General features: G+C 32.4%; 3 protein-coding genes and 6 long non-coding RNA genes across 13 annotated transcripts; 7 read left to right on the top strand and 2 right to left on the bottom strand.

The window, feature by feature from the left end:
* Positions 1-4,963: 4,963 nt before the first annotated feature.
* Positions 4,964-7,532, top strand: LOC143452415 (uncharacterized). Of its 2 annotated transcripts, XR_013115033.1 has the most exons (3): positions 5,144-5,154; positions 5,238-5,494; positions 5,682-7,532. It is a non-coding gene; the product is annotated as an uncharacterized LOC143452415 (long non-coding RNA). The 2 variants fall into 2 exon arrangements; XR_013115032.1 differs by having other exon boundaries at positions 4,964-5,494.
* Positions 7,533-10,512: 2,980 nt separating this feature from the next.
* On the top strand, positions 10,513-81,639 carry LOC143452019 (sodium leak channel NALCN-like). 4 transcript variants are annotated; one of them, XM_076952828.1, is made up of 36 exons: positions 10,513-10,608; positions 14,253-14,432; positions 18,422-18,502; positions 18,610-18,752; positions 21,085-21,213; positions 21,351-21,490; positions 21,779-21,921; positions 24,855-24,959; positions 25,052-25,164; positions 25,478-25,589; positions 25,685-25,906; positions 31,199-31,330; positions 35,858-35,953; positions 36,947-37,051; positions 37,207-37,286; positions 39,397-39,592; positions 41,679-41,879; positions 42,972-43,068; positions 56,510-56,661; positions 64,513-64,682; positions 67,677-67,769; positions 67,931-68,102; positions 70,027-70,147; positions 70,270-70,391; positions 70,975-71,152; positions 73,936-74,078; positions 75,932-75,998; positions 76,104-76,224; positions 76,956-77,067; positions 78,857-79,002; positions 79,149-79,281; positions 80,266-80,393; positions 80,507-80,621; positions 80,690-80,819; positions 80,965-81,067; positions 81,549-81,639. In XM_076952828.1, the coding sequence occupies exons 1-36, from the start codon at positions 10,570-10,572 to the stop codon at positions 81,565-81,567; spliced, it is 4,539 nt and encodes a 1,512-aa protein (XP_076808943.1). In that variant the 5' UTR covers positions 10,513-10,569; the 3' UTR covers positions 81,568-81,639. The 4 variants fall into 4 exon arrangements, with proteins under 4 accessions (XP_076808943.1, XP_076808944.1, XP_076808945.1 ...); XM_076952829.1 differs by lacking the exons at positions 73,936-74,078; positions 75,932-75,998; XM_076952830.1 differs by lacking the exons at positions 70,027-70,147; positions 70,270-70,391.
* LOC143452021 (sodium leak channel NALCN-like) lies at positions 81,549-105,503 on the top strand. Its single transcript, XM_076952832.1, has 16 exons — positions 81,549-81,726; positions 84,510-84,652; positions 86,506-86,572; positions 86,678-86,798; positions 87,530-87,641; positions 89,431-89,576; positions 89,723-89,855; positions 90,840-90,967; positions 91,081-91,195; positions 91,264-91,393; positions 91,539-91,675; positions 92,397-92,608; positions 92,826-92,976; positions 93,060-93,204; positions 99,558-99,641; positions 104,522-105,503. The coding sequence occupies exons 1-16, from the start codon at positions 81,573-81,575 to the stop codon at positions 104,692-104,694; spliced, it is 2,151 nt and encodes a 716-aa protein (XP_076808947.1). The 5' UTR covers positions 81,549-81,572; the 3' UTR covers positions 104,695-105,503.
* A 7,260-nt stretch (positions 105,504-112,763) lies between these two features.
* LOC143452459 (U4/U6 small nuclear ribonucleoprotein Prp3-like) lies at positions 112,764-159,315 on the bottom strand. Its single transcript, XM_076953450.1, has 14 exons — positions 158,778-159,315; positions 152,120-152,214; positions 140,362-140,472; positions 137,050-137,148; positions 132,713-132,894; positions 132,425-132,524; positions 132,066-132,260; positions 128,712-128,881; positions 122,028-122,107; positions 121,742-121,888; positions 119,001-119,214; positions 117,131-117,249; positions 116,944-117,027; positions 112,764-113,487 (listed from the first exon to the last, which is right to left on the bottom strand). Exons 2-14 carry the CDS (start codon positions 152,162-152,164, stop codon positions 113,300-113,302), a joined length of 1,734 nt encoding a protein of 577 aa, XP_076809565.1. The 5' UTR covers positions 152,165-152,214; positions 158,778-159,315; the 3' UTR covers positions 112,764-113,299.
* Positions 113,494-116,937, bottom strand: LOC143452460 (uncharacterized). Its single transcript, XR_013115044.1, has 2 exons — positions 114,707-116,937; positions 113,494-114,624 (listed from the first exon to the last, which is right to left on the bottom strand). It is a non-coding gene; the product is annotated as an uncharacterized LOC143452460 (long non-coding RNA).
* A 48,607-nt stretch (positions 159,316-207,922) lies between the features above and the next one.
* LOC143452264 (uncharacterized) lies at positions 207,923-208,617 on the top strand. The gene is made up of 2 exons (XR_013114976.1): positions 207,923-208,123; positions 208,286-208,617. It is a non-coding gene; the product is annotated as an uncharacterized LOC143452264 (long non-coding RNA).
* Positions 208,618-209,946: 1,329 nt separating this feature from the next.
* On the top strand, positions 209,947-210,641 carry LOC143452267 (uncharacterized). Its single transcript, XR_013114977.1, has 2 exons — positions 209,947-210,147; positions 210,310-210,641. It is a non-coding gene; the product is annotated as an uncharacterized LOC143452267 (long non-coding RNA).
* Positions 210,642-225,944: 15,303 nt separating this feature from the next.
* Positions 225,945-226,638, top strand: LOC143452200 (uncharacterized). Its single transcript, XR_013114958.1, has 2 exons — positions 225,945-226,145; positions 226,308-226,638. It is a non-coding gene; the product is annotated as an uncharacterized LOC143452200 (long non-coding RNA).
* A 2,309-nt stretch (positions 226,639-228,947) lies between these two features.
* Positions 228,948-229,641, top strand: LOC143452199 (uncharacterized). Its single transcript, XR_013114957.1, has 2 exons — positions 228,948-229,148; positions 229,311-229,641. It is a non-coding gene; the product is annotated as an uncharacterized LOC143452199 (long non-coding RNA).
* The last annotated feature ends 58,717 nt before the right edge of the window (positions 229,642-288,358 follow it).

Genomic DNA, 288,358 nt, shown 5'->3' on the forward strand with positions numbered 1-288,358 from the left:
GTTTGTCGAGCTCTGTACATTGATGGTAACGAAATATAAAGTTGTTTTGTTGCAGTGAATATCATTGCCATAGCAGTTATTCACACGTGTGGAGCATTTCCTTCAATGATGCACCGAAATCCCGAGATCAGGTAAGGAAACTCATGTAAACATACGACTACCCATTAAGCAGTATCTACGCTTGATTGAGTACGATACAAGAGACCCAAGCGAAGACGTCATTGTGTCGGTGACGTTACTATAGTAAATGATAGTGTGAAACAGAAAGTCGTTGATTACTTTTCCTTTGCTGAAGTCGGCCAGTCGAACTTATAATGGACAACAACATGTCTGTCGCTGATTGGCTCATATAGGATAAAAAAACTTAGACTTGGTTCAAACCGTTCTCTTAAGTCTTTTCTCTTTTGCCCTTCTGGCTTATTCATCATTCAATTTAAGTGATAACTCTATTTGGATTAGAAAATAGATATGAAATTGTTTCTGATGTGACTACGACTATATTTTGGACAATAGGCTATAACAATTTAGAGTTTATGAATGTTGTGCTGACTTAAAGAAACAATCAGAGATGGCACATGCAACAGAGTCAAAGATAAAATAGTCAAGGAGTTCTAAAAGAAAGACTGAAGCCTTTGGCTTTAGGCCAATCAAAAACAATCCACATCGCCATCCCCACAAGGCCATGTGATGAAACTTTGGTATGATTCCAAGATGAACATTCTTGTTTGTAAGTTGAATGTGCGTTGAAGGTATTGGCCGATTTTTGATAATTCCTAAAAAAGAAGTAAATAGTTTTCTAGGACGTAATCAACTGTGAAGTGCAAACTGCTGCAAGAATTTTATGGAGATGAAGATCTGGAGCAAACACGGTAACAGCGCAGCTCTGAATGTAGAAGAGTGTTTGTTTTTTGCGATGGATGTCGTCATCAAAGATGTATAAGCGTTTCGGTGTAATGATTTTGCGACCAGTTCAAGAAGTCCTGACAGTGGCAGAAGAGGTTGTGGCGTCGTCATCATCGTCGTATTCGTCTTCTCCGTCAGAAACTGAACTACTCTGAGCTGGGGCCATTGCTGTGGTTGCTGTTAAATCAACTTGTTTACGAGAATAAAGTTAGCAGTACCAGCCACATTTAAACACGCTGGTCGTGTTCACCAGAAGGAAGAACTGGCAATAACGGCCACAAGGATTGAAACACGTCGGGATTTGTCACCAAAATGAAGAGACTTCACATATCTTAATTTATGAGGGTGTCTTCATTTAATTTACCTGTTGAATTATTTGACTCTATTGTTGCGTGCGTTTAAATTATTCTAACCTTTTGTCAGCCGAAAGGTTTCAATTTTAGAACAGAAATAGCTTACAAGAAAAGGTTTTTATGATAGGTCTGTACACTTCAATATTACAAATAATTAATCAAGAACATAAGTAATACTGCTGCTCATGAGTGTAACATATGTCTAATACATGAGTTACAATCACTATGACTAGCTCAGACAGATTGTCTGTTGATTTCACTGATTCACGCAGTTAACGCTTTTAGGCGCAATATTATTCACAAGTTTGTTGCATAGTCTCTGGATTCGATGCATTAAGGTAATTGGCCCATGGTTCGAGATAGGAATACAATATCTAATACGTGGTTATATAATAGTATAATACAAGGCAAGAAGGTTCTAATAGTTTAAATAAGCTTTAATTTTCATGATTACACCTGAAATCTTTTAAATTTTTTGCAGCACAAATTTAATATGGTCTTTCCAAGGTAAATTTTTGTTGATATGAGTTCCGAAAACTGCATTGTTTTAACTTTATGGGGATGGCGATGTGGAATGTTTTAGGTTGGCTTAAAGCCAAAGGCTTTCGTCTTTCTTTTAGAACTCCTCGACTATTTTATTTTTGACTCCGTTGTTTATGCTATCTCTGATTGTTTGTTTTAGTCAGCACTTTCATAAACTCTAAATTCTTATATTTTCAAAAATATAGCCGTAATCACACTAAAAACAATTTCATATCCATTCTTAAATCCGAATAGAGCTAATCATTTGAATCGAATGATGAATCAGAGAGAAGGGTATTGAGAGAGCTTTGAACCAAGCGTCAGATTATATATCGCCATGCCAACCAATCAGCGAAAGACATCGTTATTCACGTCATGGTACGTGTTCACAGCATTGTACAATAATAACTAAAATGTATCATATTATACGTTACCGAGGTTCTTTACCACAAGTACCATCTAACTTCATACACTCTAGATCTGACGCTACTCAAAAACACTTGTATACTGTATCCAATATGTCGGTTTAGGAATTAAATGTTTGAATAACAGGATTAACGAAGGACAATAGAGCTTTCTTAATAATACATTTTATCTAACTGGAGAACACACAATCGCTCATTAAAATGCCAATTATATAACTTATTACAATCGCCATAGCTCTTTCAATGTTTCGACCATTGACCACCAGTAAATGTGAAATGGGACAGGTTTAGCAGAAAAGATCATATATACAGTTTTGTTTACATTAAGTGAATTTGTTAATGACAAGCCAATCAGTAACTCTATTCATTTTAGTATTTCAGAATTCAACCAGGTTGTCGACACATATACCCTGTATGAATAGGCTTGTATTGTCAGCAAACATAATGGCTTCCATATTATTTATGCACTTTCAAACCATGTCATTCAAGCACTAAGTCAATTTTGCTAAGATGGATGGGTGATCATGAGTTCCTACTTCTACATGAGTTGTTCCCCTTTTTTCTATTTCTAGGAATGATTATCCCCTTTATTATGCTAATCTTGTTGGTAATTGTTCAACTCTCTCTTTTTTTTATGAATACACCACTGACTATGATTAACCACTGCTGCATTCGAATATGTGATTCTAAAAAACCAGATCCCCTTTTTCGTATACCGGCTAAAAAATTTTGTTGTGGTGAAAAAAGAAAGTGGGCAGAGAGTCTGGAGAAGATTATCTTGGGTCTTGAGCAGATTCCGGCATAAAGTCGCTATGTGTAAGATACTGTGTAAGACATTTTGAAGAAAATGATTTTTTTAAACGTAAGCTTTCTGCATTATATTATAGAGTAATGATTAATTATTTATTATTATTATTGTCTGTAGGGCAATATTGTAGCCTTTGTCCTTTACTCAATGCCTGTTAAGCTAGCCAAGTTGTCAAGTTTTCGGATTGAAAAAAGTGGCATTGTGAAAAGTAGAAAATCATGCATTTCTACCTATAAAAATAGTTTAAACGGAAGTGCAGGATTCAAACTGCAAACATTGCTAGGAAAAGGTTGCAAAGTTAGTACTGTAGTAGAAGTAACGGCATAAAAGTTAACTTAAATATTTACCCTTGAAGACACAAACGGAAGCTTCCAAGTGCTTTCATTTTAAATACATAGAACTAAATTAATCTTAAGGTTGCTACTTTAGTCGTTTAAACAACAGCAAAATGTTTTCCTTTAGTTTACAACAAACAATAGTTATGAATTAATTTAATGATGAATTTCATTTATTATGTTACAAAAATGTAGGCCATGTGCTAAATTTCCATTGTTGTTGAATATGAATATTAAAAACATCACATGCTGTTTTTCTTTAAATGCAGTCAGGCGTGACTTGGCAGAGAAGACGAATGCGAGAATGCTCCAAAAAAGAAAAAGGAAAAAAGAAAATACGATTGTCCAAGCATGTACCGTATTTTGTTGAATAGAAATCGCCCTTGAATAGAAGCGGCCCTCATAGAGAAACCGCCCTTGCATAGAAGCCGCAGAAGACAATGATGAAATCGATTCTTTACCGATAAAAGAAAACGAAGCAAACATATCTAACGACATGCAATAAAAATAACTCAAGCATTGTACATATGTTTTATTTCAACTACGGTATTGTATCAATGGTCATTTTCATCATCATCAATAATACTGATATCGTTCAAGTCATTATTATCACTAGAACTTCCATTTCCTTTTGGTTTTGGTTGCATTACAAGGATGGGACAATAATAGCAGCTGTCGGATTAGCGGTTTTACAAAAAGAGGCAATAAAATGCAGCTGACTTACTGTTTCCGTTTTCTTATTACCGGTACTTATGGTAGATAAACTTGAATGCCCACTGACCTCATTGAGAAGAAAAAAAAACGTTCATGTAATAAAAATAGAAGCCGCCCTCGAATAGAAACCGCACAAAACGTTCAAAAATAAAAAATAGTAGCCACGGTTTCTATTCAGGAAAATTAAATTATGGAATTATTAAATTACAGGTATTTTATCATTCAATCTAAAACTCATCTGTAATGTGCTGCACCTCTGTATTTTCCTGTAGAATGACAGTTGTCTCTAACATTTTTATCGATTTCTTTGAATTTTCTATCACAAATATGACAATTTATTACTGCTTTAAAGTTTTCATTACCATCATCTTTTAAGGGGCACAGCAATGCCTTTGATTAATGCTCCCTTCTCTTACCAGGAAAGGGACGTTTCCCTGGCTTGGACGGCGATCAAACCGCCAGTACAGAGGTCCTCGTCATCGGCTGCAATGTTAACAAACTTGCCGAGATCCGCCTCCTCAATCTTGCAGTTCTTAATGAAGGTAAACCTACATGCCTTCTCACAAAAGTACGGAGTACAATGTGCCATGCTTGTCATTTCCACATATGATTATAAAGTTCCCATTGATGTTGTCTGAACCGTGTTAATCAAATTTTAAAGTAAAATAAGAAACATGATATAGTTTGGCATTCTTAAGGTTAACGTTATATTTTTCGACACGAGCTTTCGCAAGCAAAAGCTTGCTTCTTCAGGTGGACTGTGCAATGGCAAAAATATTTCAAAATTGCTAGATAAAGGTCTGCTTGGAAACAACAATCGTAATTGTTAAGTAATATCTACATAAAAGATAATACGTATGTGGCAACATAAAACAAATCCGTAAATGAAAGGAAAAACGAGAATATAAATGTATTAAAGTCAAATATTGAATATCTATTTATAAAGTCCATAAAACCGACATCTCTGTTAAGGCCGTCATTAATACAATTAAAGAAGTGAACGGTGCACTTTTCCTCAATTCTGCGATCAAGGTGGTTATTAGAAATTAATTTTGGTAATATGGTGAAGCGTTAATCGTTGATGTTATGGCCTGGTGAGTTGAAATGTTCAGCTACGGGTTTATGATTTTGTTCATGACGAATATCACTTCTGTGAACCGTGAATCATTTCGTCAAGGTTGATCCTGTTTCTCCCACGTAAACTGCTTTAGGGTAGCGTTGACAACAGATGGCATAGATGACGTTAGTGTTGTTGCATTGAAATCTTCCACTGATACGATGCGTAAATGCATTTGGCCCGACTACTCGGTCAGTTGTTTGGATGTATGGACATAGTTGACATCTGGTGTGTTGACGGGGGAATGTTCCCACTTTTTCAGATGTGTCAGATAATTTGCTCGACATCAGGAGATTTCTGCAGTTGGGAGGTTGTCGGTAAGCTATTAGAGTTTGGTTTGGAAAGATAGCATTAAGTGTAGGATCAACATTGAAAATGCCCTGTAAATATTTAGCTATACGTTTTATGGGTCAAATTTATAATTAATTTAATTTTAACTAATAATTTAATTTTAATTTAATTTAATTATAACTAATTTAAATTAATTTATAAAATTCCCGTTAGACTGGCAAGTTTCTCTAAAGCAGTCATTTCTCTACCGCAAGTGTTCAATCTAGCCACGATGAACTTCATAACTGGTGAAGACCTGTTCCGTGACACTGCGACCTAGATTCTTTTCAGACCAACCACGACGAAATTTTGTATTGACTTCAGAAAACAAATCACCAAAAGAAATAGTTATTCATTTCACAGAGTAGACGAGAGTTTAAATGAACCATCACAGTTTCTTTTTGTACACTTAACCTTTAATCAATTGTGTGTGATTTCATAGCCACTGCATGGCTGCATTGTGTGTTTTAAACGTAAGTAGACCTTTTTGGTTATTATTTACTTGTGAGACTAATAGGTTAACCACTTTTACGTTTAACAAATAATCCTCGTCGGTACATTTCAAGTACCTTATGGTTTCAAGTGGTCAATAAAATGTCTAACAGGTTATAATAAGGTAAACATAGTTTTCAGTATTTTTAACATTTTATAAATCTGCTGCAAAAATGTCGGACATTGCTGCCACTCTAATAGCAAATGAGATAGAAAGGTTTTGATTTGCTTTTATAACGTCACTGTTAATACGAGGCATAATGTTCTACAAAAATCAGAGATGATGCATACCGCAAGTTGATGTGAAATATCTCCTACTAATATACTTTATAGTTGCCAAATATCAGGCTGGTAAAAGTGCTTGTTGCTATTGATAATTATTTTAGAATTTCTGATGACGGCAAACTGCATTACTATCGATTTTTGCGCTATGAAACCAATGGCAGAGCATCAGCTTCGAATATCGATTAGCATGAACATTGAGTACATCAGCAGAGGCGTAGAGCTTGCTGCTATTTAAGAAACAGTAGTTTGGTGATTGCATAAAACAGCTTATAGACTAGATGATATAACACTTTAACAAGCAGGCATATTTTAACAGCTATTAGATTTTAGAGGCATATGATGCTATACTTAACAATTTTGTTCCCATGCAGGCAATCCAAATTGGCCAACCTTACGGCTGTATTTAGGATACGTGTTTTAATACTAGACCACCAAAGTGCAGATACCATATCTGGATATCTCCAGCACAAACAATGGACCATTCTAAGTACCAAAACATAACTAATTTAGTTGCTATAAATAGCAGAATGTAGCTAATGCAACTAATGCAACTAATGTATACAGCATATTTGATATAACTATAGTGTATAGGTACGTACTGTTACATTGTTAATATCCTCTTTATGTTACTACACTGGTTTACTTTGAATAATGTTCCTCTTACAGTTTTGTTACACAAAAAAAGTTGTAAATCCTGCTGCGAAGAATTCGAATCGAAGTAGTGCAAGTCAACGTTGTGGCTTTGTTTGACCTGATTAGATTTTGCCGAACGCGTCACTGTTTGTTGCGTGAGGCTATGAGTTTCTCTTAGTTTAGTGTTTTATAACTTTCGTAGCGTAGTAATTGAAGACTTTTTTTCTTTAATTATTTAATTAGCTAATTAACAAACTATGTAATTAGAAAAATAGCTTAGCTGATTTATTGTCCATTTATTGTTTTGGTACTTTCAGTTTCCTAATATCCTGTATTGTTGTTTCCATTGTTTTTAATGTTTCATTTTCTTAAAATCCGTATTAGAATTTAAAGTGCAACCAGTTTGTTGTTTTCATTGGTGGTCCGTCTATTGAACCTACGAACGATTAAGCCCAGGCCAATATAACCCAAGGACGATTCAATCCACGAACGTATAGCCTACTGTAGTGATCGATCAATAGAATCGTTTTCGTGTTATGTTCGTTTTTATGTTTACTTCTTTGGAACTTTTCAGATCAGTTAATTTTATATATACTGACATTTTTGGAGTGAAATTATCTAAGTTCATAGTTTCTTGTTTAGAATATTCACATGGTGTAATTTATTTCTGGCATATTTCGAAGTTTTCAATTTCTTATTTAGAATTAAGTTTGACAAATCTTTGTATACAAGAATGCCATAAATTTTTTCTAATTTGGATATATCCAATATTCTAAATATGCTGTTTTTAAACCTCTAAATTGTTTAAATTTGTACTTTCGCGTTCCTGCTAAATTATGGTAGTTAGTAGCGCATAAACATTAGGCCTATACAACGTTTGTACGTTTACTAGCGGCATTTTCGTATCTTGTAATACTGAGTTTCAGTTGATTAGCTACAATTCGTGCAGTAGCTATACATTAATTGAAGTATCTATACTTTCTTAAGCTACATTTCTTGCACTATATATATATATATATATGCTACATTAGCAACATTAACAAAATTAGTTACATCTACTACATTACATACTACATTTTGAAATATAAAATGGTCTCAAACAACGCGTTTTGCTCGATCTGCGTAAACGGTTAACGCAAAAGTATGAAATTTTTTTCAATCTCTTTTTACGATAGTACTAGTGTAAAAATAGCGGTATTACAGGGAATATAAGTTACTACAATAAGTTGATAGAAGAGCTCATTTTATTTAGTTTTAATTTAAGGTTGAAAGTTTTTACACAAAGACTGTATTAACAAAAGTAAATAACTTAAGATCGTTGCGTTTACCACTCATACATCAACTGCTCAGAGCTCTTAGTTCCAAAAGCGCTTCTTAATCCTATCTGTCATGATAACTGAATTTGAACATACACATTTATTTCATTTTATTTTTCGCTATTGACTGCGTGGAGCAAACAAGGTGCTAACTTTAATACAGGAAAAATACAAAAATATTCTCACAAACAATCAACAAACGGGACAAAATGACAATGCCCAGAAGCCTAAAATGTGCAGGGTGTTAATTATAATGTGGTGGAGTGATGCTATAAAGATGGAAGGTTAACATGGCCACCAAATCTAATAAATGCCTTAATTGAAAAAATTTATTATTAACTCAAACAAACAACATGACTTGTGACAACCATGGTACCCCCACTTTGCTGGACTATTGCATACTTGTCTGAGTTGCTCCGAGTGTGGCTGTTGAGTTGTGTGTCTATTATTTGTATATACGTTATCTATGATTTAAATTTACGTCTGGTGGTTTTAACTTGGGGGATTCCGCTTTAAAAAAGGGGCTTTTAAAGGATTGAAATTTTGTTCAGATGGGATATAATTATTTAACCTATAAGCTGAAATATCTCTTGTATACAAAAATCATACTCAAAAAAGAAGTTTTGTTGTAATTAAATACATATTATACGCTACAGCTTACTATTTAAAACGCATTTTCAGCGAATCCGTTGCCAAATCGCCCCACACATCCAAGGCGGTGTGGATAACTTACATTTGAATTGGTTTTAAGAAAGTTCGAGTATTATATATTACTAAGCGGCGTATATACTTTGCATTTGTGGTACGTATCCGAAATATAATGATTTGATTACAAAAAATTTGTTAGCCAAAAGACCAAAAGGTTTGTGTTTGGTAGTTGGCGTAGATGGGAAAACAGATGAAATAGATTAAGAACCGCTGACTTAAACAAATGTTAAAAGAAACAATAGGGTTGACTCAGGTATTTGAATTAAGTGTGAATAGAATATTTCTTGTGACAGACATTGTATTGTTTATTTTTTGCCATTAACTGTATGAAGCGAAAGTTACGAAGCTATAAATGTTGTAGTTACAGCACAATAAAACCACATGCTCACACAGTTAATGAGCATGTAAAGCATAATATTGAGGACCGTCCTATATCGTACTTCAGTACATCACGGGAAAAGTTTGCATTATATAAACCTAAACTAGTCTAGCTTACAATTGTTGTATTTGTACTAGTCTATTTTATATGAATGCTAACCTACAGTGCAATTCAGTCTTGGCTTTTGACTGTAACCTAGTTCGTTACCAGCCTGTATTGAAAGAAAACAAAGAAGCACCAGACATGTGCACACACTGATGTACAATGTAGCTATTTGGTGATCAAAATTGGTCAAAAAGCTACTTTGTAAGGTAACTGATTCCCAAATAATTACATCTGGTACACATATCAGTTCACACTTTTTGTTGCCTAGGCTACTGGTGCACACCATTCTTTGAAAATTACAACCAAACAACTCTAAATGACATGTGTAGTGCGCAAAAAATGTTCAGACGCAATGGAAGTGTGCAAAATTTTACAGAATAATTTATATAGTTATTCAATCTTTAAACCAATTTAAAACTGAGTGCACGGAAGTTCTGTCCAAGTTATTAATTGCAATACAATGCACTTTAAGCTGAAACTGAAGCTCAAAGCAGTATTGAGCACGCCTATGCTAAACTCTGCAGTCTGGGCTGTATGGAAATGTATTCCATCCAAAACACGTTAGCTAGCCTACCATACCTAATACAAACCCTAGTCATCAGGTAATTTTTTTTTACATTGTGATGCCATAATGACCACCCTCTTCATCTTTGTTCGTTCTTAATTACTACATGTCACTTAAAATCCTTCCACCTGTATATTTACTAAAATCTAGCCAACTCCTATTACTAGGTTGCTAGCTTTGTTTCGACTTTCTCAAACTTTAACTTTGGTTGATGCATGGCTTGTGTAAAAATTCACTTTTTTTGCGAAATTGGATCGTGTATGTTTTGTTTTAAGTGTTAATGTGTTTTCAGCATTCGCAAAATGACAAAGTCAATGTATGCAGTCAACGACTTTTGAAATACTGTTAAATGTAATATTCCATTGGAATATGGAAATAGAAATATGTTTCGGTTGGAAGGTCGAGTTTGGCTTGATTTACAAAAAGATTGCAAATATTACATACTGGTTTATTGCCTGAACTAAGTCTATCTTTAAGTCCTGAAACTGTGGGGAATTCATACTAATATATAATTTTAAAATTGGATTAGGTTAATGGCAAAAGAGTTATTTGTGTTTTAGTTCTGTAGTTGGAAGCAACATGGAGGAAACTCGCAGTGTTTTATGGATTGAAAAGCCAGTAAGTTGTCTTTTTGGATCTAGTGCTGAAGTACACAAATAAATCACATCACAACCTTTGTATTTCAGGGCTTTAATACAGTATGATAATGCATGACTTGGTTGTGTAGTTTTGCAATACCTAGACCTGCATTTTCTTCTGCAGTTACTATTTTTCCGTTTTAATCAAGGCAAAACAGTAGGCCTATAACAGCCAGATTTCATCTCATAACTTTATGACTCCGATGGTTGTTGCACGATGAAAGAAAATACTTTCCAGTGATTGGCGTTAGGGCTTGTACATTAAAGGATTAGCGTTTGAATCCGGCTTTTGTTTGGCTATTTTTTTAGATTAAATTTTGAGATAATTTGATATGGTTATCACAGGTGAGAGTTTGAATTTGAGAGATTAAGCTAGATTAATTTAGACTGTGGAAAAATAGCATCATATCATATCTTTATCTCCAGGGTGCATTCCTTGCGTACACCAAAGGTAAGTTCACAATACATTATGGTATGCCAAAGACATTAACTGGGATTTCTAAAAAAAACGAAAGGAGAAACTGTGCTCTTTTTCATCTAACAAAGTGAATTTGCAGACCCAATGGCCAAGAGGCAATTTGGTTTTGTGCCACACCGAGGAAAAACCGAGTTTTTGCAGCTTAACTTGATTGTTCACGCCGAAGATCTAGATCAAGATCAGTGTAATTCTTGTGCAATGCACCTTGGCCTTCTCTGTGTGTTTCTTTTCCAAACCCACTTCTCCTCAAAAGCGCCGTGCAGGCATCAGTTCTAAGAGCTCCCTAAAGAGTTTGCTATCTTTTGCCACATTTGCCAGTATAGCTAAAGGGATACCTAATTGCAACCAGCCCAAGCCAGTGATGTAATTATGCTACCTATTCCTTCGTCCATCCATTGGTTTTTTACTGATTGATATGGCAAACATACCTGCATGTAAGCTGCCTTTTTCATGAAAATATTGGGCTAAAAACTAGAGGGGCCTATACGCCTAACCAAAAATCTGGAAAAAAATTGTGTTTCATCGGCAGAATTCCATTCGTGCGATAGACAGACCACACTTGATCATCTTTAAAGAACAAAATTAAGGGAAGTAATTATTACAACATGCGAAGTAATTATTCAAGTCTGTTGACTTGTTGGAAATAATCGATATACCGGTAATTGAGATACTTTTTGGCTGAAATTCAACTTCTGTTATTAAAGTCATTGCATTAATAGCATACTTTTCTGTTAGGTTTTGTTATGATTGCATTGTGAATACTGATGACAGTCATTGCAACTACACCATTTGATATCAATATCTTTATACGAAAAGAATAAGATGAATGTTATAGATAATTAATCATTGACACTTTGGATTGTTTCACTTAGTTGATTCACATGTTTTAAAACGATTGCTTTAAAACAATGGTGTCAAACTGTTGGTCTTGGCCTGCCATGCCTTATTTTGTGGCCCGCGTCATGCTATTTTTGTGATGAAAAAAATTGAATAAATAATTATTCATAGACAGTAAACCACTAACATGTTACGGGTTACCTCCGTGCGAAAAATGCATCAGGAAGCATATGATTTTCAAAAAAGATTCAATTTCTCTATGTAGCGAAATTATAAAAAATACAATTATGAGGGTCTTCATAAGGGTCCCTGAATCGCTCCATGGGAATACCTATGTGTGGACTAGGCTTGCTTGATACTATCTTATACTTGAATATGGCAAAAATCACATATCTCCATATCCCATTACACAAACCCAAAATCAAAAGTAGATTTTTGGGCCAAAACACACATTTCCCACTTTTTCATGCCAATTTCTGTCCAAGTTTTCAGCGAAACCTGAAACTTTGAAATACGCCAACTGCTAGGTTAATTCCCAGGCTAGAAAACAAGAAATTTTATTTTTTGACTTATACATCGTCTTCTAGAATCTAGAGGGTTTGCGGGTCAAAATCTAATAGCATCCTGGCCATTCTTTTCAAAACCATAAAACATTAATATGGCACAAAACGTCAGTAAGAAACAAAAAATTTACAAACCGACTGTGAATTTTCCAGTTTTTTATCAAAATAACATAATCTTATTCAATGCCATGTTTTTTTAGAAAATGTCCATGACTTGAGAACTAAATCATTAATCAATATATATAAATCAAACACTGTAAATGCATGTATTTATAGTAATACCAAGTTGACAACAGCAGAACATAGTCAACTATTGATACAACAGCACAAACCATAAAAATTAAGCCAAACTTACTTGTCCATACTTGAATTATGTCAGACAATTACTTGATATATCTTGTTCAGGATCAGTTCTTGGTCCCAGGCAAGAAAATAAACCAACCATGCTGCCTTCTGATTGGTCAAAACAAGTTTTTTAAAACTTTACCTAAGAGTCTAACAGAATCAGAGAAATCAGAAAATAAGGTTTTCACTTAACACTGTTCAAACGGAAACAAACTTCAGGGCAATTTTACAGTGATTTAATGGCTGCTGATAAGCTAGCATCAATACTGTACTCTTGCTATACTCTCCAAAGCTTATCTCAAGGATGTCGGTGTTACGCTCTTATATTTATAATACATTGACGGATATTTCTGTAAAAGACAAGATGTGTCAACAACAAGTTTACCAGTGATCTTAAAGTCAAACAAACAAAAGGGCCAACTTTTTTCTGGCCAGAAGGTGACAGCACACTCTCAGAACTACCTACATGACATATATGTTGCAAAATTTGTAATGTGCTTATTTACATTTCAGGGCAATATCGTATTTACTTGAATAAAAGGCACATAGTGTTTTGTATGGCTTATATTTTTATTTGCCATTGGTAAAATTATTTGGCCAGCAGTACCATATGCACTACAGTTACTGTTTGTTTGTTTTGTTGATCAGTGGTTACATATGTATCATACTTACGCTGACTTAAATCTTTTTTGATGATAATACAATGTTATCCCACTTGCAAAAGACGTTTACTTACGTTTTTTAATCAAGTAACTGTGGTATGCTGGGAATCCTTTTCTCCATTTTTAATTGTTCAATTTTCAATGTCCATACATTCAATATTACCTTTAATTTAATTTCAGAAAAGCAACGGATAGACTTGGCGTAGAAAAAAAAGTACATAGAATAACAAATGTCGACATCCATGCCTACATAAAGAGCTGCCAAGTTTGAGTTACTCAATGAGCAAGTTTTAAAATTATTGGCCATTTCCACAGCTTGCTTTTTGTGCAATACTAGTGCGTCAGTCCAGGATTGGGCTATACAGATATCAAACATGGTGTAACATTGACTATTTGGTTTTTGACCTGCGTGTGCTCCATCTTCTGAGCTGCCAAAATGTCTGCAAATAGAATTGTTTTGTTATTTTCTTGGAGAATTGCAGCAAAAAATTATGGAAAACTTTTGGATGAAAATATGTTTTGGTGTTTTAAGTGTTACTGATATGATCTTTTTAATCAATATACGTATAATAAAATACAAATGTAGACTTTTTTATAGTAACCTAGGTGTTGATATTAATAAGTTTAATTCATTTTGATAATTTTTATGCTAAATACCAATTAATAAAAGTCTTTTGCATATGCAAAGATGTATGTATATTGCCTTCAAACCCAGAGCTGTAATAAAACTTTTATTTAGAATGCCAATCGTCTGTTCCTCATCTGCGCCGTTCTAAGCTTTGTATCGGTAAGCTGTAATACGCCTAGAACATTTGAAGAAGTACCCCAGTTGAAATATGGTACTATAATTGTTGATGTCATCACTGCTTTTATTCTAACTGTGGAAGCACTTGCAATGCTGAGAATATTTTATGTTAAGGTGATTATTTAATGTGTTACCCATAATTATCATGGCTATTTTTACATTTTACCTTACCTTTTCATAGTGATTTTTTATTTTTGTTTTGTTATAATGTTTTGCAAAGCAACAGTATGTATGGTAGAATCCGCTTAATATCACCACCCACTGTATATGACCATTTTGGTGAGCTCCTGAATTTTGCTATTTGAAATTCTCCTTTTACTATAACCTCTTGTTTATTATGACCAGTTTTTAAATCTTTTTCAAATTATTTCAATCGATATTTTTTGTTCTTTTGTGCCTAACTGTGATTGATTCTGGTGTGTTTAAACTGCACTGTAGCAGTTGGCTGTGACCATTCGAATATTATGACCAAAATTATCTGGTCTCAAGATGGTCATTAAAAGCGGAGTCTACTGTATGAATGAATCAACTGTACTGTTGAAAATTTTGAAGTTAATAAATAAACAGACTGACGAATAATTTTCTTAATTCTATTCGAAATTTCCAATACTATCATGTTATCAAAGTGCTTTATCAAAAGGTACTTATCGTGCACATGCTGGATGCTTACTACCGATGTCTAGAGTTTGGCAACAAAAAAGTTGGTGTCATGTGGTTGAGGAAAGCTTTAACTATTTTCAAGTTAAAAGAAAGATACAGCAAGTGTATGTGTTTTAAAAATTCAGTAAATCACCGTCAATATGATTACAGCTCCAATATTACTAAATGTTGATCATCACGATTATTCTGTTGCTGTTCGCTCCGGTGTCTTCCACCATGAAGCTTGTTTTTGTAAGTGTCCTGTTTCTGGTTGTTTGTCATGGATTCAGCCATCTGCTTTACAAGGTTGTCCACTTTCGATTCTAAAACACTCGAAGGAGTTTGTTGATTACGGTTGTCCCCATCCCCTATAATTGCTTGGATGCCAGGGGTGACACAGTAGAGGAACGTTGGGTACCCCACAGTATTGCAATTCTATCTCAAAAAGACCATTGGAGGCCACAATCTGTTCCTCTACTGACAATGAGGCTGGGCTGCAATGGCGGTTACAATATCTCGGGCTAGCCGGCGGTAAAGTAATTCTTTAACATAGACCTCGGGCATTGCCTTATCTAAAGTATTCGTTGTGTAGTTATGCTGGGACGGTTTATTGAAGGGGGTAAAATATCAAGGCAAGCCTTAAACTTTGCTTAGTACTAAGTAACCTTTGTTTTAAGGCCTTATATGTGATCGGAAAATAATCCAGCAGATCACCAATGTCAGTGGCTACTATTTTTTCAAGTACCTATGGGCCTACGCTGCAGACAGACACAGACAAACAGTGCTAATCTGATCCACTCACTATGGAACAATGTATATTATTACAAACATAGGTTTGCATCGCCTTGGAGCGACCAATTTTTTTACTCTTCCATGCTTTGGGAACCACTGAATTATGAAAATTAGCACAGGCCAATACCACCACAACCATTTCTCTCCAAAGTGTTGGAGCGGGTAGTTGCTGATCATGTTTGTCTGAACCTTAAAGATAATAGACTCCTCCACACTTACCAATCTGCTTATTGCAACAACTTTTCTAGTAAAACAGCTCAGATCTGTGTCTTCAGCGATATCACAGAGGCGCTTGACCCTAGATCATATGTCACTCTAATAATACCTGATCTCTCAGCGACCTTCAATTATGGGATACTCTAGCGGCATTTTAAATTCATGTTTGGTCTTTCTGGCCAAATCCTTGGTTCGTTCTGCTCATATTTAAATGAGAGTCAACGCAGCACGTCTGCATCAGAAATAACATTTTGCACAAAGTTTCTGTCAAAAAAGGTACCACAAATAATAATTGTTAAATACTCTACTGTACTCTCAAGTGATATTTAATATCTACTAAAACACCAAGTGGCCTATCCCTGATATAAATGCGAAATGACATCCTGATCTATCCCGCAGTTGACAATCATCATGATTTTGTGCAGAAGTTAGCACCAGTTGAGGCTTGCGTTAAAGAACTTATGGTAATTCTAGATGGCTTGTAACAAACTCAAGCTGAACTTTGACAAGACAACTTTTTTCATCCTAAACGCTCATTTGGAATGAGATTTTTACCTCCCCCTTGTGGAATTTTGCTCAACCACCGTCTGTGTCAAGACATAAGACTAAGAGCACTCGAGTTTTTCTTGACTGGACATTTTCAATGACCAAACAATTGGACAGTATCTTGCTACTTCCGCATCAGAAACGTTGGAAAAATTTGTAGTACCATAGCGGACTGAAAAGTAAGGAGACATAATGTTTTTTAGTGGCGGCCAAGCCCTGTAAAATTACAATCTACTGCATCACCGGCGTGATGCGGAAAAGTTGTGTACTTATGTCTTTCAAACCTTTTAAATGACAAGTGGAAGGGGGAGAAGTAGAAGGAAGAAAACAAATAAAATGAAGCACGCAAAGAAAAAGTCACTAATCACACTCAATTATCAAAAGTCAAATCATGTTATTTGGAGCACTCACTCTCAACATCCCCCATAAGTTGGCTGTTGATATTCTTTTTTTTAATAATTTTTATGGTGAAAATTTAAATCACTATTTTTTTCAGCCCAAATGCGAAAAGTACTGTATTTTCATGTATTCAAAAATCGTGACGCGACACCTTATCGAAAGACACTTTATCGAACGACACTTAATCGAACGACACTTTATCGAAAGACACTTAATCGAACGACACCTGATCGAAACGACACCTGATCGAAACGACAGTTGATCGAACGACACTTTATCGAACCAACAGTTAATCAAAACGACAGTTGATCGAACGACACTTTATCGAACCGACAGTTCAAGCAAGATTTTTGCGTGTTTCTCAAACATTGAAACAATGGGTCATTGTGATGTTCAGCTATCTGTCCATGTTTGTTTGATAAAGTTGGATTTTGTAATTTTTGAGATATTGTGATATTTATATAATTTTGCTCTCTCTCCGCATTGAAACGTATTACTCATTTACGCACCAATAACTTGACTAACTATTCTTTTTCGTTCTCTTTTCACAGCGGGGGCGCGGCGTAACAAGAAGAATTTATAGAAATGTGTCACTTTTAGAAATACCTAATTTACACTAAATTCACTTTCTTTAGTTTTACAATTATGATGTATACAGGAAGCCAGATGATGTTTCTACTAACCTGTAATAATCTCGCCAGTCTACGACGCATAGGTTTCTAGTAATTAACGATTGCAAATGTGTGTGCGGGGTTGGCCACATCGAAGCCATTTATTTTGCGCTGTCGGTCAAGCTGGGATAAAGACTACTTTCAAGAAGCTACTTTGTGTAAAAGTCAGGCAGCGACATGCCCCTTGCTATAAAATTTTGCCTTCAATTCCTTACTCTTTGTATCTATAATGACTAGTCTAGTCTACTGTACAGACAATCTCGTACTTAGTAATTCTCGTGCGTATTCTTGTGATATCTTATTAATATGTGGGCGGGCCGGCCGCCATGCGAAATCGAACACTTTATGATACAAATATAAAATATAGATATAAAATATAAATCGTCAACTTTATGATATATACATCACAATTCATTAATGCACACCATTACAAAGACCGCACATCACAATGGCTCATTGTTTCAATGTTTGAGAAACACGCAAAAATCTGTCTGCTTGAACTGTCGGTTCGATAAAGTGTCGTTCGATCAACTGTCGTTTTGATTAACTGTCGGTTCGATAAAGTGTCGTTCGATCAGCTGTCGTTTCGATAAAGTGTCGTTCGATCAACTGTCGGCTCGATTAACTGTCGTTCGATAAAGTGTCTTTCGATCAGCTGTCGTTTCGATCAGGTGTCGTTCGATAAAGTGTCGTTCGATAAAGTGTCGTTCGATAAAGTGTCTTTCGATAAGGTGTCGTAGTACCTTCAAAAATATCTGTTTATTATATATAGAAGTGATACAAATCATAGTTTGTCCAAAAAAAATGTTGCAAGCAATTTACCTTGACGTTATGTTACAGAAAGAAGGTTGTTTAAAAAAACGCTGGTCTATATTTGATGGATTTATGGCATTTTTCATTTGGATATCTGTCTTAATTCAGGTAAGACAATCATGAAATAGCTTAATAATGCAGTTTTAGATAAATTGTAGGGCTAACTTTTGTGAATTCACATTCCTTGATTTCTATTTCTACTCCTATTTAAGTAGCTCGCTGAATTCTGGAAAGAGTCCAATTTCTTTCAAAATACCGGTGTTGGATTATTACGCCTTCCTCGTGCATTAATTTTGCTTCGTGTATTTCGGCACTTCAATTTCCAGTTTGACAGCTCAACATTAACAATAATTGTCATGTAAGTTTTACAGTTTTTTCTCTTTTAGTCTCAGATTGTTTCATCCTCTTAGCCTACTTATGTCTGCATTATTTATGGTAAATCTTTTGCTTAGCTTTGAACACAATCACTTTGTTGTTTTGCTTTTATCTCAGAGGAAAATTCAAATTCAAAATTGATACTTTTCAGTAACTATAATACTTTAATTGTACATTTTTTTGAATGTAGTACAACCAGCCTGCCACAGCATTATGATACTATTCCCTTTGTTGCCCTGACTAAAGTTTCCATACAACTGTTGCCTGTTTTGCCTCACTGTCTCCAGGAAATATACACTTTTTATCAAATGGCATATTCGTGGCATTGTAATCCTATTTGGGAAATTGTGGTTTAAAAATCTACGCACCTTTCTTAACGTTTATTACCTGATTATTTGGCTATTTTATAAACGAACTTCGTCAAATGACTCTAGACTTACCTGAGTTCCGCTTGTCAATTAAAGGTTTGTTTTCGTTAAATGCCTTACTACTGTTAGCTAGCTATGAGCCAGCATCTGTGACACCAAACTGGTGACCTCGATGCGATTTGAACACACAACCTTCTGATTGAAGTTGTCAAGCAATTTCCTTGTCCTCAGTGTATTAAATCACCGTGCAAATTTCATGACTTGGTGAATTTCTACCACAGGCTCATTCCAAACTGTGGAATTGTTTGCTTCTATGAACAACATGATTGTGTCCAGGCAGAGATCCACCCAGTTTAGATTGCTTCATAATTCTCTGCCGAATGCTAACTTGAGTCATGTCACAGATGCCTTAAATTTTGCCAGTGGTGCCGTCTCGCAATAACATGCAGAGAATTAATGGCAGTTGATATTGATCTACTTTCAAAAGCTCACTCCTGCCGAACGTCACTACAGCACATTTGATCGCAAACTACTCGCGACTTACCATAGCATAATCTTCTTTCGCCACCACGCAAGACAATTTGCGGTTTACATCAATCACAAACAAACTCTATTCGCCAAACCTGATCGGTGTTCACCTTGTCAAATTCGGCAATTATGTGTTATAATTAGGTGTTGTATATCAGTACACCAGTGAAACTCAGTACACCTCTGGACCTGAAATGTTGCTGTTATCTTGTATTGACCAGACATCAACACTGTATCTGCAGAACTAAAGGTCACTGATTTTGTCGAGCTTGTTTATGCTCAACAGCAAAACTACAACATACAACATATAATATTTAAAAATGCAAAACCCTCATGAAAATTTCCGTTTCTACATCAAATTACAAACTTCTTTGTGACACTTTAAGTCAACTGACATCAATCAACTTCTAGTTCAAAAGTCCCTTTGAGGAGCTTCATTCTCTGTCACATCCAGGTATGAAAGCATCCAAGAAGCTCATCAGTTCATCTTACATTTGGCCAAATATTCACAAAGACGTCAATAGCAGACAGAAATGTGTATTCGTTGTCGGCGGGGCCAAAATTCGCAAGCACACTGTTGCCGTTGGGACTTTTTCAAACCTTGATGCAAGACTCGATCATGTCCACTTAGACATTGTTGACATATTGAACCAATCCAACAACTACCATCACATCCTAACATGCATTAATAGCTTCAGACAATGACCGAAACTATTCTAATTTCATATATCCTTGCAGTGTCCGTCACTAAAGCATTTTTTAAAAATTGAGCATGTCGATTTTGATCGCCATCAACAATTACTACTGATCGTTGAGCACAATTTGAGTCTGCCATTTTCAGGAAACTCATTTTAAGTAACTGGCACCACCAGGATCAGAACAACTTCATATCTTTTCTCCTCCAATGGACTGATTGAACGCCATCACTGCCAGCTCAAGGCAGCGCTCAAATGTCATCAACCGACAATTAGACTGACGTTTTGCTTATGGTAATGTTAGGCTTGCATACTTCTCTCAAAGCTTATGCGAACACTACATGTGTACAATTGGTGTGAGGTTGTAATTTATGTTTACGCGAAACCAGTGTGGTGTCACAGATGCTTCCTCTTAGGCAGCTAACAGCAGTAAAGCATTCAATGAAAATAAGTTTTTTATTGACATTAGATAAGTGTAGACTAAATTGGCAAAGTATAGAACATTACACATTTATATATAAGCCCCATAATCAAGTAATGAATGTAAAGAAAGTGCTGTGGGATGTTTTGAAGCAAAATTGCCCAAATAACACCATAGCATACAATATAATTTTTATGAGCCCTCCATATTGTTATTTGTACAAAACTGTCAGTGTGTGTCATCTGCAATTTGGAAGTGTTTGTACTGACATGAGAGAAGATTGATGTATTGTGTGCTTTCAAGGCGAGCTGGTCATCAGATTGGAGGAGTTACACTGTTTCTTCTCTTTTTTTTGTTGCTTTATGGTTTACTTGGTGTTCAATTATTTGGAAGTATGTCTCATCACTGTGTACTGAATGGTACTGATTCAAAGTAAGTTTTGCATTGCTTTAATACACTTTATCATTCATAGAAAATTATTGCATTGTCTTTGCATAATCACATTCATACATTGCCAAGTGAAATTTAGAGAAACTGTTAAAACTCAGTAAGTTGCATATTTGTTTTAGTAACGTGACTTTGGCTAACCTTGCCATTCCTGACACTTTGTGCTCAAAAGATGACTTTTCCATGTGTCCACCCACATTCGTTTGCATGAGTATTGCTTTAACTATCAAAGAAAGAGGTTACGGCGCATTTGACAATATCGGTTTGTAAACTACATGTATAACTATAGTAACCAAGATAAATTGATTACGTTTTAATGCTGTATAGTTATATATTATTTATATATGTTATTTATTACCTATGTTTATATTGTAGGTTTATTTCTTATAGATATACGTCATTCTTATTAGCTGAATGAATTTGAATATTTAATTTTAATAGATCACAGTAATGATCATATTTTAGCATTAGGTATTTACTGTATTACCATGTTATTTTTATCTTTGCTGGAATAATTATGCTATCTACTATCTGTCTTCTGAATATAAAGTTACAAGCATCAAGACAGTATATGAAGCAGCCAGTCAGGAAGGTTGGGTCTTTCTCATGTACAAAAACATTGACAGTTACACGGATTGGCACAGTTATGTGTACTTTTTTTCACTTATCTTCTTTTTGGCATGGCTTGTAAAGGTAAAAATACTTATTTTATGGTATTTTACGGTTAAAAGAATGAAATATTAACTGCTGGTTTATTGTACTGTTATGTTTGCCTTTCAGAATTAAGTCTTCACTGGGTCCATTGTATAAGTAGCATTTGATTTAAATGCTTCTGCCTGTTCATGACCTTCAGATAAATTTAACTTGATTTAAATGTCTTTGCTTTGGCCACACTGCTTGTATGACTACCACATTGGCCGATCTAAAATAGTGAATAAAAACTACAGAAAGGGCTTTAAAATTGTAAAGAAGATTTCTTAACTTAATCACAATACCGCAACTAAATGGGGAAAAAAGCATGGTAATTTCAATAATTTATTTTGTCGAATTTGTGCTTGGTCTAAAACCAATCTTGTTACGCACATTTCGTATCATTTATTTTTCGCCATTAACTGTGGGAAGCGAAAAGAATGATGCTAACTTCGTTGTAGTACAACGCATCTCGGAACTAATCAAAGCCCGGTCGCGTGTACTAAACACAACCAAAATATAGCACAACGCTTTTTGATAAACACATGAAATACAACACAACTAACATTTTACAGCTAAATAAGAAACAGGATATAGTTTGGCACTCTTAGGTTAAATTCATATTTTTTGACATGAGCTTTCGCAAGCATAAGCTTGGTTCTTCATGTGTACTGTGAAATGGAAAAAAATTAATTCAAAATTGCTAGGTAAAAGTCTGCTTGGAAACAACAATCGCAATTGTGACGTAATATCTACATGCATCCAAGCAACCACAAAATACTTGATGTCTTAACAACATAAAATAAAATAAATCGTTAAATGAAAGGAAAAACGAGAATAAAGAGGTATTAAAGTGAAATAATAAATATTTATTTATGAAGTCCCATAAAACCGGCATCTCTGTTAAGGCCGTCATTAATACAATTAAAGAAGTGAATAGTGTGTTGATCCTCAATTCTGCGATCAAGGCTGTTATTAGAAATTAATTTTTGTAATATGGTGATGCGTAAGTCGTTGATGTTATGGTCCGGTGAGTTGAAATGTTCAGCTACTGGTTTATGATTGTGGTGATGACGAATGTCACTTTCGTGACCCATGAATCGTTTCCTTAAGGTTGATCCTGTTTCTCCCACGTAAATTGCCTTAGGGCAGTGTTGACAGCAGATGGCATAAATGAAGTTAGTGATGTTGCATTGAAATCTTCCACTGACACGATGCGTAAATGCATTTGGCCCGACTATTTTGTTGGTTGTGTGGTTGTATGACAACAATTGACATATGGTGTGTTGGCCGGAGAATGTTTCCACTTCTTCAGATGTGTCAGGTAATTTTCTCGACATCAGGAGATTTGTGAGGTTGGTAGGTTGATGACACCATTCTTGCGACCATGAATGTGAAATCACTAAATGCGAATATTTCTCATGAAGCCGGTCTACAGGCCAGGTCTACAAGCCGCATCGTAGTCTCCGCCTAACGACATCTCTACCGTTATCGTATATTTAACTAAATTTATGTTCGAACACAATTACAATTACACACACACAACAAAATTATTACACGAACCACAGTATGTCATTATTTTTATGGCTTGACTCAAATAAGACGTTATATCCGATTTTTCTCTGAAGCCACTCCTTTATTTGCAATATTTTGATGATATATTCATGATCTGGACTCACGGTTACGATAATCTTTTCCAATTTTCGGAGGTTAACTTAACTGTTAGCATTCAATATTCATTCAATAGTATCCGATTGACGTTGGAATGGTCTAAAACGGAAGTCCACTTCTTAGACATCCAGGTGACGTTAATCCAGAATAAAGTACAAACCTCACTATACCGTAAACCTAAAGATTCTTTTACTTTTCTTTTACCTACACCCTAACAGCTCACCCCCTCTCATATATGTAAATTTATTGTTTACAGTCAAGCATTAAGATACTGCCACATTTGCTCTTCCATGTCAGACCGAGACCAACAACTATGCAAATTATACTGGGAACTTGCGAAGCGTAGCGCATAGAAGAGCAAATCGAAAAAGCCAAAAAGATACCATGCCATGAGCTCCTAGAATAAGGACGAAAACCTCAAGAATCGTGTAGGACTCCACTGATCATGACATTTTCTCCACAACTGAGTCCCGTAAAGCGTATAGCTATAAATTTACAGGGTATTCTCAATGTTGATCCTACACTCAATGTTATGTTTCCAAACCAACCTCTAATAGCTTACTGACATCCTACCAACTTCAGATATCTCCTGACGTTGAGCAAATTACCCGACACATCTAAAGAAGTGGAAACATTCCCCCGTCAACACATCAGATGTCAACTGTGTCCATATATCCACACAACTGACCGAGTAGTCGGTCTACTAGTTTTGGCAATATGTGAAAATTTGTATGATTATAGTATGAACTTATAATTAATAAAATATTTTTTACTGTTTTGGCTCTTGTTATTTGTATCAGTTGAAAAAGAAGACGTGTCATATTTTACCGACGTAATGTCACCCAATCCAGTGTTAACAATGGCAATCAGTTTAGTAGGAGACCAACGCCAAAGGGCTTCTCTTAAAACATTTTCCAAAGACATGAATTATTTGACAAATTCAAACATATTTTTTCATATTCATAATGAAAACTATGTGTGGGCCTAATTAACTGAATGAAGATAAAACGAAAGAATAATTTGCTTTTGAGCTTATTGCATAGTAATTTGCTGATTGCTATGTTCTCAGATATGTGCGGCAAATCGTCTTTGATAGCGTCTTTGTGAAGAGAACTTGTCTAACACCAACAATTCCATAAAATCTTTGTTTGTTTTATTATACAGTGAATTGGGCGAAATCCTGCATGGGGCTCTCTGAAATATTTCATGTCAATTTAGTATGCATTTAACTTAAAATTTAAACTTATTTAAATTTATTTCTTTAGAATGTTTTTATTGCTGTTATTATCGAAACATTTGCGGAAATTCGTGTTCAACTCCACAACTTATGGGGAAATTTACGTTATAATCATCAGGCTAATGCAAGCCATGTAAGACCTACTAAATTTTTTTGTTGGCAATTTGATTACAAATATGCTGTATAACTTTAAAATAATTGTAAAAAGTGCTATTTTGCTATAAGGTAATAATGAATGATGAAAACTTCTCAGTACAATGGAAAATTGTAGATATCAACATGAGACAACAAAATCGTGGCACATTGGATACTTGGAAAGAAGCCTTGCGTTCACGTTGGTATGTGTTTTTTAGGCAAATAACAAAAAATCAAGTGCTGTAGGAATAACGCCAAATTTGTTGATGTTTGAGTGAATTAGGTATAATTTTGAATTTATTTCGGCATACCTGTTTTTATCCTACTTTATGTAGGCTTGTTTGCTTGTTTCTTAGATTTAGAGATTGTATCCAAAATTTATGTTGTGTAGACTCATTTGCTGTTTTTGTGTGTAAATGTACCGTCATTTTTTACTTCAATTTTAAATTATTTTTTATTTATACAGTCTGACATGTTCCATCTTTAAAAATAGATACATTAACTGATGTAGTTTAGGTATCATCTGACAATGTTGGTTGCAATTGTATTGAATGTTGGGATATCTGCCTTTCAACCACGTATTGAAGGAAATATTTATGAGTCGTGGAGTTTTTTTCGGATAGCTGAGGTTTTATGTGATTTGATTAATTGTATGGCAATTTTAATAAACCATGACTAATGTTTAACTTAAAATAAAATCATTTACATGTATATCAATTACAGCTGTTCTTTACTGTTATCTTTGATGTTGAGTGTGCAATGAAAATTATCTGTCTTGGTATTCCTGGCTATTTCAAAAGAAACATTAACAAATATGAAGTTTTTCTTGCATTGATGACTACAATCAACACTGCTTATTCTTTTCCGGCATTGCGCAGCATTCCAGTTTTTCGTGTTATAAGGCTGGTTAAACTATCGCCTACGTTGGAAAACTTTGTGTACAAGGTAGTAACTAACCTGACCATTTATAGCTTTGTTCTTTATAAATAAACAAACACACACATCTTTATTTTTATAAGATTATCTTAATATGTTTGGCTTAAATAACCTTTGTTCTTTAAGTTTTAGTTCTCAATTTAATGATCCGTGAAGGTGTTAATATTTCAGATAACCAACTAATGTACCAATATTTGTAATCTGTTATGTTATAGGTAATGTAAAAATTGGACGTATTTCATGTTCATTATCTCTTTTAAAATGCAATACCAACTAAACAAACATATTCACTCGGCAAACTCTGTTGTACAGTAGATAGTACTTTCCATAATTAATTAGGTTTACCTAGAGACCATAACAGTATTATCATACATCATTCAGCGATTGCTAAAACTTGAGATCTCTCTGCTGCTGCTCTGCTGGTTGGAAAATGTTTGAATATTGTGAGATAATGTGCCTTTTTTTCTCCATTTATTTTTGTCACCCGTTATCCATGAACACCTGTATTCATCTGCAAAGCATCTTTTTAACAAACATCACCAGCTTAATTACAAAGTGCTGATTGTTAAAAAGTGGCTAGTGTACGTTTGTTTACATCAAAAAAGCTGAATATGCAAACGAGGAATTTTGAATAGTTCAGTATGTAGGTGCTATGGCGCATAGGCCTACATCGATGATTGACGTTGCTGGAAAGTCTTTGTGGTGAAACAGGAGAGCCTAATGCATAAGTTGCCAATACAGCTACTCACCTGGACTATTTTCCAACAGCGCAATATCCCAAAGCATCTTTTAGTTGAGCAGCTGATACATTGTGGTATATATTATAATTTTTTTATCCTCGGGCTGAGTAAAGTCTCTGAACGCCTTATACTTTGTAATGACTTCTCACTGCTCTGGCCCCAGTTACTGAGCTAGCCGTTATAAAAGTTAATTTGACTTTTTTTTATTGTATTGCCCAAATTTGGAACGTTATTGAACGTTATAGAAGATGGGCTGCATAATTGCAAGGCCAGCACTGTAACCATTCGGCTACTGAGCCGACCACAATACAGTATAATTTCCACTTTTCCTACTTAACAATTGTTTTACTGAATTGTGCTTTATATTATGTTGACGAGTGTTTAGCAGCAAGCTATAATTTTTATCTTCACACAGTTAAATAATTGTTTTTTGATTGAAAAAAGTGTATTTGGATATTTATAATGCATTAAATGTAGGCTGTAAAGTAGTGGTGGGATTCAGCCAGTCAGCAATATTTCGGTATTAAACTCTTTCATATGTTGTACTAAACTGCTGCTGCAGTAATTTGTAACAGCAAGTTTGTTTCAACTCTCCATAGGTTATACTTGTTTATATAACGGCAAAGCATAGCTAGTTCGCCACACAAATATCATAACTATTATATTTTTGACAAATGCAATACAAATCTGCATAAGTCAATAAAATAGGTTCATTTTTGCCATTGATATTTAATAAGAAATGGTATTTTGATAAAAACACTGTCAGTTGTTTCACAGAAGCTTCTTCAAAAGTTGAAAAATCTACTTGACCATGTGACTTTACTTACATGTTGTTAAGTTGTTTCGAAAAATTAACGTAAAGCTGTTTTCCAGTTCCTTGGTTATCTGAATTTGGTTACTCATTTCGTGAATTTTTGATTGTGCTATTTATTGTTATATCATTGCTGAATGGTGACAAACTGACCAGCAGCTCACATACGAGTTCCATATATAGAAGTTCGCAATGCCAAACTATCAGCACGAAATAGTGTACTGAGTTGCCTGGCTGAATCGTACTGGGGGTCCAGTGCCTCGACAAAACATAAACCTCATATACTGTCGTACCCAGCAAGCTGTACAATTGGATTATATCTCCTAAGTCAGTTGGTTTCGCAATCAGACTAAAATTCTTATGCCTGAATGGTTAAAATGTCGTTGTCCTTTTTGTGATATTGCATCGCTTCAAAGCTGTTTTTGACCTCCTTGATGTCTAGATCATGGAAAGAAACATGGGAAGAAACTACAAAACCAAATCAGCTCAAACTTCCCCATTAATACCAAAATCCAGAGCAGATCTGCCTATTTCAATTGCCTTCGCACTGGGTAGGTCATTTTAATTGTTTCTCTGTGACTTTGCTGCATCACAGTTTTGTGTATTTGGATCGGACCATCAGATTGCAGGACACATCATCAAGCAATGGTCAGTCTATCAAGCTTGGGGAGGATATATGAACATAACAGCACTTGGTGAAACAATGTCCAGTATCGCTGCTAAGTCTGGATGAAATAACGTGAATTAACTGTCTCAGTTACAAGAAGATAAACAGCAAACCATACTTTAAACAAGTTGACATATATATGGAACATTCGTAAGGTTTTGTTTAAAGAATAGCTGAACATAAAAGTAATACATAGTAACTAAATTGATTGTGAAGCTGGTTAAATCTTACTTTTTAGCAACCTACATATCTGTATTATTTTCGTTACTGTATTATAGTTTTCACAGTGTTTCGCATTTAGTATGTATGGTATTCCTGAACTTTATTCTCAGACTGAGGAAAGTCTTTACATGACTAAAACTCGGCAATGATTCTTCATTACTGGAGTCACGGTTGCCAAACTCGCCGTTGCACAAAATTGGATTGATAAACAGATATTTTGTTTGTTTGTTGGATTTTTATATTGTATTGTTCGAATTTGGAACAGTTCAACAAGATCGCTAAAACCTGACAAAAAATTGATGTTAATAAATTTGTAGCCAAAGGTAAAGCATGGTTTATAAATTGTCTTTGATAAGAAGAATGGTCTGGTGAACATGACAACCTCTTATTGCTAGCAAATCCTTAAATTGATGAGTGTTCGAATTATGTTACAAAAATTTACTTCAATATACCGATACTTATGTTTATTTTTGATACAACCTGTTTTTTTAGTCACACTATTGTATGTGCTCCAGGTAGACTTTTTTAGGTAATGTCAAGCAGACTAACGGCTAAACTGTATGAGCATATCAGCAATAACATTAAGTCGTTGTCCTTTTATTACAAAGGTTTTATTGATGAAGAACTAATGACAAGGCATACAAATCCACCCTTCTCATCCATGTGTAGAACTTGTGTGTTTGACTGTTAATGCTATTGCTTATTGATGATCTCAGTTCACCTTTGACTAAGGTTAATTAGAAAGTCAAAAATATATATTTGCGTCAACTTACTGAAAACCAGAAAATCCACTTTGTATGGTGTCACTGAGTCATGGTGGGTAAAAAAATTCACTCAAGCCATTCACCTACTTTAGATAATTGTCTTCTAAAACATGCAGGTAATTGAGACATTACAAGCACACATGCACATATGAGTTTAACTATATAAATATACCACTATATTTGAATTTATGGCTTTGTGGTACTATAATAATAATATATAGAATTATACTTGATGCTTTTACATGTTTCAGTATGTACATTTGAACATGTCAACCATAAATTTTTGAGGCCATATTTTTGGTCGGATTATTACACAGTAAGGAGTAATAAAGCAGTCAGATCATGACGTGCTGTCCTAATGCTGAACATCAATCACTGGTTTTTGGTTGACTTCTTGGTGACGTAATCATAACATTTTTTGTACGTTTTTACAAATATGGCAGCTTACCAATCTGCAGAAGCTTTCATTCCATGTGAAAATTGAAAACTAGCTCATGACTCCACTTGCTTATTCCATTTGGGTGTCCAAATTATATATATGTAGCCTTCCATCACTCATGAATTGCACACCAATGTATTTGAACCTTTCCACTTGCATTAGTGTTTGTCCACACATTTTCAGTAAATACTGAACAGGGTTGCTTAAAAAGCAAGGTGCCACAGTTATTTATGCTTAGTTTTATCCCAAATCCATCACACACAGTTGCAAAAATCAAGTGCATGTTAAAATCAAGTTTTTAAGACACCAGTTGAACCAAATTATTATCCACAATCTACCTTACTGTTTCCAACCAATAATACGCTCTTTGTCAAGGTTATGCTTGTCCATCCGATTCAAGTAAATGACGAAGAAAAGAAGTGGTAGCACACACCTCTGGCTCACTTACCATCCACAGTAAACAATTTTTACTTAACCCAAAGTTCAAAAGAACACAAACTTTGGGTTAACTGTACCGTGATTTTATAACTACTTGCTAGCTGCCATCAACATTGTAATGGTGTAATACCCTCCATAGCTTATTTTGATCGAATGAATGATATGCTTGATTGAGTTCAGTGAAGCAGGTGCATGCATCTGTTGTGTATTCGCAAAACTTGTTGGACATGCAATTTATGATATCTGTTTATGTGTAGATGGTAACTTGTGAAAATTGATAGCAGTCAATATAACTGCATCTTTTTGACAGACATCCAGTGTAATGGTAATATACTTCTTAAGATGTAAGATGTCTGGCTCATATACTTTATTCTAAAATCATCATGGTTGTTAAGCAATTCTTGAATTACTACCCCTTTGAAAAGAAACTACGATATTACTTTTTACTTAAATTAGCACTTTTATAGGTTTGCGTACATCATTTGCTGAAGTGAAAATTGATTTTTGCATGTTGGACTCAATACTAATGCAAAACACCTGTCTAATGTGGTTTCAATCATTTATATTTTGTTTTCGCTAAAAATTTTTTCTTCCTCACCGCGCTTTTGCCAAAAAAACGATTGATTGATAGTAGCAACAAAAGATCAGTTGATAGCTATTCATATGTCCCATGTGTTCACTTGTGATAGCTAGTTGATTTGTCTTATGAGTGATTTCGTGTTTTCTGTTAAGAGCATACGTTTATTATAAATTAAATGGAACCCTTAAACGGAGGCTACTTGGTACTTGGTATGACTTTCAGCACACACAATTTTTATGATCTGAATGCCAATTTCAAACAACATGCTTTTCTGGTGAAATAATTGTTTCATTTTTGAGAGGTTGATCATCATGAAATGGGTAAAAAGAACTTACTGCTTTGTCCAGATTATTGCACTGTGCTGCTGGTGTTGGTGCTTATTCAGAGGCGTCATGTTTGATCCCACCGTTCTCATTATATATGTTTGTATGGATATTACTAGACATTCTGCATTAATCATTGAAGGATGTTATTGCTGAATAAAAATTATAGATTGTATAATAGAAAACATCATATAGAAATTCCGAACTATCACTGCTATTTGCATTTCAGTATACCATCAACTTTTTTCATGGCTTATTTTGATTAAATTTATTTTCTTTACTACTCTTTGTTTATTTGAGATATTTTGAAATGACAGATATTCGGACCAGCCAAGAAAATTGGACTGCTTGTGGGGTTTACCCTTGGAATTTTAACTCTAATGTCAACCATCAGTTTGCAAATGCTTTGTTATGTTAAAGACTTGGAAATATTCTCGACCTTTCCAAATGTCAGTGAAAATTTTATGGTTATGTTTTGCTTTGTTAAATTTAAAGCCTTGTTTCAATTTAAATGGATTTTTAATTTTGGACTTTATTTTATACGTAGTTTGTAATGAATAGATTTAAGCAAGTGTAATATATTTTCAATATTTGCTCTTTTTAGGATTGCAATTTATAATATATATCTGTGTATGTTTGACCTTAGTACATGTGCGGTTGGTACAGAAAAATTATAAGGTATGTTTTCTTTTATGGGTCATTCCATGTCAACGGCAGCATGACATTTTCACCTCCAAACCAAAACGTTCTTGCATTTCTTGAACTACAGCTTTCGTGTCTCGCTTAAGTTGAGTGATATATGATAAAAAAGAGCCCCACGCTAACAGAACAAGCACCATGTGTTCGTCCATTGCAACTGACTTTCGCAAGGATATGATGATATGCCGGTGAAAGTCTTTAAAGCTTCTAAACACTTCAACTCTGGAATTTGTATTTAATGAAGTCATAAACTCTACTGTCTATCCACTAGAATTTAAAATTGCTAAAGTAATCTCGTATATAAAAAAGGAACTAAAAATGATCCAAATAATTAATTATCGAATCAAAGCTCCCTCAAAGGTTTGGTGAATGGGCGATTTGAATGCACACAAAACTTTCTTTTTGCGGGGAGATTGTTATCGACTCAAACTATATGTTTGCTTTCAGCAAGCACTCACCGTAAGTTGCATTTCCTTAATTATTTAATTACTTCTTGTTTCCAAGCGTTTTATTTCGATCAGTTACTGTAGTCTACTGCGTGGTTAGGTTGTAGGTATTCGTTAATTTGGCAAGCTTTTTTCTTTTAACTTAATAGTGCTTGTTGCGTAAATATTTTTAATTTTTTTAATTGTGTACTGCATTATTTGCTTTATTTTATGTATTGTAGGATGTAAAGCTTTAAATTTATTAAAACCAGGTATACCAGCTGAAGTCCCTCTAAGGTTTTGACAGTTTTTTGCTTTCAACTATAAATACCAACTGATACATGATAAGGGGCAATTTAAGAAGCCTTCTTGGGACATTTCTAAGAAAATCATGAGATCTTCAATAACTTTTAGGGTTAAAATATTTTTTTAAATGTTTGGAAATAATTATGATAATCATGGATTATGGTGAAAGAAAATTGGAATTAAACATGTTATCGCAACTATAGAAAAGATCCTCTAGTTTTTCCGATGTATTTCTTTAGAAGTATATTCGATAACACAATGAAAATTTACTTCATTATTTATTTACCTTCCGTCCAAGCAAGGATACATAATCAAATTAGATCACATAATCTGTGAATCACAGCCCAAAATTGGACTTAAGCATGAAATTTTGGAAATGATATGTTTTACTTAATTTTTAATTCAAATCGAAGTTACTTTTAGCAGAACAAAATGTCCTTTTTTAACCTTCAAAGCGGATTTCAAAATTTAAACCGTAATATTTTAGTGACTTTAGTATGAATTTTCTTGATGAGTGGTTGGCTTGTATCATACTTGGAGGCAAATAATGAGGTTTTGGTGATGTTAACCAAAACCCATAACAAAACTCAATTTGACCAAATCACTTAACCTTAAGCAGTTTTTACCGAATTTAAATAATATAACTACCCATTTTCGGGATTTACACCTGAGTACTTCAACTTGAAAGTTAATTTGAGCACAGATTAAGAAGTTATCAGCCACAAGATTTTTTTGGTTGTTTTAATGATTTCCAGCTTATTGGTCAGAACATCACACAACATGAGCATGTTAAATAATTACGTGCGCATAGATAATTGGATAAATGATAAATGGAAATTTTGCTGGACTTTTCAAATATCATTTATACTGTGAAAATTCTTCTAAATTAAACCCTATCATCAAGGTTATGTGAAAGCGTTTGCTGTACAAAAGTTTGACAAAAAATATGGTGATTCAGTACATTTGGATTACTTTTCGATCTGTACTGCAGTCCAGAATGGAGTTTGGAAATAATCGTTTTGAAATAAACTTTTTCGATGTAACAATATTGATGTACATATAAATCTTACTTTTAGCCTAATACTTGTTATATAACAGGGGTGGGCAAACTACGGCTCGCCGGCATGTTTTTTGTGGCTCTTCTAGTCGAATCATAAAATTCCAAAAAAATTGTAAAGGCTACCAAGAGTACCGTTTATGAACGTTTCTGTCTATTTTTTTTCTTTATTTAGGCCAGCATTTTGTTTATGACGTCACACTAGACATAGAATCCGACATTGTTTTCAGGTATAGATTCTATGCTCTATGGCAAAGGTGGTCAAAGTGCGCCTCGCCGAAATGTTTTTTATGGGTCTTCCAACTGAAAAGTAATATCCCAAAATGACTACTAATAATATAATAACCAAATTGACAATCATTACTGATTTTGCGGCTCGCTGGTGTTTATAGTTTTCCGCAATTGACTCTTTCATTGATCAAGTCTGCCCACCCTTGTTATATAACATAAAAGGCACTCATTAACAATCTATGAACAGAATAAAACGGCAAAGCCACAGGAGCTTATAACATACAAAGTGTTAAATACATCGCTGCAGTAATGAATAAAGCTCGGTATTGCCAGTGTTTGCGTTAACAGATATAAAAAATAACTAAAACAATCAAATCAAAAGATCTACTGCTAATGTGCACATAAAATAAAATCCCACCAAAACAATCATCATCCCAAGGATTGGAATCCCTGTCTGTGACCAAGGTGTGGACACCGTATTAGACCCCCCAGTTAACCAAAAAGATTGCCAAGAATGGAATACGTTAAAACAACATATTCTCGTAAACATAGTTTATTTAGGTTACTAAAATGTAGATATGCTGACTGTTAGGTATATAAATTGATGATTATGGTAATGTCAATTGTGGGTGCTACCTGCATGGTACGGTTTCAAAAAATATCAGTACTTGGTTTAAAACTTGGTCAATATACGTTGTTGTTGCTCAAAGACTGTTATGTGCAAATGAAAATACACAGTAATTGATAAATATTTTATTGATTGAAGAAGATTTAGATGGAAAGACGGAGGAGAACTGAATTACCACTTTGAGCAGTCAGATACGGCATGTATATGAATGTCAGTGCTTGTGGGGGCCAACATACCAATTAATTTACTTAATCAGTAATACTGGATGCCCAAAGATAGTCCATATTTCAGAGGTTTAAATCCGTTTTTTTTTCTCACAAATAATTCTCTTTAATTTAGTTGATAATTCTTTTGAGAATTTCATAGTATTGTTTAGATTTACTCATTCCATGTGTTTCATTGCCAAATATGTTTTTTCATTGTTTTATGAGCACATTTCTTGTATCTATACCATTACATGATCACTAGTCCACACAAACTAGAAGCATGGAGGTATAGAAATATTATCTGTGTGGGTATTGCATGTTATGAACCACTGCAATGAAAAACAAAGCTCCCTTAGCACTTTGTGAAGCCAATAAGTAACTGGGTAAGTTCACCAGTTGGTCTGTAATTTTTGATTGTCCTACCAGATTTAACCTGCTACAGGTCCTCTGATATACAAACACACATACTGTACCTGTGAGCAGAGTTGAGCAGTGCTCATTTAAAAGTAATGGGTTTTCATGCTCTTCGATGAAGAATCGAGCGCCACTTTCACTCATACTCTTGAATGACAGTATACTGGTACTCATGCTCATGCTCGTGAAACAGAGAATGAGCTACAGTGTTCACAATAGTCAAATGAAAGCTGTTTTGTTTTTTCCTGTGCGTTTACAAACAACAATTGCATTTGCATTCTGTAATGTAAAACTTGTTTCCAGTTGTATTATTATTACTTCAAAAAGGTTTAAGATTTCCAGAGGCAACCGAAGCAGGTTATTAGCGCACAAACAGATTACTATTTTATGACTCGGTAGTGAATCTTCCTACAACCAGGATGTCTTTTGTGAATTATTTTTCTGAAATCATGCAATTGACGCATTAGTTTATGCCTTCGCAGGAGGAGTTTATGCCTTCGCCTTTTGTAAGATACAATACTTTTTTGTAGCTCTTATAGGTTGAAAAAAATTTACAATGTATGCCGTTAACAGTAGGCAATGATGTATCCTACTTGTGACAAAATAGGTCAGTTCACTGTTTTTGCTTTTAACACCACCATCATGTTAATCAGTGCAAATGAGTCTGAATGCTATCAAAATTTTTTTGATATATCAACTGTGCGCAAATCAAGTGAGCGCGAGTGGAAGACAAAAAATGTTAGCGTGCTCGCCTCCAACTGTGCATGTGAGTTATTCAGTTTTGTAAACTTTACGGTGAAATTGCAGCACTTTGACATTTCTTAGTCAGCAAAATTGTCCATTACAATAGGCATTTTCCTAAGACCAGCCAAGTCAGATTTTTGAGTGGACAAGCTATGTGTGCGTTATTTCCAAATACGTGTCCAACTGTTTTTTTCAGTGAGTTATTTTACATGTATAAAACTTGATGTTCGAATAAGTTTGAATAATTGCTTACTCATTTTACGAAGGCATTTGTATCGATGTTTCAAATAATGACTCAAGAAGGTTGGATTGATGTAATGCATAAAGCTATGGATCTTGCTGGCTACCAGACATTTATTCCTGTAAGTAAGTTATGATACTACAAAGTCGCAAACAAAGCAACTTTCACCTGAAACACTTATAATTATTTATAATTTTTGAGTACTAACATATTTCAGACATTAACATATATGTCTTTCATCAGAGTAGGAAACAGATCTATAAATATTTAAACCAGTGTTGTGTAAACATTTTTACAACTCCATACAGAAATAACTGCAAGGAAAAAGGACACAAAATTTATAGCTTAAAAATATGCCGACACAATAAACGATAAAAGGTGTGAATCTGCGTATCGGATAACGGTAGAAATGAAAAGAGCAATTAATTACGTACGTGTTATAGCCATATTAATTATAAAAGTTTAATAAAAACGATAAACCATTTTCATAGGCTTGTTTATTAAGGATTGAATTCAATTATATCATTATAAAAATATTACATAATTACAGTATATAATTATAAATCAGAAGTCATTCTATTTACATTATAAATCAATAGAAATATTTACACAACACTATTTTTAACATTTGCGTCTGTTTCCTACTCTGATGAAGGACATATGTTAATGTCTGAAACATGTTTATACAACAATTTCATGGTATTTGAAGTCCATTTCTGTTCTTCCTACATTAAGTTATAATAGTTGTGGTTTGTGATTTAACTCTTATAAAAATCAGAATTAAGTTTTTTCACAGTACTACATTGTTATAACATCATAATCCATTGCCAAACAATCAGGACATACATGATAGAATCATATTTTGGCAAAGATACATTGATAGACATCACAGTATTGGATTAGTTAAATGTAGACTAATGTAACTGGTATTATATGTTCTTTGATACAAGTTGTGAGGTTGTGGTTTTCTTGAAAACTTCTGTCAGAATTACGGTAGCAAATAAACACTTTACAATTTAAATTAATCGCACATATTAACTTACCAGTCTAATGATTGTTAATATTATTAGGTCTATAGACAAAATATATTACTTTTATACAAATTTTCATTCAGGTTTCGGTATACTTCATACTTTACCACTTATTTGTGACAACTGTCATGATCAGTTTGTTTGTAGCAGTGATATTGGACAATCTTGAGTTGGATGAAAATCTTAAGGTATTGTGTTTTTTATTTTTTAACTAATTTTCGAAATTTCAAAGTTTTTATTTTTGTCTATATGGATTGAGATCCTCTAGATCCTATAAAGGTAATTTGTTGTAACATATTTATGTACACTTTTTTGTATCATTAATTTGAAACCCACTTTAAAGCGTTTGAAGCAATTAAAAGTCAATGAGCAAAGTGTTGATATAAAGCAACCCTTTCGGCTGAGAGTATTTGAACAATTTCCGTAAGTATATTTAGCGTATTCATACTCTATTCAACTTAAACTATATTTAACTATATACCTATTTCTTTTATCTTATTATTTATAAATATTTATGCTGAACTGTATACTATATTTGTTGTTTACTTCGTAAAGTGTATTTGAGTGGAGATCAAAAATTGATCGTAGAGTGCTGATCGTAACTCAAACTGTAGTTCTTTATTGAATTATATAGAACAAAAATCCATATTTAACAGGCATGAGTGTAGACTTCCCCTGACAATTATCATAATTTTTTTGTATATCCAATTTGGTGACTTAATATTGTTTGTCGAATAAGCAAGTCAAGTTATATTAAGGAATGTTAAAAGCTATTGCAAATAAATGATTGACTTTAAAGACATGTTTACAAGTGATTTGAATCTTTTGGCTGATATTAGCAAGAGTAACTTATCTAATAGAATGATTATATAATCAAATTTGTAACAAATCTTATACTTGAGTTTATACTATGTAGAATGGAGGTGAAGAACAGTGCAAAACTTGTACAAGTGTAAATGTCAAAAGTATTTAACAAAGACTGTTGGTTATTTTTCCTGAATGGTTAATATAGTACTGTACTGGGCTGATTACTGTTACTGGGTAGCTTGATTACATCAGTATTCAAAAGTACAAATCATTTTGCTTCATACATGATTATTTATATAAATTGTGTGGCTGTAATGCTTTAACCTGTTCGTCTTAAATTGGTGTAATAGATATGCAGTTAACACATTCATAGATCATTCAACCCAAAACTCTTCCAATAGAGAGAAATAAATTTTTGAGATTGGTGTTTTTCACATCCGAGAAGTTTTTTAATTGGTTCGGCGCCTAAATCCGCGAGGTAATGCTCTCACAGATAAGGTTAAAATCAAGAAAACCTAAATGTGATTCCAAATTATCCTAATGCATGCTTAGGCCTGGAAGCACTGTGCTATTTGTTAATCAGTGACATAACTGATAAGGCAAATTTGCCCCAAGCAAATTTTCATAAATTAGTGAGGCACATTAAATCTGTTTTTATGAAATGGCTTCCTTACTCAATCTAAAACATAGCTAATGTAGACAAGAATGATGGATAGCTAAGTTTTATAAAACTGTTTGTAGTATTTTTGTGATTAAGGGGGCTGTATGTTGTTTCATTTATTATTGCAATATTTATTTTTTGCACATAGGAAAGCATTTCTTCATTTAAGTTGTTATAGAATCTGGAGCGTCAGGCTAAATCCTTTGTCCAGTCCTCGTTCACATTTGTTATTTTTTACTTTTTGGTTTGTTATTTGCTGCTTTTTTGATATTTTCTATATCTGCCTATGGTACCAGAGTTGAAATTCTTCTGCAGGTTTCTTTTTGTAGGTCCAGGTTTCAATGCCAAAGGAGTTGATGGAATTAATATAACTTGCAAGTAGTTTTATTTTTATTCTACGTTTCAAATCTCTACTAAAAATTCTTTCTATTTCTATAAATCACTCTTTGCCTACCCTATATGTGGTTTTTTCTTCTTGACTGCACCTTCCATTTTATACAATTACTGTCTCGAGATATGTGTGGGTTTGTACTTGTTCAAGTCCTCTGAATCTGGTGTCATGTGCAGAACATTGTTGTCTCCTTTTTGTCTATTATTATTATCATGGTTTTATCGAGAAACATGTTATATTTTTTGCCAGTTTTGTTTAATTTAATGAGCATTTCTTGTAACAGCACTTTTGTTTCCACAACAATCTCTGTATCACCTGCATATCTAATACGTACTTATCGATTCTCTTATCTTATCTTACTGTTGGATTTTATATGGTGTACCAGTACCTACTTGTACTATTTACTGTAAAATAAATAGATTTTCAGCAAGATAAGAATTTTAATGATTGAAGTTTTAATGTCTTATAAGATTGCCATGGAACTAAGATTCTGCAAGTTACTACTGGTTTTACCTAAAATAACAGCAAACGTTACATGGAGAGCATTTTCATGACTTACAAACTAGTAGGATATTACAGCAAGTGATTAACTGTAAACAGTTCACATCTATGTCTGTTAAATAATATCCGTTTATCTCGCAAATTTGTAACCTCTGACATTTTATAATTTTTAGGAACAGACCCGACATGGTCCACGTCTCAAAAATGCCTAGTGAATTTGTGATGCCTCGTTTGCGAAATAGTTTTCTTCGTCAGTTTATAAATACCAGGCTGCCTGTAGGTTTGACGTTCTCTGCCTGTCACATAACAGGTCTGCCTCCATACGTGCATACTTATTCTTCATCATGTGATGTGGTTACTTCGGCAGTTGTAAGTTGACTACAACCCATTTTTTGTCAAAATAATGTTTTGAAAACTAACTTTTTATTTTATTTTGGCTAATCTACAACAGGTACGGTATGTATTAGCCAAATATTTATTGGGGTATATTTGTATAGCTCTCAGTTTTGAAAAATGTGCCCACAAAAATTGAGTGTGGATTATACACTAACACCAACTACCCAAATATTTAGTTCTTTTGGTACATGACCCACGGTTTCAGTTTCTCACAAGACATTGCATTCCACTGTATGTTGTCACTGCAAACAAAGGCAAGGGTAGGTGCAAACAACCAAGCATTAGTAGTTTATAAACTATTTATGCTATGTTAATCACTTCGCGGCTTAATTCTTAACTTGATACCTTTCTATTGCGATAACCAAGAAAAGCTTTGAACGGAAGCTGTAGATAGATCTCACTTTGGTTTCTTGGTTTGGAAATTTTAACGAGTTTAATCACTCCAGCTAATGTTTATCACTATATCCACCTACTCAGGGCTTTATTTATGTTATCATTGTTGCAATCAGGTAGATTGTGCCAACTAGGATTCTTGGTTGTAATCAAGTATTAATTGTTTGATTTTTCGTTTACCTGACTTCGTTGATATCCGTGTTCGTTAAGCACTGAGAGACTAGTTGAACATCACAGTACAACAGCCAAGCTGACAGTGTTGTTGAATGTAGTTGTATTATTATGATTCACAATGAAACAACTACTGTTTCCAATTTTCTCTCCTTCATTATGTTTCTTTCACTGCAAAACTAAACTGTACATTTAGAGTGCGTACTGTGCACTGTAACAGTTTATGTAATCCGGAAGTAATAAAAAACTGGACATGTATTGAAAAACAAAGTCAATATATAGCACAGTGTTTGTTCATTAAAACATACAAAATAGAACGATAAGAACATTAAAATATCATCAGATATGCACAAGAATTCCAAAAGGATCTGCACAAGAATTCCAAAAGAAAAAGGGCTAATGATGACAATTAGCACAGTATCTTGCCCCTTGCAAAGTGAATAAAGCCATTATATAATGCAAAAACGTGTATTGTGGTTACATGAAATAAATGTTTTTTTACAGAATTGTTAGCTAAGCATTGGTTGAAGGTTATACAACTCTGCATATATACCTCAATAAATTTTTGTTGATGAATATATTGTTTGTATCAGTGCTTTTCATCCTTTTTAAAGGCAGTTCGCATCTTGTACCGTCTTGGATACTTCATCACCTGATACTGTCCATGCTGTTATTGAAACATTTGGCTGACTGGTGATTTGGTCACTTGTTTATTTTTTCCTGCATACTGCTTATTGAAAGTAAACATTTTCTAAAACAATTCATATAGTTTTATCCTACACTTCACCTCAACTAAACAGAGCAAACTGAAAAGAACTGTTCTTTTTTTCATAATCGATTTTCTACAAATATGTGCATAATTTCAATTCACTGCATCCACAAAGCTATCAAAAATGGTGTCATGTGCCAGCATTTGTAAACCCCTTTGGACTCGTGAGCTATGGAAATAAAATCACAACATGTTTGCTAAGACAGTCTTGAAGTCATTATGTGAGATTTTTACTTTGCAAGCCTATTATCTATGAAGCATATGTTATGTCCGAGTTAAACTACAAAAAAACGAACACGATCCAAGTGCAATTCCCAGTCGCAGTGCCATTGTAATATGATTGAGCAAGTTATCAAAGGAACTTCCTTTTGTTTGGTGATACTGATGAATAATTTCAAATTTGCGCAATGCAAAAAGAAGTGTCAAAAAAATTGTGATATCATACCAAATTGTTATACAATTTTTTATGACATTTGCATTTTTGCACTTTATGCATTATTTGAAACCAAAAAGTCTTTTATTAACCTAAATAATAATAAACAAACTAAGAAATTATTATAATGAAGTCTCAAGACTTCAGAAGAAATTAGCAGAGAAAGGAATTTCATCCGCACTGCATGTTTTTTTATTCGCCCCATTATGTATAGTCTCACAGGTTGGGAAGCACTGGTTTGTATTCTTATATAGTTGTATTCATTTTTACACACATTTTATTTCACTGGATAGTTGGCTTCCCAACTTGCTCTGCCTCAGGATGGTTCTTATTGTCTAATTACTAAAGAGGATGCTATGTATGAATCAAACTTTAAAATGCAACGAAAACCAAATTTTAGAAGCAGATTGTTATGGAGAAGATCACACATGATTTCAAAAAAAGAGAAAGCGAATATTAAATGTGGAATGAATACACTCAGTACTAACAGAAAAGTAAGTTTAAATTGTGATGGGTGTTATGAATTTAGTTTTCCTCTGCTCTTAATTGAATTGTGTGTTTGTTATGCCTCTAGCATGTTATTATTGTGAAGCGCGAAGTGTGTTTATTTTGTTAAATAAAGTATTGTGGTTAATCACTTTACGGTTCCAGCTGAGTTTGCTCTTATAATAATTTACTAACGTTGTAGGTTAAATTCCGTTATAAGTTTGTTTAGATTTGTTCATGTTACACTTCAATTAAACAAACTTATATCGGTAACTAAAAATGGCAACTGATTTAACGGATATAAGCCTTTAAAGCCTATGAGGCTCGATGCCAACCCCAAATCGTCAAAAAGCGGCAAGCAGCTGAGACATTGGTTGAAACTATTTTTAAGTTTTTGGGAAAACTGTGACGGGGTCTCATCGGCTCAAAAATTGGATAATCCTAATAAACTCAGTTGGCAAGCTTGTCTATGTGCATTTTGTGATAAATGTTTTTGTGTTTGCATTGTTGTGCTCTATTTCATACTATTCAGCAGCATCAGTGAACATTAGCAAGTGTCATTAGTGCCATGTATAAGAGTAGAACCATCAAGTAAAACTTGTGTTGCACTGTTGCGAGTCTGGAGCATTAACAAGCTTACCTTGAAACAACAGCCATGAAAACTAATTATGATATTTACTGGGTTGTAAACCATGGTTTATTAAGTTTTTGTATCATCAATTTTGCGGCTTACAATCGAGGACTCCTTATATTTTTTAGGTAAACCAAAATTTTATCTGTTTGTGATATTGTTGTGAAGAATAGGAAGTGCTGTATGTTGCAGAGGCTTACTGAACCATTACTTGCTACTTACAATCGAGGGCAGCTTATTAACTTTTTAGTACCAATAAATTTGGCTTACAATTGACTAAAGGCGGTATTTAAATAAACTCGTTTTTTAAATTGTGAAAAACTATGCCCTAAGAAAAAAAGTCAAACATATTACTAATATTTATTAGGATTTACTATTAGTGTTTTAAAATGCTTTTTCAACCTAAAATTTGTTTTGAAATGATCATTGTGTTGCTTAGACTTATGCTTAATAACTGCTTGTTTTGCAGAATCAAATTAGTCATTTAAGTGAAGTTACCAACATGGCAATGCCAGTTATGCTGGAATCACTAATGCGAGATTGTTGTCAACAGGCTACAAATACAAGTAATACTTAGGTGTAGATGACTAAATGTTATGACTACAATATTCATGTTATCAAATACAAACTAGTGTTTTCTGCTTTAAAATATTTTAAATTCTGCTTTTTGTTGTATGAGGAAAGCACACTTTGTGAACAGACGCTATTAGTACAGTATTTAGTATAATAGAGATCAATATTGGTAACCAGTAGCTGTATAGGTAAAATAAGCAAGTTCTCAAAAACATACTAATAAATAAGTGAATTTATTTCCTGATAAAAGTCATTTGTGTTGTGGAAATGTGGGGGATTAAACTCTTCTGAAATATGGTTTGTTTGTTATACACTTTTTGTGTACTGAGTACCCAGTAAAAGCTTGTTTAGTTTAAGCTGAAAGTTTTTCATAAATTTGCTGGAGTTATCCACAGCTTGACTTATTTGAAGTGGGTAAAGAATTTATAGGCATGCGCTATCACTGGATTTGTAAGTTACCTTAAAATGGCTGTCACATTAAAAATAAAAAATGAGTATTAGACACGCAATAATAATTAATTTTTGAGCTTGTTATCGCAAGGTTATGAGACTCGTTGTAGTCACTCGTTTCCTATAAAAGAAAGTTTCAAAAATGTGCTTTATGTCACATGTAGGTTTGTCCTAAAGTAACCTGGAGACCAGAATAAATTGATAACTGTCTAGTTAACTGCAAACATCAAATTTGATTGTTACACCTAGGCTAGAAATTATTGATTCAGTTTTCTCACACTTTAGGTCAGTAACTTGCTATTTTTGTTATATTGAATCATTTGCATCCTAAGCTTATTTCTTTTCAAAGTGGGGCTTAATTTAAAATATAGTTGCCAGTAAGTATACTAAAGAAAGCATATTTGATATTTTATAATGGTTAGTTATTGCCTAAGTCAGATCGCAAATTTAATCCTCCCCATTATGATGGAGATGACGGTTTTTATTTTGTCGCAATATAAAAAAAGCAATATATTTAATGACTGGACTTAGTTGTAGTTACTGTAATAGTGGTAGATTATTTAGGTAAATTTTGGTTGGAATACCTCGTCATAGAGAGAGAGAGAGAGAGAAAGAGAGAGAGATAATTTATTTCACCATTTAAAGTAAAACTAAAGTACAGTGAGACCTCGTTAATCCGGACCACTTCGTTTCGTCAAAAAATGTCGGTTTAGCGGTGTATCCGGATTATCGGAAAGTAAAAAATCAATCAATCTTGCAAATGCAGTACCGTGTTCAAAACGCAGTATACACCTTACTCCAATTCTAAATACCGAGTTTCTGGCTGGACAACAACTAAAATAAAATTATATTTTTTGTATGATCCGACCCAGTGTCGAACCCCAGAACCACCGTATTAAAGACGAATGCTCTAAGCCAGAAGTGACGAACATGCGGCCGCAAATCGGTTTGACAACCGCTCTTGCATGACGAAGCATTCCGGCGGGACCAGCAGTCTTGAACTTTCTTTGACCTGTTTCTAATCTTGCGCAATGCGATATCAAAAGCTGATAGCACGATTGAGTTGCAGCAGTATGTCTTCAATAGATTGCCGCACTCAACCGATGTACTGTACGTATTTTTTTGCGACCGCAAAAGCGTTGTTTGTTACTGTTGACGAACAATTTATTTTTTCGTTTCTAATATACTGTACAGTATTTCATAGTATGACTAAAAAGCTTACTCAGCTGTAACTGACAAAGTGGCTTGCCACAACGAATAGGTTCGTCACCCCTGCTCTAATCACTAAGTTATCTCCACAATCTTAATCCATTTTTATTTATCAAAATGCATCAATATCGCAAGATGGCAAGAACAGAAACTTAATGGGAAATCAAAACAAACAATTTATTACTTAAAAAAGTCGGTTATCTCACGTTGCACGAGTGATTCTTTACTGAAAGATTGTATGTTCCTTTTCATAGCCCACGCACTGTCAAGATAATTTGTGACTTTCGGCAATGAAGAGTGTTGCTCAAAGTAATAAATCAAAGTAGAAATTGCAGATATGGCCCCGTTTGTTGTCACTGCACGAGGTGGACTTTCTGTCTCATCATGGTCAGTTTCGGATTCACTGTAGCGTTGAGTGGGTGGGTTAACAATTTCAACAATGGCCTCATCGGACAAAACTTCGCCAGTACAAATCCCAGTATCAACGTCTAGCCAGTCACAAACAGACATGAGATGTTCACTAGAGATTGTATGGAATCCTTGCATGTCTCTTTGGATTTTTTCAACCACTTCTGCCTCTGTCCCACATGCCGCCGATGTAATCTTAGCCTAAGAGGCCCTGGGAATGATGCCAGTATGCTCCCAACAGTTTTGAATTGTTTGCATCTTAACATAATTCCACGCCTCTCTGATCAAGTGCAGTGCTTCCCAAAGATTAATGGCCATTGGCTGATCATTTTCTATGGACTGCAAGAAATGTTTGGTCAATCCTTTTCGATAGTAAAGCTTGAAATTTCGAATTATCCCAGCATCATTTGGTTGAAGATGAGCCGTTGTATTTGGTGGTAAGATATGCACCTGAACATTTTCTAAATCTTCTGGAACTTTGTGACTGGCAGCATTGTCAAGAAGAAGCAGAATTTAAGTTTTTGCTTTATCATACTTCGGTCAAAATCTTTAAGCCAATCTGTAAATACCATACTTGTCATCCAAGCTTTACTGTTGTGTCTATATGTGACATACACGTTTGGATCAAGATCCTTTCCGAAACAGCGGGGCCTTTTTGCTCTTGCAATTAACAAAGGCTTTAGCGTATCTGATCCAGTTGCATTTGAACAAAGACCCACCGTTATCCGCTCTTTATTTTTCTTCTTCCCTTTTACTGGACCTGTAGCCAGTGTTGCATCCGTCTCCAAGCGATAAAACAACCCTGTCTCGTTCATGTTACAGACGTTTTCTAAAGCAAAGTTAGCAATGTTTTGTTGTAAATTTTCCCTACCATTTGAAACTTCAACAACATCAGCTGCAGCAGATTCTCCGTGAACTTTTTGCAATGCTATTCCGTGTCGTTTCTTAAAACGATTCAACCAGCCTTTTGAATAAGCAAAATCTTTAACACCAAGTTGCTCTCCAAAAGTTTTGGCTTTTTCTTTTAGCATGTCGCATGTAACCGGCAGATTTCGTGAATGGACATCTGTAAACCACAGAAAAATAGTGGATTCTAACTCTGGTTCCTTGCAGGGCCTAGCTCTTGTAAGGCTTTACGCTTGATGTCATCTGGTGATAGTCATTTTCCCTTTTGTTTAAGAATGTCGGAAATTGTTGACCTTCCTACATTTATTCCCCATTTTAAGTTGAAATGCTGTCTAATCTCATTTTGCATTGCCTTTTTATGATCCCGCTGGTATTGAGGGATCTGCTGCTTCTTTTAAGTTGATATTTCAATTCTTGTACGTTTAGATGGTGGCTCTGATGAGGCATACTGAATAGCACAGTTAAATTTTTTTACAAAGAGCAACGCTGTACAGTACTGTACTTTTGAATCAATAAAGACCGCAATGTTATAATGCGTAGATCAAGGGTCTGCAACCTACGGCCGCCATGCGCAATCGTCCGGCCCGAGACATATTAATTAGTTATCACAAGAATACGGCCCGGCGTTTCTTATTGAGTTTCATACTGCAGTGATAGCACTGTTTGAAAAAATCGTGGTATTGTTACGCCATTAGTACGTTGTACTAGTCTATTTTTACGCCATAAAACTGGTGCGAAGGCGGTAGACTAGTATCTCGTACTAAGTACGAGATTGTCTGTAGACTAGACTAGTCGTTATAGATACAAAGAGTGACGAATTGAAGGCAAAATTTCATACAAAGGGCATATCGCTGCTTGACTTTTACAAAAAGTACCTTCTTGAAAGTGGTCTTTATCCCAGATTGACCAACGATGCAAAAACAAGGCATCGATGTTTGGTTGCACGTACACATGTGAACAAATGTTTTCATCAATGAAATTCACGAAGAACAAGCTAAGATCACGCATTTCCGACGCCCATTTAGAAAATGTTCTGGTTCTTGCTTCATCTGACTTGTCACCAGATGTTGAAAAACTTTCACAAAGCAAGCAGCATCAAGTGTCACATTAATGCTGTGTTGTTGAAGTGTGAATACATAAATTTTGTTCTTTTTGTGATTGGTATGATTGAGATTGCAGCAATGTAGCATAATATACTGAAGTGAGTGTGAATTATAGTATTAATGAAAATTCCGGCCCGCCGAAGAGTTGTGTACTCGACATTTGGCGCGTGACTAGCAAAAGGTTGCCGACCCCTGGCGTAGATAATCGGTTATTGTTTCGTCAACTAACTACATACTGTATTAGGACAATCGTGAATCATTTTCGCTTAACTGTTAATAATCCGGTTTATCGGATTTTATTGCTATTGGTTTAGTACATTTGTTCCAAAACTTTTGTGTCGGAGTCGGACAGCGGGGATTCCGGATTAAAGGGGTAAAATGCATAGGAAGAAATCCGTTCCCGGCAGTTTTTGTGTCGGATAGCGGGGATTCCGGTTCATCGGGGTCCGGATTAACGAGGTCTCACTGTATCACAATACAATTCAACACAATTAATTTGTGTGGGGCAGCGAAATGACCTCACGATCATCCAGGTCAGTTGCCCCAGATTCTATTGCAAAAAAAGGAAATAGAAATGGATAGTAAAAAAACTGAAACTGAAACTCAAAAACAAAAACAGAGACACACCACAGAACCAACAGCGGAACGTTTTCTTTTAACCGAATCAACTATCATACATCCATCATCCTATTCACAATTATCCGAACAGCACTTCCCTTGCACAAGTCCTCTTCTCAATTGATATGAGAAATATTTATGAAACTTAATTATTTTTATATTGTTTGTTAGGTTATTCCAAAAATTAGTTCGTTAAGATTTTAACTTTTTACTGTTTTGGCAAGAATAACTTGTCCTGTAATGATCTAGTGTTATATTTGTGTGCTGTTTGGATTTCGCTGAAATAGTCATTCAATATTTGGGAAAGAAAATTTATGAAAAAATTTGCATGAATTTGCCTGTCTGTAATTGAAAGATTTGAGATATATTTAGAATATCGTTTACTCTATAAAGTGTAGTTAGTTTGATATATTTGTTACTACAGTGGGACCTCGTTAATCCGGACCCCGAACAACCGGAATCCCCGCTATCCGACACAAAACTGCCGGGAACGGATTTCTTCCTATGCATTTTACCCCTTTAATCCGGAAACCCCGCTGTCCGACTCCGACACAAAAGTTTTGGAACAAATGTGCTAAATCAATAGCAATAAAATTCGATAAACCGGATTATTAACAGTTAAGCGAAAATGATTCACGATTGTCCTAATACAGTATGTACACTGGGTAGTTAGTTGATGAAATAATAGCCGATTATCTACGCATAATAACGTTGCGGTCTTTATTGATTCAAAAGTACAGTACTGTACAGCATTGCGCTTTGTAAAAAATTTTAGCCGCACAGCTTTTTAGTCATACTATGAAATACTGTACAGTATTTTAGAAACGAAAAAATAAATTGTTCATCAACAGTAACAAACAACACTTCCGCGGTCGCAAAAAAATACGTACAGTACATCGGTTGAGTGCGGCAATCTATTGAAGACATACTGCTGCAACTCAATCGTGCTATCAGCTTTTGATATCGCATTGCGCAAAGATTGGAAACAGGTCAAAGAAAGTTCAAGACTGCTGGTCCCGCCGGAATGCTTCGTCATGCAAGAGCGGTTGTCAAACCGATTTGCGGCCGAATGTTCGTCACTTGGAGAGCATTCGTCTTTAATACGGTGGTTCTGGGGTTCGACACTGGGTCGGATCATACAAAAAATATAATTTTATTTTAGTTGTTGTCCAGCCAGAAAGTCGGTACTTAGAATTGGAGTAAGGTGTATACTGCGTTTTGAACACGGTGCTGCATTTGCAAGATTGATTGATTTTTTACTTTCCGATAATCCGGACACCCCGCTAAACCGACATTTTTTGACGAAACGAAGTGGTCCGGATTAACGAGGTCTCACTGTATTGGTAAGTAGTCTTGCTATTTTGTTGTGAATTATATTTAATGGTTTTAAAACACTATTTTTTGTAGATCCCCAAGCCAATATACCGTATTGTAAAGCACTGTAAACTAGACTATAGTATAACATCATCAGAACCTTTTTATTGGTAAATTGCCGAATTTTGTACAAGACACCACAGATTCATGACAGTTTTTTGCAAAGATCTTCAACATGGTGATTCCATTTAAATTGTTCATCTGATATTATGCCTAAATATTTAATTTGGTTAGCCCTTTCTATTTTCTTGCCATTTATGGCCAGGTTCACTTTTCGCCATTTACAGATTTTAGATGGTTCTAAACTGACTGACTGATCCTTGTGGCACACCTATTGAGATGTGCCTTTGCTCTAATAAGTAATCACCACATTTGACATATTGTTGTCTACATGTCAAATATGATGTTATCAATTCGTTAGCTTTGTCACAAATGCCATAGCAATTTAATTTCATAAGTAATTGCCTATGAGGTACAGTATCAAAAGCTTTCTTAAGGTCAAGAAACACCATACACATGTATTTATTATTTTCTATTTGTTGGTTTGCATATCGATTGATATATTTCTTACTGCTAATACAGTGGAATGAAGCTTTCGAAATCCTAATTGGTTATGGTGCAGAATTTTGTTATTATTAATTAAGTATATAGGTCTGATGTATAGAATTTATTCAATTACATTATTTAATTGTTCGATAGTTATTAGGATCATATTTGGCTCCATTTTCGTACACTGGGATCACTTTGGCTATTTTGAGTTCTGGCGGGTAGCTACCAGTGTTTATGGCTTGGATAAAAGTATGTGCTAGTGGTTCTCAGATTAGATACTTGCAATCTTTTAGTATCTTGGCTGGTATATCATCATATGCTGGCGATTTGTTGCTTTTTAGTTGACTTATTTGATGTATCAACTTCCCAGTTATCTGTTTCAATAGTTTCCAATTTTTTCGAATAAATCTTTTTAAAATAGCGAGTCCAGTCATGTGTTTTTTCATTGTCTTTACATTCATAAACTATTTTGTGTTCAATGCTTACAAAATGTTCATTTAGCAAGTTGCCACAGGTCAGTAGTTGTCACACCATTTATTTCAAATGAATTTGGTAATATATTTGTTTGACTACGTTTATTCAATAATTCATTAACGACTTTCCAAGTTATGCTTGTATCGTTGTGAGCTTCCTTGAATTAGTTTTTATACTACATGGTATTGGATAATTCTTGAGTTTGGTCAACCTATTTCGATATTTTTTATATGTATTAAAGTGAAGCTGGTTTTTGTCGTTGTCCATTAATGATACAGTTTATTTTTGTGTTTGATTGAAAGAAGTATGCCTTTAGTAATCCATGGTTTTTGTAGTAACTTCGCCTGTCTTTGACTGACTGTTTTGTAAGGGAAGCATTTTTCAAAACAGTTTTGTAATTTATTTAGAAATCCTTCTGCACTATCTAACGTCTTGTCATCGTATAAATTTTGACATTTTGAATTACTTAATTTAGTGATAAAGAGCTTCACAGAGTTTCTAGTTACTAGTCGTGTTGTTGGTTTATCTAAGATTGGTCGTATATTGAGTTTTTATTGCAATATAAACAGTAAATGGTCTGATATGTCATGTGATATGGTTCCAGAGTAATAACTATCCTGGCTTTTTTGTTTGTATAAATAGGGTCAAACAATGTAGCGGATGCTTCTGTTACTCTTGTTGCATGTTGAATGAGATTAGTAGCCACAGAACTTTGCACTAAGTTATAGTATTGTCTAGTTTGGTTGTTATTCTTTAAGTTTGGTAATTAACAATAAAGTCCCCTAAGATGTAGTATTTGTTGTTTTTTTTTGTTTTGTTTGAAGTAAACTATTTGATAAATTATCATCCCATTCTTCATGATTATGTTAAGGGTGTCTATATACCACTCCTATAATAATATTTTTTTATTAAGTTTAATTTCAATAAATAGGTTATCTCATTTCTAAGGTTTCAAACTGCCTGTCACCTCGTAATTGATAGTTCAGACTTTTATGTATGTATATGGCTACTCCATCGGCATTAGAATTTGAGTCCTTACAGGTTAAGAAATAGTCTTTTAATTGTACATTACTGGCTCCAGTTTTTAGTTTAGTTTCAGGCACACATATTAAGTCTGGTGGATTTTTTGATTAAGTTACGAATTCATTAAGTTTGTCTAAATTTTTGTTTAGACTTCTAACGTTAAAATGTACAATACTACAGCATTTTTGTGTATATATTAGCGTCATTGTATATATATTCATCGATACTTAGATAATTTTCTTTTTTGGAGCTATTGGTTGTAGTTGGAGGAATGGAGTCATGGCTGTTACTTTCACCAGTTAGGGGCAAATTTTCATCAATACAATTCCATCAAAAATTAGAATCAGCTAATATTTCGAAACCGGGTATTAACATCTTGGGGCAATTCAGATATATCCTGTACTTACATATCTCGCAAAATATAAGTTTTGTTTTTTTGCAAAATTTTACAAGGAAATTTAGAAGTCATATTTGAAGGGTCAGTCATTTGTCAAGGCTTTCATTGATAAAAAGTGCAGTCATACCTTGTACTCCAACGTTTTGGATACCTTTGAAATGGGTTCTTTGTTCAAAAATTTGATTCCTCACATCTCATGACAAACTTTAGAATGATAGGTGGTGTTGATCTACCAGCTTCATTTTTTTCCAAGCGATGAGATGTTGATATATCGTTTTCTTTTATAGTGATGTTTACTTTCTTTAATACACTTGCTATGAGTGAGTTGGTGTAGGGAAATCCATCAGATTCCAGACAGTTGCGTTTTGTGTACTGTTGAACTTCTTCAAGTTCAATACTTACTTCTTGTAGCTTAGCTTTTGTTGCCTCAAGTTGACATCTTGTGCTTGTGACATCCATTCTTATTATCATTTCTCATTAACACTAGAACGGCCGGAAAACAAGTTTACCTCCAACAGCCGGTGGTGTCGAAAATGACACCATCCTAAAAAATGTACTTTTTGATTAAGTTTAGTGGAAAAAAAAAAAACTTCCGTAATGAATTTAGGATGTATTTTGTTTGTTCAGTTGAAACAAAAACTAACATAGATACAACAATTCGACCTTTTATGACTATTTATGATTTGTAAGAAACGAAAAAAAAAACAATATTTATGATTTGAAAAATATAGAAACATTATTCTGATGATAGGTATCTCAACAAAACGCTAACAATTGCAGAAAAAGCTCATATGTTTCCTACACATAATAAGATAAGTCGTTAGAGTTTACAGCAGGACCCATGTTGATCAATTTACGTCGTAGAGTTTTTGCATTCTGTAAGCTTCCAGTCGCCGTTACCACACACGCCGCAAGTTGGCCTGCTGCAGTGACAGAAAACTGTAACTATATTGTTTTTGCAACCTTGTCCCGCACATTTCCTTCGCTTTCCAGATGGTCTTCTCTGCGCTGGGTTCACTTCTCTGTGGTCCACCTGCTTCCGCTTCACCCCCGTAAGCATCCCTCAACCCCTCCATAAGCTGGAGTATGAAGCTTCATCGGCTGATTTTGCTGCCGGAACATTTTCTGTGCAGAATCAGGAATTTAGTGCTGCTATGTCCAGTAGTTTTGTCCAAACAGCCAAAGGAAAGGTCATCGTCTACTTGCTGCATGGGTTGTGTATTTTCTCGCCGTTAGGTCGAAAACGTCCAGGCCTACCTTGTTTTGTTTTGGCCTACTGTACAGTTTGTAGCGTAGCTCTACAAATAGCGTATGAAATAACAAAAAAACTATTACTGGATTTTGTTAATTTTAATTATTCTCTATATAATATGGAAAAAGTATGAAGCCCTTAGTTTTACTGCTGTAACATACAATCCGTACATTGCATAAAAACTGTTGTGTGCATTTTACAGTTCGCCTTCGCTGCAAAGCAAAGAAAGGTTATATTGTGCAAGCGTACATGGACAAAGTGCGTTTAGGATGTCATAAATTTTCCATAAAAGCTGTATCTAAATGAGATAAACAATCACTTGAAAAGATAAAAACTGGGCTAATCTAACGTATATGATAGTTGTAAATGCAATCGTGCGAAATAAAAAGATTTTGTAGTCTACTGAACCTCTAAAATCATCTTGGTGTCAATTTTGACACCTCGGCCGTTAAAGGTATAACAGGTTGTAAAAAATTAATCGAAAATCAAATTTCGGTAAATGTTACTTATCCAAACTCTTTCAAGAAGTCTAGAAAGCTATTGAAAATTTTATATCGTTGCAACTGCATTTGCTAAAAAAAACATACATCAAAATTCAAAAAGTGTCGATTTCGACACCTCGGCCGTTCTAGTATTAAGGAAAGATTGGCTGTGGGAGATTTCTTGGACTTCAGTGAGCAGTTTTGTTTCATGAGATTCCATTGAATTGTCCATGATATCGTTAAACTTTTGGTATCTTGGAAAAAAGTTCTTTTTTGATGTTCTTTTCCATTAAGTTCATCAGGCTCTTAATTTCCTATAAGCATGCCATATCCTAGGTGTACCTTTGGCAGTCAGGTTCAACAGTCGTCAGGGTTTCAGTTCTCAAAAACAGGCAGGTACGACAGTAACGTAGTAATACTATCATAATAACCTTATTCAAATAGAATGAACCATAGGTAAGTTATTAATAGCGTGTAATGGTAATTTTCAGCATGGAATGGTTCAAATGACAGTAAATGAAGTTGTAATTCATTCTTGTTTTTATGGCATTTACAAGCACTAGACTAGTCTGGCATCAACAGCCAAGACTGAGCTGTAACTTAGTATCTCTATTCGATATTCTATTAGTCTATTTGATAGTATCTCTATTCGATGGTAAGTTAGCTATGGCTTATTTAATACCAAAATTTTGCTGTTGTACACTTCATTACGCTTTAAATATACCTATTGTCCTTGTAATTATATTACCGTCCTCTTCTTATTGCTGGTTCGAAAAGACCTGTAGTTCACTATATCCGATTGTATTTCAAAACAAACGGTACAAACTAGGCGCGTCTACATAGCAATACTTTCTCTGTAGAAAGGATCAATCGTTTCACAACGGGCAAGGAGTAATCACATTTATCAGTGCTTCTGGCTGAAGGCAGAAAATACAAAGGCATGGCAAGCCAAGCAGAAAACAACGTAACTATCATAAATTGTCCGGCGCACAAAACATTCTATTCATACTTACTACCTTAGTATCCAAATACCTTAGTGATGCCCATTTTGTTTCCAATTTATTTTGATGTAATAAGGGTTGCCATCAATGTTCCCTCTAAGCTGCGCGCGTGCGCAAATGCGCACTGCTGACACGGTTTCCGCACACAGAAAATCTGTGCTGAGCATAAGTAAAAAATCCTACTTGAATTGAAAATAAAATAAATGCATAATAATCGCCAAAGTGCGCACGTCTGATGTTGCTCACAGTGGTCCAAATGACCGCTCAGAGAGTTAGTGTGTTTGCTCAGACTCATGAAAATTAGAGGGAACATTGGTTGCGATCTATGTCATAATCAAGCTATAAATTTTCAGTTTTTGTTACTATTTTATGGTAATAACCGCCTAACCATTGTATATTGGTACAAATCCTCTCTCCAGTATAATTACGGAAGTGACAAATTCTCTTCAATTCAGGCCAACCTCTTTTTGCATTTGCCCCTCACTTTCAGTTGCATTGACTTAGTTATAGACATTGCTGTAACCAAGTAATTTTTTTAAAAACTCAAGTTAACTCAAGTCATTTGGAAAGTTTACTTAAGTCAAGTCGAGTCAAATTATTAATTTGCAAGTCAAATCAAGTCATACAGAGAAAAAGGCAATGTTGCCGCCTGTTATGCATTTTTCGTGATATAATTACATAATTTAAAGTACCCTACAACATTCACTAACAAGACCTAACAGCAATGACTCCGCTTCTGAAAGCTTCTGAAACAGCAAAGCTTCTGAAACTTTACTCACAGTGACAAAACATATGTTTACGCGTTGAAACTACATTAAACTAGATTACGATTAAAAACACAATGGTCAAGCGCATCATTAAGCAACTCTTTATTCTTACTTCTTTTTTTTTATTTATACGTTTAACCGATCGTTCGCAAAGAAATGAAATGTTTGTAATTCAGTTGGTCAATAAATTAACAACTAACATTTAATGACTTGCGTGAAGTTACTTTCCCGAGACTCGAGTCAAGTCATTTAAAAACGTGACTCGAGTCAATACAACACTGGTTATTAACTTACAAATATCAGTTAAAAGCTAATGAGGCTCAAGGATTGTAATTGCTACTGTAACAGATCTTGGCTTAAAAATGTTACGCCAAATCAGTATTCACTCGGTAACCAATTGGTTAAAGCGCTGAGCTTGCAGTTATGCAGCCAGTGGTCAATTCCCAGTGGCGCAGACGAACAGTCAAAATTCGGGCGATGCAATATAAAAACCAAAAAGCCAAGATTAATCGGAACTTGCACAATGGTTACCTCATTAAATGCATGTCAAGCGATGAGAATCCATTGCAGCGTTTAAGTTGTTCTAAAACTTCAGCCTGAGGATAAATGTTGTGATTACAAACCAGTGCAAGCCCACATACGACATTATTTCATGAAAACTTTACATTTCTACTAATTGATTTATTAAGGATTTGCAGATAAACAAAAAAACTAAGAATTGAATATTGGTAATAAAGTTTATTTATGTAAAAAGCACAGTCTACAAATCATACGACAGTGACTTTAAATTTTGAATTAACAGACAGTTAGTTTAATACGTTGAAAATTTGCTGTACTCCAGGAATGGACACATTTTAATTTGCACAAGAGGCTACAAGAAAAACAGGATCAATTGTAGAAACTTGGCCACTGAATTCCATTTTCTACTTCTTCAAAAATAAAATTTCATATGGTGCAGTTTTATGATAAATTGCCATCAATAATATTATGTGCAACATGATAAATCTTTAAATGCTATTTGGTTGCAATAAATGCAGGTATATTCTTCTATTCACAAAAATCATAAATGCTATCAACATTTGCATTGTTGTTTGAGTTTACCTGCACTCTTTGCGTTTATGGCAACAACATGGCGAACCGAACTGGAACTTGCAAAATGCAAATAACATAAATATAAAAAATTTCCCACACAGTTAGAACCAAACATTGATTTATTACTTGCCATATTTTTATGTCATATGCTATAACTTTTCTGGGAAAGCCAAAAGTCCTGGTAAGGCTATGGATTTTCATTTGTCTATATTTGATATATATGGTAGGCATTACAAATGATAACTGACCTTATAACTAAGGTGTACTGCCCTTCATTTGACTTGTCCTGTGACTTATCATTTAGGTACTGCCATTTTGTAATTGCATAGGTGATCCAGCTTTGTCTAATTATTCTTCCGGACACAGCACGTCTTTGCTTAGTACACAACATTTGATGAGACGTGAAAGAAGATATTTTCAAACCAATCGACAAACACTTCATGATGGAAAGCAAAAAAATAATGAAAATATCAGGACATCAGTAAGATCAATCAAATTTTTTCATTTGATGCTTTTAGTTTTTTATTTTCATTCAGAGAAATGAAATGTTTTACACCATAGTTCACAGTATAAGATTATGTACGGATCGAAATAGAGGTAGCCCCTTTCACTCGCTATTTAGATTGCAAAAATGAAAATGGTTATGCTTGAATGAATTTGAATGTATAGACTGGCAAATTTGGTGAAACTTTTTTCAAAATCATTTGAAAGTAGCGATCTTCTCTTTCACATTCTAAGTAGTGAGTAAAAAGCTCTACTTCAAACGCAATTTTGATATGTATTAGAATGGATCCAAATAGAAAATTCGATACGTTTGTTTCAGGCATTATTCTTCGGCGTTGTCATAGTCGTCTTTGTTTCCTCACCTTTGGTTTTTCGTGCGAAAACTCGCGTAAATAACATCGTGCGTTTTTAAAATTTGTACTGTCGGTGGGGTTTAATAAAATCTCGATCAAGTTTGTATATGTGCGTGATCACTTGAATACTTTATGGGAAATGCCCGAAAACTTTCAAATATTGGCACTTTTCGACAGTTAATATCTCATTAATCTGTTGTCGCTTTGCTTTCAAAATTTGCTGATTTAAAGGTACATGACCCCCAACAAACCACTTAAACAACGATTACATCCAATCACATCATAAGGAGATATAAGCCGTTCCATAAAGGGTATTTCGGATGCTTGGAAAAAAATCTCTTTTTCTTGCATAACGTTTTGTTGCATTAAGGTAATTTCTTCAAAGTTCGTTAAAGTAATTATAGATCATAGAACGTGTTTAAAAGAAAAATTATTTGACCACGTGACCACAACTATAAGAAAACACCTCTAGATTCACGATTTTCACTTTAATGTTACTCAATGAAACTTTTCAATGTTACAACAATGAAACTTTTCAATGTTACAACAATGAAACTTTGTTCTGTTGTTCATCTACTTACTCCCCATCCAAACAAGGACAAATACCTACATACATTAGATCACATGATCTAACAATAACAATCCAAAATTTGGTTTCAACGTAAACTTTCAAATTTTGAATGAAATTTTTTTACTTATTTTGTAATTACATGCACAGTTACTTCTAGCGGATGCACATCCTTTGAAGGTGTAAAATTTAACGCACTTACTTTTCCATTTAGATAAAGCTCAAAGGAGATTCCCTGCTTTTGATTTTTTTTTAACTTTATTATTTTAGCTATTTTTGTGTTAATTTTATTGAAACTTCATGGGCACAAAAATTTTTTCGATTCAAAATTTTTAACTGGAAGTTATTTTTTGTCGAAAAATATTATCACGGTAAATTTAAGACCATATTTAATAATTGTATCGCATAACTTCCTTTGTCTGAGCACAAGTTACACAATCAGTAATTTTCAGATGAATCACATGACTACTTCATTCGGAAATTGTCAAAAAGCTTTGAAAGTAACTACTTTTCGGCATCTATGAAGTCCTTTATGCTTTGAGTGTTTATAAAGAAATTTTAGCAATTGCTAGCAACAATCAAGGCCAGTATTGCTTTAAAAATGTTTTTCCTTGAAAAATGTGCTAAGAAGTTATGACTCTAAATGTGTAATTACTTTGACGTTTTTTGGCATTTCAGCCCAAAACTGGTAACATAACACTACTGTATTTCAATGAATCTTTATAAAAGATTTTTAGTAATATTTTCAAATTTTTAACCTTAAGGACATTATTCTGAGCAAAAATAGTATAACCACCCATTTTCATTTTAATCACGTGACTACTTTGATTGGAAGTCGCTGAAAACTTTGAAAGAAAGGCACTTTTCACCGTTTAATAACTCATTTTAGCTTTGATATATTGTTGTTAAATTTCAGTGGTTGGCAAAAGTCCATTTTAGTGTTTTACTAAAACAACAAATTTATCTATATATAGACTAATGAGCTATGAGTCGAAGTATTGAGGGAACTTTCCCATTTTTCGGGATATTGGCCAAAACGTCACATAACGTTAGATATCTCCTTGTAGCTAAGCTGCATTTGTTTCAAAATTTTTTCCGAGGCAAACCTTGGCTGTTAAATCATTTAGAATAAGTCTGACATTATTAACGCTGCTGCATAACAACAAATATGCCATAGCGGTTTTGCAAAGTAAACTTGAACCAACAGTTTTTTAACAATCGGAAGGGAAAATTAAACAAGTTTCATTGACAAAAAATAAACGCAATAGAGATATTTAGAAAAAAACCAGAAATTTTTTTAGCAACTTTGCCGCCTTTTTTCCTTTTCTTTCCTATGCTTTTGTTGGCGAAATTGATTTTTAATGATGACGTAAAACTACAGTATAAATAACCTTCCAGTTGCCTGGTTATTGAGCACACCAGGCTGATTTGGCCAGAGCAGTAGCCATATGGGCCAGACTACATGGAATAAATTTGGCTGAATGCATCTGTCACTCTAGTGTACTTGGATGAAAAACAGAACACATGAATAATTTCCATGTTAAATATCATGTTGCTTCCAAAATCTGAATCTATATTTATGGTAATCATCGAAAATACTGTATATAGACCTAGGTTCATGAAAAAGGATTGCGTAAAAACCTTTAAATTAAGCATTTTATTGAAAGTATAGTCGGTTTGTCAAGCGATATACAAAGGCAAAAGTTTTTATGAAGGATCATTTAGCTTTCCTTGCTGCCGTGTTTGATCTGTGCTTGTCTCGAAGGGTTGGTCAAAGTTATGCATTTGTTTGCATTTCTCTTACACTTAAGATATTCATTGTCATTTTAATCAAACCATGTCACTTCATATCTTTTGTTTTGACTATTAATATCTGTGTTTTTAATGTTAGGGAACATGTTCTCTACATCTTCCAACCATTTAGTTGTTTCAATGTTTGTGTTATTTTAGCCTTAAATTCTTTAAACTTAGGAATTGTTTTGTGGGTTTGGTGGCAATGCTACTCTACCATCTTACAGCACAATTCTATTGTTGCTATCATGCATGTTTTAAGCCCTTGGGCATTGCTCCTTTTTCCTACTTGTTAATTGTTCATTAGCATGAATTTTATTGTGCTATAATTTTAACAATGAGCATCCTAGCTTTCACTCCGCACAGTTAATGCTGGAAAATAAACAATGCAATAGACCAGTGACTCAGCACTGACAAGGTGCATTTGCGACCAGTTGAACTTGGTCCTTTTTCAAATTTTTACTTACTGTTTAGTAATTTCCTCTGTGTGCATTTCAATAAAGCAGGGTAAGTTGTTAGAATTCCGTGTTTGTAGAAAACCCGCTTTAGAATGGAAAACACCAGTACTGTCCTAACATTTCTGTAAATAAAATAAATGAACAAAAAAGTAAACAAGAGAAACGTCCACCTATACCAGTGGTTCCCAAACTTTATCTACTCGCGTACCATTTTTTTGGTTCATGCAGCGTTCTCGTACCACCTACATTGTAGGTGGTCCGACAAAACTCTAGAATACAAAAATAAAAAATCATAGGCAAAATGTTTACTAAAGGCTCGTGAATATTAAACAAAAATTAGTCGAACTTTTACCGCCCTCGCTACAGTGCTACAGCATAACTAACGTATTACAAAAACTGACTTCAAGGATTTGTTACGTAGTAATTAATGACGTTCTATTTCGTCACAAAGAAACCCTGTTTTACAATCCAATACGTCAATACCCTAAGGAATTAGTATTCAGTAGGGAATATAGCATGAACTTTCACGCTCTACGTAATTTATGTGAATTAAAATAATGCCGACGACAATAAAAGATCTTTTGTGATCGTTTGGTGTGAACTCGATAAGTTGCTTGCGTACCACCTGTAAGACCTTCGTGTACCACTAGTGGTACGCGTACCATAGTTTGGAAACCACTGACCTATACCATCTGTGCAAAATTTGCCATTAACTAATTGGTAGTAGGCTAGCATGCAGTTAGAACTAGCAAATTGGTTTAGGCTAAACACATAGTTTTCCACAACTGATAGATTTTACACTTAAGGGATGGCAGGCCCATCTGAAAGTCTATTTTAAGTAATACAAAGCAAAATTTTTCAATTTGCCCTTACTGCTAAACAAGCCCGATCACCTAGCTGAGTTTTTGTATCCACCAAGATGTAGCATAAAAGAATTTAATGAAGAAGTTATGACTCTAAATGTGAAATTACTTTGACGTTTTTTGGCATGTGGGCCCAAAGCTCATAATATTACATAGCTATTTAAAAATTTGATTTCTTATATTCCAAAAATGTGAAGACTTTAATTCCATGAGAAGAAATTACTCATGTACCATTTCCAAAACACGCTTTTCAGAGAGACCTTTCATAAACCGAGATTTTCAGAAAAAAAACAATTTAAAAGGCGATTAAGCCAAAAGTGTTTTATTTTTTTCATAACCTTATGGTATAGCAAATCAGAGTAGGCCACCAGTTAAACATCACATAAATATGTGTCACAAAATTTCTTAGTAATCACTAACAACCTGACAGCATGTATATGTCACAGAGATATTTGGCAAGAAAAACACGCCTAAATTCATAACCCTCTGTACTACAAGCACTTAAAAAGCACTTACTTACCAAAACCATATCTGTTGTTTGAAATCAAACAAACTATTTATTGTTTTAAGATTTTAATGTTGGAATGACATGACTAGCCAAAGACAATACAACTTTCTTAACACTAGAAGGACGGGGCGCGTCAATTGACCCATTTTCAACCTAAGTGCATCTATAACTTTGAAGTGGGGCATCGCACAACCTTGATATTTCCTGACTTTTCCTACATTAGTGTTAGGTAACTAACCCATGAATATGAAGTTTTTATTTTACCGGTAGAGATAATTAACGTTGTCACTACCTAGAAGGACGGGGCGCGTCAATTGACGCATTGTTACTTCACACTACAAAAACCAGTTCTCGCAATAGAGAGCAATGTTTTGTTTCTGCTGATAATTACAGGTTTATCGAATTAGGTCACAGCTGCCAGCACAGGGGTGTAACAAACGTGTTGACGAACTATGCAAGTCGACTTTTCCGCAAAACAGAGTAGTTTCGTCACAAGCGCAGCCTAATTTCGGAATTTTTGAAGTTTATCGAAGCGTAAGTGTAGTAAGAGTTTCTTAGTTAGATAAATTAGATGAATTAGAGAAATTCGTCGGGTCGGTGGTTGCTCGTGGCGTGACAGGAGGGCGCAATTTCCCTGTGAAGAGTTTGGGGGGGAATTCGTGGGGATGTCCGATGTTTTCCCAAACCATGGCAAGAGACAGGTTTCTGGAGCTCATACGATTCCTTCGCTTCGATCTGAAGACGGAAAGGCGTAGGAATCTATTGCATGATAAATTTGCACTTGCTTCACAACTTTGGAACGGTTTTATATCAATCTGCCAAAAAGCACTCATTCCACAGTGGAAGATAACTGTGGATGAGCAACTATTGCCGTGTAAGGCACGACTTCATCCAATATATGGCCAATAAACCAGACAAGTTTGGTCTAAAGTTCTGGCTGGCAGTTGACGTCGAAAAAAAATATTTATTCAACGGTTTTCCTTACGTTGGAAAAGATGACGCAAGGAGCCCCCAAGGGAGTGTGCCCACCGACGTTGTACTGAAACTCATGGCTCCGCTTTTTCAAGGAGATTACAACGTCACTTGCGATAATTTTTTCACCTCACTTGACCTGGCGTTGCGACTTGCGGAAAAGAAGTGCAGCCTCGTAGGGAAAATGCGCCAGAACAGGAGAGAAGTCCCGAAAGAGTGCAAGAAGAACAAGGAGTTACGTGAAACAGAAGTGTTTAGGCACGACGGCTTGTATTTTCAATGCGATTGCTTTTGTTAATTAAAATGGACATAGCGGACATGCGATAGAAGTAGTTTTTTCGGAGCAACAGCACAGTTTTCTCAACAAAAAACGTTAGATTTGCGCCGTTTTGACCTTTTGCGTCAATTGACGCACTCCGTCCTTCTAGGTATACGAAAATTGCCGTCCTTCTAGTGTTAATAATATACAATTTAAAATTTGGTGTATTACTACAAATGCCATAATATAATGCTATACCCACTATATTTCAGTGAGTCATTCATAGTTTTGGTGATATTTTAAAATTTTAAACCATATCTTACTTTTACTGCACAAAAATAATCTAATTACCCATTTTCATATTAATCACATAACTACATCAAGCGTAAGTTGCCAAAAAATTTTCGTGATCTCACTTTTTGGCATGTAATGACTCGTTTATGTTTAGATGTGTTGTTATAAAATTAAAAAAATTGGTGGCAACAGTCAATGCCAGTATTTGTGCAAAACAAAAAATTCATTGAAAAATGCACTAAGAAGGTAGGACTCTAAATGTGATTGTTACTGTAACGATTTTGACTTGTTGGCTTAAAGCGCTTAATACAACGTTACTAACTATGTTTCAATGAATCATTCAAATATTAGAAGATATTTTCAAATTTGTGACTGATATATCCTAATGCATATTGAAGTGGGAGCTGACTGGGAAGATTTATCACATCTAGAACATCTACGTTAATATTTCAATCCGTATTGAAGTTGAATGGCTAACTACTAGTTTTCGTTGCTATTACGGTTTTACCGTGTGTGATAGCTCGCTTATATAAAGTCAGAAGATTGAAATTTGATGTGTGAGCTGGGTTTGGAAAAATCTTAATTCCATTCGTTTATGAACTTGGTTACTTTTCCAGGAAATTTCAAAAACTGTTGAAAATTGTGTACTTTTCGTTGGTTAACAACTTTTTTATCCTATGTTACAATACTTTTTGGTGATGGAAACCTTCGTAATTCCGCATCATATAGAGTTAATCACGATTACATCCTGTCACTTAATAAGGAGATATTAGTAAATTTGTAAAGGGTATTTAGAATATTTAAAAAAATCACATTTTCTTCCATAATTTTTGTTGCAATTAAATATTTTTTAGAAATAATTACAACAACCATGTGATGTGGTGAAATAAATTGAACACAGCCATGGGTAAACGCCTTTTTTTTATCGATCTTTACTTTGTATTTATGACAACACCATGAAAATTTGATTGTTTTTTCAGCTATTTACTCATGTCACGTGATCTAAAGATATCAGCCCAAAATAGGGATAAACCACAAATTGTTTTATACTGAATTAAAAGAAATATTTTTTACTAATTTTTCAACTCTGATCAAAGTTACTTTTTATAAATATTATGAGTTATTATATTTTATATATTACAGTTATGATAATAGCTTTGAATAAAATCATGAGACTCACTCTGAAGGCTTTCACCATGTTGGTCAAAATGCAAAACTTAATTCCCCTCGACATAGTTGGCCAAATTACTTAAATCTAAGCAGTTTTGTTTTTAAAAATTCGATGGCATAGGATAGTTTCACTGAGCGTAAGTACAAATAACCACCAAATTTCAGTTTTTCCATTTGAATACTTCATCTGTAAAACATTTGGACTTTGGAAAATAAGCTCTTTTTGGTGTTTATTAACTCGTTTAAGCTTTTATAGGCATTGTCTTAAAAATTTATTGGATTCGGGTAAATGTAGCCACTGTATGGCTGACAAGGCAGGTTGTTGCGACTTCTGCATCGACTTGTATATAAAAGTGGGACCTGGCTGAAAAGCTTTACATCGGCCTGGGTGGTACATTTTAATGCCATAACATCATTTCTTGCAAAAGTGCTTTCTAGTTATTGATTGAAGTTTATTAATTTTTTTTGATAAAAACTTCCACTGTCTTGCCAGCTACTTATGTTGTATTATGTTTATTTTTTGTATGATTATACCTCATATGCAAAGCATTGTTTAGCTTGCATGAACAATATGCTTCGTTTTTACTTTTAGGACAGCTTGTACAGTCAAAAAGCACAGCAAGAGCTTGATTTTAAGTTGATTCATGTCAAGCGACAACAAGCTATCCTAAAGCGTCAGCGTCAGGAACAAGAACTTCGAGAAAATCACCCATTTTTTGATAAACCATTGCTCTTTATTAAACGTGACAGCCAAATTAGGAAGTACAGTTTTGTTTACAATCTGATTGTATATTATATATATTTATCTTTACTACAGTTAATGCTATTACCTTTAATATTATTTTTGTGGATTGGATGAAAAACTGTATTGTTGTAAACAAGTACAATCAGACCTCGTTAATCCGGACCACTTTGTTTCGTCATAAGATGTCAGTTTTGTGACGAATCCGGATTATCGGAAAGCGAAAAATCAGTAAATCTTGCAAATGCAGCACCGTGTTCAAAAAGCAGTATGCACCTTACTCCAATTCAAAGTACCTAGTTTCTGGCTGGACAGCAACTAAAATAAAATTTTATTTGTTGTATGATCCAATCCAGTGTCGAACATCAGAACCACCGGATTAAAGACGAATGCTCTAATCACTAGGTTATCTCCGCGATCTTAGCCCAGCTTTTTTATCATAAAGCATCAACATTGCAAGATGACGAGAACAGAAACTTAATGTGAAATCAAAACAAACAGTCTATTACTAAAAAACTATTTACTTAGTTTACTGTTATCTCACGCTTGCATGAGTGACTCTTTACTGAAAGATTCTATGTCCCTTTTCAAAGTCCACGCACTGTCAAGATAATTTGTGGCTTCCGGCAAACAAGAATGTTGCTCAAAGTTATCACTCAATGTAGAAATTACAGATGTGGCCTCGTTTGTTGTCACTGCACGAGGTGAGTTCTGTGACGACGTCTCAGCATTGTCACTTTCGGGTCAGACAGTGGAGTTTCCGAATTAAAAGTGTAAAATGCATTTAAAGAAATCCGTTTTTGGCAGTTTTGTTTCGGATAACGGGGCTTGCGGTTGTTCGGGGTTCGGATTAACGAGGTCTTACTGTATATGAATTTTTTTATATATGATATGATATTATATATGAATTTTTTTATATATGATATATGATATTTTTATATTTTTTATATGAATTATAAGTTTTTTTATAAGCATATCAGTCTTTTAAGTTTTTTGAAAAGTGCGCTTTAAATGTTTTGTTTAGCCAGAAGATATGTCAGAGTCAACACTAGGAATTGAATGTGTTCTACTCTCAGAGTATGCTATGTCTTCTCTATTTCCCCCCTTATCTATGCAGAGCAAAACAATATACTGACCATTACAACCATTACCAATACTAACGATTACCTTACAAGAAAGAATGCACTCACAGACAATATATGAACGGGAAAAATCGCAGAAGCCCCAAGGGCTTAATACATGCTAGATGGCAATAGTGTAGTTGTGCTGTGAAATAAAGGGTTAGTATTGTGTTATCTACAAATTTCAAATTGTTCAAGTGACTGGAGACTCATTATAATACTTATACCTCGAAAAGAAGCCTAAAATGTGTCTTACTCCATAATGGGAACAAGTATGGACCCATACCTATTGGACACTCTGTTTCCCTGAAGGAGAACTCGCAAACATCAAGGTTGTGCTTAAAAGAAGAAAATACTGCATTCACCAATGGTTGATATGCGTGGACTTTAAAATGGTGAATTTCCTATTGGGACAACAAGGAAGTTATACCAACTTTCCCTGCTTTTTATGGTACTGGGATAGTAGAGCCAACGAAGAGTGTTGGGTAAAAAAAGAATGGCTACCAAGAAATACAATAAGACGTCGAGATAAGAATATCACAAACAATTCGCAGGTTGATCGGAAAAACGTTACACCATTGCACATCAAACTTGGACTAATAAAGCAGTTTGTCAAAGCACTGGATTGTTCTGGAGTCTGTTTTGGTTAAGTATGCTTAAAATTTTCTGGCCTCAGCTATGAGAAGAAAAAATCAGGGATATTTGACGAGCCTCGGATTAGAATGGTGCTCAAGGACCACCATTTTGTGACTACAATGACGGCCATTGAGGCTCGAGCTTGGAATGCATTTGCTAATGTGATTCATACCTTCCTTGGGAATAAGAAATCTGAAAATTATAAAGAGATGGTGCAGGAGCTTCTCCTCAGCTTGCCTGAACTTGGAAGTAAGATGAGCATTAAAATACATTACTTGCACAGCTACCTGAGAGAGTTTGCTGAGAACCTTGATGACTAAGTGAGGAGCAGGGTGAGTGTTTCCATCAGGACATTAAAGTGATGGAACAATGTTACCAAGGTAATGATGGAATGGAACTGCGACATGATGGCAGATTTCTGTCGGGATTTGATGAGAGATACTGCTTATGCAGTTCATAAGAGATCAGCTACAAAAAGAAAATTTATGATGTCTTAAAGTGGCTGTGTTTGTACCAAGATAAGCTTTGGGTTTGTACAGCAATACAGATCGTTTTGAAGTGACAGTATAATTTTTGTTGCATTTTTCATGTCTTCAGTTCAATACAGCAAATTTAATTCTGTGAGAAGGAGACATAACTAAGAAAAGATTAGCTTTTCAGTGGTGCCTTACCTGTGGTGAGCACAATGCTCCAAATTGTATTTTTTCACATATATTTCATATATTTTGTGTTTGTATACTGGTCAATAATGATCGAAAAGAGTGCAAGCATAAAATTAGTTTTGGAAATGCATTCTTAAGGGAGTAGCTGCCTTCCGCCGCTAACGTTATTCCATATATGCTTAAACGCAACACAAATTTTTCAACCTTAGTCAAAAAACATCATTAAAAAAGAATTTTTTCTTCAAATCTCAAAAATGTGATATGATTAGCACAAAATAACACCAGATTCGGATTCAGCGAACCCAAGTTACCCAAAATCCATTGAAAAACTCCATCCAAGAAAAATTATCAAACATAATTTTTAAGGTTTTTGGAATGTCTATAAACTGAATTGGATTTAAATTAGTGATCTTGTCATACCATATTTTTATGGTTTTTATTTATCTCAGTTACAGGAAAAAGTATACAAATCCTTTTGTGTTTATCAAGCTTTGCCGTACATTGTGTCTAATGTCAAAAGAGGTTTTTATGACAAGGCATACAGATTCCAATAATTATTTTTCCATTTTTGCTGCTTACCAAAGATATATTTTAGGTTCTGCCAGACCATGGTTTATGCTCAGTATGGCAAATCAAACCAAAGATGTGTCAGTGATGTTACAGAGCGAGGTCCAATGCAAGTAATTCAGTATGTTTTTGGTCAATTATTTTTCATGCAATTTGTTTTTGGTATTTCGATTTATTTGTTTTGTGTCTAAAAAGAATTATAATGCTAATAATTTGCTTCTAAAGATTTGATTTACACAGTCTTACAGTTTTCAGAATTATCCCTGTTAACAATTTTTTTAGTGATCTGCTTGGACTTGTATGTTATTTGGATTGGGTTATGATATTGGTCACAGTGATATCGTGCTCCTCTATGATGATGGAATCTAGCTCTAAACGTGTTCATGAAACTCCGTTTTTACAAATTGCAGAATACTTGTTTGTTGTGGCAATGGGTTGTGAATTGTTGCTGAAGGTATTGTAATTTATAAAAAGTTTGTGATTGTCAACAATCCAATATGCTTACAAAGCCATAGCTGTTATTGTTTCTTGACTGGTTTACATGAATTTGAATAGAACTGTAATAAAACACAATAGTTTTATTTCTGTTTTTTACCCGATTCCAGGCATCGGTTTATTTATGACGATTTTATTATCGACACCATTATGAACATTAGGACTGGTTTCATCTTAGCTCAACGTACCTTTCTCTTTTATGGCTTTCTTTTTTGTGCAAAATCTAAATTTTGGATATATTTATATTTTATACACTTATATGTTACAATTTTTTTCATAAAACATTCCAAAAATTGATAAAACGTTTCATGGGGCATATATCAGCAATTAGTTAGTCATTTTGTGTGGGAAACATTACGTAAAATTAACGGTTTTGTTGGAGTCTTGATAGCAAAACACCAGTAACAGGAGTAGTTCCACTCAGGCAGGCAGCGGCCACTCGGTTTTTGACTAGAAAGGTCATTGTTTCTAGTAAATGTATGAATATCATGTGCAGATCAGCACTTTATAAGAGATTACAGAGATTGTACACTTGGGTTGCCCATGGGTTCTCAAGGATGGTGGTAAAAAACTGCAAGTTATGAGTATGTTCGGTAATTTACTAAAGTGAGCATCTTATTCACCAAACCATCTCAGTTTTGGTTTTCAAGCACGTTTTTAAGTCTATATCATTTTCAGTTCTTCTTGTGCATTGACATGTGCTATTATTATCAACTAGCATTGCCTTTGTCCACATCGCGCCAATGATAAAAGATACAATGAATGAATGAACAGACAGATGTGTATACCAGATATTATTTCATATACACACAGACTCCAATCAGAGAAAAAGAACTTAACGCAATCAAACAATTAAGTCGAAATTTTGATCAAAATTACATAGAGTTCAGATTTCTTGAGTTGATCAATATTTGCGTTGGTTCTTGAACATTGGTCGTAGAGACCGGAGCACAAGACAGTTGTTGGTGGTGTGGTTTGCTGTTTGAGTTTCTCCAAAATTTAAACATAATTCAAACCAGTCCATTAAGTGAATTAAGTTGTCGGACATGTACACTACTGCTTCACACTGATGCCCAGTACTCTGTAGCTGAGTGGACCAGTGCGAGAGTAGATTTTCTTAAGACAATGAATGATGCTTCCCATCTCATTTCAGAGAGACACTTATTATTATAGAAACATGAGAGGTAACTTTTTATTAAGCTTTTGGAGATGTCATTTTGAGGTGAGGCTGAGGTCCAAAGTGTCACCGAAATAGGTTAGTTGAGGGCTCAATTTTAGCTCAGTATTTGAAGCAAATCGTATTTGGAGTTTAAAAATGACCTGATAGTTGTGTATGTGGAAGACAGCTAATACCATCTTGTTGGAAGTGAAAGTGCTGAAATTTTCAGACTTTAATTGTTGATATAATTGTTAACAGTATTCCGATCGACGGAAAGGCTTGTTTAAACTCTCTTAGACAAACTAGCAATGTAATTCAATGTACCGTCGTCGGTGTACATGTACCTGGTGGCATTTGTTTCTCGAAAATCTGTTGCGTAGATATTGTACAGTGTTGGAGCAATGACTGATCCCTTTACAACACAATTTTTAGTTTGTGAGGCCGACTGATTGCTCCATACTTAGTATATACTGTACAGTAGAACAAATGATCTTGAGTAGGTTCATAATAAAAGAGGTCACTTTGTTGCTGTAAAGCCTTTGTGCCAGACCGTGTTGTTAACAGTTGGTAAATCAAGGAAGGTAGCTCCGCTAATGTTTCCATCATCGTATGCCTATTAGATGTGTTTTTACAATGTAGTAGTAATAACTATATGGTAGTATTAGTGTACCTTTACACTGCGTTTTGCTGATTTTAATTATTGATTAATACAGTTTTTTTACAGATTTTTTCCAATGGTTTATTTTTTACCCCAAAACCAACTTTCAAAGATTTGGGAGGTTTTCTTGATGCCACAATTTTTTTGGTTTCATTGATTTTTATATGTAATTTGCAGTCTTTAAGAGGTAATTTGGATTAAGTAACAATAAAAATGTTGTTTTAAACAGTTTTAGCATAATGGCTATGCACTAATCTGTTATAGTTCACACTGTCATAGAATGGCAAATTTGAAATGATCTTAATTTAGGTCATTCTGGACAAAGTTTGATGGTACTTAGATGTCTACGGCCTTTAAGGATATTTAAACTTGTACCACAGATAAAGAAGGTTGTAGTTGAACTGTTTCGTGGATTCAAAGAAATAGTTATGGTGGGTTATCTATATGGGAAATCAATCAATTAATAATGTATATAGTTAATATAATAAATAATATAGTTAGGTGTCTTAAAAATGATAAATATTACAGAGTAGGTATCTTTGATTTGTTGGTGTGACCCACCACCATATTCGAAAAGTCCACTGTGTTCCTATATGCGACTTGAGTTTGACACCCCTGGTTTGCTGTATGTATGGTGTCTTACAATCACCTACAAGTCTTTTCATCTTTGGCTTCAATTGACATGTCCTACAATTGTTTACTGCAGTAAAAAAATGTTGTAAACATATCAAATTTTTGTACTTTATAAGTTTTATAACGGAATTGGGAATGCTCTGATGTGATTGGTCTATGACTGATCAATGATAACATTAATTGAAGTTACAATATGTCTGGACTCACAAGACGGAATAAAATAGTTTTTCTATTTTTGCATAGTAACAGAACAAATGCGATTGTGTACATTCAAGTAAAGAAGTGATGTGACAAGTTATAAACATGTTAAAAAATTAAACTGACACTTTGAAAGAAACAATGTAGTCAACATGTTATTAACACACTTATTTAAATTTTCAGGTCGGAATTCTGCTTGTAGCTCTTATGTTTGTATTTGCAAGTTTTGGTGTGCAGGTGTATGGAGGTAAGCTTGCTGCATGCAATGATGACTCCATTACAACAGAAGCTGAATGTAGTGGAAAATTTTATCAGCAAGTTTGGGTATCTAACAGTTTGAATATGGATCTCAACCCATCTGGTAGGACGTTGAAACATTATGTTTTATCTGTAAAATACCGTGACGCGACACCTTATCGAAAGACACTTTATCGAACGACACTTAATCGAACGACACTTTATCGAAAGACACTTAATCGAACGACACCTGATCGAAACGACACCTGATCGAAACGACAGTTGATCGAACGACACTTTATCGAACCGAAAGTTGATCAAACGACACTTTATCGAACCGACAGTTAATCAAAACGACAGTTGATCGAACGACACTTTATCGAACCGACAGTTCAAGCAAGATTTTTGCGTGTTTCTCAAACATTGAAACAATGGGTCATTGTGATGTTCAGCTATCTGTCCATGTTTGTTTGATAAAGTTGGATTTTGTAATTTTTGAGATATTGTGATATTTATATAATTTTGCTCTCTCTCCGCATTGAAACGTATTACTCATTTACGCACCAATAACTTGACTAACTATTCTTTTTCGTTCTCTTCTCACAGCGGGGGCGCGGCGTAACAAGAAGAATTTATAGAAATGTGTCACTTTTAGAAATACCTAATTTACACTAAATTCACTTTCTTTAGTTTTACAATTATGATGTATACAGGAAGCCAGATGATGTTTCTACTAACCTGTAATAATCTCATCAGTCTACGACGCATAGGTTTCTAGTAATTAACGATTGCAAATGTGTGTGCGGGGTTGGCCACACCTAGCTTTTTTAGTAAACTCGCGAGCCTGGTTAGGATAGGGTTAAAAGATCCACAATTTATCGAAACAACTGACGATATGCACTGTTAAAAGAACGACAATTTATTAAAAGAACCACAATTTATCGAAACAACTGACGATATGCACTGTTAAAAGCACGACAACTGACGAAGTGCACATTTCAATCGCATTCATTTAATTACAAGTTATGTGCAATTGCTCGAAGATAACTTTTTATGTCCATATTTGTTGAGTCATAATTTTCAACTATGCTCTTCAGCCGTTGGTTGACAGCGTCGTAGCGCTTCTTCCGAGGTGGGCCATCGATTCCAGCACTCAATTGCTCAATTAACATTTCGTTGGAACCTTGTTCCCGCTTAATTTTTTTGACGAGTCTTCGAAGCGTCGGATGGGATAATGAGACACGCTTGCTGAACGCATTGTGCCATCCTTCAATGCTATTATTCGTTCTTGGAAGGTCATCTTGAACCCGGTGGAAAACATTCCAACACCGGATACGAAATGGAGGTTGACGACGATTCCTGCGACACAATCGTCCAATCCAAGTAGTTTCAAAATAGTCAATGTATTCAGACAAGTGCTGCTCATCGTCGTCACTGAACGTGGCCAGGAAGTCCTCGAACCGTTGTACAACGTCGTCAGGCGGAACGAATGCCAGTGCCTGGAAGCATTTTATGCGAAGGGCGTGCTCTGCATCTTCATTGAACCACCGCTGCAGAGAGAGAGCCTGAATTTTCCGGAAGCTACATTGGCCAAAATGGAAAAGGTAGCCGAGAATTTCTGCCCGAGGGAAGCTGGAAGAAAGAGCATTATATGCTGTATTTTGACCTAACGTAACATTTTGACTTTATCTGACCTAATAACTTCTATACCACACGTCGTACAAAGCTGAAATTTGTTTTGTGCTTGTTTCATAGCATTCTGAGCAGGTAAAAAAAATTGACCATAATGACTTTTGGTTGCCCTACTCATAAATAAATAATAACATATAAATAAATGAAATATTTCCTGTTGATTATGAATTTATATCACAGACTACGGTAACACTTTTTCCCTTCTAGCGGTTAGTCACTTTATTTACTTACCTGATGCCTCATTAATACAATAATTCACACTCACTTCAGTACATTGACTCTGCAATCTCAATCGTACCAATCACAAGAAGCGCAAAATATCTGTATTCACACTTCAACAACACAGCATTAAAGTGACACTTGATGCTGCTTGCTTTGTGAAAGTTTTTCAACATCTGGTGACAAGTCATATGAAGCAAGAACCAGAACATTTTTTAAATAGGCGTCGGAAATGCGTGATCTTAGCTTGCTTTTCGTGAATTTCATTGTTGAAAATATTTGTTCACATGTGTACGTGCTACCAAGCATCGAAGCCATTTATTTTGCGCTGTCGGTCAAGCTGGGACAAAGACTACTTTCAAGAAGCTACTTTGTGTAAAAGTCAGGCAGCGACATGCCCCTTCCTATAAAATTTTGCCTTCAATTCCTTACTCTTTGTATCTATAATGACTAGTCTAGTCTACTGTACAGACAATCTCGTACTTAGCAATTCTCGTGCGTATTCTTGTGATATCTTATTAATATGTGGGCGGGCCGGCCGCCATGCGAAATCGAACGCTTTATGATACAAATATAAAATATAGATATAAAATATAAATCGTCAACTTTATGATATATACATCACAATTCATTAATGCACACCATTACAAAGACCGCACATCACAATGGCTCATTGTTTCAATGTTTGAGAAACACGCAAAAATCTTGCTTGAGCTGTCGGTTCGATAAAGTGTCGTTCGATCAACTGTCGTTTTGATTAACTGTCGGTTCGATAAAGTGTCGTTCGATCAGCTGTCGTTTCGATAAAGTGTCGTTCGATCAACTGTCGGCTCGATTAACTGTCGTTCGATAAAGTGTCTTTCGATCAGCTGTCGTTTCGATCAGGTGTCGTTCGATAAAGTGTCTTTCGATAAAGTGTCTTTCGATAAGGTGTCGTAGTACCGTAAAATACCAACAAATTTTTAAATAAAAGATTTTGAGTTATTATGTTTCAAGGGTTTATGGTACCAAGAGCATGGACAAATCCGCGTAATTTTAATTTCGATACCATAGGATCAGCTATGTTGGCTTTATTTGAAGTACTTTCGTTGAAGGGTTGGGTTGAAGTGCGCCATGTTCTTGTTACGCGAATGGGCGCGGTATATCATTTGTGTAATGTTTGTGTTGTTTTTGTCTTCTGTTGGTTTTGTATTGTTCTTTGCATAATAATAGGAAGTTTAAATACGATCTCTTTGCTCTTTAGTTGCATTTAAATTGGTTTTGCCATTGCATGACCTTAGATGCTTAAGAATGTTTTCATCCTTCTGTAGTGCGATATATTTTGTTTGTAATATATAATGAACGTCAATCGCAACTTGCACAACGGCTAGCTCGATAACCGGGGATCAGGCGTTGACAAATCATCATCTATGAGGAATCATTGCCGAGTTTAGGTCATGTAAACACTTTTCTTAGCCCGAAAATGAAGATTATGATATTATACCAACATTTCCGATTAACTGGAAATGTTTTTGTGGTTCCCAGAGCATATCTGACATCGAAATTATTTCAAAAAAGCATCCATTTAAGAGGATAAACTATGGTATAGAAGTCTTTATCCATAGGATGAGCAAGGTCTTTGGACGACTGAGCTGTGTAAACCATGTTTACTGAGGTTGTCTGTGCGCATTTTTTGACAATCGCATTATTTATTTATTGCTTTTTCGCTATGTAAGAATTCCCAATTGTTTACCCTAACCACTGAACAGGTAAAAGTTGAGCTGATACCTTTCGCAATGACATCTAAATAATAACTTGCTTCACTGGGGATCAAACAAAGGTTTGTACCATCCCCAGCATGGCTGTCTAATCATTTTGCTAGTTGGATGTTATTTACCCTGGTAGTGGATTGTTATAAGCTAAAGTGAATGTTTTATAAGTTAAAGCTGCTTTACCTTGAAATTTTCACTTCAACTCTGGAGCGGATTAAAATATTTCTGATGGAGGTGCTCTGCTAATATTTGATGATGGTAATGTAGGCAAGCTTGGGTAAAAGGTAAAACTAGGTCCCATAATTGATTCTAAACGTCAGAGTTAATGTTTTCACTGTCTTCAACCACCTGTAGTTTACAACTCGTAATGTTTATTCTTGAACCGAAGAAAATCTTTGCATGTCATATACTCAATGATGATTTTTCATCGTTTGAGCTGCAGTTACCGAGTTGGTCTTTGTGTAAGTTCCAGTTGACACCTACATATTTTTTAAGATTTGTCTTTGGTGATTGCAAAGAAGTTTTAAGAGATAGCGTCAATCTATTTATCTAATTTTCTCCTGTTGATGTAAAAGTATGAATTTTGGGAGACCATTGGAGAAAGTTAAGAAACTGTCTCGTCACTAAAACACCTTTAAAAAATAAATATACACTCAAATGACTCAACAAAGAAGCAATAAAAATGTTATGTTTTGACATTTTTATTTAAGGTGTGGTGTTTAGTACCCACTAACATTGCAGATCTAGCACTGTAACGACTCCGTTATCGAGCCAAAAATGGCTTGGTTTAGTTTTTAGTATTTCACCCTTGGTGGTGATGATAGACTTTGATTTTGAAAAATCTATAGAATGTGAGATTTCAGCATGGGATCTTACAGTTACCAAAGGAGCTTTTTAACCTCTCACCAAGCATTGGGTACTTAATTTAAATATTTATAACAGGCAGTTACTACTGGTTCTACATTCTTTTGTCACACTGTCTTGTACTGTACTGTACACTAAAAAAGGATCTATCGGAGAAATGCATAAACTGAAGTAGTTCAGTCACTCCTGTCAACTTCAAATTGTTAAGCTTCAGTTTTATATGTATTTCAGAGAAAAAGTCCCCATTCACTTTCATCCATTCAAACCTTTTGTTCAAATTTTACATAAATTGGTTCAAGAACATTCCATTTATGTGACAAATATTATTCATGTGGATATATTTAATTTTCTAACACTTGACTATTTTTAAATTGTAGATTCATGCAATTTATATCCATCTTTTCGTTTTTCTTGGATGCATGATGGGACTCACACTTTTTATTGGTTTGTTTCCATAATATTTCCGGATAATACTGTTCACTTACATTGAGTATGTACTAATAATTCATTTGCAATTTTTATCAGTATGTTTGTGTTCTATGTTGTCAGGTGTTGTGATTGCCAATTACAATGAGAACAAAGGAGCAGCATTGCTGACTGTCGACCAAAGAAGATGGGAGGATCTTAAAAGCAGATTAAAGATTGCACAACCCCTCCACCTACCACCAAGGTTAAACTAATCTTTTGGTTAAATAAACTTTTGACTGGGGTGGGTTCACAGTTTGATTGCAGCCTTCATTGTCCATAATACAACAATCTCATGGTTAAGTACACATCTTAGATGTAAGCAGCTAGTGCTAACTTATCTAATAGGTGAATGTTTGACAAATACTGTCACAATTATTTAGTTACTGTATGCCTTATTGTATACTGTAATAGACAAAAGAAAATCAAATCCATCAAACAAAATCATCGGGTTCATTTTAATTATCTACTGTGTTTTGCTGAAAATATTTCATCTTCAATCTAAGTTTGCAACAAATTTTTGCGTAATTACGAAGAATGTGACATTAAACTGATTTGTACTTAAGTGGGGGTTCCTATTTATGACCAAGATAGATTTAGCTGCATACTTTGGTTGGTGAGAAAATCAAAATGAAATTGATATATCATAAGTTGTAAGAGCATCTCACTCCACTGCATTGTTCCTCTCTATAAAATCTCTAAACGATTTTCACATTGCAGCAGGAAACAAAGTTGGTGCATTGTTTCTTAATACTAATTTTAATATTTCATTACAATCGGTATCTACACGGGTTACCAGTGATATCGATACGCATTGGTTGTTGTAATGTTACTTATTTAAAAAGTTTAAATGAAACTTAAACATGAGTCTTGCATAATATGTGATTTGTTTTATAGTTATGTCGTGAACATAATGTAAAAACAATATTTTAACAGGCCTCTTGAGAATGATATTAGAGCAAAATTTTATGACTTAGCAGAGCATCCATATTTTAAATGGACTATTGCTAGCTGTGTGATGATTCGATCGCTTTTGCTGTCATGGAAAGTAAGCTTAGAACAATTTATATACATTTTGTGGTAAATTAATGTAGTGGTGAAGCTAATGAAAAAAACATTTGAATGGTTTTTTAATAACACAACTTACTTTGTTATCAAAAGCAGAAATGTAGCTATTACGGAAACGAAACGTATTCATTTCAAAGTCAAAATTATAAATCAAATTATAAAGAAGTATCCAATGCTTCTTTACTTGCAACGATATTCGCAATAATCAATTCTGAAAATGTTATCAAAGTGACATCGGACCCACAGTAAATTTAACACTATTACAGTCACTATTTAGATACGATACTTTCAAAATCAATTGGTCACATAATCCTATCACATACAGTATGCTTCAACTCGCTTCTTTTTGGTTGCTAAATTACCGATCTACCGTTTAAATACGACAATCTTCTGTGCAAAAACATGAATCGGTACACTTAAATCTAGTTTTCACACATTTGCAACGGCCAGGACTACCTTTTTTCACTTGCAATGAATGAGAGCTTGACACGATTGAGCAGCCTCAGTAAGACTAATCCAGATTGGCTCCCAACATTCTGCTTTCCTAATTCAACCCCAACTACAAGGACATGGTACCTGAAGATTGTGTTGCAAATCCTGATTCCAGCACAATTGGCACGCTTTATGTGTTGTTCTAATGCTGCTTCTGATGGAGGAATGTTTTTCAAGCTTTTTGACTTTTTATTGAAAAGATGCTTTTTTGTCTAATTAACTTTCTGAAACTCATTTTTCCTGTCATACATCAGAAATACAAAATGTACTAGCTGCATATTAACCGATTCATGCTTGTCATTTCCGAGCATGCATCAGTGACTACAGCAAAACCTTCCATGCTTACAAGGCCGTTTTCTTCCCTCTTCTACCCAAAAATGATAAAAAACCTATGAAAGCATTGAACACCAGCAAGCTGGATTAAGTTCTGGAAGTTAATGAAGGCACAACTTCAGTCATGCCACTGAAGTAGAAGTTCTTTCCACAACCAAGTACTATCAAAAGCTCATCAGATCTAACCTGACAGAAAATTGTTACTGTCCGTACTACAACATCAGTATCTACAATGCAAATGGGCACCTTTCTGTTGCCCTTATCCACTGCATCTGCTACATGCAGAACAGTACTGAACTATTTTCATGTGAAATGAAACAAACTTCTTGAAAATGTTTCTGTCTTACTTAATTATTCTTGATACCACAGAAACATTTGTCCCGAATCAAAAAACATTCTGTTATCCAAAATAACAGTTTTTACCTTGATTCTTTAGTTATGTTTTTTCTTCCTCAGACAACAATAACCCAGTTGTATTTCTTTTAAGACACCAAAGTTGAACAGCGCATAAATTTTCTGGCCATATCCACTCCGAACATGTTCTGACATTTTTTGGTTTGTTTTCGTATCCAAATATTATTAGATGAATCCAGAAATGACTAATGATCTACTCCAGTTCTCTTGGCCACATTTCCATGCCAGTGCATACTTTATGGGAAATGAAGGCATTCTATCACAGCTAATAATAGCTTACTTCTATCACCATATAAAGAATAAAAACACCCAACGACTTTCTGATGGTGTTTATGAATAATGATTGTATATAAGCATATGAACTGGCCCCGCCAATAGTCATAAATTACACACCAAATGTATAGAATTTTACAGTTATACAAATATATGCTTGTGGACTCCAAAACATCTTACGCTGCATGTAAGATTACATCATTTGTTGCTATTTTTTATTATAGTTACGTAATGTAATTTACTATATATTTCTGCAGTGGGAGTCCCATCACAATCAGGAATTTGATTATGCAAAGTACCTTGTGTGGTCATCAATATGTTTAACATTTGTATTTGTTTTGGAAATTGTTGTCAAGGTTATTGGCATGACTTTTTTGGGCATGATGAGCAGTTGGAGAAACAGGTTTTATTTGTTAAATTCGTAGTTTGAGAAATATATATAGTGTAATAATAGATACCTGTTTATAGATTTTAGCAGACTTAAATATTTTTTATTTTTGTTGGCAATGTACTTATAACTTGAAAGAATAAGTGCACTGTAATTTTTAGATATGATGTGCTTGTTACTATGCTGGAAATTGGCTGGGTTTTCATGTATTTTATATCATCTGATGAGGAAAGTGTGTACAGCTCGGGATGGATATTAGTTGCCTTTCGTTTCTTTAGCATATGTGGAAAGCATGTATGTTTTTAGCTCAACTTTTGGGAAGAATGGGCGCTTATGCATAGATAATTAATTAATAAGTAATAGTAAAATGGAGCATAACAATATTTTGAGTGCTTTATATCAGTTGAAATGTATAAAATGCAGTTGAACCCCGGCAAATCTACCATTTACTACACACAACTTTAAGGAAGCAAACTTCCAAAAACGAGTCAACTTCTGTTTATTTCTTTATGTAGTAAAATTATTAAAAATGCAATTACTCGAAAATCGCTCCATAAATATCCCTAAAACTTTGCATGTGCACTTCCCTGATACTATCTCATACTGGAATATGGTAAAATCACAGATTTCGTGCTTTTTCATGCCAGATTCTATTAAACTTTTTCCGCGTAAACTGAAACGCATCAACTGTTAGGAAAAACAACACCAACCATGCTGCCTTCTTAATTTTTGATCCATACGCCTCCTTCAGCGTAGGATGTGTTTATATAATCCCATTTTCATTACTACTCACTACAGCAAACATTTTAATTAAAAGTAAGCTTCGTTTATGTTTTGCACTTGGTCACAAAATCATGTTAGCTCAAAATATATTCATATTGATACAGTAAAGTATCAAAAACAGAATATAAGATTTGCCATCTCTTAGTATACACCTGATGAAGCTAACTAATGATTACAAAAGCTCATGCACAAGAATTAAAAACAAAAACAAAAGCTAATCCTATAGAATACCATCTTATATGCTGTTTTTATATTTTAGTATATTCCATGTTGACACGGTTCAACCACCATCAGCTATATAGATACAGTGATACATACTGATACACATGTCTTTTATTAATATAGATAGTAAGCAAAAATATCCAGATATGAACGACAGTTATTATTATCAATGTTACAGTGTTAAGAGACGTATAAAACAAAAATCATCTTTTCCTATCATTTGCTGTTGTTATTTTTATCAATTGAGTTGCTTAGGCTTCTTTTTTGTTTTAGGCAACATTGAAGATGCTTCTAACAACAGTTGCAGTTAGCGTGTATCGTTCGTTTTTTATCATTGTTGCCATGTTTATTTTGTTGCTGTGCTATGCATATGCTGGTGTTGTGCTTTTCGGAACTGTCAAGTCAGTTTTTATTGCATTTTCCAAGAACAGTTTACTAAAAGTATTTTACTAAAATAGAGTTAATTACTTTTGTTGGTAGCCCACCGTATATATTTCACATAAACACTATTTAGATATGGAGAAAACATAGATCGACATGCGAATTTTTCTACCGTGCCATTAGCTGTTACAGTTTTATTTCGAATAGTTACTGGCGAGGATTGGAACAAAATTATGCATGACTGTATGGTAAGTCATTGTTAATTTGTTTCAATGAATTCGTTGATCTAGCACATATGGTGTATCCACGTTTTTAGATTCTTCCACCTCGTTGTACACCTGCCGATCACTATTGGGAGACAGACTGTGGAAATGTATTGGCAGCACGCATGTATTTCTGCAGCTTTTACATAATAATAGCATACATCATGCTTAATTTATTAGTAGGTGAGTATTTTCCAGTTGTCTGCCTTGTTATTGGAATTAACTGTGAAACTGGTTTTAGTTTTTATTTACAATGTTTACAGGTATTTATTTCCCTTAAACGAAATTAACTAAGTTTCTAAAGCATCTTTTTGTGTTGTTTATGCAGCTATTATTGTCGAGAATTTCTCACTTTTCTACACAATGGACGAAGATATTTTGCTTAGCTATAATGATCTACACATGTTTCAAGTAACATGGAATATGTATAGGTATCTTTGATTTGTTGGTGTGACCCACCACCATATTCGAAAAGTCCACTGTGTTCCTATATGCGACTTGAGTTTGACACCCCTGGTTTGCTGTATGTATGGTGTCTTACAATCACCTACAAGTCTTTTCATCTTTGGCTTCAATTGACATGTCCTACAATTGTTTACTGCAGTAAAAAAATGTTGTAAACATATCAAATTTTTGTACTTTATAAGTTTTATAACGGAATTGGGAATGCTCTGATGTGATTGGTCTATGACTGATCAATGATAACATTAATTGAAGTTACAATATGTCTGGACTCACAAGACGGAATAAAATAGTTTTTCTATTTTTGCATAGTAACAGAACAAATGCGATTGTGTACATTCAAGTAAAGAAGTGATGTGACAAGTTATAAACATGTTAAAAAATTAAACTGACACTTTGAAAGAAACAATGTAGTCAACATGTTATTAACACACTTATTTAAATTTTCAGGTCGGAATTCTGCTTGTAGCTCTTATGTTTGTATTTGCAAGTTTTGGTGTGCAGGTGTATGGAGGTAAGCTTGCTGCATGCAATGATGACTCCATTACAACAGAAGCTGAATGTAGTGGAAAATTTTATCAGCAAGTTTGGGTATCTAACAGTTTGAATATGGATCTCAACCCATCTGGTAGGACGTTGAAACATTATGTTTTATCTGTAAAATACCGTGACGCGACACCTTATCGAAAGACACTTTATCGAACGACACTTAATCGAACGACACTTTATCGAAAGACACTTAATCGAACGACACCTGATCGAAACGACACCTGATCGAAACGACAGTTGATCGAACGACACTTTATCGAACCGAAAGTTGATCAAACGACACTTTATCGAACCGACAGTTAATCAAAACGACAGTTGATCGAACGACACTTTATCGAACCGACAGTTCAAGCAAGATTTTTGCGTGTTTCTCAAACATTGAAACAATGGGTCATTGTGATGTTCAGCTATCTGTCCATGTTTGTTTGATAAAGTTGGATTTTGTAATTTTTGAGATATTGTGATATTTATATAATTTTGCTCTCTCTCCGCATTGAAACGTATTACTCATTTACGCACCAATAACTTGACTAACTATTCTTTTTCGTTCTCTTCTCACAGCGGGGGCGCGGCGTAACAAGAAGAATTTATAGAAATGTGTCACTTTTAGAAATACCTAATTTACACTAAATTCACTTTCTTTAGTTTTACAATTATGATGTATACAGGAAGCCAGATGATGTTTCTACTAACCTGTAATAATCTCATCAGTCTACGACGCATAGGTTTCTAGTAATTAACGATTGCAAATGTGTGTGCGGGGTTGGCCACACCTAGCTTTTTTAGTAAACTCGCGAGCCTGGTTAGGATAGGGTTAAAAGATCCACAATTTATCGAAACAACTGACGATATGCACTGTTAAAAGAACGACAATTTATTAAAAGAACCACAATTTATCGAAACAACTGACGATATGCACTGTTAAAAGCACGACAACTGACGAAGTGCACATTTCAATCGCATTCATTTAATTACAAGTTATGTGCAATTGCTCGAAGATAACTTTTTATGTCCATATTTGTTGAGTCATAATTTTCAACTATGCTCTTCAGCCGTTGGTTGACAGCGTCGTAGCGCTTCTTCCGAGGTGGGCCATCGATTCCAGCACTCAATTGCTCAATTAACATTTCGTTGGAACCTTGTTCCCGCTTAATTTTTTTGACGAGTCTTCGAAGCGTCGGATGGGATAATGAGACACGCTTGCTGAACGCATTGTGCCATCCTTCAATGCTATTATTCGTTCTTGGAAGGTCATCTTGAACCCGGTGGAAAACATTCCAACACCGGATACGAAATGGAGGTTGACGACGATTCCTGCGACACAATCGTCCAATCCAAGTAGTTTCAAAATAGTCAATGTATTCAGACAAGTGCTGCTCATCGTCGTCACTGAACGTGGCCAGGAAGTCCTCGAACCGTTGTACAACGTCGTCAGGCGGAACGAATGCCAGTGCCTGGAAGCATTTTATGCGAAGGGCGTGCTCTGCATCTTCATTGAACCACCGCTGCAGAGAGAGAGCCTGAATTTTCCGGAAGCTACATTGGCCAAAATGGAAAAGGTAGCCGAGAATTTCTGCCCGAGGGAAGCTGGAAGAAAGAGCATTATATGCTGTATTTTGACCTAACGTAACATTTTGACTTTATCTGACCTAATAACTTCTATACCACACGTCGTACAAAGCTGAAATTTGTTTTGTGCTTGTTTCATAGCATTCTGAGCAGGTAAAAAAAATTGACCATAATGACTTTTGGTTGCCCTACTCATAAATAAATAATAACATATAAATAAATGAAATATTTCCTGTTGATTATGAATTTATATCACAGACTACGGTAACACTTTTTCCCTTCTAGCGGTTAGTCACTTTATTTACTTACCTGATGCCTCATTAATACAATAATTCACACTCACTTCAGTACATTGACTCTGCAATCTCAATCGTACCAATCACAAGAAGCGCAAAATATCTGTATTCACACTTCAACAACACAGCATTAAAGTGACACTTGATGCTGCTTGCTTTGTGAAAGTTTTTCAACATCTGGTGACAAGTCATATGAAGCAAGAACCAGAACATTTTTTAAATAGGCGTCGGAAATGCGTGATCTTAGCTTGCTTTTCGTGAATTTCATTGTTGAAAATATTTGTTCACATGTGTACGTGCTACCAAGCATCGAAGCCATTTATTTTGCGCTGTCGGTCAAGCTGGGACAAAGACTACTTTCAAGAAGCTACTTTGTGTAAAAGTCAGGCAGCGACATGCCCCTTCCTATAAAATTTTGCCTTCAATTCCTTACTCTTTGTATCTATAATGACTAGTCTAGTCTACTGTACAGACAATCTCGTACTTAGCAATTCTCGTGCGTATTCTTGTGATATCTTATTAATATGTGGGCGGGCCGGCCGCCATGCGAAATCGAACGCTTTATGATACAAATATAAAATATAGATATAAAATATAAATCGTCAACTTTATGATATATACATCACAATTCATTAATGCACACCATTACAAAGACCGCACATCACAATGGCTCATTGTTTCAATGTTTGAGAAACACGCAAAAATCTTGCTTGAGCTGTCGGTTCGATAAAGTGTCGTTCGATCAACTGTCGTTTTGATTAACTGTCGGTTCGATAAAGTGTCGTTCGATCAGCTGTCGTTTCGATAAAGTGTCGTTCGATCAACTGTCGGCTCGATTAACTGTCGTTCGATAAAGTGTCTTTCGATCAGCTGTCGTTTCGATCAGGTGTCGTTCGATAAAGTGTCTTTCGATAAAGTGTCTTTCGATAAGGTGTCGTAGTACCGTAAAATACCAACAAATTTTTAAATAAAAGATTTTGAGTTATTATGTTTCAAGGGTTTATGGTACCAAGAGCATGGACAAATCCGCGTAATTTTAATTTCGATACCATAGGATCAGCTATGTTGGCTTTATTTGAAGTACTTTCGTTGAAGGGTTGGGTTGAAGTGCGCCATGTTCTTGTTACGCGAATGGGCGCGGTATATCATTTGTGTAATGTTTGTGTTGTTTTTGTCTTCTGTTGGTTTTGTATTGTTCTTTGCATAATAATAGGAAGTTTAAATACGATCTCTTTGCTCTTTAGTTGCATTTAAATTGGTTTTGCCATTGCATGACCTTAGATGCTTAAGAATGTTTTCATCCTTCTGTAGTGCGATATATTTTGTTTGTAATATATAATGAACGTCAATCGCAACTTGCACAACGGCTAGCTCGATAACCGGGGATCAGGCGTTGACAAATCATCATCTATGAGGAATCATTGCCGAGTTTAGGTCATGTAAACACTTTTCTTAGCCCGAAAATGAAGATTATGATATTATACCAACATTTCCGATTAACTGGAAATGTTTTTGTGGTTCCCAGAGCATATCTGACATCGAAATTATTTCAAAAAAGCATCCATTTAAGAGGATAAACTATGGTATAGAAGTCTTTATCCATAGGATGAGCAAGGTCTTTGGACGACTGAGCTGTGTAAACCATGTTTACTGAGGTTGTCTGTGCGCATTTTTTGACAATCGCATTATTTATTTATTGCTTTTTCGCTATGTAAGAATTCCCAATTGTTTACCCTAACCACTGAACAGGTAAAAGTTGAGCTGATACCTTTCGCAATGACATCTAAATAATAACTTGCTTCACTGGGGATCAAACAAAGGTTTGTACCATCCCCAGCATGGCTGTCTAATCATTTTGCTAGTTGGATGTTATTTACCCTGGTAGTGGATTGTTATAAGCTAAAGTGAATGTTTTATAAGTTAAAGCTGCTTTACCTTGAAATTTTCACTTCAACTCTGGAGCGGATTAAAATATTTCTGATGGAGGTGCTCTGCTAATATTTGATGATGGTAATGTAGGCAAGCTTGGGTAAAAGGTAAAACTAGGTCCCATAATTGATTCTAAACGTCAGAGTTAATGTTTTCACTGTCTTCAACCACCTGTAGTTTACAACTCGTAATGTTTATTCTTGAACCGAAGAAAATCTTTGCATGTCATATACTCAATGATGATTTTTCATCGTTTGAGCTGCAGTTACCGAGTTGGTCTTTGTGTAAGTTCCAGTTGACACCTACATATTTTTTAAGATTTGTCTTTGGTGATTGCAAAGAAGTTTTAAGAGATAGCGTCAATCTATTTATCTAATTTTCTCCTGTTGATGTAAAAGTATGAATTTTGGGAGACCATTGGAGAAAGTTAAGAAACTGTCTCGTCACTAAAACACCTTTAAAAAATAAATATACACTCAAATGACTCAACAAAGAAGCAATAAAAATGTTATGTTTTGACATTTTTATTTAAGGTGTGGTGTTTAGTACCCACTAACATTGCAGATCTAGCACTGTAACGACTCCGTTATCGAGCCAAAAATGGCTTGGTTTAGTTTTTAGTATTTCACCCTTGGTGGTGATGATAGACTTTGATTTTGAAAAATCTATAGAATGTGAGATTTCAGCATGGGATCTTACAGTTACCAAAGGAGCTTTTTAACCTCTCACCAAGCATTGGGTACTTAATTTAAATATTTATAACAGGCAGTTACTACTGGTTCTACATTCTTTTGTCACACTGTCTTGTACTGTACTGTACACTAAAAAAGGATCTATCGGAGAAATGCATAAACTGAAGTAGTTCAGTCACTCCTGTCAACTTCAAATTGTTAAGCTTCAGTTTTATATGTATTTCAGAGAAAAAGTCCCCATTCACTTTCATCCATTCAAACCTTTTGTTCAAATTTTACATAAATTGGTTCAAGAACATTCCATTTATGTGACAAATATTATTCATGTGGATATATTTAATTTTCTAACACTTGACTATTTTTAAATTGTAGATTCATGCAATTTATATCCATCTTTTCGTTTTTCTTGGATGCATGATGGGACTCACACTTTTTATTGGTTTGTTTCCATAATATTTCCGGATAATACTGTTCACTTACATTGAGTATGTACTAATAATTCATTTGCAATTTTTATCAGTATGTTTGTGTTCTATGTTGTCAGGTGTTGTGATTGCCAATTACAATGAGAACAAAGGAGCAGCATTGCTGACTGTCGACCAAAGAAGATGGGAGGATCTTAAAAGCAGATTAAAGATTGCACAACCCCTCCACCTACCACCAAGGTTAAACTAATCTTTTGGTTAAATAAACTTTTGACTGGGGTGGGTTCACAGTTTGATTGCAGCCTTCATTGTCCATAATACAACAATCTCATGGTTAAGTACACATCTTAGATGTAAGCAGCTAGTGCTAACTTATCTAATAGGTGAATGTTTGACAAATACTGTCACAATTATTTAGTTACTGTATGCCTTATTGTATACTGTAATAGACAAAAGAAAATCAAATCCATCAAACAAAATCATCGGGTTCATTTTAATTATCTACTGTGTTTTGCTGAAAATATTTCATCTTCAATCTAAGTTTGCAACAAATTTTTGCGTAATTACGAAGAATGTGACATTAAACTGATTTGTACTTAAGTGGGGGTTCCTATTTATGACCAAGATAGATTTAGCTGCATACTTTGGTTGGTGAGAAAATCAAAATGAAATTGATATATCATAAGTTGTAAGAGCATCTCACTCCACTGCATTGTTCCTCTCTATAAAATCTCTAAACGATTTTCACATTGCAGCAGGAAACAAAGTTGGTGCATTGTTTCTTAATACTAATTTTAATATTTCATTACAATCGGTATCTACACGGGTTACCAGTGATATCGATACGCATTGGTTGTTGTAATGTTACTTATTTAAAAAGTTTAAATGAAACTTAAACATGAGTCTTGCATAATATGTGATTTGTTTTATAGTTATGTCGTGAACATAATGTAAAAACAATATTTTAACAGGCCTCTTGAGAATGATATTAGAGCAAAATTTTATGACTTAGCAGAGCATCCATATTTTAAATGGACTATTGCTAGCTGTGTGATGATTCGATCGCTTTTGCTGTCATGGAAAGTAAGCTTAGAACAATTTATATACATTTTGTGGTAAATTAATGTAGTGGTGAAGCTAATGAAAAAAACATTTGAATGGTTTTTTAATAACACAACTTACTTTGTTATCAAAAGCAGAAATGTAGCTATTACGGAAACGAAACGTATTCATTTCAAAGTCAAAATTATAAATCAAATTATAAAGAAGTATCCAATGCTTCTTTACTTGCAACGATATTCGCAATAATCAATTCTGAAAATGTTATCAAAGTGACATCGGACCCACAGTAAATTTAACACTATTACAGTCACTATTTAGATACGATACTTTCAAAATCAATTGGTCACATAATCCTATCACATACAGTATGCTTCAACTCGCTTCTTTTTGGTTGCTAAATTACCGATCTACCGTTTAAATACGACAATCTTCTGTGCAAAAACATGAATCGGTACACTTAAATCTAGTTTTCACACATTTGCAACGGCCAGGACTACCTTTTTTCACTTGCAATGAATGAGAGCTTGACACGATTGAGCAGCCTCAGTAAGACTAATCCAGATTGGCTCCCAACATTCTGCTTTCCTAATTCAACCCCAACTACAAGGACATGGTACCTGAAGATTGTGTTGCAAATCCTGATTCCAGCACAATTGGCACGCTTTATGTGTTGTTCTAATGCTGCTTCTGATGGAGGAATGTTTTTCAAGCTTTTTGACTTTTTATTGAAAAGATGCTTTTTTGTCTAATTAACTTTCTGAAACTCATTTTTCCTGTCATACATCAGAAATACAAAATGTACTAGCTGCATATTAACCGATTCATGCTTGTCATTTCCGAGCATGCATCAGTGACTACAGCAAAACCTTCCATGCTTACAAGGCCGTTTTCTTCCCTCTTCTACCCAAAAATGATAAAAAACCTATGAAAGCATTGAACACCAGCAAGCTGGATTAAGTTCTGGAAGTTAATGAAGGCACAACTTCAGTCATGCCACTGAAGTAGAAGTTCTTTCCACAACCAAGTACTATCAAAAGCTCATCAGATCTAACCTGACAGAAAATTGTTACTGTCCGTACTACAACATCAGTATCTACAATGCAAATGGGCACCTTTCTGTTGCCCTTATCCACTGCATCTGCTACATGCAGAACAGTACTGAACTATTTTCATGTGAAATGAAACAAACTTCTTGAAAATGTTTCTGTCTTACTTAATTATTCTTGATACCACAGAAACATTTGTCCCGAATCAAAAAACATTCTGTTATCCAAAATAACAGTTTTTACCTTGATTCTTTAGTTATGTTTTTTCTTCCTCAGACAACAATAACCCAGTTGTATTTCTTTTAAGACACCAAAGTTGAACAGCGCATAAATTTTCTGGCCATATCCACTCCGAACATGTTCTGACATTTTTTGGTTTGTTTTCGTATCCAAATATTATTAGATGAATCCAGAAATGACTAATGATCTACTCCAGTTCTCTTGGCCACATTTCCATGCCAGTGCATACTTTATGGGAAATGAAGGCATTCTATCACAGCTAATAATAGCTTACTTCTATCACCATATAAAGAATAAAAACACCCAACGACTTTCTGATGGTGTTTATGAATAATGATTGTATATAAGCATATGAACTGGCCCCGCCAATAGTCATAAATTACACACCAAATGTATAGAATTTTACAGTTATACAAATATATGCTTGTGGACTCCAAAACATCTTACGCTGCATGTAAGATTACATCATTTGTTGCTATTTTTTATTATAGTTACGTAATGTAATTTACTATATATTTCTGCAGTGGGAGTCCCATCACAATCAGGAATTTGATTATGCAAAGTACCTTGTGTGGTCATCAATATGTTTAACATTTGTATTTGTTTTGGAAATTGTTGTCAAGGTTATTGGCATGACTTTTTTGGGCATGATGAGCAGTTGGAGAAACAGGTTTTATTTGTTAAATTCGTAGTTTGAGAAATATATATAGTGTAATAATAGATACCTGTTTATAGATTTTAGCAGACTTAAATATTTTTTATTTTTGTTGGCAATGTACTTATAACTTGAAAGAATAAGTGCACTGTAATTTTTAGATATGATGTGCTTGTTACTATGCTGGAAATTGGCTGGGTTTTCATGTATTTTATATCATCTGATGAGGAAAGTGTGTACAGCTCGGGATGGATATTAGTTGCCTTTCGTTTCTTTAGCATATGTGGAAAGCATGTATGTTTTTAGCTCAACTTTTGGGAAGAATGGGCGCTTATGCATAGATAATTAATTAATAAGTAATAGTAAAATGGAGCATAACAATATTTTGAGTGCTTTATATCAGTTGAAATGTATAAAATGCAGTTGAACCCCGGCAAATCTACCATTTACTACACACAACTTTAAGGAAGCAAACTTCCAAAAACGAGTCAACTTCTGTTTATTTCTTTATGTAGTAAAATTATTAAAAATGCAATTACTCGAAAATCGCTCCATAAATATCCCTAAAACTTTGCATGTGCACTTCCCTGATACTATCTCATACTGGAATATGGTAAAATCACAGATTTCGTGCTTTTTCATGCCAGATTCTATTAAACTTTTTCCGCGTAAACTGAAACGCATCAACTGTTAGGAAAAACAACACCAACCATGCTGCCTTCTTAATTTTTGATCCATACGCCTCCTTCAGCGTAGGATGTGTTTATATAATCCCATTTTCATTACTACTCACTACAGCAAACATTTTAATTAAAAGTAAGCTTCGTTTATGTTTTGCACTTGGTCACAAAATCATGTTAGCTCAAAATATATTCATATTGATACAGTAAAGTATCAAAAACAGAATATAAGATTTGCCATCTCTTAGTATACACCTGATGAAGCTAACTAATGATTACAAAAGCTCATGCACAAGAATTAAAAACAAAAACAAAAGCTAATCCTATAGAATACCATCTTATATGCTGTTTTTATATTTTAGTATATTCCATGTTGACACGGTTCAACCACCATCAGCTATATAGATACAGTGATACATACTGATACACATGTCTTTTATTAATATAGATAGTAAGCAAAAATATCCAGATATGAACGACAGTTATTATTATCAATGTTACAGTGTTAAGAGACGTATAAAACAAAAATCATCTTTTCCTATCATTTGCTGTTGTTATTTTTATCAATTGAGTTGCTTAGGCTTCTTTTTTGTTTTAGGCAACATTGAAGATGCTTCTAACAACAGTTGCAGTTAGCGTGTATCGTTCGTTTTTTATCATTGTTGCCATGTTTATTTTGTTGCTGTGCTATGCATATGCTGGTGTTGTGCTTTTCGGAACTGTCAAGTCAGTTTTTATTGCATTTTCCAAGAACAGTTTACTAAAAGTATTTTACTAAAATAGAGTTAATTACTTTTGTTGGTAGCCCACCGTATATATTTCACATAAACACTATTTAGATATGGAGAAAACATAGATCGACATGCGAATTTTTCTACCGTGCCATTAGCTGTTACAGTTTTATTTCGAATAGTTACTGGCGAGGATTGGAACAAAATTATGCATGACTGTATGGTAAGTCATTGTTAATTTGTTTCAATGAATTCGTTGATCTAGCACATATGGTGTATCCACGTTTTTAGATTCTTCCACCTCGTTGTACACCTGCCGATCACTATTGGGAGACAGACTGTGGAAATGTATTGGCAGCACGCATGTATTTCTGCAGCTTTTACATAATAATAGCATACATCATGCTTAATTTATTAGTAGGTGAGTATTTTCCAGTTGTCTGCCTTGTTATTGGAATTAACTGTGAAACTGGTTTTAGTTTTTATTTACAATGTTTACAGGTATTTATTTCCCTTAAACGAAATTAACTAAGTTTCTAAAGCATCTTTTTGTGTTGTTTATGCAGCTATTATTGTCGAGAATTTCTCACTTTTCTACACAATGGACGAAGATATTTTGCTTAGCTATAATGATCTACACATGTTTCAAGTAACATGGAATATGATTGATGTTAAACGGAAAGGGACAATCGACGTAAGATCGGTAAGTTTTATTGTGACCATGTACTAACCCCTCTTGTAAAACGCAAAAAATTTGAACAAGGTGATGATGATTATACATTCCGGGGCTGTTATTTAATGGTTGAATTGGTTGTGCTGTAACAAAGTTACATTTTTTATTGTAGTCATTATACAAGTATGAAAAAATATAAGACACGTATATCTGTTTGTGTTTTTCACTTTTCAACATTTTTAGAGTTAAATATTCGCGACTGTTGGATACTGGTGGCCTAAAATTCCATGTTGATGCTAGTGCCACAAACATGTCAACTAGTATCAGATTTATGTCATCTTATCATTTTGGGTCATTCCTTTTTGATTTTGGCATTGTTCATTGACCTATCAAATCCTCTTTACTTAAGATTTTTTTCTCTGCTCATTTATTTTTGAAGCTTTGTTAATGGTTAAACTATGGGATTTTTGCAATTGTATTCCTAAAAAATGTTAGTTAGACAAAACTGACGTCGGCTTGTGTAGCATGGTCATTTCTATTTTGATAAAAGGCGAGTTTGACTTCACCACACAAAAATATACCCATATGTTACTACCCATAAAAAATATTTAAATTGAATATGGATTTGGGCTCCTATCAAAACATTTTTTGTGTGCGATTCATGTTAAAAACATGTTCGATTGCCTGCTTGCACCCAGCTGATACTTGGCTTATCATTCCGGCGCCATAATTTACCCAACTATATTTTTAGGTGGAATCGGTATTGAAGTTACTAAACGGAAGATTGGAAATAAACAAAGAAAAGGACCACCTTCTACTGAAGCAAATGTGCTATGAAATGGAGAAGTTAGGCCGGCGAAGCACCACTGGAAACCGTTTTAACGGAACCAACAGCAATGGAAATGGTTTGGGATGTCGACAAGCAGATGAAGCTCTTTATGTCACCTTTCACGACGTCTTAATGTAAGTTAACATAGATAGTATGGTTGAATAAACAAAACTGCAAATATAGTTTTGATCCGTCTTCTATGCAATGAACCTTGATCGTCACTATAGTGTAATAGGGTATTCAAGAAATCATGTGACGCTAAAAGCGTATTAAGTGTGCTTTTCCAGAAGTCTTGTTCGTTTGCCCTGTCAAAGGCTTTCTCGATCTCAAAAAATCTCATCTTTATTCCAGGATGACTGCCTACAGAAGTGTTGACATTCGGAAAAGTCTCCAGTTAGAGGAGCTGCTGATGAGAGAAAAATTAGAATTTGAGATTGAAGAGGAAGTTGCCAAGCAAACAATTCGTAGATGGCTGGAGAGATGCATTCGCAGAAAACGAGCAGTAAGCATGATTTATTTCTCACAACTACTTTCTTTTTTGCAAACTTGATAGTACACATATATGTATTTTCACAATCGGTGCAGCAGACTCATTCTACCACTGACAATCACGAACACTTGCAGCCAGTAATTGTGACTTCAACATTAGAAAATGACTCTTCTGAAATACCTGCAAATGCATGCTTTTCAAGCCAAAGACCCAAGGGGAAGGATTCAGAATATCCTGGAGGCAAGTTGTATTGTTAAAAGTTTGTTTATTATTGTAATCTTTTTTATCTTGTTTTTTTTTTTACCAAATTCAGATCTTTTTTAACATTTCTAAGTGTAAATCTATGATATAATTAATTTTTGTCATACGGGTTACTCGTAACATAGATAGAAGTAAAATTGGATATCCGAAAACAAAAAATTAGATTATTCCTGTTATTTGACCACTAACTTAGAAATGCCTTTTTATGCTGAATCCACACAGATATTCAAGCAATAGAGTGTAGAGAGATGTTGCTTGCATACAGTACACAAAGAGCTCTCAAAAAATTTGTTTGCTGCTTGATGCTGTCCACAGTTCAGTTTGATAGCTAGTCGTTGTCTGCTCTGTTGAACTGTGACATTTACATACCAAGATGTTTTTCCATTCCATAAGCTTGTCATAAACATCATTTTAACTTTTTCAAATTAGATGGCTATAATAGCACTAACTTATAAAATATAATTGCTACTTAGTTCTTAATTTAGTGGTCATTAATCGCGAATAGCATTTCCCAGATAGATTCAAACAAGTCTTAAACGCGGTTTAATTTTGTAAAATGTTCTTGAACATATTCTGAGTATTGTCCCTTATACTAATTTAATCCACAATACCTCTATGTACTCTATGGGTTTGTATTTCTTTTAAGGCAAAGGAAAATTGTTGTAAATAAAATGAAAAATAATATGTCGTTGGCCTTCTGCTGTTGCCGATTTAAAATTTGTGAGTATTTATATTAGAACTTCAAATTTCAATACAAAAATTTTCAAAATACAAAGTTACGAATCTTATTTACTTTGCTATAATCGTCAAAATACCCATTCTATCAAATATTCCTGTTAACCCACTTTTGAATTCAATTTGCACACAAACTTCCATTGATAAATCACATTTTTGTTATGCATTTTCAAAAAAGTATGGTCCATTCAACAGGTTTTATGGGACAAGCAAATTATGATACATTGCTTTGACACTACGTTTTGAAATCTGGAATTATGTCTAGAAAAAAGTTTAACAAACAATACTCCTTCATAGACGCCCTACATGGAAAAATTATTTGCAAAAGATGCTTCATAAAAATCCTGGATGTACCAGATGCCTTTATCAGCTCATGCTTGTTCTCAAGAATAGGACCTGATAGCAGTGTAATGTATAAGAGAGGTTTGAAGCCGCCGTTGTATTTTTAGTAACACCGATAACTCTCACTCTGGAAGGGATGTGGTCATCCCAGTTTCACAGGCCGTTATAATACTAAACTGGTGCTATACAGAAATGTAAATGCGACTTAAATCAAACCATGGAAGAGTGTCTTGAACCTCGAGTGGTTTTATAGAATCTTACGAAAAACGTGCATACCGCAAACAAGACACTACGTTACGTAAGACATTACTGTTGCGTAACTGATTACAAAATGGTACAAAATAAAAATGGTACTTAAGCATATCAAAGGCAATAGATTTTAGACCAGAAGATATTTTCTTCCGATAACATCAGCATATCCTGCATGTATGACTCCTACAAAGAAAAGTGCGCTGTTACAAGCACCGTTCCATCTAGCGGCAGATTTTCAATAGCTTTGTGTCATTATTAGTTATTTGTTTGTGTATGATAAGTTTATAACATTTTATCTAACTGAATAAAGTCAAACCCATGGATAAGTGCTTGTGCAGATTGCAATGCAGATACAAACTGACCAAAAGTTTGACCGAAATGCATATTGGTATCGAACATTTAGAAGCTATATTGCTAATATGCCAAATATTACTGAAGACAATAATCTGGACATAACTTGTGAATCATATTGATCCTACTGTGTACAACTATATTAGCGAAGCTACCACCTTTGACGAAGCAATAGGTATCTTGAACTCACTAATAAAATGTCTGCCAGGCATCGTCTTGCCACTTGTAGACAACGTATTATGGCAACTGGCGTCATCTTGTTCAAGATTTCATGGAACAACATGAAAGTTTCAGTATTCATTTTGGAGGACCTAAACTGATTTTAGCCTTGGGCGCCTTGTCTCCTCTGAAAATACAGTCACCGCCGGAGTTATTTAAGCACATGACTACTGACTGTCGTCCAATCACTACCAAATGTTGTAGACATTCAATGGTTGAGAGAGCTATTATCGCCGAGGAAATAAGAACACTTTTATACGAAGCGGTTATTAAGCCAAGCAACGTCATACTCATATCCCTGTAACACCCTTTGGCAAGATATTAATGACGCTTGCTTATGTTCAATGGATCAGGTGGAAATACAAAATAATGGGTGACAATCGAAACTTGCACAAAGGCTAGCTCGGTAACTGGGCTTGAGAGATGAAGAATCATCGTTAGGTTTAAGTTGTGCAAAGACTTTCCTCTGTCCAAAGATAAATATTATCATACCATACCATATTAAACCAATTCTTAATGAAAACAAGTGGGAGTATGTACAAGTAGTTCATCGATCTATAAATTAATTATTCTACAGTATATAGAAATGGGTAATGTGAGCGGTATAACGACATCGTTTCAACAGCTGTAAAACTTGCATTGAATTTGAGAAACCTCCCCATAAACCAAAGGGAATTTGTCCTTCCTGATGCTTTGCACTGCAACGAATACGATTTCTGATGAGTGGCTGTGTAGTTATCAATGTTAGGATAGTGAGAAAGGCAGGAAAGTGATAGGACACAGGAATTGCTCGAGTATCTCCGACCAACAAAGAAATTCTCGTGTGGAGTCAGAGTCTGATCAGCCAATTGTAGGCATTGGACATTATACTGAGGAAGAATTATATTCCCCAGTTAACAGTCCTGGACCTTGACCTTCTTCTGACAAGCAGAGTTGCGGCAATAGCGATCTCTGGATCACTTGATAAATTATTCCTGAAAAGTTAATGGTGTCAATTCCTAGGGAGACATGGGTATCACATCACCCCTGGTGCAAAATTGGGGTAGCTTCAGGTTAGCACGCACCCCACTTTTTCCAACGTTTGCTTCCCGATAAATTTAAACTCACGGGACAGACAGGAAAGCAGATGGTGTAAAATGGGATAATAAAAGAGGATAGACAAAAGAGTAGAAAGCGCAACTGGAGGTGGCCTTTTGCGACGATTTAATTATGACAGTATACCTTACTCGTTTTTATGTGGTAACTAAAGCTCACCTAAGCAACCAACTTTCAACAATAGGAAATTCTCGCTTTTAAGGAGAGAAGAATGTTATGATTTCTAGTTATGTTAAGCATGATTATATTTTGTTTAATTACTTGTCTGTTTCACTTACGGGTCCTTTAGTAATCAACATGCAACGTTCGTGCATCACTTACTGTTACAAAGAACAAGATTATTCTCTGATTATTATTCTGTTTTGAAGTAAAGCGCTTAATAATATGATCAACTAATGTGTTCGGGACATTTACCCATTGCGGTGGTCCCGTTACAATTTCGATGTCAAACAAAAGATAACAACCAGACCCAAAAACCAAGAGGATAGTGTTGTACTGCGCCACCCCTATGTTCTTGTGACATATGCATGATGATGTTTAGTTTTCATTCTTTTGTGTAGCATTATCATTTGATAAAAACTTGTTGCTGTCTACAAATGCAAAGAAAAGTGAGAACTTGTCTCGATAGTTTCTCAGCAGAATGGCAAGAAAGTATAAAATAATGCAACATATCAAAATATTAAATTTTTGTATGGGTATTTTTCTAATTTGCTATCTTAGAAAATTGACATTTTTCTTCCATTTCACTTTTAAAATATATATCTATATATATGTATATGTATATATATATATGTATATATATATATATATATATATATATTAATCTTTTGCTCCTTTGTTGGCTAAGGTCAGGGGTTGTCTCTTGTCGGTTTGAAGCTTCACTTCAATGCTGCCGGTAAATGTACTGGCGCAAGAGCCTGGTCCTTCCTTGTATGTCCCTTTGGAATTTACTCTGCCCAACTTCTCGGTCCCACACATTGCTTAAGAGTTCTGTCCTATGCCTGATTGGCGATCATCTCAGGATTTGAGAGTTCCTAAGCTTTTGCACCTGGCAATATGTTGAATGTTAGTCTGCCTAGTTGGCTAGGCGTTGTTCTCAAACCTTGCAATGAAGGGCATTGATACCGGTTATAATCTTGGTTGTACTGGTTAGTGGTAGCTGTTTCCCAGAGCTTGTCGTGTAGGCAGCTGATTTCAGCTTCTACATGGCTACCTGCCGTCTTTATAAGCCTCTCCAGAGGTGCTTACAGGTGGACTGATGCCTTGATGGCAAAAGAGAATGATGTAGACTTAAAATGGTGCCCAAAGTATGTATATAACTATAGCTCATGAAGGACGCTGTTTCAACTAAGCAGAAGAAAAAGTAAAATGAGAAATATAAAAGGCCGAAGCAGCTTGTGCAAGAGAACATGCAAAATGCCTCCAGTGTCTAAACGACCACCCAAAGAACCCCCCTTGGGTTTGAAGTTCAGTTTGAAAGAGCAATCCCTACAGATTTTGCTGGGCCACCTTCAATAATACAGCTTGGGACTTCTTGCTGCGTTTCTCGTTATGGAAGGTTATGCCATCAGGACAAGGTTTAATGGTGGTATCCTCCCTTGTTTGACGCAAATGGGAGCTTTACATCCAGAAGTAGTTTCGAGAAGGTTTATGGTTTCTTCTTGAGAAATCCAGTTTGGTTCCAGAAGAGGTCAACCTAGCCATTCTGCATGAGGTCTGTAACATCCCCTTGCTTACACGCTCCAAAAAAGAATAACTTTTTTGACAATGTTAACAAACACAGTGATCGAAGTGTTTCCAAGATAGCGTAAACACATGGTGGCGCTAACACAAATATTGTACGGACACTATAAATCACCCCGTGTCAAATTTATAGCTCCCTATTCACTAAATTTTGCCTACATAAGACGAACACAGTCCACTGCACTTAAAACAAGACCAATGAAGTTTTCATACCCAAGTCATTTTCAAAAACCACATTGTACACAATCATCATAACTCCCCGGTTCCTTGAGGTCATTACTAAGCCATAGATTAATAAGGAGCTTAGTAACTGGAGGTTTAATTTATCAACACTGGTTTGAGTTTACGGTGTTTCCACATCCCAGTTAATTGCATCCCTACAGTATTAGCATTAAATTTCTTTACATGCGACACATTACGTTTATACTGTACACTAGCATTATCAACTACATTACTGTTTCCATATTGTTCTTCCACAAGGAAAAGTTTTCTATGTCTGAATGTAATTTATCAGGCACATTTTGTTTAAGTTACCGTGCCCCTGTCTAACGTCATTATGCACAGCAAACCGTCTTAAGTCGGCATATTCCTTCTTCTTTTGCTTAAATGGAAGGTCGTTACCTTCCAAGGTAAAGAAAATATCCTGTAACGCAGCTCCTCCACAGTGTAATAAAAGACTGAATTTTTTCTTTTTACCGGTAACATTTCTGCCTTCCTCGTACACTTCGAACGAAATTTTTCCACCTAGTCCAGCATGAAGTATCACCTGGCCTCTCGCAATTAAACGTAGTCAGATTGAAGTTATTTAACTCCTTTCTTTTAGCCTTTCTTATGGTGTTAGTTTTGTCGCCAGTGTAACACACGCTCCAAAAAAGAATAATTTTTCTTCACAATGTCAACCAACACAGTGGCTGTACTGTGTACAACATAACATAAACTCATGGTGGCGCTAAAACAAATATTGCACAGATATTACAAGGTCAATGCTGACTACTTACCTACGCTGCAACAGTTCAACTTTGGTGAACTACATGAAATGATATGGAGTCCATGAGGTAGACACATGTCATCTAAAGAGAAAAATGTATTAATTTAATTGACAACAAAGTCAGGAAAATTTTGTAGTATTTCTGAATAATGCATTAAAATTTTTATAATTACCTGCTTTATCTTTTCCTGTATTCTGGAAAGGTCAATTAAAAATCTAATAAATTGCGATAAATTTGAATTACTTGGTAGGCAAAAGTGTACAAAACACAGTGAGGATGTTTTTGAGTGCTTATGTACACTTGCAACCTCAATAGGAAATAATTTTATCCTTGCTCATATGCTTTGCCAACCTAAAGTAATATTTCCTTGCGAAAATTATCTGTGTCGATAGAGCATTATAAGATGCAGGTTAAAGAATAGAACACATTTGATTAATGACCCATATTCAATTTCAGCAATAACGAGGTTACCATAAATAGTTTTTCACATCCAACCTTAACAGTAGGTTGGTTGAAATTAAAATGCATTTAAATTTTAACAAACACTCACTGTATAAACCTGTAACTGTCATTGACTTTTTTTCATTTCCTGATATGCTTTTTTAGGTAATGAAGAATCCAACAAACCAAAAAACTCCGAAGTGGGTAAACATCGTCGCCATGGACTATGGAAGCCTCCACCATCATTCTGTACGTTAAGTAATGTGTAATGTGTGAGTGTAGTATTGAGACTGAGGGTAGTCTTTGCACGACTTCAACCTGGCGATTATTTCTCATTGCTCAAGCCCGGGCTAATGAGCAACCTTTGTGCAAATTCCAATTTACACACATGTTTTGTTTTTGTTTGTCTAGATTTTTTATATTTATTTAATTGCCCGAATTTACAACTGTCCACCAGGTCTGCTGAAGAAGAGCAAGTGTCATCAATGTCTTGCTCAAAGGCATTACAATAGTATAGTGCTACTGAGTATCAAACATGGATAATGATCTGCATTTGTTGCAAGATCAGCACTCCGCTACCAAGTGAACTATTTTAATGAACTAAGTAAAAGTTTTTAAGCTGCTTTCAGAAAAGGCAGATTTTCCACTTGGGACTATTTTTATCTAGTGTTGACATTTTATTGCGTCATGGTTTGGGGTTTCGCCAAGTTTTCACTGTTTCACACTACGCAACTAACAGAGGCGTGACAGTAAAAGCTCCAAGAATATAAATATGTTTTACCTTTCACGTATATAGTAGGTTTGGTATGTAGCAGGATTGTTTTTGCCACCCTAGTATAGCTGTGGGAAAGTTGGTACATCTGGATTACCAGAAGACCTTTGAACGTAGGCTTTATTCTGTTTTTATTGCACAACATATATATTGCGACATCTTGATAACAAATTAATTTTTGTGCTACTTTGTTTGGCTTACTACTGAAAGTAAGTGGAACACTAGAACAAAGAATGTTATATTATGTCTTTGAACTGCGTAAGATGTTGCTTAAAAATTGACCACAATATAAGATAACTTGTTATAATAGTAGAGAGATAGGTAAATGAAGTTTATTGTTTTGTTATTACTTCAGTTTTAGAGATCAGTTAAATTCCTGATAATTCAAGCCTGTAGTGAAGTGTGTGAATGGGGATGTTAACCACTATAGGGGGGAAGGAGATTAGTTTGGACTATAATTGTAACCAGCACAGATCAATGGACTTTTCCGATATACTGCATTGACAGTAAATGACTTAGTTGTTTTGTTGTGTTTATATTGTAACAGTAGCTTCTTTTTTTAATTACAGAACCACCGTAAGTCTTTTTTATGTAATGAAAATTTAAGAAGCGATGAACATAGTCTAGCAAAGCCCTTTCAGAAAGTCACCTTGATACTTAATCTATAATAAAGCTAGTTTCTAAAACAGAATGCTGGTGGTCTATATTTCGCCGTACTTAATAATTTTTTTCTAGAATGAAGTTTTAATAACTTGAGCGTGATGGCTGAAATAATACCAAGCTTTGTTCAAAGTTACACTTCATTCAGTGAAAGATTGGACTTACCACAACTCCAGCCGTTTTTACTTTTGTCTCTGTTATTTGTGGGAAAGAAATTTCCAGTTTATGGCAAAAAAAAAATAATTTGGAAAAGTTTAAAAAAGCCGTATATGGTGTTGTTGGTAATAAGGTATAGCTTTTTGAATGCAAAGTATAAAACTCCAATAAGAAGTTACCGCCAAACCACAACATAATTCTAACTGAACGTTTGCCTGCATGGACACTTAGGATAGTACTGCCAACATTGAAACTTTAAACAGTATCTACAGATGAGTAAGTTTTCTACCAAGTTCTAAAAAAAGAGGAAGCACGTTTCCGTCTGACATTTGTCAAAAATACCTGTAAATCCTAAACTTTCAATGAAAAACAGAGCCTTAGCTGAGACCTATAACCAATCATTGCCAAGCCAAGCACGAAACCTCCACCACAGCACTATTTGGGTTTGTGCACATGCGATTATTTTGTTTTAGCATTTGACGGAACCAAATCTATTTGTGTCCATTTGTCGAGGCTCAAATTTTGTCTTCAGTTGAATAGGACAATATGCCAGGCTCGTATTGCATGTTTGTTGATACAGTATTATATAATTTAAATTCAAATATTGCAGAAATTGAACAACAAATGACAATCGAACTTGATAAATAATTGGGTAAAAATTAACAAGCTTTCTTTAAATTATGGTAAAATGTTTTCATTAAAAACAACACCCAAAATTGCAGATGGCGAAAAGCAAACCTGGCCATAAATGGCAATAAAATAGAAAGGGCTACCAAAATTAAATATCTTGGCGTAATACTAGATGAACAATTTAAATGGAATTATCATGTTGAAGAGTTAGCCAAAAATTGTCAAGAATATGGGGTATCTTGTGCTCTATTTGACAATTTACCAATAAAAAGATTTTGAAGATCTTGTACTATAGTCTAGTTTATAGTGCTTTACAATATGGTATATTGGCTTGGGGATCTGCATCAAATAGTATTTTAAAACCATTAAATGTAATTCATATAAATTAATAAGACTAATTACCTATAGTAATGAATATAGCAAACTTTATTTTATGGTATTATTTTAATTAATTAAGTTTCAGTTTTCTATCCATTTTAATTGTTTTCTTTTGCAATACAATCTGAGGCAATTAACCTAGATGGCCATGACGTCTTTTCACTGCCCCCACACCAATCAATTATTTTAAAATTATATTGTGATACTTTTACTTTAAATGGGTAAAATAAACTATTTCTCTCTCTTTCTCTGGTAAATATGCTTATAATGTGTTAGTGAAAGGAGTAATTGAGCTAAGTTCGTTTATCGAGCTTGGTAAATTATCTCATTGTCTTGGTTCACAATATTTTAGTTATTATATTTTTAAAGGACTTTGTACCTAGAAAGAAGTTGAATTTTGGTCGGGTTGGCAATATTTTGTTTCTGGTTAGAATTCCCGTACGGCTGGTTGGCGATAGCTGTTTCCCAAAGTTTGCCACATAGACAATTGCTTACAGTTTCTTGATGGAACCTGCCGTTTTTATGAACCTCTCCAGAGTGCAGGGCGGGCAGATGCCTTGGTGGCGACTTTTTCTAAACAGTGCCTGAAGTAAAAGATTCGTATGACCAGTTAATGCCATGTATACTCTACTCCTTGTATGATGCTGTCTTTACTACAACGGGCTGCAAAGAGGCCAGTGAGTTGAACGAATGGCCATTCAATGAACGAGTGTTTAAGATGTACTAGGCCAGTGCTCGTCCATCTACCTCACCACAGTTCCTTAAGTGTGCTAAGCAAGGTCTCCTGCTTAAGCCATACGCTATTGCGAAACCTGTTACCGGACTAGAAATCGAGCAAGAGGTGCAAAGAAAGCTGCCTGGAAAAAAGCAGAGCGAGAAATGAAGGCAAAGCACGAAGTTCAACATGCCATTCCAGCTGTGGGGGAACCAACTTAATCGTTATAATTCCGCTAGAATAACTGCTTTTGCTATTCCCTTTGAGATTCAAGCTGCAATTGATTCTCCGCTCGAGGTCAAATCTGCTCTTACCTTTATGTGAACAAAGATGTTTGCTTGGTTTAGATGTTTGGCGTCACAGATGTCTAGTTCTCGTGTCTTGAATGGGGTTCTCAAATCACTGATGTTAGTTTCTGTGTTTTCTGGTGTCTAAGATGTTTCGTCCTTTTGCCTTGGACGTAGTTCCTGTATCGCATAGGACGATATCCGTGCTGTGGATGTAGCTTCTGGGTCACATATGTTGGTTTCTGTATTTTCCTACGTTATATACGATGGTTCTCTTTTCCCAGACGTCACCGTCTCTGACCTTGTGCTACACAGTTAAATTTGTTTTGTTATAATATAAATGTGTTGTTTCCTATCCTTCTTTGATTATTTTTCTTCATTCCGTAAGATGATTTCTGAAATGTTTTAAGCACGGGAGACCATGCGGATAAGCAAATTTCCTGTCATATATTTCTAATAACAGACAAAATGTCGTGTCTGTTATATGTTAACCAATGTATTTTGTATTATTTCGTTCATGCCTTGAAAAATTTGTATTAAACGTGTTACAAATACAAACGTTTTCACCCAAACAAAGTCAAAAGCCATAACAATATAAAAATCAGTCTCGACACCATTGAGGTATAGGCTAACCTAGTTTTCCAAACCTGTACAATGTGTATAATGTATATAATATAATGCATAGTCAAACTACCAGTCAAGCTTGGTTATGGAGCAGCAAAATTAGAAAATTTGTGCCATTGTTTTGAATTGAAATAACTTGAAACACAAATTAGGTCAAGATGAAGGCAGAAATATAATTGGACCTAACACAAATATCAAATTTGTGGCAAAAAGAATATATCGCGCTGTTCGATCATGGGTTTCTTTCCCCTTTTCAGTGGAGATGTTTATACTTTAATTTTTCATATTTGTCGTACACCAATGTTTGTTTTAGGCACAGTAAGATCAATTTTAAAAATTCATTCACGTGAATTATTTATTGTGGTCGCACTGTAGGCCTTCCTTTAATTCAGTTATTTGCGTCTGGATATAATGTAGCCCTGAATTTATGCTATTTTCTGTCAATTGATTTAACTGAAATATTACCTCACTAAACTTATATATTTCGACAAACAAAGTGTCACAGTTAACGAGGTCTGACTAATATGAATTTCTCCCAGCATTAATATTTGCAATTAGTCATTTTTTAACATTGGCTGGTATAAAAGATCACAAACAATATGAGAAGCCGATTTTGCCCTGGCCTGAAGCAGGACCGTAGACCCTTGCTTTAGCTTTGGTTTCTGCTGTTATCCTTGTTCTTATGATCGGGAATGAAATTTGAACTCAGTCTTTCCGACATGTCAAAAAAGTAAATCTTTCTCAGAGATCGAAACTTGTTAATTACTTCAGTGTGTAAACGCAGTTTGACGTATTATAACATGGATTGTCTAAGAACTCGCCACGGTAAGTTTTCCTTTTAAACTTTCGTGTAAAAATGACTTTGCTTGCGATCATATATCAAAATTGTTATACTTAAATTATTCAGGTAAAGCTTATGCTGGCTGCCTTCCATCTGTGATGGTTGACGGAATAAAATATGAAAATGGTTTGAACTACGACAACGGGTTGCGTGAAGATGAAGCAACCACCTTATCCACCGACCTTGATCGATGGTGGAGTGACAGTAATTTTTCAGCAGACAACCATTACAGTTTATAGTAGCTTTGTGAATCTGAAGCGTGGATATTTTGTGGCACCGTACATTGCATATTATAATAGTTGTGTGTTTTATAGTTTGTGCATATACATGGACTGTTTTATGTATAGTAGTGCACTGACCAATGAGTATTTCTTTGTTGTTTAAATTGTGTTACGTTTACTTATGTGATGTCGATAACTGCCCACCACGAGTCCTGCGAGGTGACCTGGGTCATTCTAGACTTACCGGTAGCTAGTTGCCAGATGGTTGGTGTAAGACTGTAATTGAAGAAACACGAGAGTATGTAGCTTAGTATAAAATTCTTTTTTAAAGTCTATTTTTAGGACCCGAACAATCTAAAATTTTGCGATTTTTGTGAAAATATTGAATGTTATACGTAACGACTTTAAAAAATTGTTTTAGACCAAACAGAGGCCAGCATGGCCGATGTTGGTTTTCAGTACCGGAATTACCCTAGCAAATGGTGTGTAAAAAACTTCCAGGTCGCTTGTTAAGTTAGGCCACGGGTTCTCAGGTTTTTAATCCTTTCGTTTTGACCCATAGTTCGTTTACCAGACATTTCTTACATAACTACTTGGTTTTGTTTTGATATAGCGTCCTTGAAACTGCGTATAAACATTTATTAGTCATCAATCAGCAAAGGCATAACCACTGTTAAACAATTCGTGACAGTTTTAATAAGTGTTTTTTTTTCATATCACGTGGTACTATGAATTTATGTTTAATATTATTACTTTTAATAACGTAATATATCTTTTTGATTGTGTCCATCCGTTCCTGTTTCTAAATAAATATAGCTTGTAGCCTATCGTTGAAATTCACATCTACAACAGTATCATGACAAATCCGTTTTGCTTTAGAACAGTTAATAATTAACCGCAGCATTTAATGGTTCCACGACATATGACCGCGGGAAAATGACCGCGAACAAACTCACCGGGGACAACTGAACGTGACGTAAATTGACCGCAAACAAACTGACCGTGATGTAAATTGACCGCGAACAAACTAACCGGGAACAGACTTACCGGAATGAAAATTGACCGTGCAAGTGCTGAATTATTGTGTTTAAGTTGATGGCAGTATATGATATGTAAAGTAAATATTTGTTTGTAACTATTTCCTTTATTTTTAACAAAATTTTTTTTTATTTAAATACACATTGAAACATTTATTTAAATAAACAGAAATATTTCCGGAAATACGAGAAATACGAGTAACAACATTAAAAGAAGTTCACTGCAAAACACATATGACACTACATAATAAGGGCACTAAAATTTACACAAACTGTTATTTGACAAATCAGTCAACCTTGACTGCAATACACATACTTAATTGGCTGAGATTAAAGCTGATGCGCGACTAGATAGTGAATTAGAATTTTGACCTTTTGACGGCCAATTTGTCGCCGGTTAATTTGATCGCCGGCCAATTTACGTCACGGTTAATTTGATCGCCGGCCAATTTGTTGCCGGTCAGTTGTCCACTACCAGTTGTCGCCGGTGAGTTTGTTCACGGTCATATGTCGTGATCCCGCATTTAATATTAACACAACCTCGTACTTGCCTAGTAAAAAAAAACATTTAGATTCATAAAAGTATCGACGATAAATAGGTTTGATATTTTTGAAATACGGAAGCGAATTTCAACCTAACAAAATAACTAATGACGGAGTAAATAAACCTTGCGTACAATTGTGTGGCACATTGTGTATCTGAATGATGAATCCATTTAAGACGTACGGCGTATACCCTTGCGCAAAGGCCTAATTTCTTTCTTTATTTTAAAAAAAATTACTAACAATGAAAAATTCCACATGGAACTCCCTGAAATTTTGCATGTCAATTTAGCAGGGTGGTCCAAGACCGCCAGCACTAAGGTTTACGTTAAGGTTTTGGGTGGTCGGACGATTCAACCCGCGGACGATAACGAACTGCGTAGACGTTTTTGTAAATGGGTTGAATCGTCCTAGGTTGAATGGTCCTGGGTTGAATCGACCTAGAACCGATTTTAGGATAACATTGCGGGCCGCAAATAGTGAATTCACTAAAAGACTGATTACTCGAAAAATCCTGCATGGGGCTTTCTGAAATTTAGTAACTAATACGTTGGACTACCGTACCATAAAATGCCATCTTAAAAAAGATTATTTAAACTTTTTTAACAGAGGCGCAAAATCAACACTAGAATTTTTGGCCTAAAAACCTAATTTTATCTACTTGCATGCCAATTTATAGACTAATTCTACATAACAGAATCATATAAAGATCTTAGTTTTAAAACTTTGACGCTTCCATAAGAGAAACATAGTTGTATTTTAACAACAGCTGACTATGCGATAGAAAATACGATGAATGAAAGTGTCCGTTTGCCAGGGTTTGGACCACAACTAGCTTAGGCTATTACTTCTTGAAATCCTAATAAAAATAACATATCTCTAACTCTTGCAATAGAATGTTAAACTGGAAACTGCAATTTTTCACCCAAAAAGACAAAATTCAGAAATTTTCAATTGCATTTTAGCCTAATCCAGCAATACGGTATGGCGATTGTAATAATTTATATAATTGGCATTTTAATAAGCTATTGTATGTTTTCATGCTAGATAAAATGTAATATTAAGAAAGCTGTACTGTCTTTGGTTATTCATATCATTCAAAAATTTATTCCTAAATCAAAATAGTTAACCCAGTGTATAAGTGTTTTTAAGTGGCGTCATATACTCCGAGTGTTCGAAGTTAGATGGTAGCCTACTTGTGGTAAAGAACCTAGATGACGTAGAATATGTTAGATTTTTAGTTATTACTATGAAATACTTGTACACGTAGCATGACATAAATAACGATGTCTCTCCCCGATTGGTTGGCATAGCGGTATAAAAACTGAGGCTTGGTTCAAAGCTCTCTCTTTCCCCTTCTCTCTGATTCATTTCAAGTGATTAGCTCTATTCGGATTTAAAATGCTTCTGATGTGATTACGACTATGTTTGGGAATATAAGAATTTGGACTTTATGAACGTTGTGCTGACTTAAAGAAACAATTATAGATAGCATAAAAAACGTAATCAAATATAAAATAGTCGAAGTGAGTCTTAAAAGAAAGACTAAACCCTTTGGCTTTAGGCCAATCTAAAGCAATCAACACCGCCATCCCCATAGAGTTAAAACAATGAAGTTTCTCGGAATTCATATCAACGAAAACTTACCACGGAAAGACCATATTAAATTTATGCTACAAAAAATTTAAAATAAATCAGGTGGTAATTATGAAAATTAAACCTTATTTAAACTATGAGAGCCTTCTTGTCCTGTATCATGCTATTATATAACCACACTATAGATATTGTATCCCTATCTGGAACCATGAACCAATTACCTGCATCGAATTCAGAGACTACGCTACAAACTTGTGAATAATATTGTGCCAAAAAGCGTTAACTACGTGACTTAACGAAATCAACAGACAAAGCTGTCTGAACTAGTCATGGTGATTGCAATTCAGGTATTAGACATCTGTTACACTTATGAGCAGTAGTAGCCTATAACTTATGTTCTTGGTTAATTGTAATATTGAGAAAGTGTACAGTACGTAACGTATCATAAAAGGTTAGAGTATTATAACCGCACGCAACAATAGAGTCATATAATTCAACAGGTAAGTTAAGTGAAGACACCCTCATAAGTTAGGATAAGTGAAGTCTCTTCATTTTGGTGACAAATCGTGTTTCAGTCCTCGTGGCCATTACTACCAGTTCTTCCTTCTGGTGAAAACAACCAACGTTTTTCAATGTGGCTAGTACAGCTAACTTTATTCTTGTAAACAAGTTTATTTAACAATAACCACAGCAATGGCGAACCAAAAGCTTTTGGCCAATATAAAACAATCAATCTCGCCATCGCCATAGCGACCTGGAAGCTTTTAACAGCTGTTTACTAGGGGAATACTGGACATGCCAGCCTCTGATTGGCCAAACACTTTTCTAAAGTATTACACACAAGTCCAACATTTTCATGAAAATCGCATATTCTAGCAAACACGGCTCCTAAAGAAAGTTGCTTTTGCTTTCCATAGGGAAGACAAAATAAACGCCAGCTTAACTTAACGTTTGATATATCAAAAACTTAAAACACCCTTCTCGGTAACACCTGCACATGAAACAAACTCGTACCTGTTTTGCCTTGTTTGTCATATTTATCAGGATGCAATCTGCTATTCAGTATAAGTCAGAATATTTTAATTTGTGATTGTTTGCATTTACGAACACGAGTCCGCAACATTTGCATACAGTAACATGTTAGGAGAAAACGAATAGACGCAAGTTTATTACTCAGAGTGATCGAACTTTTATTTCTTCTCTTGCATTACCAATCCACTTCCCCTAACGCACACTTACATTTACTCAAACGACGTGTTCGATGGGATCACGTGAATTGACCGTGAACAAATTCACCGGCGACAACTGGTAGTGGTCAACTGACCGGCAACAAATTGGCCGGCGATCAAATTAACCTTGACGTAAATTGGCCGGCGATCAAATTAACCGTCGATAAATTGGTCGGCGATCAAATTAACCGGCGACAAATTGGCCGTCAAAAGGTCAAAATTCTAATTCACTATTTAGTTGCGCATCAGCTTTAATCCCAGCCAATTAAGTATTTGTATTGCAGTCAAGGTTGACTGATTTGTCAAATAACAGTTTGTGTAAATTTTAGTGCCCTTATTATGTAGTGTCATATGTGTTTTGCAGTGAACTTCTTTTAATGTTGTTACTCGTATTTCTCGTATTTCCGGAAATATTTCTGTTTATTTCAATAAATGTTTCAATGTGTATTGAAATAAAAAAAAAATTTGTTAAAAACAAAGGAAATAGTTACAAACAAATATTTACTTTACATATCATACACTACCATCAACTTTAACACAATAATTCAGCACTTGCACGGTCAATTTACCTCCCGGTCAATTTTCATTCCGGTCAGTCTGTTCCCGGTTAGTTTGTTCGCGGTCAATTTACATCACGGTCAATTTACGTCACGTTCAGCTGTCCCCGGCGAGTTTGTTCGCGGTCGATTTCCCGCGGTCAAATGTCATGGAACCTAGTAAAGTGTTTTTAAATATTATTTTGTATGCTTTACAATACCACAACCAAATCAACATCAAAACAGTACCTTATTCCAGAAAATACACACAAAACATAATACAAAAATATTGAATTAAATTTTTGCCATTGCCATTGCAAAACACGTTGCTCTCGGAGCATACCCTCCCTGATGTAGTTGTATTATCATCTGTAATTTTTCATTCATTTGTCCATAACTTCATTGATTGACTGTTGTTTGTGCATGCTCACGTTTTTTTGTTATCAATATGTTGCATTTAAATTCTTAACTTTTTCCTTACGTAGCGGCCTCATTGGTATTTTTTAATACCATTACATCATTTCTTGGAAAAGTGTTTTCTAGTTATTGAATGAAGTTTATGAAATAGTTTTTTGCTAAAGACTTCAACTATCGATTGATATTTGAAAACTTTCTCAGAACAACTTCGTGTGAACACTCCTTTTAGTAAGTTTCAAGGTTGTTTTCCAGCATCTATGCTGATAAGAAGTTTTTATTGGAAATGCCCACTTCTTATCCTTAGCATTGATTTTATCTATGTCTGAATGTGTCAGCTTTAGCTATATGTATCTCATCTCACATTACTTCGTTCGCTGCGCTTGCTATTCAGGTCGACTATTTTAACTTCCATCGCTTTCACGTTTAGTAAGCACGCACTTCTACCAACGGGCAGAGTGAATCACCCTAATCAACAGATGAGTTGTCTGAGCTAGCCATGGTGATTGCAACCCAATATACATCTTATAAGCAGTAGTATTACCCATGTTCTTGGTTATTCGTAATATTGAGAGTATACAGCACCTATAATAAAAACCTTTCCTCGTTAGCTATTTCTGTTGTAATATTAAAACCTTTCAGCTGACAAAAGGTTACCGCACGCAACTATGGCGATTGTAATAAGTTACATAATTGGCATTTTAATAAGCGATTTTGTGTTCTCCAGTTAGATGAAATGTAATATTTAGAAAGCTGTTTAACCTTAGTTAATTATGTTAAAATATTGAATTCCTAGACATATTTGACAAAGCATAGGAGTGTTTTCTAGTAGCGTCACATTTTAGATTGTATGAAGTTAGATAGTACTTGTGATAAAGAACCTCGGTGAAGTGGTGTACCGACACTTAATCACGCGACGCTTAATCACCGACACATAATCACTAGGACACTTAATCACGTGACACATAATCACTTGGATGTCAGAAAAGCGTGAGGAAAATTCAGTAATTTAAGCTCGAGTGCATCTCTCTGTGGAGTCTAATGACGAATTAAGAACAGCTTGTTCGGTGTTTACCAGCCTTAGCCATGGTCCCTTCCTCTGACGTAGTCGAGTCATTTCTGATCTTAGCTGATAGCATGCCCGATCACGAGAAGATGCCTGAGCTGCTTTTGTATTTCGAACACACATATATCAGAGGCAGACGACGTTCGGGACGTGGTGAAAATTACGGCTCAGCCATCTTTTCAATCGAAAGTTGGAATCATTACGAAGCCGGGGCAGGTTGCATTGCAAGAACCACAAATGCAGTCGAAGGTTGGCATTTTGGTCTCCAAGTGCTTTTTCAATGCCACCACCCGACATTGTGGACTTTCATACAGGGAATTGAAAAAGACATTCAAATGCAACGTGCAACGTTTCTGCAAGGAATTGCTGGTACTCAACCTTCTATTCCAATGCGGTACAAGGCACTGAAACTGCGTGTGCAAAACACAGTTGACCGTTATCTGTTAAGCGAGATTTTAGTCTATCTTCGTGCAGTTGCTTACATTTCCCATGCATAACATTGCTGTAAATTGTAAATAAACATTGTAAATGTGTGATTAAATGTCCTAGTGATTAAATGTCCCAGTGATTAAGCGTCGCGTGATTAAGTATCGCGTGACTAAGTGTCACCAAACCGGTGAAGTAGAATATGTTACATTTTAGTTATTATTGTACAAATATGATCTATACGTAGCATGATGCAAGTCAAGGAGTCCTAAAAGAAAGACTAAAGCCTTTGGTTTTAGGCCAACCTAAAACAATCAACATCGCCATCCCCACACAACCATAGTTAGATAATTAAATAACTCAACAGGTAAATCAAGATACTAAGTCAAAAGCAGTTCTTCTCATGCGTTATTTTGTGAAAATTATACTGTTGTATTATATTTCGCTTTTATAACTTATAAGTTACTATAGTATAAAAAAGCGAATATAGTAGCTCTGTCTTAACTGTTTATTTCATTCGTCGTTGTTCTCGTCATACAAGTTATATGATTGTTATGCGCTTTGGAGCGATTCCTATTATCGTATAAGAGCGCTATAGAAATGTTATTATTATAAGACAACTTGGCTTGCCTACCATAACTTGCCAAGAGAAACAAATTACATTTTTGACAATTATTTTTTGTTGTTTGTTCAGTTCACTCTTCCCTTCGACATTTAAACGTAACGTTGCAAAAATTAACTCGAATTTTGTTTTTAAGATTTATATGTACTAGGGATGTGCCGCGAGGACGATTATTTAGGTTCGTGCGAAACCGAATATGATGAAGGTCGACACAAACGAATCCCGAATCTATTCGTATTAGAACCAAACAATAAAATTTTATCCAAAAGTTGTCAAGTCTTGCTTGAAAAAGTGACGTAATCGATTAACAAATCGCTTTCTTTCGAAAAATAGTGTTTAAGAAACGATTTTAAAAGCAAAATCGTTAGGAAAACGACCTTCATTGTAAGTACTGCTGACTCTAATTTGGCTTTGTCGGGAAACTACATCATTATTTTTAACAAAAGTCAGTAAATTTATAAGTAATATTGTATTCGGGTTCGTCATTGTTGGTATTCGTGTTCACCCGAATCTTCCATAAAGGCGATATTCGGCGAATCTATTCGGGTTTGGGTTAGTATCGCCTCATCCCTAATACGTACAACATCTTGATTTAGTATAGTTAACCGAAACGGGACAAAAAGGTCATTTTTTTAATTCGTTCAAGAAATAAAGAAAATTCATTAAAACCCAAACATTTTCAAGCAATGCCATATCTAACAGAATCGGTAAAATCGTTAAAAAAGCATATTAAGTTTTTGATTGAGACCATTTTTCTTAAGTGTCCGATCATTGGTGACTTTTCCTTATCACACCAGGAAAAATAGGTATCATCATAGAATGGATTTAATCCTACATCACCAATCAAATTCTACCATACAAACATTGTTTATTTCACTGGCTACATGGCAGTAAAAACAACTTCAGAAACGGTGGTCAACATATTCCAATGTCTTCTAATTAAAAAATAAAACTACTCCATCGTGGTGCACCAACAAATGCGCCATTATTAACAGGCATAACTGAATTACGACCACTGACAAACATTAGTATAACTGATAGTTTTACTATTAATTACAGTTTTTCAAAAATAAGATAAAACGCTAGTAAATGTTTCCTGGTTTTGCAACATTTACATAGTACAGTATCGGAGTGCAGTATGGTAAAATTTTAACTTAATCCTCCAAAAGTTTCTGAGAATGGGCCAAATCCCAATAGTGCTCAACGCCATGCTTTTTAAAGAAGTAGTGTGCTTCTTCATCAGTTGTGCATTGCTTAAATGTCATGTCGCCAAAATTACCGCTACTAGCCTGCCCTTCCCAGATCAGTTCACACATTTTTTCACCTTCTTCTAAACCCGTATCTAGTGCAAAAACCCAGTAATTAAACGTAAATGATAATACTGGTATTAAAGGAGAATTGAAGTCATCTCCAACCAATTTCCTAAAAAAGGATAAAAATACACTGATTCAGAAAACATATTCTTTAACGAGTTATTGGCAAATCCGTTTTGAAAAATCCGTACGTGGGGCGAATGTGACGTCAAAAGGGTTGTTGGTGTTTGAGCATTGTTCAAGCGCATACTGGACCAATCGAAAGTTGCTGCTGCAAGACTTGTTTCGGCCGAATTTAGTGGTCATGTTGGACAGTGCTTTTTATATTTTTTTTAGTCCTCAGAAACTACATACAGTTTTATTAGGCCTATCTGGCTTTCAGATTTTCAACAATGTCTATAAATGCGAGCTTGTAGGTCCTACCAAACGTAAAAAAAAAATTGTTTAACCTTTGTCCTACTGCAAGGGTACAATGTGCCCTTTCCAATTTTAAATTAAGACAGTATTTTTTCTAGAAACCTGAGAGACCTGAAATTTCCTGACATCTCTACATTTTTGTGTTAGATTAGGCAGACTAAATTTCGACAAAAAATCTTTACACGTTACCTAGATAGAGGATCGAGTTGTTTTTACACCCTTAAGAGGCGGCATGGGTACAATTGTACCCTTACACATTTTCTATCGAAATGACGCCGGAATACATAACACAAAGACAATTTTTCGAATGTTGAGTGAAACAGATTACAGAAATGATTTATTTGATACAGAAATATGAAAGAAAACTTAATCGAGGTGGTTTTAGTCCGTTTCACAAGTAATACACTTTGTATTTGTTACTGAGTGTTCGTCGCCTACAGGCTGAACGCAAACCACGCAGTTTTTCCTGGTCTTACGTCGTTTTCGCTGCTGGTGTCTGCAACATAGCAGTTACCAACAATCAGTGTAGCTCCACGACTTCCATGGGGTTCTTTGGAGTTAGTTCGCCTTCTGGCGGTGTCGCAGTGTGCCGTCCTAGAACCATTTCCACTGCAGCTCGAAGGAAACGGTTACTCATCACCATCCGGTTGGCAGAGCGAGTTTCCCCTGAAGGCATACATAGCTGTTTCGCAAGATATTTCAGAAACTTTCTCCGTTGGTCCTTTTTTCAGAACTCTTGGATGTGCTCCCTGTAGATAATAAACGACGCTAAGCCAGTGAGGTCGATCATAAAAACGCCAATGGCCAACGCAATGTCCGTCGTTTTTTCACCAAGCATTTTGTCCATCGTGTCCAACCCACTTTTGGTTTTGACATAAGACTTGATTATCTAGGGTTTGCTTGATTGCGTCGCTTTGACTTCTCCAGTCATGTGCATGGATGATAGAAGAGCACATCCGATTTTTTTTCTTTGGCACATATGAACAGACTCTTGCATCTTAATGGTAGACGAAATTGGTCGAGTAAACAGCCCTTTTCTTGGCAGGCTGCATATTACTAGGCAAAAACCTTTTGTTTTTTCTGATTGTTCCAACTAAAGTCGTTTCCCATGTGTTCATTACATTAGCTAGCTGTGCCCGTGAAGAAAGAAATTATCGGTGGTGACATTTCTTCCAGAGCCTTTATACCAACGGGCCAGGTTCAGAACTGATCGCTCACCAATATTTACTTGTCTGGGACCATCTACTGGTTTACCAGTATAAATCTGACCATGTAGCGGGTAGGAGTTTGATGCATCACAAGCCCAGAAATCCTTGATGCCATATTTGGCCTGTTTTGATGGTATATACTGTGTAAATTGAGTATGTCCTCCATATGGAAACAATTGTTCATCTATGGTGATGCATTCATGTGGTTTGTAGGCACTCTCCTAATTTTTATTCAGCATGAGCCAAATATCTCGTATTGGTGCAGCTTTATCTTTTTACTCATGCTCTGCACGGGTATTCTCGTTGTCAAATCTAATAAATCTGAGCACCATCTTGAAGCGGTATCGAAACATAGCTGCACGTACAAGAGGCAAAGCATCTACTTTCCACATATCTTCCAGATTATCTTTGTTATTTCTGCGTACACCAGCAACAATAAAGATGCCAATAAATGCTAAAGAGTCTATGCTAAAGCTCGAATCAGTGAAATGCAATGCAATATCAGCGGAAATTTATGGGAGTTGAGTACAGGGGCATAACGAGTATAATCGAGTATAATTGTTTTTCTGAGTATAATCGAGGTCACAAAGATAACATATCATATAGCGTTGTCCAAAGCCTACATGGCCTAACAACACGTGTGATACTTCCGTAGAGCACAATATTTAAACGTTCGGACCATTAAATACGGCACACCGCACAAAAAGTATAACTAACTTGGGAATTTCAATATAAAATGTATGTGGGTACAATTGTACCCATACCGCCTTTTAGCGGTGTAAAATTATGCAGTAGGACAAAGGTTAAGATAACAGTTGCTTGAGACTAGGGATGTGCCACGAGGAAAATTATTCGGGTTCGTGCGAACCCGAATATCATGAAGGTCGACACGAACGAATCCCGAATTTATTCGTATTAGAGCCAAACAATAAAATTTCGTCCAAAATTTGTCAAGTCTTGCTTGCAACATGATATAATCGATAAATAAATCGCTTTCTTTTGAAAAATAGTGTTTAAAAAACGATTGATAAAGCAAAATCGTTAGGAAAACGACCTTCATTGTAAGTACTGCTGACTCTAATTTGGCTTTGTCGGGAAACTACATCATTATTTTTAACAAAAGTCAGTAAATTTATAAGTAATATTGTATTCGGGTTCGCCATTGTTGGTATTCGTGTTCGCTCGAATCTTCCATAAAGGCGATATTCGGCGAATCTATTCGGGTTTGGGTTCGCATCGGCCCATCCCTACTTGAGACCGATAATAAGGTTGACTTGATTGTCAAAAAGCAGGACCGTGAGTGAAAAAAGCTAGCCACCAGCTAGAACAGTAGGTAGGAAGGACAAAACTTTCAGTCAAGTGCGGAACCATGTGTTGTATTAGTTACTTTGTAGGTTGTTCTGCATTAGATCCAAAAGTTGAGTGTTAAGTGTTTTGAATTGTAGGATAAAGTTTTATTTTAAAATGAATATCATGCTTCAGGTTGGAAAGTTTGCAAACGGTGCAGGGGATTTTTAATCTGCATAATACTTTGATTTGTATGGAAACGTTTGCACTTATAAATTCGTCGAAACGAGTATTGCAACAGAAACTTTACATTGATATGAAATGTGCTTGAAGCTTGCTCTCAAACCAAAAACCCTGGTGACGTCACATCCGCTCCACACAGGTTTTTGAACATGGTTTTGCCAATACCCCGTAACAAGAATAGTGATATTTTGTTTACATTTTCAAAGTCAGCGTAGTTCCATCTTTTTTAGAATATATGTTAAAAATAACTTCAGTTCCCCTAGAAACTTGTTAATGACTGTTAAATAGACATACGACTAACACCAAAATAAAAGCTTTTCATAGCCAAACCTTGTATACGTTTCCCTTTTTTGTCTTCATCCCACTTTATCCGGACAAGCATCAACCTTTTAAACTTTCTCTGTGCTTTGGGACCTTATGGCGGCACAAGATAAATAATTATTTCAACAAGCAAATAAAATTGCATAGGAAAGGTTATTATTAATTATTAAGATTTTCAAACATACATATAACTTACCTCCTTCAACTACTACCACATTAATATCTGGATGCAGTACTGTACAACCAGTCATGTATAATTGTTTGCTATTCATCTCTATCTTGAATCTTTTTGAAGGATCTCGCAACGTGTGAACTCTACATTATCATTTCAGAATAATGAAAAAAAAACATACTATATTTTTGATGTAAATTGACTTAGATATATATGGCAATACTCTTGCAAAAATAAAAAATATGTTTTTGACAATAAGCCACCAAACTTTAGTTATGATCCATTGAACAATTTGGCTTGCTTCCCAATTGCCGTCTTTAAACTCACAATGGTTGATGCAATGCAAATTTTCCCCCAAAAATTGTTAGACAAGGGAATTTTCAACCGAAATCATAAAGCAACTGCATAGCAACAAATTATCTCAGTGAAAACGAACTAGAAAAGTGAAGGTTGTTCCGCTTCACTGAGCACAAATAGTACCTTTCGTAAAACGGGTGTATCTCAGAAACTACTTGCCCAATTTTAATAAAATTGTGCTCATTTTTCATGAAAAGACTTGTACCTTCATCCTACGAAGTTTTATCAAAGATGGTGGGTATGGAATGCCTAAAATTCTAGTTGAGTTGGGATGGCATAACCAGACAACAGTACAAAAAAAGGCCGATTTGTCAGAGTTATTTGGAGTTAAGGGTGGAGGGTTTCAAGGCTCTCTTTGCAACTGTTATAGGTGTGTTGTAAAGATTATTATTTAAACAAAACCAGATGATTTGGGAAATTCGGGATATATTTCTGAGAAGCAGCTGAGAAGATGTTAGAAAAATCAATGCAATTAAAGTTGGAACAAAAATTTTATACGTCGACAGAAAGTTATGCAAAATTCCATTTTATTGTGCTAACTGAGTGTAATGTTGGGGTTGAGGGCTGTTGTTGATTATATTGCTAGATCGATTGTTTACTAATCTGACTCCAATGATAGCGCATTCATTAACCCCTGATAGCCTAGTTAAGCATCATAGTACCAAAACCAAACTTTCAATGTCTTGAATATTACAATAATTTGATTCTGAATGACATGGTTAATGTTTCCAAAGAACAGAATAGAGTTGCATTCGGTAGACTGTAAATTACAGACTGGCATACCAGAACTGACGCGTTAAGCGCTGTAGTACGAATGACGTAATTCGGAAGTAATCAAAACCGGGTCGTGTATCGAAGTTCGGTATTTCACGGTTTGTTGTCAGGGGTCTACATATCCATGTTACTGTGGGGTGATAAGAGCGAAGTTGAGTCATCTGCAAAGCTTGGAGGGTATGAAATAAAGGTAATTGAAGAAATATGTTACTTGGGTGATAGAAAATTTCGCCCAGCCTACAATGTATTTTTTTATTTTCAAATGATTAAAAAGTATATAATCGTTTTAGCAGCACATATTTTGGTGTTGGTGTGAAACACTGCCAGTGAAGTAGTCAGAAAAAAAATATGATGTAGCAAGTAGAGTAAGTTAAAAATTGTATTAAACATTTGTAACCGAGTAAGTTTCACATTTTGTCATTTTTCAATTTTTAGTGTGTATTAAGGGTCTCAAGTTACGTAAGTTTTCATTTAGCCCTCATAGCCATTTGAGTCTGATACCACTCAAAGTATGATGCATGAGAAGTGTGGATGTGTTATGGAGCCGAGTACTGGGTGACAAAAACACCTGCTGCAAAGTGCAAACTCCAGAACACAGTCACTTATATCTTTTAGTTATATGACAACTTTCCAAAAAATGTGACAAATGATGATAAAATGGTTAAAGAGTGTTAGTGTGTGCCTGGTTTAGACAATTACAAACACTAGCTTTAGATAAATATTCAATGAAGTTAGTAAACCGTAACAAACAAACTTAACTTACCTGTACATTGTTATATGTACTGTGTCTGAAGTGTTTTCCTTTAACTTTCGAATTCGTTTTTCTTTCTTTTGTTCAGTAGTTAGCTTTCTTGCAGCATTAGCCTGTTCGTGGGCTCGCTGTCGTTTTGCCATTTGCATTCGAACATGTTTTTCTACTTTTGTGGGATCCTGCACTGCATCCGTTCCTAGCACCCTCATCAAATTGGAAAGTTTAACTGTAAAAAATTTCAACTGCTATGTTTGCTGTTTATAATACATAACATCTTTCATGTTCAATTCACATAAAAATGGCCCAAAGCAACTTCATGAAAATGCCATCTTTTTCACAAACAAAGCAGCCAAAACAGTGTGCAACATAAACATAATTTCTATTTGAAGTACATATAGGAATGACAGTGTTTAGCCAACAGAAACTTCATTACATGCGACTTCTCTACTTATATGCAAATTAACTTTGTTATATATCAGTTTTTGGTTCCAGTACCAATGGCGTAGTTACTAATATTTACTATTTAAATAAGCAAGGAAGTAACAGGGTTGCCCAACTGGAAAGTAAGTTCTATGTCCTACAGCAAAACACTCATTGCAAATCAAGCAAGTCAGTTTGCCAGAGTGCAGGCTAAACTTTACTTGTCCATAACTCATTGCTTTGGCGTCAAATTTTTATATATGAAATTGCAATGTTGCACAAAAAATTCTACAATTTAATGTTAATCATATAGTAAGCTAAAGTCACAGAATCATTTAGACATGATTTTTATCAAAATAAAAAAATATAACTGGCTGAGCCAACGTTACATTTTTTAGAGAACTGCTCGAAACATATTCTGAAAAAATTACGTCTGGGTAAAACAAAGTCATAAAAAAATGGTGGCAGCATGTATCTTGTGCATTATATAGATCGAATCAATTTTCACTAACTCTCTTTTTCAGTGGCATAGCAAGAGCAAGATGAAGGCAAGTTTGAAGGGGTAACAAATATAGTAAAAAGTGGTATGTTCAATCAGAATTACTTTTGGTACACTGTCTGCACATGCCAATTACTCAATCAGATGCTCAAAGCAGCAATACAAGCAACGAAAGTCTTTGAAACGTTTTCTATCCACCAAACATGCAGTTTCAAGCAGGCATTATTACACTATTTTAACCTCAAGTTACAAAAAAGCCATTTTTTATTTGAATGGGTTGGTATGCAATATATTGGTTTTTACATATTAGTAATAATATGTTTAAATATAACCAGGCTTTGCACAATATATTTTTGCAAACTACAAAATTTTTTTGAACTGGTAGTTATAATTAAGCCTTTGAAAAGTAAGGACTATTTTACGCTAAAATCTTAGTCACTGTTCCATATGCGTAAATCATAGGTCTGCCACGCTTGTGCGGAAAAATTTGATAATCGTCCCGCAGACCCATAAATATATTCAGCTATCAAGTAGTGAGGTTGCAATGTGCTTATAAAAAGGATACACCCTGGTATTTATTAACTTATCCGATAATAATATTGCTACTTTGACTATTGTGTTTGATCTGTTGAAAATAGCATATTGCATTGTCTTTTTCGTTGAGTAATGAGTGAAACGTGAAAAAACAGTACTTTTGTTGTGAACAACATCATATGACACAATGCATTTGTCTAACATTAAAAGTTTTCACTAAAAATGTAAGGTATTAGAATAACGTCTTACAATTAGCCTACCAGCCTAGCCTACCATACATTTTTAAATAAATTATTTGTCATTCAGGCATTTCATCCAACACAAGCCAAGTTAATAAATATGAAAATTTTATGCAAATAAGTATGTGAACTTTTAAACACCTAGAAATATCTGTTGCTGCAAATTGCTTCTTTTAAATAGGACTAAACAAGTTGTTGTTTGCCATTAGTGAGTAGTTTTATAACAAACAAACGTTGTTACTCAAATTACCCCTTAATTTTTGCCTATAACCAATTTTATTTTATTTACGAAAATAAAAACACAATATGCTGTATAAAAACAACATATCCCACAGAAGAAGATTTTATGAAAAAATTTGAGGTATGTTTGATTAAATAACCTTATCCATCATTAAAGGTATCACAAAGTTCAAGTAACTCACTTTTTTAAAAAAATCTGCTTTTGTTCCACCTCAAGGTAAAAAATTGATATGTGACACAAGCAATTGTTTTGAAAAACCATTATGATAATCTTAAGATGGTCCTTAATAACACATATAACTTTCATTTCATATTGTCCTGAAATAAAAGAATTTAAAGGGTTTTAGTCTAACATACTGAAATTACCCCGTACACCCAAATTACCCCAGCCACCTACTTCTGTGGAAGTGTTTTAGATTATAGAGTAGACTATATATTATGACATTTCTTGCCAATATGAAAAATTTACTGTTGGTTATGTAGTCACAAAACGCAGCTATGCTCCACATGTGTCTGTATATGCAATGTATAAGTAGAAGGTAAAGATAACGCCTGTCATTCGTCACCTGCTAATCGCAAACTAAACTGCTTTTGGCAGCAACATATTGCACCAAGATACTATAAGTAGCAAACAATATCATTGTGACATCATATTGAGAACTTCAATTGTATTCCATCTGTGGTAACATTGGTTTTATAACAAATTAAATTTTATAACATATTCCATATAGTTACAACAATGTAGGCTTACTGAGTGGAAGCACCACTTGGCAAACTACATCTGGCCCTGCCCTTGTCAAGGCCTGCACTAAAGTATATACCTTTTGGCTCAGGGGCAGGTATTAGTCCAAGTCGGACTTTTTCTTGTTCATCTTTCAGAGCTTCCCTTCTGTTCATTCTTCTTAACTTTTTACGTTCTTTTTTGGTTAAGTAGGTTCCCAGGACTGGGTTTTCTGTGATATCTTCACCTATGTCATAGAAGTATGTAATTCCAATTGACAATAAAGTATAATAACCACAACACGATGTCATAATAATAAACCCAGTTTGACAAACATAGTATTGATACACAATATAATACCACATAATTGTAAACAATAGTTAAACCTGGTGCTATGATTTGAGTTGGGTGTTCAATAAGGTTGGTCAACACATCACTCACTATATTTGACTGGTTTGCAAAGTCCCTGCATAAGAAATTGCTTATATTAAATTTAACGAGACATATTTTCATATCTTTCTACCATACACAGATTATTTACATTAGCATTCGCCTATACAAGCACTTCTAACAGATTGCAAACAATTTACCTTACAAATAAATTTTCATAAACCATTCCAATATTGTTTTATGAATAAATTAGAGGTGTATTATCAATTCAAGTTTGTCAGTGCCTGAAAAACCACCAAGTTGGCAAAACTCGCGTAGGAAGTACAGTACAAAAAGATTTTTTTTGCAATAGTGTACAGCAGGGGTCGGCAACCTACGGCCTACACTTTTTTGCAATGGTGTACAGCAGGGGTCGGCAACCTACGGCCCGCCATGCAAAATGTCCGGCCAGAGACATATTAATTAGTTATCACAAGAATACAGCCCGCCGTGTCTTATTGAGTTTCAAACTGCAGTGTTAGCAGTGTTTGAAAAAATTGTGGTATTGTTACGCCATAAGTACGTCGTACTCTATTGTTACACTATAAAACTGGTGCGAAGGCGGTAGACTAGTATCTCGTACTAAGTAGGACGAGATTGTCTGTAGAGTAGACTAGACTAGTTGTTATAGATACAAAGTGAGACGCACATGAGCTTTAACCTAAAGTTTGTTATAATTTAGGAATTTAGGATGTTAGCGAAACGTCGAAAGGTTGATGATGAGTGCCGAGGTTTTAATGAAGAATGGACGGAAAAGTACTTTTCCATGCTACACTTTGGTAAACCCACATGCTTAATTTGCAATCAGTCTGTTGCTGTAAACAAGGAATTTATTATTAAGCGTCATTATGAGACAAAGCATTCGAAGTTTTCGGAGTACAGAGGCCAAACAAGAAAAGACAAAATTAACCGTCTTAAACTCTGCTTTAGAAAATCAGTGTAGTATATTTCAAAAGCAAAACACTGAATCAGAAAAAAACACTCAGGCAAGCTATGAGGTCTCCAAAGTAATTGCAAAAAACATGAAACCTTTTACTGATAGTGATTACGTGAAAGACTGTTTGATGGCCGTTGTCGAAGTCATATGTCCGGAGAAAAAAAAAATTTCTCCGATGTTAGCCTTTCTACAAGAACTGTCACCCGACGAATCGAAGAAATGTCACAGGATGTAAAAACTCGCCAACAAGATTGTCTAAAAAATTTGCAATACTTTTCAATTGCTATTGACGAGAGCATTGATACAACGGACACAGCTCAGCTTGCGGTATTCGTTCGTGGAGTCAGCTCAAATTTTGATATTTTTGAAGATTTCGTTAAGTTAGTTCCTATGAAGGGCACTACAGCAGGAGCAGATATTCTGAAGGCACTTTTGCAGTGCACTAACAGTATAAACCTCGATCTGTCAAAATTGGTGTCGGTAACAACCGACGGAGCTCCTGCAATGATCGGTAAAAATAAAGGTGCCGTTGCTCGGCTTCAAAAACACTTGGAAGATCTCGGACGCAATGACAAAATCTCAAAGGTACACTGTTTAATTCACCAGGAGGCGTTGTTCGCCAAGACAAAAAACTTGAAGAGTGTTATGGACACAGTGGTGAAAGCTGTGAATATGATTTTGTCTCACAAACGGAATCACAGACAGTTTCGCCAGATGTTACTAGAAGCAGAGAATCAATATGGTGATGTCCTGTATTTCTGCGATGTTCGCTGGCTAAGTCGAGGAGCTATGCTTGTACGAGCTGAGAAATAAAATAGCAACGTTCCTTGAAAATAAAAACATTAACGCCACAGAATTTCATAATCCAGAATGGATATCTAATCTTGCTTTCTTAGTAGATTTAATGTCACATCTGAACAAATTGAATTTGCAACTTCAGGGGAAAAAACAACTGATACATGAGATGTGGAGGCACATACTGTACTCGCATTTGAAACAAAACTGCGACTCTGGGAATGTCAACTGGACAAAGAAAATTATGTTTACTTTCCTATACTGGAGGAGAGCAAACCTAGTAGCAACACTGCATTTGTCACGGTGATACGAAATTTAATTACTGAATTTTCCTCACGCTTTGCCGACATTCTTTCTCTACAAAATAAATTCAGGCTATCCAGTACTCCGTTTGATGTGGACGCCAATACCATTCCCGAAAAATTTCAAATGGATCTTATTGAAATGCAATGCAGTGACGAATTGAAGGCAAAATTTCATACAAAGGGCATATCGCTGCTTGACTTTTACAAAAAGTACCTTCTTGAAAGTGGTCTTTATCCCAGCTTGACCAACAATGCAAAAGAAATGGCATCGATGTTTGGTTGCACGTACACATGTGAACAAATGTTTTCAACAATGAAATTAACGAAGAGCAAGCTAAGATCCCGAATTTCCGACGCCCATTTAGAAAATGTTCTGGTTATTGCTTCATCTGACTTGTCACCAGATGTTGAAAAACTTTCACAAAGCAAGCAGCATCAAGTGTCACATTAATGCTGTGTTGTTGAAGTGTGAATACATAAATTTTGTTCTTTTTGTGATTGGTATGATTGAGATTGCAGCAATGTAGCGTAATATACTGAAGTGAGTGTGAATTATAGTATTAATGAAAATTCCGGTCCGCCAAAGAGTTGTATACTTGACATTTGGCCCGTGACTAGCAAAAGGTTGCCGACCCCTGGTGTACAGCATAGTAAAATGAAATTGTACAGTATGATACTGCTTGTTATATAATAGATAATGATTGTTCGTGTTAGAAGTGATGGCCTAGAGCAGGGCTTCTCAAGCTTTTTAGAAAAGAAATTCCAATATGACCCCTTGATGATATAAAAACAATAAACGACCCATCACAGGTTTCAAGTAATACTTCACTCAATACCGGAATTATACAAATACTAATGCAAACAATCCACACAAATAACTGCACAGTAATAAAACCAATGACAAATTAACAAAAAGAAATCAAATTATAAAAACTGAATTTGTTTCACAACTCAGTGCATGAGAAGCCCTAGCCTAAACTGCCATTACATGCAAATAGATGTTAAAAGCGACGCCGTCAAAGGCAAACTGAACTATACGCAAAAGATAGGAATGCTGCCAGGACTGACCGAAATGTGATTTATAGGCGAATTGATGTTATAATACTGTATGTGCAATTTATGCAATCTGACACAGACTGGAAAGGCTTTTTATAAAATACAACAAGACTTAAACTATGCAATTTCCATGATTATGTTGGACTTCTGCGTAGTGGCTGGTAGACCAAGCAGAGGCCAGCATGACCGGTGTTGTTTTTCAGTGCAGGAATTGCCCTAGCAAACGGCCCTTTTAACTTGTTTCCCTGTTACATTCTTAGGTTAGGCTAAAATGTAATTGAAAACAGATGAAAAATGACATTTTTTAGTCAAAAATTGTAGTCTTGAATTTAATGGGCTATAATAGCCTAAGGCATACATGAATTTCCCTGTTACATTCTTAGGTGAGGCTAAAATGTAATTGAAAATAGATGAAAATTGACATTTTTAGCCAAAAATTGTAGTCTTGAGTTTAATGGGCTATAATAGCCTAATGCATGCATGAATTTTGATTAGTTGCATTTTTAGTAATTTCACTTCATACTAAATAAACAAGAAATTAGGCATTTTTACAAAGTTTGTCGGGCCCTTAATATGGACATCAAATTTTGACAGGAGCAGGATATAATGCTCTTTGTCCTTACTCAAAGTTTTGAGAAGAAGGCAAGACAATAGTTAACCTGTTACGCAGTACTACTCAAACTAATCTGAAATTTGTTTCACTTTGTAAGATTTTTCCACATAGGTGCATGGTCAATTTCAAAAATTTGTAACATTTCCAACACGTCATCACATTCCTCTCGCCACTTATAACATAACTTAAAGGCTGTTACTATTTCACTGAAAAAAATAATGTTCAAGTTATTTTTCCTGGTTTTTGTTAACCTAACTTAAGTATTATAACATATATATATACAGTTACCTAAAGCTAACCCAAATCTTCCTTGTAATTTAAATCTAACTTCAATTAAACCCTAAACAGCTTAAACTAACTTTTTGCATATTCATTCTCCTAATCTAACTGTCTATCTCTAAGAACAGGATGTGTGACCTATTTTGGTAAAATAGTCACTCTAACGCTTAAATTATGTTAGTTATACAGATAAGTCATAAAATACAACATTTATCATATTCATGGGTTTAGTGATGGTGCTAGTTGTTACCAGCAATCATTACTTTAATTATTTTTGAGCACGTTGTAAGCCTTTTCAGCTTTGTCACCTTTTCTCTTTCATTAGCGCATGTTAATAACAACTTGCTCGATTTTTTCATCCCCACCATACTTTTCAAGAAATATAACATAACAGATTCATCAGCCTAAGCCCAAGCCACTAGGCATGCATTATTTGGAAGGCATTGTCGCACCATGTTGGTATTCATACACTACGATGCCATTGTGATATCATAGTCACCATTGCAATCCATGCCTTTGCATGTGTGACAGTTCCTGAACTTGCTTGCATGTTTATCTGAAGTTTTTAGACTGTCTTGGAAAGTTGCATGATTTGTGGCAAGGTAGGAAGGATGAGCATGGGCTTATAATATTCATACCATAAAATGTCACAATTTTTTGGTGCACAGCATCTAAACTAGATTAACCTAATTCAATGAATGGCGTGATTGAAATACTTTGCGGATGAGATCAACCTAAAGTACTCCAAAATATAGTACCAAAGAAATATGTGATTACTTCACGGTGAATAGATCCTACTGCACATTGTTAAAGTGGTAAAGTTAAGAGAATGGGTAAGCAAAAAGTTAAGTTTACTTATTTGGAGTTTAACTGAAGTTTAAATCATGCATTAATATTAGAAGGTACATTTAGGTTACTTTGCTAAAACATTTAAACTAGGTCAACAAGAAACTGTAATAGCTTCGTACGCCCCACGGTGGAGTAGTAAATGGTAGGAACAAGGTTAAGCAATATCATTTGAATGTAAAAATGCAATGAAGAACATGTAGCATCAGCATCAAAATTAGTCAAAAATGTTTTCAACTTTTTACGATTACTTCAGTTATGGGTTTTGTCAATTTCGATAACCAAGCATTTCTAACATGGCAAGCATTCCTCGTTCGAACTAGGTAGGGCAGGGGTTGGCAACCTTAACGAAGTGTTATAGTTTATGAATTGTGCCAAAAAGTTTTGTTTCGTGTACAACCTAATGTGAAGGGAAAGTCCAATAACAAGTTGATCATATAGGAAAAGGCACTATTATCTGAACATTTTGGTAAACACTTCTACAGTTAAGTTAGGTGAAAGAAAATCACTAATTTCCTTTTTTGGCCTCGATTGTGACATAGGCGGCGATTGTGATTCTGTAAGTCAAATACAAATTACACTGTTTGACAACACGCTTTTCATTTGCACAGTAAACAACCAGAGTGTAAACCATAGGCCTGCCTTGAGGAGTTCAGTTTATTACCAATGAAGCGCCATGTACAGAAATAAGCAACACATGAGCATAAACAATAAAAACTTTGTGAATACTTAACAATGAAGACAATGACTTATAATTATGGAAAATCCAGTAGCCTAACCAATTATGTTTTGGGTCAATAACAGTACGGTTTCTGTTGGATCATTTAATCTACCAACTTAGTTTATACGAGTATCGTACCGGTTGGGCTACCCGGGTTCCTATTGTAGCTGCAACAGATACATCCTTGATGGAAATATTTTAAGCAATAAAACTTTACTTAAAAACAAAATCTTCCTTTTCTCTTTACTTAAAAGTAACATAATGAATTTTCAAATGTAGTGTGCTACAGCTGTCGAATACAGCTTAACTGGTATATGGTCTGATTAAAGGAGCCCAGTCTTGTTGCAAGTGGTTGCAGCGGGTAGTTTAGGACACTGTAGTCAATTTATCTGCATGTCACGTAGAACCAAAATTAAAGTTGTCAAGTAGACTTATATTACCATTGCCAAAGCAATAACTACTCTCCTTATAGGCTACTTAGCCTAAAACATGTCTACAGTAATAGGGGGCTACTATTGGGCAAATAAATGGGAGACTTGAAAGACAATGAAGTAAAATAAGAAACAGGATATAATTTGGCACTTATCCTTATTTTACTTTAAAATTTGGTTAACACGGTTCAGACAACATTAACTTGAAAGACTATGTAACACTTTTGTTTCAAGATAGTGCAGTTCATCACGCATTGTGATTATGTCTGTCATTACAAGCACCTCGATCCATGTCACAATTATGACCAGATTTGCGGTTTTCTTTTTCGGACAGTTACATAGCCACAAATAATTTAACAAAATGTTAAGTTACTAGTGCTCTTTCATAAAAAACCCTATTTATGACTAGCTTTAAACCAGCTTGAACGCATGTAGCACACTGCGTGAGCAAAGTTTCCTCGTGTTACCAGGGCTTAAATCACATGCCGTGCCATGAATATATTCAGCTCCACAAGAGGCACACATGTCACAGGTTCACCTTGACTGCTGACATATATACATAACTATACAAGTAAGCGAAAGTTGTTTACTACTTACTGTTTATTATGTATTCATTATGTTTAATAAAGCTGATGGTCACTTAAATATTAATCCATACCTTTCTTCATTATCAATAATGTATTTATCCCACCATTCAATATCTGGAATTGCATTTGCTATACTTTCCGCCCCAACTTTGGGTGCAATTAGAGCAAGTTTTGAGGCCTGCTGAATTCCTGTCCTCTTGGCTGCCTGTGCAATTTCGCCCTGAAGCTTTTCAAGCTGTGCCTTCAAAAGTTAACAAGTAATTTGTTGAATAATGCTTAGGCCAGGCCTACATAAACCTACAGTATTTTTTAAGCTTGCCATAAATATAGATTTAGTAGCAACGCAATATTTAACAAATTTTAGTTTTTCATCCAAATTGAAAAGAGTGTCGGCTATATTCAGCTGAATTCATTCCAATGTAGTCTGGCCCATATGGCTAGTGTTTTAACCTATCCAGTCTTGCGTGCTCGGTAACCAGGCGACAGGAAGGTGATTTTTACTGTAGTTTTATGTAAGCAATATTAAAAAAATTAATTTCGCCAACAGGAGCACAGGAAAGAAAAGGAAAAAAGACGCCAGAGTTGCTAAAAAATTGCTTGTTTGTTCTAACCATGTCTATTGGGTTTATTTTGTGTCTACGCAAACTTGTTTTATTTTCCTTTGCGAAACCGCTTTGGCAACCAATAGCTTTGCGGTGTTGTAATCAATGCCAAACCTATTCAGAATGATTTAACAGCTGAGGTGTGCCTCGAAAAAAGTTTCAAAGAAAAACAGCTTAGCTACAAAAAGCTGTGACGTTCTGGCCAATATGCTGAAAATCGGAAAAGTACACATGATACTTTGATTCGTAGGTCTTTAGTACATATTTAGATAAAATCTTTGTATTAGTCGAACACTAAAATGGACTTTTGTCACCAGCCACTGAAATTTAACAGTAATATCTTGAAGCTAAAATGAGTTACTAAACGTTGAAAAGCGCCCAACTTTCAGTCTTTGGCGACTTCCGGTCAAAATAGTCACGTGATTAGTATGAAAATGAGCGGTTATATTATTTTTTCAAAGTATAATGTTCTATGGTTTAAAATTTGAAAATATTGCCTACAAGTTTCAGAAATATAATGAGGAGCATTATTAAAGATTCACAAAAATTTAAAAAACTAAGATTTAAAAAATTTAAAAGTGGGGAATCCCCTACCTAAATGCAAAAGTAAGTTAAAGTGTAAAATTTTACATCTTTAAAGGACGAACGTCTGCTAGATGTGGCGTTGCTAAAAATTACAAAAAAAGTAATAAAAATTCCTTTTAAAGTAGGAAAATTTAAGTTCAAGACAGATTTAAGCAAATCAACAATCCAACAAAGTTTCATTGCAGTATCGTAAAAACTTTGAGTAACGTTAAAGAAGAAAGCGGAAATGTAAAGGTGTTTTCCTATGGTTATGGTCACGTGATGAAGCAAATTTGTTTCTTAACACATTCTATGACCATGACGATTGAAGAATTTATCTTGATGCAATAAAAAGTTATGTACGAAAACGTGAAATTTTTTGCATAAGCCAAACAGTTCTCATAAATTGCCCTATATCTCCTTATAACGTGACTGGATGTAATCGTCATTAAACTGGTATGTTGGGGGATCATGTAGCTTCAAAGCAGTAAAGTTTCAAAGCTAGGCAACAAAAGATAAAGGAGTCACAAAAATATAATTACGTGATCAAGCTCATATACGAACTTGACTGACATTCTATTAAATATATATACCAAATTTCAGCAACGTCCGATGTTATTCACACGAGTTCTCGCATGAAACACACAAAATGTGGAAAGGAGGAAGAAGAATGCGTAAGACAATACATATCAAAATTTTCAATTTCGATCTGTAATTACACTTCTTTTATGAAATTCTTGCTGCTTTCGTCCATTTTGTTAATTGAGAATATGTTAACTTGGGCATTTTCCAAAAAATTAACACTATGATCAGAGTAAATTTAAGTAAATCAATCTCATTAAGCGACTTCTAGAAAGGTGTGGGCTTCTAGTAGCGTAACTGCGTTCCAATATCGCCCGATGTGATACACAGTGAATCATGCATAACCATGCAAATGTAATGTAACACAAATTCATGAATGCAAGATGTAATTTCATGAAGAAACGTTTTGAGGTGTTCAATTTTTCCTTGATTCCCCTTTCCAACAATGACCGATGCATTTACGTTCATTCCTCTAATCACAAACTTATTCAAATGTACTTGCCGTTGCACAGACACTTGATAACTTTTATCCCTCACTGCGATTGCTGTCACAGTTAAATGCTTATAAATTTATCATAATTTAAGTGTTTGTGTAGAGTAGTAAGCACCGCGTTGAGTAAAACGGTGTAAAATAATCGCCTTATACGATTATTATACGGGGTAAATCAAAGCCTCTACTGGCAATAACTGTAATCAGAATAACATCGGTTTCAAAAAAAGAACAGAATAGCTTTGGATTCGGTTCTCAAGATCTGATATTCTAAAATGCACATCTCTACCACTGTGTATGACATACAGTTATAAATTTTACAGAACAGTTTGGTGAATGTACGAATGAAACTGGCAGGGTTCAATGCCTCCAAAAAATTTAAGAATCATATTTGTATAACATTACTCATGTAGGCAGTGTGATGTTAAACTTTTCGTACGGGTGCAAAAAATAAAAAATTTGGGAAACTTTGACTAACATTGTTTCTATATTATTTATATAAAAAATGTATTGTCAATTATGTCATGGGCATGCACTCACAAAAAGGCAGATATTGGTGAGCTGATGGGCTGCAAAACCATCATCACCTGTGGAGAACATGTATTTTTGTTTCCTAAACTTTCCTTCCATTAAAACACCAACTACGCCAACTGTGCTCAATTTTGCACAAGTTGCTAGCTAATTTTTGTTTGTGAGGGTGGGATTGAAATAAAAAACTTAACTGCTTACCGAAACTTAAACTGCAGATTTTAATCCTGACATCTAGCTGAAAAACTGCTCACATGATAGCAAATGTCAATTTTTTTTCTCAATTGGTGCATCTTCTGAGTTGCCAAGTTTATTGCGTTGAGCGTGTCTTTTTAGTAAGCAAATTAAACAAAAATTCATTCGACAAAGTGATACACAAAATGTAATCTTTTGAAATTACTGTAAACAATTGGGTTGGAAAAAGCAGTTTAAATTATTTCCGAACAGATTTATGTTTGTACACATAGGCAAATTCTAATCAACTACCTACCAACAGGATTGATCAGGTTTATCGTATCTAAAATAGAATCTTAGCACAACAATGCCTAATTTTGACAAAACTGTAGGTGTGGGCATTGTAGTGTATACAAACAGGACTATAATTTAGTCCGAAGAAAAACTAAACATTTTATAAACATAAGTAGCATTAGTCAACTCACCTTAGTTCGAATTTTTTGTGCAATCTGCACAAACCTTCCTTTTTCATGGAATTTAAAATTCCGTCTTGATCTTAATGCTGATTCCTGTTTCACCCTTTTGTCAAAATATTGACTTGAGCCACTGGATAAGTCTTGAGTTGGCTTCTCCTGTAACTTTTGACGAAATTCCTCCCGCTTTTTTGCTCGTATATTAGCCTAATTAAAACAACACTATCCTTTACAAAATAAACCTGTAAGCACGAGTATGGCACTTTCCATAATCATTTCAGAGATTATAATGAAATGAAAATTTACAATGTAAGGAGAAAACTCAGTTTTCTTCAATGCATTGCAAACTGTGGTATGCTGATTACAAGCACCTTAAGTGTAGGGGCCCTGTTTGGTATCTGAAGGACATGTCCAGAAGAATCCACAGTTCGTCCCATTTCATCTAGAATCAACGGGGTAGGGGCAGATTTCCTAAAACGTTAAACAACACCAATAAGTTGAAACAAGTTTAAGAAGGAAGAACAAATGGTGATTTTTAAAGCACAAAGTTTTATTGAAGTTAACAATTGTTAATACTCGTGCATTTAAACATCAAGAATCTTGAAACTGCACCATAGCAATAGCAGCTAAAGGCGTTAGATATGATTTGTTACACTCACTCTGGCACCTTTGCAGTAGGCATTGAAAATAAATTAGCTTGAAGCCCAGCAGTTACACCAGACAATAGACCTGGTTTAGCAGCCAGTCGTGCTTGAATACGTTTCTGCAATTCGGCAGCCTTTTGTGCTTTGTCTATTGAATTATTCATCACATCTGAGTTATTGTGTATACTGTCTGTAACCTTGAAAAACAAAACTTAAAAAGTTATAATTATATCTATGACAAAAAGGTTTTTTATATAATCAGTGCTGTCAAAATTGATATTCTCCATGTCAGACAGCCATATTGAAAACTCTTAAAATTCTAAGTTGTTTGGAGTAATTTGAGGATGATTATGATCCAGAAAGGAAATTAGTTTTTATCTATCACATCACCTTTTTGACAGTTTTACATTTAATGTTCCCTTAAGCATCTTATTAATGATGATGTCATCAAATTACTTGCATTCAACTGTCTCGCAAATGGAGCTTTAGTCTCATGTGACATAGTGTATTTTGTTATAACTGACTAGAAACATTGTTTAAGTATACCAGTGCAAAGAGATTGACAGTAATACAATTAAAATTGTAGATGTGTGTTACTGATATGCAGCGGGAAGGTGCAAGTACATGTTATTTTCAAATTCCCATATGGGATCCAAAAAGCAGCTGAGAAATTGATAGCTGATAAACGAAAGCCGAAGAACATTCTGTCTGTACATGTGAACAGCAGAGACTCTTTATCAATAGCTCCAGAAAACCACCAATGTTTGTTGTTACACAATTGAAAAAAAAACATCACATTAAATTGCTTTGTATGTGTTTCCCTAGTTCACAGGTTCTCTATATGGGTGCGTTTATTCTTTTCAGTGCTACTATATTTACGTCGCCAGGAAATCCTGACATGGCTGTCCGGTTTTGTTTCTGACATAGCACGCTTAAAACTGCACACAAATTTTTGTTGGTTGTCAAGTCAAGTCAGACCGTTACCATTATTGTGTATTAGTAATCGCGGTTAATTGCCATTCATTAATTTGTGATATACCAAAACATTAGGTCGTGAGCATCCAAACTGAAAACAACTGGGTTGTGTTAAAAAAGGTGAAGAAAATTTGTTCTAGTTTGTTGTTGTTCTTTAATGATTTGTGTAATGTTTTGTTGCGCCTCCTAATAAAATTCAGGTTTGGTATGTGACGCTGATCTTAAAAAAGGTTGAGAATCACTGCTTTAAATGAAACAAAGCCATGTTGATGTTATAAACACGAATCTGACTTCATATACTTTGATATTTCACTGCGGGTAGCTTATCAGAAGGATAACATAATAACTACTCTACTTTAGGTACAGATTAAATTGACTTCAAGTAGCAACTTTGCAATTGAATGGTACCTAATGCCAATTGTCAAATCATCTTGGCTGCTGCTCTATGATTGTGGTTACATTATAAAAGTTTTTAAAAATTATTATTTATTAATAACTGCGTCGTTTTTGTTATGGTAACTTACAGAAGAATGCTGGCAGCACATAGCCACTGATACAGCCTAGCTTTGGATTGTGCATAAAAGGATAACGTAATTCAAATAAGTTAGCTAACCTCAAGTTTGAAAGTGAATGTTGAGTGTTACCATTCCATGGTTTTTGCCGCAGCAGGTATAAGGCTTAGTAATTAATGTGAACACATTATGCCTACAGTATATGTGTGGTGTTTGAAATATCTCATAATGTGTTATTCCACTAACAGAGAAACACGGACTAAAGGACATTTTAACAACTACTCAAGTTTGGTCGATCCGATAAAATATTTATAACACAACAAACATTTTCATTTTTAAACTGTTATATGTTTTTAGAATATCTTATAACCATAAACTAAGAAATCGAACAATTAAAACCTAAATTCTTGTCCATCACGTGTCCTATTTCACCAAATCTTAGCATTGGAATCTAACAATTGGATTGTGAGGAAACAATAGCCGACTTTAATCATTCGGGTTTACAGCTAGCTACATTTACAATACTGTGTTGGGAACTTTAACAGTGAGTGTGTCATTTGCGTTGGGGTATCATGAAAAGGAGTACTACAAGCACGTTGACTAAGTATCATGAAAGGTTTCAATTAGTTGTTCTTACAATTAACTAAGCACAGCAACCTATTACACCGAAATTATGGTCAATGTATATAATAGGCTAAATGTATTGACTATACCAGGGGTTCTTAAACTTTTTGGCACACGCCCCCCTTGACGGAACCTAAAAAATCCGCGCCCCACCTCATTGCAAAATAAAAAGCATTAAACAAAACAACAATTTCTTTTCAATTAACTTTCATTAATGTGAAGGATGCAGTTGTTTTTGGGAAACCAAACGTTTAATTCGAGGCTTTGTAGAAGATATTGCACATCTTAGGTCGGCTTCACAGTCAAGTTTGTTCCTAGATTTTGTCTTTATATTCATGAAGATGACGCTGCAACGACTTGGTCTCAAAGCGTCGTTGATTAGCTTTTCTAAGCATATCACGCATTGCGGTACGACTTTTCCGTTCACTGTGGTATCTATAAATCCATACTTCAGATAATTTTGGTCATACTTTCTCTTTTTTCCACTCATTTGTGTCAATACAATTAGTTTAATTACTAAAATACCTGGTTATTAAATCAATACTAAATTTAAGTTTTACTTCATTTTACGGTTTTACCCTATTTAAACCGGGTGCGCGACATTACTATTTTAACTATGTGTGGCCGACACTGCACACAAATTTTCAATCGATAATGACCCGAAAATTATACGTCGTAAACTGGTCGGATTTTTACAGGTTGGTAGCAAAAACATCTGGCTTCCTGTATACAGCATAATTGTAAAACTAAAGAAAATGCATTTAGGGTAATTTAAGTATTTCTACAAGTGATACATGTGTAAAAGTTTTTCTTATTACATCGCCCTCGTTGTGAGAAAAATCAGGTCACCGCAAAAAGAGAACACAAGAGAACAGTTAGTCGAGCTAGGAGAGCGTGAATGAGTAAACGAAAACAATACGCTTCAATGCGGAGAGACACCAAATATTTTGAAGTATCAATTGACGTATTTCAGAATCCAAATTTCATAAATACCATTGCCACCGTGACACATTTTAAGATTTTATTAAAAATAAACCTATAGCGAAAATCAAGAAAGCATGTTTAGACATAGCTCATATACTAGACAGTTTGTCATCTCTCGCGCTCCCCTTATGAATCTTACACGCCCCCCAGTTTAAGAACCACTGGACTATACCGAAATATTGTGATTCGCAGAAGGAAAGAAATTCTTAACTCCATCGGTGGCTGGTTTGCTTTTAAATGTTCCTTAATATGTCAAGTTATAAAAACTGGAAAAAAATAGAACAAAAACATAATAATTGGACACAAACTTGGTTAATATATATATTTAGTCTAGTCTGTCTATCTGTGTGTAAGTTACTAACTGGAAAAGCTTTTTAACAGCGGGGTCCAGAGACGTCACTTTCTCTCCAGCCGCTTTGAAGAGAAAACGAGGGAAAAAAGCACGAAAACTGGACTGAAATTTGTTGAAATAACTTATCGTACATTGAGTCGATTTTGAAAATTAAAACATTTGGAACACGGTGAGACATTCGTCTTTTCAACTATGCAATCGCTTTTTTTGTAACTACGGCAACGAGAAAATTGGAGAGAAAGGAGCCCTTACTCAGGCCAGAAAAGCAAAACAAGCAAGTAAACTTTATTGTGACTTCGCAAATGTCAAATCACACGCTTTTATAATAATAATTTATTTGTTTAGTGCCGTATTTCAGCAAAAAACAGCCACTCAAAGGTGCTTATATATACGCTATAGATACTAGTTCTAGGAACAGCATAACATTCTGTCATCGCACATCGCGGTCTGACAAGATGGAAATTGTCATCGCAGAACTCTCGTTCTGTCATTCGCAACACAGACGTTTGCTGACATAGTCGGGCCCCACATCGTTAGAGCTTTTAAGCAATGGATAAAATCTTGAATCACGACCTGAATTCAACAGGTAAACAGCCTGAAATTTGTCAAACTTTTTACTATTACTCGACGTAGGTTGGGTCGATTTCAACATATAAAACATTCATCATATAGCAAGCATGTTGCCAATTGCTACAAAAGTTTTGGAGATATCTTGTCTTGTGATGTTAACTATAAAAATACTTGCTTATTTTCTAGACAATTTTTTTAAGCGATACACTTGCACAGAAACCGGATCAAAACGCAGAAAAATAGAAGCATATACAATAAAAAGCTGTAAAGAGGATTAAAGAAACTTTCAGAAAATTAATGTTACTCCTAATAAAAAACAACATGCTGCAATTTACCTGGTCTACTTTAGTGGACAATACAGTGGGATTCATCTGCTGCAGCTCAACTTTCCGTTGTTCAATTTGTCGTCGGGCATTTTCCATCATCACCTTGATCTGCCAATGTAAAAGAATACTTGACTGTGTTAAAGATAATTTTGTGGTGACATCAAAATTATATACACGATCATCACAAACTTTTTTACAATTTTTTGGATGTTTCTTTAGAACTAGAATGATATGACAGAAGTGTTAGCCATAAATTCGGAAAATTTCCAGCAATTTAATAACAAAATTTTGTGTAGCTCGATTTGAATATGGTGGTATCGTCTATAACCAGAGTCTTTATCTGAGACCAGTTTTGCACTGGAAAGATTCACCACGAGTCATGACCCACTCCATGTTCGAAATTATCATTGTGCATTTTTCTGAACAGGTATTTTTCTCTGTTTCTATGTGGTGTACGTTAATTTAGAATTGTTTACCATGATCACTGATACATCAAACCAAAAGTCAATTGATTGGTTTGGGGCAGCGCAAAGACCTCACTGTCATCCAGGTCAGTTGCCCCAGATTCTATTGCAAAAAAAGTACAATGGAAATGGATAGGAAAAAAACTAAAACTCAATTAATCAAAATAAAAGCTTGTTAACGTGGTAAAATCCAGTGCACTTAACAAACGCTTGTTCCGACGCTTTTGTGAACAGATGGATGCAGATCATCAAAATCTCCTGTACCACACTGAGGTGCGATGGCGCACTTAAGGGGGTCTTTGAACTACGGATTGAGTCGAAAGACTTTTTAACACAGAAAAAGAAGAACTGGTAAAGTTTTTGCAAGATGACATGGTATCACTGGCCTATCTTGTTGACATTTTTAGCAGACTGAATGAAGTAAACCTCTCTTTGCAAGGAAAAGACAAGACAGTCATCAAATTTATTGATATACTTTCAGCATTTCAGGCAAAGCTAGAACTTTGGGAAAGAAAGATGGCAATGGATAAGATTGGAATGTTTCCTGTCCTCAATGCGTTACTTGAAGACAACGCAAATTACATCGATAATCTTCAATCTCTGCACAGCGAGTTTGCCAAGTATATCCCTGATGTAAGAAGAGACGATTTGTCATTCGTCAGAAATTTGTATCTGATCACAGACAAAGAAAACCAAAGATGAGTTCAAAGCCCCAAGAAATTACTCAACCACGGAAGATGTCTTAACTGCATTTTGGGTAGCCATGGCTTCTTCATATCCTAAAGTTGCAAGCATAGCCATCCGCCTAATCTCAAGGATAGACATGCAAGCTAAGTCATGCTTGTCGCACTAAACGGTAAAAGACCGACGGTGGTACAATTGCAATACAACAGAATCAGGTGGTACAATTGCATCACTGACTTGGCCTGGTCACAACTAGGTATCTCTTTAACTCAGATGTGACGAACAAGCGTATCGCAAACCGGTTTGAAAGTTGCTTTTGTATGGCGAGACCAGCAGTCTTTCTTTGCGCAATGCGATATCAAAAGCTCATAGCACGATTGAGTCGTAGCGGTATGTCTTCAATAGATTGCCGCGGGAGCAGCTAAAAACCTGCCGAATGAAGCGGTTTCCCTTGAATGCTAATTTTTACGCAAAATTTTACAGATTTCCCAAATTGTTCAGTTTATTTCAATGTATTCAGCAAAGAAAAGAAAGATTGCAGACGAAAAAGGATATTTCAAAAAGAATAGACTGATGTGTTTGTCTTTATCGAGGAAAAAGGAAAATAGTTTAAGTGCAAAAGGCCGCTAGCAAGATTTCATAGTATGACTAAATAGTTGTTACAGCCCGCTTACTCAGCTGTAACTGCTGAAGTGGCCAGTGACAGCGAATAGGTTTGTAACCCCTGCTTTAGCTGAGCTGACTGACGTAGCGAAAGATAGCAAACTGTATTGGGAGCTCCTACAGTTGCTGCCCCCACAACCTGAGAAGGAGAAGTGGGTTTTGAAGTGAGAGCAATAAAATTATATGCAAATGACTGGTTATACAGTCTATTTGATGTGTTATTAAAAACAGGTAGTTAAACTACATATTAAAAAAGTCTCAACTCTAGTTAAGATTTTACCTGATTTTATTTTACAGGTTCTACTCTGGTTTTGCTTCGGGCTTGACACTCGTTTATTTCGTTCACTTATTAAATGTAAGGTTTGCTCTGGGTTGAAATACCATTATCTAGCTAATTGTGCTCTTAATTTTTATGTTATCCCCTGTTTTCGTTATCCCTTGTGCCCAAGTTGCATTTTATTAGCACAGATACATTATCGCATAAAGTGGCAAACACAATTTTTCATGACATTATTTCATACTTACCAAAACTGTATGCAAATGTTTCAGGTCGAGAATGTGGCTTTTAGCCTATACTCGCCGCATACATGATGTTGTGTTGTCATATTCATGTCATATTTATACCTTTCATTATAATAAATATAATTGCACTTCGCCCAATGAAGGTTGAGTCTATGACATAACAATGCATTGTGTTTTTGAAGAAAAGACAACCAATAACGTAATCGTTACCAACAGAAACACCTTCCTGCAGACTTTCTTCCTTTGCAATAACTATTCAGTGGTAATACCACGATACTTTTTCAGTACCAATAACGTCGATACAAGTAACGAATCTCTATACCGAATTATTTTTTTCAAGAAATTTCAGTCAGTCCCGGTACTCGGTACGTTTCATGTGATTACTTCAAAATTTTAAAAAGTATGTTTTCAAAAACACATGTTAATTTATCTTTAATACACAATTTAATATCTGCTGATCGTTTTTAATCTAGAAATATCAAGTGAAATTACGAACGAGTAACGTCACATATGTTTTGACCTGTAGTAACCTTTACCAGGACATAATAATGGCAAACATTGCATTTGCAGCAGCATCTTTTACACGAAAGTACCCGTACCGAGTACTGACAAAGTATCGAATACCGCAACCGTTGGTACATTTTTTGCCAAGTATTCGAAATTTCATCTGCTTTGCTCGAAAATAGTCATAATGACGAGGATGGCCAAAGAAAATCCTGCGAAAAGTGTGATATCATATCCGTAATTGAGAACTGTCTTGATGCATTGTTTATGCAGTGCTGATTAAGGAAGAACGCAAGTCAGTAGTATTGGCAGTAATGATTTGATGCAATCAGAGCGAAATTTTTAAGCTAACATTTTATACTCGGCATATATGCTCATTCCAATTTTTTTAGATGGTTTGGACAACCTCAAAAGTGAGCCTATAAGCCAGCAGGTATGGTACTTTTAGTTCACAGTGACACTATGTATATGAAATTGGTTTTACTTGTTGGTGAGTAAGAGTTCCAGAGCCTTCAACTGCAGATGTTGTTGTTGGTAAATCTGGTTCGATGAATCTTCTAATCTTCTTAGGTTCCTCCTTATCATCACCAACATCCTACACATATAATAATGTAAAAGGAAGAATAAATTGTAAACTTGCTAACAAACTGAAGGGGCAAATTTAATCACAAGTTACCCAACGCTTGAGCCCGACAAGTATATAGTATGTGACTATGTCGTGACGCGACACTTAATCGAAAGATAGTTAATCGAACGACAATTAATCGAACGACAGTTTATTGAACGACACTTAATCGAACGACAGCTGATCGAACCGACAGTTGATCGAACGACATTTAATCGAACCGACAGTTGATCAAACCGACAGTTGATCGAATCGACTGTTAAAAGAACGCACACAGTCATAGCAAAACATGGCGTACAGTTGCATTGTTTGCTGTAGAAACTTGAAATTTGGTGACGTTTCCTAAAAAATATTCAGCTATTTGTCCATGTTTGTTTGATAAAGTTGGATTTTGTAATTTTTGAGATAATGATATTTATATAATTTTGCTCTCTTTCCGCATTGAAGCGTATTACTCATGAACCCACCAATAACTTGACTAACTATTCTCTTTCGTTCACTTCTCGCGGTCAGCTGGTTTTCCGCACAGCGGGGGCGCACCAGTTTTATGGTGTAACAATAGACTAGTACGACGTACTTATGGCGTAACAATATCACAATTTTTTCAAACACAGCTAACACTGCAGTTTGAAACTCAATAAGAAACGGCGGGCCGTATTCTTGTGATAACTTATTAATATGTTTCGGGCCGGACGATTTCGCATGGCGGGCCGGCCACCATGCGAAATCGTCAACTTTATGACACAAATATAAAATATAAATCGTCAACTTTATGATATAAATATAAAATATAGATATAAAATATAAATCGTCAACTTTATGATATATACATCACAATTCATTAATGCACACCATTACAAAGACCGCACATCACAATGGCTTATTGTCTCAATGTTTGAGAAACAAGCAATTAAGATCCGCGGCTTAAGACGTTACACCTATAATATAATTCATCAGTGTGATATCATAAATCTTGCTTGAAGCTATTGTCAAAGTTTGTCGTTCGATCAACTGTCGGTTTGATCAAATGTCGGGTCGATTAATTGTTGGTTTGATTAACTGTCGTTCGATAAACTGTCGTTCGATTATCTGTCGGTTCGATTAATTGTCGTTTGATAAAGTGTCGTTCGATAAAGTGTCGTTGTACCAACTATGTAGGGATATGCATTTTAGAATATCATATCTTTAAAAACCAAATCCAATGTAATGAGATGTTGATATACAGTAGACTCCGCTTATTATGATCGTCTTGGGACCAGACCATTTTGGTTCGGTTTTGGTCCGAATGGTCTAAATAAACTGCTAATGTTTAACCAGACTAGATACAGTTAAGCAGAAAATAATAAAAAAACAACAAATTCATCATTTTTTTATTAACATTAAATAGCAAGGTTAAAATGAAAGTCAGTAGATGAATTCATAATGCACATAGCACAATTGCCACTGTCAAATTGTATAAATGACATGAAAGATTGATAAGAAAAAACATGAAAAATATGGAAAACAGAGAATTTTGTGCAAAAAGTTCTGGACCATACCAAAATGGTAATATTAAGCGAATTCTACTGTATGGTCAATTCAGGTGCACACAGGTTTTTCAAAAAAAAGTGCATCGGTAATTATAAAAATTAAACAAAAACATAATCGCTTTTCATGTGCTATTGTTGAGCTGCCTTTCATCTAACCACACGATTAAGATTAGCTCACTGCAAAACGCTTCGCATTGGCTGTCTAAACTTGGTTATGGGAACTTCAATGCTGGTAAATTTGAACAAGTTTTTATGCCATTTACCAATAGAGGAACGTAGTCTTCTGTCATATGTTAAACATTTCTAAATTTTTTGCAGAGATAGAAGCAAGTGCGCTTGGATTTGGTACACATTTTGCGGCTTGTACAGAAAAAATACAGGTCATGTGAGTGGTCTTCACAATACTTCACACTTAAAATCTGTTTCTGTTTTTTCTTTTTAGTTTTATAAACCTGACTACAATTAAATCCCAAATAACTAAAATCAACTTTTGCATATCCAACTTTTCTCGTAACCTAAACGCCTATCGTAACCTAAACAAAGGGCTGCGTGATCTACATACGGTGAAATAGTCTCAAGTTTTTACTGTCATTACTATGCCTTTCTGACATACTCGACCAACGACCACGACCTACGTAAATGACTGCAGAAAATGGAACAAATACAGCCAAATCCGGTTAATTGCATAGTCAATTTGACCAGCTTTATTGCCATAAACCGGATTATGGGTTTATCCGAAATTACTAAATTGGCGGTTGCCTTTCATGGGAAATCAGCGGCGTTTTTGAGCATTGTGTGTGTACTCGCATTGCGTGTTGTTTAAAACCGTTAAAATTAGTAAAAGCAAGAAAACAAAACACAGAGGAAAAATTTATTGCACAATCATGTAAACTACTTTTCGATTGATGTTTGTTTAATGTTTTTCTGCATCGTCTCTTGCAATTCGTTTTCAAAACGAAAAAATGTATATAAGTTCACCCCTACAAACTGTAATCGTCGCCGAATTGTATCGAGTGCATGTTATTATGATGAACAGATGAAAACTTTTTTGTTTTTTAAATTCGTGACACCTGCGATTGCGATATCCCAACCTTTTTAGCAACTGCAATTTCAATTGTTTTCAGGTTCTTTAATAACAAGTATTTTATCTTGTCTGACAACGACAAATCTTTTTGCTTTGATTGCTTGCTTTCATCAATTGAAAATATACTACAAAAATCAGTCTACAATTATATACTATATACACAATTAACAAATAAAAATGAAAGAAAAGCCGAATTGGCGTCTTCATTTTAAGAGCTCGCAGCACAGTGCACACACATTCTGTTCTCGCATAGTGTGCTCAAAATTACAATTTTTTCTATCACTTGAATCTAGCGATTGAGGTTTCGGTTAATCAAATAAATAGTTGATATTTCTATTCAACCGGATTATGCAACAAACCTGTATGCGGTAAACCGAAGTATTTTCTTAACAAATGGTTGGGTATGGTTTGGGACTTACAATCGTGCAATAAAACAGATTATCGTAATTTCTTGAATAGAAACCGCGGCTACTATTTTTTATTTTTGAACGTTTTGTGCGGCTTCTATTTTTATTAAACGGACGTTTTTGTCTTGTAATTGGTGCTCAGTGGGCATTCGAGTTTATCTATCATAAGTACCGGTGACAAGAAAACGGAAACAGTAATTCAGCTGCAATTTTATTGTCTCTTTTTGTAAAACCGCTAATCCGACAGCTGCTATTATTTTCGCATCTGTGTAAAGCAAAAAAAGCAAAAGGAAGTGGAAGTTCCTGTGATAATAATGACTTGAACGATATTAGTATTATTGATGATGATGAAATTGATCATTGATACAATACTGTAGTTGAAATAAAACATATGTACAATGCTTGAGTTGTTTCTATTGCATGTCATTAGATATGTTTGCTTTGTTTTCTTTTATCAGTAAAGAAGCGACTTCATCATTGTCTTCTGCAGCTTCTATTCGAGGGTGGCTTCTATACGAGAGCGGCTCCTATTGATTATTTTTAATCAAATCGTGCGGTTTCCGTTCAAGGGCGGTTTCTATTCAAGAAAATACGGTATGCAATTAACCGAACTCATCTATACTGTTGACATACAATATGAGGTGCTGCCTTACAGATTACCATTATCGTATTGAACAAAATTTCTCACTTTCAGTGTGAAGAATGTCGACGCAGAATAAGATTTTTAAACAGACGCAATTACCATTCTTAATTTGACGCGATCAAGCCGTATCCCATACTCTTGTTGTTATGGTTTTAGTTTTGTTTCTGTCAACATATAAGCCTTCGGGGTTTGGTAAATTTGGTGGTTGGCATCGTGCTAGCCATCCATATTGAAATAACAACACTGGAATTAACCACTAGTGAGTTTGCTACGTTACTCACATTGGGGAATTCCCCGAAATTAAACCTTATACATTGACAGTCACCTAAAAAATTTCTAGATCCGCCCCTGGTTGCGGATCACGGGATTTGGCTGTCAAAACCTAGTTCTAGTCTATTGCTGTGCTCATCCATTTCTTTAAGCTTAGCAACACAATTCACTAAGGTTGTTGGGCTAATGATCGAGGTCATTCGATACAGAATAAGTTGAAAAAGTCCAAATGCCAAGAAAGTCAAAGTAGTATGTTCAAAGTATAGCATTGTTAGGAGAAACGGAATGCTAGAAGTTCATTTTAGCCATTTAGGGTCTATTACAAGTTCAATTAGATAATGAGGAACTTTTAGGTTAAGTATAACTTATTACAGTCGAATTCAGTTAATTGCATTCTGGATAATCGCATAATCCGTTTTATCGCATGAAGAGCGCAAATCCCAAACCATAATAGTCTATCATTTGTAACGATAATACTTTGGTTTATCGCATAACAGTTTATTGCATAATCCGCTTAATTGAATAAAAATGAAGGTGATTTATTCGATTATTCAAAAGTTTTTAAAAGGTAAAATAGGAAACAACATGCACTGGGAAAGCACACGCAATCCATAACCTCAGTGACTTGAACTGCGCTTTGTTACGAAACAATCAAACAGACAATGCCGAATTTAAGCATTCGCCTTTAAACATTTGCACTGTTATGGTTTCATTTAAGCATTACAGTCGACAGTTTGCTAGACATTGTGATTTCAAAATGATTTAAGCAGGAACAAGCAAGCGGAAAGATTTATCGTTATCTGACAAAATCTGGCGAAGTTGACAAGAAAGAATCTCAAAGTGCAGTTGCCAATAAGTTTGGGATCTCGCAGTCGCAAGCTTCACGAATTTTAAAATCAACAGAAAAACTTTTGTCTGCACAGCGTAGCAACGTAAACCCATCGCGTAAAAGGGCAAGAAAGAGTGGAGAGCATGAAGATCTAGAGGACGCTTTATTACAATGGTTTAAGCAAGCTAAAAGTAGAGGTCTTCTTATATATATATAGTAGATATAGTATAGTAGATATAGTAATGGTTTAAGTCTCTTCCTATAGTAGAGGCCCAATGCTACGGGAAAAAGCAAAAAACTTGGGAAAAATAATGAATGTAGATTATGATCCATCAATGAGTTGGATTACTCGCTGGCGAGATCGCAATTTAATCGTTTTTAAGCGTAAGCATGGTGAGAAACAAGACCACGATTCTGAAGCCGCTGAAAATTGGATAACATCTGTGTGGCCGAAAATACAAGACCGTTATTCTGCCTCAGAAATTTACAAGTTCTGTGATGAGACAGGGCTTTACTTTTGTGCGCTACCACAGGGACCCTTGTGCTTTAAAAATGAAATACTCTCGGGCAGCAAGCAGTCAAAAGAACGCCTTACAGTCTTATTTACTGCAAGTATGGACGGTTCAGACAAGCTACAGCCGTTTGTCATAGGAAAATCCGCAAATCCATGCTGCTTTAGGGGAATAAAGAAACTCCCGGTAAAGTACAAATCTAATGGCAATTCCTGGATGACAGCGATACTCTTTCAAGAATGGTTGGAATGCTTTGACGCTCGCATGCAAGAACAATCAAAAAAAGTCTGTTTACTGTTAGACAACTGTTCTGCCCACAAAGTTGAAGTTAATGGTTTGAAGTGTATAGAACTTGTGTATTTGCCGCCAAACACTACTTCCTCTGTCCAACCACTCGACCAGGGGATCATTAAAAACTTCAAATACCATTACCGCCGTCGAATGTTACAAAAGCTTGTGCTAACAATTGACGCAGATGAAAGCATCACGGCAACGGAAGTGGCTTGATCTATTACTGTATAAAATGTTGTAAACTTTATGAGTGCTGCTTGGAACGATGTTTCTGCAGACACAATTCAAAGCTGTTTCTTCCGTGGTCTAACACCCGACGTACCTGATGAGCCTTTTCTTGGATTTCCATCGAATGAAGTTCCATCTGAATTAGCACTGGATACATACACACAATACCTAAATCTTGATGACGGTCTTGAAGTAGCAGGGGTTCAAGATGATACCGTAATATGTGAAGAAGTTTTACGAAACAAACAAGTTGAAAAAGACGACATCAACAAAGAAAGCTCTGCTGGCGCAATCGCTGCGACTACACCAAAAAATAAAGAAGTTCTGCATGTACTTGATACAATTCGCCGACGACTACAGTTCGAAGGGGCGGACACGGCCACATTTGTTCGTTTAGAAACACAAATGCAAGAAAACATGCAAAATAAAATTAAACAAACAACAATCGCGGAGTATTTTTCTTGATTAAACAATAAATGTTAGAATGTTTTGTTTGAATGAATTGATGATCGCAATACACAATAAATGTTAGTGATTTGCGTGTGCGTGCGTGTTGGCGTCTTTACAAGTGACCAGCTTCGCATGTCAAGTAAGACAATAAGTGGACTTTGCACTTTCGCATAACTCGTTTAATCGCATAAAAAGGCTTGGCCTATTGACTATACAATTAACTGGATTCGACTGTATTCTATTTGTTGTTGGAATTATGCCTGCTGGCAACTATAGTATTTATAGGTTACTATGTTATAACAGGTAAGTTCATGATATAAGTTTTAAGGTTAAAAAGAAACTGAAAAATAGCTTTGAACAAATAATTTTTCCGGTTAAGTAGCGACAACCAAAATTAAAAGCATTAACCATGCCAACGACAATATGTTGACGAGGACCATTGCATCACTCACTTTAATGAAAAAAAGGTGGCGCATACATTTGAGAAAGTGCAATAAAAGCTACGAACCCAACAGTCATTGTTGGAAAAACTAATCAAGTAAGAAAACTTCGTAACTATTTACTTTTAAAAGCATGCTTGTATAAATAAAACGTAGAAGTCACTTTTCATTCAATCAATCAACCATTTTATTTTTCGTCAAAAGCACAATCATCATCTTCCATTCGCCTGTTGTTCAGGCCTGGTCTTCATCCCGAAACAAATTCAGGGTCAACCAGTTGTCTGCAGCGACGCCTCCACTTTCCCATGTCGATGGCATCCTCAATCTTCAAACCCCTCCTTCTCATATCATCCTTCACCGTCTCTTCTCATGTTTTCTTTGGTCTTCCTCTTTTCACCTTTCCCTCAATCATCTTATGTTGTACTCTTCTCGTTAAGCTCTCCCCACTCATTCGCTCAACGTGCCCCAGCCATCTCAGACGATGTCCTCTCAGATGTTCTTCAATATCTTCAACACCTGTCCACCCTGTTATCACATCATTGGTAATCCCATCTCGTAGTGTCTTACCACACATCATTCGAATCATCCTCATTTCTGTCGTCTGCATTCGTCTGATATCAGCCTTCTTCATCGCCCAGCATTCAGCTCCATAACACATCACACATGCTTTATACAGCCTTCCTTTCAGATTGGTAGAGAGTAGTCTGCCACAGAGTGTACCAGACAATTCCTTAAACTTTTTCCAACTAGCACGTATTCTTGCCGTCACTGCCCTGCCAGTACTGTCATTTTCCCCTATCAAGTCCCCCAAATAACGAACCTGCTTAACAAGCTCGATCTCATCACTTCCCAATTTCACAATTTCTCCTCTTCTTCATCACTAATACAACCTTTACATCTGCCACATTCGTAATTCAATGGGGATGAAAAATCAAGCCAATTGTTACTAACACGAGCCAATGAACAGGAAAAAGTAATGAAGCCGAAAAGGCTTAAAACTTGCTCAAAGAGAAGAAAATAACGTTAATACTTGCTTGTAACAACTTACACGGCTACTAAACCTATAGTTAATTAATTAAATCCATAAAACATAGGATGAAAAAGCGAAAATTAAGCAGACGAGCTGGTGGTGTGTTCAAGCAACTGATGAATGAAAATCGCTTCAATGCTGTACATCAGTGGATGGGAAAAGAAACCCAGCAAGAAATGTTTTAATAAAGAATTTTAAGTATAATTTAGCTGGGCTTTCAGTTATAAAACATTTTGAATTAATATCACTAACTTGTGAGAAGCTCCGTTTATCAGACAAAACAAACTACTCGAACTTACAGCAACGCCTACTTTGTATCACATGGGGCTTACAGTTCTGGACAATGACGCATGAGATAACACAAACACATATGATTTTTGTCCAGACATAGTAAATTAAAACTAAATGTATATAAATAAATAATATAACATTTATTTTCACTGTTTCTTGTTTGCGTGCATGAAAGCTGATGCCATTAATTTCAAGCAAAGCTAACTAAATACAGTCAAGCTATGCATGGCAACAAGAATTATTATCAACATAGGAGATTATAGAAAAGTAAGTGAAATAACCATTAAAAAAACATCTTTGCGCTATGGATTGTAAAGATTTCGCTCGCTTTTATAGGAACAATGCAGGTCATGAGATGATACTTAACACTTAAAATCCGGTTTTTAGCATAACTAAAGTTTTATATGTTAAATATATTTAGAGCACTTTTAAACTTGATTAAACAGGCGAAGAAATCGAGGTGGTTTAGTTAAATCAACGTAAAATTGGTTTTTGAAAATCTGAAGTCTTTTAGTTTACATAAATTTAGTGTTAATACTTTGTGTTCCCTTATCTGTTTGTGTCAGTATATAGTTACTATACACCTTGTTGTATCCTTACCTGCTGTTTGATCTGGTCATAGTTCAAGATGACCTCATTGAGACACCTCACTAGTTGCAGAGTAGCTAGGTTTTTGCTATGGCTTCCACCACTGTGTTTATTACACCGTTTGTTTCCTATAACTTGTTGACTGTTTAGTAACCAAAGTTTGTTTATTCTATTTGAATAAGGAAGAAGTGTATGGAATAAGTTTATATAACAATAATCTACCACTAAGAGATTCTGTAGACTAGGTTTACACTTAGTAAAGTAGAATCCGCTAAATATGACCATGGACAATATGATTATCCATTTTATGTGACCATTTTGATACAGTCCAAAATATTGCCATATAATATTCCGTTTACTATGATCATCCATCTATTTCAAATTTTTCTCTCAATTTTTCCAGGTCAATTATGCAACATGACAGTGACGATTGTGTCATGTATGGTCAAACGTTCTAAATCAAGCGGACACAGATTCATCCTAAAAATGCATTGGTCATAATAAAAAACAAAAAAAATTATCACCTTTTATGTCCTTTTGTTGACCTATCTTACATGTAACCACATGACAAAGATAAGCTCACTGCATGTGGTCTGACCTTCTCATCTGAACGTATTTTGTCAGACTATTGATTTTAGGCCAATAACATGTTTTGCACTGGCTTTCTTACTTTGTTGATTGTACGTTCCACGCTGGTAATTCGAAAAAGTTTTATGTCATTTACTAATGGAGAATCTTAGTCTTTAAAAACATGTAAAACATTTTTAAATCTTACTTAGAGTCAGAAGCAATAGCGCCTGTTTGAATTTAGTGTGCATTTTGCACATTAACAAAAAACACAGGTCACGTAGGTGGTCTTGAGGTGACTCTTCGTGTGACTAAAGTCTTTTCTTTGGTGTTTTTTAAGATGAAAAGCTTTGTTTTTGTATGTTAAATATATGTTTTATAGAGTAGTATATTTCGAACCATGTCCAGTGAATAAACCTAATAAAGTGGACTCACTAAACAAGGAAATATAATGGCAAAGCCTTTAACCATTTAAGACATGAAAAGTCTATTTTTGAATTGTGGATAAAAAGCTACATTGTACTTGTTGCTAAGGGCATTACAATTCTATTGCCGGCATTAATGCGTTTACTGCCTTAAAACTCCAAAATCACTCAGCCTTATAATTTTCACTTTCAGAGTGGTGAATAATAAAATCTCTCCCGGAATGCAAAAGATGATATCACAATAAGGTGACCACAAAAAGGGATACGTTATTGGAGGATCGTCACAGCTTAATTGAGATTAGGGAAGACACTTATTCTAGCTTAGCAATTTCAGAAGTGGTTATCAGTGGTTCCTTGAGGGTACAACTGCTGAAAGGCAGCAAGTGGTACCTTCTAAAATTCGCTGCGGTGGAAGCATGTACTGTATTCAATGATGTCAAGTCTATAAATAGACAAGACTTGGCAACGGAGTTTTGATATGAATTGCTTGTGTGTTGTTGTTTGTTTGCTTTGCAACGTTTTGCAGCAATCTTAATGCTATTTATTATTGATGATTTTACGCCTCATATGTTTTGATTTTTCTCAGGTGTTATGCCTCACTTGATTTTATTATGTTTTAATACTTCTATAAATTTCGTAAAACATTGTCCTAATCTATTGCTGTACCCATCAATTTTATTAGGTTAAGCAAGGCAATTTGATAAGGTATTAAGGTCATTCGATACAGAATAAGTTGAAAAAGGCCACAAACCAAGAAATTCAAATAGGCCTATAATTTAATTATTGACTTTGATTTTAACAGCATGCCATTCTATTGTTGACAGACAATACTATTTGCGATATTTACATTTTACCTTCACCAAACATGATACATATTAACAAAAAGTAATGAGTCTTAATTTGAACCATTAAAGGCATTGCCACTTAATAGCATTAGGCTTACGAAGTAATAAAGAAAGTTTCAGATTTACTAGAGTGGCTAATTAATTTCTGAACTAGTTAGTCATCAAGAATAGTCATAAAGTCAAACTAGTGATAAAATACAGTTGAATATGTTTGCGGACCAATGCGGCTAATTTCGTGTTTTTGGCAAACAATAAAATCTCAGTGCAAATTGCTAATTACACGCAAAGTAAATGCTGTTATTTATTATTATTAAGTGTAGGTAGGTACTATCTTTCATCCAAATGTGACTTATTGGAAGTTGATGCACAATCAAACTTGTAATTGGAAAGTTTCCAAATTGCACCAAATTAGGACGTTTGACCATATATTCTCAACCCAGGTACAGACATTGACTTTAATGTTGCTGTTAAATGTTAATGGAATAAAAGATGAATTTGATGGATTTTGTTATTTTGTGCAAAACTGTTCATCAATTCTGGTGTGTTTATAATGCACTGCAGTCTCTCTAATTGAGACCATTCAATATTATGACCAAAATGATTTGGTCTCAAGGTGGTCATAACAAGCAAAGCCTACTGCATAGTTATTGATTCATTGATTGTGAAAATTTCACAAACAATGCCCAACTTAACCAACTTCTAGTTAAAAAAATCGAGAAATAACAGGAAGAATTTCCTAAAGACAAACTGCCATTGTCTTTCGTAACAGATATTTTTCAATAAACGAGTGTGGTTGGTATTGCTCTGGAACTATTCCAAAATATGATTCTAAAAAATTATTCTAAAATAATAAATTACTCTATTTTGCACATCTCTAATGTTCAGCTAAATCTCATTATTTTACAATTCAATAAGTTCGCAATTCTAACCATAGCAAAAAAAATTAAACAGATTTCATTCTATCTATTTTAATGAATTACTACATCTAGAGTCATTATTCTGGAAACCTCACTTATTCTAAACAATGTTTTGGGGCCAAATGGTTGAACTTGAGATCCCACAGTAGATTTTCCAGAACTTAAAATGAGCTCTGTTAATGAACCTCCACTCGGGATAACTAATGCACTTATGCAATTTATAACCCAGTTCAATGATACTTGGAAGCAATTGTATACCAAGCATACATACCTTTCTTTTTCGTGACATTTTCACACTATCGATTTTCAGAAACATTTCTTCCACAAATTTAGATGCAGATGTGTCTATTAATGGCTTTAGATGTTCTTGAAAAAATAAATTTATATTGCTCATTATTAAACTTTATATTATCAACATTAAACATAGCTCAAGCCAGTGCAAATAGTCTTAGTCATGTAAAACACATTACAGTTTTTAATCAGAAAACAGTCACACATTGGCTTGCAGTTTCAACACACGATACAATACCAGTACAATTCTTGTACTTTATAACAGAACAGCATATATTAATCGTGAATAAAAAAAACAAAATTAATAGAAGCATTAGCGTTTGCATTTCTTATGATTCAATTTATAACTTATCTTATTGCAATATATCAAAGGTTTTTTTAAATATATTTGGTCTCTAACCTACAGAACACAGATAATTAATTAATGTGCACCATTGTGACCAGCAGTTGTGGATCTAGCTTAGGTGTTCAGGTGTTTGAAAAACACTTTTGTAAATCAATCGACTATATTTACTGGTCAAAATATAGGGCGAGAGGCTTAAACAAAACATGGACGAGGCTTATATGCAGGACCTAAAATCTTGCTGGAATGTTTTATGTGTCATCGGTTGAAATTCTGTGATATACAGTCAACATCTATAAAACAACCAAATCGAATAAACTAATTCAAAATTAATATCTCAAGTCTGTTTGACGTGTTGTGGAAAACCACTGACCATGGCGTGTAAGTGATCTTTCATTACCATGTAGGTATAAATAAATTTTCTTCCTCAAAATGTGTCAGAGGCTTGTGCTGGCTAGTATACATGATTATTTTGCTAGACACCATGGAGGTTATAAAACCAGAGCCATGCCAGGAGCAAAAAACTGGTCCCAAACCCTTTCTCCTCATCCAGTCTTTTTTAAAGAAGGTGGGAGAAAAGCATTCTACATGTGCCGTAGCAATGCTGAAATTTGTTCAACTTTTCACAATTACTAGAGGTTGGCTGGATCAATTTTGACGAATAAAGTATTTTATAATACCACTGCGTAATCGCCTTGTCTTTACTAACAGCATTAAGCGAAGAAATCAAATATCTATAAGCCTAACTCTTCCTCACAAATGAAACAAAGTAGCCAGCATTGTATACCATCAATCATTCTAACAAAACAAAGTCATAGTGATGTCACAAATGCAAATCTGATTTAATATACACCAGTTGGGATTTCATTGCTTGTAGCTTATTAAAAGGATAAAGTAATGTCACTTGTAATTTAGATGGAGACAAAGTTGACTTTAAGTACTATTGGTGCAAGCAACTATTTGGTGGTTAATGTCATTATTCAAATCATCTTCGCAGCTGCACTATGATTTACGATTGCGCTTACATTATAATCATCTTTGAAAATTACTGTTTATTATTAACTGCTTCATTTTCATTATGGTAACTTACAGAATAATGCCGCCATAACATAGCCAATGATATAACAAGTATGGTTAATTGTTCCAAATCGGGCGCACACAGATTTGTCCTAAAAATGCCCACCGGTAATTATAACAAAACAAAAAAAAATTGCTTTACATGTGCTTTTGTTGACATATCGTTCATCTATCTAGATGCACTTGATACAATTCGGTGATGAATGCAGTTTGAATGGATGGACTTGGATACCTCATTGTGTAGTGCCAATATCGAAAAGTTGGTCATGTCAACGCATGAGATTTTTTACCAGGCAAAGTGCACACCGGAATTCTTATATGTGTGGACGTGCATTTTACGATTCAATAATAAGATTTAGCCTAAATACTCAACAGTTTATACTTTGAAGTAGCTATCAAAATCCAGGGTAATCTGATTAATGTCTTCTGTGTGAATACAGGTACGCTTTGGCATCATTTACCTATATCATTTATACACGTATATCATAAAAATGATTAATGGTGCAAGATAATCAAAGCTACCCTGGTGCAGTAAGTTGGACTACCGTTCCGTATAACCATACAGTTCTAACTAAACTAACACAAAGTGCTAACCTACTGGATCACCCTGTTACAAACGTTCAGTGGGTAGCGGGCAACAGAGAATAAAACCTTTACATATACTGTACTGTATTTATTTTCTGAATTTTGACCAAGTAAGGCTGATTTATTTCTAAAATTGAACGCTTTTCTTGTTTTCCCTTCACAACCTCTGTACGTTGTCAGCAATCATTGAACTTATTGGTACTTATGTCTTCTCAAATTCAAACTCCAAAAACATTCGAATTTGGGGTAACAAAAGGTATTGTTACCGTGTAAATCACATATTAAGTACTCCCTCGATAACTTACACTACAGTCATTCTTCATGCATGTTCACAAAAGTAATTTGCGTTTCAAACGGAAAACATACTAGTTTAAAATAGTTCAGCTGATGCAATGGTAAAAGCAAAGTATATATTATAATTAATTAAACCATAAAATCACCTGACTGTCTACATGGCATATGCGTTAAGCTGAAGATTTCATACTGCATTGAATTTTTAACTATTGGATTGAGTAACTCATAAAATAAATCACAGCTGGAATAAAGCTTTTACTGTTTGCATTCTGCAAACGATGTTTTTTTGCTTTCTGCCCCAGGCTGCTGCGCTATATCCAATCAGCAATGATTAAGTTTGAAATGTAATATTTTTCATACTGTATCGTTTATTTTTCACCATTGACTGTGAGGAGCAAAATGTATGGTGCTAACTTTGTTGTGTACTGATCAAATGAAAAATGTGCAAAAGACAAACATTAGATTATATAAAGCTTTCCTAAACTTCAAGGATTTTTTGGCCGTAAAAAACGAAGCTAAGAACCTTTTATTATTTTATTAGTGGTCAAGGGCTCTCTGCCCTTCAAACATGTGTATTCTATATATATAAAGGTAAAGCTCGTACCTATAGAAATCATACACACAACACCATAGACATATACCACAACATGTGCTGCAAAAGCAATCAAAAACATACATACTTCTTTGCAGTGCACAAAGTTGTTAAAGTTTCCACTAAAATAATAATAATGAAACTTTCGGAGCAACCAGGAATAGACGGATCTGAAGGGCCTGTAGTACCATTTTGAGCAGTTTTAAAACGGTAACCTGGCGATTGTGACGAAGGTCGCATGCAAGACGTCACTATAGAAAAAGTATCAATATTTCCGGTCCAGTGCGCACGCGACCTCAAATTGTGAATGTTTGCTGTTGTTATGGCGGGTGCGGAGTGTAGATTCAGGCTAAAGTTGACGTTTTGTGTTGGTTCAAAGTTACGGCTTTTTGGCTGATTTTTTGGAAAAATACAAGAAAAAAAGTTGTTAAAAAGTTGAAGCATTTGGTGTGAGAATTCCAGATACGAGAATTTGCTCAAAATACTGCGTTAAGTCCTTTTGTCCTACATCTCGGTGGATACAAAAACTCAGCCAGGTGACTGGGCTTGTTTAGAAGCAAATTCAAATTGAAATATGGTACTTTGCATTGTTTTAGATAGGGCTTCGGATGGGCCTACAGGCCCTGAATTCGAAACATTTTCTTTCTCATACGGCAAACTAACTACATTGTCAAGAGAAAAATGATCTAATAGACATCTGCAAGTTTGAGCATTCTACTTTAATGCGTTTAACGGTGCTCATCTCACTCTTATTGTTTGTGCTTAAACAAATTTAAAATGAAGACTTGGAAATTTCTCACCTCATCTTAGAGTCCTTGTACTTGTAAAATTTTGTGATAACAATTTTTGAAATTGTAAAACTCCGTTTTGGAAAATTGCAGAACGGAAAAACTAATTTTTCTATTTTTCCTTTGGAATTTTCCACTGGTTATATTATGTGATTAATTTAGAGTTTATTTAAAAATAAACCGCACTGTTGTAGTAATGGTTATTGTATCGCGACTTGCATTAAAAATTTCACCATTAGGGGATAATATTATGAGTTGGATTAGTTGGAAAAACAATTGCTTTTAGCGTATGGTGTGGGAAGGACTTTAAAATAATTCCTTGACCAATGTGTGACATCAGGCAGTCCATCTCCAGGCTTTGAATGGGACCATATAAGTTGTTCTTCCAAAATCACGAATCACATTTTCAATACAGATTCCATCCAATATAATCAAAAGTTTATCACACCCGGTAACAAACCAGACGGTAAATTATAACGAATTCTCAAGATACAGTATGCACCTTACTGTACTGTCGGCACGGGCGCTGAACTTGGGCGGACAGGGCGGATTTTTCTAACAAATACAGTCGAAATCGGTTAATCGCATAGCATTGCATAATCCCAAACCATTCCCATTCACTTGTGAAGAAAATTCAACGGTTAATCGCATAAGGGTTAATCGTATAAATCGGTTAATCGAATAGGAATTCTTGATTGATTTGTAGACTTGTATCACTTAACCGAATATTTCCTTTGATGAAGTGTTAAGTTGCTGAAGATTATCTTGACCAATAAAAAAAATCATCGCAAGATCTCCCATAACCCGCAGCGATTAAATACACGGCAAGACACTGAAGGCAGCAGTTGTGAATTAAAGACAGCTGTGATTAAATTCACAGCAAGGCTGAAGGCTATAGAGACAGTAGCACGTAAATGATTTGAACAATAAAGTAAAACTTTACGAAAAAAGGCCTTCTCTACAATGATTATGAACCACAAAACTACGTTTCATTTAAGCAAAGTTACGGATGGTTGCATCACTACAGAACAACAAGACTAATTTTTATTTAAAGACCGTTACGTCGCAAAGCGCAAACCACGTGTCGAAATCGAAAAGAAGGAAGCTCACTTGTTGCGTCATAAAGTATTGTGTCATTCCAAAATTCGGCGGAGAAGCAAGAATGCGTGCGCCGGTGTTTAAAAAAGAGAATTGCGGAGAAAATGTAGGAAACGCATACATCGGTTAATCGCATAAAAAAGCTTGGCAAATTGACTATGCGATTAACCGATTTCGACTGTAATAGCGATTTCACGTTCAAAAGGTTATGCAGACAAATCCGGTTAATTGCATTCTGGATAATCGCATAATTCGTTTTATCGCATAAAGGGCGCAAGTCCCAAACCATAGTCTATCATTTGTAAAGATAATACTTCGGTTTATTGCATAATCCGCTTAATTGAATAAAAATGAAGGTGATTTATTCGATTATTCAAAAGTTTTTAAAAGATAAAATTAAAAACAACACGCACTGGGAGCGCACACGCAATGCGTAAGTTTTGTGACTTGTAGTGCGCTTTGTTACGAAATCATCAAACCAACAATGCTCAATTTAAGCATTAACACGCGGCTATCAATATTCAGACATTAACATTCGTACTGTTCTAGTTTCATTTAAGCGTTGCGTTAAGATGAAACCATAATTTGTGAAGAAGTTTTACGAAACAAACAAGTTGAAAAAGAAATCAACTACAACTACATCAAAAAATAAAGAAGTTCTCCTTGCACTTGATACAATTCGTAAACGACTACAGTTTGAAGGGGCGGACATGGCCACATTCGTTAGAAACACAAATGCAAGAAAGCATGCAAAATAAAATTATACAAACAACAATCGCACAGCATTTTTCTTGATTAAACAATAGAAGTTAGAATGTTTTGCGTGTTTCAATGAATGGATGATCGCAATGCACAATAAACGTTTGTGTTTTGTGTGTTGACATCATTAAGTAACACAATAAGTGGACTTGCCACTTTCGCATAATTCGTTTAACGCATAAAAAGGCTTTACAAATTGACTATGCAATTAACAGGATTCGACTGTACTATTTATTATTTGTTAATGCTTTTTTCTTTTTTATCATGTGTTGTGCCCCACATGTTTTGTTTAGTGAGTTAACTCTCCTGTGCTTTAGTTTTTCTCAAATGTTGTGCCCCACGTGTTTGTTTAGTGTGTTAACTTTCGTGTTTTAATTTTTCTTGGGTGTTACTTCTCACTTCATTATGCTTTACTACTTCAATAAATTGCATAAAAAGGAGAAAAACATTGTCTAAGCCTATTGGTGTAGTCATCAATTTTATTAGGTTAAGCAATGCAATTTTATAAGGGTTCATGAATAAGGTCATCCGAAACAGAATAGGTTGAAAAAGGCCACACGCCACGAAATTCAAGAGGCAGATAATTTTCTTTGATATTAACAGCACGTCATTCTATTGTTGGCGGACAATACTATTTGCGATATTTACATTTCACCTTTACCAAACATAATACATATTAACAAAATGTAGTGTGTCTTAATTCGAACCAATTGCAACTTAATAGCATTAGGCCTACGAAGTAATAAACTAAGAAAGTTGCAGATTTACCAAAGTGAGTAATTACTTTCTGAGCTAGTTAGGTACCAAGATTAATCATAAAGTACAGCTGCACGTTATCGTATTTAGTTGTGCATCGTCTGTCCCGTGTATTTCGCTTGTGCCTCGTGAACCAAATCGAGTGAATCATTTTTTTTAACATCTATACTCACCGCGTATGTTTTGGGGACCAGTGTGGCTAATTTGATGTTTTTGGTCCGCAATAAAATCACAGTGCAAATTGCTAATTACACAAAAAGTAATTGCTGTTTTTTAAAACCTTTATTATTACTAAGTGTAGCCTAGGTAGGTACCATCTTCATTCTTCAACCCAAGTGTGACTTACTGTAAGTTGATGCACAAGCAAACTTGTAATTGGAAAGTTTCCAAAAAAGTGGAACTAATTTGGAAGTTTGACCACATATCACTGCTGAATCTAAAGGGTGCTGTTAGAATCCTTGCTTATACTTTGATAAATACACAGGCTCATCTGTGCATTATTGGAGACTACTGCCTTGAGAGCTGAAAATGTATAATAGTAGAAACTTAGAAAGAAAGAAATAGCAAACGTTCATCACTGCAGCAGTTAAACTAGGCTACCTAGGCTAGTTTTTCCATAGATCACCAAAAAATTAAGAGCGCCAAAATAATCATGCTAAGTTGTTTGCCACTATAAGAATATGTTACACAAGTGTACAAAGAAAACATTTTCATGCCTGGACAATTCGGAATCTTTAAAAAAAAATGTTAAGAAAAATACGAAGGCTAACAAGAAAGTTTTTTTTTGCCGAGTGTATGGGCTAATTTCAGCCTCACTAGGCCTATGTATAATTAATTCATATAAAACGGTTTTCTTGCAAGTTTCAAAATACTTGTTACAGCCCACTGGCTGTACTTATGCTGTGAACGCTTGGTTTTTGGCCTGTGCATGGATACCTAATTTCTCATCGAAAACCTTCCAACTTTCCAGTCCTGGTGTAGTGAAGACCAATCATTAGAACAACAATGGTGTCAATAGCCGACCCTATACGCTAACAGGCTAACTAGCCTATATAATACCGTTGAAGTATTTTATAGGCCTAGCCGTATCTATTGTAGACATTCTGTCCAAATTATGAGACAAGCAATTGACAGCTGCAAGGATAACTGCATTATCTGTAAAACCCAATACATCGTAGGCAGCTTCTGTTATGTATGGTCGTAGTTCTTCAGCTTCTTTTCTTGTGATCACCATTACCTAGCCTTTATCAATATCAGCATTTAAAAAATATTGGCAGCCTCGATTTCACTAGGCCTATATAGGCCTAGTTGCCGCTTACGAATATTGAAAAGCAACTTCCGAGATAGGCCCAGCACTAATTACCAATAACACTGTCATTCTGGCAGAATCCTAGCAGAATCATACTATCCAAACGAACAACAGTGTTTTCGACTCCAAAATTTTCAAAAACAGAATGAAACAGCATTTTATAACAAAGCAGACAAAGTTTAACGCTTCCAATCATCCAAGTTAAAAAAACAAAAATTTTAGACACATATTTTAAAATTAAAAATGATGGTACCACAAAACAACAAGAAGCAAAAAAACAACAAAGTATACACACAAAACGAGTTTCAAAAGATATGAATGTTGTAACCTTCCGTCATAATCAAAAAACAATTTGAATACATGACGTAATAATGGACATAAGGAAAAGGCCTTATTGCAGATTCTTAAAGAAGATTTCCTCCTCTTCAAGATGGCGACCTTGAAATCGATCCATATAGACCGGAAAGTTTCGAAATTTATAAAAAACGCGACAGGTACTAAAAAAAGCGATAATACCCCCAACACGTACAAAACGCCGTATTTTTCAAATGTTTCACGTCGTTCTGCTGAGCGATCCCGGAAGATGTGTCACTTTTTTATTGCAGAATCTTAAAGAAGATTTCCTCCTCATCAAGATGGCGACCTTGAAATCGATCCATATAGACCGAAAAGTTTCGAAATTTATAAAAACGCGACAGGTACTAAAAAAGCGATTGCCTTGTACATGCAATCATTTTTCTGATTGACAACCAATACATAACTACCGGTAAGTCGTTCCTTAGTGAATTGCCCACAAGAATGGCAAAACGCATTGATGCCCTTTCATGACCTGCGATTTCGACAAAAAGTAAACGAACACGTTCCTCAGACAGTTGTTACTGAAGTTTGTATTTCTTGCAACTTCGTCATGTTTCAGTAGTGACATGTGGCACTTGTTAGGAATTGTCACAAAGTTCGGCTATAGCACAGAAATGTTGTTCAGGTAGGAATTTTCATGTGAACTATGGGGTGCCCACAATTCATTTTTTGATGGAAATGTTATGTTTTGTTGTTCTCACTCTTAGAATTACAGGCACATGTTTTATTTAAAAGTAGTTAGGTCAAGTTTTCGTTCACACAGCTCATTTCAGGAGCTCCAATACAAAACTGTCAGTGCAACTACGGTACTTGTCGGACACACGTCGATAAAAAGACACATGTGCTTAATTAACCACGGAAACGCGCAATCGGCCGCAAGGGAGAAACGCAACAGATACAGGGCAAAAACAAATGTAACACTCTCCTCCTTCCCACAAAATTGTAGACAATCAATAAATGTTTTACCCAGGAATATAACGCATGTCTTACAGAAACCAACGAAGTAAAAACTAGCAAGTGAATAATGCAAAAATGACGTGCAACAAACGATCACTTAAATAGACGCTCAAACCACAAGTAGTGACACAATTAAAATGTAAAATCTTAGTATAAACAAAAGAATATAACAATATAAAAATATATAATCTCAATATAAAAACACATATAAAAACACGAACACAAAAACACAAAAATTTGCTATTAATAACTACATATACGTGCGTGAGTGAAGTGAAAAGATGCGTCTATTATCGTATTCTACCTTTCAACATCTGGGTAAAAACAAGGTCTACGTTTAATGCGTTGTGGACGGTTTGGAGAGTGTAAAACATCATCGGTTCCTAAACTGTTATTCTGAACTGCGTTCTGAATATTTTCCGGAACTATGTACACCCCTGGTCGCAGCTGATCATTAGTAGACGTTATTTCCGGTTCCGGACTGCAGCATGCACGAAAGTGATGGCGGTTGTTTGTCGGATCTGTTGAGCGAGAATTTTGCCCTTCATTCTTGCTCACACCTTCTTTGCGATTTTCTATCAAATAGTTTGCAGGAGAAATAAGTTTTTTAACAACGTAGGGGCCTTTATAAGGCAAGTGAAACTTTCTTGTTTCATCCTTTTGAAGAGCTTCGTCACGCAACAGGACTGCATCACCTTCTTTATATTGATCGTCTAACACCTTTTTGTAATGAGGAGAAACTCCAGTTTCCTCGTGAACACTTGAATTGTAAGTAGCGCTAACCAAGAAGAGCACGTCATCCCAAGAAGTTGGGTCAACCTGAACGTAATTTTTTAAAATCGCAATTATGGTCTGATTGTTTCTTTCCACAGCACCGTTTCCCATTGCGTGATACGGGCTGGTTCTTGTCTTTTTGCAGCCCATTAACCGTGAGAGCTCTTGAAAAAGAATGCTTTCAAAATTCCGGCCCTGGTCGGAGTGAATTGTTTCTGGGACGCCATGTATCGTCACCCAACGGTGGTAAAGCAAATAAGCAGTATCTTTGGCATTTTGGAATTTCATTGGCCAACACTGCATGTATTTTGTGTAGGTGTCACATACGACAAGAATATAGGCCTAACGGTTGCCGTTTCGTGTTTCGGGTAGACCGCTTAGGCTAATACGTCGATTTCAACTTTCTGCATAGGTGTATTCTCCTCTGATGGAACTAATGGGGCAAGAACAATCCGCCTTGGTACTTTTCTTAAATCGCACAAGCAACACTCTTTGTAGTATGTTTCGACATCTTTGTGGCAAAATGGCCAGAAAAAAACGCTCCTTTAACCTGGCAAACGTCCTTTTAACGCCCATATGTCCACCTCCGTGAATTAAATCGTGAACAGACTTCAACACATCATTCTTCATTGTTGAGGGCACCAGCAACTGAGCATAAACTTCTTCCAGAGAATTTTCGATTTTTTTTGAATGATGGTCGGCGTTCCTGGCTCATCCACTGAAACAGTCTTTTCAACACTGGATCTTTTTGCTGCGCCTTAATAGTGTTTTCGGTTGACCATCCAGATGGTTATTTTGCTTTTGGGGTTCAGACAAGCGTCTTGGGTGCTGGCGTATAGGGAGCGAGTCTCCAGTTTCGATTGAGTGTTCGACCAGTTCTGTTTGTCCAATATCGTACGGGTGCAGCGAAAATACATCACGATATAGGAAGAGATTACGGAAAACAGCTTTTGGCGTTCAACTTCTGACAGTTCCAATTTGTCCAAACATAACTCATCGTGCAGTGCCGACAGCTCATCGTTGGAAAACTTGTTCTCTATGCAAGTCCTGATCCATAGTTTGAACCTGGTAGATTTCCCGTGGTGGATTGCTGTGAGTTCCGTGTATGTCAGAAGCACGTCGAAAGTTTCTTGCACGTTGCCTGTGACAACGTCGAGCAATGTGACCACAGTTAAAACACTGAAGTCTTCTTCTCTCTTCCCGAGGTTTTCTTCCTGTCTTCATTTCTTTTCGCAGCTGGAAAATTTCATCCTGAAGTTTTTCGACAGTTCTTTTTAATTGGGATTCGTCCTGGTGATCTCCTGTAACCGTTGCTACTTCTGACGTCATTATACGTGGTTCATGATGCGTCCGTTCTGCGTTTTCAATAATGTTCTTTGCTGTGGCGTAAAAATCCAATTGTGCATTTTTAAAGTTATCGCGTAAGATTTGAGAGGCTTGTTGACGACCTCTCAGTCCTCGAACAAGTAGGTTGTACAACACACTGCTGCGCATTTCATGCTGTTCGTCGTTTGGATGAGCCATTTTTCCCAATTGAGCTATAGATTCAAGAAAGTTTCTTACGGATTCGTCAAAACCTTGAGTTCGCTGAAAGAGATGTTGCATGGCATGCTTTTGTGAAGATAGTCCTGAAACCGTGTCTTTTGCTTTTTGAATGAGTTCGTCATAACTAAGCTCGTAGAGTTCTTTACGACCATCGGTCATGGAGAATCTCATGTCTTCCGGCAAGCTTTGTAGAAATGCATGTTTCTTCGCCGCATCCGATGCTTTAACGCTGTCGCAGAAGGATTCGAATTCTTTGAGAAAAGACGAAAAACTATTGCCACGCTGGTAACGAGGCGGAGAGTAAAAAAAATTCAACTTCAGTAAAACTTGATAGAATCTTCTGTGCTTCTAAGAGGTCGTGCCGTGCTCGCCAGTGTTACGTTTTGTTGTTCTCACTCTTAGAATTACAGGCACATGTTTTATTTTAAAAGCAGTTAGGTCAAGTTTTCGTTCGCACAGCTCATTTCAGGAGCTCCAATACAAAACTGTCAGTGCAACTACTTGTCGGACACACGTCGATAAAAAGACACATGTGCTTAATTAACCACGGAAACGCGCAATCGGCCGCAAGGGAGAAACGTAACAGATACAGGACAAAAACAAGTGTAACAGAAACAACAGAAATCTTTTGCTGCCTTTGTATTATGGGGATGGTGGTGTGGATTGCTGTTAGGTTGGCCTGAAGCCAAGACTAATAGTCTTACTGCTAGACTCCTAGACAATTGTCTTTGACTCCGTTGCGTTTACTGCCTCTATAATGTTTCTTCAAATCAACACCAGCTTCATAAAGTCTAATTGTTATATTGTCCGAATAGGTTGTATCAAATTAGAAACATTTACACCATCTTTCCATATTTAAACCAAGCTATAACTCGAATTCAGTAATCATTCCAATTCCGAATAATTCAGTAATAACTTCAATTCAGCAGAACAGAAGAAATAACTCAGAGAGAAGAGAGAGGGGGGAGATTTAGACCAAACATTAGCTTTTATACTCGCCGTATTGAGCAATCAGCGAATGCCATCCTCTACTTTACAATGACACGTATCTACGTCCATGTTACATTCTATGCTTTTATCACAAAGAATTAAAATCGATTTTGCACCGGGTACAGAAAACCACTTGACACACTTAACTACGTCACATGTCGATCAAAGACAAAATAGCCAAGGAGTTCTAAAAGATAGACTAAAACCTTTGGCTTTAGGCCAACGTAAAACAATCCACATCGCCTACCCCACAATACGCTAGTCATGGTGATTACATCTAAATATACATCTTATAAGCAGTGGTAATACAATGTTCTTGATTATGTGTAATATTGAGAAAGTGTACAGCACCTACAATAAAAACCTTTTCTTGTAAACTATTTCTGTTGTAATATTAAAACCTTTCGGCTGATAAGAGGTTAGAGTATTCTAACCACACGCAACAATAGAGTCAGATAATTCAACAGGTAACTTAAGTTAAGACAGATAAGTTAAGCTCTGCATTAAGCAAGCTCTGCATTTTGGTGACAAGCCCGACGTGTTTCAATCCTCGCAGCCGTTCCTGCTAGCTCTATTCCGCTGATCAGATTGTTGTCTTCACTGGTAAGTTTTTTTTTTCACTTTTTATACAACTAGCTGCAACCATATTTTGTAATGCATACTCATTAGCTTATATTTTATTAATTTAGCTTATCCTTTTTTTAAATCGTGCTGTACTTCGAAATTTGCATTTTGTGCAAATTGCAAAGTGCAACATTCTGGTGACTCCAGGATGGCTCAGGTTATTAAGGATATCTTCTAGTTGACTTGGTTGATTGATAGAGGCGCTAGTTGATCTTGAGAGACAGTCTGCAACCGGGTTCATTTTACCAGGACGGTAGCGAATTAAGTAATTAAGAGAGGCAAGTTCCAAACGTCAAGTTTGGATTTTATTGTTTTTGATATTCGTGCGACGACGATTGTCAAGCATGTAAGCTACAGATCGCTGGTCAGTTACTAGTTCGAAGCTTTGGCGTTGTAAAATATCCTTCCATTTCCGAGTAGCTTCGATGATAACAGTCGCTTCTTTTTCTATAGCTGGATACTTCAATTCACTTCCACGCAACATACGTGACATGAAAGCGACCAGTCGTCCACCTTGATTTAGAGATGCTGATACAGCAACATCTGAAGCGTCGCACTCAACAACAAATGGCGTAGTCTCATCAATGGATTGTAATGAGGTGGTGGCTAGTTCTGTTATCCGTTATAAACTGGTGAAACGCTTACTCAGCATCTTCACTGAGGGGAAAGGACTGGACTGTCGTTAGTGGTTACACCTTGTTGGAAAACCGTGGAATCCACTTCGAATAGTAAGACAAGAAGCCAAGAAGGCCTTGTAGAGCCTTTTTGTTCTGTGGGAGAGGATATTCTTGAAGTGGCTGTAGTTGGTCAGGATCTGGTTTGATTGTTCCGTATTGAACTTGGTAACCAAGAACGTTGATTTGAGAAACCTAGTTGACAGTCTTGCTTTCATTGAATGTCAAGTTTTGGCGTTTGAATACGGTAAGCAGTTTTTGAACATTGTCGTCATGTTCTTGTTGTGTCCTGCTACAGACCGTTACGTCATCTTGGTATTCGAAGACGTCGTTCAGATTTTCTTCATCAATGATACGGTCAATTGCTTTCTGGAAGTTGATCCCTCCGTTTGTGATACCATACGGAATTCTTTTGTATTGCCATAACTTGCCATCAGCTTTAAACGCTGTGTAGACACGGTCGGTTTCCAATATCGGAAACTGATGATATGCGGATTTCAAGTCGAATTTTGAGAAGACGGAATACTTTGCAAGTTTATTTATCAGGTCATCTATTTTTGGAAATGAAGATGCATCTACGTGAGTATAAAGGTTAATCGTTTGTCAGTAGTCCACACACATTCGGGTTTTTCCTACAGTGCGAACAACTACTATCTGTGCTCGCCACGGAGACCGACTGAGTTCAATTACATCATCATCTTGCATTTTTTTGATTTCTTCTCGAATAAATTGCTCATCAGATTTGCTGTATCGTCGTGATTTGACTGCAATAGGTTTGCAAAATTTTGGTAACTGTGGAAATAAGGTTACCGTTGCAATAGTGGCCGCTGGTAAGGCACAGACTATAGGTTTGGATAGGGTAAAGTCTTCCTCAATACCACCGTATTTGATTATAAGCCGATTATGCCGTTTCTGGAATGCTTGGCCTAAGATCACGTCGCTGCATAAGTTGTCCATGACACCTAGTTGAACGTTTTCGTATTTGCGGTTGTTAACGACAATGTCGGTTGTGAAGGAACCTACCATGGTACATCTTAAGCTGCTTTGTGCCATAGTTACTTCTTGACATGTTGAGGTTATTGGAAGATTCAGTGATTTTGCGGTGACGGCATTGATGTAGTTATCGGAACTTCCAGAGTCAACCAGAGCGCACAGGTTTTGATCACGTATTGATATCATTAGCGCCGCTTCAAGTAGGTTGTGCGGATAAATGGCACACAAGGTCGGAGTAACTTTTGCTACTGTAGCGACGGTTTTCGAAAGGTATTTACTTTTACATACCCTCAAGAAAGAACCAATTTTCCCACATTTGTTGCACGTGAGATATCGCGATGGACAAGATCTCCTCTCATGAAAGTCATAACCGCAAAAATAGCACTTTTTCTTCTTGGAAGAAGCTGCGATGTACGTCGTTGTCTAGTTAAGCTGCTCTCCTTGATTCTATATTTCATTTTTGATGTGAAGACTTTAAGGGTTTGTGGAGGCCAATGAGCATATAGTGCATATGTTATAGTTAAGTTCTTTTAACGATAACCGACAAACATTTTATTGGTTAACTGTTATACTTTTATTTACTTATTAGACTCTAATAAACATTTTGAGACCCGTTAGAACTTTTGGGAATGTGAATTAAACATTTTGCACCATGTAGTTCACAAGGCACTTTTTAGGACCTATATAACCAATGTATAGCACATATGTTGTCGTTAAGTTCTTTTAACGATAACAAACAAACCTTTTATTGGTTAACTGTTAAACTTTTATTATTTACTTATTAGACTCTAATAAACATTTTGAGACGCGTTAGAACTTTTTGCAATGTGAATTAAACATTTGGCACCATATAGTTTACAAGGCACTTTTTAGGTCCTATATAACTAATGTATGGTACATATGTTGTAGTTAAGTTCTTTTAACGATAACAGACAAACCTTTTATTGGTTAACTGTTATACTTTTATTATTTACTTATTAGACTCTAATAAACATTTTGAGACGCGTTAGAACTTTTTGCAATGTGAATTAAACATTTGGCACCATATAGTTAACAAGGCACTTTTTAGGACCTATACAACTAATGTATAGTGCATATGTTATAGTTAAGTTCTTTTAACGATAACAAACAAACCTTTTATTGGTTAACTGTTAAACTTTTATTATTTACTTATTAGACTCTAATAAACATTTTGAGACGCGTTAGAACTTTTTGCAATGTGAATTAAACATTTGGCACCATATAGTTTACAAGGCACTTTTTAGGTCCTATATAACTAATGTATGGTACATATGTTGTAGTTAAGTTCTTTTAACGATAACAGACAAACCTTTTATTGGTTAACTGTTATACTTTTATTATTTACTTATTAGACTGTAATAAACATTTTGAGACGCGTTAGAACTTTTAGGAATGTGAATTAAACATTTGGCACCATATAGTTCACAAGGCACTGTTTAGGACCTATACAACTAACGTAAAGTGCAAATTTTGTAGTTAAGTTCTTTTAACGATAACAGACAAACCTTTTATTGGTTACCAGTTATACTTTTGTTATTTACTTATTAGACTCTAATAATCATTTTGAGACCCGTTAGAACTTTTTGCAATGTAAATTAAACATTTTGCACCATATAGTTCACAAGGCAGTTTTTAGGTCCTATATAACTAATGTATAGTACATATCTTGTAGTTAAGTTCATTTAACGATAACAGACAAACCTTTTATTGGTTAACTGTTATACTTTTATTATTTACTTATTAGAATCTAATAAACATTTTGAGACGCGTTAGAACTTTTAGGAATGTGAATTAAATATTTGGCACCATATAGTTCACAAAGCACTTTTTAGGACCTATATAACAAATGTATAGTACATATGTTGTAGTTAAGTTCTTTTAACGATAACAGACAAACCTTTTATTGGTTAACTTTTATACTTTTTTGATTTACTTATTAGACTCTAATAAACAATTTGAGACGCGTTAGAACTTTTGGGAATGTGAATTAAACATTTTGCACCATATAGTTCACAAGGCACTGTTTAGGACCTATATAACTAATGTATAGTGCATATGTTATAGTTAAGTTCTTTTAACGATAACAGACAAACCTTTTATTGGTTAACTGTTATACTTTTATTATTTACTTATTAGACTCTAATAAACATTTTGAGACGCGTTAGAACTTTTTGCAATATGAATTAAACATTTTGCACCATATAGTTTACAAGGCACTTTTTAGGTCCTATATAACTAATGTATGGTACATATGTTGTAGTTAAGTTCTTTTAACGATAACAGACAAACCTTTTATTGGTTAACTGTTATACTTTTATTATTTACTTATTAGACTCTAATAAAAATTTTGAGACGCGTTAGAACTTTTTGCAATGTGAATTAAACATTTTGCACCATATAGTTCACAAGGCACTTTTTAGGTCCTATATAACTAATGCATAGAACATATCTTGTAGTTAAGTTCATTTAACGATAACACACAAACCTTTTATTGGTTAACTGTTATACTTTTATTATTTACTTATTAGACACTAGTAAACATTTTGAGACGCGTTAGAACTTTTAGGAATGTGAATTAAACATTTTGCACCATATAGTTCACAAGGCACTTTTTAGGACCTATACAACTAATGTATAGTGCAAATTTAGTAGTTAAATTCTTTTAACGATAACAGACAAACCTTTTATTGGTTAACTGTTTTACTTTTATTATTTACTTATTAGACTCTAATAAACATTTTGAGACGCGTTAGAACTTTTTAGGAATGTGAATTAAACATTTTGCACCATATAGTTCACAAGGCACTTTTTAAGACCTATGTAACTACTGTATGGAGCAAATGTTTTAGTTAAGTTCATTTAACGATAACAGACAAACCTTTTATTGGTTACCTGTTATACTTTTATTATTTACTTATTAGACTCTAGTAAACAATTTGAGACCCATTAGTTTTTTTTGCAATGTGAATTAAACATTTGGCAACATATAGTTCACAAGGCACAGTTTAGGACCTATATAACTAATGTATAGTGCAAATTTTTTAGTTAAGTTCTTTTAACGATAACAGACAAACCTTTTATTGGTTAACTGTTATACTTTTATTATTTACTTATTAGACTGTAATAAACATTTTGAGACGCGTTAGAACATTTGGGAATGTGAATTAAACATTTTGCACCACATACTTTACAAAGCACTTTTTAGGTCCTATATAACAAATCTATAGTACATATGTTGTAGTTAAGTTCTTTTAACGATAACAGACAAACATTTTATTGGTTAACTGTTATACTTTTTTGATTTACTTATTAGACTCTAATAAAAATTTTGAGAAGCGTTAGAACTTTTTGCAATGTGAATTAAACATTTTGCACCATATAGTTCACAAAGCAGTTTTTAGGACCTATATAACTAATGTATAGTGCATATGTTGTAGTTAAGTTCTTTTAACGATAACAGACAAACCTTTTATTGGTTAACTGTTATACTTTTATTATTTACTTATTAGACTGTAATAAACATTTTGAGACGCGTTAGAACTTTTTGCAAGGTGAATTAAACATTTGGCACCTTATAGTTCACAAGGCACTGTTTAGGACCTATACAACTAACGTATAGTGCAAATTTTGTAGTTAAGTTCTTTTAACGATAACAGACAAACCTATTATTGGTTAACTGTTATACGTTTATTATTTACTTATTAGATTATAATAAACATTTTGAGACGGGTTAGAACTTATAGGAAGGTGAATTAAACATTTTGCACCATATAGTTCACAAGGCACTGTTTAGGACCTATACAACTAATGTATAGTGCAAATTTTGTAATTAAGTTCTTTTAACGATAACAGACAAACCTTTTATTGGTTAACTGTTATACTTTTATTATTTACTTATTAGACTCTAATAAAAATTTTGAGACGCGTTAGAACTTTTTGCAAGGTGAATAAAACATTTGGCACCTTATAGTTCACAAGGCACTGTTTAGGACCTATATAACTAATGTATAGAGCAAATGTTTTAGTTAAATTCTTTTAACGATAACAGACAAACCTTTTATTGGTTACCTGTTATACTTTTGTTATTTACTTATTAGACTCTAATAATCATTTTGAGACCCGTTAGAACTTTTTGCAATGTGAATTAAACTTTTTGCACCATATAGTTCACAAGGCAGTTTTTAGGTCCTATATAACTAATGTATAGTACATATCTTGTAGTTAAGTTCATTTAACGATAACAGACAAACCTTTTATTGGTTAACTGTTATACTTTTATTATTAACTTATTAGACTCTAATAAACATTTTGAGACGCGTTAGAACTTTTAGGAATGTGAATTAAATATTTGGCACCATATAGTTCACAAAGCACTTTTTAGGACCTATATAACAAATGTATAGTACATATGTTGTAGTTAAGTTCTTTTAACGATAACAGACAAACATTTTATTGGTTAACTGTTATACTTTTTTGATTTACTTATTAGACTCTAATAAACAATTTGAGAAGCGTTAGAACTTTTGGGAATGTGAATTAAACATTTTGCACCATATAGTTCACAAGGCACTGTTTAGGACCTATATAACTAATGTATAGTGCATATGTTGTAGTTAAGTTCTTTTAACGATAACAGACAAACCTTTTATTGGTTAACTGTTATACTTTTATTATTTACTTATTAGACTGTAATAAAAATTTTGAGACGCGTTAGAACTTTTAGGAATGTGAATTAAACATTTGGCACCATATAGTTCACATGGCACTGTTTATGACCTATACAACTAATGTATAGTGCAAATTTTGTAGTTAAGTTCTTTTAACGATAACAGACAAACCTATTATTGGTTAACTGTTATACGTTTATTATTTACTTATTAGACTATAATAAACATTTTGCAACGCGTTAGAACTTATAGGAAGGTGAATTAAACATTTTGCACCGTATAGTTCACAAGGCACTGTTTAGGACCTATACAATTAATGTATAGTGCAAATTTTGTAATTAAGTTCTTTTAACGATAACAGACAAACCTTTTATTGGTTAACTGTTATACTTTTATTATTTACTTATTAGATTCTAATAAAAATTTTGAGGAACGTTAGAACGTTTTGCAAGGTGAATAAAACATTTGGCACCTTATAGTTCACAAGGCACTGTTTAGGACCTATATAACTAATGTAAAGAGCAAATGTTTTAGTTAAGTTCTTTTAACGATAACAGACAAACCTTTTATTGGTTACCTGTTATACTTTTGTTATTTACTTATTAGACTCTAATAAACATTTTGAGACCCATTAGAACTTTTTAGAATGTGAATTAAACATTTTGCACCATATAGTTCACAAGGCACTTTTTAGGTCCTATATAACTAATGTATAGAGCAAATGTTTTAGTTAAGTTCATTTAACGATAACAGACAAACCTTTTATTGGTTAACTGTTATATTTTTATTATTTACTTATTAGACTCTAATAAACATTTTGAGACGCGTTAGAACTTTTTGGAATGTGAATTAAACATTTTGCACCATATAGTTCACAAGGCACTTTTTAGGTCCTATATAACTAATGTATAGTACATACGTTGTAGTTAAGTTCTTTTAACGATAACAGACAAACCTTTTATTGGTTAACTGTTATACTTTTTTGATTTTTTTATTAGACTCTAATAAACATTTTGAGAAGCGTTAGAACTTTTGGGAATGTGAATTAAACATTTTGCACCATATAGTTCACAAGGCACTGTTTAGGACCTATATTACTAATGTATAGTGCATATGTTGTAGTTAAGTTCTTTTAACGATAACAGACAAACCTTTTATTGGTTAACTGTTATACTTTTATTATTTACTAATTAGACTCTAATAAAAATTTTGAGGGGCGTTAGAACTTTTTGCAAGGTGAATAAAACATTTGGCACCTTATAGTTCACAAGGCACTGTTTAGGACCTATATAACTAATGTGTAGTGCAAATTTTGTAGTTAAGTTCTTTTAACGATAACAGACAAACCTTTTATTGGTTAACTGTTATACTTTTATTATTTACTTATTAGACTGTAATAAACATTTTGAGACCCGTTAGAACTTTTTGCAAGGTGAATTAAACATTTGGCACCTTATAGTTCACAAGGCACTTTTTAGTTCCTATATAACTAATGTATAGTACATATCTTGTAGTTAAGTTCATTTAACGATAACAGACAAACCTTTTATTGGTTAACTGTTATACTTTTATTATTTACTTATTAGACTCTAATAAACATTTTGAGACGCGTTAGAACTTTTGGGAATGTGAATTAAACATTTTGCACCATATAGTTCACAAGGCACTGTTTAGGACCTATATAACTAATGTATAGTGCATATGTTGTAGTTAAGTTCTTTTAACGATAACAGACAAACCTTTTATTGGTTAACTGTTATACTTTTATTATTTACTTATTAGACTGTAATAAACATTTTGAGACCCGTTAGAACTTTTAGGAATGTGAATTAAACATTTGGCACCATATAGTTCACAAGGCACTGTTTAGGACCTATACAACTAACGTATAGTGCAAATTTTGTAGTTAAGTTCTTTTAACGATAAAAGACAAACCTATTATTGGTTAACTGTTAACTGTTATACGTTTATTATTTACTTATTAGACTATAATAAACATTTTGAGACGGGTTAGGAGTTATAGGAAGTTGAATTAAACATTTTGCACCATATAGTTCACAAGGCACTGTTTAGGACCTATACAACTAATGTATAGTGCAATGGTTTTAGTTAAGTTCTTTTAACGATAACAGACAAACCTTTTATTGGTTAACTGTTATACTTTTATTATTTACTTATTAGACTCTAATAAAAATTTTGAGATGCGTTAGAACTTTTTGCAAGGTGAATAAAACATTTGGCACCTTATAGTTCACAAGGCACTGTTTAGGACCTGTATAACTAATGTATAGAGCAAATGTTTTAGTTAAATTCTTTTAACGATAACAGACAAACCTTTTATTGGTTACCTGTTATACTTTTGTTATTTACTTATTAGACTCTAATAATCATTTTGAGACCCGTTAAAACATTTTGCAATGTGAATTGCACATTTGGCACCATATAGTTCACAAGGCAATTTTTAAGACCTAAATAACTAATGTATAGAGCAAATGTTTTAGTTAAGTTCTTTTAACGATAACAGACAAACCTTTTATTGGTTAACTGTTATACTTTTATTATTTACTTATTAGACTCTAATAAAAATTTTGTAACGCGTTAGAGCTTTTTGGAATGTGAATTAAACATTTTGCACCATATAGTTCACAAGGCAGTTTTTAGGTCCTATATAACTAATGTATAGTACATATCTTGTAGTTAAGTTCATTTAACGATAACAGACAAACCTTTTATTGGTTAACTGTTATACTTTTATTATTTACTTATTAGACTCTAATAAACATTTTGAGACGCGTTAGAACTTTTAGGAATGTGAATTAAATATTTGGCACCATATAGTTCACAAAGCACTTTTTAGGTCCTAAATAACAAACGTATAGTACATATGTTGTAGTTAAGTTCTTTTAACGATAACAGACAAACCTTTTATTGGTTAACTTTTATACTTTTTTGATTTACTTATTAGACTCTAATAAACATTTTGAGACGCGTTAGAACTTTTGGGAATGTGAATTAAACATTTTGCAACATATAGTTCACAAGGCACTGTTTAGGACCTATATAACTAATGTATAGTGCATATGTTGTAGTTAAGTTCTTTTAACGATAACAGACAAACCTTTCATTGGTTAACTGTTATACTTTTATTATTTACTTATTAGACTGTAATAAAAATTTTGAGACGCGTTAGAACTTTTAGGAGTGTGAATTAAACATTTGGCACCATATAGTTCACAAGGCACTTTTTATGACCTATACAACTAATGTATAGCGCAAATTTTGTAGTTAAGTTATTTTAACGATAACAGACAAACCTATTATTTGTTAACTGTTATACGTTTATTATTTACTTTTTAGATTATAATAAACATTTTGAGACGCGTTAGAACTTATAGGAAGGTGAATTAAACATTTTGCACCGTATAGTTCACAAGGCACTGTTTAGGACCTATACAATTAATGTATAGTGCAAATTTTGTAATTAAGTTCTTTTAACGATAACAGACAAACCTTTTATTGGTTAACTGTTATACTTTTATTATTTACTTATTAGACTCTAATAAAAATTTTGAGGGGCGTTAGAACTTTTTGCAAGGTGAATAAAACATTTGGCACCTTATAGTTCACAAGGCACTGTTTAGGAACAATATAACTAATGTAAAAAGCAAATGTTTTAGTTAAGTTCATTTAACGATAACAGACAAACCTTTTATTGGTTACCTGTTATACTTTTGTTATTTACTTATTAGACTCTAATAAACATTTTGAGACCCATTAGAACTTTTTGCAATGTGAATTGCACATTTGGCACCATATAGTTCACAAGGCACTTTTTAAGACCTAAATAACTAATGTATAGAGCAAATGTTTTAGTTAAGTTCTTTTAACGATAACAGACAAACCTTTTATTGGTTAACTGTTATATTTTTTTGGTTTACTTATTAGACTCTAATAAACATTTTGAGAAGCGTTAGAACTTTTGGGAATGTGAATTAAACATTTTGCACCATATAGTTCACAAGGCACTGTTTAGGACCTATATTACTAATGTATAGTGCATAGGTTGTAGTTAAGTTCTTTTAACGATAACAGACAAACCTTTTATTGGTTAACTGTTATACTTTTATTATTTACTAATTAGACTCTAATAAAAATTTTGAGGGGCGTTAGAACTTTTTGCAAGGTGATTAAAACATTTGGCACCTTATAGTTCACAAGGCACTGTTTAGGACCTATATAACTAATGTATAGTGCAAATTTTGTAGTTAAGTTCTTTTAACGATAACAGACAAACCTTTTATTGGTTAATTGTTATACTTTTATTATTTACTAATTAGACTATAATAAACATTTTGAGACGCGTTAGAACTTTTTGGAATGTGAATTAAACATTTGGCACCATATAGTTCACAAGGCATTGTTTAGGACCTGTACAACTAATGTACAGTGCAAATTTTGTAGTTAAGTTCTTTTAACGATAACAGACAAACCTTTTATTGGTTAACTGTTATACTTTTATTAATTACTTATTAGACTGTAATAAACATTTTGAGACCCATTAGTTTTTTTTGCAATAGGAATTAAACATTTTGCACCTTATAGTTCACAAGGCACTTTTTAGGACCTATATAACTAATGTATAGTGCAAAATTTTTAGTTAAGTTCTTTTAACGATAACAGAAAAACGTTTCATTGGTTAACTGTTATACTTTTATTATTTACTTATTAGACTCTAATAAACATTTTAACACGCTTTAAAACTTTTGGGAATGTGCATTAAACATTTTGCACCATATAGTTCACAAGGCAGTTTTTAGGTCCTATATAACTAATGTATAGTACATATGTTGTAGTTAAGTTCATTTAACGATAACAGACAAAACTTTTATTGGTTAACTGTTATACTTTTATTATTTACTTATTAGACTCTAATAAACATTTTGAGACGCGTTAGAACTTTTAGGAATGTGATTTACACATTTTGCACCATATAGTTCACAAGGCACTTTTTAGGACCTATACAACTAATGTATAGTTCAAATTTTGTAGTTAAATTCTTTTAATGATAACACACAAACCTTTTATTGGTTAACTGTTATACTTTTATTACTTACTTATTAGACTCTAATTAACATTTTGAGACGCGTTAGAACTTTTGGGAATGTGAATTAAACATTTTGCACCATATAGTTCACAAGGCACTGTTTAGGACCTATATAACTAATGTATAGTGCATATGTTGTAGTTAAGTTTTTTAACGATAACAGACAAACCTTTTATTGGTTAACTGTTATACTTTTATTATTTACTTATTAGACTGTAATAAACATTTTGAGACCCGTTAGAACTTTTTGCAATAGGAATTAAACATTTGGCACCTTATAGTTCACAAGGCACTTTTTAGGTCCTATATAACTAATGTATAGAGCAATGGTTTTAGTTAAGTTCTTTCAACGATAACAGACAAACCTTTTATTGGTTACCTGTTATACTTTTGTTATTTACTTATTAGACTATAATAAACATTTTGAGACCCATTAGTTTTTTTTGCAATGTGAATTAAACATTTGGCACCATATAGTTCACAAGGCACTTTTTAGGAGCAATATAACTAATGTATAGTGCAAATTTTTTAGTTAAGTTCTTTTAACGATAACAGACAAACCTTTTATTGGTTAACTGTTATACTTTTATTATTTACTTATTAGACTCTAATACACATTTTGAGATGCGTTAGAGATTTTAGGAATGTGAATTACACATTTTGCACCATATAGTTCACAAGGCAGTTTTTAGGTCCTATATAACTAATGTATAGTACATATGTTGTAGTTAAGTTCATTTAACGATAACAGACAAACCTTTTATTGGTTAACTGTTATACTTTTATTAATTACTTATTAGACTCTAATAAACATTTTAAAACGCGTTAGAACTTTTAGGAATGTGAATTAAACATTTGGCACCATATAGTTCACAAGGCACTGTTTAGGACCTATACAACTAATGTATAGTGCAAATTTTGTAGTTAAGTTCATTTAACGATAACACACAAACCTTTTATTGGTTAACTGTTATACTTTTATTATTTACTTATTAGACACTAATAAACATTTTGAGACGCGTTAGAACTTTTAGGAATGTGAATTAAACATTTTGCACCATATAGTTCACAAGGCACTTTTTAGGACCTATACAACTAATGTATAGTGCAAATTTTGTAGTTAAGTTCTTTTAACGATAACAGACAAACGCTTTATTGGTTAACTGTTATACTTTTATTATTTACTTATTAGACTCTAATAAACATTTTGAGACGCGTTAAAACTTTTAGGAATGTGAATTAAACATTTTGCACCATATAGTTCACAAGGCACTTTTTAGGACCTATGTAACTAATGTATAGTGCAAATGTTTTAGTTAAGTTCTTTTAACGATAACAGACAAACCTTTTATTGGTTAACTGTTATACTTTTATTATTTACTTATTAGACTCTAGTAACCAATTTGATACCCATTAGTTTTTTTTGCAATGTGAATTAAACATTTGGCAACATATAGTTCACAAGGCACAGTTTAGGACTTATATAACAAATGTATAGTACATATGTTGTAGTTAAGTTCTTTTAACGATAACAGACAAACCTTTTATTGGTTAACTGTTATACTTTTATTATTTACTTATTAGACTGTAATAAAAATTTTGAGACGGGTTAGAACTTATAGGAAGGTGAATTAAACATTTTGCACCATATAGTTCACAAGGCACTGTTTAGGACCTATACAACTAATGTATAGTGCAAATTTTGTAATTAAGTTCGTTTAACGATAACAGACAAACCTTTTATTGGTTAACTGTTATACTTTTATTATTTACTTATTAGACTCTAATAAAAATTTTGAGACGCGTTAGAACTTTTTGCAAGGTGAATAAAACATTTGGCACCTTATAGTTCACAAGGCACTGTTTAGGACCTATACAACTAACGTATAGTGCAAATTTTGTAGTTAAGTTCTTTTAACGATAACAGACAAACCTATTATTGGTTAACTGTTATACGTTTATTATTTACTTATTAGATTATAATAAACATTTTGAGACGGGTTAGAACTTATAGGAAGGTGAATTAAACATTTTGCACCATATAGTTCACAAGGCACTGTTTAGGACCTATACAACTAATGTATAGTGCAAATTTTGTAATTAAGTTCTTTTAACGATAACAGACAAACCTTTTATTGGTTAACTGTTATACTTTTATTATTTACTTATTAGACTCTAATAAAAATTTTGAGACGCGTTAGAACTTTTTGCAAGGTGAATAAAACATTTGGCACCTTATAGTTCACAAGGCACTGTTTAGGACCTATATAACTAATGTATAGAGCAAATGTTTTAGTTAAATTCTTTTAACGATAACAGACAAACCTTTTATTGGTTACCTGTTATACTTTTGTTATTTACTTATTAGACTCTAATAATCATTTTGAGACCCGTTAGAACTTTTTGCAATGTGAATTAAACTTTTTGCACCATATAGTTCACAAGGCAGTTTTTAGGTCCTATATAACTAATGTATAGTACATATCTTGTAGTTAAGTTCATTTAACGATAACAGACAAACCTTTTATTGGTTAACTGTTATACTTTTATTATTAACTTATTAGACTCTAATAAACATTTTGAGACGCGTTAGAACTTTTAGGAATGTGAATTAAATATTTGGCACCATATAGTTCACAAAGCACTTTTTAGGACCTATATAACAAATGTATAGTACATATGTTGTAGTTAAGTTCTTTTAACGATAACAGACAAACATTTTATTGGTTAACTGTTATACTTTTTTGATTTACTTATTAGACTCTAATAAACAATTTGAGAAGCGTTAGAACTTTTGGGAATGTGAATTAAACATTTTGCACCATATAGTTCACAAGGCACTGTTTAGGACCTATATAACTAATGTATAGTGCATATGTTGTAGTTAAGTTCTTTTAACGATAACAGACAAACCTTTTATTGGTTAACTGTTATACTTTTATTATTTACTTATTAGACTGTAATAAAAATTTTGAGACGCGTTAGAACTTTTAGGAATGTGAATTTAACATTTGGCACCATATAGTTCACATGGCACTGTTTATGACCTATACAACTAATGTATAGTGCAAATTTTGTAGTTAAGTTCTTTTAACGATAACAAACAAACCTATTATTGGTTAACTGTTATACGTTTATTATTTACTTATTAGACTATAATAAACATTTTGCAACGCGTTAGAACTTATAGGAAGGTGAATTAAACATTTTGCACCGTATAGTTCACAAGGCACTGTTTAGGACCTATACAATTAATGTATAGTGCAAATTTTGTAATTAAGTTCTTTTAACGATAACAGACAAACCTTTTATTGGTTAACTGTTATACTTTTATTATTTACTTATTAGATTCTAATAAAAATTTTGAGGGGCGTTAGAACGTTTTGCAAGGTGAATAAAACATTTGGCACCTTATAGTTCACAAGGCACTGTTTAGGACCTATGTAACTAATGTAAAGAGCAAATGTTTTAGTTAAGTTCTTTTAACGATAACAGACAAACCTTTTATTGGTTACCTGTTATACTTTTGTTATTTACTTATTAGACTCTAATAAACATTTTGAGACCCATTAGAACTTTTTGGAATGTGAATTAAACATTTTGCACCATATAGTTCACAAGGCACTTTTTAGGTCCTATATAACTAATGTATAGAGCAAATGTTTTAGTTAAGTTCTTTTAACGATAACAGACAAACCTTTTATTGGTTAACTGTTATATTTTTATTATTTACTTATTAGACTCTAATAAACATTTTGAGACGCGTTAGAACTTTTTGGAATGTGAATTAAACATTTTGCACCATATAGTTCACAAGGCACTTTTTAGGTCCTATATAACTAATGTATAGTACATACGTTGTAGTTAAGTTCTTTTAACGATAACAGACAAACCTTTTATTGGTTAACTGTTATACTTTTTTGATTTTTTTATTAGACTCTAATAAACATTTTGAGAAGCGTTAGAACTTTTGGGAATGTGAATTAAACATTTTGCACCATATAGTTCACAAGGCACTGTTTAGGACCTATATTACTAATGTATAGTGCATATGTTGTAGTTAAGTTCTTTTAACGATAACAGACAAACCTTTTATTGGTTAACTGTTATACTTTTATTATTTACTAATTAGACTCTAATAAAAATTTTGAGGGGCGTTAGAACTTTTTGCAAGGTGAATAAAACATTTGGCACCTTATAGTTCACAAGGCACTGTTTAGGACCTATATAACTAATGTGTAGTGCAAATTTTGTAGTTAAGTTCTTTTAACGATAACAGACAAACCTTTTATTGGTTAACTGTTATACTTTTATTATTTACTTATTAGACTGTAATAAACATTTTGAGACCCGTTAGAACTTTTTGCAAGGTGAATTAAACATTTGGCACCTTATAGTTCACAAGGCACTTTTTAGTTCCTATATAACTAATGTATAGTACATATCTTGTAGTTAAGTTCATTTAACGATAACAGACAAACCTTTTATTGGTTAACTGTTATACTTTTATTATTTACTTATTAGACTCTAATAAACATTTTGAGACGCGTTAGAACTTTTGGGAATGTGAATTAAACATTTTGCACCATATAGTTCACAAGGCACTGTTTAGGACCTATATAACTAATGTATAGTGCATATGTTGTAGTTAAGTTCTTTTAACGATAACAGACAAACCTTTTATTGGTTAACTGTTATACTTTTATTATTTACTTATTAGACTGTAATAAACATTTTGAGACCCGTTAGAACTTTTAGGAATGTGAATTAAACATTTGGCACCATATAGTTCACAAGGCACTGTTTAGGACCTATACAACTAACGTATAGTGCAAATTTTGTAGTTAAGTTCTTTTAACGATAAAAGACAAACCTATTATTGGTTAACTGTTAACTGTTATACGTTTATTATTTACTTATTAGACTATAATAAACATTTTGAGACGGGTTAGGAGTTATAGGAAGGTGAATTAAACATTTTGCACCATATAGTTCACAAGGCACTGTTTAGGACCTATACAACTAATGTATAGTGCAATGGTTTTAGTTAAGTTCTTTTAACGATAACAGACAAACCTTTTATTGGTTAACTGTTATACTTTTATTATTTACTTATTAGACTCTAATAAAAATTTTGAGATGCGTTAGAACTTTTTGCAAGGTGAATAAAACATTTGGCACCTTATAGTTCACAAGGCACTGTTTAGGACCTGTATAACTAATGTATAGAGCAAATGTTTTAGTTAAATTCTTTTAACGATAACAGACAAACCTTTTATTGGTTACCTGTTATACTTTTGTTATTTACTTATTAGACTCTAATAATCATTTTGAGACCCGTTAAAACATTTTGCAATGTGAATTGCACATTTGGCACCATATAGTTCACAAGGCAATTTTTAGGACCTAAATAACTAATGTATAGAGCAAATGTTTTAGTTAAGTTCTTTTAACGATAACAGACAAACCTTTTATTGGTTAACTGTTATACTTTTATTATTTACTTATTAGACTCTAATAAAAATTTTGTAACGCGTTAGAGCTTTTTGGAATGTGAATTAAACATTTTGCACCATATAGTTCACAAGGCAGTTTTTAGGTCCTATATAACTAATGTATAGTACATATCTTGTAGTTAAGTTCATTTAACGATAACAGACAAAACTTTTATTGGTTAACTGTTATACTTTTATTATTTACTTATTAGACTCTAATAAACATTTTGAGACGCGTTAGAACTTTTAGGAATGTGAATTAAATATTTGGCACCATATAGTTCACAAAGCACTTTTTAGGTCCTAAATAACAAACGTATAGTACATATGTTGTAGTTAAGTTCTTTTAACGATAACAGACAAACCTTTTATTGGTTAACTTTTATACTTTTTTGATTTACTTATTAGACTCTAATAAACATTTTGAGACGCGTTAGAACTTTTGGGAATGTGAATTAAACATTTTGCAACATATAGTTCACAAGGCACTGTTTAGGACCTATATAACTAATGTATAGTGCATATGTTGTAGTTAAGTTCTTTTAACGATAACAGACAAACCTTTCATTGGTTAACTGTTATACTTTTATTATTTACTTATTAGACTGTAATAAAAATTTTGAGACGCGTTAGAACTTTTAGGAGTGTGAATTAAACATTTGGCACCATATAGTTCACAAGGCACTTTTTATGACCTATACAACTAATGTATAGCGCAAATTTTGTAGTTAAGTTATTTTAACGATAACAGACAAACCTATTATTTGTTAACTGTTATACGTTTATTATTTACTTTTTAGATTATAATAAACATTTTGAGACGCGTTAGAACTTATAGGAAGGTGAATTAAACATTTTGCACCGTATAGTTCACAAGGCACTGTTTAGGACCTATACAATTAATGTATAGTGCAAATTTTGTAATTAAGTTCTTTTAACGATAACAGACAAACCTTTTATTGGTTAACTGTTATACTTTTATTATTTACTTATTAGACTCTAATAAAAATTTTGAGGGGCGTTAGAACTTTTTGCAAGGTGAATAAAACATTTGGCACCTTATAGTTCACAAGGCACTGTTTAGGAACAATATAACTAATGTAAAAAGCAAATGTTTTAGTTAAGTTCATTTAACGATAACAGACAAACCTTTTATTGGTTACCTGTTATACTTTTGTTATTTACTTATTAGACTCTAATAAACATTTTGAGACCCATTAGAACTTTTTGCAATGTGAATTGCACATTTGGCACCATATAGTTCACAAGGCACTTTTTAAGACCTAAATAACTAATGTATAGAGCAAATGTTTTAGTTAAGTTCTTTTAACGATAACAGACAAACCTTTTATTGGTTAACTGTTATATTTTTTTGGTTTACTTATTAGACTCTAATAAACATTTTGAGAAGCGTTAGAACTTTTGGGAATGTGAATTAAACATTTTGCACCATATAGTTCACAAGGCACTGTTTAGGACCTATATTACTAATGTATAGTGCATAGGTTGTAGTTAAGTTCTTTTAACGATAACAGACAAACCTTTTATTGGTTAACTGTTATACTTTTATTATTTACTAATTAGACTCTAATAAAAATTTTGAGGGGCGTTAGAACTTTTTGCAAGGTGAATAAAACATTTGGCACCTTATAGTTCACAAGGCACTGTTTAGGACCTATATAACTAATGTATAGTGCAAATTTTGTAGTTAAGTTCTTTTAACGATAACAGACAAACCTTTTATTGGTTAACTGTTATACTTTTATTATTTACTAATTAGACTATAATAAACATTTTGAGACGCGTTAGAACTTTTTGGAATGTGAATTAAACATTTGGCACCATATAGTTCACAAGGCATTGTTTAGGACCTGTACAACTAATGTACAGTGCAAATTTTGTAGTTAAGTTCTTTTAACGATAACAGACAAACCTTTTATTGGTTAACTGTTATACTTTTATTAATTACTTATTAGACTGTAATAAACATTTTGAGACCCATTAGTTTTTTTTGCAATAGGAATTAAACATTTTGCACCTTATAGTTCACAAGGCACTTTTTAGGACCTATATAACTAATGTATAGTGCAAAATTTTTAGTTAAGTTCTTTTAACGATAACAGAAAAACGTTTCATTGGTTAACTGTTATACTTTTATTATTTACTTATTAGACTCTAATAAACATTTTAACACGCTTTAAAACTTTTGGGAATGTGCATTAAACATTTTGCACCATATAGTTCACAAGGCAGTTTTTAGGTCCTATATAACTAATGTATAGTACATATGTTGTAGTTAAGTTCATTTAACGATAACAGACAAAACTTTTATTGGTTAACTGTTATACTTTTATTATTTACTTATTAGACTCTAATAAACATTTTGAGACGCGTTAGAACTTTTAGGAATGTGATTTACACATTTTGCACCATATAGTTCACAAGGCACTTTTTAGGACCTATACAACTAATGTATAGTTCAAATTTTGTAGTTAAATTCTTTTAATGATAACAGACAAACCTTTTATTGGTTAACTGTTATACTTTTATTACTTACTTATTAGACTCTAATTAACATTTTGAGACGCGTTAGAACTTTTGGGAATGTGAATTAAACATTTTGCACCATATAGTTCACAAGGCACTGTTTAGGACCTATATAACTAATGTATAGTGCATATGTTGTAGTTAAGTTTTTTAACGATAACAGACAAACCTTTTATTGGTTAACTGTTATACTTTTATTATTTACTTATTAGACTGTAATAAACATTTTGAGACCCGTTAGAACTTTTTGCAATAGGAATTAAACATTTGGCACCTTATAGTTCACAAGGCACTTTTTAGGTCCTATATAACTAATGTATAGAGCAATGGTTTTAGTTAAGTTCTTTCAACGATAACAGACAAACCTTTTATTGGTTACCTGTTATACTTTTGTTATTTACTTATTAGACTATAATAAACATTTTGAGACCCATTAGTTTTTTTTGCAATGTGAATTAAACATTTGGCACCATATAGTTCACAAGGCACTTTTTAGGAGCAATATAACTAATGTATAGTGCAAATTTTTTAGTTAAGTTCTTTTAACGATAACAGACAAACCTTTTATTGGTTAACTGTTATACTTTTATTATTTACTTATTAGACTCTAATACACATTTTGAGATGCGTTAGAGATTTTAGGAATGTGAATTACACATTTTGCACCATATAGTTCACAAGGCAGTTTTTAGGTCCTATATAACTAATGTATAGTACATATGTTGTAGTTAAGTTCATTTAACGATAACAGACAAACCTTTTATAGGTTAACTGTTATACTTTTATTATTTACTTATTAGACTCTAATAAACATTTTAAAACGCGTTAGAACTTTTAGGAATGTGAATTAAACATTTGGCACCATATAGTTCACAAGGCACTGTTTAGGACCTATACAACTAATGTATAGTGCAAATTTTGTAGTTAAGTTCATTTAACGATAACACACAAACCTTTTATTGGTTAACTGTTATACTTTTATTATTTACTTATTAGACACTAATAAACATTTTGAGACGCGTTAGAACTTTTAGGAATGTGAATTAAACATTTTGCACCATATAGTTCACAAGGCACTTTTTAGGACCTATACAACTAATGTATAGTGCAAATTTTGTAGTTAAGTTCTTTTAACGATAACAGACAAACGCTTTATTGGTTAACTGTTATACTTTTATTATTTACTTATTAGACTCTAATAAACATTTTGAGACGCGTTAAAACTTTTAGGAATGTGAATTAAACATTTTGCACCATATAGTTCACAAGGCACTTTTTAGGACCTATGTAACTAATGTATAGTGCAAATGTTTTAGTTAAGTTCTTTTAACGATAACAGACAAACCTTTTATTGGTTAACTGTTATACTTTTATTATTTACTTATTAGACTCTAGTAACCAATTTGATACCCATTAGTTTTTTTTGCAATGTGAATTAAACATTTGGCAACATATAGTTCACAAGGCACAGTTTAGGACTTATATAACAAATGTATAGTACATATGTTGTAGTTAAGTTCTTTTAACGATAACAGACAAACCTTTTATTGGTTAACTGTTATACTTTTATTATTTACTTATTAGACTCTAATAAACATTTTGAGACGCGTTAGAACTTTTGGGAATGTGAGTTACACATTTTGCACCATATAGTTCACAAGGCACTGTTTAGGACCTTTACAACTAATGTATAGTGCAAATTTTGTAGTTAAGTTCTTTTAACGATAACAGACAAACCTTTTATTGGTTAACTGTTATACTTTTATTATTTACTTATTAGACTGTAATAAACATTTTGAGACTCATTAGTTTTTTTTGCAATATGAATTAAACATTTGGCACCATATAGTTCACAAGGCACTTTTTAGGACCTATATAACTAATGTATAGTGCAAATTTTGTAGTTAAGTTCTTTTAACGATAACAGAAAAACGTTTTATTGGTTAACTGTTATACTTTTATTATTTACTTATTAGACTCTAATAAACATTTTGAGACGCGTTAGAACTTTTGGGAATGTGCATTAAACATTTTGCACCATATAGTTCACAAGGCACTTTTTAGGTCCTATATAACTAATGTGTAGTACATATGTTGTAGTTAAGTTCATTTAACGATAACAGACAAACCTTTTATTGGTTACCTGTTATACTTTTATTATTTACTTATTAGACTCTAATAAACATTTTGAGACTCATTAGTTGTTTTTGCAATATGAATTAAACATTTGGCACCATATAGTTCACAAGGCACTTTTTAGTTCCTATATAACTAATGTATAGTACATATCTTGTAGTTAAGTTCATTTAACGATAACAGACAAACCTTTTATTGGTTAACTGTTATACTTTTATTATTTACTTTTTTGACTCTAATAAACATTTTGAGACGCGTTAGAACTTTTGGGAATGTGAATTAAACATTTTGCACCATACAGTTCACAAGGCACTGTTTAGGACCTATATAACTAATGTATAGTGCATATGTTGTAGTTAAGTTCTTTTAACGATAACAGACAAACTTTTTATTGGTTAACTGTTATACTTTTATTATTTACTTATTAGACTGTAATAAAAATTTTGAGACGCGTTAGAACTTTTAGGAATGTGAATTAAACATTTTGCACCATATAGTTCACAAGGCACTGTTTAGGAACTATACAACTAATGTGTAGTGCAAATTTTGTAGTTAAGTTCTTTTAACGATAACAGACAAACCTTTTATTGGTTAACTGTTATACTTTTTTGATTTACTTATTAGACTATAATAAACATTTTGAGACCCGTTAAAACTTTTTGCAAGGTGAATTAAACATTTGGCACCTTATAGTTCACAAGGCACTTTTTAGGACCTAAATAACTAATGTATAGAGCAATGGTTTTAGTTAAGTTCTTTCAACGATAACAGACAAACCTTGTATTGGTTACCTGTTATACTTTTGTTATTTACTTATTAGACTATAATAAACATTTTGAGACCCATTAGTTTTTTTTGCAATGTGAATTAAACATTTGGCACCATATAGTTCACAAGGCACTTTTTAGGACCTATATAACTAATGTATAGTGCAAATTTTTTAGTTAGGTTCTTTTAACGATAACAGACAAACCTTTTATTGGTTAACTGTTATACTTTTATTATTTACTTATTAGACTCTAATAAACATTTTGAGACGCGTTAGAACTTTTAGGAATGTGAATTAAACATTTTGCACCATATAGTTCACAAGGCACTTTTTAGGACCTATGTAACTAATGTTAAGTGCAAATGTTTTAGTTAAGTTCTTTTAACGATAACAGACAAACCTTTTATTGGTTACCTGTTATACTTTTATTATTTACTTATTAGACTCTAGTAAACAATTTGAGACCCATTAGTTTTTTTTGCAATGTGAATTAAACATTTGGCAACATATAGTTCACAAGGCACACTTTAGGACCTATATAACAAATGTATAGTACATATGTTGTAGTTAAGTTCTTTTAACGATAACAGACAAACCTTTTATTGGTTAACTGTTATACTTTTACCTTTTACTTTTTTGACTCTAATAAACATTTTGAGACGCGTTAGAACTTTTAGGAATGTGAATTACACATTTTGCACCATATAGTTCACAAGGCACTTTTTAGGACCTATACAACTAATGTATAGTTCAAATTTTGTAGTTAAATTCATTTAACGATAACAGACAAACCTTTTATTGGTTAACTGTCATACTTTTATTATTTACTTATTAGACTCTAATAAACATTTTAAAACGCGTTAGAGATTTTAGGAATGTGAATTAAACATTTGGCACCATATAGTTCACAAGGCACTGTTTAGGACCTGTACAACTAATGTACAGTGCAAATTTTGTAGTTAAGTTATTTTAACGATAACAGACAAACCTTTTATTGGTTAACTGTTATACTTTTATTAATTACTTATTAGACTGTAATAAACATTTTGAGACGCGTTAGTTTTTTTTGCAATAGGAATTAAACATTTTGCACCTTATAGTTCACAAGGCACTTTTTAGGACCTATATAACTAATGTATAGTGCAAAATTTTTAGTTAAGTTCTTTTAACGATAACAGAAAAAAATTTTATTGGTTAACTGTTAAACTTTTATTATTTACTTATTAGACTCTAATAAACATTTTGAGACGCGTTAGAACTTTTGGGAATGTGAATTAAACATTTTGCACCATATAGTTCACAAGGCACTGTTTAGGACCTATATAACTAATGTATAGTGCATATGTTTTAGTTAAGTTTTTTAACGATAACAGACAAACCTTTTATTGGTTACCTGTTATACTTTTGTTATTTACTTATTAGACTCTAATACACATTTTGAGATGCGTTAGAGATTTTAGGAATGTGAATTACACATTTTGCACCATATAGTTCACAAGGCAGTTTTTAGGTCCTATATAACTAATGTATAGTACATATGTTGTAGTTAAGTTCATTTAACGATAACAGACAAACCTTTTATTGGTTAACTGTTATACTTTTATTATTTACTTATTAGACTCTAATAAACATTTTAAAACGCGTTAGAACTTTTAGGAATGTGAATTAAACATTTGGCACCATATAGTTCACAAGGCACTGTTTAGGACCTATACAACTAATGTATAGTGCAAATTTTGTAGTTAAGTTCTTTTAACGATAACAGACAAACCTATTATTGGTTAACTGTTATACGTTTATTATTTACTTATTAGACTATAATAAACATTTTGAGACGCGTTAGAACTTATAGGAAGATGAATTAAACATTTTGCACCATATAGTTCACAAGGCAGTTTTTAGGTACTATATAACTAATGTATAGTACATATCTTGTAGTTAAGTTCATTTAACGATAACAGACAAACATTTTATTGGTTAACTGTTATACTTTTATTATTTACTTAATAGACTCTAATAAACATTTGAGACGCGTTAGAACTTTTAGGAATGTGAATTAAACATTTTGCACCATATAGTTCACAAGGCACTTTTTAGGACCTATACAACTAATGTATAGTGCAAATTTTGTAGTTAAGTTCTTTTAACGATAACAGACAAACCTTTTATTGGTTAACTGTTATACTTTTATTATTTACTTATTAGACTCTAATAAACATTTTGAGACGCGTTAGAACTTTTAGGAATGTGAATTAAACATTTTGCACCATATAGTTCACAAGGCACTTTTTAGGACCTATGTAACTAATGTATAGTGCAAATGTTTTAGTTAAGTTCTTTTAACGATAACAGACAAACCTTTTATTGGTTAACTGTTATACTTTTATTATTTACTTATTAGACTCTAGTAACCAATTTGATACCCGTTAGTTTTTTTTGCAATGTAAATAAAACATTTGGCAACATATAGTTCACAAGGCACAGTTTAGGACCTATATAACAAATGTATAGTACATATGTTGTAGTTAAGTTCTTTTAACGATAACAGACAAACCTTTTATTGGTTAACTGTTATACTTTTATTATTTACTTATTAGACTCTAATAAACATTTTGAGACGCGTTAGAACTTTTGGGAATGTGAATTAAACATTTGGCACCATATAGTTCACAAGGCACTGTTTAGGACCTGTACAACTAATGTATAGTGCAAATTTTGTAGTTAAGTTCTTTTAACGATAACAGACAAACCTTTTATTGGTTAACTGTTATACTTTTATTATTTACTTATTAGACTGTAATAAACATTTTGAGACTCATTAGTTTTTTTTGCAATATGAATTAAACATTTGGCACCATATAGTTCACAAGGCACTTTTTAGGACCTATATAACTAATGTATAGTGCAAATTTTTTAGTTAAGTTCTTTTAACGATAACAGAAAAACGTTTTATTGGTTAATTGTTATACTTTTATTATTTACTTTTTTGACTCTAATAAACATTTTGAGACGCGTTAGAACTTTTGGGAATGTGAATTACACGTTTTGCACCATATAGTTTACAAGGCACTGTTTAGGAACTATACAACTAATGTGTAGTGCAAATTTTGTAGTTAAGTTCTTTTAACGATAAAAGACAAACCTTTTATTGGTTAACTGTTATACTTTTATTATTTACTTATTAGACTGTACTAAAAATTTTGAGACGCATTAAAACTTTTAGGAATGTGAATTAAACATTTTGCACCATATAGTTCACAAGGCACTGTTTAGGAACTATACAACTAATGTGTAGTGCAAATTTTGTAGTTAAGTTCTTTTAACGATAACAGACAAACCTTTTATTGGTTAACTGTTATACTTTTTTGATTTACTTATTAGACTCTAATAAACATTTTGAGACCCGTTAGAACTTTTTGCAAGGTGAATTAAACATTTGGCACCTTATAGTTCACAAGGCACTTTTTAGGACCTAAATAACTAATGTATAGAGCAATGGTTTTAGTTAAGTTCTTTCAACGATAACAGACAAACCTTGTATTGGTTACCTGTTATACTTTTGTTATTTACTTATTAGACTCTAATAAACATTTTGAGACCCATTAGTTTTTTTTGCAATGTGAATTAAACATTTGGCACCATATAGTTCACAAGGCACTTTTTAGGACCTATATAACTAATGTATAGTGCAAATTTTTTAGTTAAGTTCTTTTAACGATAACAGACAAACCTTTTATTGGTTAACTGTTATACTTTTATTATTTACTTATTAGACTCTAATAAACATTTTGAGACGCGTTAGAACTTTGAGGAATGTGAATTAAACATTTTGCACCATATAGTTCACAAGGCACTTTTTAGGACCTATGTAACTAATGTTTAGTGCAAATGTTTTAGTTAAGTTCTTTTAACGATAACAGACAAACCTTTTATTGGTTACCTGTTATACTTTTATTATTTACTTATTAAACTCTAGTAAACAATTTGAGACCCATTAGTTTTTTTTGCAATGTGAATTAAACATTTGGCAACATATAGTTCACAAGGCACAGTTTAGGACCTATATAACAAATGTATAGTACATATGTTGTAGTTAAGTTCTTTTAACGATAACAGACAAACCTTTTATTGGTTAACTGTTATACTTTTATTATTTACTTATTAGACTCTAATACACATTTTGAGATGCGTTAGAGATTTTAGGAATGTGAATTACACATTTTGCACCATATAGTTCACAAGGCAGTTTTTAGGTCCTATATAACTAATGTATAGTACATATGTTGTAGTTAAGTTCATTTAACGATAACAGACAAACCTTTTATTGGTTAACTGTTATACTTTTATTATTTACTTATTAGACTCTAATAAACATTTTAAAACGCGTTAGAACTTTTAGGAATGTGAATTAAACATTTGGCACCATATAGTTCACAAGGCACTGTTTAGGACCTATACAACTAATGTATAGTGCAAATTTTGTAGTTAAGTTCTTTTAACGATAACAGACAAACCTATTATTGGTTAACTGTTATACGTTTATTATTTACTTATTAGACTATAATAAACATTTTGAGACGCGTTAGAACTTATAGGAAGATGAATTAAACATTTTGCACCATATAGTTCACAAGGCAGTTTTTAGGTACTATATAACTAATGTATAGTACATATCTTGTAGTTAAGTTCATTTAACGATAACAGACAAACATTTTATTGGTTAACTGTTATACTTTTATTATTTACTTAATAGACTCTAATAAACATTTGAGACGCGTTAGAACTTTTAGGAATGTGAATTAAACATTTTGCACCATATAGTTCACAAGGCACTTTTTAGGACCTATACAACTAATGTATAGTGCAAATTTTGTAGTTAAGTTCTTTTAACGATAACAGACAAACCTTTTATTGGTTAACTGTTATACTTTTATTATTTACTTATTAGACTCTAATAAACATTTTGAGACGCGTTAGAACTTTTAGGAATGTGAATTAAACATTTTGCACCATATAGTTCACAAGGCACTTTTTAGGACCTATGTAACTAATGTATAGTGCAAATGTTTTAGTTAAGTTCTTTTAACGATAACAGACAAACCTTTTATTGGTTAACTGTTATACTTTTATTATTTACTTATTAGACTCTAGTAACCAATTTGATACCCGTTAGTTTTTTTTGCAATGTAAATAAAACATTTGGCAACATATAGTTCACAAGGCACAGTTTAGGACCTATATAACAAATGTATAGTACATATGTTGTAGTTAAGTTCTTTTAACGATAACAGACAAACCTTTTATTGGTTAACTGTTATACTTTTATTATTTACTTATTAGACTCTAATAAACATTTTGAGACGCGTTAGAACTTTTGGGAATGTGAATTAAACATTTGGCACCATATAGTTCACAAGGCACTGTTTAGGACCTGTACAACTAATGTATAGTGCAAATTTTGTAGTTAAGTTCTTTTAACGATAACAGACAAACCTTTTATTGGTTAACTGTTATACTTTTATTATTTACTTATTAGACTGTAATAAACATTTTGAGACTCATTAGTTTTTTTTGCAATATGAATTAAACATTTGGCACCATATAGTTCACAAGGCACTTTTTAGGACCTATATAACTAATGTATAGTGCAAATTTTTTAGTTAAGTTCTTTTAACGATAACAGAAAAACGTTTTATTGGTTAATTGTTATACTTTTATTATTTACTTTTTTGACTCTAATAAACATTTTGAGACGCGTTAGAACTTTTGGGAATGTGAATTACACGTTTTGCACCATATAGTTTACAAGGCACTGTTTAGGAACTATACAACTAATGTGTAGTGCAAATTTTGTAGTTAAGTTCTTTTAACGATAAAAGACAAACCTTTTATTGGTTAACTGTTATACTTTTATTATTTACTTATTAGACTGTACTAAAAATTTTGAGACGCATTAAAACTTTTAGGAATGTGAATTAAACATTTTGCACCATATAGTTCACAAGGCACTGTTTAGGAACTATACAACTAATGTGTAGTGCAAATTTTGTAGTTAAGTTCTTTTAACGATAACAGACAAACCTTTTATTGGTTAACTGTTATACTTTTTTGATTTACTTATTAGACTCTAATAAACATTTTGAGACCCGTTAGAACTTTTTGCAAGGTGAATTAAACATTTGGCACCTTATAGTTCACAAGGCACTTTTTAGGACCTAAATAACTAATGTATAGAGCAATGGTTTTAGTTAAGTTCTTTCAACGATAACAGACAAACCTTGTATTGGTTACCTGTTATACTTTTGTTATTTACTTATTAGACTCTAATAAACATTTTGAGACCCATTAGTTTTTTTTGCAATGTGAATTAAACATTTGGCACCATATAGTTCACAAGGCACTTTTTAGGACCTATATAACTAATGTATAGTGCAAATTTTTTAGTTAAGTTCTTTTAACGATAACAGACAAACCTTTTATTGGTTAACTGTTATACTTTTATTATTTACTTATTAGACTCTAATAAACATTTTGAGACGCGTTAGAACTTTGAGGAATGTGAATTAAACATTTTGCACCATATAGTTCACAAGGCACTTTTTAGGACCTATGTAACTAATGTTTAGTGCAAATGTTTTAGTTAAGTTCTTTTAACGATAACAGACAAACCTTTTATTGGTTACCTGTTATACTTTTATTATTTACTTATTAAACTCTAGTAAACAATTTGAGACCCATTAGTTTTTTTTGCAATGTGAATTAAACATTTGGCAACATATAGTTCACAAGGCACAGTTTAGGACCTATATAACAAATGTATAGTACATATGTTGTAGTTAAGTTCTTTTAACGATAACAGACAAACCTTTTATTGGTTAACTGTTATACTTTTACTATTTACTTTCTTGACTCTAATAAACATTTTGAGACGCGTTAGAACTTTTAGGAATGTGAATTACACATTTTGCACCATATAGTTCACAAGGCACTTTTTAGGACCTATACAACTAATGTATAGTTCAAATTTTGTAGTTAAATTCTTTTAACGATAACAGACAAACCTTTTATTGGTTACCTGTTATACTTTTATTACTTACTTATTAGACTCTAATTAACAATTTGAGACGCGTTAGAACTTTTAGGAATGTGAATTAAACATTTTGCACCATATAGTTCACAAGGCACTGTTTAGGACCTATATAACTAATGTATAGTGCATATGTTGTAGTTAAGTTTTTTAACGATAACAGACAAACCTTTTATTGGTTAACTGTTATACTTTTATTATTTACTTATTAGACTGTAATAAACATTTTGAGACCCGTTAGAACTTTTTGCAATAGGAATTAAACATTTGGCACCTTATAGTTCACAAGGCACTTTTTAGGTCCTATATAACTAATGTATAGAGCAATGGTTTTAGTTAAGTTCTTTCAACGATAACAGACAAACCTTTTATTGGTTACCTGTTATACTTTTGTTATTTACTTATTAGACTATAATAAACATTTTGAGACCCATTAGTTTTTTTTGCAATGTGAATTAAACATTTTGCAACATATAGTTCACAAGGCACTTTTTAGGAGCTATATAACTAATGTATAGTGCAATTTTTTTAGTTAAGTTCTTTTAACGATAACAGACAAACCTTTTATTGGTTAACTGTTATACTTTTATTATTTACTTATTAGACTCTAATACACATTTTGAGATGCGTTAGGGATTTTAGGAATGTGAATTACACATTTTGCACCATATAGTTCACAAGGCAGTTTTTAGGTCCTATATAACTAATGTATAGTACATATGTTGTAGTTAAGTTCATTTAACGATAACAGACAAACCTTTTATTGGTTAACTGTTATACTTTTGTTATTTACTTATTAGACTCTAATAAACATTTTAAAACGCGTTAGAACTTTTAGGAATGTGAATTACACATTTTGCACCATATAGTTCACAAGGCAGTTTTTAGGTCCTATATAACTAATGTATAGTACATATGTTGTAGTTAAGTTCATTTAACGATAACAGACAAACCTTTTATTGGTTAACTGTTATACTTTTATTATTTACTTATTAGACTCTAATAAACATTTTGAGACGCGTTAGAACTTTTGGGAATGTGCATTAAACATTTTGCACCATATAGTTCACAAGGCACTTTTTAGGTCCTATAAAACTAATGTGTAGTACATATCTTGTAGTTAAGTTCTTTTAACGATAACAGACAAACCTTTTATTGGTTACCTGTTATACTTTTATTATTTACTTATTAGACTCTAGTAAACATTTTGAGACTCATTAGTTGTTTTTGCAATATGAATTAAACATTTGGCACCATATAGTTCACAAGGCACTTTTTAGTTCCTATATAACTAATGTATAGTACATATCTTGTAGTTAAGTTCATTTAACGATAACAGACAAACCTTTTATTGGTTAACTGTTATACTTTTATTATTTACTTTTTTGACTCTAATAAACATTTTGAGACGCGTTAGAACTTTTGGGAATGTGAATTAAACATTTTGCACCATATAGTTCACAAGGCACTGTTTAGGACCTATATAACTAATGTATAGTGCATATGTTGTAGTTAAGTTCTTTTAACGATAACAGACAAACCTTTTATTGGTTAACTGTTATACTTTTATTATTTACTTATTAGACTGTAATAAAAATTTTGAGACGCGTTAGAACTTTTAGGAATGTGAATTAAACATTTTGCACCATATAGTTCACAAGGCACTGTTTAGGAACTATACAACTAATGTGTAGTGCAAATTTTGTAGTTAAGTTCTTTTAACGATAACAGACAAACCTTTTATTGGTTAACTGTTATACTTTTTTGATTTACTTATTAGACTCTAATAAACATTTTGAGACCCGTTAGAACTTTTTGCAAGGTGAATTAAACATTTGGCACCTTATAGTTCACAAGGCACTTTTTAGGACCTAAATAACTAATGTATAGAGCAATGGTTTTAGTTAAGTTCTTTCAACGATAACAGACAAACCTTGTATTGGTTACCTGTTATACTTTTGTTATTTACTTATTAGACTCTAATAAACATTTTGAGACCAATTAGTTTTTTTTGCAATGTGAATTAAACATTTGGCACCATATAGTTCACAAGGCACTTTTTAGGACCTATATAACTAATGTATAGTGCAAATTTTTTAGTTAAGTTCTTTTAACGATAACAGACAAACCTTTTATTGGTTAACTGTTATACTTTTATTATTTACTTATTAGACTCTAATAAACATTTTGAGACGCGTTAGAACTTTTAGAAATGTGAATTAAACATTTTGCACCATATAGTTCACAAGGCACTTTTTAGGACCTATGTAACTAATGTTTAATGCAAATGTTTTAGTTAAGTTCTTTTAACGATAACAGACAAACCTTTTATTGGTTACCTGTTATACTTTTATTATTTACTTATTAGACTCTAGTAAACAATTTGAGACCCATTAGTTTTTTTTGCAATGTGAATTAAACATTTGGCAACATATAGTTCACAAGGCACAGTTTAGGTCCTATATAACAAATGTATAGTACATATGTTGTAGTTAAGTTCTTTTAACGATAACAGACAAACCTTTTATTGGTTAACTGTTATACTTTTACTATTTACTTTTTTGACTCTAATAAACATTTTGAGACGCGTTAGAACTTTTAGGAATGTGAATTACACATTTTGCACCATATAGTTCACAAGGCACTTTTTAGGACCTATACAACTAATGTATAGTTCAAATTTTGTAGTTAAATTCTTTTAACGATAACAGACAAACCTTTTATTGGTTACCTGTTATACTTTTATTACTTACTTATTAGACTCTAATTAACAATTTGAGACGCGTTAGAACTTTTAGGAATGTGAATTAAACATTTGGCACCATATAGTTCACAAGGCACTGTTTAGGACCTGTACAACTAATGTATAGTGCAAATTTTGTAGTTAAATTCTTTTAACGATAACAGACAAACCTTTTATTGGTTAACTGTCATACTTTTATTATTTACTTATTAGATTGTAATAAACATTTTGAGACCCATTAGTTTTTTTTGCAAGGTGAATTAAACATTTGGCACCATATAGTTCACAAGGCACTTTTTAGTTCCTATATAACTAATGTATAGTACATATCTTGTAGTTAAGTTCATTTAACGATAACAGACAAACCTTTTATTGGTTACCTGTTATACTTTTGTTATTTACATATTAGACTATAATAAACATTTTGAGACCCATTAGTTTTTTTTGCAATGTGAATTAAACATTTGGCACCATATAGTTCACAAGGCACTGTTTAGGACCTATATAACTAATGTATAGTGCAAATTTTTTAGTTAAGTTCTTTTAACGATAACAGACAAATCTTTTATTGGTTAACTGTTATACTTTTATTACTTACTTATTAGACTCTAATAAACATTTTGAGACGCGTTAGAACTTTTAGGAATGTGAATTAAACATTTTGCACCATATAGTTCACAAGGCACTTTTTAGGACCTATGTAACTAATGTTTAGTGCAAATGTTTTAGTTAAGTTCTTTTAACGATAACAGACAAACCTTTTATTGGTTACCTGTTATACTTTTATTATTTACTTATTAGACTCTAGTAAACAATTTGAGACCCATTAGTTTTTTTTGCAATGTGAATTAAACATTTGGCAACATATAGTTCACAAGGCACAGTTTAGGACCTATATAACAAATGTATAGTACATATGTTGTAGTTAAGTTCTTTTAACGATAACAGACAAACCTTTTATTGGTTAACTGTTATACTTTTACTATTTACTTTTTTGACTCTAATAAACATTTTGAGACGCGTTAGAACTTTTAGGAATGTGAATTATACATTTTGCACCATATAGTTCACAAGGCACTTTTTAGGACCTATACAACTAATGTATAGTTCAAATTTTGTAGTTAAATTCATTTAACGATAACAGACAAACCTTTTATTGGTTAACTGTTATACTTTTATTATTTACTTATTAGACTCTAATAAACATTTTAAAACGCGTTAGAACTTTTAGGAATGTGAATTAAACATTTGGCACCATATAGTTCACAAGGCACTGTTTAGGACCTGTACAACTAATGTACAGTGCAAATTTTGTAGTTAAGTTCTTTTAACGATAACAGACAAACCTTTTATTGGTTAACTGTTATACTTTTATTAATTACTTATTAGACTGTAATAAACATTTTGAGACACGTTAGTTTTTTTTGCAATAGGAATTAAACATTTTGCACCTTATAGTTCACAAGGCACTTTTTAGGACCTATATAACTAATGTATTGTGCAAAATTTTTAGTTAAGTTCTTTTAACGATAACAGAAAAACGTTTTATTGGTTAACTGTTATACTTTTATTATTTACTTATTAGACTCTAATAAACATTTTGAGACGCGTTAGAACTTTTGGGAATGTGCATTAAACATTTTGCACCATATAGTTCACAAGGCAGTTTTTAGGTCCTATATAACTAATGTATAGTACATATGTTGTAGTTAAGTTCATTTAACGATAACAGACAAAACTTTTATTGGTTAACTGTTATACTTTTATTATTTACTTATTAGACTCTAATAAACATTTTGAGACGCGTTAGAACTTTTAGGAATGTGATTTACACATTTTGCACCATATAGTTCACAAGGCACTTTTTAGGACCTATACAACTAATGTATAGTTCAAATTTTGTAGTTAAATTCTTTTAACGATAACAGACAAACAGTTTATTGGTTAACTGTTATACTTTTATTACTTACTTATTAGACTCTAATTAACATTTTGAGACGCGTTAGAACTTTTGGGAATGTGAATTAAACATTTTGCACCATATAGTTCACAAGGCACTGTTTAGGACCTATATAACTAATGTATAGTGCATATGTTGTAGTTAAGTTTTTTAACGATAACAGACAAACCTTTTATTGGTTACCTGTTATACTTTTGTTATTTACTTATTAAACTATAATACACATTTTGAGACCCATTAATTTTTTTTGCAATGTGAATTAAACATTTGGCACCATATAGTTCACAAGGCACTTTTTAGGAGCAATATAACTAATGTATAGTGCAAATTTTTTAGTTAAGTTCTTTTAACGATAACAGACAAACCTTTTATTGGTTAACTGTTATACTTTTATTATTTACTTATTAGACTCTAATACACATTTTGAGATGCGTTAGAGATTTTAGGAATGTGAATTACACATTCTGCACCATATAGTTCACAAGGCAGTTTTTAGGTCCTATATAACTAATGTATAGTACATATGTTGTAGTTAAGTTCATTTAACGATAACAGACAAACCTTTTATTGGTTAACTGTTATACTTTTATTATTTACTTATTAGACTCTAATAAACATTTTAAAACGCGTTAGAACTTTTAGGAATGTGAATTAAACATTTGGCACCATATAGTTCACAAGGCACTGTTTAGGACCTTTACAACTAATGTATAGTGCAAATTTTGTAGTTAAGTTCTTTTAACGATAACAGACAAACCTATTATTGGTTAACTGTTATACTTTTATTATTTACTTATTAGACTATAATAAACATTTTGAGACGCGTTAGAACTTATAGGAAGATGAATTAAACATTTTGCACCATATAGTTCACAAGGCAGTTTTTAGGTACTATATAACTAATGTATAGTACATATCTTGTAGTTAAGTTCATTTAACGATAACAGACAAACATTTTATTGGTTAACTGTTATACTTTTATTATTTACTTAATAGACTCTAATAAACATTTGAGACGCGTTAGAACTTTTAGGAATGTGAATTAAACATTTTGCACCATATAGTTCACAAGGCACTTTTTAGGTCCTATATAACTAATGTATAGTACATATCTTGTAGTTAAGTTCATTTAACGATAACACACAAACCTTTTATTGGTTAACTGTTATACTTTTATTATTTACTTATTAGACACTAATAAACATTTTGAGACGCGTTAGAACTTTTAGGAATGTGAATTAAACATTTTGCACCATATAGTTCACAAGGCACTTTTTAGGACCTATACAACTAATGTATAGTGCAAATTTTGTAGTTAAGTTCTTTTAACGATAACAGACAAACCTTTTATTGGTTAACTGTTATACTTTTATTATTTACTTATTTGACTCTAATAAACATTTTGAGACGCGTTAAAACTTTTAGGAATGTGAATTAAACATTTTGCACCATATAGTTCACAAGGCACTTTTTAGGACCTATGTAACTAATGTATAGTGCAAATGTTTTAGTTAAGTTCTTTTAACGATAACAGACAAACCTTTTATTGGTTAACTGTTATACTTTTATTATTTACTTATTAGACTCTAGTAACCAATTTGATACCCATTAGTTTTTTTTGCAATGTAAATTAAACATTTGGCAACATATAGTTCACAAGGCACAGTTTAGGACCTATATAACTAATGTATAGTACATATGTTGTAGTTAAGTTCTTTTAACGATAACAGACAAACCTTTTATTGGTTAACTGTTATACTTTTATTATTTACTTATTAGACTCTAATAAACATTTTGAGACGCGTTAGAACTTTTGGGAATGTGAATTAAACATTTGGCACCATATAGTTCACAAGGCACTGTTTAGGACCTGTACAACTAATGTATAGAGCAATGGTTTTAGTTAAGTTCTTTCAACGATAACAGACAAACCTTGTATTGGTTACCTGTTATACTTTTGTTATTTACTTATTAGACTATAATAAACATTTTGAGACCCATTAGTTTTTTTTGCAATGTGAATTAAACATTTGGCACCATATAGTTCACAAGGCACTTTTTAGGACCTATATAACTAATGTATAGTGCAAATTTTTTAGTTAAGTTCTTTTAACGATAACAGACAAACCTTGTATTGGTTACCTGTTATACTTTTGTTATTTACTTATTAGACTCTAATAAACATTTTGAGACGCGTTAGAACTTTTAGGAATGTGAATTAAACATTTTGCACCATATAGTTCACAAGGCACTTTTTAGGACCTATGTAACTAATGTTTAGTGCAAATGTTTTAGTTAAGTTCTTTTAACGATAACAGACAAACCTTTTATTGGTTACCTGTTATACTTTTATTATTTACTTATTAGACTCTAGTAAACAATTTGAGACCCATTAGTTTTTTTTGCAATGTGAATTAAACATTTGGCAACATATAGTTCACAAGGCACAGTTTAGGACCTATATAACAAATGTATTGTACATATGTTGTAGTTAAGTTCTTTTAACGATAACAGACAAACCTTTTATTGGTTAACTGTTATACTTTTACTATTTACTTTTTTGACTCTAATAAACATTTTGAGACGCGTTAGAACTTTTAGGAATGTGAATTACACATTTTGCACCATATAGTTCACAAGGCACTTTTTAGGACCTATACAACTAATGTATAGTTCAAATTTTGTAGTTAAATTCTTTTAACGATAACAGACAAACTTTTTATTGGTTACCTGTTATACTTTTATTACTTACTTATTAGACTCTAATTAACAATTTGAGACGCGTTAGAACTTTTAGGAATGTGAATTAAACATTTTGCACCATATAGTTCACAAGGCACTGTTTAGGACCTATATAACTAATGTATAGTGCATATGTTGTAGTTAAGTTCTTTTAACGATAACAGACAAACCTTTTATTGGTTAACTGTTATACTTTTATTATTTACTTATTAGACTGTAATAAACATTTTGAGACCCGTTAGAACTTTTTGCAATAGGAATTAAACATTTGGCACCTTATAGTTCACAAGGCACTTTTTAGGTCCTATATAACTAATGTATAGAGCAATGGTTTTAGTTAAGTTCTTTCAACGATAACAGACAAACCTTTTATTGGTTACCTGTTATACTTTTGTTATTTACTTATTAGACTATAATAAACATTTTGAGACCCATTAGTTTTTTTTGCAATGTGAATTAAACATTTTGCAACATATAGTTCACAAGGCACTTTTTAGGAGCTATATAACTAATGTATAGAGCAATTTTTTTAGTTAAGTTCATTTAACGATAACAGACAAACCTTTTATTGGTTAACTGTTATACTTTTAATATTTACTTATTAGACTCTAATACACATTTTGAGATGCGTTAGAGATTTTAGGAATGTGAATTACACATTTTGCACCATATAGTTCACAAGGCAGTTTTTAGGTCCTATATAACTAATGTATAGTACATATGTTGTAGTTAAGTTCATTTAACGATAACAGACAAACCTTTTATTGGTTAACTGTTATACTTTTATTATTTACTTATTAGACTCTAATAAACATTTTAAAACGCGTTAGAACTTTTAGGAATGTGAATTAAACATTTTGCACCATATAGTTCACAAGGCAGTTTTTAGGTCCTATATAACTAATGTATAGTACATATGTTGTAGTTAAGTTCTTTTAACGATAACAGACAAACCTATTATTGGTTAACTGTTATACGTTTATTATTTACTTATTAGACTATAATAAACATTTTGAGACGCGTTAGAACTTAAAGGAAGATGAATTAAACATTTTGCTCCATATAGTTCACAAGGCAGTTTTTAGGTACTATATAACTAATGTATAGTACATATGTTGTAATTAAGTTCTTTTAACGATAACAGACAAACCTTTTATTGGTTAACTGTTATACTTTTATTATTTACTTAATAGACTCTAATAAACATTTGAGACGCGTTAGAACTTTTAGGAATGTGAATTAAACATTTTGCACCATATAGTTCACAAGGCACTTTTTAGGTCCTATATAACTAATGTATAGTACATATCTTGTAGTTAAGTTCATTTAACGATAACACACAAACCTTTTATTGGTTAACTGTTATACTTTTATTATTTACTTATTAGACACTAATAAACATTTTGAGACGCGTTAGAACTTTTAGGAATGTGAATTAAACATTTTGCACCATATAGTTCACAAGGCACTGTTTAGGACCTATACAACTAATGTATAGTGCAAATTTTGTAGTTAAGTTCTTTTAACGATAACAGACAAACCTTTTATTGGTTAACTGTTATACTTTTATTATTTACTTATTAGACTCTAATAAACATTTTGAGACGCGTTAGAACTTTTTGCAATGTGAATTAAACATTTTGCACCATATAGTTCACAAGGCACTTTTTAGGTCCTATATAACTAATGTATAGTACATATGTTGTAGTTAAGTTCATTTAACGATAACAGACAAACCTTTTATTGGTTAACTGTTATACTTTTATTATTTACTTATTAGACTCTAATAAACATTTTAAAACGCGTTAGAACTTTTAGGAATGTGAATTAAACATTTGGCACCATATAGTTCACAAGGCACTGTTTAGGACCTATACAACTAATGTATAGTGCAAATTTTGTAGTTAAGTTCTTTTAACGATATCAGACAAACCTATTATTGGTTAACTGTTATACGTTTATTATTTACTTATTAGACTATAATAAAAATTTTGAGACGCGTTAGAACTTAAAGGAAGATGAATTAAACATTTTGCTCCATATAGTTCACAAGGCAGTTTTTAGGTACTATATAACTAATGTATAGTACATATGTTGTAGTTAAGTTCTTTTAACGATAACAGACAAACCTATTATTGGTTAACTGTTATACTTTTATTATTTACTTAATAGACTCTAATAAACATTTGAGACGCGTTAGAACTTTTAGGAATGTGAATTAAACATTTTGCACCATATAGTTCACAAGGCATTTTTTAGGTCCTATATAACTAATGTATAGTACATATCTTGTAGTTAAGTTCATTTAACGATAACACACAAACCTTTTATTGGTTAACTGTTATACTTTTATTATTTACTTATTAGACACTAATAAACATTTTGAGACGCGTTAGAACTTTTAGGAATGTGAATTAAACATTTTGCACCATATAGTTCACAAGGCACTTTTTAGGACCTATACAACTAATGTATAGTGCAAATTTTGTAGTTAAGTTCTTTTAACGATAACAGACAAACCTTTTATTGGTTAACTGTTATACTTTTATTATTTACTTATTAGACTCTAATAAACATTTTGAGACGCGTTAGAACTTTTAGGAATGTGAATTAAACATTTGGCACCATATAGTTCACAAGGCACTTTTTAGGACCTATATAACAAATGTATAGTACATATGTTGTAGTTAAGTTCTTTTAACGATAACAGACAAACCTTTTATTGGTTAACTGTTATACTTTTATTATTTACTTATTAGACTCTAATAAACATTTTGAGACGCGTTAGAACTTTTGGGAATGTGAATTAAACATTTGGCACCATATAGTTCACAAGGCACTGTTTAGGACCTGTACAACTAATGTATAGTGCAAATTTTGTAGTTAAGTTCTTTTAACGATAACAGACAAACCTTTTATTGGTTAACTGTTATACTTTTATTATTTACTTATTAGACTGTAATAAACATTTTGAGACTCATTAGTTTTTTTTGCAATATGAATTAAACATTTGGCACCATATAGTTCACAAGGCACTTTTTAGGACCTATATAACTAATGTATAGTGCAAATTTTTTAGTTAAGTTCTTTTAACGATAACAGAAAAATGTTTTATTGGTTAACTGTTATACTTTTATTATTTACTTATTAGACTCTAATAAACATTTTGAGACGCGTTAGAACTTTTGGGAATGTGCATTAAACATTTTGCACCATATAGTTCACAAGGCACTTTTTAGGTCCTATATAACTAATGTGTAGTACATATGTTGTAGTTAAGTTCATTTAACGATAACAGACAAACATTTTATTGGTTACCTGTTATACTTTTATTATTTACTTATTAGACTCTAATAAACATTTTGAGACTCATTAGTTGTTTTTGCAATATGAATTAAACATTTGGCACCATATAGTTCACAAGGCACTTTTTAGTTCCTATATAACTAATGTATAGTACATATCTTGTAGTTAAGTTCACTTAACGATAACAGACAAACCTTTTATTGGTTAACTGTTATACTTTTATTATTTAATTTTTTGACTCTAATAAACATTTTGAGACGCGTTAGAACTTTTGGAAATGTGAATTAAACATTTTGCACCATATAGTTCACAAGGCACTGTTTAGGACCTATATAACTAATGTATAGTGCATATGTTGTAGTTAAGTTCTTTTAACAATAACAGACAAACCTTTTATTGGTTAACTGTTATACTTTTATTATTTACTTATTAGACTGTAATAAAAATTTTGAGACGCGTTAGAACTTTTAGGAATGTGAATTAAACATTTTGCACCATATAGTTCACAAGGCACTGTTTAGGAACTATACAACTAATGTGTAGTGCAAATTTTGTAGTTAAGTTCTTTTAACGATAACAGACAAACCTTTTATTGGTTAACTGTTATACTTTTGTTATTTACTTATTAGACTCTAATAAACATTTTGAGACCCGTTAAAACTTTTTGCAAGGTGAATTAAACATTTGGCACCTTATAGTTCACAAGGCACTTTTTAGGACCTAAATAACTAATGTATAGAGCAATGGTTTTAGTTAAGTTCTTTCAACGATAACAGACAAACCTTGTATTGGTTACCTGTTATACTTTTGTTATTTACTTATTAGACTATAATAAACATTTTGAGACCCATTAGTTTTTTTTGCAATGTGAATTAAACATTTGGCACCATATAGTTCACAAGGCAGTTTTTAGGACCTATATAACTAATGTATAGTGCAAATTTTTTAGTTAAGTTCTTTTAACGATAACAGACAAACAGTTTATTGGTTAACTGTTATACTTTTATTATTTACTTAATAGACTCTAATAAACATTTTGAGACGCGTTAGAACTTTTAGGAATGTGAATTACACAATTTGCACCATATAGTTCACAAGGCACTTTTTAGGACCTATGTAACTAATGTTTAGTGCAAATGTTTTAGTTAAGTTCTTTTAACGATAACAGACAAACCTTTTATTGGTTAACTGTTATACTTTTATTATTTACTTATTAGACTCTAGTAAACAATTTGAGACCCATTAGTTTTTTTTGCAATGTGAATTAAACATTTGGCAACATATAGTTCACAAGGCACAGTTTAGGACCTATATAACAAATGTATAGTACATATGTTGTAGTTAAGTTCTTTTAACGATAACAGACAAACCTTTTATTGGTTAACTGTTATACTTTTTTTATTTACTTATTAGACTCTAATAAACATTTTGAGACGCGTTAGAACTTTTGGGAATGTGAATTTAACATTTGGCACCATATAGTTCACAAGGCACTGTTTAGGACCTGTACAACTAATGTATAGTGCAAATTTTGTAGTTAAGTTCTTTTAACGATAACAGACAAACCTTTTATTGGTTAACTGTCATACTTTTATTATTTACTTATTAGATTGTAATAAACATTTTGAGACCCATTAGTTTTTTTTGCAAGGTGAATTAAACATTTGGCACCATATAGTTCACAAGGCACTTTTTAGTTCCTATGTAACTAATGTATAGTACATATCTTGTAGTTAAGTTCATTTAACGATAACAGACAAACCTTTTATTGGTTACCTGTTATACTTTTATTATTTACTTATTAGACTCTAGTAAACATTTTGAGACTCATTAGTTGTTTTTGCAATATGAATTAAACATTTGGCACCATATAGTTCACAAGGCACTTTTTAGTTCCTATATAACTAATGTATAGTACATATCTTGTAGTTAAGTTCATTTAACGATAACAGACAAACCTTTTATTGGTTAACTGTTATACTTTTATTATTTACTTTTTTGACTCTAATAAACATTTTGAGACGCGTTAGAACTTTTAGGAATGTGAATTAAACATTTTGCACCATATAGTTCACAAGGCACTGTTTAGGACCTATATAACTAATGTATAGTGCATATGTTGTAGTTAAGTTCTTTTAACGATAACAGACAAACCTTTTATTTGTTAACTGTTATACTTTTATTATTTACTTATTAGACTGTAATAAAAATTTTGAGACGCGTTAGAACTTTTAGGAATGTGAATTAAACATTTTGCACCATATAGTTCACAAGGCACTGTTTAGGAACTATACAACTAATGTGTAGTGCAAATTTTGTAGTTAAGTTCTTTTAACGATAACAGACAAACCTTTTATTGGTTAACTGTTATACTTTTTTGATTTACTTATTAGACTCTAATAAACATTTTGAGACCCGTTAGAACTTTTTGCAAGGTGAATTAAACATTTGGCACCATATAGTTCACAAGGCACTGTTTAGGACCTAAATAACTAATGTATAGAGCAATGGTTTTAGTTAAGTTCTTTCAACGATAACAGACAAACCTTGTATTGGTTACCTGTTATACTTTTGTTATTTACTTATTAGACTCTAATAAACATTTTGAGACCCATTAGTTTTTTTTGCAATGTGAATTAAACATTTGGCACCATATAGTTCACAAGGCACTTTTTAGGACCTATATAACTAATGTACAGTGGGACCTCGTTAATCCGGACCCCGATGAACCGGAATCCCCGCTATCCGACACAAAACTGCCGGGAACGGATTTCTTCCTATGCATTTTACCCCTTTAATCCGGAAACCCCGCTGTCCGACTCCGACACTAAAGTTTCGGAACAAATGTGCTAAATCAATAGCAATAAAATCCGATAAACCGGATTATTAACAGTTAAGCGAAAATGATTCACGACTGTCCTAATACACTATGTTAGTTTGTTGACGAAACAATAGCCGAATATCTACGCATAATAACGTTGCGGTCTTTATTGATTCAAAAGTACAGTATTGTACAGTATTTTAGAAACGAAAAAATAAATTGTTCATCAACAGTAACAAACAACGCTTCCGCGGTTTGCAAAAAAATACGTACATTACATCGGTTGAGTGCGGCAATCTATTGAAGACATACTGCTGCAACTCAATCGTGCTATCAGCTTTTGATATCGCATTGCGCAAAGATTGGAAACAGGTCAAAGAAAGTTCAAGACAGTTGGTCCCACCGGAATGCTTCGCCACGCAAGAGCGGTTGTCAAACCGATTTGCGACCGAATGTTCGTCACTTGGAGAGCATTCGTCTTTAATACGGTGGTTCTGGGGTTCGACACTGGGTCGGATCATACAATAAATATAATTTTATTTTAGTTGCTGTCCAGCCAGAAACTCGGCACTTAGAATTGGAGTAAGGTGCATACGTCGTTTTGAACACGGTGCTGCATTTGCAAGATTGATTGATTTTTTACTTTCCGATTATCCGGATACCCCGCTAAACCGACATTTTTTGACGAAACGAAGTGGTCCGGATTAACGAGGTCTCACTGTATAGTGCAAATTTTTTAGTTAAGTTCTTTTAACGATAACAGACAAACCTTTTATTGGTTAACTGTTATACTTTTATTATTTACTTATTAGACTCTAATAAACATTTTGAGACGCGTTAGAACTTTTAGGAATGTGAATTAAATATTTTTCACCATATAGTTCACAAGGCAGTTTTTAGGACCTATATAACTAATGTATAGTGCAAATTTTTTAGTTAAGTTCTTTTAACGATAACAGACAAACCTTTTATTGGTTACCTGTTATACTTTTGTTATTTACTTATTAGACTATAATAAACATTTTGAGACCCATTAGTTTTTTTTGCAATGTGAATTAAACATTTGGCACCATATAGTTCACAAGGCAGTTTTTAGGACCTATATAACTAATGTATAGTGCAAATTTTTTAGTTAAGTTCTTTTAACGATAACAGACAAACCTTTTATTGGTTAACTGTTATACTTTTATTATTTACTTAATAGACTCTAATAAACATTTTGAGACGCGTTAGAACTTTTAGGAATGTGAATTAAACATTTTGCACCATATAGTTCACAAGGCACTGTTTAGGACCTATATAACTAATGTATAGTGCATATGTTGTAGTTAAGTTCTTTTAACGATAACAGACAAACCTTTTATTTGTTAACTGTTATACTTTTATTATTTACTTATTAGACTGTAATAAAAATTTTGAGACGCGTTAGAACTTTTAGGAATGTGAATTAAACATTTTGCACCATATAGTTCACAAGGCACTGTTTAGGAACTATACAACTAATGTGTAGTGCAAATTTTGTAGTTAAGTTCTTTTAACGATAACAGACAAACCTTTTATTGGTTAACTGTTATACTTTTTTGATTTACTTATTAGACTCTAATAAACATTTTGAGACCCGTTAGAACTTTTTGCAAGGTGAATTAAACATTTGGCACCATATAGTTCACAAGGCACTGTTTAGGACCTAAATAACTAATGTATAGAGCAATGGTTTTAGTTAAGTTCTTTCAACGATAACAGACAAACCTTGTATTGGTTACCTGTTATACTTTTGTTATTTACTTATTAGACTCTAATAAACATTTTGAGACCCATTAGTTTTTTTTGCAATGTGAATTAAACATTTGGCACCATATAGTTCACAAGGCACTTTTTAGGACCTATATAACTAATGTACAGTGGGACCTCGTTAATCCGGACCCCGATGAACCGGAATCCCCGCTATCCGACACAAAACTGCCGGGAACGGATTTCTTCCTATGCATTTTACCCCTTTAATCCGGAAACCCCGCTGTCCGACTCCGACACTAAAGTTTCGGAACAAATGTGCTAAATCAATAGCAATAAAATCCGATAAACCGGATTATTAACAGTTAAGCGAAAATGATTCACGACTGTCCTAATACACTATGTTAGTTTGTTGACGAAACAATAGCCGAATATCTACGCATAATAACGTTGCGGTCTTTATTGATTCAAAAGTACAGTATTGTACAGTATTTTAGAAACGAAAAAATAAATTGTTCATCAACAGTAACAAACAACGCTTCCGCGGTTTGCAAAAAAATACGTACATTACATCGGTTGAGTGCGGCAATCTATTGAAGACATACTGCTGCAACTCAATCGTGCTATCAGCTTTTGATATCGCATTGCGCAAAGATTGGAAACAGGTCAAAGAAAGTTCAAGACAGTTGGTCCCACCGGAATGCTTCGCCACGCAAGAGCGGTTGTCAAACCGATTTGCGACCGAATGTTCGTCACTTGGAGAGCATTCGTCTTTAATACGGTGGTTCTGGGGTTCGACACTGGGTCGGATCATACAATAAATATAATTTTATTTTAGTTGCTGTCCAGCCAGAAACTCGGCACTTAGAATTGGAGTAAGGTGCATACGTCGTTTTGAACACGGTGCTGCATTTGCAAGATTGATTGATTTTTTACTTTCCGATTATCCGGATACCCCGCTAAACCGACATTTTTTGACGAAACGAAGTGGTCCGGATTAACGAGGTCTCACTGTATAGTGCAAATTTTTTAGTTAAGTTCTTTTAACGATAACAGACAAACCTTTTATTGGTTAACTGTTATACTTTTATTATTTACTTATTAGACTCTAATAAACATTTTGAGACGCGTTAGAACTTTTAGGAATGTGAATTAAATATTTTTCACCATATAGTTCACAAGGCAGTTTTTAGGACCTATATAACTAATGTATAGTGCAAATTTTTTAGTTAAGTTCTTTTAACGATAACAGACAAACCTTTTATTGGTTACCTGTTATACTTTTGTTATTTACTTATTAGACTATAATAAACATTTTGAGACCCATTAGTTTTTTTTGCAATGTGAATTAAACATTTGGCACCATATAGTTCACAAGGCAGTTTTTAGGACCTATATAACTAATGTATAGTGCAAATTTTTTAGTTAAGTTCTTTTAACGATAACAGACAAACCTTTTATTGGTTAACTGTTATACTTTTATTATTTACTTAATAGACTCTAATAAACATTTTGAGACGCGTTAGAACTTTTAGGAATGTGAATTACACATTTTGCACCATATAGTTCACAAGGCACTTTTTAGGACCTATGTAACTAATGTTTAGTGCAAATGTTTTAGTTAAGTTCTTTTAACGATAACAGACAAACCTTTTATTGGTTAACTGTTATACTTTTATTATTTACTTATTAGACTCTAGTAAACAATTTGAGACCCATTAGTTTTTTTTGCAATGTGAATTAAACATTTGGCAACATATAGTTCACAAGGCACTGTTTAGGACCTATATAACAAATGTATAGTACATATGTTGTAGTTAAGTTATTTTAACGATAACAGACAAACCTTTTATTGGTTAACTGTTATACTTTTTTTATTTACTTATTAGACTCTAATAAACATTTTGAGACGCGTTAGAACTTTTGGGAATGTGAATTTAACATTTGGCACCATATAGTTCACAAGGCACTGTTTAGGACCTGTACAACTAATGTATAGTGCAAATTTTGTAGTTAAGTTCTTTTAACGATAACAGACAAACCTTTTATTGGTTAACTGTCATACTTTTATTATTTACTTATTAGATTGTAATAAACATTTTGAGACCCATTAGTTTTTTTTGCAAGGTGAATTAAACATTTGGCACCATATAGTTCACAAGGCACTTTTTAGTTCCTATATAACTAATGTATAGTACATATCTTGTAGTTAAGTTCATTTAACGATAACAGACAAACCTTTTATTGGTTACCTGTTATACTTTTATTATTTACTTATTAGACTCTAGTAAACATTTTGAGACTCATTAGTTGTTTTTGCAATATGAATTAAACATTTGGCACCATATAGTTCACAAGGCACTTTTTAGTTCCTATATAACTAATGTATTGTACATATGTTGTAGTTAAGTTCTTTTAACGATAACAGACAAACCTTTTATTGGTTAACTGTTATACTTTTACTATTTACTTTTTTGACTCTAATAAACATTTTGAGACGCGTTAGAACTTTTAGGAATGTGAATTACACATTTTGCACCATATAGTTCACAAGGCACTTTTTAGGACCTATACAACTAATGTATAGTTCAAATTTTGTAGTTAAATTCTTTTAACGATAACAGACAAACTTTTTATTGGTTACCTGTTATACTTTTATTACTTACTTATTAGACTCTAATTAACAATTTGAGACGCGTTAGAACTTTTAGGAATGTGAATTAAACATTTTGCACCATATAGTTCACAAGGCACTGTTTAGGACCTATATAACTAATGTATAGTGCATATGTTGTAGTTAAGTTTTTTAACGATAACAGACAAACCTTTTATTGGTTAACTGTTATATTTTTATTATTTACTTATTAGACTGTAATAAACATTTTGAGACCCGTTAGAACTTTTTGCAATAGGAATTAAACATTTGGCACCTTATAGTTCACAAGGCACTTTTTAGGTCCTATATAACTAATGTATAGAGCAATGGTTTTAGTTAAGTTCTTTCAACGATAACAGACAAACCTTTTATTGGTTACCTGTTATACTTTTGTTATTTACTTATTAGACTATAATAAACATTTTGAGACCCATTAGTTTTTTTTGCAATGTGAATTAAACATTTTGCAACATATAGTTCACAAGGCACTTTTTAGGAGCTATATAACTAATGTATAGTGCAATTTTTTTAGTTAAGTTCATTTAACGATAACAGACAAACCTTTTATTGGTTAACTGTTATACTTTTATTATTTACTTATTAGACTCTAATACACATTTTGAGATGCGTTAGAGATTTTAGGAATGTGAATTACACATTTTGCACCATATAGTTCACAAGGCAGTTTTTAGGTCCTATATAACTAATGTATAGTACATATGTTGTAGTTAAGTTCATTTAACGATAACAGACAAACCTTTTATTGGTTAACTGTTATACTTTTATTATTTACTTATTAGACTCTAATAAACATTTTAAAACGCGTTAGAACTTTTAGGAATGTGAATTAAACATTTTGCACCATATAGTTCACAAGGCAGTTTTTAGGTCCTATATAACTAATGTATAGTACATATGTTGTAGTTAAGTTCTTTTAACGATAACAGACAAACCTATTATTGGTTAACTGTTATACGTTTATTATTTACTTATTAGACTATAATAAACATTTTGAGACGCGTTAGAACTTAAAGGAAGATGAATTAAACATTTTGCTCCATATAGTTCACAAGGCAGTTTTTAGGTACTATATAACTAATGTATAGTACATATGTTGTAATTAAGTTCATTTAACGATAACAGACAAACCTTTTATTGGTTAACTGTTATACTTTTATTATTTACTTAATAGACTCTAATAAACATTTGAGACGCGTTAGAACTTTTAGGAATGTGAATTAAACATTTTGCACCATATAGTTCACAAGGCACTTTTTAGGTCCTATATAACTAATGTATAGTACTTATCTTGTAGTTAAGTTCATTTAACGATAACACACAAACCTTTTATTGGTTAACTGTTATACTTTTATTATTTACTTATTAGACACTAATAAACATTTTGAGACGCGTTAGAACTTTTAGGAATGTGAATTAAACATTTTGCACCATATAGTTCACAAGGCACTTTTTAGGACCTATACAACTAATGTATAGTGCAAATTTTGTAGTTAAGTTCTTTTAACGATAACAGACAAACCTTTTATTGGTTAACTGTTATACTTTTATTATTTACTTATTAGACTCTAATAAACATTTTGAGACGCGTTAGAACTTTTTGCAATGTGAATTAAACATTTTGCACCATATAGTTCACAAGGCACTTTTTAGGTCCTATATAACTAATGTATAGTACATATGTTGTAGTTAAGTTCATTTAACGATAACAGACAAACCTTTTATTGGTTAACTGTTATACTTTTATTATTTACTTATTAGACTCTAATAAACATTTTAAAACGCGTTAGAACTTTTAGGAATGTGAATTAAACATTTGGCACCATATAGTTCACAAGGCACTGTTTAGGACCTATACAACTAATGTATAGTGCAAATTTTGTAGTTAAGTTCTTTTAACGATATCAGACAAACCTATTATTGGTTAACTGTTATACGTTTATTATTTACTTATTAGACTATAATAAAAATTTTGAGACGCGTTAGAACTTAAAGGAAGATGAATTAAACATTTTGCTCCATATAGTTCACAAGGCAGTTTTTAGGTACTATATAACTAATGTATAGTACATATGTTGTAGTTAAGTTCTTTTAACGATAACAGACAAACCTATTATTGGTTAACTGTTATACTTTTATTATTTACTTAATAGACTCTAATAAACATTTGAGACGCGTTAGAACTTTTAGGAATGTGAATTAAACATTTTGCACCATATAGTTCACAAGGCATTTTTTAGGTCCTATATAACTAATGTATAGTACATATCTTGTAGTTAAGTTCATTTAACGATAACACACAAACCTTTTATTGGTTAACTGTTATACTTTTATTATTTACTTATTAGACACTAATAAACATTTTGAGACGCGTTAGAACTTTTAGGAATGTGAATTAAACATTTTGCACCATATAGTTCACAAGGCACTTTTTAGGACCTATACAACTAATGTATAGTGCAAATTTTGTAGTTAAGTTCTTTTAACGATAACAGACAAACCTTTTATTGGTTAACTGTTATACTTTTATCATTTACTTATTAGACTCTAATAAACATTTTGAGACGCGTTAGAACTTTTAGGAATGTGAATTAAACATTTGGCACCATATAGTTCACAAGGCACTTTTTAGGACCTATATAACAAATGTATAGTACATATGTTGTAGTTAAGTTCTTTTAACGATAACAGACAAACCTTTTATTGGTTAACTGTTATACTTTTATTATTTACTTATTAGACTCTAATAAACATTTTGAGACGCGTTAGAACTTTTGGGAATGTGATTTAAACATTTGGCACCATATAGTTCACAAGGCACTGTTTAGGACCTGTACAACTAATGTATAGTGCAAATTTTGTAGTTAAGTTCTTTTAACGATAACAGACAAACCTTTTATTGGTTAACTGTTATACTTTTATTATTTACTTATTAGACTGTATTAAACATTTTGAGACTCATTAGTTTTTTTTGCAATATGAATTAAACATTTGGCACCATATAGTTCACAAGGCACTTTTTAGGACCTATATAACTAATGTATAGTGCAAATTTTTTAGTTAAGTTCTTTTAACGATAACAGAAAAAGGTTTTATTGGTTAACTGTTATACTTTTATTATTTACTTATTAGACTCTAATAAACATTTTGAGACGCGTTAGAACTTTTGGGAATGTGCATTAAACATTTTGCACCATATAGTTCACAAGGCACTTTTTAGGTCCTATATAACTAATGTGTAGTACATATGTTGTAGTTAAGTTCATTTAACGATAACAGACAAACATTTTATTGGTTACCTGTTATACTTTTATTATTTACTTATTAGACTCTAATAAACATTTTGAGACTCATTAGTTGTTTTTGCAATATGAATTAAACATTTGGCACCATATAGTTCACAAGGCACTTTTTAGTTCCTATATAACTAATGTATAGTACATATCTTGTAGTTAAGTTCACTTAACGATAACAGACAAACCTTTTATTGGTTAACTGTTATACTTTTATTATTTAATTTTTTGACTCTAATAAACATTTTGAGACGCGTTAGAACTTTTGGAAATGTGAATTAAACATTTTGCACCATATAGTTCACAAGGCACTGTTTAGGACCTATATAACTAATGTATAGTGCATATGTTGTAGTTAAGTTCTTTTAACAATAACAGACAAACCTTTTATTGGTTAACTGTTATACTTTTATTATTTACTTATTAGACTGTAATAAAAATTTTGAGACGCGTTAGAACTTTTAGGAATGTGAATTAAACATTTTGCACCATATAGTTCACAAGGCACTGTTTAGGAACTATACAACTAATGTGTAGTGCAAATTTTGTAGTTAAGTTCTTTTAACGATAACAGACAAACCTTTTATTGGTTAACTGTTATACTTTTGTTATTTACTTATTAGACTCTAATAAACATTTTGAGACCCGTTAAAACTTTTTGCAAGGTGAATTAAACATTTGGCACCTTATAGTTCACAAGGCACTTTTTAGGACCTAAATAACTAATGTATAGAGCAATGGTTTTAGTTAAGTTCTTTCAACGATAACAGACAAACCTTGTATTGGTTACCTGTTATACTTTTGTTATTTACTTATTAGACTATAATAAACATTTTGAGACCCATTAGTTTTTTTTGCAATGTGAATTAAACATTTGGCACCATATAGTTCACAAGGCAGTTTTTAGGACCTATATAACTAATGTATAGTGCAAATTTTTTAGTTAAGTTCTTTTAACGATAACAGACAAACAGTTTATTGGTTAACTGTTATACTTTTATTATTTACTTAATAGACTCTAATAAACATTTTGAGACGCGTTAGAACTTTTAGGAATGTGAATTACACAATTTGCACGATATAGTTCACAAGGCACTTTTTAGGACCTATGTAACTAATGTTTAGTGCAAATGTTTTAGTTAAGTTCTTTTAACGATAACAGACAAACCTTTTATTGGTTAACTGTTATACTTTTATTATTTACTTATTAGACTCTAGTAAACAATTTGAGACCCATTAGTTTTTTTTGCAATGTGAATTAAACATTTGGCAACATATAGTTCACAAGGCACAGTTTAGGACCTATATAACAAATGTATAGTACATATGTTGTAGTTAAGTTCTTTTAACGATAACAGACAAACCTTTTATTGGTTAACTGTTATACTTTTTTTATTTACTTATTAGACTCTAATAAACATTTTGAGACGCGTTAGAACTTTTGGGAATGTGAATTTAACATTTGGCACCATATAGTTCACAAGGCACTGTTTAGGACCTGTACAACTAATGTATAGTGCAAATTTTGTAGTTAAGTTCTTTTAACGATAACAGACAAACCTTTTATTGGTTAACTGTCATACTTTTATTATTTACTTATTAGATTGTAATAAACATTTTGAGACCCATTAGTTTTTTTTGCAAGGTGAATTAAACATTTGGCACCATATAGTTCACAAGGCACTTTTTAGTTCCTATGTAACTAATGTATAGTACATATCTTGTAGTTAAGTTCATTTAACGATAACAGACAAACCTTTTATTGGTTACCTGTTATACTTTTATTATTTACTTATTAGACTCTAGTAAACATTTTGAGACTCATTAGTTGTTTTTGCAATATGAATTAAACATTTGGCACCATATAGTTCACAAGGCACTTTTTAGTTCCTATATAACTAATGTATAGTACATATCTTGTAGTTAAGTTCATTTAACGATAACAGACAAACCTTTTATTGGTTAACTGTTATACTTTTATTATTTACTTTTTTGACTCTAATAAACATTTTGAGACGCGTTAGAACTTTTAGGAATGTGAATTAAACATTTTGCACCATATAGTTCACAAGGCACTGTTTAGGACCTATATAACTAATGTATAGTGCATATGTTGTAGTTAAGTTCTTTTAACGATAACAGACAAACCTTTTATTTGTTAACTGTTATACTTTTATTATTTACTTATTAGACTGTAATAAAAATTTTGAGACGCGTTAGAACTTTTAGGAATGTGAATTAAACATTTTGCACCATATAGTTCACAAGGCACTGTTTAGGAACTATACAACTAATGTGTAGTGCAAATTTTGTAGTTAAGTTCTTTTAACGATAACAGACAAACCTTTTATTGGTTAACTGTTATACTTTTTTGATTTACTTATTAGACTCTAATAAACATTTTGAGACCCGTTAAAACTTTTTGCAAGGTGAATTAAACATTTGGCACCATATAGTTCACAAGGCACTTTTTAGGACCTAAATAACTAATGTATAGAGCAATGGTTTTAGTTAAGTTCTTTCAACGATAACAGACAAACCTTGTATTGGTTACCTGTTATACTTTTGTTATTTACTTATTAGACTCTAATAAACATTTTGAGACCCATTAGTTTTTTTTGCAATGTGAATTAAACATTTGGCACCATATAGTTCACAAGGCACTTTTTAGGACCTATATAACTAATGTACAGTGGGACCTCGTTAATCCGGACCCCGATGAACCGGAATCCCCGCTATCCGACACAAAACTGCCGGGAACGGATTTCTTCCTATGCATTTTACCCCTTTAATCCGGAAACCCCGCTGTCCGACTCCGACACTAAAGTTTCGGAACAAATGTGCTAAATCAATAGCAATAAAATCCGATAAACCGGATTATTAACAGTTAAGCGAAAATGATTCACGACTGTCCTAATACACTATGTTAGTTTGTTGACGAAACAATAGCCGAATATCTACGCATAATAACGTTGCGGTCTTTATTGATTCAAAAGTACAGTATTGTACAGTATTTTAGAAACGAAAAAATAAATTGTTCATCAACAGTAACAAACAACGCTTCCGCGGTCGCAAAAAAATACGTACATTACATCGGTTGAGTGCGGCAATCTATTGAAGACATACTGCTGCAACTCAATCGTGCTATCAGCTTTTGATATCGCATTGCGCAAAGATTGGAAACAGGTCAAAGAAAGTTCAAGACAGTTGGTCCCACCGGAATGCTTCGCCACGCAAGAGCGGTTGTCAAACCGATTTGCGACCGAATGTTCGTCACTTGGAGAGCATTCGTCTTTAAAACGGTGGTTCTGGGGTTCGACACTGGGTCGGATCATACAATAAATATAATTTTATTTTAGTTGCTGTCCAGCCAGAAACTCGGCACTTAGAATTGGAGTAAGGTGCATACGTCGTTTTGAACACGGTGCTGCATTTGCAAGATTGATTGATTTTTTACTTTCCGATTATCCGGATACCCCGCTAAACCGACATTTTTTGACGAAACGAAGTGGTCCGGATTAACGAGGTCTCACTGTATAGTGCAAATTTTTTAGTTAAGTTCTTTTAACGATAACAGACAAACCTTTTATTGGTTAACTGTTATACTTTTATTATTTACTTATTAGACTCTAATAAACATTTTGAGACGCGTTAGAACTTTTAGAAATGTGAATTAAATATTTTTCACCATATAGTTCACAAGGCAGTTTTTAGGACCTATATAACTAATGTATAGTGCAAATTTTTTAGTTAAGTTCTTTTAACGATAACAGACAAACCTTTTATTGGTTACCTGTTATACTTTTGTTATTTACTTATTAGACTATAATAAACATTTTGAGACCCATTAGTTTTTTTTGCAATGTGAATTAAACATTTGGCACCATATAGTTCACAAGGCAGTTTTTAGGACCTATATAACTAATGTATAGTGCAAATTTTGTAGTTAAGTTCTTTTAACGATAACAGACAAACAGTTTATTGGTTAACTGTTATACTTTTATTATTTACTTAATAGACTCTAATAAACATTTTGAGACGCGTTAGAACTTTTAGGAATGTGAATTACACATTTTGCACCATATAGTTCACAAGGCACTTTTTAGGACCTATGTAACTAATGTTTAGTGCAAATGTTTTAGTTAAGTTCTTTTAACGATAACAGACAAACCTTTTATTGGTTAACTGTTATACTTTTATTATTTACTTATTAGACTCTAGTAAACAATTTGAGACCCATTAGTTTTTTTTGCAATGTGAATTAAACATTTGGCAACATATAGTTCACAAGGCACAGTTTAGGACCTATATAACAAATGTATAGTACATATGTTGTAGTTAAGTTATTTTAACGATAACAGACAAACCTTTTATTGGTTAACTGTTATACTTTTTTTATTTACTTATTAGACTCTAATAAACATTTTGAGACGCGTTAGAACTTTTGGGAATGTGAATTTAACATTTGGCACCATATAGTTCACAAGGCACTGTTTAGGACCTGTACAACTAATGTATAGTGCAAATTTTGTAGTTAAGTTCTTTTAACGATAACAGACAAACCTTTTATTGGTTAACTGTCATACTTTTATTATTTACTTATTAGATTGTAATAAACATTTTGAGACCCATTAGTTTTTTTTGCAAGGTGAATTAAACATTTGGCACCATATAGTTCACAAGGCACTTTTTAGTTCCTATATAACTAATGTATAGTACATATCTTGTAGTTAAGTTCATTTAACGATAACAGACAAACCTTTTATTGGTTACCTGTTATACTTTTATTATTTACTTATTAGACTCTAGTAAACATTTTGAGACTCATTAGTTGTTTTTGCAATATGAATTAAACATTTGGCACCATATAGTTCACAAGGCACTTTTTAGTTCCTATATAACTAATGTATAGTACATATCTTGTAGTTAAGTTCATTTAACGATAACAGACAAACCTTTTATTGGTTAACTGTTATACTTTTATTATTTACTTTTTTGACTCTAATAAACATTTTGAGACGCGTTAGAACTTTTAGGAATGTGAATTAAACATTTTGCACCATATAGTTCACAAGGCAGTTTTTAGGTCCTATATAACTAATGTATAGTACATATGTTGTAGTTAAGTTCTTTTAACGATAACAGACAAACCTATTATTGGTTAACTGTTATACGTTTATTATTTACTTATTAGACTATAATAAACATTTTGAGACGCGTTAGAACTTAAAGGAAGATGAATTAAACATTTTGCTCCATATAGTTCACAAGGCAGTTTTTAGGTACTATATAACTAATGTATAGTACATATGTTGTAATTAAGTTCATTTAACGATAACAGACAAACCTTTTATTGGTTAACTGTTATACTTTTATTATTTACTTAATAGACTCTAATAAACATTTGAGACGCGTTAGAACTTTTAGGAATGTGAATTAAACATTTTGCACCATATAGTTCACAAGGCACTTTTTAGGTCCTATATAACTAATGTATAGTACTTATCTTGTAGTTAAGTTCATTTAACGATAACACACAAACCTTTTATTGGTTAACTGTTATACTTTTATTATTTACTTATTAGACACTAATAAACATTTTGAGACGCGTTAGAACTTTTAGGAATGTGAATTAAACATTTTGCACCATATAGTTCACAAGGCACTTTTTAGGACCTATACAACTAATGTATAGTGCAAATTTTGTAGTTAAGTTCTTTTAACGATAACAGACAAACCTTTTATTGGTTAACTGTTATACTTTTATTATTTACTTATTAGACTCTAATAAACATTTTGAGACGCGTTAGAACTTTTTGCAATGTGAATTAAACATTTTGCACCATATAGTTCACAAGGCACTTTTTAGGTCCTATATAACTAATGTATAGTACATATGTTGTAGTTAAGTTCATTTAACGATAACAGACAAACCTTTTATTGGTTAACTGTTATACTTTTATTATTTACTTATTAGACTCTAATAAACATTTTAAAACGCGTTAGAACTTTTAGGAATGTGAATTAAACATTTGGCACCATATAGTTCACAAGGCACTGTTTAGGACCTATACAACTAATGTATAGTGCAAATTTTGTAGTTAAGTTCTTTTAACGATATCAGACAAACCTATTATTGGTTAACTGTTATACGTTTATTATTTACTTATTAGACTATAATAAAAATTTTGAGACGCGTTAGAACTTAAAGGAAGATGAATTAAACATTTTGCTCCATATAGTTCACAAGGCAGTTTTTAGGTACTATATAACTAATGTATAGTACATATGTTGTAGTTAAGTTCTTTTAACGATAACAGACAAACCTATTATTGGTTAACTGTTATACTTTTATTATTTACTTAATAGACTCTAATAAACATTTGAGACGCGTTAGAACTTTTAGGAATGTGAATTAAACATTTTGCACCATATAGTTCACAAGGCATTTTTTAGGTCCTATATAACTAATGTATAGTACATATCTTGTAGTTAAGTTCATTTAACGATAACACACAAACCTTTTATTGGTTAACTGTTATACTTTTATTATTTACTTATTAGACACTAATAAACATTTTGAGACGCGTTAGAACTTTTAGGAATGTGAATTAAACATTTTGCACCATATAGTTCACAAGGCACTTTTTAGGACCTATACAACTAATGTATAGTGCAAATTTTGTAGTTAAGTTCTTTTAACGATAACAGACAAACCTTTTATTGGTTAACTGTTATACTTTTATCATTTACTTATTAGACTCTAATAAACATTTTGAGACGCGTTAGAACTTTTAGGAATGTGAATTAAACATTTGGCACCATATAGTTCACAAGGCACTTTTTAGGACCTATATAACAAATGTATAGTACATATGTTGTAGTTAAGTTCTTTTAACGATAACAGACAAACCTTTTATTGGTTAACTGTTATACTTTTATTATTTACTTATTAGACTCTAATAAACATTTTGAGACGCGTTAGAACTTTTGGGAATGTGAATTAAACATTTGGCACCATATAGTTCACAAGGCACTGTTTAGGACCTGTACAACTAATGTATAGTGCAAATTTTGTAGTTAAGTTCTTTTAACGATAACAGACAAACCTTTTATTGGTTAACTGTTATACTTTTATTATTTACTTATTAGACTGTATTAAACATTTTGAGACTCATTAGTTTTTTTTGCAATATGAATTAAACATTTGGCACCATATAGTTCACAAGGCACTTTTTAGGACCTATATAACTAATGTATAGTGCAAATTTTTTAGTTAAGTTCTTTTAACGATAACAGAAAAAGGTTTTATTGGTTAACTGTTATACTTTTATTATTTACTTATTAGACTCTAATAAACATTTTGAGACGCGTTAGAACTTTTGGGAATGTGCATTAAACATTTTGCACCATATAGTTCACAAGGCACTTTTTAGGTCCTATATAACTAATGTGTAGTACATATGTTGTAGTTAAGTTCATTTAACGATAACAGACAAACATTTTATTGGTTACCTGTTATACTTTTATTATTTACTTATTAGACTCTAATAAACATTTTGAGACTCATTAGTTGTTTTTGCAATATGAATTAAACATTTGGCACCATATAGTTCACAAGGCACTTTTTAGTTCCTATATAACTAATGTATAGTACATATCTTGTAGTTAAGTTCACTTAACGATAACAGACAAACCTTTTATTGGTTAACTGTTATACTTTTATTATTTAATTTTTTGACTCTAATAAACATTTTGAGACGCGTTAGAACTTTTGGAAATGTGAATTAAACATTTGGCACCATATAGTTCACAAGGCACTGTTTAGGACCTATATAACTAATGTATAGTGCATATGTTGTAGTTAAGTTCTTTTAACAATAACAGACAAACCTTTTATTGGTTAACTGTTATACTTTTATTATTTACTTATTAGACTGTAATAAAAATTTTGAGACGCGTTAGAACTTTTAGGAATGTGAATTAAACATTTTGCACCATATAGTTCACAAGGCACTGTTTAGGAACTATACAACTAATGTGTAGTGCAAATTTTGTAGTTAAGTTCTTTTAACGATAACAGACAAACCTTTTATTGGTTAACTGTTATACTTTTGTTATTTACTTATTAGACTCTAATAAACATTTTGAGACCCGTTAAAACTTTTTGCAAGGTGAATTAAACATTTGGCACCTTATAGTTCACAAGGCACTTTTTAGGACCTAAATAACTAATGTATAGAGCAATGGTTTTAGTTAAGTTCTTTCAACGATAACAGACAAACCTTGTATTGGTTACCTGTTATACTTTTGTTATTTACTTATTAGACTCTAATAAACATTTTGAGACCCATTAGTTTTTTTTGCAATGTGAATTAAACATTTGGCACCATATAGTTCACAAGGCAGTTTTTAGGACCTATATAACTAATGTATAGTGCAAATTTTTTAGTTAAGTTCTTTTAACGATAACAGACAAACAGTTTATTGGTTAACTGTTATACTTTTATTATTTACTTAATAGACTCTAATAAACATTTTGAGACGCGTTAGAACTTTTAGGAATGTGAATTACACAATTTGCACGATATAGTTCACAAGGCACTTTTTAGGACCTATGTAACTAATGTTTAGTGCAAATGTTTTAGTTAAGTTCTTTTAACGATAACAGACAAACCTTTTATTGGTTAACTGTTATACTTTTATTATTTACTTATTAGACTCTAGTAAACAATTTGAGACCCATTAGTTTTTTTTGCAATGTGAATTAAACATTTGGCAACATATAGTTCACAAGGCACAGTTTAGGACCTATATAACAAATGTATAGTACATATGTTGTAGTTAAGTTCTTTTAACGATAACAGACAAACCTTTTATTGGTTAACTGTTATACTTTTTTTATTTACTTATTAGACTCTAATAAACATTTTGAGACGCGTTAGAACTTTTGGGAATGTGAATTTAACATTTGGCACCATATAGTTCACAAGGCACTGTTTAGGACCTGTACAACTAATGTATAGTGCAAATTTTGTAGTTAAGTTCTTTTAACGATAACAGACAAACCTTTTATTGGTTAACTGTCATACTTTTATTATTTACTTATTAGATTGTAATAAACATTTTGAGACCCATTAGTTTTTTTTGCAAGGTGAATTAAACATTTGGCACCATATAGTTCACAAGGCACTTTTTAGTTCCTATGTAACTAATGTATAGTACATATCTTGTAGTTAAGTTCATTTAACGATAACAGACAAACCTTTTATTGGTTACCTGTTATACTTTTATTATTTACTTATTAGACTCTAGTAAACATTTTGAGACTCATTAGTTGTTTTTGCAATATGAATTAAACATTTGGCACCATATAGTTCACAAGGCACTTTTTAGTTCCTATATAACTAATGTATAGTACATATCTTGTAGTTAAGTTCATTTAACGATAACAGACAAACCTTTTATTGGTTAACTGTTATACTTTTATTATTTACTTTTTTGACTCTAATAAACATTTTGAGACGCGTTAGAACTTTTAGGAATGTGAATTAAACATTTTGCACCATATAGTTCACAAGGCACTGTTTAGGACCTATATAACTAATGTATAGTGCATATGTTGTAGTTAAGTTCTTTTAACGATAACAGACAAACCTTTTATTTGTTAACTGTTATACTTTTATTATTTACTTATTAGACTGTAATAAAAATTTTGAGACGCGTTAGAACTTTTAGGAATGTGAATTAAACATTTTGCACCATATAGTTCACAAGGCACTGTTTAGGAACTATACAACTAATGTGTAGTGCAAATTTTGTAGTTAAGTTCTTTTAACGATAACAGACAAACCTTTTATTGGTTAACTGTTATACTTTTTTGATTTACTTATTAGACTCTAATAAACATTTTGAGACCCGTTAAAACTTTTTGCAAGGTGAATTAAACATTTGGCACCATATAGTTCACAAGGCACTTTTTAGGACCTAAATAACTAATGTATAGAGCAATGGTTTTAGTTAAGTTCTTTCAACGATAACAGACAAACCTTGTATTGGTTACCTGTTATACTTTTGTTATTTACTTATTAGACTCTAATAAACATTTTGAGACCCATTAGTTTTTTTTGCAATGTGAATTAAACATTTGGCACCATATAGTTCACAAGGCACTTTTTAGGACCTATATAACTAATGTACAGTGGGACCTCGTTAATCCGGACCCCGATGAACCGGAATCCCCGCTATCCGACACAAAACTGCCGGGAACGGATTTCTTCCTATGCATTTTACCCCTTTAATCCGGAAACCCCGCTGTCCGACTCCGACACTAAAGTTTCGGAACAAATGTGCTAAATCAATAGCAATAAAATCCGATAAACCGGATTATTAACAGTTAAGCGAAAATGATTCACGACTGTCCTAATACACTATGTTAGTTTGTTGACGAAACAATAGCCGAATATCTACGCATAATAACGTTGCGGTCTTTATTGATTCAAAAGTACAGTATTGTACAGTATTTTAGAAACGAAAAAATAAATTGTTCATCAACAGTAACAAACAACGCTTCCGCGGTCGCAAAAAAATACGTACATTACATCGGTTGAGTGCGGCAATCTATTGAAGACATACTGCTGCAACTCAATCGTGCTATCAGCTTTTGATATCGCATTGCGCAAAGATTGGAAACAGGTCAAAGAAAGTTCAAGACAGTTGGTCCCACCGGAATGCTTCGCCACGCAAGAGCGGTTGTCAAACCGATTTGCGACCGAATGTTCGTCACTTGGAGAGCATTCGTCTTTAATACGGTGGTTCTGGGGTTCGACACTGGGTCGGATCATACAATAAATATAATTTTATTTTAGTTGCTGTCCAGCCAGAAACTCGGCACTTAGAATTGGAGTAAGGTGCATACGTCGTTTTGAACACGGTGCTGCATTTGCAAGATTGATTGATTTTTTACTTTCCGATTATCCGGATACCCCGCTAAACCGACATTTTTTGACGAAACGAAGTGGTCCGGATTAACGAGGTCTCACTGTATAGTGCAAATTTTTTAGTTAAGTTCTTTTAACGATAACAGACAAACCTTTTATTGGTTAACTGTTATACTTTTATTATTTACTTATTAGACTCTAATAAACATTTTGAGACGCGTTAGAACTTTTAGAAATGTGAATTAAATATTTTTCACCATATAGTTCACAAGGCAGTTTTTAGGACCTATATAACTAATGTATAGTGCAAATTTTTTAGTTAAGTTCTTTTAACGATAACAGACAAACCTTTTATTGGTTACCTGTTATACTTTTGTTATTTACTTATTAGACTATAATAAACATTTTGAGACCCATTAGTTTTTTTTGCAATGTGAATTAAACATTTGGCACCATATAGTTCACAAGGCAGTTTTTAGGACCTATATAACTAATGTATAGTGCAAATTTTTTAGTTAAGTTCTTTTAACGATAACAGACAAACAGTTTATTGGTTAACTGTTATACTTTTATTATTTACTTAATAGACTCTAATAAACATTTTGAGACGCGTTAGAACTTTTAGGAATGTGAATTACACATTTTGCACCATATAGTTCACAAGGCACTTTTTAGGACCTATGTAACTAATGTTTAGTGCAAATGTTTTAGTTAAGTTCTTTTAACGATAACAGACAAACCTTTTATTGGTTAACTGTTATACTTTTATTATTTACTTATTAGACTCTAGTAAACAATTTGAGACCCATTAGTTTTTTTTGCAATGTGAATTAAACATTTGGCAACATATAGTTCACAAGGCACAGTTTAGGACCTATATAACAAATGTATAGTACATATGTTGTAGTTAAGTTATTTTAACGATAACAGACAAACCTTTTATTGGTTAACTGTTATACTTTTTTTATTTACTTATTAGACTCTAATAAACATTTTGAGACGCGTTAGAACTTTTGGGAATGTGAATTTAACATTTGGCACCATATAGTTCACAAGGCACTGTTTAGGACCTGTACAACTAATGTATAGTGCAAATTTTGTAGTTAAGTTCTTTTAACGATAACAGACAAACCTTTTATTGGTTAACTGTCATACTTTTATTATTTACTTATTAGATTGTAATAAACATTTTGAGACCCATTAGTTTTTTTTGCAAGGTGAATTAAACATTTGGCACCATATAGTTCACAAGGCACTTTTTAGTTCCTATATAACTAATGTATAGTACATATCTTGTAGTTAAGTTCATTTAACGATAACAGACAAACCTTTTATTGGTTACCTGTTATACTTTTATTATTTACTTATTAGACTCTAGTAAACATTTTGAGACTCATTAGTTGTTTTTGCAATATGAATTAAACATTTGGCACCATATAGTTCACAAGGCACTTTTTAGTTCCTATATAACTAATGTATAGTACATATCTTGTAGTTAAGTTCATTTAACGATAACAGACAAACCTTTTATTGGTTAACTGTTATACTTTTATTATTTACTTTTTTGACTCTAATAAACATTTTGAGACGCGTTAGAACTTTTAGGAATGTGAATTAAACATTTTGCACCATATAGTTCACAAGGCACTGTTTAGGACCTATATAACTAATGTATAGTGCATATGTTGTAGTTAAGTTCTTTTAACGATAACAGACAAACCTTTTATTTGTTAACTGTTATACTTTTATTATTTACTTATTAGACTGTAATAAAAATTTTGAGACGCGTTAGAACTTTTAGGAATGTGAATTAAACATTTTGCACCATATAGTTCACAAGGCACTGTTTAGGAACTATACAACTAATGTGTAGTGCAAATTTTGTAGTTAAGTTCTTTTAACGATAACAGACAAACCTTTTATTGGTTAACTGTTATACTTTTTTGATTTACTTATTAGACTCTAATAAACATTTTGAGACCCGTTAGAACTTTTTGCAAGGTGAATTAAACATTTGGCACCATATAGTTCACAAGGCACTTTTTAGGACCTAAATAACTAATGTATAGAGCAATGGTTTTAGTTAAGTTCTTTCAACGATAACAGACAAACCTTGTATTGGTTACCTGTTATACTTTTGTTATTTACTTATTAGACTCTAATAAACATTTTGAGACCCATTAGTTTTTTTTGCAATGTGAATTAAACATTTGGCACCATATAGTTCACAAGGCACTTTTTAGGACCTATATAACTAATGTACAGTGGGACCTCGTTAATCCGGACCCCGATGAACCGGAATCCCCGCTATCCGACACAAAACTGCCGGGAACGGATTTCTTCCTATGCATTTTACCCCTTTAATCCGGAAACCCCGCTGTCCGACTCCGACACTAAAGTTTCGGAACAAATGTGCTAAATCAATAGCAATAAAATCCGATAAACCGGATTATTAACAGTTAAGCGAAAATGATTCACGACTGTCCTAATACACTATGTTAGTTTGTTGACGAAACAATAGCCGAATATCTACGCATAATAACGTTGCGGTCTTTATTGATTCAAAAGTACAGTATTGTACAGTATTTTAGAAACGAAAAAATAAATTGTTCATCAACAGTAACAAACAACGCTTCCGCGGTCGCAAAAAAATACGTACATTACATCGGTTGAGTGCGGCAATCTATTGAAGACATACTGCTGCAACTCAATCGTGCTATCAGCTTTTGATATCGCATTGCGCAAAGATTGGAAACAGGTCAAAGAAAGTTCAAGACAGTTGGTCCCACCGGAATGCTTCGCCACGCAAGAGCGGTTGTCAAACCGATTTGCGACCGAATGTTCGTCACTTGGAGAGCATTCGTCTTTAATACGGTGGTTCTGGGGTTCGACACTGGGTCGGATCATACAATAAATATAATTTTATTTTAGTTGCTGTCCAGCCAGAAACTCGGCACTTAGAATTGGAGTAAGGTGCATACGTCGTTTTGAACACGGTGCTGCATTTGCAAGATTGATTGATTTTTTACTTTCCGATTATCCGGATACCCCGCTAAACCGACATTTTTTGACGAAACGAAGTGGTCCGGATTAACGAGGTCTCACTGTATAGTGCAAATTTTTTAGTTAAGTTCTTTTAACGATAACAGACAAACCTTTTATTGGTTAACTGTTATACTTTTATTATTTACTTATTAGACTCTAATAAACATTTTGAGACGCGTTAGAACTTTTAGGAATGTGAATTAAATATTTTGCACCATATAGTTCACAAGGCACTTTTTAGGACCTATGTATCTAATGTTTAGTGCAAATGTTTTAGTTAAGTTCTTTTAACGATAACAGACAAACCTTTTATTGGTTACCTGTTATACTTTTATTATTTACTTATTAGACTCTAGTAAACAATTTGAGACCCATTAGTTTTTTTTACAATGTGAATTAAACATTTGGCAACATATAGTTCACAAGGCACAGTTTAGGACCTATATAACAAATGTATAGTACATATGTTGTAGTTAAGTTCTTTTAACGATAACAGACAAACCTTTTATTGGTTAACTGTTATACTTTTACTATTTACTTTTTTGACTCTAATAAACATTTTGAGACGCGTTAGAACTTTTAGGAATGTGAATTACACATTTTGCACCATATAGTTCACAAGGCACTTTTTAGGACCTATACAACTAATGTATAGTTCAAATTTTGTAGTTAAATTCTTTTAACGATAACAGACAAACCTTTTATTGGTTAACTGTTATACTTTTATTACTTACTTATTAGACTCTAATTAACAATTTGAGACGCGTTAGAACTTTTGGGAATGTGAATTAAACATTTTGCACCATATAGTTCACAAGGCACTGTTTAGGACCTATATAACTAATGTATAGTGCATATGTTGTAGTTAAGTTTTTTAACGATAACAGACAAACCTTTTATTGGTTAACTGTTATACTTTAATTATTTACTTATTAGACTCTAATAAACATTTTGAGACCCGTTAGAACTTTTTGCAATAGGAATTAAACATTTGGCACCTTATAGTTCACAAGGCACTTTTTAGGTCCTATATAACTAATGTATAGAGCAATGGTTTTAGTTAAGTTCTTTTAACGATAACAGACAAACCTTTTATTGGTTACCTGTTATACTTTTGTTATTTACTTATTAGACTATAATAAACATTTTGAGACCCATTAGTTTTTTTTGCAATGTGAATTAAACATTTTGCAACATATAGTTCACAAGGCACTTTTTAGGAGCTATATAACTAATGTATAGTGCAATTTTTTTAGTTAAGTTCTTTTAACGATAACAGACAAACCTTTTATTGGTTAACTGTTATACTTTTATTATTTACTTATTAGACTCTAATACACATTTTGAGATGCGTTAGAGATTTTAGAAATGTGAATTACACATTTTGCACCATATAGTTCACAAGGCAGTTTTTAGGTCCTATATAACTAATGTATAGTACATATGTTGTAGTTAAGTTCATTTAACGATAACAGACAAACCTTTTATTGGTTAACTGTTATACTTTTATTATTTACTTATTAGACTCTAATACACATTTTGAGATGCGTTAGAGATTTAGGAATGTGAATTAAACATTTGGCACCATATAGTTCACAAGGCACTGTTTAGGACCTATACAACTAATGTATAGTGCAAATTTTGTAGTTAAGTTCTTTTAACGATAACAGACAAACCTATTATTGGTTAACTGTTATACGTTTATTATTTACTTATTAGACTATAATAAACATTTTGAGACGATTTAGAACTTAAAGGAAGATGAATTAAACATTTTGCTCCATATAGTTCACAAGGCAGTTTTTAGGTACTATATAACTAATGTGTAGTACATATGTTGTAGTTAAGTTCATTTAACGATAACAGACAAACCTTTTATTGGTTAACTGTTATACTTTTATTATTTACTTAATAGACTCTAATAAACATTTGAGACGCGTTAGAACTTTTAGGAATGTGAATTAAACATTTTGCACCATATAGTTCACAAGGCACTTTTTAGGTCCTATATAACTAATGTATAGTACATATCTTGTAGTTAAGTTCATTTAACGATAACACACAAACCTTTTATTGGTTAACTGTTATACTTTTATTATTTACTTATTAGACACTAATAAACATTTTGAGACGCGTTAGAACTTTTAGGAATGTGAATTAAACATTTTGCACCATATAGTTCACAAGGCACTTTTTAGGACCTATACAACTAATGTATAGTGCAAATTTTTTAGTTAAGTTCTTTTAACGATAACAGACAAACCTTTTATTGGTTAACTGTTATAATTTTATTATTTACTTATTAGACTCTAATAAACATTTTGAGACGCGTTAGAACTTTTAGGAATGTGAATTAAACATTTTGGACCATATAGTTCACAAGGCACTTTTTAGGACCTATATAACAAATGTATAGTACATATGTTGTAGTTAAGTTCTTTTAACGATAACAGACAAACCTTTTATTGGTTAACTGTTATACTTTTATTATTTACTTATTAGACTCTAATAAACATTTTGAGACGCGTTAGAACTTTTGGGAATGTGAATTAAACATTTGGCACCATATAGTTCACAAGGCACTGTTTAGGACCTGTACAACTAATGTATAGTGCAAATTTTGTAGTTAAGTTCATTTAACGATAACAGACAAACCTTTTATTGGTTAACTGTTATACTTTTATTATTTACTTATTAGACTGTAATAAACATTTTGAGACTCATTAGTTTTTTTTGCAATATGAATTAAACATTTGGCACCATATAGTTCACAAGGCACTTTTTAGGACCTATATAACTAATGTATAGTGCAAATTTTTTAGTTAAGTTCTTTTAACGATAACAGAAAAAGGTTTTATTGGTTAACTGTTATACTTTTATTATTTACTTATTAGACTCTAATAAACATTTTGAGACGCGTTAGAACTTTTGGGAATGTGCATTAAACATTTTGCACCATATAGTTCACAAGGCACTTTTTAGGACCTATATAACTAATGTGTAGTACATATGTTGTAGTTAAGTTCATTTAACGATAACAGACAAACCTTTTATTGGTTACCTGTTATACTTTTATTATTTACTTATTAGACTCTACTAAACATTTTGAGACTCATTAGTTTTTTTTGCAATATGAATTAAACATTTGGCACCATATAGTTCACAAGGCACTTTTTAGTTCCTATATAACTAATGTATAGTACATATCTTGTAGTTAAGTTCATTTAACGATAACAGACAAACCTTTTATTGGTTAACTGTTATACTTTTATTATTTACTTTTTTGACTCTAATAAACATTTTGAGACGCGTTAGAACTTTTGGAAATGTGAATTAAACATTTTGCACCATATAGTTCACAAGGCACTGTTTAGGACCTATATAACTAATGTATAGTGCATATGTTGTAGTTAAGTTCTTTTAACGATAACAGACAAAGCTTTTATTGGTTAACTGTTATACTTTTATTATTTACTTATTAGACTGTAATAAACATTTTGAGACCCGTTAGAACTTTTTGCAATAGGAATTAAACATTTGGCACCTTATAGTTCACAAGGCACTTTTTAGGTCCTATATAACTAATGTATAGAGCAATGGTTTTAGTTAAGTTCTTTCAACGATAACAGACAAACCTTTTATTGGTTACCTGTTATACTTTTGTTATTTACTTATTAGACTATAATAAACATTTTGAGACCCATTAGTTTTTTTTGCAATGTGAATTAAACATTTTGCAACATATAGTTCACAAGGCACTTTTTAGGAGCTATATAACTAATGTATAGTGCAATTTTTTTAGTTAAGTTCTTTTAACGATAACAGACAAACCTTTTATTGGTTAACTGTTATACTTTTATTATTTACTTATTAGACTCTAATACACATTTTGAGATGCGTTAGAGATTTTAGGAATGTGAATTACACATTTTGCACCATATAGTTCACAAGGCAGTTTTTAGGTCCTATATAACTAATGTATAGTACATATGTTGTAGTTAAGTTCATTTAACGATAACAGACAAACCTTTTATTGGTTAACTGTTATACTTTTATTATTTACTTATTAGACTCTAATAAAAATTTTAAAACGCGTTAGAACTTTTAGGAATGTGAATTAAACATTTGGCACCATATAGTTCACAAGGCACTGTTTAGGACCTATACAACTAATGTGTAGTGCAAATTTTGTAGTTAAGTTCTTTTAACGATAACAGACAAACCTATTATTGGTTAACTGTTATACGTTTATTATTTACTTATTAGACTATAATAAACATTTTGAGACGCGTTAGAACTTAAAGGAAGATGAATTAAACATTTTGCTCCATATAGTTCACAAGGCAGTTTTTAGGTACTATATAACTAATGTGTAGTACATATGTTGTAGTTAAGTTCATTTAACGATAACAGACAAACATTTTATTGGTTAACTGTTATACTTTTATTATTTACTTAATAGACTCTAATAAACATTTGAGACGCGTTAGAACTTTTAGGAATGTGAATTAAACATTTTGCACCATATAGTTCACAAGGCACTTTTTAGGTCCTATATAACTAATGTATAGTACATATCTTGTAGTTAAGTTCATTTAACGATAACACACAAACCTTTTATTGGTTAACTGTTATACTTTTATTATTTACTTATTAGACACTAATAAACATTTTGAGACGCGTTAGAACTTTTAGGAATGTGAATTAAACATTTTGCACCATATAGTTCACAAGGCACTTTTTAGGACCTATACAACTAATGTATAGTGCAAATTTTGTAGTTAAGTTCTTTTAACGATAACAGACAAACCTTTTATTGGTTAACTGTTATACTTTTATTATTTACTTATTAGACTCTAATAAACATTTTGAGACGCGTTAGAACTTTTAGGAATGTGAATTAAACATTTTGCACCATATAGTTCACAAGGCACTTTTTAGGACCTATATAACAAATGTATAGTACATATGTTGTAGTTAAGTTCTTTTAACGATAACAGACAAACCTTTTATTGGTTAACTGTTATACTTTTATTATTTACTTATTAGACTCTAATAAACATTTTGAGACGCGTTAGAACTTTTAGGAATGTGAATTAAACATTTTGCACCATATAGTTCACAAGGCACTTTTTAGGACCTATACAACTAATGTATAGTGCAAATTTTGTAGTTAAGTTCTTTTAACGATAACAGACAAACCTTTTATTGGTTAACTGTTATAATTTTATTATTTACTTATTAGACTCTAATAAACATTTTGAGACGCGTTAGAACTTTTAGGAATGTGAATTAAACATTTTGGACCATATAGTTCACAAGGCACTTTTTAGGACCTATATAACAAATGTATAGTACATATGTTGTAGTTAAGTTCTTTTAACGATAACAGACAAACCTTTTATTGGTTAACTGTTATACTTTTATTATTTACTTATTAGACTCTAATAAACATTTTGAGACGCGTTAGAACTTTTGGGAATGTGAATTAAACATTTGGCACCATATAGTTCACAAGGCACTGTTTAGGACCTGTACAACTAATGTATAGTGCAAATTTTGTAGTTAAGTTCATTTAACGATAACAGACAAACCTTTTATTGGTTAACTGTTATACTTTTATTATTTACTTATTAGACTGTAATAAACATTTTGAGACTCATTAGTTTTTTTTGCAATATGAATTAAACATTTGGCACCATATAGTTCACAAGGCACTTTTTAGGACCTATATAACTAATGTATAGTGCAAATTTTTTAGTTAAGTTCTTTTAACGATAACAGAAAAAGGTTTTATTGGTTAACTGTTATACTTTTATTATTTACTTATTAGACTCTAATAAACATTTTGAGACGCGTTAGAACTTTTGGGAATGTGCATTAAACATTTTGCACCATATAGTTCACAAGGCACTTTTTAGGACCTATATAACTAATGTGTAGTACATATGTTGTAGTTAAGTTCATTTAACGATAACAGACAAACCTTTTATTGGTTACCTGTTATACTTTTATTATTTACTTATTAGACTCTACTAAACATTTTGAGACTCATTAGTTTTTTTTGCAATATGAATTAAACATTTGGCACCATATAGTTCACAAGGCACTTTTTAGTTCCTATATAACTAATGTATAGTACATATCTTGTAGTTAAGTTCATTTAACGATAACAGACAAACCTTTTATTGGTTAACTGTTATACTTTTATTATTTACTTTTTTGACTCTAATAAACATTTTGAGACGCGTTAGAACTTTTGGAAATGTGAATTAAACATTTTGCACCATATAGTTCACAAGGCACTGTTTAGGACCTATATAACTAATGTATAGTGCATATGTTGTAGTTAAGTTCTTTTAACGATAACAGACAAAGCTTTTATTGGTTAACTGTTATACTTTTATTATTTACTTATTAGACTGTAATAAACATTTTGAGACCCGTTAGAACTTTTTGCAATAGGAATTAAACATTTGGCACCTTATAGTTCACAAGGCACTTTTTAGGTCCTATATAACTAATGTATAGAGCAATGGTTTTAGTTAAGTTCTTTCAACGATAACAGACAAACCTTTTATTGGTTACCTGTTATACTTTTGTTATTTACTTATTAGACTATAATAAACATTTTGAGACCCATTAGTTTTTTTTGCAATGTGAATTAAACATTTTGCAACATATAGTTCACAAGGCACTTTTTAGGAGCTATATAACTAATGTATAGTGCAATTTTTTTAGTTAAGTTCTTTTAACGATAACAGACAAACCTTTTATTGGTTAACTGTTATACTTTTATTATTTACTTATTAGACTCTAATACACATTTTGAGATGCGTTAGAGATTTTAGGAATGTGAATTACACATTTTGCACCATATAGTTCACAAGGCAGTTTTTAGGTCCTATATAACTAATGTATAGTACATATGTTGTAGTTAAGTTCATTTAACGATAACAGACAAACCTTTTATTGGTTAACTGTTATACTTTTATTATTTACTTATTAGACTCTAATAAACATTTTAAAACGCGTTAGAACTTTTAGGAATGTGAATTAAACATTTGGCACCATATAGTTCACAAGGCACTGTTTAGGACCTATACAACTAATGTGTAGTGCAAATTTTGTAGTTAAGTTCTTTTAACGATAACAGACAAACCTATTATTGGTTAACTGTTATACGTTTATTATTTACTTATTAGACTATAATAAACATTTTGAGACGCGTTAGAACTTAAAGGAAGATGAATTAAACATTTTGCTCCATATAGTTCACAAGGCAGTTTTTAGGTACTATATAACTAATGTGTAGTACATATGTTGTAGTTAAGTTCATTTAACGATAACAGACAAACATTTTATTGGTTAACTGTTATACTTTTATTATTTACTTAATAGACTCTAATAAACATTTGAGACGCGTTAGAACTTTTAGGAATGTGAATTAAACATTTTGCACCATATAGTTCACAAGGCACTTTTTAGGTCCTATATAACTAATGTATAGTACATATCTTGTAGTTAAGTTCATTTAACGATAACACACAAACCTTTTATTGGTTAACTGTTATACTTTTATTATTTACTTATTAGACACTAATAAACATTTTGAGACGCGTTAGAACTTTTAGGAATGTGAATTAAACATTTTGCACCATATAGTTCACAAGGCACTTTTTAGGACCTATACAACTAATGTATAGTGCAAATTTTGTAGTTAAGTTCTTTTAACGATAACAGACAAACCTTTTATTGGTTAACTGTTATACTTTTATTATTTACTTATTAGACTCTAATAAACATTTTGAGACGCGTTAGAACTTTTAGGAATGTGAATTAAACATTTTGCACCATATAGTTCACAAGGCACTTTTTAGGACCTATATAACAAATGTATAGTACATATGTTGTAGTTAAGTTCTTTTAACGATAACAGACAAACCTTTTATTGGTTAACTGTTATACTTTTATTATTTACTTATTAGACTCTAATAAACATTTTGAGACGCGTTAGAACTTTTGGGAATGTGAATTAAACATTTGGCACCATATAGTTCACAAGGCACTGTTTAGGACCTGTACAACTAATGTATAGTGCAAATTTTGTAGTTAAGTTCTTTTAACGATAACAGACAAACCTTTTATTGGTTAACTGTTATACTTTTATTATTTACTTATTAGACTGTAATAAACATTTTGAGACTCATTAGTTTTTTTTGCAATATGAATTAAACATTTGGCACCATATAGTTCACAAGGCACTTTTTAGGACCTATATAACTAATGTATAGTGCAAATTTTTTAGTTAAGTTCTTTTAACGATAACAGAAAAAGGTTTTATTGGTTAACTGTTATACTTTTATTATTTACTTATTAGACTCTAATAAACATTTTGAGACGCGTTAGAACTTTTGGGAATGTGCATTAAACATTTTGCACCATATAGTTCACAAGGCACTTTTTAGGACCTATATAACTAATGTGTAGTACATATGTTGTAGTTAAGTTCATTTAACGATAACAGACAAACCTTTTATTGGTTACCTGTTATACTTTTATTATTTACTTATTAGACTCTAATAAACATTTTGAGACTCATTAGTTGTTTTTGCAATATGAATTAAACATTTGGCACCATATAGTTCACAAGGCACTTTTTAGTTCCTATATAACTAATGTATAGTACATATCTTGTAGTTAAGTTCATTTAACGATAACAGACAAACCTTTTATTGGTTAACTGTTATACTTTTATTATTTACTTTTTTGACTCTAATAAACATTTTGAGACGCGTTAGAACTTTTGGAAATGTGAATTAAACATTTTGCACCATATAGTTCACAAGGCACTGTTTAGGACCTATATAACTAATGTATAGTGCATATGTTGTAGTTAAGTTCTTTTAACGATAACAGACAAACCTTTTATTGGTTAACTGTTATACTTTTATTATTTACTTATTAGACTGTAATAAACATTTTGAGACCCGTTAGAACTTTTTGCAATAGGAATTAAACATTTGGCACCTTATAGTTCACAAGGCACTTTTTAGGTCCTATATAACTAATGTATAGAGCAATGGTTTTAGTTAAGTTCTTTCAACGATAACAGACAAACCTTTTATTGGTTACCTGTTATACTTTTGTTATTTACTTATTAGACTATAATAAACATTTTGAGACCCATTAGTTTTTTTTGCAATGTGAATTAAACATTTTGCAACATATAGTTCACAAGGCACTTTTTAGGACCTATATAACTAATGTATAGTGCAATTTTTTTAGTTAAGTTCTTTTAACGATAACAGACAAACCTTTTATTGGTTAACTGTTATACTTTTATTATTTACTTATTAGACTCTAATACACATTTTGAGATGCGTTAGAGATTTTAGGAATGTGAATTACACATTTTGCACCATATAGTTCACAAGGCAGTTTTTAGGTCCTATATAACTAATGTATAGTACATATGTTGTAGTTAAGTTCATTTAACGATAACAGACAAACCTTTTATTGGTTAACTGTTATACTTTTATTATTTACTTATTAGACTCTAATAAACATTTTAAAACGCGTTAGAACTTTTAGGAATGTGAATTAAACATTTGGCACCATATAGTTCACAAGGCACTGTTTAGGACCTATACAACTAATGTGTAGTGCAAATTTTGTAGTTAAGTTCTTTTAACGATAACAGACAAACCTATTATTGGTTAACTGTTATACGTTTATTATTTACTTATTAGACTATAATAAACATTTTGAGACGCGTTAGAACTTAAAGGAAGATGAATTAAACATTTTGCTCCATATAGTTCACAAGGCAGTTTTTAGGTACTATATAACTAATGTGTAGTACATATGTTGTAGTTAAGTTCATTTAACGATAACAGACAAACATTTTATTGGTTAACTGTTATACTTTTATTATTTACTTAATAGACTCTAATAAACATTTGAGACGCGTTAGAACTTTTAGGAATGTGAATTAAACATTTTGCACCATATAGTTCACAAGGCACTTTTTAGGTCCTATATAACTAATGTATAGTACATATCTTGTAGTTAAGTTCATTTAACGATAACACACAAACCTTTTATTGGTTAACTGTTATACTTTTATTATTTACTTATTAGACTCTAATAAACATTTTGAGACGCGTTAGAACTTTTAGGAATGTGAATTAAACATTTTGCACCATATAGTTCACAAGGCACTTTTTAGGACCTATATAACAAATGTATAGTACATATGTTGTAGTTAAGTTCTTTTAACGATAACAGACAAACCTTTTATTGGTTAACTGTTATACTTTTATTATTTACTTATTAGACTCTAATAAACATTTTGAGACGCGTTAGAACTTTTGGGAATGTGAATTAAACATTTGGCACCATATAGTTCACAAGGCACTGTTTAGGACCTGTACAACTAATGTATAGTGCAAATTTTGTAGTTAAGTTCTTTTAACGATAACAGACAAACCTTTTATTGGTTAACTGTTATACTTTTATTATTTACTTATTAGACTGTAATAAACATTTTGAGACTCATTAGTTTTTTTTGCAATATGAATTAAACATTTGGCACCATATAGTTCACATGGCACTTTTTAGGACCTATATAACTAATGTATAGTGCAAATTTTTTAGTTAAGTTCTTTTAACGATAACAGAAAAAGGTTTTATTGGTTAACTGTTATACTTTTATTATTTACTTATTAGACTCTAATAAACATTTTGAGACGCGTTAGAACTTTTGGGAATGTGCATTAAACATTTTGCACCATATAGTTCACAAGGCACTTTTTAGGACCTATATAACTAATGTGTAGTACATATGTTGTAGTTAAGTTCATTTAACGATAACAGACAAACCTTTTATTGGTTACCTGTTGTACTTTTATTATTTACTTATTAGACTCTAATAAACATTTTGAGACTCATTAGTTGTTTTTGCAATATGAATTAAACATTTGGCACCATATAGTTCACAAGGCACTTTTTAGTTCCTATATAACTAATGTATAGTACATATCTTGTAGTTAAGTTCATTTAACGATAACAGACAAACCTTTTATTGGTTAACTGTTATACTTTTATTATTTACTTTTTTGACTCTAATAAACATTTTGAGACGCGTTAGAACTTTTAAGAAATGTGAATTAAACATTTTGCACCATATAGTTCACAAGGCACTGTTTAGGACCTATATAACTAATGTATAGTGCATATGTTGTAGTTAAGTTCTTTTAACGATAACAGACAAACCTTTTATTGGTTAACTGTTATACTTTTATTATTTACTTATTAGACTGTAATAAAAATTTTGAGACGCGTTAGAACTTTTAGGAATGTGAATTAAACATTTTGCACCATATAGTTCACAAGGCACTGTTTAGGAACTATACAACTAATGTGTAGTGCAAATTTTGTAGTTAAGTTCTTTTAACGATAACAGACAAACCTTTTATTGGTTAACTGTTATACTTTTTTGATTTACTTATTAGACTCTAATAAACATTTTGAGACCCGTTAAAACTTTTTGCAAGGTGAATTAAACATTTGGCACCTTATAGTTCACAAGGCACTTTTTAGGACCTAAATAACTAATGTATAGAGCAATGGTTTTAGTTAAAATCTTTCAACGATAACAGACAAACCTTGTATTGGTTACCTGTTATACTTTTGTTATTTACTTATTAGACTATAATAAACATTTTGAGACCCATTAGTTTTTTTTGCAATGTGAATTAAACATTTGGCACCATATAGTTCACAAGGCACTTTTTAGGACCTATATAACTAATGTATAGTGCAAATTTTTTAGTTAAGTTCTTTTAACGATAACAGACAAACAGTTTATTGGTTAACTGTTATACTTTTATTATTTACTTAATAGACTCTAATAAACATTTTGAGACGCGTTAGAACTTTTAGGAATGTGAATTACACATTTTGCACCATATAGTTCACAAGGCACTTTTTAGGACCTATGTAACTAATGTTTAGTGCAAATGTTTTAGTTAAGTTCTTTTAACGATAACAGACAAACCTTTTATTGGTTAACTGTTATACTTTTATTATTTACTTATTAGACTCTAGTAAACAATTTGAGACCCATTAGTTTTTTTTGCAATGTGAATTAAACATTTGGCAACATATAGTTCACAAGGCACAGTTTAGGACCTATATAACAAATGTATAGTACATATGTTGTAGTTAAGTTCTTTTAACGATAACAGACAAACCTTTTATTGGTTAACTGTTATACTTTTATTATTTACTTATTAGACTCTAATAAACATTTTGAGACTCGTTAGAACTTTTGGAAATGTGCATTAAACATTTTGCACCATATAGTTCACAAGGCACTTTTTAGGTCCTATATAACTAATGTATAGTACATATCTTGTAGTTAAGTTCATTTAACGATAACAGACAAACCTTTTATTGGTTAACTGTTATACTTTTATTATTTACTTTTTTGACTCTAATAAACATTTTGAGACGCGTTAGAACTTTTAGGAATGTGAATTACACATTTTGCACCTTATAGTTCACAAGGCACTTTTTAGGACCTATACAACTAATGTATAGTTCAAATTTTGTAGTTAAGTTCTTTTAACGATAACAGACAAACCTTTTATTGGTTAACTGTTATACTTTTATTATTTACTTATTAGACTCTAGTAAACAATTTGAGACCCATTAGTTTTTTTTGCAATGTGAATTAAACATTTGGCAACATATAGTTCACAAGGCACAGTTTAGGACCTATATAACAAATGTATAGTACATATGTTGTAGTTAAGTTCTTTTAACGATAACAGACAAACATTTTATTGGTTAACTGTTATACTTTTTTTATTTACTTATTAGACTCTAATAAACATTTTGAGACGCGTTAGAACTTTTGGGAATGTGAATTAAACATTTGGCACCATATAGTTCACAAGGCACTGTTTAGGACCTGTACAACTAATGTATAGTGCAAATTTTGTAGTTAAGTTCTTTTAACGATAACAGACAAACCTTTTATTGGTTAACTGTCATACTTTTATTATTTACTTATTAGATTGTAATAAACATTTTGAGACCCATTAGTTTTTTTTGCAATGTGAATTAAACATTTGGCACCATATAGTTCACAAGGCACTTTTTAGGACCTATATAACTAATGTATAGTGCAAATTTTTTAGTTAAGTTCTTTTAACGATAACAGACAAACAGTTTATTGGTTAACTGTTATACTTTTATTATTTACTTAATAGACTCTAATAAACATTTTGAGACGCGTTAGAACTTTTAGGAATGTGAATTACACATTTTGCACCATATAGTTCACAAGGCACTTTTTAGGACCTATGTAACTAATGTTTAGTGCAAATGTTTTAGTTAAGTTCTTTTAACGATAACAGACAAACCTTTTATTGGTTAACTGTTATACTTTTATTATTTACTTATTAGACTCTAGTAAACAATTTGAGACCCATTAGTTTTTTTTGCAATGTGAATTAAACATTTGGCAACATATAGTTCACAAGGCACAGTTTAGGACCTATATAACAAATGTATAGTACATATGTTGTAGTTAAGTTCTTTTAACGATAACAGACAAACATTTTATTGGTTAACTGTTATACTTTTATTATTTACTTATTAGACTCTAATAAACATTTTGAGACTCGTTAGAACTTTTGGAAATGTGCATTAAACATTTGGCACCATATAGTTCACAAGGCAGTTTTTAGGTCCTATATAACTAATGTATAGTACATATCTTGTAGTTAAGTTCATTTAACGATAACAGACAAACCTTTTATTGGTTAACTGTTATACTTTTATTATTTACTTTTTTGACTCTAATAAACATTTTGAGACGCGTTAGAACTTTTAGGAATGTGAATTACACATTTTGCACCTTATAGTTCACAAGGCAATTTTTAGGACCTATACAACTAATGTATAGTTCAAATTTTGTAGTTAAGTTCTTTTAACGATAACAGACAAACCTTTTATTGGTTAACTGTTATACTTTTATTATTTACTTATTAGACTCTAGTAAACAATTTGAGACCCATTAGTTTTTTTTGCAATGTGAATTAAACATTTGGCAACATATAGTTCACAAGGCACAGTTTAGGACCTATATAACAAATGTATAGTACATATGTTGTAGTTAAGTTCTTTTAACGATAACAGACAAACATTTTATTGGTTAACTGTTATACTTTTTTTATTTACTTATTAGACTCTAAAAAACATTTTGAGACGCGTTAGAACTTTTGGGAATGTGAATTAAACATTTGGCACCATATAGTTCACAAGGCACTGTTTAGGACCTGTACAACTAATGTATAGTGCAAATTTTGTAGTTAAGTTCTTTTAACGATAACAGACAAACCTTTTATTGGTTAACTGTCATACTTTTATTATTTACTTATTAGATTGTAATAAACATTTTGAGACCCATTAGTTTTTTTTGCAAGGTGAATTAAACATTTGGCACCATATAGTTCACAAGGCACTTTTTAGGACCTATATAACTAATGTATAGTGCAAATTTTTTAGTTAAGTTCTTTTAACGATAACAGAAAAACGTTTTATTGGTTAACTGTTATACTTTTATTATTTACTTATTAGACTCTAATAAACATTTTGAGACGCGTTAGAACTTTTGGAAATGTGCATTAAACATTTTGCACCATATAGTTCACAAGGCACTTTTTAGGTCCTATATAACTAATGTATAGTACATATCTTGTAGTTAAGTTCATTTAACGATAACAGACAAACCTTTTATTGGTTAACTGTTATACTTTTATTATTTACTTTTTTGACTCTAATAAACATTTTGAGACGCGTTAGAACTTTTAGGAAAGTGAATTAAACATTTTGCACCATATAGTTCACAAGGCACTTTTTAGGAACTATACAACTAATGTATAGTTCAAATTTTGTAGTTAAATTCTTTTAACGATAACAGACAAACCTTTTATTGGTTAACTGTTATACTTTTATTATTTACTTATTAGACTATAATAAACATTTTGAGAAGCGTTAGAACTTTTGGGAATGTGAATTAAACATTTGGCACCATATAGTTCACAAGGCACAGTTTAGGACCTATATAACTAATGTATAGTGCATATGTTGTAGTTAAGTTCTTTTAACGATAACAGACAAACCTTTTATTGGTTAACTGTTATACTTTTATTATTTACTTATTAGACTGTAATAAAAATTTTGAGACGCGTTAGAACTTTTAGGAATGTGAATTAAACATTTGGCACCTTATAGTTCACAAGGCACTTTTTAGGACCTATATAACTAATGTATAGAGCAATGGTTTTAGTTAAGTTCTTTCAACGATAACAGACAAACCTTTTATTGGTTACCTGTTATACTTTTATTATTTACTTATTAGACTCTAGTAAACAATTTGAGACCCATTAGTTTTTTTTGCAATGTGAATTAAACATTTGGCAACATATAGTTCACAAAGCACAGTTTAGGACCTATATAACAAATGTATAGTACATATGTTGTAGTTAAGTTCTTTTAACGATAACAGACAAACATTTTATTGGTTAACTGTTATACTTTTTTGATTTGCTTATTAGACTCTAATAAACATTTTGAGACGCGTTAGAACTTTTGGGAATGTGAATTAAACATTTGGCACCATATAGTTCACAAGGCACTGTTTAGGACCTGTACAACTAATGTATAGTGCAAATTTTGTAGTTAAGTTCTTTTAACGATAACAGACAAACATTTTATTGGTTAACTGTTATACTTTTATTATTTACTTATTAGACTCTAATAAACATTTTGAGACCCGTTAGAACTTTTTGCAAAGTGAATTGCACATTTGGCACCATATAGTTCACAAGGCACTTTTTAGGACCTTTATAACTAATGTATAGAGCAAATGTTTTAGTTAAGTTACTTTAACGATAACAGACAAACCTTTTATTGGTTACCTGTTATACTTTTATTCTTTACTTATTAGACTGTAATAAACATTTTGAGACCCATTAGTTTTTTTTGCAATTTGAATTAAACATTTTGCACCATATAGTTCACAAGGCACTTTTTAGGACCTATATAATTAATGTATAGTGCAAATTTTTTAGTTAAGTTCTTTTAACGATAACAGAAAAACGTTTTATTGGTTAACTGTTATACTTTTATTATTTACTTATTAGACTCTAATAAACATTTTGAGACGCGTTAGAACTTTTGGGAATGTGCATTAAACATTTTGCACCATATAGTTCACAAGGCACTTTTTAGGTCCTATATAACTAATGTATAGTACATATGTTGTAGTTAAGTTCATTTAACGATAACAGACAAACCTTTTATTGGTTAACTGTTATACTTTTATTATTTACTTATTAGACTCTAATAAACATTTTGAGACTCATTAGTTGTTTTTGCAATATGAATTAAACATTTGGCACCATATAGTTCACAAGGCACTTTTTAGTTCCTATATAACTAATGTATAGTACATATCTTGTAGTTTAGTTCATTTAACGATAACAGACAAACCTTTTATTGGTTAACTGTTATACTTTTATTCTTTACTTTTTTGACTCTAGTAAACATTTTGAGACGCGTTAGAACTTTTAGGAATGTGAATTACACATTTTGCACCATATAGTTCACAAGGCACTGTTTAGGACCTATATAACTAATGTATAGTGCATATGTTGTAGTTAAGTTCATTTAACGATAACAGACAAACCTTTTATTGGTTAATTGTTATACTTTTATTATTTACTTATTAGACTCTAATAAACATTTTGAGACGCGTTAGAACTTTTAGGAATGTGAATTACACATTTTGCACCATATAGTTCACAAGGCACTGTTTAGGAACTATACAACTAATGTATAGTGCAAGATTTGTAGTTAAGTTCTTTTAACGATAACAGACAAACCTATTATTGGTTAACTGTTATACGTTTATTATTTACTTATTAGACTATAATAAACATTTTGAGACGCGTTAGAACTTATAGGAAGATGAATTACACATTTTGCACCATATAGTTCACAAGGCAGTTTTTAGGTACTATATAACTAATGTATAGTACATATCTTGTAGTTAAGTTCATTTAACGATAACAGACAAACATTTTATTGGTTAACTGTTATACTTTTATTATTTACTTAATAGACTCTAATAAACATTTGAGACGCGTTAGAACTTTTAGGAATGTGAATTAAACATTTTGCACCATATAGTTCACAAGGCACTTTTTAGGTCCTATATAACTAATGTATAGTACATATCTTGTAGTTAAGTTCATTTAACGATAACACACAAACCTTTTATTGGTTAACTGTTATACTTTTATTATTTACTTATTAGACACTAATAAACATTTTGAGACGCGTTAGAACTTTTAGAATGTGAATTAAACATTTTGCACCATATAGTTCACAAGGCACTTTTTAGGACCTATACAACTAATGTATAGTGCAAATTTTGTAGTTAAGTTCTTTTAACGATAACAGACAAACCTTTTATTGGTTAACTGTTATACTTTTATTATTTACTTATTAGACTCTAATAAACATTTTGAGACGCGTTAGAACTTTTAGGAATGTGAATTAAACATTTTGCACCATATAGTTCACAAGGCACTTTTTAGGACCTATGTAACTAATGTATAGTGCAAATGTTTTAGTTAAGTTCATTTAACGATAACAGACAAACCTTTTATTGGTTACCTGTTATACTTTTATTATTTACTTATTAAACTCTAGTAACCAATTTGATACCCATTAGTTTTTTTTGCAATGTGAATTAAACATTTGGCAACATATAGTTCACAAGGCACAGTTTAGGACCTATATAACAAATGTATAGTACATATGTTGTAGTTAAGTTCTTTTAACGATAACAGACAAACCTTTTATTGGTTAACTGTTATACTTTTTTGATTTACTTTTTAGACTCTAATAAACATTTTGAGACGCGTTAGAACTTTTGGGAATGTGAATTAAACATTTGGCACCATATAGTTCACAAGGCACTGTTTAGGACCTGTACAACTAATGTATAGTGCAAATTTTGTAGTTAAGTTCTTTTAACGATAACAGACAAACCTTTTATTGGTTAACTGTTATACTTTTATTATTTACTTATTAGACTGTATTAAACATTTTGAGACTCATTAGTTTTTTTTGCAATTTGAATTAAACATTTTGCACCATATAGTTCACAAGGCACTTTTTAGGTCTTATATAACTAATGTGTAGTACATATGTTGTAGTTAAGTTCATTTAACGATAACAGACAAACCTTTTATTGGTTACCTGTTATACTTTTATTATTTACTTATTAGACTCTAATAAACATTTTGAGACTCATTAGTTGTTTTTGCAATATGAATTAAACATTTGGCACCATATAGTTCACAAGGCACTTTTTAGTTCCTATATAACTAATGTATAGTACATATCTTGTAGTTAAGTTTATTTAACGATAACAGACAAACCTTTTAATGGTTAACTGTTATACTTTTATTATTTACTTTTTTGACTCTAATAAACATTTTGAGACGCGTTAGAACTTTTGGGAATGTGAATTAAACATTTTGCACCATATAGTTCACAAGGCACTGTTTAGGACCTATATAACTAATGTATAGTGCATATGTTGTAGTTAAGTTCTTTTAACGATAACAGACAAACCTTTTATTGGTTAACTGTTATACTTTTATTATTTACTTATTAGACTGTAATAAAAATTTTGAGACGCGTTAGAACTTTTAGGAATGTGAATTAAACATTTTGCACCATATAGTTCACAAGGCACTGTTTAGGAACTATACAACTAATGTGTAGTGCAAATTTTGTAGTTAAGTTCTTTTAACGATAACAGACAAACCTTTTATTGGTTAACTGTTATACTTTTTTGATTTACTTATTAGACTCTAATAAACATTTTGAGACCCGTTAAAACTTTTTGCAAAGTGAATTGCACATTTGGCACCATATAGTTCACAAGGCACTTTTTAGGACCTATATAACTAATGTATAGAGCAAATGTTTTAGTTAAGTTACTTTAACGATAACAGACAAACCTTTTATTGGTTACCTGTTATACTTTTATTATTTACTTATTAGACTGTAATAAACATTTTGAGACCCATTAGTTTTTTTTGCAATTTGAATTAAACATTTTGCACCATATAGTTCACAAGGCACTTTTTAGGACCTATATAATTAATGTATAGTGCAAATTTTTTAGTTAAGTTCTTTTAACGATAACAGACAAACGTTTTATTGGTTAACTGTTATACTTTTATTATTTACTTATTAGACTCTAATAAACATTTTGAGACGCGTTAGAACTTTTGGGAATGTGCATTAAACATTTTGCACCATATAGTTCACAAGGCACTTTTTAGGACCTATGTAACTAATGTTTAGTACATATGTTGTAGTTAAGTTCATTTAACGATAACAGACAAACCTTTTATTGGTTAACTGTTATACTTTTATTATTTACTTATTAGACTCTAATAAACATTTTGAGACTCATCAGTTGTTTTTGCAATATGAATTAAACATTTGGCACCATATAGTTCACAAGGCACTTTTTAGTTCCTATATAACTAATGTATAGTACATATCTTGTAGTTAAGTTCATTTAACGATAACAGACAAACCTTTTATTGGTTAACTGTTATACTTTTATTCTTTACTTTTTTGACTCTAGTAAACATTTTGAGACGCGTTAGAACTTTTAGGAATGTGAATTACACATTTTGCACCATATAGTTCACAAGGCAATTTTTAGGACCTATACAACTAATGTATAGTTCAAATTTTGTAGTTAAGTTCTTTTAACGATAACAGACAAACCTTTTATTGGTTAACTGTTATACTTTTATTATTTACTTATTAGACTATAATAAACATTTTGAGAAGCGTTAGAACTTTTGGGAATGTGAATTACACATTTTGCACCATATAGTTCACAAGGCACTGTTTAGGACCTATATAACTAATGTATAGTGCATATGTTGTAGTTAAGTTCATTTAACGATAACAGACAAACCTTTTATTGGTTAACTGTTATACTTTTTTGATTTACTTATTAGACTCTAATAAACATTTTGAGACCCGTTAAAACTTTTTGCAAGGTGAATTAAACATTTGGCACCATATAGTTCACAAGGCACTTTTTAGGACCTAAATAACTAATGTATAGAGCAATGGTTTTAGTTAAGTTCTTTCAACGATAACAGACAAACCTTGTATTGGTTACCTGTTATACTTTTGTTATTTACTTATTAGACTCTAATAAACATTTTGAGACCCATTAGTTTTTTTTGCAATGTGAATTAAACATTTGGCACCATATAGTTCACAAGGCACTTTTTAGGACCTATATAACTAATGTATATTGCAAATTTTTTAGTTAAGTTCTTTTAACGATAACAGACAAACCTTTTATTGGTTAACTGTTATACTTTTATTATTTACTTATTAGACTCTAATAAACATTTTGAGACGCGTTAGAACTTTTAGGAATGTGAATTAAACATTTTGCACCATATAGTTCACAAGGCACTTTTTAGGACCTATGTATCTAATGTTTAGTGCAAATGTTTTAGTTAAGTTCTTTTAACGATAACAGACAAACCTTTTATTGGTTACCTGTTATACTTTTATTATTTACTTATTAGACTCTAGTAAACAATTTGAGACCCATTAGTTTTTTTTACAATGTGAATTAAACATTTGGCAACATATAGTTCACAAGGCACAGTTTAGGACCTATATAACAAATGTATAGTACATATGTTGTAGTTAAGTTCTTTTAACGATAACAGACAAACCTTTTATTGGTTAACTGTTATACTTTTATTACTTACTTATTAGACTCTAATTAACAATTTGAGACGCGTTAGAACTTTTGGGAATGTGAATTAAACATTTTGCACCATATAGTTCACAAGGCACTGTTTAGGACCTATATAACTAATGTATAGTGCATATGTTGTAGTTAAGTTCATTTAACGATAACAGACAAACCTTTTATTGGTTAACTGTTATACTTTTATTATTTACTTATTAGACTGTAATAAACATTTTGAGACCCGTTAGAACTTTTTGCAATAGGAATTAAACATTTGGCACCTTATAGTTCACAAGGCACTTTTTAGGTCCTATATAACTAATGTATAGAGCAATGGTTTTAGTTAAGTTCTTTCAACGATAACAGACAAACCTTTTATTGGTTACTTGTTATACTTTTGTTATTTACTTATTAGACTATAATAAACATTTTGAGACCCATTAGTTTTTTTTGCAATGTGAATTAAACAATTTGCAACATATAGTTCACAAGGCACTTTTTAGGAGCTATATAACTAATGTATAGTGCAATTTTTTTAGTTAAGTTCTTTTAACGATAACAGACAAACCTTTTATTGGTTAACTGTTATACTTTTATTATTTACTTATTAGACTCTAATACACATTTTGAGATGCGTTAGAGATTTTAGGAATGTGAATTACACATTTTGCACCATATAGTTCACAAGGCAGTTTTTAGGTCCTATATAACTAATGTATAGTACATATGTTGTAGTTAAGTTCATTTAACGATAACAGACAAACCTTTTATTGGTTAACTGTTATACTTTTATTATTTACTTATTAGACTCTAATAAACATTTTAAAACGCGTTAGAACTTTTAGGAATGTGAATTAAACATTTGGCACCATATAGTTCACAAGGCACTGTTTAGGACCTATACAACTAATGTATAGTGCAAATTTTGTAGTTAAGTTCTTTTAACGATAACAGACAAACCTATTATTGGTTAACTGTTATACGTTTATTATTTACTTATTAGACTATAATAAACATTTTGAGACGCGTTAGAACTTAAAGGAAGATGAATTAAACATTTTGCTCCATATAGTTCACAAGGCAGTTTTTAGGTAATATATAACAAATGTGTAGTACATATGTTGTAGTTAAGTTCATTTAACGATAACAGACAAACATTTTATTGGTTAACTGTTATACTTTTATTATTTACTTAATAGACTCTAATAAACATTTGAGACGCGTTAGAACTTTTAGGAATGTGAATTAAACATTTTGCACCATATAGTTCACAAGGCACTTTTTAGGTCCTATATAACTAATGTATAGTACATATCTTGTAGTTAAGTTCATTTAACGATAACACACAAACCTTTTATTGGTTAACTGTTATACTTTTATTATTTACTTATTAGACACTAATAAACATTTTGAGACGCGTTAGAACTATTAGGAATGTGAATTAAACATTTTGCACCATATAGTTCACAAGGCACTTTTTAGGACCTATACAACTAATGTATAGTGCAAATTTTGTAGTTAAGTTCTTTTAACGATAACAGACAAACCTTTTATTGGTTAACTGTTATACTTTTATTATTTACTTATTAGACTCTAATAAACATTTTGAGACGCGTTAGAACTTTTGGGAATGTGAATTAAACATTTTGCACCATATAGTTCACAAGGCACTTTTTAGGTCCTATATAACAAATGTATAGTACATATGTTGTAGTTAAGTTCTTTTAACGATAACAGACAAACCTTTTATTGGTTAACTGTTATACTTTTATTATTTACTTATTAGACTCTAATAAACATTTTGAGACGCGTTAGAACTTTTGGGAATGTGAATTAAACATTTGGCACCATATAGTTCACAAGGCACTGTTTAGGACCTGTACAACTAATGTATAGTGCAAATTTTGTAGTTAAGTTCTTTTAACGATAACAGACAAACCTTTTATTGGTTACCTGTTATACTTTTATTATTTACTTATTAGACTGTAATAAACATTTTGAGACTCATTAGTTTTTTTTGCAATATGAATTAAACATTTGGCACCATATAGTTCACAAGGCACTTTTTAGGACCTATATAACTAATGTATAGTGCAAATTTTTTAGTTAAGTTCTTTTAACGATAACAGAAAAAGGTTTTATTGGTTAACTGTTATACTTTTACTATTTACTTATTAGACTCTAATAAACATTTTGAGACGCGTTAGAACTTTTGGGAATGTGCATTAAACATTTTGCACCATATAGTTCACAAGGCACTTTTTAGGACCTATATAACTAATGTGTAGTACATATGTTGTAGTTAAGTTCATTTAACGATAACAGACAAACCTTTTATTGGTTACCTGTTATACTTTTATTATTTACTTATTAGACTCTAATAAACATTTTGAGACTCATTAGTTGTTTTTGCAATATGAATTAAACATTTGGCACCATATAGTTCACAAGGCACTTTTTAGTTCCTATATAACTAATGTATAGTACATATCTTGTAGTTAAGTTCATTTAACGATAACAGACAAACCTTTTATTGGTTAACTGTTATACTTTTATTATTTACTTTTTTGACTCTAATAAACATTTTGAGACGCGTTAGAACTTTTGGAAATGTGAATTAAACATTTTGCACCATATAGTTCACAAGGCACTGTTTAGGACCTATATAACTAATGTATAGTGCATATGTTGTAGTTAAGTTCTTTTAACGATAACAGACAAACCTTTTATTGGTTAACTGTTATACTTTTATTATTTACTTATTAGACTGTAATAAACATTTTGAGACCCGTTAGAACTTTTTGCAATAGGAATTAAACATTTGGCACCTTATAGTTCACAAGGCACTTTTTAGGTCCTATATAACTAATGTATAGAGCAATGGTTTTAGTTAAGTTCTTTCAACGATAACAGACAAACCTTTTATTGGTTACCTGTTATACTTTTGTTATTTACTTATTAGACTATAATAAACATTTTGAGACCCATTAGTTTTTTTTGCAATGTGAATTAAACATTTTGCAACATATAGTTCACAAGGCACTTTTTAGGAGCTATATAACTAATGTATAGTGCAATTTTTTTAGTTAAGTTCATTTAACGATAACACACAAACCTTTTATTGGTTAACTGTTATACTTTTATTATTTACTTATTAGACACTAATAAACATTTTGAGACGCGTTAGAACTATTAGGAATGTGAATTAAACATTTTGCACCATATAGTTCACAAGGCACTTTTTAGGACCTATACAACTAATGTATAGTGCAAATTTTGTAGTTAAGTTCTTTTAACGATAACAGACAAACCTTTTATTGGTTAACTGTTATACTTTTATTATTTACTTATTAGACTCTAATAAACATTTTGAGACGCGTTAGAACTTTTAGGAATGTGAATTAAACATTTTGCACCATATAGTTCACAAGGCACTTTTTAGGTCCTATATAACAAATGTATAGTACATATGTTGTAGTTAAGTTCTTTTAACGATAACAGACAAACCTTTTATTGGTTAACTGTTATACTTTTATTATTTACTTATTAGACTCTAATAAACATTTTGAGACGCGTTAGAACTTTTGGGAATGTGAATTAAACATTTGGCACCATATAGTTCACAAGGCACTGTTTAGGACCTGTACAACTAATGTATAGTGCAAATTTTGTAGTTAAGTTCTTTTAACGATAACAGACAAACCTTTTATTGGTTACCTGTTATACTTTTATTATTTACTTATTAGACTGTAATAAACATTTTGAGACTCATTAGTTTTTTTTGCAATATGAATTAAACATTTGGCACCATATAGTTCACAAGGCACTTTTTAGGACCTATATAACTAATGTATAGTGCAAATTTTTTAGTTAAGTTCTTTTAACGATAACAGAAAAAGGTTTTATTGGTTAACTGTTATACTTTTACTATTTACTTATTAGACTCTAATAAACATTTTGAGACGCGTTAGAACTTTTGGGAATGTGCATTAAACATTTTGCACCATATAGTTCACAAGGCACTTTTTAGGACCTATATAACTAATGTGTAGTACATATGTTGTAGTTAAGTTCATTTAACGATAACAGACAAACCTTTTATTGGTTACCTGTTATACTTTTATTATTTACTTATTAGACTCTAATAAACATTTTGAGACTCATTAGTTGTTTTTGCAATATGAATTAAACATTTGGCACCATATAGTTCACAAGGCACTTTTTAGTTCCTATATAACTAATGTATAGTACATATCTTGTAGTTAAGTTCATTTAACGATAACAGACAAACCTTTTATTGGTTAACTGTTATACTTTTATTATTTACTTTTTTGACTCTAATAAACATTTTGAGACGCGTGAGAACTTTTGGAAATGTGAATTAAACATTTTGCACCATATAGTTCACAAGGCACTGTTTAGGACCTATATAACTAATGTATAGTGCATATGTTGTAGTTAAGTTCTTTTAACGATAACAGACAAACCTTTTATTGGTTAACTGTTATACTTTTATTATTTACTTATTAGACTGTAATAAACATTTTGAGACCCGTTAGAACTTTTTGCAATAGGAATTAAACATTTGGCACCTTATAGTTCACAAGGCACTTTTTAGGTCCTATATAACTAATGTATAGAGCAATGGTTTTAGTTAAGTTCTTTCAACGATAACAGACAAACCTTTTATTGGTTACCTGTTATACTTTTGTTATTTACTTATTAGACTATAATAAACATTTTGAGACCCATTAGTTTTTTTTGCAATGTGAATTAAACATTTTGCAACATATAGTTCACAAGGCACTTTTTAGGAGCTATATAACTAATGTATAGTGCAATTTTTTTAGTTAAGTTCTTTTAACGATAACAGACAAACCTTTTATTGGTTAACTGTTATACTTTTATTATTTACTTATTAGACTCTAATACACATTTTGAGATGCGTTAGAGATTTTAGGAATGTGAATTACACATTTTGCACCATATAGTTCACAAGGCAGTTTTTAGGTCCTATATAACTAATGTATAGTACATATGTTGTAGTTAAGTTCATTTAACGATAACAGACAAACCTTTTATTGGTTAACTGTTATACTTTTATTATTTACTTAATAGACTCTAATAAACATTTTGAGACGCGTTAGAACTTTTAGGAATGTGAATTAAACATTTTGCACCATATAGTTCACAAGGCACTTTTTAGGTCCTATATAACTAATGTATAGTACATATCTTGTAGTTAAGTTCATTTAACGATAACACACAAACCTTTTATTGGTTAACTGTTATACTTTTATTATTTACTTATTAGACACGAATAAACATTTTGAGACGCGTTAGAACTTGTAGGAATGTGAATTAAACATTTTGCACCATATAGTTCACAAGGCACTTTTTAGGACCTGTACAACTAATGTATATTGCAAATTTTGTAGTTAAGTTCTTTTAACGATAACAGACAAACCTTTTATTGGTTAACTGTTATACTTTTATTATTTACTTATTAGACTCTAATAAACATTTTGAGACGCGTTAGAACTTTTAGGAATGTGAATTAAACATTTTGCACCTAATAGTTCACAAGGCACTTTTTAGGACCTATGTAACTAATGTTTAGTGCAAATGTTTTAGTTAAGTTCTTTTAACGATAACAGACAAACCTTTTATTGGTTAACTGTTATACTTTTATTATTTACTTATTAGACTCTAGTAAACAATTTGAGACCCATTAGTTTTTTTTGCAATGTGAATTAAACATTTGGCAACATATAGTTCACAAGGCACAGTTTAGGACCTATATAACAAATGTATAGTACATATGTTGTAGTTAAGTTCTTTTAACGATAACAGACAAACATTTTATTGGTTAACTGTTATACTTTTTTTATTTACTTATTAGACTCTAATAAACATTTTGAGACGCGTTAGAACTTTTGGGAATGTGAATTAAACATTTGGCACCATATAGTTCACAAGGCACTTTTTAGTTCCTATATAACTAATGTATAGTACATATCTTGTAGTTTAGTTCATTTAACGATAACAGACAAACCTTTAATTGGTTAACTGTTATACTTTTATTCTTTACTTTTTTGACTCTAGTAAACATTTTGAGACGCGTTAGAACTTTTAGGAATGTGAATTACACATTTTGCACCATATAGTTCACAAGGCAATTTTTAGGACCTATACAACTAATGTATAGTTCAAATTTTGTAGTTAAGTTCTTTTAACGATAACAGACAAACCTTTTATTGGTTAACTGTCATACTTTTATTATTTACTTATTAGATTGTAATAAACATTTTGAGACCCATTAGTTTTTTTTACAATGTGAATTAAACATTTGGCACCATATAGTTCACAAGGCACTTTTTAGGACCTATATAACTAATGTATAGTGCAAATTTTTTAGTTAAGTTCTTTTAACGATAACAAAAAAACGTTTTATTGGTTAACTGTTATACTTTTATTATTTACTTATTAGACTCTAATAAACAATTTGAGACGCGTTAGAACTTTTGGGAATGTGCATTAAACATTTTGCACCATATAGTTCACAAGGCACTTTTTAGGTCCTATATAACTAATGTATAGTACATATCTTGTAGTTAAGTTCATTTAACGATAACAGACAAACCTTTTATTGGTTAACTGTTATACTTTTAATATTTACTTTTTTGACTCTAATAAACATTTTGAGACGCGTTGGATTTTTTAGGAATGTGAATTACACATTTTGCACCTTATAGTTCACAAGGCACTTTTTAGGACCTATACAACTAATGTATAGTTCAAATTTTGTAGTTAAATTCTTTTAACGATAACAGACAAACCTTTTATTGGTTAACTGTTATACTTTTATTATTTACTTATTAGACTATAATAAACATATTGAGAAGCGTTAGAACTTTTTTTGAATGTGAATTAAACATTTTGCACCATATAGTTCACAAGGCACAGTTTAGGACCTATATAACTAATGTATAGTGCATATGTTGTAGTTAAGTTCTTTTAACGATAACAGACAAACCTTTTAATGGTTAACTGTTATACTTTTATTATTTACTTTTTAGACTGTAATAAAAATTTTGAGACGCGTTAGAACTTTTAGGAATGTGAATTAAAAATTTTGCACCATATAGTTCACAAGGCACTGTTTAGGAACTATACAACTAATGTGTAGTGCAAATTTTGTAGTTAAGTTCTTTTAACGATAACAGACAAACCTTTTATTGGTTAACTGTTATACTTTTTTGATTTACTTATTAGACTCTAATAAAAATTTTGAGACCCGTTAGAACTTTTTGCAAGGTGAATTAAACATTTGGCACCATATAGTTCACAAGGCACTTTTTAGGACCTATATAACTAATGTATAGAGCAATGGTTTTAGTTAAGTTCTTTCAACGATAACAGACAAACCTTTTATTGGTTACCTGTTATACTTTTATTATTTACTTATTAGACTCTAGTAAACAATTTGAGACCCATTAGTTTTTTTTGCAATGTGAATTAAACATTTTGCACCATATAGTTCACAAGGCACTTTTTAGGACCTATATAATTAATGTATAGTGCAAATTTTTTAGTTAAGTTCTTTTAACGATAACAGAAAAACGTTTTATTGGTTAACTGTTATACTTTTATTATTTACTTATTAGACTCTAATAAACATTTTGAGACGCGTTAGAACTTTTGGGAATGTGCATTAAACATTTTGCACCATATAGTTCACAAGGCACTTTTTAGGTCCTATATAACTAATGTATAGTACATATGTTGTAGTTAAGTTCATTTAACGATAACAGACAAACCTTTTATTGGTTAACTGTTATACTTTTATTATTTACTTATTAGACTCTAATAAACATTTTGAGACTCATTAGTTGTTTTTGCAATATGAATTAAACATTTGGCACCATATAGTTCACAAGGCACTTTTTAGTTCCTATATAACTAATGTATAGTACATATCTTGTAGTTAAGTTCATTTAACGATAACAGACAAACCTTTTATTGGTTAACTGTTATACTTTTATTCTTTACTTTTTTGACTCTAGTAAACATTTTGAGACCCGTTAGAACTTTTAGGAATGTGAATTACACATTTTGCACCATATAGTTCACAAGGCAAATTTTAGGACCTATACAACTAATGTATAGTTCAAATTTTGTAGTTAAGTTCTTTTAACGATAACAGACAAACCTTTTATTGGTTAACTGTTATACTTTTATTATTTACTTATTAGACTATAATAAACATTTTGAGACGCATTAGAACTTTTGGGAATGTGAATTAAACATTTTGCACCATATAGTTCACAAGGCACTGTTTAGGACCTATATAACTAATGTATAGTGCATATGTTGTAGTTAAGTTCATTTAACGATAACAGACAAACCTTTTATTGGTTACCTGTTATACTTTTATTATTTACTTATTAGACTCTAATAAACATTTTGAGACGCGTTAGAACTTTTAGGAATGTGAATTACACATTTTGCACCATATAGTTGACAAGGCACTGTTTAGGAACTATACAACTAATGTGTAGTGCAAATTTTGTAGTTAAGTTCTTTTAACGATAACAGACAAACCTTTTATTGGTTAACTGTTATACTTTTTTGATTTACTTATTAGACTCTAATAAACATTTTGAGACCCGTTAGAACTTTTAGGAATGTGAATTAAACATTTGGCACCTTATAGTTCACAAGGCAATTTTTAGGACCTTTATAACTAATGTATAGAGCAATGGTTTTAGTTAAGTTCTTTCAACGATAACAGACAAACCTTTTATTGGTTAACTGTTATACTTTTATTATTTACTTATTAGACTCTAATAAACATTTTGAGATCCATTAGTTTTTTTTGCAATTTGAATTAAACATTTGGCACCATATAGTTCACAAGGCACTTTTTAGGACCTATATAACTAATGTATAGTGCAAATTTTGTAGTTAAGTTCTTTTAACGATAACAGACAAACCTTTTATTGGTTAACTGTTATACTTTTATTATTTACTTATTAGACTCTAATACACATTTTGAGACGCGTTAGAGCTTTTAGGAATGTGAATTACACATTTTGCACCATATAGTTCACAAGGCAGTTTTTAGGTCCTATATAACTAATGTATAGTACATATGTTGTAGTTAAGTTAATTTAACGATAACAGACAAACCTTTTATTGGTTAACTGTTATACTTTTATTATTTACTTAATAGACTCTAATAAACATTTTGAGACGCGTTAGAACTTTTAGGAATGTGAATTAAACATTTTGCACCATATAGTTCACAAGGCACTTTTTAGGTCCTATATAACTAATGTATAGTACATATCTTGTAGTTAAGTTCATTTAACGATAACACACAAACCTTTTATTGGTTAACTGTTATACTTTTATTATTTACTTATTAGACACTAATAAACATTTTGAGACGCGTTAGAACTTTTAGGAATGTGAATTAAACATTTTGCACCATATAGTTCACAAAGCACTTTTTAGGACCTGTACAACTAATGTATATTGCAAATTTTGTAGTTAAGTTCTTTTAACGATAACAGACAAACCTTTTATTGGTTAACTGTTATACTTTTATTATTTACTTATTAGACTCTAATAAACATTTTGAGACGCGTTAGAACTTTTAGGAATGTGAATTAAACATTTTGCACCTAATAGTTCACAAGGCACTTTTTAGGACCTATGTAACTAATGTTTAGTGCAAATGTTTTAGTTAAGTTCTTTTAACGATAACAGACAAACCTTTTATTGGTTACCTGTTATACTTTTATTATTTACTTATTAGACTCTAGTAAACATTTTGAGACCCATTAGTTTTTTTTGCAATGTGAATTAAACATTTGGCAACATATAGTTCACAAGGCACAGTTTAGGACCTATATAACAAATGTATAGTACATATGTTGTAGTTAAGTTCTTTTAACGATAACAGACAAACATTTTATTGGTTAACTGTTATACTTTTTTTATTTACTTATTAGACTCTAATAAACATTTTGAGACGCGTTAGAACTTTTGGGAATGTGAATTAAACATTTGGCACCATATAGTTCACAAGGCACTGTTTAGGACCTGTACAACTAATGTATAGTGCAAATTTTGTAGTTAAGTTCTTTTAACGATAACAGACAAACCTTTTATTGGTTAACTGTCATACTTTTATTATTTACTTATTAGATTGTAATAAACATTTTGAGACCCATTAGTTTTTTTTACAATGTGAATTAAACATTTGGCACCATATAGTTCACAAGGCACTTTTTAGGACCTATATAACTAATGTATAGTGCAAATTTTTTAGTTAAGTTCTTTTAACGATAACAGAAAAACGTTTTATTGGTTAACTGTTATACTTTTATTATTTACTTATTAGACTCTAATAAACAATTTGAGACGCGTTAGAACTTTTGGGAATGTGCATTAAACATTTTGCACCATATAGTTCACATGGCACTTTTTAGGTCCTATATAACTAATGTATAGTACATATCTTGTAGTTAAGTTCATTTAACGATAACAGACAAACCTTTTATTGGTTAACTGTTATACTTTTAATATTTACTTTTTTGACTCTAATAAACATTTTGAGACGCGTTGGAATTTTTAGGAATGTGAATTACACATTTTGCACTTTATAGTTCACAAGGCACTTTTTAGGACCTATACAACTAATGTATAGTTCAAATTTTGTAGTTAAATTCTTTTAACGATAACAGACAAACCTTTTATTGGTTAACTGTTATACTTTTATTATTTACTTATTAGACTCTAATAAACATTTTGAGAAGCGTTAAAACTTTTGGGAATGTGAATTAAACATTTTGCACCATATAGTTCACAAGGCACAGTTTAGGACCTATATAACTAATGTATAGTGCATATGTTGTAGTTAAGTTCTTTTAACGATAACAGACAAACCTTTTAATGGCTAACTGTTATACTTTTATTATTTACTTTTTAGACTGTAATAAAAATTTTGAGACGCGTTAGAACTTTTAGGAATGTGAATTAAACATTTTGCACCATATAGTTCACAAGGCACTGTTTAGGAACTATACAACTAATGTGTAGTGCAAATTTTGTAGTTAAGTTCTTTTAACGATAACAGACAAACCTTTTATTGGTTACCTGTTATACTTTTATTATTTACTTATTAGACTCTAGTAAACAATTTGAGACCCATTAGTTTTTTTTGCAATGTGAATTAAACATTTGGCAACATATAGTTCACAAGGCACAGTTTAGGACCTATATAACAAATGTATAGTACATATGTTGTAGTTAAGTTCTTTTAACGATAACAGACAAACATTTTATTGGTTAACTGTTATACTTTTTTGATTTACTTATTAGACTCTAATAAACATTTTGAGACGCGTTAGAACTTTTGGGAATGTGAATTAAACATTTGGCACCATATAGCTCACAAGGCACTGTTTAGGACCTATACAACTAATGTATAGTGCAAATTTTGTAGTTAAGTTATTTTAACGATAACAGACAAACCTTTTATTGGTTAACTGTTATACTTTTATTATTTACTTATTAGACTCTAATAAACATTTTGAGACCCGTTAGAACTTTTTGCAAAGTGAATTGCACATTTTGCACCATATAGTTCACAAGGCACTTTTTAGGACCTATATAACTAATGTATAGTGCAAATGTTTTAGTTAAGTTACTTTAACGATAACAGACAAACCTTTTATTGGTTAACTGTTATACTTTTATTATTTACTTATTAGACTGTAATAAACATTTTGAGACCCATTAGTTTTTTTTGAAACGTGAATTAAACATTTTGCACCATATAGTTCACAAGGCACTTTTTAGGACCTATATAATTAATGTATAGTGCAAATTTTTTAGTTAAGTTCTTTTAACGATAACAGAAAAACGTTTTATTGGTTAACTGTTATACTTTTATTATTTACTTATTAGACTCTAATAAACATTTTGAGACGCGTTAGAACTTTTGGGAATGTGCATTAAACATTTTGCACCATATAGTTCACAAGGCACTTTTTAGGTCCTATATAACTAATGTATAGTACATATGTTGTAGTTAAGTTCATTTAACGATAACAGACAAACCTTTTATTGGTTAACTGTTATACTTTTATTATTTACTTATTAGACTCTAATAAACATTTTGAGACTCATTAGTTGTTTTTGCAATATGAATTAAACATTTGGCACCATATAGTTCACAAGGCACTTTTTAGTTCCTATATAACTAATGTATAGTACATATCTTGTAGTTAAGTTCATTTAACGATAACAGACAAACCTTTTATTGGTTAACTGTTATACTTTTATTCTTTACTTTTTTGACTCTAGTAAACATTTTGAGACGCGTTAGAACTTTTAGGAATGTGAATTACACATTTTGCACCATATAGTTCACAAGGCAATTTTTAGGACCTATACAACTAATGTATAGTTCAAATTTTGTAGTTAAGTTCTTTTAACGATAACAGACAAACCTTTTATTGGTTAACTGTTATACTTTTATTATTTACTTATTAGACTATAATAAACATTTTGAGACGCATTAGAACTTTTGGGAATGTGAATTAAACATTTTGCACCATATAGTTCACAAGGCACTGTTTAGGACCTATATAACTAATGTATAGTGCATATGTTGTAGTTAAGTTCATTTAACGATAACAGACAAACCTTTTATTGGTTACCTGTTATACTTTTATTATTTACTTATTAGACTCTAATAAACATTTTGAGACGCGTTAGAACTTTTAGGAATGTGAATTACACATTTTGCACCATATAGTTGACAAGGCACTGTTTAGGAACTATACAACTAATGTGTAGTGCAAATTTTGTAGTTAAGTTCTTTTAACGATAACAGACAAACCTTTTATTGGTTAACTGTTATACTTTTTTGATTTACTTATTAGACTCTAATAAACATTTTGAGACCCGTTAGAACTTTTAGGAATGTGAATTAAACATTTGGCACCTTATAGTTCACAACGCAATTTTTAGGACCTTTATAACTAATGTATAGAGCAATGGTTTTAGTTAAGTTCTTTTAACGATAACAGACAAACCTTTTATTGGTTAACTGTTATACTTTTATTATTTACTTATTAGACTCTAATAAACATTTTGAGATCCATTAGTTTTTTTTGCAATGTGAATTAAACATTTGGCACCATATAGTTCACAAGGCACTTTTTAGGACCTATATAACTAATGTATAGTGCAAATTTTGTAGTTAAGTTCTTTTAACGATAACAGACAAACCTTTTATTGGTTAACTGTTATACTTTTATTATTTACTTATTAGACTCTAATAAACATTTTGAGACGCGTTAGAACATTTAGGAATGTGAATTAAACATTTTGCACCATATAGTTCACAAGGCACTTTTTAGGACCTATGTAACTAATGTATAGTGCAAATGTTTTAGTTAAGTTCTTTTAACGATAACAGACAAACCTTTCATTGGTTACCTGTTATACTTTTAATATTTACTTATTAGACTCTAGTAAACAATTTGAGACCAATTAGTTTTTTTTGCAATGTGAATTAAACATTTGGCAACATATAGTTCACAAGGCACAGTTTAGGACCTATATAACTAATGTATAGTGCAAATTTTTTAGTTAAGTTCTTTTAACGATAACAGACAAACCTTTTATTGGTTAACTGTTATACTTTTATTATTTACTTATTAGACTCTAATAAACATTTTGAGACGCGTTAGAACTTTTAGAAATGTGAATTACACATTTTGCATTATATAGTTCACAAGGCAGTTTTTAGGTCCTATATAACTAATGTATAGTACATATGTTGTAGTTAAGTTCTTTTAACGATAACAGACAAACCTTTTATTGGTTAACTGTTATACTTTTATTATTTACTTATTAGACTCTAATAAAAATTTTGAGACCCGTTAAAACTTTTAGGAATGTGAATAAAACATTTTGCACCATATAATTCAAATAGCATTTTTTAGGTCCTATATAACTAATGTATAGTACATTTCTTGTAGTTAAGTTCATTTAACGATAACAGACAAACCTTTTATTGGTTAATTGTTATACTTTTATTATTTACTTATTAGACTCTAATAAAAATCTTGAGATGCGTTAGAACTTTTTGAATGTGAATTACACATTTTGCACCATATAGTTCACAAGGCACTTTTTAGGTCGTATATAACAAATGTATGGTACATATGTTGGAGTTAAGTTCTTTTAACGATAACAGACAAACCTTTTATTGGTTAACTGTTATACTTTTATTATTTACTTAATAGACTCTAATAAACATTTTGAGACGCGTTAGAACTTTTAGGAATGTGAATTAAACATTTTGCACCATATAGTTCACAAGGCACTTTTTAGGTCCTATATAACTAATGTATAGTACATATCTTGTAGTTAAGTTCATTTAGCGATAACACACAAACCTTTTATTGGTTAACTGTTATACTTTTATTATTTACTTATTAGACACTAATAAACATTTTGAGACGCGTTAGAACTTTTAGGAATGTGAATTAAACATTTTGCACCATATAGTTCACAAGGCACTTTTTAGGACCTGTACAACTAATGTATATTGCAAATTTTGTAGTTAAGTTCTTTTAACGATAACAGACAAACCTTTTATTGGTTAACTGTTATACTTTTATTATTTACTTATTAGACTCTAATAAACATTTTGAGACGCGTTAGAACATTTAGGAATGTGAATTAAACATTTTGCACCATATAGTTCACAAGGCACTTTTTAGGACCTATGTAACTAATGTATAGTGCAAATGTTTTAGTTAAGTTCTTTTAACGATAACAGACAAACCTTTCATTGGTTACCTGTTATACTTTTAATATTTACTTATTAGACTCTAGTAAACAATTTGAGACCCATTAGTTTTTTTTGCAATGTGAATTAAACATTTGGCAACATATAGTTCACAAGGCACAGTTTAGGACCTATATAACTAATGTATAGTGCAAATTTTTTAGTTAAGTTCTTTTAACGATAACAGACAAACCTTTTATTGGTTAACTGTTATACTTTTATTATTTACTTATTAGACTCTAATAAACATTTTGAGACGCGTTAGAACTTTTAGAAATGTGAATTACACATTTTGCATTATATAGTTCACAAGGCAGTTTTTAGGTCCTATATAACTAATGTATAGTACATATGTTGTAGTTAAGTTCTTTTAACGATAACAGACAAACATTTTATTGGTTAACTGTTATACTTTTATTATTTACTTATTAGACTCTAATAAAAATTTTGAGACCCGTTAGAACTTTTAGGAATGTGAATAAAACATTTTGCACCATATAATTCAAATAGCATTTTTTAGGTCCTATATAACTAATGTAAAGTACATTTCTTGTAGTTAAGTTCATTTAACGATAACAGACAAACCTTTTATTGGTTAATTGTTATACTTTTATTATTTACTTATTAGACTCTATTAAAAATCTTGAGATGCGTTAGAACTTTTTGAATGTGAATTACACATTTTGCACCATATAGTTCACAAGGCACTTTTTAGGTCGTATATAACAAATGTATGGTACATATGTTGGAGTTAAGTTCTTTTAACGATAACAGACAAACCTTTTATTGGTTAACTGTTATACTTTTATTATTTACTTATTAGACTCTAATAAACATTTTGAGACGCGTTAGAACTTTTAGGAATGTGAATTAAACAATTTGCACCATATAGTTCACAAGGCACTTTTTAGGTCCTATATAACTAATGTATAGTACATATCTTGTAGTTAAGTTCATTTAACGATAACAGACAAACCTTTTATTGGTTAACTGTTATACTTTTTTGATTTACTTATTAGACACTAATAAACATTTTAAGACCCGTTAGAACTTTGAGGAATGTGAATTAAACATTTGGCACCATATAGTTCAAAAGGCACTTTTTTGGACCTATATTACTAATGTATACTGCATTTGTTGTAGTTAAGTTCTTTTAACGATAACAGACAAACCTTTTATTGGTTAACTGTTATACTTTTTTGATTTACTTATTAGACTCTAATAAACATTTTGAGACCCGTTAGAACTTTTTGCAAGGTGAATTAAACATTTGGCACCATATAGTTCACAAGGCACTTTTTAGGACCTATATAACTAATGTATAGAGCAATGGTTTTAGTTAAGTTCTTTCAACGATAAAAGACAAAACTTTTATTGGTTACCTGTTATACTTTTGTTATTTACTTATTAGACTATAATAAACATTTTGAGACCCATTAGTTTTTTTTGCAATGTGAATTAAACGATTGGCACCATATAGTTCACAAGGCACTTTTTAGGACCTATATAACTAATGTATAGTGCAAATTTTTTAATTAAGTTCTTTTAACGATAACAGAAAAACCTTTTATTGGTTAACTGTTATACTTTTATTATTTACTTATTAGACTCCAATACACATTTTGAGACGCGTTAGAGCTTTTAGGAATGTGAATTACACATTTTGCACCATATTGTTCACAAGGCACTTTTTAGGTCCTATATAACTAATGTATAGTACATATGTTGTAGTTAAGTTCATTTAACGATAACAGACAAACCTTTTATTGGTTAACTGTTATACTTTTATTATTTACTTATTAGACTCTAATAAACATTTTGAGACGCGTTAGAACTTTTAGGAATGTGAATTAAACATTTTGCACCATATAGTTCACAAGGCAGTTTTTAGGACCTATATAACTAATGTATAGTACATATGTTGTAGTTAAGTTCATTTAACGATAACAGACAAACCTTTTATTGGTTAACTGTTATACTTTTATTATTTACTTAATAGACTCTAATAAACATTTTGAGACGCGTTAGAACTTTTAGGAATGTGAATTTAACATTTTGCACCATATAGTTCACAAGGCACTTTTTAGGTCCTATATAACTAATGTATAGTACATATGTTGTAGTTAAGTTCATTTAACGATAACACACAAACCTTTTATTGGTTAACTGTTATACTTTTATTATTTACTTATTAGACACTAATAAACATTTTGAGACGCGTTAGAACCTTTAGGAATGTGAATTAAATATTTTGCACCATATAGTTCACAAGGCACTTTTTAGGACCTTTACAACTAATGTATAGTGCAAATTTTGTAGTTAAATTCTTTTAACGATAACAGACAAACCTTTCATTGGTTAACTGTTATACTTTTAATATTTACTTATTAGACTCTAATAAACATATTGAGACGCGTTAGAGCTTTTAGGAATGTGAATTAAACATTTTGCACCATATAGTTCACAAGGCACTTTTTAGGACCTATGTAACTAATGTATAGTACATATGTTGTAGTTAAATTCTTTTAACGATAACAGACAAACCTTTTATTGGTTAACTGTTATACTTTTATTATTTACTTATTAGACTCTAATAAACATTTTGAGACGCATTAGAACTTTTAGGAATGTGAATAAAACATTTTGCTCCATATAGTTCACAAGGCACTTTTTATGTCCTATATAACTAATGTATAGTACATTTCTTGTAGTTAAGTTCATTTAACGATAACAGACAAACATTTTATTGGTTAATTGTTATACTTTTATTATTTACTTATTAGACTCTAATAAACATTTTGAGACGCGTTAGAACTTTTTGAATGTGAATTAAACATTTTGCACCATATAGATCACAAGGCACTTTTTAGGTCCTATATAACAAATGTATGGTACATATGTTGTAGTTAAGTTCTTTTAACGATAACAGACAAACCTTTTATTGGTTAACTGTTATACTTTCATTATTTACTTATTAGACTGTAATAAACATTTTGAGACGCGTTAGAACTTTTAGGAATGTGAATTAAACATTTTGCACCGTATAGTTCACAAGGCAGTTTTTAGGTCCTATATAACTAATGTATAGTACATATCTTGTAGTTAAGTTAATTTAACGATAACAGACAAACCTTTTATTGGTTAACTGTTATACTTTTATTATTTACTTATTAGACTCTAATAAACATTTTGAGACGCGTTAGAACTTTTAGGAATGTGAATTAAATATTTGGCACCATATAATTCACAAAGCACTTTTTAGGTCCTATATAACAAATGTATAGTACATATGTTGTAGTTAAGTTCTTTTAACGATAACAGACAAACATTTTATTGGTTAACTTTTATACTTTTTTGATTTACTTATTAGACTCTAATAAACATTTTGAGACGCGTTACAACTTTTGGGAATGTGAATTAAACATTTGGCGCCATATAGTTCACAAGGCACTGTTTAGGACCTGTACAACGAATGTATAGTGCAAATTTTGTAGTTAAGTTCTTTTAACGATAACAGACAAACCTTTTATTGGTTAACTGTTATACTTTTTATATTTACTTATTAGACTGTAATCAACATTTTGAGACGCGTTAGAACTTTTAGGAATGTGAATTAAACATTTGGCACCATATAGTTCACAAGGCACTGTTTAGGACCTATACAACTAACGTATAGTGCAAATTTTGTAGTTAAGTTCTTTTAACGATAACAGACAAACCTATTATTGGTTAACTGTTATACGTTTATTATTTACTTATTAGACTATATAAAACATTTTGAGACGCGTTAGAACTTATAGGAAGGTGAGTTAAACATTTTGCACCATATAGTTCACAAGGCACTGTTTAGGACCTATACAACTAATGTATAGTGCAAATTTTTTAATTAAGTTTATTTAACGATAACAGACAAACCTTTTATTGGTTAACTGTTATACTTTTATTATTTACTTATTAGACTCTAATAAAAATGTTGAGACGCGTTAGAACTTTTTGCAAGGTGAATAAAACATTTGGCACTTTATAGTTCACAAGGCACTGTTTAGGACCTATTTAACTAATGTATAGAGCAATGGTTTTAGTTAAATTCTTTTAACGATAACAGACAAACCTTTTATTGGTTACCTGTTATACTTTTGTTATTTACTTATTAGACTCTAATAATCATTTTGAGACCCGTTAGAACTTTTTGCAATGTGAATTGCATATTTGGCACCATATAGTTCACAAGGCACTTTTTAGGACCTATATAACTAATGTATAGAGCAAATGTTTTAGTTAAGTTCTTTTAACGATAACAGACAAACCTTTTATTGGTTAACTGTTATATTTTTATTATTTACTTATTAGACTCTAATAAACATTTTGAGACGCGTTAGAACTTTTGGGAATGTGAATTAAACATTTTGCACCATACAGTTCACAAGGCACTTTTTAGGTCCTATATAACTAATGTATAGTACATATCTTGTAGTTAAGTTCATTTAACGATAACAGACAAACCTTTTATTGGTTAACTGTTATACTTTTATTATTTACTTATTAGACTCTAATAAACATTTTGAGACGCGTTAGAACTTTTGGGAATGTGAATTAAACATTTTGCACCATATAGATCACAAGGCACTTTTTAGGACCTATATAACTAATGTATAGTACATATGTTGTAGTTAAGTTCATTTAACGATAACAGACAAACCTTTTATTGGTTAACTGTTATACTTTTATTATTTACTTATTAGACTCTAATAAAAATTTTGAGACGCGTTAGAACTTTTGGGAATCTGAACTAAACATTTGGCACCATATAGTTCACAAGGCACTGTTTATGACCTATACAACTAATGTATATTGCAAATTTTGTAGTTAAGTTCTTTTAACGATAACAGACAAACCTATTATTGGTTAACTGTTATACGTTTATTATTTACTTATTAGACACTAATAAACATTTTGAGACGCGTTAGAACTTATAGAAAGGTGAATTAAACATTTTGCACCGTATAGTTCACAAGGCACTGTTTAGGACCTATACAATTAATGTATAGTGCAAATTTTGTAATTAAGTTCTTTTAACGATAACAGACAAACCTTTTATTGGTTAACTGTTATACTTTGTTATTTACTTATTAGACTCTAATAAACATTTTGAGACCCATTAGAACTTTTTGCAATGTGAATTGCACATTTGGCACCATATAGTTCACAAGGCACTTTTTAGGACCTAAATAACTAATGTATAGAGCAAATGTTTTAGTTAAGTTCTTTTAACGATAACAGACAAACCTTTTATTGGTTAACTGTTATATTTTTATTATTTACTTATTAGACTCTAATAAACATTTTGAGACGCGTTAGAACTTTTAGGAATGTGAATTAAACATTTTGCACCATATAGTTCACAAGGCAGTTTTTAGGACCTATATAACTAATGTATAGTACATATGTTGTAGTTAAGTTCATTTAACGATAACAGACAAACCTTTTATTGGTTAACTGTTATACTTTTATTATTTACTTAATAGACTCTAATAAACATTTTGAGACGCGTTAGAACTTTTAGGAATGTGAATTTAACATTTTGCACCATATAGTTCACAAGGCACTTTTTAGGTCCTATATAACTAATGTATAGTACATATGTTGTAGTTAAGTTCATTTAACGATAACACACAAACCTTTTATTGGTTAACTGTTATACTTTTATTATTTACTTATTAGACACTAATAAACATTTTGAGACGCGTTAGAACCTTTAGGAATGTGAATTAAATATTTTGCACCATATAGTTCACAAGGCACTTTTTAGGACCTATACAACTAATGTATAGTGCAAATTTTGTAGTTAAATTCTTTTAACGATAACAGACAAACCTTTCATTGGTTAACTGTTATACTTTTAATATTTACTTATTAGACTCTAATAAACATATTGAGACGCGTTAGAGCTTTTAGGAATGTGAATTAAACATTTTGCACCATATAGTTCACAAGGCACTTTTTAGGACCTATGTAACTAATGTATAGTACATATGTTGTAGTTAAATTCTTTTAACGATAACAGACAAACCTTTTATTGGTTAACTGTTATACTTTTATTATTTACTTATTAGACTCTAATAAACATTTTGAGACGCATTAGAACTTTTAGGAATGTGAATAAAACATTTTGCTCCATATAGTTCACAAGGCACTTTTTATGTCCTATATAACTAATGTATAGTACATTTCTTGTAGTTAAGTTCATTTAACGATAACAGACAAACATTTTATTGGTTAATTGTTATACTTTTATTATTTACTTATTAGACTCTAATAAACATTTTGAGACGCGTTAGAACTTTTTGAATGTGAATTAAACATTTTGCACCATATAGATCACAAGGCACTTTTTAGGTCCTATATAACAAATGTATGGTACATATGTTGTAGTTAAGTTCTTTTAACGATAACAGACAAACCTTTTATTGGTTAACTGTTATACTTTCATTATTTACTTATTAGACTGTAATAAACATTTTGAGACGCGTTAGAACTTTTAGGAATGTGAATTAAACATTTTGCACCGTATAGTTCACAAGGCAGTTTTTAGGTCCTATATAACTAATGTATAGTACATATCTTGTAGTTAAGTTCATTTAACGATAACAGACAAACCTTTTATTGGTTAACTGTTATACTTTTATTATTTACTTATTAGACTCTAATAAACATTTTGAGACGCGTTAGAACTTTTAGGAATGTGAATTAAATATTTGGCACCATATAATTCACAAAGCACTTTTTAGGTCCTATATAACAAATGTATAGTACATATGTTGTAGTTAAGTTCTTTTAACGATAACAGACAAACATTTTATTGGTTAACTTTTATACTTTTTTGATTTACTTATTAGACTCTAATAAACATTTTGAGACGCGTTACAACTTTTGGGAATGTGAATTAAACATTTGGCGCCATATAGTTCACAAGGCACTGTTTAGGACCTGTACAACGAATGTATAGTGCAAATTTTGTAGTTAAGTTCTTTTAACGATAACAGACAAACCTTTTATTGGTTAACTGTTATACTTTTTATATTTACTTATTAGACTGTAATCAACATTTTGAGACGCGTTAGAACTTTTAGGAATGTGAATTAAACATTTGGCACCATATAGTTCACAAGGCACTGTTTAGGACCTATACAACTAACGTATAGTGCAAATTTTGTAGTTAAGTTCTTTTAACGATAACAGACAAACCTATTATTGGTTAACTGTTATACGTTTATTATTTACTTATTAGACTATATAAAACATTTTGAGACGCGTTAGAACTTATAGGAAGGTGAGTTAAACATTTTGCACCATATAGTTCACAAGGCACTGTTTAGGACCTATACAACTAATGTATAGTGCAAATTTTGTAATTAAGTTTATTTAACGATAACAGACAAACCTTTTATTGGTTAACTGTTATACTTTTATTATTTACTTATTAGACTCTAATAAAAATGTTGAGACGCGTTAGAACTTTTTGCAAGGTGAATAAAACATTTGGCACTTTATAGTTCACAAGGCACTGTTTAGGACCTATTTAACTAATGTATAGAGCAATGGTTTTAGTTAAATTCTTTTAACGATAACAGACAAACCTTTTATTGGTTACCTGTTATACTTTTGTTATTTACTTATTAGACTCTAATAATCATTTTGAGACCCGTTAGAACTTTTTGCAATGTGAATTGCATATTTGGCACCATATAGTTCACAAGGCACTTTTTAGGACCTATATAACTAATGTATAGAGCAAATGTTTTAGTTAAGTTCTTTTAACGATAACAGACAAACCTTTTATTGGTTAACTGTTATATTTTTATTATTTACTTATTAGACTCTAATAAACATTTTGAGACGCGTTAGAACTTTTGGGAATGTGAATTAAACATTTTGCACCATACAGTTCACAAGGCACTTTTTAGGTCCTATATAACTAATGTATAGTACATATCTTGTAGTTAAGTTCATTTAACGATAACAGACAAACCTTTTATTGGTTAACTGTTATACTTTTATTATTTACTTATTAGACTCTAATAAACATTTTGAGACGCGTTAGAACTTTTGGGAATGTGAATTAAACATTTTGCACCATATAGATCACAAGGCACTTTTTAGGACCTATATAACTAATGTATAGTACATATGTTGTAGTTAAGTTCATTTAACGATAACAGACAAACCTTTTATTGGTTAACTGTTATACTTTTATTATTTACTTATTAGACTCTAATAAAAATTTTGAGACGCGTTAGAACTTTTGGGAATCTGAATTAAACATTTGGCACCATATAGTTCACAAGGCACTGTTTATGACCTATACAACTAATGTATATTGCAAATTTTGTAGTTAAGTTCTTTTAACGATAACAGACAAACCTATTATTGGTTAACTGTTATACGTTTATTATTTACTTATTAGACACTAATAAACATTTTGAGACGCGTTAGAACTTATAGAAAGGTGAATTAAACATTTTGCACCGTATAGTTCACAAGGCACTGTTTAGGACCTATACAATTAATGTATAGTGCAAATTTTGTAATTAAGTTCTTTTAACGATAACAGACAAACCTTTTATTGGTTAACTGTTATACTTTGTTATTTACTTATTAGACTCTAATAAACATTTTGAGACCCATTAGAACTTTTTGCAATGTGAATTGCACATTTGGCACCATATAGTTCACAAGGCACTTTTTAGGACCTAAATAACTAATGTATAGAGCAAATGTTTTAGTTAAGTTCTTTTAACGATAACAGACAAACCTTTTATTGGTTAACTGTTATATTTTTATTATTTACTTATTAGACTCTAATAAACATTTTGAGACGCGTTAGAACTTTTTGGAATGTGAATTAAACATTTTGCACCATATAGTTCACAAGGCACTGTTTAGGACCTAAACAACTAATGTATAGTGCAAATTTTGTAGTTAAGTTCATTTAACGATAACAGACAAACATTTTATTGGTTAACTGTTATACGTTTATTATTTATTTATTAGACTCTAATAAACATTTTGAGACCCGTTAGAACTTTTTGCAATGTGAATTAAACATTTGGCACCATATAGTTCACAAGGCACTTTTTAGGACCTATATAACTAATCTATAAAGCAATGGTTTTAGTTAAGTTCTTTCAACGATAACAGACAAACCTTTTATTGGTTAACTGTTATACTTTTGTTATTTACTTATTAGACTATAATAAACATTTTGAGACGCATTAGAACTTTTAGAAATGTGAATAAAACATTTTGCTCCATATAGTTCAAAAGGCACTTTTTAGGTCCTATATAACTAATGTATAGTACATATGTTGTAGTTAAGTTCTTTTAACGATAACAGACAAACCTTTTATTGGTTAACTGTTATACTTTTATTATTTACTTATTAGACTGTAATAAACATTTTGAGACGCGTTAGAACTTTTAGGAATGTGAATTAAACATTTTGCACCATATAGTTCACAAGGCACTTTTTAGGTCCTGTACAACTAATGTATAGTACATATCTTGTAGTTAAGTTCATTTAACGATAACAGACAAAACTTTTATTGGTTAACTGTTATACTTTTATTATTTACTTATTAGACACTAATAAACATTTTGAGACGCGTTAGAACTTTTAGGAATGTGAATTAAATATTTGGCACCATATAATTCACAAAGCACTTTTTAGGTCCTATATAACAAATGTATAGTACATATGTTGTAGTTAAGTTCTTTTAACGATAACAGACAAACATTTTATTGGTTAACTGTTATACTTTTTTGATTTACTTATTAGACTCTAATAAACATTTTGAGACGCGTTAGAACTTTTGGGAATGTGAATTAAACGTTTGGCACCATATAGTTCACAAGGCACTGTTTAGGACCTGTACAACTAATGTATAGTGCAAATTTTGTAGTTAAGTTCTTTTAACGATAACAGACAAACCTTTTATTGGTTAACTGTTATACTTTTATTATTTACTTATTAGACTGTAATCAACATTTTGAGACGCGTTAGAACTTTTAGGAATGTGAATTAAACATTTGGCACCATATAGTTCACAAGGCACTGTTTAGGACCTATACAACTAACGTATAGTGCAAATTTTGTAGTTAAGTTCTTTTAACGATAACAGACAAACCTATTATTGGTTACCTGTTATACTTTTGTTATTTACTTATTAGACTCTAATAATCATTTTGAGACCCGTTAGAACTTTTTGCAATGTGAATTGCACATTTGGCACCATATAGTTCACAAGGCACTTTTTAGGACCTATATAACTAATGTATAGAGCAAATGTTTTAGTTAAGTTCTTTTAACGATAACAGACAAACCTTTTATTGGTTAACTGTTATATTTTTATTATTTACTTATTAGACTCTAATAAACATTTTGAGACGCGTTAGAACTTTTGGGAATGTGAATTAAACATTTTGCACCATATAGTTCACAAGGCACTTTTTAGGTCTTATATAACTAATGTATAGTACATATCTTGTGGTTAAGTTCATTTAACGATAACAGACAAACCTTTTATTGGTTAACTGTTATACTTTTATTATTTACTTATTAGACTCTAATAAACATTTTGAGAAGCGTTAGAACTTTTGGGAATGTGAATTAAACATTTTGCACCATATAGTTCACAAGGCACTTTTTAGGACCTATATAACTAATGTATAGTACATATGTTGTAGTTAAGTTCTTTTAACGATAACAGACAAACCTTTTATTGGTTAACTGTTATACTTTTATTATTTACTTATTAGACTCTAATAAAAATTTTGAGACGCGTTAGAACTTATAGGAAGGTGAATTAAACATTTTGCACCATATAGTTCACAAGGCACTGTTTAGGACCTATACAACTAATGTATAGTGCAAATTTTGTAATTAAGTTCTTTTAACGATAACAGACAAACCTTTTATTGGTTAACTGTTATACTTTTATTATTTACTTATTAGACTCTAATAAAAATTTTGAGGGGCGTTAGAACTTTTTGCAAGGTGAATAAAACATTTGGCACCTTATAGTTCACAAGGCACTGTTTAGGACCTAAATAACTAATGTATAGAGCAAATGTTTTAGTTAAATTCTTTTAACGATAACAGACAAACCTTTTATTGGTTACCTGTTATACTTTTTTGATTTACTTATTAGACTCTAATAATCATTTTGAGACCCGTTAGAACTTTTTGCAATGTGAATTGCACATTTGGCACCATATAGTTCACAAGGCACTTTTCAGAACCTATATAACTAATGTATAGAGCAAATGTTTTAGTTAAGTTCTTTTAACGATAACAGACAAACCTTTTATTGGTTAACTGTTATATTTTTATTATTTACTTATTAGACTCTAATAAAAATTTTGAGGGGCGTTAGAACTTTTGGGAATGTGAATTAAACATTTTGCACCATATAGTTCACAAGGCACTTTTTAGGTCCTATATAACTAATGTATAGTACATATGTTGTAGTTAAGTTCATTTAACGATAACAGACAAACCTTTTATTGGTTAACTGTTATACTTTTATTATTTACTTATTAGACTCTAATAAACATTTTGAGACGCGTTAGAACTTTTGGGAATGTGAATTAAACATTTTGCACCATATAGTTCACAAGGCACTTTTTAGGTCTTATATAACTAATGTATAGTACATATCTTGTAGTTAAGTTCATTTAACGATAACAGACAAACCTTTTATTGGTTAACTGTTATACTTTTATTATTTACTTATTAGACTGTAATAAAAATTTTGTGACGCGTTAGAACTTTTGGGAATGTGAATTAAACATTTGGCATTATATAGTTCACAAGGCACTGTTTATGACCTATACAACTAATGTATATTGCAAATTTTGTAGTTAAGTTCTTTTAACGATAACAGACAAACCTATTATTGGTTAACTGTTATACGTTTATTATTTACTTATTAGACACTAATAAACATTTTGAGACGCGTTAGAACTTATAGAAAGGTGAATTAAACATTTTGCACCGTATAGTTCACAAGGCACTGTTTAGGACCTATACAATTAATGTAAAGTGCAAATTTTGTAATTAAGTTCTTTTAACGATAACAGACAAACCTTTTATTGGTTAACTGTTATACTTTTATTATTTACTTATTAGACTCTAATAAAAATTTTGAGGGGCGTTAGAACTTTTTGCAAGGTGAATAAAACATTTGGCACCTTATAGGTCACAAGGCACTGTTTAGGACCTATATAACTAATGTAAAGAGCAAATGTTTTGGTTAAGTTCTTTTAACGATAACAGACAAACCTTTTATTGGTTACCTGTTATACTTTGTTATTTACTTATTAGAATCTAATAAACATTTTGAGACCCATTAGAACTTTTTGCATTGTGAATTGCACATTTGGCACCATATAGTTCACAAGGCACTTTTTAGGACCTAAATAACTAATGTATAGAGCAAATGTTTTAGTTAAGTTCTTTTAACGATAACAGACAAACCTTTTATTGGTTAACTGTTATATTTTTATTATTTACTCATTAGACTCTAATAAACATTTTGAGACGCGTTAGAACTTTTGGGAATGTGAATTAAACATTTTGCACCATATAGTTCACAAGGCACTTTTTAGGTCTTATATAACTAATGTATAGTACATATCTTGTAGTTAAGTTCATTTAACGATAACAGACAAACCTTTTATTGGTTAACTGTTATACTTTTATTATTTACTTATTAGACTCTAATAAACATTTTGAGAAGCGTTAGAACTTTTGGGAATGTGAATTAAACATTTTGCACCATATAGTTCACAAGGCACTTTTTAGGACCTATATAACTAATGTATAGTACATATGTTGTAGTTAAGTTCATTTAACGATAACAGACAAACCTTTTATTGGTTAACTGTTATACTTTTATTATTTACTTATTAGACTGTAATAAAAATTTTGAGACGCGTTAGAACTTTTGGGAATGTGAATTAAACATTTGGCACCATATAGTTCACAAGGCACTGTTTATGACCTATACAACTAATGTATATTGCAAATTTTGTAGTTAAGTTCTTTTAACGATAACAGACAAACCTATTATTGGTTAACTGTTATACGTTTATTATTTACTTATTAGACACTAATAAACATTTTGAGACGCGTTAGAACTTATAGAAAGGTGAATTAAATATTTTGCACCGTATAGTTCACAAGGCACTGTTTAGGACCTATACAATTAATGTATAGTGCAAATTTTGTAATTAAGTTCTTTTAACGATAACAGACAAACCTTTTATTGGTTAACTGTTATACTTTTATTATTTACTTATTAGACTCAAATAAAAATTTTGAGGGGCGTTAGAATTTTTTGCAAGGTGAATAAAACATTTGGCACCATATAGGTCACAAGGCACTGTTTAGGACCTATATAACTAATGTAAAGAGCAAATGTTTTAGTTAAGTTCTTTTAACGATAACAGACAAACCTTTTATTGGTTACCTGTTATACTTTGTTATTTACTTATTAGACTCTAATAAACATTTTGAGACCCATTAGAACTTTTTGCAATGTGAATTGCACATTTTGCACCATATAGTTCACAAGGCACTTTTTAGGACCTATGTAACTAATGTATAGTGCAAATGTTTTAGTTAAGTTCTTTTAACGATAACAGACAAACCTTTTATTGGTTAACTGGTATACTTTTATTATTTACTTATTAGACTCTAATAAACATTTTGAGACGCGTTAGAACTTTTAGAAATGTGAATTACACATTTTGCATTATATAGTTCACAAGGCAGTTTTTAGGTCCGATATAACTAATGTATAGTACATATGTTGTAGTTAAGTTCTTTTAACGATAACAGACAAACCTTTTATTGGTTAACTGTTATACTTTTAATATTTACTTATTAGACTCTAATAAACATTTTGAGACGCATTAGAACTTTTAGGAATGTGAATAAAACATTTTGCTCCATATAGTTCAAAAGGCACTTTTTAGGTCCTTAATAACTAATGTATAGTACATATGTTGTAGTTAAGTTCTTTTAACGATAACAGACAAACCTTTTATTGGTTAACTGTTATACTTTTATTATTTACTTATTAGACTGTAATAAACATTTTGAGACGCGTTAGAACTTTTAGGAATGTGAATTAAACATTTTGCACCATATAGTTCACAAGGCACTTTTTAGGACCTATATAACTAATTTATAGTACATATGTTGTAGTTAAGTTCATTTAACGATAACAGACAAACCTTTTATTGGTTAACTGTTATACTTTCATTATTTACTTATTAGACTCTAATAAAAATTTTGAGACGCGTTAGAACTTTTGGGAATGTGAATTAAACATTTGGCACCATATAGTTCACAAGGCACTGTTTATGACCTATACAACTAATGTATATTGCAAATTTTGTAGTTAAGTTCTTTTAACGATAACAGACAAACCTATTTATGGTTAACTGTTATACGTTTATTATTTACTTATTAGACACTAATAAACATTTTGAGACGCGTTAGAACTTATAAAAAGGTGAATTAAACATTTTGCACCGTATAGTTCACAAGGCACTGTTTAGGACCTATACAATTAATGTAAAGTGCAAATTTTGTAATTAAGTTCTTTTAACGATAACAGACAAACCTTTTATTGGTTAACTGTTATACTTTTATTATTTACTTATTAGACTCTAATAAAAATTTTGAGGGGCGTTAGAACTTTTTGCAAGGTGAATAAAACATTTTGCACCATATAGGTCACAAGGCACTGTTTAGGACCTATATAACTAATGTAAAGAGGAAATGTTTTAGTTAAGTTCTTTTAACGATAACAGACAAACCTTTTATTGGTTACCTGTTATACTTTGTTATTTACTTATTAGACTCTAATAAACATTTTGAGATCCATTAGAACTTTTTGCAATGTGAATTGCACATTTGGCACCATATAGTTCACAAGGCACTTTTTAGGACCTAAATAACTAATGTATAGAGCAAATGTTTTAGTTAAGTTCTTTTAACGATAACAGACAAACCTTTTATTGGTTAACTGTTATATTTTTATTATTTACTTATTAGACTCTAATAAACATTTTGAGACGCGTTAGAAATTTTTGGAATGTGAATTAAACATTTTGCACCATATAGTTCACAAGGCACTGTTTAGGACCTATACAACTAATGTATAGTGCAAATTTTGTAGTTAAGTTCATTTAACGATAACAGACAAACATTTTATTGGTTAACTGTTATACTTTTATTATTTATTTATTAGACTCTAATAAACATTTTGAGACGCGTTAGAACTTTTTGCAAGGTGAATAAAACATTTGGCACCTTATAGTTCACAAGGCACAGTTTAGGACCTATATAACTAATGTATAGTGCAAATTTTTTAGTTAAGTTCTTTTAACGATAACAGACAAACCTTTTATTGGTTAACTGGTATACTTTTATTATTTGCTTATTAGACTCTAATAAACATTTTGAGACGCATTAGAACTTTTAGAAATGTGAATTACACATTTTGCATTATATAGTTCACAAGGCACTTTTTAGGTCCGATATAACTAATGTATAGTTCATATGTTGTAGTTAAGTTCTTTTAACGATAACAGACAAACCTTTTATTGGTTAACTGTTATACTTTTATTATTTACTTATTAGACTCTAATAAACATTTTGAGACGCATTAGAACTTTTAGGAATGTAAATAAAACATTTTGCTCCATATAGTTCAAAAGGCACTTTTTAGGTCCTATATAACTAATGTATAGTACATATGTTGTAGTTAAGTTCATTTAACGATAACAGACAAACCTTTTATTGGTTAACTGTTATACTTTTATTATTTACTTATTAGACTCTAATAAACATTTTGAGACGCGTTAGAATTTTTAGGAATGTGAATTAAACATTTGGCACCATATAATTCACAAAGCACTTTTTAGGTCCTATATAACAAATGTATAGTACATATGTTGTAGTTAAGTTCTTTTAACGATAACAGACAAACATTTTATTGGTTAACTGTTATACTTTTATTATTTACTTATTAGACTCTAATAAACATTTTGAGACGCGTTAGAACTTTTGGGAATGTGAATTAAACATTTGGCACCATATAGTTCACAAGGCACTGTTTAGGACCTGTACAACTAATGTATAGTGCAAATTTTGTAGTTAAGTTCTTTTAACGATAACAGACAAACCTTTTATTGGTTAACTGTTATACTTTTAATATTTACTTATTAGACTGTAATCAACATTTTGAGACGCGTTAGAACTTTTAGGAATGTGAATTAAACATTTGGCACCATATAGTTCACAAGGCACTGTTTAGGACCTATACAACTAACGTATAGTGCAAATTTTGTAGTTAAGTTCTTTTAACGATAACAGACAAACCTATTATTGGTTAACTGTTATACGTTTATTCTTTACTTATTAGACTATAATAAACATTTTGAGACGCGTTAGAACTTATAGGAAGGTGAATTAAACATTTTGCACCATATAGTTCACAAGGCACTGTTTAGGACCTATACAACTAATGTATAGTGCAAATTTTGTAATTAAGTTCTTTTAACGATAACAGACAAACCTTTTATTGGTTAACTGTTATACTTTTATTATTTACTTATTAGACTCTAATAAAAATTTTGAGACGCGTTAGAACTTTTTGCAAGGTGAATAAAACATTTGGCACCATATAGTTCACAAGGCACTGTTTAGGACCTATATAACTAATATATAGAGCAAATGTTTTAGTTAAATTCTTTTAACGATAACAGACAAACCTTTTATTGGTTACCTGTTATACTTTTGTTATTTACTTATTAGACTCTAATAATCATTTTGAGACCCGTTAGAACTTTTTGCAATGTGAATTGCACATTTGGCACCATATAGTTCACAAGACACAGTTTAGGACTTATATAACTAATGTATAGAGCAAATGTTTTAGTTAAGTTCTTTTAACGATAACAGACAAACCTTTTATTGGTTAACTGTTATATTTTTATTATTTACTTATTAGACTCTAATAAACATTTTGAGACGCGTTAGAACTTTTTGGAATGTGAATTAAACATTTTGCACCATATAGTTCACAAGGCAGTTTTTAGGTCCTATATAACTAATGTATAGTACATATCTTGTAGTTAAGTTCATTTAACGATAACAGACAAACCTTTTATTGGTTAATTGTTATACTTTTATTATTTACTTATTAGACTCTAATAAAAATTTTGAGATGCGTTAGAACTTTTTGAATGTGAATTAAACATTTTGCACCATATAGATCACAAGGCACTTTTTAGGTCCTATATAACAAATGTATGGTACATATGTTGTAGTTAAGTTCTTTTAACGATAACAGACAAACCTTTTATTGGTTAACTGTTATACTTTTATTGTTTACTTATTAGACTATAATAAACATTTTGAGACGCGTTAGAACTTTTAGGAATGTGAATTAAACATTTTGCACCATATAGTTCACAAGGCACTTTTTAGGTCCTATACAACTAATGTATAGTACATATGTTGTAGTTAAGTTCATTTAACGATAACAGACAAACCTTTTATTGGTTAACTATTATACTTTTATTATTTACTTATTAGACTCTAATAAACATTTTGAGACGTGTTAGAATTTTTAGGAATGTGAATTAAATATTTGGCACCATATAATTCACAAAGCACTTTTTAGGTCCTATATAACAAATGTATAGTACATATGTTGTAGTTAAGTTCTTTTAACGATAACAGACAAACATTTTATTGGTTAACTGTTATACTTTTTTGATTTACTTATTAGACTCTAATAAACATTTTGAGACGCGTTAGAACTTTTTGGAATGTGAATTAAACATTTTGCACCATATAGTTCACAAGGCAGTTTTTAGGTCCTACATAACTAATGTATAGTACATATCTTGTAATTAAGTTCATTTAACGATAACAGACAAACCTTTTATTGGTTAACTGTTATACTTTTATTATTTACTTATTAGACTCTAATAAACATTTTGAGAAGCGTTAAAACTATTGGGAATGTGAATTAAACATTTTGCACCATATAGTTCACAAGGCACTTTTTAGGACCTATATAACTAATGTATAATGCCAATGTTGTAGTTAAGTTCTTTTAACGATAACAGACAAACCTTTTATTGGTTAACTGTTATACTTTTATTATTTACTTATTAGACTCTAATAAAAATTTTGAAACGGGTTAGAACTTTTGGGAATGTGAATTAAACATTTGGCACCATATAGTTCACAAGGCACTGTTTATGACCTATACAACTAATGTATATTGCAAATTTTGTAGTTAAGTTCTTTTAACGATAACAGACAAACCTATTATTGGTTAACTGTTATACGTTTATTATTTACTTATTAGACACTAATAAACATTTTGAGACGCGTTAGAATTTATAGAAAGGTGAATTAAACATTTTGCACCGTATAGTTCACAAGGCACTGTTTAGGACCTATACAATTAATGTATAGTGCAAATTTTGTAATTAAGTTCTTTTAACGATAACAGACAAACCTTTTGTTGGTTACCTGTTATACTTTGTTATTTACTTATTAGACTCTAATAAACATTTTGAGACCCATTAGAACTTTTTGCAATGTGAATTGCACATTTGGCACCATATAGATCACAAGGCACTTTTTAGGACCTAAATAACTAATGTATAGAGCAAATGTTTTAGTTAAGTTCTTTTAACGATAACAGACAAACCTTTTATTGGTTACCTGTTATACTTTTATTATTTACTTATTAGACTCTAATAAAAATTTTGAGATGCGTTAGAACTTTTTGAATGTGAATTAAACATTTTGCACCATATAGATCACAAGGCACTTTTTAGGTCCTGTATAACAAATGTATGGTACATATGTTGTAGTTAAGTTCTTTTAACGATAACAGACAAACCTTTTATTGGTTACCTGTTATACTTTTATTATTTACTTATTAGACTCTAATAAACATTTTGAGACGCGTTAGAACTTTTAGGAATGTGAATTAAACATTTTGCACCATATAGTTCACAAGGCACTTTTTAGGTCCTATATAACTAATGTATAGTACATATCTTGTAGTTAAGTTCATTTAACGATAACAGACAAACTTTTTATTGGTTAACTGTTATACTTTTATTATTTACTTATTAGACTCTAATAAACATTTTGAGACGCGTTAGAACTTTTAGGAATGTGAATAAAACATTTTGCTCCATATAGTTCAAAAGGCACTTTTTAGGTCCTATATAACTAATGTATAGTACATATCTTGTAGTTAAGTTCATTTAACGATAACAGACAAACCTTTTATTGGTTAATTGTTATACTTTTATTATTTACTTATTAGACTCTAATAAAAATTTTGAGATGCGTTAGAACTTTTTGAATGTGAATTAAACATTTTGCACCATATAGATCACAAGGCACTTTTTAGGTCCTATATAACAAATGTATGGTACATATGTTGTAGTTAAATTCTTTTAACGATAACAGACAAACCTTTTATTGGTTAACTGTTATACTTTTATTATTTACTTATTAGACTCTAATAAACATTTTGAGACGCGTTAGAACTTTTAGGAATGTGAATTAAACATTTTGCACCATATAGTTCACAAGGCACTTTTTAGGTCCTATACAACTAATGTATAGTACATATGTTGTAGTTAAGTTCATTTAACGATAACAGACAAACCTTTTATTGGTTAACTGTTATACTTTTATTATTTACTTATTAGACTCTAATAAACATTTTGAGACGTGTTAGAATTTTTAGGAATGTGAATTAAATATTTGGCACCATATAATTCACAAAGCACTTTTTAGGTCCTATATAACAAATGTATAGTACATATGTTGTAGTTAAGTTCTTTTAACGATAACAGACAAACATTTTATTGGTTAACTGTTATACTTTTTTGATTTACTTATTAGACTCTAATAAACATTTTGAGACGCGTTAGAACTTTTTGGAATGTGAATTAAACATTTTGCACCATATAGTTCACAAGGCAGTTTTTAGGTCCTACATAACTAATGTATAGTACATATCTTGTAATTAAGTTCATTTAACGATAACAGACAAACCTTTTATTGGTTAACTGTTATACTTTTATTATTTACTTATTAGACTCTAATAAACATTTTGAGAAGCGTTAGAACTATTGGGAATGTGAATTAAACATTTTGCACCATATAGTTCACAAGGCACTTTTTAGGACCTATATAACTAATGTATAATGCCAATGTTGTAGTTAAGTTCTTTTAACGATAACAGACAAACCTTTTATTGGTTAACTGTTATACTTTTATTATTTACTTATTAGACTCTAATAAAAATTTTGAAACGGGTTAGAACTTTTGGGAATGTGAATTAAACATTTGGCACCATATAGTTCACAAGGCACTGTTTATGACCTATACAACTAATGTATATTGCAAATTTTGTAGTTAAGTTCTTTTAACGATAACAGACAAACCTATTATTGGTTAACTGTTATACGTTTATTATTTACTTATTAGACACTAATAAACATTTTGAGACGCGTTAGAATTTATAGAAAGGTGAATTAAACATTTTGCACCGTATAGTTCACAAGGCACTGTTTAGGACCTATACAATTAATGTATAGTGCAAATTTTGTAATTAAGTTCTTTTAACGATAACAGACAAACCTTTTGTTGGTTACCTGTTATACTTTGTTATTTACTTATTAGACTCTAATAAAAATTTTGAGATGCGTTAGAACTTTTTGAATGTGAATTAAACATTTTGCACCATATAGATCACAAGGCACTTTTTAGGTCCTATATAACAAATGTATGGTACATATGTTGTAGTTAAGTTCTTTTAACGATAACAGACAAACCTTTTATTGGTTAACTGTTATACTTTTATTATTTACTTATTAGACTCTAATAAACATTTTGAGACGCGTTAGAATTTTTAGGAATGTGAATTAAATATTTGGCACCATATAATTCACAAAGCACTTTTTAGGTCCTATATAACTAATGTATAGTACATATGTTGTAGTTAAGTTCTTTTAACGATAACAGACAAACCTTTTATTGGTTAACTGTTATATTTTTATTATTTACTTATTAGACTCTAATAAAAATTTTGAGATGCGTTAGAACTTTTTGAATGTGAATTAAACATTTTGCACCATATAGATCACAAGGCACTTTTTAGGTCCTGTATAACAAATGTATGGTACATATGTTGTAGTTAAGTTCTTTTAACGATAACAGACAAACCCTTTTATTGGTTACCTGTTATACTTTTATTATTTACTTATTAGACTATAATAAACATTTTGAGACGCGTTAGAACTTTTAGGAATGTGAATTAAACATTTTGCACCATATAGTTCACAAGGCACTTTTTAGGTCTTATATAACTAATGTATAGTACATATCTTGTAGTTAAGTTCATTTAACGATAACAGACAAACTTTTTATTGGTTAACTGTTATACTTTTATTATTTACTTATTAGACTCTAATAAACATTTTGAGACGCGTTAGAACTTTTAGGAATGTGAATAAAACATTTTGCTCCATATAGTTCAAAAGGCACTTTTTAGGTCCTATATAACTAATGTATAGTACATATCTTGTAGTTAAGTTCATTTAACGATAACAGACAAACCTTTTATTGGTTAATTGTTATACTTTTATTATTTACTTATTAGACTCTAATAAAAATTTTGAGATGCGTTAGAACTTTTAGGAATGTGAATTAAACATTTTGCACCATATAGTTCACAAGGCACTTTTTAGGTCCTATACAACTAATGTATAGTACATATGTTGTAGTTAAGTTCATTTAACGATAACAGACAAACCTTTTATTGGTTAACTGTTATATTTTTATTATTTACTTATTAGACTCTAATAAACATTTTGAGACGTGTTAGAATTTTTAGGAATGTGAATTAAATATTTGGCACCATATAATTCACAAGGCACTTTTTAGGTCCTATATAACAAATGTATAGTACATATGTTGTAGTTAAGTTCTTTTAACGATAACAGACAAACATTTTATTGGTTAACTGTTATACTTTTTTGATTTACTTATTAGACTCTAATAAACATTTTGAGACGCGTTAGAACTTTTTGGAATGTGAATTAAACATTTTGCACCATATAGTTCACAAGGCACTTTTTAGGTCCTACATAACTAATGTATAGTACATATCTTGTAATTAAGTTCATTTAACGATAACAGACAAACCTTTTATTGGTTAACTGTTATACTTTTATTATTTACTTATTAGACTCTAATAAACATTTTGAGAAGCGTTAGAACTATTGGGAATGTGAATTAAACATTTTGCACCATATAGTTCACAAGGCACTGTTTAGGACCTATACAATTAATGTATAGTGCAAATTTTGTAATTAAGTTCTTTTAACGATAACAGACAAACCTTTTGTTGGTTACCTGTTATACTTTGTTATTTACTTATTAGACTCTAATAAACATTTTGAGACCCATTAGAACTTTTTGCAATGTGAATTGCACATTTGGCACCATATAGTTCACAAGGCACTTTTTAGGACCTAAATAACTAATGTATAGAGCAAATGTTTTAGTTAAGTTCTTTTAACGATAACAGACAAACCTTTTATTGGTTAACTGTTATATTTTTATTATTTACTTATTAGACTCTAATAAAAATTTTGAGATGCGTTAGAACTTTTTGAATGTGAATTAAACATTTTGCACCATATAGATCACAAGGCACTTTTT

This window comes from Clavelina lepadiformis, chromosome 4, assembly GCF_947623445.1.
Source record: "Clavelina lepadiformis chromosome 4, kaClaLepa1.1, whole genome shotgun sequence".
NCBI lineage: Eukaryota > Metazoa > Chordata > Ascidiacea > Aplousobranchia > Clavelinidae > Clavelina > Clavelina lepadiformis.

Coding starts and splice junctions, on each gene's coding strand:
- LOC143452021 (XM_076952832.1), top strand. CDS start 81,573: ATGTTTGTATTTGCAAGTTTTGGTGTGCAGGTGTATGGAGGTAAGCTT. Junction 81,727..84,509: donor TATGGATCTCAACCCATCTG/GTAGGACGTTGA, acceptor TTATGTTTCAAG/GGTTTATGGTACCAAGAGCA. Junction 99,642..104,521: donor GAAGCCTCCACCATCATTCT/GTACGTTAAGTA, acceptor TAAATTATTCAG/GTAAAGCTTATGCTGGCTGC.
- LOC143452459 (XM_076953450.1), bottom strand. CDS start 152,164: ATGTTTCTGAAAATCGATAGTGTGAAAATGTCACGAAAAAGAAAG. Junction 132,525..132,712: donor CCTACTGCAAAGGTGCCAGA/GTGAGTGTAACA, acceptor TTAACGTTTTAG/GAAATCTGCCCCTACCCCGT. Junction 122,108..128,711: donor ATTATTGATAATGAAGAAAG/GTATGGATTAAT, acceptor TTTCTTATGCAG/GGACTTTGCAAACCAGTCAA.
- LOC143452019 (XM_076952828.1), top strand. CDS start 10,570: ATGGAGGAAACTCGCAGTGTTTTATGGATTGAAAAGCCA. Junction 41,880..42,971: donor CACTCAGTACTAACAGAAAA/GTAAGTTTAAAT, acceptor CTTGTTTTGCAG/AATCAAATTAGTCATTTAAG. Junction 80,820..80,964: donor CATGCTTAATTTATTAGTAG/GTGAGTATTTTC, acceptor TTGTTTATGCAG/CTATTATTGTCGAGAATTTC.